This window comes from Acartia tonsa, chromosome 10, assembly GCF_053477335.1.
Source record: "Acartia tonsa isolate MP-2025a chromosome 10, ASM5347733v1, whole genome shotgun sequence".
Taxonomy (NCBI): Eukaryota; Metazoa; Arthropoda; class Copepoda; order Calanoida; family Acartiidae; genus Acartia; species Acartia tonsa.
In genome coordinates this window covers 22,442,168-22,730,525 of record NC_137269.1, presented here as the reverse complement: position 1 = coordinate 22,730,525, position 288,358 = coordinate 22,442,168, and the positions used below count along the sequence as shown (strand labels likewise).

Below are 288,358 nucleotides of genomic sequence, written 5' to 3'. Positions count from 1 at the left end.
TTAAAGAAAAGATTTCGGACGCTATTGGTTGTTTAATAGTCTTAAAAAGTTCCTAGAAATTACACTCTCTTTCTATCTCTGTCACCCTTTCTTAATGTATGCTCGTTAAATTAACTTTTAAAAAAAAATAACTATTGGACATAATCGTCGTAGTTCTTATCACAAAATCTTATTACTCCTTGTAAATGATTTCTCTTGCATAAAATCCATTATGCAAGGGAATACCAATTGTTTGCACGCTTACAGGCATGTGACAATGGAAGATAAACTATACTTTCTTTTCATTTTATTTGTATATATTGTTAACTATAGTGCCTAGGTAAAAATCAGAAGAACTTTCTTGCGTATCCTTATTTTGAGGGAGGGTACCACCACCCTCCCAAGAGAAATCGCCCCTAGAAAAAATTACCCCCCTCCCAAATAAAAGATACATTTTTTAAAACTAAAATTATAATTGGGGGAATGGAGATCAAACCCGTTTTAAACTGTTTTTAACCTATTTTTGAATGGGGGGTCAAAAATATACTAGGACACCTATAGAATCAGACTGCAGAGCCCAAATTTGAATTAAGTCCCCAATAAACTTTTTTTGGGGGATTTAAAAATTAATTTTTAGTGTTGCTGTAATCATTTTGACCGAAGCAAAAGCTCTTTTTTTACTTCGGGTAATATTGTGGCTTACAGAACATTTTTATATAATTCACTTTATATTGATACAATAAAAAAACATTACTCTGTTCATTGGAAATAATTTTTTTTTCCAAAACAATTAATTTCATTGAAAAATCTAACATTTACAATAAAACAAATAATTCTGAAATCTAACCAATAAGAAGTCTTGTTTTATATAATTCTTTACAATTCAAAAAAAGAGTGTTTTCACAAAGTGACTTATTACCAATGTAGTTAAATATTTTTTATTTAATTAAAATGAAAAGAATGAAAACCATACACATAAAAGATACATACTTTTTAAAATTATTTTAAAAGATAAGTTTGAATAATCTTATTTTATAACACATTTGTATATGTGACAAAAATAAATTTGTTGTATTGCATGAACATTTGTTGTCATTTAACCCTTTACAGCCATTTTTTATGTTTTTAAAATAAGTGAGAGAACACAAACATGTTAATGTTAATTCGTTGATATATTATAAAGAATTAACTTTTTAGTGAATTTTTATAGTAAAATCATAAGGCCTAATTTTACTCTATACCAGAATACAATATTTATGAAGCAAAACACTCTAAAAGCTACGAATTTTACCCAAATCAAAACAAAACTTTTTGCTCCGGTCAAAATGATCACGGCAACAGTAAAAATTAATATTTAAATCCCCCCAAAAAAGTTTATTGGGGACTTAATTCAAATTTAGGCTCTGCAGTCTCATTCTACTGGTGTCATAGTATATTTTTTATATACGTTTTAAAAATAGGTTAAAAACAGTTTAATAGTTTTTAACTTTTTATTTTTAAAATAAAAAATAATTGGGTTATCGAATTCAACTCCTCCCTCCTCAAGTGCCCCAAGAGCTCTCTAAGGCATAGCCGCTAGTTGATTATATGTCAGCTAACACTTCTTTTAAAATTCACTTTAGATTGGAAATGACTTCCTTTCATCCCCCCCCCCTCTCCTTTACCTTCCTATCACTCCAAACGTTTTCATGTTCACTAATCTTTTCATTTAATTCTGAGAATGTACTGTACTTGTATGCCTATCCATGTATAATGTTTTATTTTTAGTGTGCTTTATCATTTATGCTTATTTTGGTTTCATTTAACGCTTCACCCCTACCCTTTAGACTTTATCTTGAAATAATGTCCACCTATAATAACAATTCAGGTAGAGAGGGGTATCATAGAGGCAAGGACGTCTCGACTTTTTTTATTTGGGGAGGGGGGGGGGGGGGGTAATCACCCCAGGACGTCCCTAGTCATTACATTAGTACCCAAAGTTTTATAATAGCATTTTCTTTTCCTTTAGCTTGAGGACTTTTATTGAATTTGATTAACTGGTTTTAAGTTAAGTGTCCAAACGTTTTAACCACTAATTGTAATCTACAGAAAAAGTTTTTTTTTTTTTTTTTTTTTTTTTAAACATGAAATAGATATTTATTACGGGGGGGTCACAAGATAAAAACATACAATAAAGACATAAATAGTAAAAGAATAAAATATTAATAACAAAAATGGTAAAAAGAAACATTTAAATAAAAGAGAATTAATTAACTAATCGGCTTCTTCTTTTTGCTTCCCTGTTTTGGGCCATGTCAAAACTTATTTTTGAAAACATTTGCGTCTGGGACTTCGCCTCCTGTTCGTCAAGATTTAAATTTTCCATACATAAGCTCCAGAGCACCTCATATAAAACTGGACATTTCTCAAGGAAGCTTAATTTTCCTCCCTTGCGTCCCTGTATGGAATATTTCAATAGTGAAGGGTCACTGCCGAGACCATTCAGCACAAGTCTTTCCATTTCCGCTTGGCTTTTAACCACCTCCTTTCGCCGTAAAACCCAATCTTCTCTGAAAGATTATTTTGCAGGTTTGCCTCAAGTTCCGCCAGTCGAACAGGCTCTTGGGATAAACTCTGGGGCTGGGTACTATCAGTACCGCCCTGCAGAGCAACCATTGCCTTCAATCAACTGACGGCCCTTGAGTTAAGCCTCAATTCCTTAGCCAACACATCTCCAGTTTCTTTTCAGTTGGGCTAGAATGTCTTGCAATAGATCATGACTTTCCTCTTGCTTTTTAAAAATTATCTCCAAGCTTGGACACTGGTCTGAATGGTTCTTCTGGTTCTCCGCCTCTTCAACATCCTGGGTAGGACCAAAGATTGCCTCCGACTCCAAAAAATCAAAAAAATTGTCTCGGACATATGGAGTGGGATCCGGTTCTGGAGTGGTTCTTCTATTGTTAGCTCCAAAACTATACTTCTGATATCTGAATTGGCTATGGGTGTAGTTGGAGGGAAATCTTCTCAGGAATGATTTGGGTAAAAGAACTTCAGGACATCTAACCGTAAATACACCCTCTAGTGCCTCAATGATGTTGTCATTAGAAATTCTATCACCCAGGTTTCTCTTAAAACCTGTTACAGATAGTTCTGCCCAGTTTACATTAAGGGAGTCAAGGAAATTCTTGAAGTATTCTTCTGGACTGGTGTCAGCTGCCTTCTGAGGGCTTTTTGCAATAAACAACGTTCTGCTCTCATGAGTACTTAATTTATTATCAAAATGAGACACAGCACTATCGTCCTCCTCGTAATTGTTGGTTAAACCTGAAAGGTAGAGGTCCATATCCTTAATGTTTTTCAGTAGTAATAATTGATTTGAGATATTCAATCTCTGATTCCAGAGTTTCAAACATCTCTGATGCCATCATCATTTGAATCAGCTCATCTCTCGCTTGTTTCTGTAACGTGTTAGTTGTTTTCTCTAAACTCCACAAGTTTCTTAAAATATTTGAACATTTTCTGCATGCTATTTTAAAATTTGAACTTTTAGTGAAGTGAATCAAGCAAAGATAGCTTGGTCAGTTTCATCATTTGAGATATACATCACCCATTGTCTTATTTCTTACGACCACTTGAGAGTATTTCCATTTAAAGTCTATTCAAGTAAAGTTTTCTATTCAGATGCTAACAGTTACTGAAAAATTATGATAGATAAATAATCCGCAGGTAACTGATTGTTTTGACTTTCCTTAGCATGTTTGAAATACCATTACCACAGTTTTCAGTAAAATCAAATAAGCTAGCTAGACTATATAATTACATACTTTAGTCTGTTCTTATGAAACTATATAATAAAATCCAAAAAAACGCGGGAAATCATTTAATTATCACGCAACCTTTCAACATATTATATTCACCAAACCTAGTCTTTTTTATAAAAGGGAATCTTTTCTATAATTATTTAACGATTATCTTTTTTTTTAATTTAGGTATGTTATAATTGCCCTATCGATTTCGATGATAATTCCTGTAAAGTTTGGTAAGATTTAAAAGCGTAGCAACTTTATTATCATTATCAAAAGTCCGTATTAAAAATATGATATAATTATCCAATTCTTTTAAAGAAGTTGTATCAATTTTTTCACTTTTTATTTAAGATAGCTAGCCGGCTCTTTTAGTAAGTAGTAGATGTAGATTTATTTTGTTGCGTTTTAGTACCTTAAAACCGACTTAATTATTTTTTTTAAAAACTTAAATTACTTAAAAAATAAGAGGTCTTCAAAAAAACCGATTGCATATCTGAATTCTATGAAAAATTTTACATCTACTACTTACTAAAAGAGCCGGCTAGCTATCTTAAATAAAAAGTGAAAAAGTTGATACACCTTCTTTTGGAATAATAATTCCTTGAACTGAACACCTAGTACAGTATTTTAGACAAAGCATCTCTATAATCAAATTATTAAATTGTAAGCATGTCCTTAAAAGTATCCTGCATTTCAGCAATTTTGCAGCAAGGTTATATACAATTTTGTTGATATATTTAAATTGGAATTTTGCTAATAAAGTTTTGATACCCTTGAAGTGTAAATGTTCGCGTTTTCTACCGCTTAATTTCAGAGCTGCGCTTTTATGAATGTTGTCATCCTTGTTTATAATACTTTTACATGTATTGTATTTTGCTTGATCATTAAGTCTTGTTTTCAAAAAAAGATCTATTTAAATTGAAAAGTTTATTTTTGTTACAAAATTAAGTAAGCCATTAAAGACCAATTTCAAGGGTTTTTCCCTCATTAATTTTTTATTCAAAACTATTCATGAATAAACAATAAACCAGGACAATTATGTTTATAAGTAGCAAAACAAAACAAAGCTAATTACAGTTTGGGTGTTAATTGATCTAATATTTAAATTTATAATGCCACTCTTACTATTGTATATGAAAATTATATATATCCGAATTTATCCTATTTACCAGGGAGGAAGGGGACGTCATTGGACTGTAAATTATATTAGTACCCAAAGTATTATTACCACTTTCGCTAAAACAAAACTTTTAGTTTGAATTTTGTTTGGTTATTTTCAATCTAGTAGTGTTCAAACCTTTCAACCAATAGAAGGGTTGATTTTGTTTATCATTAAAAGTGATGTATACGTTATATTAAGTAATATCTGCGCGGGGATTAGAATTGTTTAGAACAAGGATGACAACATCCATAAAAGCGAAGCTCCGAAACGATAGGACAAACGGATATAGTGTATAGTGTGAGAACTGAATAATCAGGATATAAATGAATAAGAGTCAAAGCAAAATTGTGAGTAAATTTGTTGAAAAACTTCTTGATACAGGATAATGTTTATGGACATACTTTCATTTTTACTTGATTATAGAGTTGCTTTGCTTATAATATTGTACTTTGTTGTCCAAGAAATTAGTATACCAAAAATCAGAACAATCGGATAATTAGATCACATAAAAAAGTAAAAAATCAACATGTTTAAAATTGTAACGTGTGTGTCATAAATATTGTTATTTAGACACGTTTGGGAACAGTTGAGCTACACAAGTCCAAGAATTAATAAATTGGGGTGAAGATAGAAGAAGGGGTGAAGAAATTGGAATACTCTAGCAAGAAAAGGGGCGAAGCCGATGAGAGTGAATCCAGTCAACAGTATTAACTGAGTTTAAGTGGCAAAGAGAATCTGATTAGAGAAAGAGTCAAGTCTACAGTATCTATTAAGTCTACAAAGAAGAGTCTCTACATGCCACCGATTATAATTTGTAATTACTAAAGTATTTATTCCATCTTTTATTACCCTTTTTATCCTACTCCCCTTAACAGCAGAAAATGTATGATTATATTAGTACTCTAAAATGAAAATAATTGTCTCTAAATGTCTAAAGTATATGCACTGTCAAATCAAATGAAATTCAATTGAGCTTTCTTTTTAATTTCAGACTAAACTTTTTAACCAATGAAAAATTAATATACAATTATAATTAGGGTGGCCAAAAAAGGTACGTTTTTGTATTATTATTCATGTAACTGAAACTAGAGAAAATACGTTGATATCTACCACTTTGCTAAAGTCAAACGGCTAATAATAAATGTTTAAAAGTAAGAGAATAGAACCAACAGAAAAACAATAAACCTAAACTGAAAAGTGAGAAACATTTAGTGGAAAGCAAAAGTGAAGTAATTTCGGGAAATTGAGTAAATGTAATTCTTATTTTAACCTACAAAACTTACACCTGGCTTAAATAATACTATCCTTGTTTAGGTGGTGACCAAAACAGGCTAAACAAGTCTATGACGGAAAAAGTCCCCTAACGGCAAAAGTCCCCTAACTAACCAACCAACCCAATCTGAGATATGAGCGGAAAACAAGCCTATCAAGCAGACACCAAGTTGAAGCTATAATTAGTGTACCTTACTGTGGAAGGATAGCTAACACACTAAGAAATGAAGGTACTTATCTTTAAAATAACAAGAAAGATTCAAGAAATGTCCACAATGCCATTTAATAATCTATACTTTAAAGATATAATAATGATATCTTAAAAATACTAATAAGATATCTTTTTAGATCAAGCTTCTCCAGAACCCCAAGATTAACATCTAAGCTACCATCATCAAGGAAATATCTCCGACCCACGCAACGCCCTGTGGGGGAAAATTGAACTGCTATTCTTAAGAAATCTGGGAACAAATCTTTACACAGAGAGAGAGCCATGTAAGTTATTTTTTACTCATTTTCCATAAACATTTTAAAAAGTCAAAGAAACCGAAACCAATAATAAACCAAAGCTTTATTTCTAATTAATGTAACCATTTTATTTTTTTCATTCCTTTTAACATTATTTCTCAAATCAGTGCTTTTACAAATTACGGCCATCCTAACATACACTGTAGAAATTCGTTGTACACTGTAAGAAAATATTTCCTAATTTTATCAAATTTTATTACACTTTTAACATTTTCCATTTTAAACTTGATTTTATTCACACTATAAAAATAATATCCCATGTTAAAAGTTTTATTACACTTTAAAATTTTCGTCAATTCAACACTGTAAAAAATAAATTCCCATTAATGAAATTTTTATTACATTTTCAAAATATTTTCATTTAAATTATTTGTTCACACTGTAAGACTAAATCCCCATTAATGAAATTTTTTATTACACTTTCGAATATTTTCACTCAACTCAGTAATTTCACACTGTAAAAATAAATTCCCTTTTTAAGCAAATATATTACACTTAAAAATTTTCATTTAATTTATTTTTTTTTTACCTACAATTAATTCCTTTTTTTTTTCTTTTGTAGGTAATTTGTTACCATCACATGCGTCACAAACACAAAGCTCTTATATTTACAGAACAAGTAAAGATCAAAATGACTACAAGAAAAGATTAATAGTCTACTACATGGAACCCAAGCAAAAAATAACAGGTTGCTACAGTAACAAATTACGTTCACCCAGAACGTCTACATGAATAGCAAACAGGATAGCTCGTCACCTAGGCTACCTTTGTTCACTACTGGAGAATCTTCCGACCCAAGAAGTCCCGGGGTACCACAGAACCCGCCTGACACTTGGGAAACCAACAGTGAGTATCAACGGTTGAATGATACTGCCTCCACTGTTAAAGACACTAGCATAAACAGTTTAAAAACTGTGTTTAGTACTTCAGAGCCATCCTCCTGGATAACTCCCTTGCACCCATCCTGTCTTACTGGTAAACCTTATTTGAGGCCAAGGCTTAAAACTTCCTTGGATGCTTTAGCCAATGATGATGGTGCTGATTCTAATGACTTTGTAGATGAAGAGTCATCAGAAATATCCACTGGAGACGAAGGGATTAACGAGAGTGATTTTTATATCGAGGATGAGGATATAGACCTATTTCAAGTACCTGAACCTACACAGCTAACCCAACTAGACCCACTGGATATTAGTTTACCATCTAGTGAAGAATCACGCCCCCAGTCAGCTGCTAGTGTTGTTACAATAAAAGGGAATATGGCTAGGGTCGCCGCTGCAGTCAAAACAGCTATTGCTGAATATGAGAAAGCCATTACTTCCTTTGATATTATATTTGATTCACTGGAGCCACCGAATGTACCAGCTGATGAATTAAAGAGCCTTCAACAAGAGGCCACTAATAACAGAAAGGCCTTGATAGAAACGTTAGCCACCTTTGCTGCCGAGCCTCATGAGCTCTTTACGGATTCAAAACGAGACAAGGCAACAACATACTGCACACATTACACTAACAAGTTAAAGTTAATTTATGTGCAAGTTAAGAGCAATGATGAAGCAACTGCAAGGAGAGCTGCTGATGATACAAGCAGGCGTAACTCGGTTAACATGGGTATTGATGTAAGATCGCAACAAGCCACCTTATGTTCCCAGCGTGTTGCCAGAATGCTACCATCCCTTAAACAGACAGTTTTAGACATCAATACCAAGTTCACCTCCACCCGTCTCCAACCCATTAAGTGAGCTATTGAGTTAAAAGGTGCCGATAACATGTTTAAGCAGAATTGTGATGCTATGATGGAAGTTGGCCGACAGATTGATGATTTAGTTCGTAATGCAAGCAATGCTAATGATGATCTCTCGCTTGAGGCATTAGATGGATTGTCCTTATCCTTGAACAAGTCCAAAAGAGATACTAGAAATAGGTTGGATGACGTTCATAGTTCCTTAGGTATTGTACCTGGTATGATTGAATCTGGTCTCAAGGGAATACAGGTCGATGCACCTACCTTTTCTGGCAAGTTCTCAGAAGAGCCAGACTTTTTCACATTCACTAAGAGGCTGGATGAATATTTCAGCCAAGCAGGAGCCTTATCTATGGCACAAAAACTACTAAAGTTGAGGAATGATTGCCTGGTGTCACCTGCCAAGGATTGCATTGCAGATGCTAAAACATTTGATGTTGCTCTACATATACTAAAAACACACTTTGGCAAACCAACAATGGTTTTCATGAACAAGGTGCAGGATCTAAAGAGTTGTGGTAAATGTCCGGAACAGATTTTAGAGAAGAGGAATTGGATTTTTAATGTCTCCCAACGGATCAAAGCTCTCACGGAGCTAGCTGCTGACCATGGCCTTACTTTAATGTTTGAGAGCTCAAACATTGTTGGTGTTCTCCAGAAGTTAATGTTACCCAAGGACCATGAGGAATTCAAGAAAGTCCTAAGAGAGGAGATGCGAGCTAAACCGGAAATGTATATTACCAGAGGATATACTCTTGAAGCAATGCTGGGTTTCCTTGAAGACACTGCAATTGACACAAACATTGACATAGATTATATGGCTGCTAGCAGTTTTGGGACCTACAGAGAGCTGCTAGATGGGATGAAGGATCCTAAGACTAATAAGGATGATAACAGTAAGGGAGCCACGCCAGGAAAGGACTACAAAAAGGGAAATTCCTTTAAGAAGTTTAGCACTAAAGCAGTTGATAATGACTCTGATGACATGTTGGATCTTGAAGATGTGTCTGAGGACTCAGATGATGGTGCTGGTGCAATGGCACATCATGGAAAGGAACCAGCGTTGCCAGCTGGAAGCAACTCCAATACACCAAGGGACATAAAATGCAAGGGTTGCGAAAACTACCACAGTAGTCTAGCATATTGCAAAGATTTTCAAGAAACGCCAGTCAGGAAACGTTGGAGAAAGATTATGAAACAGAAGGCCTGCTATCGTTGTTTGCAGAATGGATGCCGCGCTAGATATGGATAATAGAAGTACTTGGTTAAAGGCCCACTTGAAGAATTGTGACAACAAGTGGTTGTGCGATGTTGATAAGTGTTCTAGTAAGGATGAGATTCGCAAGAATCACTTGACTATTTGCCCGTATCATATGGATGAGAATAAACAAAAGGAGATTGACTTTATCAAAACACTTGATAGAAGCAAGCTAGAGTGTGATGCTAAGTTCTTGTTTGCATACTTGTCAAACCCCCCTACAACACCTGAATCTGATGCCATGGATGAAGCTACATTCCTGAATGGCAAGGATAAGGATAGTATTGAGATAGAGCCAGAAGTGAAGAGTTGCCCAATTTACCAATTGCAATATGTGGCGGGCAAAAACAATGAAAAGCTGATGGTTTTTTATGATAATGGATGTTGGTCGTCTGGCATTAGTGATTCTGCTTATGCTGCACTTGATACCGTCACTGTCCGTGAAGGTCCTACTGTGTTACAAGTTGCTGGAGGGGCTGAAATCAGTATACCCTATGGTAAGGAAAAGTTTTGGCTTGAACTTGACAAGAAGGGTGAAAATAATAAAACCGTCATGGCTGTGTTTTCTGGACTCAAAATGGAGAATGTCAGCTGTCAGTTCCCTAATTGGCCATTGAGACAAGTGTATGACGACATATCTGCAGAGTTCTTTAAGCTGTTCCCAGACAGGACCCTCCCTTCAATTGAAGATAAGATAGGTAACCGTCCAGTTGATATTATAGTTGGGATACAGTACAATATGTATCACCCACAACTTTTATTCTCCCTACCTGGAGGTCTGGAAATTAGGCAAGGCTTGTTAAAGGCTTGGAATGGAAATCAAGCAGTCCTTGCTGGCCCCCACCACCTTTGGGAACATGTCTCAACCGCCAGCAGTTACAGGGGACCAGGGGCTTACCTCACGTCTGAATTTAAGGCATACAGAGTCCAATGTGATACGCTTTGGAACAATCCAGTCCCAACCTTTGAGAGTAACCTGAAGTTACAGGCTCCCCTGACTTGGACATTGTTCTGTGATTGCGGCGAATTGATTGATAACCCATTAGTTGATGATGACAGAGCTGTTGTTTCTGCCATTTATGCTGCAAGTGCTGGGAAACTTATTAAGGAGTTCCAACTATTGGATGAAATTGGTACGGAGCTTGGTTATAGGTGTGTGAAGTGCCGGCAATGCACTCCCTGCAAGGATGGAGAAACTATTGAGCAAAGATCCTTGAAAGAGGATCAAGAGTCTTATCAGATTAAAAATTGCATTTCCTATGATCCTGAGGCTAAAGTAGTGATTACTGAGCTCCCCTTTATTTATGACCCAGAAACCCACCTAGTTGATAACAAAAAGGTTGCTGTTAAAATCTTGGAAAGCCAAATTAAGATAGCTGATAAGGATGAGAGTGTTAAAAATGAGATTTTGCGAAGCTTCAATAAACTTGTTGAAAATGGGCACTTGGTACGTCTTGATGATCTGTGTGAGTCTGAACGATTGCAAGCCCTCAAACCTGGATACTGGATCCCTTGGCGTGCTGTACACTCAAGTTCGAGCCTATCCACGCCTACCAGACTAGTTTTTGACGCCAGCTCAAAGACTCAAACCGGCCACAGCTTAAATGATATTTTAGCAAAGGGAGACTCAAAAGTTGCAGACTTACTGCATCTACTCATCCAGTTCCGCAAAGGAAAGGCTGCATTGACCTCTGATATTAAGATGGCATATAATACTGTAAAGATTAAACCGGAGTTCTACAGGTACCAGAAAATGGTTTGGAAGGAGTTTTTATCAATAGATTCTGACACCATTGATATGGTTATAAGAACGCTAATTTACGGAGTGAAACCTGCTGGACAATTGACTGCTGAGGGTTTTGAGTTAGTGTCAGATATTGCTGAAGAGACTGAACCAGAATTAAAAATAGGAGCTGACACACTTCGAAACAAAAAGTATGTTGACGACATACTTGCTTCCTTCGACACTACTGAAATTAGAGATGAGGCTGGAGAAATGTTACCAAGAGTCCTTGATTATGGAACTATGGAAGTTAAAACCATCACAAGGAGTGGCTTCCCCCCTGATGAGAGTGTCTCTATTGATGGAAGTTGTTGTGGACTTGTTGGGTACAAGTGGGCCCCTGAGGAGGATCTTATTGGTCTTGATATCAAACCTCTGTACCTAGGTAAGCCAAAGCGTGGTAAGCTCACACCCTTTGTTGAAGGAAACTTGTCTGAGGCATTATGGGCTAAATTCACAAAAAGGATAGTTACAGGAAAAGTTGCATCAACATTTGATCCTATTGGAATCTTTGTACCTGTCACTTCTAGTCTAAAGCTTGACCTTAGTGAGATATGTAAACTTAAAGTAGACTGGGATGACAAGTTACCTGCCTCCCTGTTAGATAAATGGGTACATAATCTGAACCAAATTCAAAGTCTAGCCGGAATCATGGTTCCTAGAAGCATCTTTAATTATGATGTTAATGTTTCAAATGGTGTTAATCTGATTGTGTGTACCGATGCCAGCCAATCCCTTGCGATTGCTACCGTCTATGCCCAAATGGATTTAAATAATGGCGGAAAAGTCTGTAACCTGGTAATAAGCAAGTCAAAATTGGTAACAAAGTTGACAGTGCCTAAAGCAGAATTAAAAGCCTGCAATATGGGGTGTGTTCTTGCTACCCTTGTAAAACGAGATTTTGGGAATTGTGTCAAAAATGTAATTTTTGCAACTGATAGTGTCATAGCACTTTACTGGATGAATTGCGATTCACGCCCATTACAAACAGCTGTACGCAATATGGTAATTGATATCAGAAGGTTGTGTGATGTTACTGACTGGCGACATATTGCTACTGATCTTAACCCTGCTGACATTGCAACTAGGACTGCTGATATCAGTTCTGTAGGACCTGATAGTGAATGGCAATTGGGCAAGGACTGGATGAGACAGCCCATTGAGAAGATGCCTCTCAAGAGCTTACCTGAGATCTCATTGGATCATGAGGAGCAGCGGTTGGCTATGTTGGAAATAAGGAATTCTGGAGCACCAGGGTTGACACTGATGGCTTTTAGTCTGAAGATCAATGAACTTGCAGAGTTCAGCGATTATGTAATAGACCCCAAGAGGTACTTGTGGAACCAGTTGATAAGAAAGATTGCTATTCTCTTCGTAATTTCTGAATGCTTTAAAGGAACTAGGAAACTAAGATATAATCAAATCTCAATTGCTGTTGAGGAAACTGACCTGAAAAGAGCAGAATCTTATGTGTTCAAGAAAACCACGAAGGAATTGTTTGAATACAATGAATGGAAAAAGTTGGATAGTCTTGGCCAGATGAAAGATGGAATATTCCTATATACTGGTAGAATACTAAGTGGTCAAGAAGCTGAGTTTGCTGATGCTATGGTTGATTTAACCAGACTCTCTTTTGCAGTTCCTGTTGTTGACCGAAACAGTCCAATTGCCTTCTGTATAATGCGAACTTGTCATGAGAAGCTCACTCACCATGGAGGAGTTGTATCCACACTAATAAAGAGTTATGAGTATGCTTACATAATTGGCGGAAGATCATTGGCGGCGGAGATCAAATCTAAATGTTTGTTTTGTCAACGGTATAAAGCTAAAACTATTGAAGTTGAAATGAGGAAAATTGATGAGGCTAGGTACAATGTAGCCCCAGCATTTACCATTTGCCAGTTAGACTTGTTTGGTCCATATGATTTGAAATGTCAAGTGCATCAGAGAAAGACTCGAAATACTGATTCTATTGAAGCCTGGGGAGTTGCTATCAAATGTTGCGCCACTGGTGCGGTTGGACTATATGTCATGATAGGATATGATACCGACAACTTTCTCCTTGCGTTTCAACGCCACATATATAGATATGGTACCCCTGTTGAAGTGCGGATTGATGCTGGGTCTCAATTAGTGAAAGGCTTGAAGGAAATGAAGGTTGTCCTTGCCGACATAGCCAAAACTATTAACATTGAAAATGGTAGTAGCTTATCCTTCAGAATTGCACCACCTGGTGCACATAATTGGAATGGAATTGTTGAGCGGTCCATAAAGGAAATCAAGAAAATCACAAATACTGTGTTTAAGGGTAGATACTTCTCTGCCATTCAATTTGAAACGGCTCTCGGATTCGTTGCAAATGAGCTGAATAACCTACCATTATGTTTGAGAGATAAATCCACAAACCTAGATGGCCTAGACTTGTTGACTCCAAACCGATTGGTCATGGGAAGGAACAACGGTAGAGCTGCTATGGGAAAGATTACTGTGGAGACTCCAGGACCCATGCTGCGGTCAATGGAAGAGATTGAAAAAGCATGGTGGAAAGTGTTCCAAGAGACCCGGTTAGCGGATTTTTTCCCTAAGTCTAGAAAGTGGTGCAAAACTACTGTTCAACCTAAAGTTGGCCAAATTGTTGTATTCCTCAGAGATACATCAAATGCCTTTGGAAGCAGTATCTTTCGTTTGGGAAAAATAAAAACAATATTCCCATCTAAAGATGGGATTGTCAGAAAGGTAGAAATTGAATATCGCCTCTTCAAAGCTAAGGCAACTAGTGTTGTTGTTAGAAGCCTCAGGAATGTTGCTATCCTTGAAGTAGAAGAAGATTTGGATCTTGGAGGCCAATTGGCTGCTGCCTCATTGGAGTTGGATCACCTTTGGACCTATCATATGAAGGTCTGATAAATCCAATTGCTAAGTTCCTCACATACTGTAAATAATGATTTTATCAAGATTTTATCAAATTCATGCAAGTCTGCTGTCCTAGTGAACTCGAACTGTTGCCTTTCCTGGTGGGAGTGTAACGTGTGTGTCATAAATATTGTTATTTAGACACGTTTGGGAACAGTTGAGCTACACAAGTCCAAGAATTAATAAATTGGGGTGAAGATAGAAGAAGGGGTGAAGAAATTGGAATACTCTAGCAAGAAAAGGGGCGAAGCCGATGAGAGTGAATCCAGTCAACAGTATTAACTGAGTTTAAGTGGCAAAGAGAATCTGATTAGAGAAAGAGTCAAGTCTACAGTATCTATTAAGTCTACAAAGAAGAGTCTCTACATGCCACCGATTATAATTTGTAATTACTAAAGTATTTATTCCATCTTTTATTACCCTTTTTATCCTACTCCCCTTAACAGCAGAAAATGTATGATTATATTAGTACTCTAAAATGAAAATAATTGTCTCTAAATGTCTAAAGTATATGCACTGTCAAATCAAATGAAATTCAATTGAGCTTTCTTTTTAATTTCAGACTAAACTTTTTAACCAATGAAAAATTAATATACAATTATAATTAGGGTGGCCAAAAAAGGTACGTTTTTGTATTATTATTCATGTAACTGAAACTAGAGAAAATACGTTGATATCTACCACTTTGCTAAAGTCAAACTGCTAATAATAAATGTTTAAAAGTAAGAGAATAGAACCAACAGAAAAACAATAAACCTAAACTGAAAAGTGAGAAACATTTAGTGGAAAGCAAAAGTGAAGTAATTTCGGGAAATTGAGTAAATGTAATTCTTATTTTAACCTACAAAACTTACACCTGGCTTAAATAATACTATCCTTGTTTAGGTGGTGACCAAAACAGGCTAAACAAGTCTATGACGGAAAAAGTCCCCTAACGGCAAAAGTCCCCTAACTAACCAACCAACCCAATCTGAGATATGAGCGGAAAACAAGCCTATCAAGCAGACACCAAGTTGAAGCTATAATTAGTGTACCTTACTGTGGAAGGATAGCTAACACACTAAGAAATGAAGGTACTTATCTTTAAAATAACAAGAAAGATTCAAGAAATGTCCACAATGCCATTTAATAATCTATACTTTAAAGATATAATAATGATATCTTAAAAATACTAATAAGATATCTTTTTAGATCAAGCTTCTCCAGAACCCCAAGATTAACATCTAAGCTACCATCATCAAGGAAATATCTCCGACCCACGCAACGCCCTGTGGGGGAAAATTGAACTGCTATTCTTAAGAAATCTGGGAACAAATCTTTACACAGAGAGAGAGCCATGTAAGTTATTTTTTACTCATTTTCCATAAACATTTTAAAAAGTCAAAGAAACCGAAACCAATAATAAACCAAAGCTTTATTTCTAATTAATGTAACCATTTTAATTTTTTCATTCCTTTTAACATTATTTCTCAAATCAGTGCTTTTACAAATTACGGCCATCCTAACATACACTGTAGAAATTCGTTGTACACTGTAAGAAAATATTTCCTAATTTTATCAAATTTTATTACACTTTTAACATTTTCCATTTTAAACTTGATTTTATTCACACTATAAAAATAATATCCCATGTTAAAAGTTTTATTACACTTTAAAATTTTCGTCAATTCAACACTGTAAAAAATAAATTCCCATTAATGAAATTTTTATTACACTTTCAAAATATTTTCATTTAAATTATTTGTTCACACTGTAAGACTAAATCCCCATTAATGAAATTTTTTATTACACTTTCGAATATTTTCACTCAACTCAGTAATTTCACACTGTAAAAATAAATTCCCTTTTTAAGCAAATATATTACACTTAAAAATTTTCATTTAATTTATTTTTTTTTTACCTACAATTAATTCACATGCGTCACAAACACAAAGCTCTTATATTTACAGAACAAGTAAAGATCAAAATGACTACAAGAAAAGATTAATAGTCTACTACATGGAACCCAAGCAAAAAATAACAGGTTGCTACAAAAATGGACGTACGGGCATTCTGGTAATGATTTTAGAGTTGCTACGCTTTCTACCTAACTAATACAGCAATCACCATGCAAAGTTTGAAATCGATAGAACAATTCTAACATGCCTAAATTAACGAAAAAAGCTATCCGTCTCGGACGTACGGACGGACTTATATATATAGTCTTGTATAGTATCTACACTTTTTATGTAACTGTTGATTTCTTTTTTATCCAGTTCATAGAATTTTATTTCTTCATCAATACAAATAAAAAGGAGATTTTTCTTACAGTTTTTAATTGCGAAGCTACCCTATAGTTCGAAATGTCCGTTCGTCAATATGTCCGTCCTTCTGAGGGAAACATGATTTTAAAGCATACTCAACCAAAAAACAATCATAGCAGTCAGACTGATTTTTGACAGATTTTTAACTGTATAATTTTTAATTTAGCAGAATTTTAAATCTATTTTAGTTAATTTGATATTGTTCGCACAGATTTATTACTTTAGATTTTAGGTTTAATTTTTGTCTTTCAAAATACCATTCTGATTCTGGTAAATACGCAATACGCGTGCGTCATATTATTTTTTTGGTACAAGGGGTATTTATAAAAGGGGCAGGTGCCCTTACATAGTGTTTTTATATTACTGCATTTTTATAACAAAATCTCTAATCCATCTATCCATATATCAATCTATCTGTATTCTCTCTCTCTCTCTCTCTATCTCTCTCTCTCTCTCTCTCTCTCTCTCTCTCTCTCTCTCTCTCTCTCTCTCTCTCTCTCTCTCTCTCTCTCTCTCTTTCTCTTTCTCTTTCTCTTTATCTCTCTCTCTCTATCTCTCTCTCTCTCACACTCTATCTCTATCTATCTATCTCTCTCTCTTTCATCAAAAAACAGAATCATCGGATTTTCTTGGCTGTTTTGAAAAAAACGCCAAATAACAGTTTGACATAATATCCGACTTTTTTAGTTAATTTCTCTTTTCTCGCCACCTGGTCATTAGATAGTCACTATGGGATAAAGTATTGCACAAAATAATCTAAGTATATAAAAATAGAGGGGGAGGGGGATTAAAGAAATGCACTACTTGTTTAATAATCTTTACTCAACCCTACCCCCTCCTCCTTCACTTTAAACAAGAATTGCCCTTTCCTGCATAAAAACTGTAACATTTTACGTAATTTAAACAATTTTCGTTTTGTCCGATAATTTCCAAAGTGAATTAAGGATTACTCTTTTTTCATCAGTGTGTATTCATTTCCGCATATTTTTTCTCATCCGCTGAGGGGTTCCTTTTCGTAAAATGACACATCGCCATTGAAAGAGGGATTGAGGAAAGTAAAGCCAATGGGAAGTAGGCTTTTCTATAAAAAAAAATTGCGCATCCGTAAATGCCATATATTTGCGGAGGTGATTGCACGTACTTTTTATCTACGCTTGCGCGATTGTTATCAAAGCAGACGCGCATTTATAAAGGATTAAGGTACTATCTTTTTAAAGCGAAGCTTTCCTATAATTAGGGTTTGGCCGTATGTCCATATAATTAGGAAGTCATATTGTCTATAATTTTTGCATGTATTAAAATTGTCCTGTCCATTTTAAGCTTGTCATGATGACAACAATCATCCTATACATTTTATTTTTAATAATAATAATTTCTGGGACGATAAGGCACTGTGCTATGGGTTAATATTTTTGAATAAAATATCAGGGACAAGACAAAATCTTTTATAATCTATGTTTTATTGGCAGCACAGACAGTGGTGACGGCCACGACTACGGCTACGGCAACGGCTACGGCAACGGCTACGGCAACGGCTACGGCAACGGCTACGGCAACGGCTACGGCAACGGCTACGGCAACGGCTACGGCAACGGCTACACATTTAAAGATCTGGCTTAGGATTAAATAACAGCTCCCCAAGTTTTTACAGTCCAATGATGCATCCCTCCCTAAAAATATTTGAATTATTTTCATTTCCTATCCCCTTTTTTCTCGCCATTTTATTTTCTTTCATATTATTATTTGGAGTATTTAAAGAGTGTTTTTTTCTTAGTTTTTTAAAGTGAAAAATAGTCTAGTATATTATTACTAAGATCTCTATAACGGCCACTCCGCTAGATCTAGAAGCCCAGGGCAAGTTTTATGCTATCTAGCTGAAAATAAAAGCTATAAATAATTCGTCTATTGTTTTATCTTCCCATCTTAAACAGCATGATTCCTTAATCCTTTTCTAAAGCTAAGCAATACAGTGCGGTAAAAAAAAGGTTTGAAACTAAAAGTTGCAAAGTTTACAATGTATTACCTCTATTAGTAGCGAAGCTACTCTATAAATCCAAATATGTCTAAAATCGTAATTTGTTGATTTCCATTAGAATAACTTTTTTTTTCATCTGGTCCATGAAACATTCTATTTTTGTTTCTGTTAGTCGCAACATATGATTGTTGTCGCCCTTGTTTTCTTTTAAACCTAGTAATATCCCAAACTTTATGTAAACAATTTTTACGCGGCTATCTATGGCACCCTATGGTGCTAAGCAGATGTCAGATATTTACAAACTACATAATATCATCACATACTTTGGTTTGGTGTAACTCAATTATAGCTCAAAATAATGGCTACATAATATCATCTCATACTTTTGGTTTAGGAGCAAGTCAAATATGCGCTCTCAACATAATGGCTACATACTTGTAAACAAAGTACATAATTAGGTTCAGAGTAACTCAAGTATACGCACAGCATAATTGCTAAATACTTATTTACAAACTATATAATATCATAGCATACTTTGGTTTGAGAGTAATTCAAAAAGGCGCTTCAAAATAATGGCTACATACATATATACAAACTACATAATATCATCAAATTCTTTGGTTTGGGGGTAACTCAAATATGAGCACAACATAATGACTACTTACATATTTACAAACTACATAATATCATCATATACTTTGGTTTGAGAGTAACTCAAATATGCTTACAACATAATGGCTACTTACATATTTACAAACAACATAAAATCATCATATACTTTGGTTTGGAAGTAACTCAAATATGTGCACAACATAATGGCTACATACATTTTTACAAACAACATAATATTATCACATACTTTATTTTGAGAGTAACTCAAATATATGCACTACATAATGGCTACATACATATTTACAAACTACATAATATCATCACATTCTTTGGTTTGGGGGTAACTCAAATATGCGCACAACATAATGGCTACTTACATATTTACATATTTACAAACTATATAATATCATCACATACTTTGGTTTGAGAGTAACTCAAATATGAGCACAACATAATGACTACTTGCATATTTACAAACTACATAATATCAACGCATACTTTGGTTTGAGAGTAACTTAAATATGCAAACAACATAATGGGTAATTACATATTTACAAACTACATAATATCATCACATACTTTGGTTTGGGTGTTACTCAAATATGCTTATGACATAATGGCTCCTTTCTTATTTACAAATTACATATCATTAAGTAACAAGAGTAACTAAAAAATTATAACATAAGAAGTTACAGTTATTGGAGAATTCAGCTTTATTAGCTAAAATGTTAAGTGTTGAAATTAGCAATAGCGCGTATTAAAATCTCTGCAAATTTTAAGTATTCCACTATGCTTGTACTATATGTATGTTTATAATAATATTATTGTTCACTGCAGGGGTTATTAGGAAAGTAAAGTGATATCATATGATACTACATTAATTTCTTTTACTTTTACCATCGGCATCGCCACTATTCTCTGAAAAGGAAAGAAAAGGGGTTAGAAAAATAGTCTAAAATTATCCAATAAAATTCAAGCGTAAACGATAACCACAATTTCTTAGGCTTAGGTATTAGAGATTTTCTATTGCAAATAGAAAATTAAATCACAGCCTCTTTGCCAGGCGTATGAAAGCAAGTACAATTGATGGTTATCTATCTGACCACATGAGTTTAAACATAATTATATGACCAAGTTAACCTCAATTAACCTAACCTAACCTCTTTTTTTTAAATTCTTACTATAAAATTCGAATTCTGTAAGGGTGATCGTTGAAAAACAAAATTAGGGAGATATTGTGCTAAAAAAAGATTTTTTGTTCGTTAATTAAATACGGCCAGTTGCTTCTTCCTATGAGCCCTAGCAAATAAAGCTTTAGAAATTGAAGATTGTTGCTATCGAAATATTACTGGACATAAAAAAAACAAAAGGCAGACAACATATTAGGTATTAAAGAAGTAAGTTTTCAAATACACTTTCAATACATTTCCTAAATGCTAGGGAAACAACCGCTATTAGGTCTTCATTAACATATTAATTAAATTATAGGAAATATTAAAATAATATAATATTTCACCTACTGTGACTTTCTTAGTGTAAACAAACCAGAGAATAATAAACAAAAACAAGAGAAAGCTATGTCCATAACGTAGCATCAATTATGTAAATCGATATATAGTTACTTGGAAGTTGTACCAGATTTTTATATCCTTATACTAAAGTAACAGGATGTCTGTCTGTTTGTCTGTGTGTTTGTACCAAAGGATCTCGCTAACCGCTGAATCGATCGGGTGCACCTCCCCCCCCCTAAATATTTTTTAAAAAAATTCTTTTCAAATCTTAAATAATAAATTGGGTTATAAAATTCGACTCTCCTCTCCTCAAGTGCCCCTAGAGGCCTCTAGGGGCGTAGCCGCTAGTACTCTAAAAAAGTAATACTCCCAGCTGGGCTAAAATACCGTATCCCCCATCGAACCACTTTACCATATTCCCTTCCCTACTACTGGAGGATCGAACTTAACATTAAATGAGGTCCATATAACAACCTAAATTGACGCCAAATTGTCAATATATCCACGTGTTGTAAATCCATTAATTTTCACAATAATTTTAGAAACAATAAACTGTTATGCATGTTGTTGTTGTATCAGAAGGAAGGAGGTGACTTTAAATTGTGATTTAGGTCCCAAAGGTTTTCTAACTGTGTTAACCTATTTGTTGGCCCAAAAACTTTGGGTTCTTTTATTGAGTTTTAAACTAAAAACTGTTTTCTATAGAAGTTACAATTTTGTTTATTATAATTGGGAATGTATATCAAATTATCATTATTGTTTAATCCCTACGATTCATGGTAAAAGAATACTGGAGACAGAAACACTCGTCCACTTACAGAGTAGCTTCGATATTAATAAGATTTTATTTTATGAATAAATTTATTAATTAAACAAATACATAAAAGAAGATAAAAACAAATAAAAATTAATTTTCAAATAAATAATATTTTTATTAAGTTGTTTGTTTTATTGTTATCTTTTAAAGATACTAGGGGTCTAAAGGGATAAGACAATGGCCGATAAATTGATGTACATCCCCAATGATGACACACATCATAACCCCTTCCGTATGTTAAAATAAGTAGTTGAAACTTTGGACGGATGGGGAGGGCTTACTAAAGATGAGAAATAAGAAATTTATTGGTTATGGTTAGGTTTTAGTCTATTTAGCGGAGCAAATGTTCAAATGTAGTTATTTTACTTATATACTATGTTATTTGTAAATCCAATTAAAGATTTACTTTATTCAATTTAAAATATGTAGTAATTATACCTTTGAGTCTATAATTTCTAATTATAAAAACATTTCTTGCACCTGGACTTTTTTATTTGAAGTGGGGGGGGGGGGATTTGAGTTTTTACATTGGGGAAAAGAAGAAAAGGGGAAACATCGGAATAAGGGTGTGTAGGGGAGGGGGGGGGGGGGGGGGTAAGTTAATAGGAAATAGATACAATTTTGATAAGAACTAAAATTACCCTTTTTTATAGGGAAGCTACTATATACCAAGTTATTCCATGCACACGTACGACCGACCACTATTCGCCTGTACTTTTAGAGTCAACCTACGTTAACTTCACTTTCATTTGCCTAATTTAAGAAAAAAAATTTAATAGCAGTGGAAATAAGATTACTAAAACTGTTATATTTATCTCTATTCCAAAATAAACCCATTTGAAGAATTTAGAATAAAATGAAATTATTTTAGCATGTTATAGTTAATTGAAATTGGATACTAACCAATTAACACTTTTTTTGGATATTCTATCAAAATCAAAATGGATATATTTGAAGAAATTTTGTTGCAAAAAAAACATATTCTTTCTACTAATTATTATAAGCTACGAAAGACAGAGAAAGAAAAATTGCGGAAAGATATATTTCGTCTGAAGTTTTAAAATAAATAAGAGGGAGGGTGGGGGTGGCTATCATCCTACACCCGCAAAAACAGAATTCTATCTAGCAATTATCTTTACACAATTATAGAAGAGCATGTGTAAAAACATTCTATATTTTACTTTTAAAGTTTTTATGCTGCAAAGGTTAAAACAAGAACATGCAAAGTACAATGATATTTATACAAAATGCATAAATATCAATGGATTTATAATACTTAGATGTTACACAAGATTATCATTTACTCTAATAAGGCGTAACTTGTGGCGGGATGAAATAAAATTTGAAAAAAGTATGTCAATTAAGATCTCATTAACCACTAGATATAATACGATGTTAGACATAGTTTTTTCGTATGGATGAGAACCGGTTCCTATCCACCGGATTCAAATGAATACGAGAAAGTAGCATTACTTTGTACATTTTTTAATTGGCACGTATCAATGTGTAGAAATATGAAATTGTAGCAATGTTAATATTGAAGAACATCTACATTTTTCAGTAGGAGGAAGTGAGCTAAAACTCTGTAACACATTATTTGCGTGTTTTAAAAAGGGGGATGGTACTCTTTTTTTGACACACAACCCCGGAAGTTTGGTGTTAGTGTTAATGTGTTAGATGAAAATTAAAAAGTCGTTGATGCTTCAAATAAAATTAATTATAAAACATTGTGTGATGATGTATTTTTTTTGTAAAATAAACAATGACAATTTTGTTCATAAAAGCGTTGCTGTTACAAGCTAGTAATATTGCTATATGATACATATTAGAAGATATATAAAGCATTTAGATCTATTATTATAAAAGATAGTTTTGATGTCTAGTGGATGTGTTTTAAGCCGTTTTCTGGATGGGGAGGAAAATAGCCTTAAACAGCTTTGAACCTGAAAATTGTTAACATCTCTTTTAGCTGCTTTTGTGTCTTTGTTACTTTAGATCCATTACATTTACATTCTACTGAATTTTATTACATATTTTGTCACGTTGAAGGGCTTTAATGGTTTTCTTTAAATTAAGTATATCTAAATTGAATTTTAAGTATGAATTGAATAAAATTACGTTAAGGATTATTTTATATACCAGTGTTTGTGCCCCTTGCATAAAGTAGTCGGGAGAAGATATTCATATAAAGCTGGCTTAAAACCCAAAAATAAAGATTAAAACTTACCCAGGACCATAATAAGCTGTTCTGACAGATGAAACCTATTGATTTACTAGTCTTACTAGTCTAGTCTGAAGGGACAGACAGACAGCATTATTTTCTGTTAAGTCTCCCTAAAATAAGGAACTAGAAATAGTTACTCGCTAAAATCCAAATTTATCTTTTGTCCTTACTTTATATAATTCTAATTCAAAAGATATAAAATACTATTACTCAGCTATCCCTACTTTATAATCCTAAATAGTTTACTATTCTATTTGATAAACAGTGAACAACAAGGCACCCCCATTATATTATAGGGAATAGAGTAGTTATAGAGTTACTTTTTGCGTATCTTTCGTTTTTAAGAGAACTTACTAACATATTTTTATAAAAAAATTTAACTAAAAAAAATGTTATTTTAGGCACAGACATTGCTATAAAACAAAGTAGAACGATGTCTGACTGTCTGTTTATTTGTTTGTTTGTTTGGACCGAAGGATCTTGCCAACCGCTCAACTCATCGGGTTATCCTTAACCGGGTAGCTTTTCATACGTCCCGTGAAGGTTTACAAATATTTGAGAAGAAGGGTACCACCACAATCCCAAGAGAAATCGCCAATAGAAAAAAATTATCACACCCCCAAAAAAATTTTAACTAAAATAAAAAAAAATAAACTTTTTAAAAAATCTAAATTAAAAAAAAATGGATTTTGGGATTTAACTCCCCCCTTTTCAAGTGACCCTAGAGGCCTCTTGGGGGTGAAGTCGCTAGTTGTTATTACAGAGGTACTTTTAACGATTAGTCTAAAGTTGTATTGTTTGATATTCAAGGGATAGCTATATATGAAGATTAATGATAGACGAATTTGCTCTATTATCATTGTAACTATCTATCTATTTGACCAGTATTTTTTGTAACTATCTATCTATCTAATCAATATTTTGTGCATCTATCTATTTAATATTTATCTAGTGAATTATAATAAATATTGGTTTATTCTTCATTATCAACAGATAAATAATCATATATTTTCTTATCTATCCATCTACCTATGTATATATATTTCTATCATTCGAGTAATCAATTTAACTATCCATCTATTTATCTATTTATCCAACAAACTACATATCTGTCTATCTTCCATCAATCCAACTATCTATCCATTGATATATTTATCTATCTATCAATCCATCTATATAACTGTCTATCGTCTATCTATTTATCTATCTATGTAGCCAGTTATCTATCTATGTTTAAGATTAATGATATATAAATTTGTTGCTCATAGCTCCCCTCCAAAACATTTCTCTGCAACTTATCTCAAAAGCATGGTGCTACGTGCAAGCTTCACTGAAAATTATAGTCTGAATAGTAACTATACAGTCATTTTTTTAGTGCGAGGTACTCATAAATCTAAAGGGATAAGAGAATGGGAAAACAATTTATGCTGAGGAAATGATGACAAACACAATTACCCCCAGATTTAGAATTGTCGGTTAGACATTGTCCGATAAACGATAAAGATTTCATAAAAGTACCCAAAGATTTTAATTAAAATTAGAGAACTTGTTTGGAAACTTTTGGGTACCAGTATAATTTACAGTCCAATGTCCCATATTCTTCGATGCTAACATAAAACAACAATCCAAAATTAATGATAATTCAACGTACTTCTAATGGGTAGACGTACGAAATTAACCAAACTTTAGAGTAGCTGCGCTTTCTTGCCCATTGCTTGTTTTTATTTGGTATTTTGTAGCAATACTTTAATTTGTAAATAGCCAGTACCATTTCTAAATACTAAGCTAAATGTAAATGAAGGGAAATGCCAATAATTATACGAAACAAGGACATACATCTTAGGTCAATATTTAGGACAAATATGTATATACAGAGTGACTACCTAAGCTTTTGATATAGAAAAAAATAAACAAAACATGATCCAAATACTTAAATATCACTCTGAGATAAAATGTCTAATTATCCTAGAAATCACCTTTTTCTATCCAAAGATTGATTCTACTATGTAAAAATTGGTTGAACTTTTTGTTGTGTTTAGGTTAGACTAAGAATATTTCTGCATAGTACATTTTTTAACGCTTTTAAGTCCCTTAACTTTACCCGTTATCAGACGTAAACGTCCTTGTTTTTTTTTATTTTTAAAGGAAATATTAATTATTAGTATTTCAGCTTCGATATGTAATGTAAGTGTTTGGTACCCTCACCAAAAATAGTCATAAACCTTCTAAAGACCTATAAGACGTCACACTGTTAGGGAGAATCATATCTCTTCAGCAGTTAGCGAGATCTTTTGGTATACACAGACAGACACACATTCTGTTAATTTAATTTTGGGATAGATTTTGAAAAATAATAAATCACAGAAAAGATATCATAACAATAAATTGACTTAAGGTAAAACTTCGTTTTTTAAAAATCTATAACAGTTAGGGAGTTGAATCCATTTTTATAGAAGCAGAAACATAATCTATGATTATGGTTTGGACCCTCTAAAACTGTAATCTACCCTTCCACTTTCCCCTCTCTTGGTGAAGATATCTTCAACGCCGATACGATTTTTGAAATGTAAGATTCCACTTTTGCCTCTCTTGGTGAAGATATCTTCAACGCCGATACGATTTTTGAAATGTAAGATTCCACTTTCAATAGAGGCGAAACTGGAATCATGGTTACATTTTTCATATCTATGTTTCTGTAATCTTCCATTACTATTTTAACATCGACATAATAGAAATGTACCATACTATTTTTAAATTATGTCAATTGTGAAAAAAAGCATAGATTTTATATATAATTTAAACATTGTTGTATATTCTTAATTAAATAAACAAAACATACAAAGAGCGTATATAAAGGATGTTTTGTTTATTTTAAAAAAATACTTTAAAAAGGGTATCAAATGAGTATACAAAATTATTTTAAGAAAGTCGTTTATTAATTAATTCAATTGTATATATTTGTAATTTTTTTGTTCAATTTATTTCATTTTAATATTTCCCTAGTAATCTCTCACTGTGTAATTAAGCACTAAGACGTTAATTGCTTATTTAATTGTGCATTTTTGTGGTAAATTACCGATCAATTACTGAACAATTAGGTCTGATTTGTGAGTTAAAAGTGGATGGAGTATATAAATCCTTAGACATTTATAGTAAAAGTTGCTTGTATCAGTTGAAGTGAAGAAAAAGAAGGAGGAGTAATAATTAATCCCTGTCCTTCCTGTAAGCAGTTTATGATGAAAATTGAAGATTTGGCTGATATAATTCAAATAAGCAAAAATTTTCATCGATTGCTTATAAGAAATTTAACATAAAAAGGCATGATTTGGTATATAAGCCAATTAACCCATTAGTGCTGAGCGCCACTTTTATGGACCGATCGAGCTGAAAATTTCAGGGAAGCTTTGTTATGGTAAAACGCAATTCCAATTTTTTTGTTTTGCTCTAGTGGCGTGCACAGGAAAGTTGCAATAAAACTCGGTTCGGTGTGAGTAAAGAAACCGTTCGGCATACATAACCGTTTTTGGGTTTTTTTGGTGCTTTCCCCCGGCATTCAAGCCCGGTTTTGTCCTAAATACCTGGTTATTTGGCCCAAAAAATTAAAAATGTAATTTTTGAACGTCCAAAGTGAGTTGTAGAGTAGCTAATGGTACGATACGATCCGCAATTGAAAACTACATAACCTCATGTAATTGATAGAGCTACAAGTAAGATACAAAACGATTTATATCACATTTAGTGTTTTGGCTATAGGTGCCACCCTTTTCAGTTAAAAAAGCCCATTTCCTAGAAGTTTTAAAATTTTGATATTATATGTGGACGGGTATCTTTACTCGCGCCGAGCCGGGCAATAAAAATGGCGGGTATCTTTACTTGGGCCGAGCCGGGCCAATATAGAACATAAAAAACGATAAAAAATAATAATTTGAATAAAACGAATTCACAAATGAATGTAGTTGCCAATAAACTTTAAATTTCATGAAAAAAATCACTAACTTTACTTCATAAACAAAAAAGTTAGGAGGGGTATTTTAAAATCACCTTGTTTTTCTTGGTTTTCAAATTTTGTTGAGCTATACCGGCAAACGGAAGTAAGCAAAACTGCCTGCTCCAGGGGGAAATGAAAACCAGGGTAGTAGAGGGGGGATTCATACTGAGAATGATGCAATCCTGAAACTGAGAACCGTTTTTTTTTGGCATTTTCTGGAACCGGGCATTAAAAGCCGGTTCGTCACTAATGGGTTAAGCAATAATTTTCATTGATTGCTTATAAGTAATTTATCAAAAAATAGTATAATTTTGTATATTTATAAGTCAAATAATTTTCATTGATTACTTAGTAGGGGTGTCATGCTTAGTGGTAGCACACTGAGCTACAGTGGTGAGAGTTCAAGTTCAATTCTCCATATTCTCATTCGTAACATTAATCATGCATCATCCCCTGGTTGTGTAGGAAGGGGATTATTGAGTAAGGTTGGATACCCAATAGTCACTTACTTAACATCAGTACTACCCTTAACCCAAGCTCCTCTTTGGAGACCGTCATTCATTACGGTGACTTAATTTGGGACATCTCCCATAATTGGCAAGGGTAAGGAAAAAATGAGTAGATCTCATGAGATAGCAAGTAAAGTCATAATGTGCTTGAACATGGAGCTTGATAGCCCTATTTCTATGGAAAAGTGTCTCAGCCTACTCCAGGTCAAAACCATACAAAACTATGGCTAATAAATCAATCAATCAAATTGATTACTTATAAGTATTTTATCATAATATAGCATGATTTGGTATATGAGCCAAATAAGCAATAATTTTTATTGATTGATTATGAGTATTTTTTTTTGTAAAATTACCATGATTTGGATAATAGCAAAAATTTTGATTGATTGCTTGAAAATAATTTATCAATTATTTATAATTTTTTTTGTACAAAATGAAAGAGTTAAATTTTCTTGCATTGGGGTGGGGGTGGGCTAAACCGGTAATTTTTTCAGTTTTTTGAAGAAAAAAAAGGGAAAATATTAATATTTTCTAATGAACCCAAGACCATTAGAAAACTTACGGAAAAGATTATCAGGTTATCCTAGGACTTTTAGAAGTTTGATACAATTGGACTCAAAGTAGTTACCGATTAATACCCCACAGGGGGGCTAAACCAATAATGTTTTTTACAACCTAAAAAAAATCAATGAAAAACTAGGTTAGGTTAGAGGGATTATCCACAAAAATTTTTATAAGGATTGGACTATTCCTTCTATGTCAAAAACATTTTTTTAAGACGTGAAATTTTAATTTTTTTGCAAAAATTTTCTATTCAAAAAATTTTTAATTTTTTCATAAAAAAAACACTGTCCTACTCACTTTTTGGCCTAAATCTTTAAGAGCCTTCCTGCCTTACTCATTTAAAGTATAAAAAAATTTACCATCAAAACGGACAATGCAGTGTTCAAATAGGACCAAGAGACATTTAGAATCCATTGAGAATGAAATCCTAGCTGGCAGATATTATATTTTTAAGATTTGAGGTGAAAACACCTAATTCAACGAATATACAAGGCAATTCTACTTTGAATACAGGAAGATAAGATGTGTCTCTGTAAATTGTGCTCAGTATACTTTTAAATACTTTTGTAACGCAATTAAACTTATTAATGTGAAATCAATGCAGCAGTTGTGATCTGACTTGAATTTGGTTAACTTGTCTTTGTATTTTATTTGTTTTCTTTTTGATCTTAAACATTAAGTTATAGAACTCTTTACTTATGAAGAATAGAGAAAATTTAGAGACACCATCTCTAAATCAGCCAATAGAATAACTGCAGAAGAACAATCTGGCTAATTGGCTTATTGGTATTGGCTTTGCTGTATTAATGGAATGATTCATAAATAAAAAAAATAAACAAAGTTTATCTGCTAGAATTTCTCTTTTAAGTTAATGGATTATAGGACCAGTTTGACCGAATTGATATCCTTTTTCAATTGTGCTAATATATGACTCTACAGGTTATCTGATTCTTGATTGTAGGATAAATATTTCTATAATTTTCTATATATTTCTAATAAACTGCTAAGTAACAAATTGTAATTAATCTGTTTCTATTAAAATTTTTGAATTAAATTCATTAATAAATGGAAGACCAACTATTAAAGGAACCCTGCAAGATATACCTCTCTTTAACTGCTGAAAGCCTGCCTTAAGTAGACCCAATACAAAAAATTTTAAGCCTCCAGCTTTAAAAACAAAAAGTTAAAGAAATTTCAAAATGATTATTTTAGTACAATGAACATTTTGAAAGTTTTTCATTGCTAATAATAAAATTTTCATTATAAAAAAAAATACATCGTCTGGAAGCAAAATTAATAGCTTATCTTTGTCAAAAACTTAGACTGCCAGTAACTGGTAACATTTTTACAATAAAAACACCCTTGTTTATAGTCAAAATGTCTTTTTAAAAATTGTGTTTGAAAGCGTAAAATCATAGCAGGAAAAAATGAAACTAATGTAAGTAATACAGACGCTCAGCTGTGATTGGTTGTTCAGCAAAATTAGCGTGGACTTAGACTTCTGATTGGCTAGTAATCCTAAAAGCTGGCATTCTCATGCTACATTACTCTCAATACAATACAAATTAAACTGAATTTTTTTCAATGAATTCAAATATAAAGAAAGGTGTTTTTATTTTAAAAATGTTGTAAGTTACTGGCATCCTAAGTTTCTGCCAAAAAAAAGCTTATAATTTTCAGGGCGATGTATTTTAATAATGAAAATTTTATTATTAGCAATGAAAAGCTTTCAAAATTTTCATTGTACTAAAAATATGATTTTGAAATGTCTATAACTTTTTTGTTTTTGAAGCTGGAGGCTTCAAATTTTTTGTATTGGGTCTACTCGTGGCAGTCTTTCAGCAGTTAAAGCTGTTTATTTCTTGCATGGTTCCCTTAAGGGTATTAATTTGCCTTTGCTACAAGTAACTTTTTCTTATTTAAAGTTCTCTTCTATATTAAACTACTGTAAAGCTTTCCACAAATACAGTTTGGGCATATGAATCTTAATATATGGAGGTATAGATTCTTCTATGTGTGTTCTACTATACTTTCACAAGACTTTTACTGGGATAATTATCCAGCCCCAACCTACAGCATCTTTAAGTTCTTGTTCCAGAGGTGGAGTCTTGGTAACTATGTGTGTATGTTTCCTTGTTGAAATTGGTCCCATTAAAACCATCTTTCCTAACTCAAAATAAGTGAAGACGACCTTTGCTGTTATTAGTTGCAATTATTTTTCTTTAATTTTCAATGAAAAGACCAACTTAAACTGAATTATTTTTATATGCGAACATTTTAAAATGCATTTATAATGATTCTACCTAAAAAATATTAATTTCTATTATGTTTTTATATGTATTTAATTAGATTTTGATATTTCTTTCTTTGTCTTAATTTTTGAAATCACGAAACCTTACATAATGATTTTTAAAAAATTTATCTTTTCTACCAAGCTTATTATATTTTGAATTGATATTAAAATTATGTATTAATTTTATTTATATGTTTCAGGCAAATAAGTTTCATGGTATTCAATAAATACTCATTAGTAACTCTGTCTAATTGTACACTGGGGAAGTAAGAGGATGTCTGCTCTATTTGAGCTTAAGATCTTGCAGACGGCCATCCGTGACCGCATTCCGCGACAGGTGGGTTCTTAAATAACTTTTGCCCCACTAAAATCATTTTGGAACATAATAATCAGTGGGGCAAATGAAAAATTTGGTAATATTAATACTTAAAAAACTTTTGCCCTAATGATTATAATGTTCCAAAATGATTTTTTCAGTGGGGCAAAATTATCCCCACTGGAAGCCAAAATCCCTACTGTTTCGGACAAAACATTACTTGACATAAAATTTTCATTTAAATATACACTAAAAATTCCAAGCTTTAGGAGAGCTTTAAATTGTAATTTTTTTAAAATTAAAACTAATAAATTGAAGTAAAAGGAATTAACTGCTTACAATTGACTCCAAAAAAAATCGCTCTTAAAAAAGGGAACAAATTGCTGACAAAAATTGTCTTCTCATGTGAAAAAAGATAGAATAATGTAAACAATATGGCGGCCAACAATATCACAGGGGTGCCAAATTTTATTTGAAATAAAAATTTCTTTTTGTCTTTGTTGGTATTTAGTTTTTTTTAGACATGTTTTTTAAGCTTAATTTAGATATTTGAAAATTTGAAAAATCTCTGAATTTAAAAAAAAAATATTCCAAATTTTATTGTAGCTATCCCACTTAAAAAACCTTACCCCACTGAACTTTGGAACACTCAATTGGAACATTAAATTGCCCCACTATTTTTCTCAATTAATTTTTTTTTTAAGAATGACAATTGCATTCCCCCCACCCCCAAAAAAAATAATAATTTTCTTGGGAACACATTAGACTATGAGCAGCACCAGTAGTACTTTATTTTTTTTTATTATCTCTTAGGGCAAAGCCCATAGAGGCCAGGGGCAAAGCCACTAGTTACATATAATCAATCAATGAAAATTATTATTTATTTGGCTTATATAACAAATTATGCTATTTTTGATAAATTACTTACAGGTAATCAATGAAAAACATTGCTTAGTTGGCTTATATCTGTCAAATCTTCATTTTTTTCATAACTGCTTACAGGAAGGAAGGGATTAATTTTATACGTTTCATTATTATTTGGCCACAACTTGGTCAAAAATGCTCACAAATCAGACCTTTTTCGACCAAAGATACTCAAATGGTTCATTTACAAGCCCAATCAATCAGTTTTAAGATATCTTTATATTTCAAGGAAAATACCAAAAAAAGGCAAATTTGGGTGTTTCCTTGGTAATTTCCTCTTAGGAATTTTTCTATCAATTTTGAAAATTTGGGAACACCCACCCCCCCCCCCCCCAACAAAATAATTTTTTTCTGTAAAATATTATTATGTTGGACAGGAAGGAAAGGAGGGGTGGGATGGAGGGTAAGTGGAGACATAAGCCTCATTAGTCTAACATGGCAACCAGTGAACAGAATCACAGTTCTGCACCACAAGCCGTAAAAATGTCCATACAGCTTATTTATATGCATCTGGAAAAAAATCTGCTATGCTCTTTGCTAAAAGAACTCCAACCAATGAGAGTCACACTCTCATTGGGACTCTCATTGGTTGAAGTGGATGGAGTGGGTGAAAGGAGCGTGAGAGGGGGAGGGTGCCCAAATTTTCAAAATTGATAAAAATTCCTAAGAGGATAATGCCATTTCCTTTTATATGCACTGATACCAAAAAAACAACAGAAAAAATACTTATTTTTACTTTTCTCTCAGCGATAATAATTAGCCCAAAAAGTAAAATAAAATCATGCATGGTATATTTATCTTTTCTTAGGCAAAGACTATTTTAAATGTGCATTTATTTCAAACCAATGAAAATTCAAACTGAAGTACAAAATAGAATACAGAAATTTATTTCTATTTTGGCTTTCATTGTAGGTGGATTGAATTTATGTAAAGGTAATTCTCATCTCAGGATTCTTTAAAACTGTAAAAATAGATTTAAATATATTTCAAATAGCTTAATAAATTAGATTCAAAGGCCTTATAGATTAAATTAACTTTGGGATAATGGTAAAGGATGATGGAATATTAATTATCCTTGCCAAACCATTTCATTTTTATGTAAAAAGGTATGATTACCAATCTGCCATTGTCCTATCACTATCAGATAAAGTTTAACTTTGGCCTATGTTATATGTTATAACACATACTTAAAACTTAATGTAATAAAAAGCTTTCACTTAAGCAAAGCTAACAAATAAAATTATGAAACATATCAGGAATCTAAAGAGATAAGACAATGGCTGATAAATTAATGCACATCCATAATGATGACGCACTAAATAACCCCTTCTGTAGATTAAAATTAGTGGTTCAAACGTTTATAAACACAATTTTATCAACCAATCAAAGCCAACGAATAAGAAAACGTTATTGTAAAACTTTGGGGACTATTTTAATAAGCAGTCAATTGTCTCCTCCCTCTCTGGATAAAAATACTAACTAATAAAGAATAAAATGCGATGGTACTCTGCAATTCACTTTTCTGCCTGTCCATCATTCTTTCCATGATTTTTTATGATTTTCCAGTATGGCTACGAAACCAATTAATATCCGCTGGATCAGACCTGTCTAATCCATACTTGAAACCATGTAATATATTGTATTATAGACATTTTTCTACAAATAGTAAAGTAAAAAGTTGTAATATAAACACCAGTTTTGTTAGACTGGGCCTTCGCCCCTTCGGGACTAACAAAACTGGAAAAACAGATGCAATAAACAACTAATCTTGACTGTTTAGTTTTGACAATGCCAGTTTTCATCAACCAATTAAGATTAAATAAAAGTAAACAAATTTATAAATCCAACAAATGTTTATAAAACTTTGGGTACTACTGAAATTTGAACCCTCCCTTATTTTGCTGAGAGTGAATTAAAAATACATAGTTATAGAAACCTGCAAACCATAAGAGTGATTATTTTAGACATACAGACTTCTTCCAACCCTTTTTGTAGAAAACGTCGTTTAGAAGCAATAACATTTTGTATGTATCTTATCAATTTATATTGTTACGCCCCTAGAGGCCTCTAGGGGCACTTGAGGAGGGGAGAGTCGAATTTTATAACCCAATTTCTTATTTAAAAATCTAAAAGAAAAAGTAAAAAAATTTGGGGTGGGATTTTTTTTTCTAGGGGCGATTTCTCTTTGGAGGATGGTGGTAACCTCCCCCAAAATAATTATAAACCTTCCCGGGAAATATGAGAAACTACCCTGTTGAGGAGAACCCGATCGGTTTAGCGATTAGTGAGATCCTTCGGGACAGACAAAAAACGCTTACTACTTTATATAATAGGATAACTCTTAATATAAAAAGCTTCGTCAAATGTTTTAAATGGACATTCAGGACTTTCTGATAACGATTACAGGGTGCTACTGTCCTTCTCATTCTGTCTTCTCATGTTATTTTAGACATAATTTTTCGTCCATTTTTCCCTCCCTGTAGACAACTTTTATTGTATCCAGGGAGTTAGGGAACATTGGACGGAAATTATCTTCTTGGCTGGTTTAAAACCTCTAGGTACTTTGATTCAAGTTTATCGCCACCAGGGATCTAAAGGGATAAGACAATAGCCGATAAATGGATGTACATTTCCAAAAATACCCCTACTGTAATTTGCCATCAGTGGTTGAAATGTTTCGACACTATACTAAATAAACAATAGAAATAGAAGAATAGAAGCATATTCTTAACCCTTTTTTCGTCAAATCTAAGAAGGAACATTTCTAGCAGACAAAAGTATTGTTTACTTTCGACTCAAGCTGATGTGGATTCTTAAAAAAATTTAGACTCGCTACTCGATAGTGAGGCAAAATTATTTTTGTGAAAAATCATCCAAAAGCACATTAAAAATCTACAAAAATGAAACAAAATCATATGTTAATAACCCTTTTAAGATTTTATTTAATTTTTGTAAATTCTTTTATTCGAATTTGGAGGATTTTTCACAAAAATAATTTTGCCTCACCAGCGAGTAGCCAGCCTAACTTTCTTTTTATGAATCCACCTCGTTTCGAAGCTTTCAAATTAAAACGAAATTTTTGGGCAATTAATTCTGATTCCGCAAAGCTTTCTACTAAGAAAATATACTGTTTACAGCTGACCTTTATCTATGTATGAAATGAAAAAAAACATGCATTCGTAATAAAATGTGTACAAATTTCAACCAATGAAATTAAATGTATGTACCGATTCGATTCTCCTATTGGCTCAATCAGACATTCCCTCTCTTTCTTAGTACCTTTATTAAATAAACTAACCAATTAAAATTCAGTAAAAGTCCCCAAACAAACAAAAATGAAAACGTTATTATAAAACTTTGGGAAGTAGCAGAGAGAGAGGTGGATAATGGACTGTTTTATTACACTAGTCCCCAAAGTTTTACAATAACGTTTTCTTATTGGCTGGCTTTAAAACTTTGGAGACTTTTATTGGATTTTGAATGGTTAGGTTATTAAGTACTAGCGGCTTCGCCCCTAGCCTCTAGGGGCTTTGCCCCATGAGGTAATTTAAAAAAAAAATTCTGGTACTGCGCTCATAATTTATGGGCATCACCAAAACTTTTTTTTTGGGGGGGGGAATTTTCATTTTTTGGGGGGTTGGGGTTGTCCCACCCCCCAAGAAAATAGCTTAAAACCACAACAGGACCAATAGGTATATACCCTGAAGAGTAGAATCTGATCGGTTCAGTTGTTACCAAGATCTTAAGGGACAGACGGATGGATGGACAGACAGACATCGTTCTACTTTGTATTATAGAATGTAGTGGTTAAACCAACCAATCAAAATTCAGTAAAAGTCCTCAAAGTTTTTAAGTCAACAAATAAGAAAATTTATGTTTTGAGATTTCTAATATTAAATTTACTTAAGATAAACATTTTCTGAAAAAAAATTTCTAGCTTCAAAAATAAGGAAATTACATCCATTTAACATTTTAATTAACCTTAAAAGATAAAGTTGTTAAATGAAAGGGTGAAGTAAGTGAAAAATGACTCTGTCTCACTTAAAGTCGGAAATTTATTATTTAACAGGGAACATGCACAATTTTTTTTGCCATCTAACTTTAATAGGAGCCGAGATGATACGTGGGGGGGGGGGAGCGTTGAATGATTAAGGTCCGGATATGGGCCTGATTGTGTTAGCAACCTTTTTTCTAGGTCCTTTTTTTCTTAAAAACTTCAAACTAATAAAAATAAAAAAATAAAAACTAACTAATATGTACCATTTCTACTATGTCGCTTTAAATATATGATATGTTATCTAGAATGTATCATTCCAGTTTTGTCTCTATTGAAAGTAGAATGATACATTACTATTATGTCGATAAAATAAGGAAATCAATGTTTATGAATACGCTGATATGTAAACATGAATGTATGATTTCAGTTTCGCCTCTATTGAAAGTGGAATCTTACATTTCAAAAATCATATCGGCGTTGAAGATATCTTCACCAAGAGAGGGGAAAGTGGAAGGGTAGATTATAGTTTTAGAGGGTCCAAACCATAATCATAGATTATGTTTCTGCTTCTATAAAAATGGATTCAACTCCCTAACTGTATAAGATTGTTTATTAACTTCCCTATTCTAAACTTAATCTAAAGACAAAGTCTGTGTATAATGATTTTTAAAGAGAGGGATAAATTTTGTAAAAAGAAAAAAAATTACATAGAATGAATGAAAGTTTCTAAAAAATCTAGGCTCATCTGGTGATTAATAATTGTATACTGCTAGTTTGTACCAATCAATTAAGATTAAATAAATATTTATGTAAAAATTTAAAACTTAATGAATGTAAAAACTTTGGGTACCAGTATAATTATAATTTATATGATTAAGTAGAAAAACAAAAGTTTATGCAAAAAAACATATTTTTAAAAATAAAATTCAAAGCTCTTTATAGTTTCTATAGAAAATGACGTCATGCAATACAAATGACCAATGATAGGCCAGTATAAGATGAAATTGACCAATGGTGAAATGTATACTGGCCTAACATTGATCAATGTATTTTTTATTGGGATCTCCTAGCTGCTTTAAAACCGAAGCTCTTTATAGTGCCTATAAAAAAAATATCATACAAATGACCAATGATTGAATTACAAATAACAGGTCAGTTACATTTTAATTGACCAATGGTAGGTCAGTATGGCGTCATTTTTATAAGGCACAGTAAAAAGCTTGATAAAAATCCGCAAACTTTGCTTTTCAGAGAAGTTGTTCCTACCCTGTCTAAAACCAACCAGGGTTTAAGTGCGGGCGTGTGCATGTGTTTGAGATTAAGTGGGGGTGAGGGAAAATTCTCCCCCCCCCCCCTAACCCCACTCAAATAATTTGAAGCACCCCTGTGGGTATTGTAAAAGGGGACTGATTACATTCCAACTTATTATTCCATAATATGTAAAGAATTCCCAGGGATTTGTAATAACATAAATATAACAGTTCAGTTTTAGCTCGTTGAAACTAATGTTATTATATGTTATTGGTAGTTTTGATTAGAAGCACAGATACTCTATAACTAGAATGTTTCCTAACGTCATTCACATGCAAATACCATTTTACAGACCTGTATATACATACACATCTTTAAGTTGCCATATAATTTCAACGCTTTATCTTTTAAAAAAAAAGACAATATTTTGAAATGATTTCAATTTTGTATTACAATATATTGTTTTCTTTTAATTAATATTATTATTGATTTAATCGTCCTTGTTATTGAATAATGCTTCTCCAGATAAAAGAGGACTCAAGGGAACTAAATTCCATTTATCAAATAATAATTCAAAATCAATCAATTACATACATACATACATCCTTTTAAACTTTGATTGATTCAAGGAAGATTAGGTATAGGGTACAATCAATAAGAAAAAATTATCAGGAAATTTCTTTGGAGTTAAATGGTAAAAATATAAAAATCAGCAATTTTAGCGGATTTAACGTTAAAAAGTAGTGATACAGTCAGAAATCATGGATCAAAGGAATCACTTCTGAGGGACAGACGACTTTTGGAATTATACATTAGCTTCGCTACTAAAACTTCTCCTTGTTTTCCCTCATTTTCCCCATGTCTAAATGGAGTAAATACCAGGGATCTAAAGGGATAATACAATGGCCGATGAATTGTTCCTTCAGTAGAATACAATTAGTGATCTAACTGTTTGGACACTCAACTTAATGACCAACCTATTAAAATTCAATTAAAGTCCCCAATTTTGACATATCAGATAATCAGAAAACTTTATTATAAAACTTTGGTAACCAGAGATGGATCTTTAAATCATTTTAGTGGTGAGCAAACTTTCCACCAATAAGAGCACAGCATTTTATGAAATGCCGCGCTGTGATTGGCTGAAATTCGGCTCACCCCGATCTTGCTCACCACTAAAATGATTTAAAGATCCAGCTCAGTATAAAAACAAACAATGTCTCTCCCTCCCTGAGTATATACGCCTTCGTGAATATCTGCACGTGTGTCTGAGTATAGTTGCAGTTCAGGGACAATGGGCGGTGTATTATTATTGCACGACATTTGTCCGGAAGTCCCAACTGTGCATGGTAATGAGTTGCACCTGTTTATGGACCAAGTCACTTCCCTTACTCTAAGTATTTATGTCACGCGCTTAACATAGTAGCAGTAGGTAGGTACAATTTTGAAACGTCTCTATTATGACGTGATGTGGTCCAGATTCGAACCCGATACCACGCCGATAACAAGCTGACATTTTATCAGTACACTAATGCCGTGGGTTATGTAAAATGTAATTTTAGAAGTGTGAAAGAACGGTTTTAGATTAATTAAACTTCCATGTTCCCCTCCCTTCCTATATTTATTATTGTGTGTGTTTATATGTTTATGATATCCATGAATTAATGTATAAACCATTTATCAATAGTTGTGGCGCAGCTACTCCATAAATCTAAAGTATCATTAAAGTAATAGAGTAGAGGTGGCAGAGCATGTTACTCTGCCCACAGGGTGGACACCTGGCATTGTTCCAAATATGTACATATTAGGTCTTTAAAATAGCTAATAGCATCGTAAATAAAACCACAGCCGAGTCCCTAAAAAAGAACAGAAAGCAATTTGTTAGTAGACAAAAAGGGTTATCACCACTTGGGCCAAGTAATTGTCTAGATTATAAATCTAAACTAATACATTAGTTGGTTTATCGGCTGTCTTCAGTGTTGGTGAGATATACGTGTATGAATACATTTTTGTATATCTAAATTTGCGATAACTTTTATCTCTAATATTAACCTTAAATCAATTCAACTAGCAAAGTTACTCTTTAAGAATAAGTAGATTTGTCGTTATTGCTTGTTTTGTAAGACATATTTAGGTTTTTAGACATATTTAGACATGGTTTTTAGAAAAGTGTTGTATTTGTCCTTTACGTGGTCATATGTTTCATTTTAGTGAGCCATTAATTTAAATTAGACTTTTGGAGTGTTTTTTTAAATTTTTCTCCAACTTTAAACCCCTCAAATAATTAGACACTAGATGCTGGGGTTGCAGCCATTATATTTATTATAATGCAGCAATAGAATAGATAATGCATAATATATTAGTGATGTACTGCTGATAATTTATCAATATATAACTAATAATAAACTTTACTAGTGTATGTATACAGTTTGGTTTGCTAAACCAATTTTTACTATGTCATATAATTTCTTTTGATATTAGAGTAAGGAAAAACTCCTCTAGAAATTATTTAATGTAAATTAATCTTCAAACAGTTCACCCTTTTTGATTTTTTAAAAAGAAATTCTTGAGGTATAAGGGGGTGGGGGTGAAGCTAGCTTTACAGTACCCATATTACTTAACCAATATTCTAATTTCTAACTATTTCTGTCATTTTGACATTAGTTTAATTTTTAATATTGGTGTATTTTAGTTTAAATATAAGTTATATAAATTATTTGAGATTACGTAATTTAGTAATCTATTTAGCGCTACCAACTGATGAATATATTGTGAATCAGCTTTATGTATATTATTTTTGCAATAGAAAGGGGTTCTCACAAATATACAATGTATAATTAGCATATACTTACCCTATAATTCTCTAATAAATTGTATTAAAAAATAATATGTTTCGACTAAATATTATTGTATTTTGAAAGTATTGAATTATAAGCTGAAAAGGACAGTATACTACAATACAATGAAAGGCAGGTAATAATAATGAAACTCCAAATATTTATCCTTTTCAAAGATCTGCTATTGGAGCGCTGTACTTTGTAAATGGTATTTTCAGTAAGTCAATTGACACACGACAAACAGGTTGAAGTGGAATACTAACAACTCACCCTTTTTTTGCTATTCTAATATTTTTTATTTTTATGTGCTAACTAAGTATATATATATAAAATGCAATAGACATTATGATTACTGCAGCTAATGATATTATATTAATAGATATAGAATATACGTGGATATTAAGACAGGGGGAAATTTGTCATAAATTTTGTTACTAAAATGGACTTCATTTATTGGCCAGTAGTAGGAAGGAGATGTATCTTTATCATAACCAGCTACAAGTTTCATTATGGAGAATCACAAACTATCATCTCAAGTTAGGACCTCGTTGCAACGGCCATGCAATTAAAGAATTGATTATATGTATGATGTAGTTTTTTTTCCTTGTTGGTCACAGGCAGCCTATAGACACTCACATAACAATGTAAATTAACAAAAACTTTCAAAAAATAAAGCTTACAAATTTCAATATCTTAAAATGTACGAAAAGACAGCAGTAAAATCACATTTTTGTTAATAGACTTTGTTCATAGATAGATCAGACATACCTTTAGTTATATAGTAGCTGTGCTACTAAACAAGAATGCATCACAAACTTTCTACAAGATGTTAATAAATTAAAATCAATGAATACGACATGTCTTCCCTTTTTGACTGTGATGATTTTTCGGTGCTTTCACCCACACTTTAAAGTGAACCTTCGACCCCCCCCCCCCCACACATTTTTATTTTTCTTCTCGCTGCGGGGGGGTGGGGGGGGGGGTTCTTCCTGCGTGGTACCTTCCAGGCGAGTCTATTCTAATCTTTATGTAACCTAACTTAAAATAAGCATGAAAATACGTTATTTTCTTATTTTTCGTTAGTGGTCCATATGAGGTACGAGGGAAATTACTGTTTTCTTCCTATAAGGATAATTTCCTTATATGACCACAGCAATTTCACGAATTAAAACTATTTGTTATCTACAAATCAAATGGTATTCAAACTTCCAAGAAAGAGGGGGGGGGGGGGGCATAGAAAAATAAATTATACTGGTACCCAAAGTATTACAACACGTTCTCTTTTTTATTGGCTTTAAAATGATAGGTATTTCTATTAAATCTCAATTGTTTGGCTTAAAAGAGAGTGCCAAACTTTTCATTTAATAATTTCAATCAACACAAAGAGTAATTTTGCTTTATTTTCAATAGGGGTGTACTCTACATCAATTTATCGTCCACTGTCTTAATCCTGTCAGAAATTCAGACAAAAAACAGCAAGAAAATATTCATTTATTGTTCTATCCATGTATCAAAATATCTTTATTGTATAAGAATAAACATAGAATACGTGGATATTATGACAGGGAAATTGTTGTTGTAAATTTTGGTTGCTAATAAAGTCCCCAACTATTGGTCAATACGTTCCTACAGGGTCAGGGGAGGGTATGTGGTAAAGTCATATGAGGTGGACAAGGACGTCCAAGGGGGGGGGGGGTAATGGGGTAATTCATCATCATTGCCTTTTAGTTCTCGGCAGAACGTAGGCCATGCACAATGGTTCTCCAATCTTCCTTTTTTTGGGCACGTTTTGAGGCATTGCTGAAAGATGGAATTTTCTTTTCTTTCAGTTCACTTAAGAGTTCCCTCCTCCAGGTTGTTTTTGGTCTACCTGGTTTCCTCTTTCCTACGTGGGGGTTCCAAGTCAAGGCTTGATTGGTTATATCATCATGCCCTTTCCTTAGAGTGTGCCCCAGCCATCTCCATTTTCTCTGTTTTATTGTCAGTTTAATGTCTGACATATCACTGCGCTCTAGAAGCTCAGCATTTGTGATCTTATTTGGCCAAAAGATCTTGTGGATTCTCCTTAGACATTTATTGACATATGTCTGTAGCTTGGAGACCACTGCTGTGTTTAGGAACCAAGTTTCAGCCCCATACAGCAAAACAGAGAGAACATTAGACTTGAACAGTCTTAACTTGGTCTTTATGGAGATGTTGTTGGAATTCCAAATTTTGTTCAGGCTGGCAAAGGCTGTCCTAGATTTGTTAATTCTAGATTTAACATCTGTTAAAGTGCCTCCAGCTTCATCAATTTTACTTCCAAGATACTCAAAACAATCTACATCCTCAAGAATTTGGTCTCCAATAGTAATTGGTTCTTGGGAATTTGCATTTAATCTGAGTATTTTGGTTTTAGGAACATTTATTTCTAGTCCAACTTTCTTGGAAGTTTCAGCTATCCTGTTAGTCCTTCTTTGCATTTGACTTCTATTGCTTGTTAACAAAGCGATATCATCAGCAAAGTCCAGATCTCCTAAATATTTGGGATTGCCAAATAGCTCCCAATGAATGCCATCATTACTTTCACAGTTCTTCATGATCCAGTCAATGGCAAGGAGGAAAAGGAAGGGAGAAAGAAGGCATCCTTGTCTGACGCCTGTTACAATCTCAAAAAAGGTTGATAGTTTACCTTTATACATTACATTTCCACCTCCTTTATGATAGATAGCTTTAATGATATTGATTATCTTTTCTGGAATGCCATAGTGTCGGCAGATTTTCCAGAGAGATCTTCTGTCTAAAGAATCAAATGCTTTTTTGTAGTCAATGAAGTTTACAAAAAGCTCAGAGTTCCATTCCTTGGATTGCTCTATGATGATTCTTAGAGAGGTTATCTGATCAATAGTGGAACGGTTTGGTCTAAATCCAGCCTGATTAGGTCTTAGCTTTTCATTAACCTTCTTCTTTATTCTATTAAGAAGAATCTTACTTAGGATACGGCCAGGTACTGAAAGAAGCATTATCCCTCTGTAGTTTCCACATTGGGTCAAGTCTCCTTTTTTGGCTAGTATTGAGATATGTCCATTCTTCCAGTCCTCTGGGCATAACTCATCATTCCATATCTTTGTGATCAGAGGTAGGAATGCCTCAGCAGATGTATCTAGGTCTGCTTTTATGACCTCAGCTGGGATGTTATCAGGTCCAGCGGCCTTGTTATTTTTCAAACTTTTAATGGCCTCCTTGATTTCCAATAGATTTGGCGCTCGACAGTCAATGTCAAGTGCATCTGAGGGTGGAATCTCAGTTTCTTCCTCTGGAACTGGAAGATTCAGCAGTTCAGTGAAGTGCTCTGCCCATCTATTTAGAATATCTTCATCAGTTTTAAGGAGTGAACCATCCTTGTCCCTGATGTGTGATCCTGATTTGTGTACTTTACCTGCAATGCTCTTAGTAATCTCATAGACATCTTTCATTCTATTTTGATTAAAAGCATTTTCTGCTTGCATAGCAAGGTTTTCCAAGTGTTCTTTTTTGTCAATTCTGACACTTCTTTGGATTTCCCTGCTGAGCATCTTATACAGGTCTTTATCTTCTGGAGAGTTTCTGGAGAGTGTCTTTTGTCTTACCTCTCTTCTTTGATCCATGAGATCAATGGATCTTTGAGTGATCCACGGCTTTTGGTTAGCCTTTTTAAAACCTAATTTTTCTTGGCTAGTATCATTATAAACTTTTTTGATACCTTGCCAAATATCTTCAACTCCATCATCCTCTTGAAGAGTCAACAACTCAAATCTGTTCTTTAGAGTGAGCTTAAACTCTTGTAGCTTTTCAGAGTTTTGAAGGGTTGTTAAATTATACTTTTTCCTGGGGTTAGGCTTTGTGTCCTGCTTTTTAAATCTAAGCCGAACTTTAGAAGATAGAAGATAATGGTCTGAATTAACATCAGGTCCTCTTTCAACCCTGACATCAAGGAGAGAACCTTTAAAACGTCTAGATATACAGATGTGATCTATCTGATTAAAGGTTCTTTGATCTGGTGATCTCCAGGTGGCAGTATGAATCTTCTTGTGTTTAAAGATGGTTCCACCAATGACAAGTTTGTTTTCAGTACAAAAACTTACAAGTCTATCACCATTGTCATTTTCCTTGCCATTACTTAAGCCTAGGCCATATCTGCCCATGACTTCTTCTAGATTCTCATTATTACTCCCCACTTGAGCATTGAAATCACCTAGGAGCATGGTCAGGTCCTTTTCTTTATGACCATTCTTAAATACAGAGTCAAGCTGGTCATAAAATTCGTTTTTGACCTCTGTATCTGCTTGTTCTGTAGGAGCATATGCTACTATTATTCTCAGATTGATGTTTTTATCTGAGGATTTGAAGTAAGCCTCCATGATTCTTGGACCATGGGGTTGCCAACTGATCATGGCCTGCTCTGCTTGCTTGGTCAGCATAAGAGCCACCCCTTGGTTATGTCCTAGATCCTCATTCATATGGCCTGAGTAAAGTATTTTCAAGCCAGAATGATGTTTAAACTCTCCATTATTTGTCCACCTTGATTCGGTGATAGCCAGGATATCAACCTTGGCTTTAAGCATTTCTCGGCAAATGTTTTCTGTCTGGCCTGACTGAAACATTGTCCGAACATTCCAGGTGCAAATTTTTGCTGGTCTGCGGGAATTCAGAATCATCCGCCTGACTGGTCCTTTAGCGGTTTCCCAGCCAAACATCATATTGTTGTTTCCAACCTCTACTTCGTTCCCGAGCCCAAAGTTAAATTGGTCTTTACTTTGTGCAGATTGAACGTGAGCAGGTTTTTTCTAGGGAAGGATTGTTAGCCCCACCCAAACCCCCCCAAAAAAAACCGAATTTACTGCCCCCCCCCCCCCCCCCCCAATAAAAAAGCTTGGGCGCCTCTGGAGTGGGGGATGGGTACATCGTTATATTTGCCAGCTGGGAGAAACATTTATCAGGGTTTGCAAGAAAATCTCCAAATATCCATGTATTCTATATCCGTCTATATAAGCATTGTAGTTTTAAGTATGTATAGATTTATGTTTGAAAGAAGGATAGGTAAATACAAGATCAAATGTATACTTCAGAGATGGTCATGCCGGTATCCAACACATATCCCATATTCGATTCCCCCTGTTTAGATTCCCACAAACGGATTCCCAGAAATCCGATTCCCCTAATGTTGAATATCCTATGTTATTCTTTTCCCTATGACACTTTGGCCTGATGCACTTAGCCTAATGCCATAAATCCATGAGATCATATTCGCTTTCGACAATTAGCTCCACATCAAACTCTCCATGATAATGAGTCGAGTCTGTTTATGTGCCATGGCTATTTCCCCCAACCTCTTAAGTGATAATACAATGGACGATAATTTGAAGCACATACCCTATTATGATAAAAAAAATTATTTTGTAAATTAAATTAGTAGCTTAAACTAACCAATCAAGAATTAATAAAAGTTTAAAAACTAGCGAATAGGAGAACATGTTTATAAACCTTTTGTTAATAGTTTAATGTCCTCTCCCTCCGGGGTCATAACATAATTTATAATTTTACTTTTTAAATCATTTCTATATCCCATAAAAGAAAAACCATTGATGACCCCCCAAAGTTGTGTGAGGGTGGGGGGTTGGCCCGTGACCCTCTTTCCTCCCCCAACCATGCAAATCCACTTCTAAGCATTATTAGGTTGATTTATTTACAATTGATACCAATCTTAAGCCAGACAGGGAAAAGCTTTATCAAAAAATAATATGAAAAATATTGTTATGAAGGAATCATCCCCTAGGTCTTTATTTACGTTGATGCTGTTAATAAATAAACTCAGGACCAAGTGATTAAAAAAATTTAATTTATTATCATTATATCAGTTATAACAACCAACAGACAACCAACTCTTTCATTGCAAGACCTGTATCTGGAAGACCTTTCTTGGAAACGGGTTGTGCCTCTTAATTTGCTGAACTTTTACTTTTGTATGCATTTTTTACTATTTCTAGTATGACGATGGTTTGTCCAGAACCCGATACCTCGCCGACAGCAAGCTGACGCGTTACAAATTATCGCGGGTTAACTATTTGGTCTACTAAATGCTTGTCCATTCTCCTTATCTTAAGATGATTCGAGTGCCTTGCACAAAATCAAAAACATGCACTTTACAAAAGTAGGGGAAATAATGCACAGGAATAATCTACAAGAGGTTGTACCCAAGCATCTAGGGAAGAAGGACAGTAAAATATATTTAAAGTAAACAGATAATGGTCGATAAATTGATGTACATCACTAATAGTGATTTATAAAATCAACCCTACAGTAAATCAAAATTAGTTGTTGAGCCAAGCAATCAAAAAGTTAAAAGTCAACGATTAAGATAATATAAAACTTTAGGGACTAGTGTAATAAATAGCCCATTCTCTCTCTCTCTCTCTCTCTCTCTCTCTCTCTCTCTCTCTCTCTCTCTCTCTCTCTCTCTCTCTCTCTCTCTCTCTCTCTCTCTCTCTCTCTCTCTCTCTCTCTCTCTCTCTCTCTCTCTCTCTCTCTCTCTCTCTCTCTCTCTCTCCCTCTCTCTCCTCTCTCTCTCTCTCTCTCTCTCTCTCTCTCTCTCTCTCTCTCTCTCTCTCTCATGTCTTTGCGGAAAACAAAATTGGAATAATATCTTGGCCTAGAAACAGTCACTTATTTTTTTGAACATTTGTAAAGTATTTTAATCAAAGAATGGTTGTTTTATTTAATAAAGAAAGGTTATATCACTTGTAAGTTAGAGCAGATAGTTGATGACTAACTTATAAGTATATCAATCTTGATGAAAATCAGCTCTATATTGTTCCCTATAGGCCCCATTTCCCTACTAAAAATTTCAGGAGGAGAGTGGACAATAGCTCTTAAATATTTTTAGCCCCCATATTTAGTGGCTTTTAAAAGCGTTTGTAGGAAGATTTTTTTCTGGATTCAAACCTTTTTTTGTGTGTGAAAGGGGGGTTGAGTTATATAACACAGCTTTCCGTGGACACTCAAATGAAAAATTAAAAGAAAATCAGTTTGTCATTCCAAAGGGCCGAAGGCCCGTGCTAACAAAGCTGGTCTTAATTTATATTTAGATTTTAATAGTCATGGAAAAATTGTCTGCAATTTGATGCTATACTGGAAAAATCCGCTTCCTCTCTGTTTATTATTTGTATGATTTGTGCCTCTTATAAAATCAATGGATTATATCTCAATGCAATATTATACCTAGGGCGATTGCACTTTATTCATCATAAAAACAAGGATGATTACATTCAATGATATTTATTGTAATAAGGTTACACGTAGGCTTATCTTATCTTATGAATGTCTTTTTAGGTGAATTATATCGCATTTGGACCATAAAAAAAATTTTAGAGAAAAAGTCTTTTGATGCTTATTTCAGGTCAACTAGAGGAGGGCCCTTCAGGTAAAATAGCACCACCAGGGAAAGCTCCTTGCTGGATTAAAGCCTAAAAATCTTTATTTTCTAAAAGTGGCCAAAAACTTACATTTTCGGAATAAGATATTACACCAGATTTTTAAATTTTTAATTTATTAAAATAAAGAAGTATTTTATTAAAAATCTTCAAAAATATTTTGCTAAAAATAGCAATGGTAGGAGAATTAAATCTATACTCCAATACATAAATGAACAATCTACCAAAGACAGATTTAACATCTGAGATTTGTGAAATTTTCTTATATTCTATTGTCGTGTCCCTGTATCCCTTGATATGACATGTAGTATATATATTACTAGCGGCTACGCCCCTAGAGGCCTTTAGGGGCACCTGCGGAGGGGGGAATCGAAAAAAAAATTTCCTCCCCCTAATTTTTAATTTTAGATAAAAAAATTTAAAAAAAAATTTTTTTTTTTTGGGGGGGGGGTTTCTTTTTTGGGAAGGGTTGGGGGTGTCCCACCCCCCAAGAAAATAGTTATAAACCTTCTCGGGACCTATGAGAAGCTACCCTGTTAAGGAGAACCCGATCGGTTCAGCGGTTAGCGAGCGGTTAGCGAGATCCTTCGGTACAAACAAACACACAGACACACAAACATCCTGTTACTTTAGTATAAGGATTAAACAAGGATTATAACAATACTCTTGAGAGAAACTCATGTATCTTAAGGGATAAGACAATGTATATTAATGCAGATTAAATTCATGTGTTGAAAAATGTAGACACTGCTATCTTGAAACAACCAATGAAAAGTACACTTAGTTTACTAAGCAAATAAATGAGAGAATAGTTTATAAAAACTTTGGGTACCACTATAAAATATAGTCCAATATCTTCTCTATACTTGGAGAAAATTGCAGTAATGTAATGATGATTAAATAAAGGATAAAAACTTCAAACAATTTAAATCATTAGCTGGATCTTTAAATCATTTTAGTGTTGAGCCAGATCGGGGTGAGCCACATCGGGGTGAGCCAGATCGGTTCTGCTCACCTCAATCTGGCTCACCACTAAATGATTTAAAGATCAAGCTCTTGTCTCTAGGGTCTGCAATTTTGAGAATATGTTTAAGGGGTCCTGCCTAAACCATCTTAAGATACATAGGATGCTTCCCTAGAATGCACAAACCAAAAAGTCAAAAAGTTACAAAGATATTTATATTCTAATGATTAAAGACTATAGGGATATAAAAGGGATAAGACAATGGTCCCAATGATGTTACACCTACATAATTACCACTTCTGTAGATTACAATTAGTGATTGAAACGTTTGGACAATCAACCTAATTAACCAATCAATCAAAATTCAATGAATGAAAGTAGTTACGCCAATAAATAAGAAATTGTTATTACAAAACTTTGGGGACTAGTGTAAAAACATCCTACTGTACCCTTCCTACTGGTGTGTGTGTGTGTGTGTGTATGTATGTCCGTGTATGTGTGTGTGTGTATTTGTTTGTGTATATAGAAGCAAGTGCAGAAATTGCATTGTAGTACTGGATATAGAATACATGGATATTGTGACAAGGGAATTCTTATCATTCTTACTTGTATAGTCCCCAGATATTGGTCTATACGTTCCTCCATGGTCAGGGGAAGAGATGGGGTAATGTCATAAGGAGTAGGACGGGGGATATCGTTGTATTAGCCAGCTGTCAGAAACATTTTATCAGTCAGGGTATGCGAGATTCTCAAAACAATATCCGCGTATTCTATATCCATTATTGTATATTTGTTTTACAAATGTAGAAATGCGTCAGAAATAGTGATAACAATTATATATATTAGGGATGTTTAAAGCAAAGCCTAATCCAAAGAGAGTGATTTTACAGCGACATTTTTGCGTAGAAATTGTCAAATATTGAACTAATTAACAAAAACTATGGCCTTAGGGGATAAGTTTGTTAGGGGAATGAGATAAACAAAAAAAATAGTTTGAAAGTGTATTGACTTCCTTACTTGTAGTTAGTAAGTCCATTAGTAATAATTTATGTTATGATCTTCGCTATCATGGTTGTTAGCAGCCTTGTTTCGATATGTTAACGTCTATTGTACACTGTATGTAGATGTCACAAATCAATAGGTGCACAAATAATAGAGATAATAATCATAGAAAGCTTTAAAACATGAAAGATTGCTAAATTGTCCATAATGTTTTTATCGTATCTTCGTATTACTTGGATATTACGCCCAGCCGTTAACGAGGTCTTAGCGGACTGCCATAGATATGTACATAATGTTACTTTACATAAACATCATGGGATCCAGTTGCGTTTGCCCCGAGGGACCGAAAACCCGGGCTAACAAAACTGGTTTTGATTTTGTGTTTTTATTTTAATATTCATAGAAAATTGTCTGAAATACGATGATTTTTTCTGAGAACAGGTTCTAATCCAGCTAATATTAATCTGTTTCGAAGCCATACTAAAATTAATTATTATTTTTCGTAATAAGTTTTAGATTGTTGCTTTGCTATCTAAGTTATAGTAGCTCTGATGTCCACGTTGAATTACAATAGGTGAAAAATTCTGTTATTTATTGATTTCTTGGTGACAGACGCTTAGTTGTCCAAGAATGTACTTCAGCTTAAAAAATACAAGGGCAAATAAGCTTAAAAGTAAAAAGTTAATGTTCGGATTAGAAATCTCCTAATTTTATACATTTTATTCAATGTACTTTGAAAATATATTTGAAAAATCTAGAAAACTATATCTACAAAATATGTGCTGTACACTACGAGGCTCTAGATTTGCCTGTCACTGATTTCTTAGGTAAAGAATGGCAGATTGATTAAGAGACAGGGAAAGTAAAAATGAATGATTGAGAGAAAGTAAGTGAATGAGAGAGAGAGAGAAATTGAGAAAAGGACACAAAGACAGATGATTAAAGAGAGAAAGTGGTAAAAGTAGGAATAACAAGGGATAAGGCAATCCTTATAATAAAGTAACAGGATCTGTGTTTGTCTGTCTGTGTTTACTGTAAAACCACTAAACCGATATGTTTCTTCTTTACATTGTAACTTTCATTAGTCCTGGGAAGGTTTATAACTATTTTTTGAAGTTTGAGTGGTCGACTTTCATCCACCTCCCCCCTCCCCCTTTGCGCGCTTTTTAATACTAAATATTTAATAAAATTTAAATTACCACCCCAAAAATTTTACCCCAGTTGTAAATTTGGGGGGGGGGGGGTTAAAAGAAATTTACCCCTGCCAACAGATCTCTATCTAAAAAAACATGTAATGTAAAAGAAGATGATTAAAGTCCCTCCACAGATTATGACGTCATAAGATAGAATAGCCAATGATAGGCCAGTATACACTGTAATTAACCAATAGTAATATCTATGCTGGCCTCTCATTGGTTATTCTATCGTATGACGTCATAATCTGTGGAGGGACTTTAATCATCTTAAATGTAGAACAATAGTGACTTTTATATATTCATTGTCTTAGCTTGCAAAAATTAATTATGAATGTAAAGTGAACATAAAACAAGGATGACAACATCCATAGAAGCCAATCAGTAATGCTAATAATGTTTGTAGAATAATAACTGGTGCTGGATTTTGGACGTACTTCCATGTTTCCAGAATTGTGTTTAATTGTCCTAGGAATCGCTTTTTCGACATTATACATACATTCACATGAAACACCATAAAAGCTACGCTTTTAAAGTTTGAAAGATAATAATAAAAAAACGGTTAATTGTTAAATTAATTATAATAATAGTGAGAAATTTTCTCATTCTCATTTCATGAAAAAAAATATTTCAATGTAAATTTATTAGAGTTTTGAAATGGACAATTATGGTCTCCAAATATTTAGGTTTTTCAAATATAGGGGGGGGGGGGGTAAAAGTAAAAATAATACAAGCGGCTGCCTTCTATTTCTTTATATTCATAACTAGCGGCTACGCCCCTAGAGGCCTCTAGGGGGGACTTGAAGAGAGAGTCGAATTTAATAATTAAATTTCTTATTTTAGATTTTAAAAGAAAAATTTTGTTTTAATTTTAGTTAAAAAAATTAAAACAAAAAATTTTTTTTTGGGGGGGGGGATTTTTATTTTTGTCCCACCCCCCAAGAAAATAGTTATAAACCTTCCCGGGACCTATGAGAAGCTACCCTGTTAAGAAGAACCCGATCGGTTCAGCATTTAGCGAGATCCTTCAGTACAAACATACAAACACTTACACAAACACACAGACAAACACACATCCTGTTACTTTATTATAAGGATAATAGATAAAAAACCTGCACAGGGCCAAAAGAATGCTTCACTAAAATGGAGAACTTCATCGAAGTAGGGGATAGCTAATTTTTGAATAAATGAAAAAATTGATTTTGTAGGTTTATGTAACAACTTTCAATATAATTACTTTTAAAATTTCTTCATGAAAAAAAACTAAACTAAAAAAAGCATAAATTCTATGAATGTTGAACATGATAGTAATTTTAGTAAAATTATACATTAAAGATTTGCAAATTATACACTTACATAGATAGTAAGAATAGATGCATAGGTAAATTTGAAAAAAGTAGGATTTTCTTGAAACGTAGTTATTCTTTAAAATACAACTAGCAGTTGCATCACTTTCATCTAGGAAAGGAATGGCAGAAAAATAGCCTAGAACCCTCCCAAAGACTTAAATACAAACTTACAATTTTAGTTTTAAAAAGAAAATTTAAAAGTTTTGGGGACAGTCTTGAAAGGGTGGAGGTACCTGGAATCAAAATAGATATAACCTTTCCCTGGTCTTAATGAAAGCCTCACTGCAAAAGAGAATCATATCGGTCAAGCTGTTAGTAAGATATTAAGCTACAGCCCGACACATCCGTTACTTTTATATTATGATTTAACAGTGTTACTTTTTTAGAGGATAAAAATTAGATTAGATTAGATTAGATTAGATTTATTATTCTTGGGTGTACATACATAGAAAAAAAAAACAACAAAATAATAAATGAATTAAATGAATATTATATACATTTATATATACAGTCAAATTTTATTGATATGATTAATTTATAAAAAAATTTTCTTCCCAAATGGCAGTTTCCTAAAAACTAGGAAGTATGCAGTAATGTGTATTCACACATTGTTTTCATACAGGCCATGTAAATAAGACAAAAAAAATAGAAAAAAAGATAATAAGCAATAAATAAAATCATATTGGAGAGGAAAGAATGATAATAGGAAGGATTGATTAGGACATACAAGTCTCACACCATTATTGCAATAATAGAAATTAAAAAAAATTTTAACAAATAGATTTTGATTGATTTATCAGATTTCAAACAATATTGAAAAGAAATATAATTTTATCTACATTCTTGACATAATGGGTTGTTACACACTAAAGTTAAGCTTGATAACAAAGATTCTTTTAGATTTTTTATAAATTTTTTTCTTGATTGATTGTGGGTTAATAAATCATTATTACAATGGTTATTCCATAATTCTTGGAAATGATACTTAGGAAATCTTTCAATAGATTTAAACTTCGGTTTTTTAACATCAAACATATTAGAGTTTCTAAGATTTCTGGTATGTAATTGATTACGGCGAAGCCATGTACCTTGAAAGGAACTTGGTAGCTTACTGTTTATAAAATCATACATAAATAATAATTTCAAATAATTAGCTGATTCATGTAAAGGAAGGACATTCATTTTTTTAAATAAAGGCATTGTGTGTGAGATGTGTTTCTTACTAAAAACAATTCTTATTGCCTTTTTTTGCAATTTAATTAATGGGTCCATAGTAGATTTTAGACCACAACTCCAGGCAGGTAAACAGTAAAGTAAATGACTATTTATAAGTGAGTGAAAAAGCATTTTTTTGCTATCTAAATTCAGTATATGTTTAGCTCTATTTATAAGAAATAAGGAACTAGAAATCTTTTTACGTAAATGTTCTACATGATATTTAAAATTCAAAGAAGGATCTATAAATACACCTAGGAATTTAATTGCAGGAATATTGCTACTTGAATTGACATAATTTAAGATTTTTATTTTCTCAGGATCAAACTCATTTTCATTGTTAAAGTTTAGCTTAATATTAAGAGCATTCCAATCAATAGTATTTTCATTTTTATTAAATATCATGATTTTAGTTTTATCAGGATTTAAGCTCATTTGATTACTCCTAAACCAATCAGATATCTTTTTAAGTTCATTGTTTAATTTCAGTTTTATCTCTGTAAAGTTTTTACCAGAAATTAAAAAATTACTGTCATCAGCAAATAATAGGGTAAATAAATCAGTACAGTTTTTAAGATCATTTATGTAGATTAAAAATAGAATTGGTCCTAAAATAGAGCCCTGTGGGACACCTCTATCTATGTTCAGCTTTGTTGAGTCAGTGTTGTTTACATGTACAAATTGCTGTCTATTACTTAAATAATTTTTAAACCATTCAAGTTCAACGCCATTAATGCCAATTTTTGACAACTTTTTAATTAAAATAGAGTGTGGAATTGTATCAAAACATTTTGCAAGATCACAGAAGACTCCAATTACAGTTTTATTATCATTTTTTGCTTCAGCTATATAATTTAAGAGGTGTATCACGGGGTGTATTGTAGACTTTTTTGATTGAAATCCATACTGATGTTCAAAAATGATATTATTTCTAATCAAATAGCATGACAGTTGTTGATAAATGACTTTTTCTAAAACTTTTGAGAAAAATAGCTAATAAACTTATCGGCCTATAGTTTGATGGATCAGCTTTTTCATTAGAATTATTCCCTTTTAACTTAAAAATAGGTATAACTTTTGCGATTTTAAATTCAGAAGGTATTTTTCCAGTTAAAATAGTTTGGTTAATGACATGAGAGAGAGGAAGGGCAATAACAGAAATTATTTTCTTCAAAAAAGAATTTGACAGGCCAAAAATATCCATACTTTGTTTATTTCCCATTTTTTTAACAATATCTATAACTATATTTGGGTTTATTGTATGCATTTTAAAACTGGAATTATAATTAGGTATATAGCTACACGGATCAATGTTAGAAGGATTTATTTTAGATGATATCTTGCTTGCTACAGAAGTGAAGTGTTCATTCAATTTCTCAGAAATTTCTGCATTATCTAAATATATAGCATCATTAAACTTCAATTCATTGATACATGTTGCTTTATCTTTTGTTTTTCGGATTGCATCTCTAATAATATCCCAAGTTTTCCTCAAGTCAGATTTACATTTTTTTAGCTCATTGCAATAATACAATTTTTTAGCTGTTTTTATTGCACGATTATAGACATTTCTATATCTATTATACATCCTAATATTATCAGCAGTTGGTTCATTAATACTTAACGTGGACAATTCAAATTTTTTATCTCTACATCTCATTAAACCATCAGTCATAAATTTTTCAATTTTATGTATGTTCTTATTAATTCTAATCCTTTGTAAAGGAAAAGAAAGTTCATAAAATTCATTAAAAAGCTCATAGAATTTATTAAAACAATTTTGGGGTTCTAAACTGTTAGTTACATTTTCCCAATTAACATTTCTTAATAGATTGATAAACCCAGTAATTTTTTCTTCATTAATATTTCTTGTAAAAAAATAAGATTCTTTACTTGCTTTATATGAATAATGTGTTATTGTGAAAATTGGGAAATGATCAGATATATCATTTAATAAAATTCCTGAATGAAAACTATTATCTTTTGCGTTAGTAAAAATTTGGTCAATACATGTTGCTGATGTCCTAGAAATTCTTGTTGGTCTTGTTATCAAAGATAAAAAACCATTTGCAATGCAATTTTCAAGGAAATCATTTGTTTTTTCATGACAGTGATACTTTAAGATGTCAAAATTAGAATCTGTGAAAATGTAAGAGGCACATTTAAAAGACATTAATTTACTTTGTAGGTTAGAAAAATTATCAATAAAAAAATCCATTTGTTGAGATTCAGTAAATCCCATTATAGAAGTATTAGGCCGGTAGACATTACTCAAAACAAATTTTTCTTTGTTATATTCAAGTTGAATTGTGAGTGACTCAAATAAGCCTTCTTCAAATGTTGACAATTCATTCAATATTTTGAATTTTAGATTTTTATGAATATAATAAGCTATCCCGCCGCCCCCTTTATTCTTTCTACATTTATAGATAAATATATAATCATCTATTTTAAATATATCTTGGTCATAAAAAGTCCAGACTTCTTGCAAAGATATTACATCTATTGTAACTTTATTTTCTTTTAAATAATCTATATATTCTTTAAGCTGAATAAATTTACTATTAAGACTCTGAATGTTCCAAGAAAGAAATTTTAATGTTTGAAATTGCTTACATTTTTCAATAAATTGTTTGTTATTAAAATATGAACATGCCAAATCAATTTCATAATACGGATTTTCATAATTATTACCATTTAATGTAGAATCTTTATATCTAGATAAGAAATCATATTCAATATTATTTAAAATCTGACAAATACTACCCACCCTATCGAAAATCATTAGATAAATATAGTGTGAGACAAATACATAAAGGGTATGATGAAGAAACGAAGTTGGGGGAAAATAGGGAGAAGTTTTTAATGAATGAAAAATAAGGAAATTGGGTGTAGATTAACATGTAAACAAAACTCAGCCTACAAGGGTATTATATTAATTTTACATGAAGCAATTTTTAGTTGCGAAGCTACTCTATAATTTAAATATTATAAAATATAATGTAAGAGGATAAAACTTAGAATCATAATGTTTAACATTTAACAATATTTCTCAATTATTTGATTAGGTGTGATTTCAAACATTTTCACTTTGAATACTTTATCACTCTTTTTAGTAATAAATTTGACAATTTTGCCATCTAGATGCCAAACTTTTTCAAATTTCTCAGATTGAATCAATTTTTGCATGACAGCATAACGGCGTTTGGTAAGATCAGCAGCAATACGATAACTTTTTGTGCCTTTTTCACAATCAATTTTCCGAACCTTAGCAAAATTTTTGTTGGCAAGAATTAGATTTCGAAGGTTGCGATTTTTGAAGCGCACAAAAATAGGTGGGCACATATAGTTACCACTCTTTGGGATGGGCAATACATGAGCTGTTTCAATGTAATCTGATGGATGTTCAACGCTGAAACCAATAGAATCTTTCTTTTTGTTCAAAACAGGCCCAAGCATCTCATGCACCGCAGCCATGCAAAGCTTAGCATGGTCATATTCAGAGATATTTTTGGCTTGGGCTTCTGGTACGAACAAACCATTTATACGCACACAGTAATTCCTTGATGCCTGCTCTCTAGCATCCACTCCTTCTCTGACAGCCTCAAGTCCTTCCTTTAAAGGAAGTATATCCTTATCATTAATTTGTGCTTTAAATGCAGATAGCTCGCTTTTTAAAGCATCTAAATCTGCCTTTTTAGGCCTGGACTCAAGATCTTCATTAAGCTTCTTTACCTCCTCTTTCAGATCTGTATTAGTATCCTGCAAATCACTCATGGCTTTAGAAAGAGAAGCCAGTTCTTTCTCATTTGCAGTAATACGGGCAGACAGACTCTCAATTACTTCTAATTTAGATAGCCTATCCTTAATATCCCGAATATCTTCTGATAGTGTAGTTTCTACACTTAAATTGTTAAACTTTGACATTTTGTTAATTTGATCCCTTGTATAGGAAATGAATTAGAAATACATGTGTTTATAGGATGAAAACTAAACACTAACTGGATGAAAACTAAACACTAATTATATAACATAGCTACTACTTTAAAACGGGTTTTAACTTTCAACCTCTTGACTGTAAAAGATATTTTCTTTTTTTCCTATATCCCTTCAACCCGGCATTTTTTCAAGAATAGACTGATGATTTTATGTAATTTTATCCCAGAACCAGAAAAGGGTTTATTTTCCTATTTCCAGGCCTTTTCATTTCCGCGGTTTTGTCACGAAAATACGTTCCCAATTTTCTGCAAATTTTAATGATAAATGTTATGGTAAACCTCGGCCGCCGCGTGTTAGTAGCGACCAAGAGGGATTGCCATATTTGTGTCAGGTTTAGACTTCTAGCAAATTTTTAAAAATTGTAACGGTTGAATTTCCTGAGGCTTACCGGCAAATGACGTGCGGGTGCCGAGCCTTTCTTATCCTTTTATTGGATCACAAATAGCCCCCATCCTATTGGTAGCCTAGGATAAGCTGGAGGCTAAACCCTGTGGGTACCTCTCCATGCACAGCTCAGCCAACCTAACCTACAATGAGCATAAAAATACGAGGTTTTTTAAATAATAAGGTGTAGTTCACCGTTGTTCCAAGTTAAATTGCTAGAAATATTGACAAACCCCAAACTGTCCCAGTTTTGAGCAAGACGATTCCTGTGACGTCATATAAAAAGGGGAAGGGGGAAGAAAATATCTTCCCTTTTCTCCCATCTCGTTTGAAGAGATTTTTCCCCCTTCCCTTTTTCTTTCCCGAAACGTATATGATGTAACTGGAATCGTCTTGCTCAAAACTGGGACAGTTTGGGGTTTGTCGAAATATTTCTTTTGTATATGGAGAGCAAAAATATAATTATGTCCATAAATAGGGCACCATAAATGACGATGTTGTAAATCTAAATAGAACAATCAACTGTAATATTGTAATAAACTGTCAACTAGTGTCCAGAGGCTCTGTTTTTAATGGGGAAGGGAAATGCAGAAAAATAGCCTAAGACCATCCAGGGACCTATGTAAAGCTTCAGTAAAAGGAATAAATCGATCGGTTCGATAGTTACTAGAATTCTTAGCTACCGCTAAAAAAACCTTCATATATTAGAATATTCATAGAGATGTATACAAATCATAATGAAATTTTTGAAATAACATTATTTTCAAAGGATTGTGAAAAAACAAATTTGTAAGAATATACGGAGTGATGAAACTGACATCTTTGGGGCATTTTGAAAATAAAGAATATCTTTCCCCACCGAAGCCAAAGATGCAATTGCGTGAATGATAGCGTGTCTGCTTGCTGTCGGGGAGGTGTCTGGTTCGAGTCTCGACCACAACTCGTCATACTTTAAACGTTAAAAATGTTACCTGTTGTTACAATATCGAGCTCGTGACTAGTAGAGTTGGGGAAAAGCCTTGGCCCGGCGAAACTATTTACCATGCACAGTTAGGGCATCCAAACAAAGGTTGTGCAATCAAAGGTTTGGCGGATGTTATCTATCATCTTAGCCTTTGATGCTCTTGGGTTGTCTTTGCGATGTCTTGAAATCGAAAGATAACCACACCCAACGAAAGAATTAACTATGTAAAGCCAAACCTAGAAGTAAATTATTATTTCAAATGTCCTATCATAGTATCCCTGAAATTGAAATACTTTTTGTAATGCCCTAAGACGTCATTTACGACACATTACAATCTTTCCCGATTTTGTATTACTTTTGCTGAACATGATTCCAGTTACGTCATATTTTTCTTTCCCGAAAAAGGGAAGGGTGGAAGAAAAAAAGGGAAGAGGGGAAGAAAAAAAGAGATGGGAGAATCTTTTGAAGAGATTTTCTTCCCCCCTTCCCTTTTTCGGGAAAGAAAAATATGACATAACTGGAATCATGTTCCGCAAAAGTAATATAAAATCGGGAAAGATTGTAATGTGTCGTCATTTACATACAAAATGTGATAATTTGCTGTTTGTAATATAGAATATGATCTAACATTATGCTTATTTTTCAGAAATTAATTTGGCACTTAGGTCAATAAGTAATCCATATAATTTTGCCAAAAATTGATATGTTTGGAGTATTAATTTTTTCTGCATATTTATTCTTGAAACTAAAAAGTACCAAACTGACCAACGTCGAAAAATTTCATATTTCTTTAAACTTTTAGGTCTTAACAAATTTCATTTTGTGTAAAATGAAATTCTTGAGATAACTAATAAGATGAAGGTACACATAGGTATAAAACAGAAAGAGGGGAATTCTTGATATTTTTACCTAAAAGATAGAAAATGATGACAGCATACAACTTGTAAATCAAAGCTTACAAAAAAGAGGTTGGCAAGAAATCCCGACCGTGGCTCAACAGCTCATAGGTTCGAATCCCGGCTTATTACCACGTAGCGGGACAAAGTTTCTCAAAAATCAGCCATGTGACGTCATAAAATGAGGGATTATCTTCTCTCATATCCTTCATTTTTATGACGTCACATGGCTGGTTTTTGAGACACTTTGTCCCGCTACCCATTCACAGTTAGGACTTCCAGACAAAGGCCATGAAATCAAAGAGTTAGTTGTCTGTTAAGTGTTACTTAATTCAATACCTCGAAAAATAGCTGTCTGCATAGCCTAAGGTTGAAGGGGGTAAAGTGTGGGGTTTCAAAGTCTGAGGAGGTTTAACACTCCTTTGCCTCCTCCCTTGGACGTCAATGGAGGAGGGTTTTTTTTCAATTTTTCTTGGACATCTAAAATTTAATAATCTAACCTTAAAGGATAATAATCTTGCTGAGAATAATCAAAATTTATTCAAACAACTTTAAGATTCAAAGTTAAAGAAATGGGGAAATATTTCTGTGTAAATAAGGTTTTATAAATTTGGTAGCACAATAAGGAAAAAACGAATATTGGTCAGCAATTTTAATCGATTTAGATTCTATCAAAGTTTTGAGGCCCTCACCCTCCCAAAAACGATTACACGACCTTGCATTGAAAATTACCTGTTTTAAAATTATTGCGATGAATATATGAAAAGTCTAAAAAAAAGGATTCAGGGTTAAACATAAATTGCGTATTCTGGAAAATGTAAACTAAAATTTGGGGGATTCTTTCTTTGATGTAATTTATCAATTTAACCAATTTATCTGTAGCATGTACGCATATTCTTTTTAAATTGATTTTAAAATTTTAAAATAAATAAACCATTCATTCATATGAATTTGTACATTGTTGTCTGAAGCTTAAAATCATGGAATAGAATCGTTTCATGCAGTAGTGTGCAGAGGATTTTGCCAGGGTAGTTTTTAAGGGGGTTGTGACTTTTTTACCCGGACACCCCCCTACGCTGAATTAGAAGGGTGTATCATGGGTTGAAGATCCAGGGGTGGACACCTGAAAAATTTTATTGACCCCTTTTAATTTAGCCAACGGGTTAGATAAAAGATATACCCCCCTTTTGACCGACACTGATCATTTCCTTTTTAACAATTCTTTTTTAAGATTGTGTCAGATTGACCATCTAGGGTAATAAATCTATTGCTAATATAAATTATCTTTATACTAAAGTAAAAGGATGTCTGATTGTGTTTTTTTCTGTGTGTATGTTTGTACCGAAGGATCTCGCTAACCGCTGAACCGATCGGGTTCTCCTTAACAGGGTAGCTTCTCATAGGTCCCGGGAAGGTTTATAACTATTTTGGGGGAGGGTACCACCACCCTCACAAGAGAAATAGCCCCTAGAAAAAAAATACCCCCCCCCCAACTAAAAATAAAATGGGGAGGGGGGCACACCCCCAAAAAATTCCCACCTCAAAAAAAATTTTTTTTTACTTTTTCTTTTAAAATCTAAAATAATAAATTAGGTTATTAAATTCGACTCTCCCTTCCTCAAGTGCCTCTAGAGGCCTCTAGGGGCGTAGCCGCAAGTATATATATATATTTTATATACCTAGTTAACATAATTGTCTCAAATCTATTGTTTGTTTTATTAGTAGCGAAGCATATCTAAAATGTTTGTCTGATCGTCTATAAGAAAAGGGAAGAATCATTTTCAAAGATGCTGTATATTATAGACAACTACAAATTTTAGTGAAGATTCCCGCGACTAATGAGCATTTACTCTTTTACTTTGTTGTGGTAATATGATTTTTATAAGCTAGGTATTATTTTCTTGACATATATTAAAGATATACGTCGTAAATTTTCACTGAGAATTGTAATAACTATAACTAGCCACATAAAAATTTTTCTTAATCTTTAATCTGTTTGATTTTTTAAATGTTTCAATTTCAGAGATTTAATGCTATTGGATTTTATCATCCTTGTTTTATTTTACAATAGGTAATGAAAATAAAACATTTAGGTTTCATTTATACATACGTACATACGTTTTATGCTAATATAGTTAAGACATGTTTTCTCATCAACAAATTAAAATTAGATTTAGAATATACGTTGACGCTATTGTCGTCAATTTAGGTTCCTAACAAGTAACTCATTTATTGGTCACTTCGTTCCACTATTAGGAAGCTGTTTATAATACGATGCGATAAATAACTGTTATTGTATACAATTTAAAGTCTTTTCAAATCTTAATTATTTTAGGTCGTTGTTGCAGTGCTTCTTATAAACAAAATCACCATGTTTTTCAAATATTTATCACTAACCAAATTTAAAGACTTTTATTAGCCTTTTGATTAAACAATGGCTTACAAGGAAATAGTCAAAGACAGCAGAGATTTAAAGGGATAAGACAATGGCCGATAAATTGATGTACACCCCCAATAATGATTCACCAAATTACCTCTCTGTACAATTATGATTAGTTGTTGAAACGTTTGGACACTCAACTTAATGAACAAACCAATCAAAATTCAATAAAATTCTTCAAGGTTGTTAGGCAACGAATAAGAAAACATTATTATAAAACTTTAGGGACTACTAAGTTAATAAATCATATAAAAACTTGCGTTGATAGCTTTTTAATTGATGAAAAACAATTTAAAGTACTAATATTTCTTTTAAAAAGCCTGAATACTAATAATAGTTTTATTATACATATTCTATAGCAAAACAATTACCATGCTCTGGATTAGGACCGGTTCTTAGCCATACTGAAAAATCATGTATCATATCGTATTAGAGACAATTTTCTACGAATAATAAAATAAAAATGATAATATTAGTGATATCAGTTATAATTTCATTATCCGCGGAAAGCTGTTTATAATACGATGCCATAAATAGCTATTTCTGAGATGGTTTGTTAGTCAATTAATTCCTTGTTTTAAGTCAGCTAGGCTTAGATGATCAGTTTAGTACCAAAGGATGTGTATTTTTAAAAATTTTAAAAATAATTCCAATGTTTAGAAGTAATAATATTCAGATGATTTATAAAAAAAATCAATACTTAAGTACATGGGATACTTTTTTTACGAAGATCAATGAATTCAACGATGACAGAAAAATTCTGTTGTGTACAGTACATATGCTGTACAGTGTACAGTGTACATGTATGTATTCTAAAAGGTTTTTTTGCTAAAATGTACAAAATAAAGAGTTTTTGATATCATCATTTTTTAGTGGTTATTTACCCTTTAACTATTAAACTTGTGTACATTGTCGGACTACTGGGTATCTATCACACAAAATTAACACACAAACAAGCATTCAACGAACCAATAAACATACACACACAAATTCATAATCGTCATGCTTTATGATTTTTTGGCTTCCTTTCTTTGGTGGTTAACTGAAGTTTTAAAGCTAATTATTTCAAACAAACATGTTTTACATATTGTAAAGATACTTTTTAGAGGTTTAATAAAAATGTGTGGGGGAGGGGGGGGGGGCGGGGGGGGGCACCCACAAATACTATTATACTTTAATTTTGTATTTTTTTGCTTCGAAAACTTAGTTAGCCTACATTTTTTATCGTAGACTTTTACCCCTAAATTATTAATAAATGTTTTTTTTAAGCATACTTATTTGAGTTTTTATGTACAATAAAAATAATTTGTTTACAGATATAACAATATCGAAAATATGTTTTTTTTCTTTTGTTGTAAAGATTGTTATGCCTAATTAGAATTAAGGTGTAAAATTTCTGCTTGAAGCATGTCATTTTATAAATTTTTAACACCTTTCCGTCTTAAACTTTGGTGCTGGCATTATATCAACACAAAAACTATTATACACATACATATGTATATATCTATTATCAGAATTGTAGGCGCTATCACAAAAAGTATCCCGTCCCCCCTTATTTTGAAAAAAAATTGCAAAGAAGGGGGAGGTAATAGTTTTTTTGTTAGGTTAGGTTTTTTCGTATTTAATACTGGGTAGCCTAAACGGGTTAGGGTACAACAGATGTAGGCCCCGCATGTTTAGGGCATCCCAGAGGGATTAGGCAAATGGGGAAAAACAAGCAACAAAAGTTGTTATAATAAGAATTAAAAAATTTATCCTTATGTTCTATTTAGTTTTTTTTCTGTCTTGTAGTGAGTTATCCCCTGAACTTGGTGAATAATAGAGTTGTTGTATATTTTTACAACCCTTGATACAAAAAGTAGTAACTCTTTTAACACTTACTATCTCTTCTTTCTCTTTTTCTATCCTTTCTAATAGTGAAGCTACTGTATAATTCGAAATTTCCGACGATCTGTAAGAAACAACTATGGGGAAACGTTAATTTCAATGCTGCTATCCAAGAATTTTTGTGAATATTCCCTTCACCAATGAATGTCCAGTATATAATTTATTTGGTCCGTCGGTATATCGGTCATTCTACTTATAACTGTAAATATAAAAATCAACTGTCCGTTTGTACTTTGCTACTTATAGCTGTTGTTATCCTTGTTTCTTCTATTTTCATATTTATGGCCACTCTATAAACCGTGTTCTTTCTGAACTACGTAAGGGGGATTTCCTAAATCTTGTTAAGTAGATAGTATCTCAACTTTTTCTTATTACGCGGAGCTGTGTTTCTACCATCTATATTTAAAGGGAGAGGGGAGGGGGGGTAAACTTAGTCAAGACAAGGTTAAAAATAAAAGAGCCTAAAACCAACCCTAAACCTATTTGAAACTTCTCTAAAATGGAGAACTCAATCTTATCCTGTTTAAGGCCGTAGGGCCTAAACTGCTTGAAAAGTAAATATATTAGAAATTGCTAATTTTACCTTTAGTTAATCATATGATGCATAAAGTGAGGGAATGTTTTGGATTATAAACAGGCGAAACAAAGGACAAAATAAGACCTTCAATAAGGAAAAAACACTATTAGAATAATGGAGCCAATGGAATTATTAAAAACTAACTAATGCCAGACTATGCGCCACAATGGTTGTTTGTCATTCTTGGTTTGCACTCCATATCTCTTTACATGCTTCTTATATAGAGTAATTTCAGCTATATAGAAGAGTATTATTATAAACATTTCCAAACAGTGGCCTGTGGTATAGGGTGTCAACACAGTCCTGAAAATTAAGATTTGAAAGACCGGGCTTCCTCTTTTTTCACCCCCTAATTGAATCTCGCCATATCTAAAGAAGTTAAAAGTTGAAGCTGATTTTATTTCAGATGCGCCACATTAATAATAAGAGTAAGGGGAATGCTTCGGCTCAGAACAGGCGCAGCTTATTACCTTGGATGAACAGTTAAAATTTTCAGACAAAGGTCGTGCAATCAAAAAGTCTGCAAAACTGGTTATTGTTTTAGCTGTGATCACATAAAATTTGTAGGTATACTAAATTCTAGCTATTCACCTAAAACAGCAAATAATATATTTTCTCGTATTCATTCGAATCCGGTGGATAAGAACCGGTTCTAATCCATACGAAAAAACTATGTCTAGCATCGTATTATATCCAGCTTTCTACGAATATAAAAATGTACAATCATAAGATTAAAACCAGTTTTTTTAGCCCGTGCCTACTGCACTTAGGGGCTAAAAAACTGGTTTTAATCTTATAATTGTACATTCTATATCCGCGGAAAGCCGTTTATAATACGATGCGAGAAATAACTATTCCTAATTTTTATGTAAATCTTCCTTTACAAATATTTAAGAATAGAATAGGGTGTAAATAGATCTATACACAATTGCACTTTCCCTTAAGGTTTAAACCTTAAAAATAAATGTAGTTTCCATTATTCTATTATAATTATTTTTCATACTATTTCTCCCTAACTCTCCATAAAGTTACTATAAAATTTTACTTCAGTTCAACCAAACCCCTTCCATACTTATTTGAACGTAGGGTAGTTGCCCCTCCCTACTCTTCCACCCCCCTTCCTTGAATTTTGTGTTTTTGCCTGGAAGGGTCAACAAAACTGTCCATCAAAAACATTCAAAGGGGGTGTTGACTCTGTGGGGCGTGAGGAAATTTGGGGAAAGTGTAACTCAATAGGGGAAGGAAAGGCGATGTATTTGTAGTAGTAGTAGGGCTATCCTGTGTGTGTGTGTGTGTGTGTGTGCGTGTGTGTTTATGAGAGAGAGAGACAGAAGAAATAAAAAAGGGAGAGGGGGGGAGCACGAACAATGATGGGGAAGCTGGGAGAAAAGGCTGAAGAACAACAGTAAAAGGGAGAGGTATATTACCGGTTGTACCGTACCGCCTCTCAAATCTTCCTTAGTAGTCAACTTTTTCATGCAAAGGGAGCATAGTAATTTTGTGAAAAATTATAGTTAAAAATGTGAAAAATAAAACATAAGTTCGTTTTAAAGTGATTCTAATGAAATAACAGAGTGAAATTAATAAAAAATTCATCTACACGAAGCTTGTGAAAATTTTAAACAAAAAGAAAATATAACAATTAGTGAAGTTTAATCATTTTTCAGATTTTATAAATTACATGGTAAGTAATGTTTTTTTTGTACTAAATCGTCTCAGAATTCACCGTTGAAAAATTTATTGATTATAAAACAATTGTTTAACAAGAAATATGTTTATGTTTACTTTTTATAGAGATACTTTGTTTTTTTAAAATGAAACTTAAAAGGAATCCTAGTATAAGGTTTTAAATCAATAGGATAATTCCAAATTAACGATCCATTCGATGGACCATACAATTATATGAAAAAACTTTGCTTTAAAAAGATTCATACAACAATTTACTATCGATCTATTGGTTAACCCGCGACCGTGGCTCAACACGTAGCGCATCCGCTCGTCGTCGGGAAGGTGATAGGTTCGAATCTCGGTCCGACACCGCGTCATAACTAAAGACGTTAAAAATTGTTCCCACTGCTACTATGTCAAATGCGCGACGTAAATAGTTAGAGTGGGGGGAATGCCTTGGCCCAAAACAGGCGCAACTCGCTACCGTGCACAGTTGGGCTTCTCAGACAAAGGTCGTGCATCTCAGAGAGTTGGTTGTCTGATGGGTGAATGGACGCTTTACACCGCAATCATTGCAATTGCAAGTATGTTCCAAGGTGCGTGGAGATATAGGTCTAGTACCCGAAGCGACACCTAGCCCCCTAGAGTCTTAACTCTTATCGATCTATTGGTTAGAGTATTATGTATAGTTAAAGGTTTTGAAAATTAATGGAAAAATGGGGGGAATAGATGGTAGATAGCATCTAGAGAATAGATTATTTACTATTATACATTAGGAATAGTAAATAATAATAAAATATATTCATACTAGCGACTGATCCCCTAGCATCTAGGGGCTTTATATTTGAAGGGATATATATGGAATGGCAAAAACTAGACTAAAACCATATCCGGACTTATTTGTAAGAAACAAATTAGCCTAAACCATTTCAGGACCTATAAGAAGCTTCACTGTAAAGGAGACCCATATCGGTTCATCAGATATCGAGAATGATCCTTCGCCAAAGACAAAAAAGCTTATTAATTTATAAAATAGGATATTTTGCTTCGCCCCCAGGGGTTATATTTTTTTCAACCATTCTAACATTTTTTCTCTTTGAAATAAAGATTACCCCCCCCCCCCCCCCCCCAAATAAAAAAGCTTGGACGCCCCTGAATTGAGTATTAAAATTATTCTGTTCTCTTGATTTTTGGAATGTGGATTACTAGAATGGCACGATGTTATTTACGAAGCTTTTTTGTAATCAAATCTTAAAAGTCTTTATAATGCATCCTGTAATCATGGATTTTGTGTCTTGACTTTAACTAAAAAGAGAGGGGTAGGTTTCTGGTAGAATCCGTAAAGGTTATGTGTTATAAGTTAAAAACAGTAGTAGAACGATAAAAATTTATGTTAACTTTATATTTTTTTTTGTCTATAGTTCTTTTCAATAAGAAATACACATAATTAGTGAATATTATCGTTCTACTACTATTTTTAAGACTTACAACAAACACCTTTACGGATTCTACCAAAAACCTACCCCTCTCTTTAATATTAAATAAGTACCTAATTGAAAATTGGTAATGTTTGTCTGTCTGTATGATTTACTGAGCATTATTGTTAATGATGTTGTCATCCTTGTTTTGTAGACAATACTTTATTTTATCTAATAAAATCTCTCTGAAATACTATTATATAGGTATTAATTTAATTCCTGAAAAAGATTAAGATGACAACATCCATAAATGCAAAGCTCAACAAATCTCTCAATTCGACAAATTAAAAGCATAAAGTGACGAAAAATGACATTATTTATAAATCTATACAAAAAAAATCAGTCGTTGTAAAAAATAAAGAAGGAAGAGTCCATTACATTGTTAAACTTTCTTTCGATGACATAAAAAGTCAGCTATTAAAAAATTTTAGAAACACCATAAAGTCGACGTAAATACAACAAATAAATAATTTGCAAATTTTATCCGCATCTTTTTGAACATTAAAATCCTTGTTTTTTCCTATACATAATGTTCTATCCTCTTTGGTTGGGTAATGAAATTAATTTTATATGAGATACTAGCGGCTGCGCCCCTAGAGGCCTCTAGGGGAACTTTAGTGGTGGGGAGTAGAACCCTCCACTTTCAATTTTAGTTTTAAAAGAAAAGTAAAATAAATCTGGGGGAAGGGGGTAATTTTTTAAAGGTGCGAATTCTCATGGGAGGGTGTTTGTACCCATATAAAAAATAGCCTAAAACCATCCCTGGGCCTATAAGACGATTAGCTGAAAAGTAGGACCTTATCGATTCAGCGGTTAGCGAGATCCTTCGCTACAGACAAAAAAAGCTTTTTACTTTATATAATAGGATAATAGGATAACTAGGTTCTAAATATAGAAAATATATTAGATAGAATAATGGATGTATAATATACGTGGATCTTATGACATGGGGAAAATTTTCGTCAACTGGCTAACATGGAACTCGTTTATTGGTCAGTTCGTTTATCTAGAGAAAGAGATGGGATGAAAGAGGGAATCGTTATTTAGCACACTGCAAGTTTCACTTTATACCTAGAGAACATGAAAATCTGATTTAAGGTCCAAGTAATAGTATATCCATTGATAGATGTTTAGATCTTCAATCCCTTTTTTTGGTCCAAGAGAAAGTATTTAATTGGTTAAAAAGTAAAGGATTTTTATATCTACAGATGTACAATTTAAAATTGTCTAGCCATTGTTAGTGATTTAATGATCCTTTCATTTTTAAGTTTTAATGTTACTGCACAGTTTACCTATTTTTACCGTATAAAAAAGTTCTCAAATTCATGTTATTGTTACCTACTCTTTTAGTATATACTAGCGGCTACGCCACCTAGAGGCCTCTAGGGGCGTTTTATAAAGAGGAGAGGGAAAAAGTCAAAAATAATTTTGGTTTTGCCTTTTTTAGAGGCGCGATATACTTTTCCTAAATATTTATAAATATTTTCTAGACCTACTATAAGCTTCACTGTAAAGGAGATCCATTTTTATTTCGCGGTCAGTGAAATCTATAGGTAGCTACAGATAGACAGAAAGACATCATGTTACTTTTATATAAGAGGAAATGTTAATATTTTATTTCTAAGTTTTACAAGTAATATAAAAGGGTGTAAATCAGTGGAGCTCAAAATAGAACACAATACTATCATGGAATGTAGGGGCCTGTAGGGACAGAGTAATGGATTTAAAAAAATACCCCCCCCCCCCACGAAATAGACCTTTATTAGACTATCATTATTGTTATATAGGAGAAAGAAGTATATAATAATTTTAGGTCCATTGTCCCTCCCATGTCCACCCTGCAATAAAATACAATAATATCTTTGTAAACAACTTGAAAAACGCCCTTAATTACAACATTATTGAGGACGATTTCGCCTATTTATAAAAACTATAGAAATAATGACATTTATGTCAAAAAGAAACGCAGCAATAACATGATTGCAATTTATTTAATACAAATTTTTTGTCCTTTTTATAAGTTTTTCAGCAATGACCTTATAGAGTAGCTTTGCTACTGAAGTTAACCTTTTTTCTTATAATATACATTTGATGTTCATCTTTAATTCAGGGATCTTAGGGGATAAGACAATGGCCGTTAAATGGATGTATATAACCCCAATTATGATACACAAAATTATCCCTTCTGTAAAATACAAATAGTGACTGAAACGTTTGCACACTTAAATTAATGAACCAGCCAATCAAAATTCAATAAAAGTCACCAAAGTTGTTAAGTCAACGAATATGAAAACGTTATTACAAAACTTTGGGGACTAGTGTAATAAACAGCCCAATGTCCCCTTCCTTCCCGACTTTAATTAGTGAGAATTGGACAGCTCATAAAAATATAGTTCCTTTAGCTTTCATCATTTATAATTTGCTTTATCTAATTTAGCCAGAGATAAGGGATAAGGCATCTAGTCAAAAAATATTCCACGTCAACTTTTCCAAAATGAATGAACTTAATAATGTTTTAGATATAAAAATTAAGCAATACGTTTCTACGGGTTTAAATCTAAAAACAATGAATAAATCAAAATTTTGTTATTTTTTATTTATAATTGAAAGTCTTATAATTTTGTAATTAGCAAATTTGATATAATTTTATCAAAGTTTTTTCATGGATTTACAGTCCATTAGGTCATTAATTATAGCGTGGCTACAACTCTTTGATTTTTATAAAGCACTAGGTAATGTTATAATTTCATAGACCAATTTTAAAATAAAAAGTAACCTTTCCTTTTATTACTGGCTCCTTAATGACATAACTCATTAATATTAACTGTCTTAGCAACATTATTTCATTTTGTAAAGAAGAAAAATTATTAAAATAGTACATTAAAGGAATATTTAATATTTGTCACCCCTCGCTGCTAATTACAACTAGGATACGTCAATTGTAGATAAATTAATCTTCCCCCAATAATTTATGTTTTAAACTTTAAAGATATGCTTTTTTAGATATTTACCAAATATTCTGTTCTTGATTTTTAAAGTTACATCTATAAATATTAGATAAAGAATGGCCGACTTTAGTCAGAGAGGGAGGGGTAAGTTTGCTGTTTATAACTCTAGTCCCCAAAGTTTTATAACAACGTTTTCTTAATCGTTGGCTTAATAACTTTAGGGACTTTTATAAACTTCTCTTGGTTGGTTTATTATGTTTAGAGTCCAAACATTTTAACCACTTATTGTAATCTATAGAATTTTTAGATTAGCTGAGATTTAAACAAATTTACTCTTTAAATAAGGGTATATGTTTCAGTGCTCAGCATTCCCTAATTTTTTCGTCTTCTACTAAAATTAATTTCACTAAAGTTTTTAAAAACACAATTAAACTTCAATGGAAAATAATTCATTTAAATAGTCTGAAATACGAAGAATCCCCTTATATCCAGTTTTAAGAATTTTAACGCCAAAAAGAAATGGCCTATCTCCAATAGGAGCCAATGATGCATAGAAAGTGCGCAACCAATGCAAACGCACAATTAAGCCTGAGTTTTACTCGCAATTCTATTGTCATGGCAATATCTTTCTCATATTCATTCGAATCCGGTGGTTAGGAACCGGTTCTTATCCATACGAAAAAGCTATGTCTAGCATCGTATTATATCCAGTTTTCTACGAATATAAAAATGTGCAGTCATAAGATTAAAACCAGTTTTTTAGCCCCGAGGTGCCGAAGGTACATTCTATATCCGCGGAAAGCTGTTTATAATACGATGCGAGAAATAACTATTCTTGATTCCAAGTTTTGATTTCTTCTTTTAAATTTAGGATAAGAGAAAATTAAGGAAGGAAATATAAAGTGTTCCGACATTCTCACGAAATATTTTAAGCTCAATTATATCCAAAAGTATCACAAAAAGCAGCTATTTTTTAGAATGTGTTTAAAAAAATAAATACATGAACAATAGTGACCTAATAGATTTCATTAAATCTATGTTTTATTTTTCTAATTCAATTTTAATCATGGATTATTTTAAGAATTTAAACCACTTTACTTTAACGTAATATGATTGAGTTACTTATGGACATAAGTTATTATAGAGTAGTTGTGCTATAAAAAATAGCAATTTTGTTGGAAAACTAAATCAAATGAGATATGTGAAGTAATCTTAAAGTTTTTAAAGATTTCAAATTAATTTTACATACATACAGGATTTCTAGATAAAAAATATTAGGTTAAAGTGGGGTAAGGAAGGGGGTGTAAAATAATATATTAGGAAGAAGCGACTACTTACCCTTTTTTCACCCCTTTACTGATTTACACACCCCTGGTGAACATCGGTGTACGCCACTGGTTGTATGAGATTTAGAATAATTACATTGGCAAAGTTTATATTTATTGGAATGAAATGCAATAAGGGAGATTCACATGGAATAATATAGTTAAAAGGTCAGGTATTTATTTTTGATGTGGTTAGCAGTCAAATTTAATCATTTTATTTAAAGCAATACTTTATTCGTGTTTTGTATGCAATACTAGAAAGCATTTAAAGTCTTTAAAGAGGAAGAGAGTGGCTAGAAATAGAGCTTATAATCATCGCATGTAAAAAAATATGAAAAGAAAATAACCTAAAACCATTAAAGGACCTGTCTGAAGCTTATTCAATTTAGATCTTAAGCTTAAGACAAAAAACTTTCTACTTTATAATAATGCTTTGATTGTAATCAACAAAATTATACTATGTTAAAAATAAACTGCTATTCTGAGATAAAATAAAAGTCGAAGGTAAAAAGCAGGTGTTTTTTATTCTATAAAATCGTTCTATGTTTAGAACAGTGTTGTGGATCCGCATTAATTGTATGCGGATCCGGATCCTCAAATTTTGGTCAGTGCGGATCCGGATCCGGATCCTTGACAATAAAAATAAAATCACCAAATTTTTCAAAAAATATTTATTCCTTAATCTCGAAGTCAAAAATACTTTTAATTTTTAAGTCTGAACCTAAACCTTAAAGATTGGCTCTCATCACGAGAATGTCTTTGTAAGTGACTATTTTATATAAATTTAGGTAGATTTTTCATAAATTTATACCCCAGGATCCGGATCCGGATCCTTGGACTCAAGAAAATGCGGATCCTTGCGGATCCGGATCCACAACTCTGGACTTTAGAAATAACCAAGTTTTACAATATCAACAAAAATAAATACCAAAAAAGTTTTAACTCCACAAATCTTTCCAGCTTATTTTACCCTTGGATTTGTGATTTTCTACTTCCCAGTTGAACTAAAGGGGCTTGTGATGTCAGGTTGCATTTGTCGACTATGTACTTTTATCCAGTGGCGTGAAGTGATTCACCATGGAGGAGTGATACAATTGATGTGTGAAAATTTTAAGGGGAGTGTTAACATCCCCCATCCGCACGCCATTGCTTTATCTATTAACTAGCGGCTACGCCCCTAGAGGCCTCTAGTGAAACTTTAAATGTTTTTGTTTGTTAAAGTTAATTTTTTTATGTACGATACCACCTTATTTGACGCTGAAGTCTCCCAGATTTTAAGAAAATTTTCAATTTTTTTGTCATTTCTTTTGGGAGGGTGGTAGTACCCTCCCCCAAAATAGTTAAAAACCTTCCCAGGACATATGAGAATCTACCCTGTTAAGGAGAACCCGATCGGTTTAGCGGTTAGCGAGATCCTTCGGTACACACAGACAGACACACAGACAGACAGACAAACATCCTGTTACTTTAGTATAAGGATTTTAAATTATTATTCTGATTTTAATATTTATTATTTAAAGAATAAATAAAATTAGGTATGAAATTTAATGATTGAATGAAACCAGACATAATGGAAAACTTTAGTGTTAAAATGTCTTAAAAGAATGCAGAAACACACACATTCACCCACCCACACACACATACACACACATATATACTTACAGTTTTAATTGTATTATCCTAGGTCTGTAAAGTTTTACTTAATTCTTGGGAGAAAGATTAAAAACAGGAATACTTGGATGGGACACTGAAAGATAAATTTGGCCTTAAAAAGACTATTATGACTATAAGAAATTTATTAGAATCCAATTATCAATTCTTACATCTTTCTTGGACCCAATCCAGTAGGCCATTCCTTCCTTTCTATAGAGTTGCAACTCATATGACAAAAAATATAGTTCAATAAAAGACAATTTGTCAAAAAAAGTAGTGCCCCTAATGTTTTTCGTCATTTGGCACTTTGGAGAAATGAATTTAGTTTCCATTTATCTATCCCCCCATCCCTGATAAGTAAGACTTGAGTGCATTACCCTACAATTATATTATTATTTCTATTTTAAACCAAAAAGAAAAGAAATTATTTCAACCATTATTTTTATTAAGCACTTAGAACATGCAAAAATTTAACATGTTAGGTATACAGGAATGCCAATTTACGAAATATTCAGTTTGGACTTAGGATTTGGTTGTTTGCAAAAAAAAATAATATTATAGAAGAGCTTTACTTATCCCGTGTGCTTAAGTTCTTGAATGCACACTGCACAGGTTTTTTATTTGACAGAAAGTTTACAATTTTGAAAGATACCTAAAAATGGTTTTGGGATGGTTTTAAACTATTTGGCGATGAGTAGATCAAACTCCTTATATGGCCCCACCAACCCAACCCTCCCCAAAAACAATATTCTGTTTACTTTGAGCAAAAACTTTTGTTTGGGTCTACAAAAGCAAGGGGGCGAAACCTTTTATAGTATTTATATAATTGAATTTCAAGTAAATGCCCTTTTTGTTGATCTTGTTCAAACAATTAACAATTCATTGTTTTCATCCCCCCTCATCCCCATATCTTACACATTATGGTCATAGAAGTAGAAAGTTGAGTTTCTACTCTTAAAGAAAACCATACTTAGTCCTGTCAAAATTTTGGAGCCAGATCACAATTTCTTCAAGATAGTTTTACCAGTTTTTTTTCTAGAGTGGTTTATAATCAAATTATGACTTTATGAGTATTTTATAGATTCTTTAAAACTTTTTGGAGGGTATCAAAACCCTTATTAATGTTTAAATTAGAATGGGTTGCTCACGATCTCAAGATTAACACTTTCTGGCATAAACCTGTTCACGCCACTGTGTCCAAACTTGCTTTTAAGCACAGCATTACTCAAACTTTTGTCGTCCATGAGCACATCGTGTTCATCTTGTTTAAGTAAAACTTTTATTTTCCCCAAATCTAACAAAAACATACTTCACTTTGAAAAGTTTAAGAATAATACAAGAATAATTTGTTCTAAAACACTTTTCAAACTGGGATAATTATGTTCATATATAGCGTAGCAATAACAAGTTTATTTATTATTGTTGAATCAGCAAGAATATACATTTAAATTAGGATTTCTGATGGATGTATGCTACTGTCATACTCACGTACGTACATAACATGGTTACAGAGTAGTTGAACTACTTCAAAGTATGCAGTGGCGTGCACAGTAACTCATAAAGGGGGATGAGAAACGATAATACCCTATAAGCAAAAGGGGAGGGCAAGTCTTTCAAATTTCAAATTTTAGGGGGGCGTTTACACCCCTCTACTGCACGCTATTGATAAAAAGGATTATTTTTGACATGTTTAATAGATACTAAGGTTGAACTTATTATTTTAATGATATTCAGTGTTTTAAAGAGTTATTTTCTATATTTAAACTAAGGTATTTTCATTGATTAAAAACCTTATAGTTTAGATATATAAAGATTGCATAGTTAAATATTCTTACTAGATATTTAATCAAAATTAGGCTTTTAAGTTTGTTACTTACTAATTATAGTTTAATTAAACAAAAATTTACTGAATCTCAAAGGCGGGAGACCTTTTTTTTGTAGCCAAACCGTAGAAGTTAGAACATAAAGAAAATCAACCAAAAAAAAATTAGTTACAGCACTGAAATTGGCAGTTTCTTCTATGAGATACAATGTGGAAAGAAAATTTTTGGCGTTAAACGGTGGTTTTCGGTGGCACGGCGGTTCCTCCGCCATTTCTCACCACAGTTCCACATTGTTTCTCATTAAAGCAACTGTCAGGCAAAATTTTAGTGCTGTAACTCTTCTTTTGGTTGAGTTCTATTGTGGTTTAGGTTTGGTTACAAAAAGTGTGTTATCCGCCTCCCTCCTTTTCAATTTTCACCAGCAATGTATATATAATTTGGTCTATGTTAATTCTATGTCAAAGGCGTGGCTGTACTATAACTCTTATGTTGAAAGCGCTCACACTTACAATAATTCAAATTTATAACGCGAGTTGGCAACTTTAATCTTTTTTGTTAGAAGCGAAGCTACTCTTTATGATTTGGTATGTTTGTCACTGTGAAGAAAAAAATACTTAATATTGAAGATATAGCCGTAGTTTTTAGAAGCCTATGTGTTTATTTGTTGCAATTTTAAACGATTTTCTTGTATATTTTCCTATTCTAAGACTATTGGCATTCAGTCGAACTGAAATTTCAAGTGATTTAATGAAAAGTGGCCCTGGCTGACATATTATCAAAATCCAAAATGGCTGACACGATATCAAAATATTTACAATCTAACAACACTGGAACTTATTCCGATAACACGGTTTATGTACAGTTTATTGTAAGCTTGTTGTTGCTGCGTTACTTATGAACATTGTTGTTCTTGTTTTGAATATAATCCATGTTAAAGGATTAACATAAATACAGACACCTTCTTTACAATACACAAATCATGGATACAGGGAAATATCAATGGACGGAATTGTTATTCTTTTAAATAGTGAAGTTTGAATCTTTGCAACCAATGAAAAAACAGTAAAGAATTGTTTAGATTATAATTATTTTACTTTTATGATTACTTGTGGCTTTGTCCCAGTAATAGGGGTAATGGAGAGGGGAAAATAGCCTAAAACTATCCTAGAAACTATGTCTAGCTTTTTTAAAATAAGATAATTCAATCGGTTTGTTGGTTGATCTTAACAAACAAACAAAAATAACTTTTTTATAATTGACTGGTCATTTGATTACTCATTTGATTTAAGCAATTTCTGTAATTTAGTTTAAAATTACTTCTATAAATACCCTTTTTATAGAAAAATTATACATATTTAAAAGACTTAAAATCGATGTCCATGACATTTTTTCAGTCTGTCGCATAAAATCGACAGTTGCTATTTTGTATGAGTTTTTGGCACATGTTCTCTATGTCTTTATTATTATTTTTATTACAAAATATGCAGGGACATAATTGGATAAGACAATGGCTGATAAATTGATGCACATCCTCAATGATGATACACAAAAATACTATTCTGTAGATAAAAATTAGTGGTTGAAACGTTTGGACACTTATCTTAATGAACCATCAAAATTCATTAAAAGTCCCCAATTTTGTTGAGCCAACGAATAAACGGCCCTATGTCCTCTTCCTCCCTGCAAAAAATGTGTGTTTGTGTGTACTGGTCTGTGTGTGTGTGTGTGTGTGGGTCTGAAAATTGAAAATCCAACCCTTTCTATGTCTGTTTTAGTATTAGGATATGGTACATTATTCCAAAAATAATTGTATACAATGGCAAAAGCAAAAAAAGAAGCGCCCCTAGAATCTATATAGTCTAGAAATTTGGAGTGGAAGGGAGTGCAGTGGGTAGAAAAATAGCCTAAAACCATCGCTAGGATTTAATTGAAAAATGGAGTAACCTTTAAACCATCCCAGGTTCAATGCGGAGCTTCCATGAAAAAGTGTACTTAATCGATTTAGGGGTTAGTGAGATTTTAACGGACAACAAACAGCCTTCCTATTTTATAGAATGTTATGATAGTTTTATAGAATTTTTATTCCCATTCTTTTGAATATAGTGCCATTTGGCGATACCTACATTTTTATTGCCCTTTATGAGAGGTTTATTTTAGTATTTGTTAGGTAATGGTACGAATAGAGTATGATTACATATTTCTCGCATTGTTTCATATATAGTTGTCTACGTATACGAAAGTAAAAAAGTCATATGAAAGATAAATTTTATTCTAGATATGTTTTTCATCACGGTTTAGAACAAGTTTTAATTTGAAAGGGAATGATACATTTATCATTTATGATAATTTAAGATGTAACTTTTTGTATGCAACCTTGTTTAATATAGTTTGAATACTTTAACACCATTTAGTACAATACAGATTTATTTCTATTTATAATAGCTGCTGCGCCTCTAGAATATAAGGGAGGAAGGCAGTACAACTCATACTATTTAAAGACTTGAATTAAAAATAAAAAAGCCTTAAACTAACCCGGAACCTATGTGAAGCTAACCTAATCACAACTACTCCTAGCATTTATGGGCTCTATGTTGATTGAGGAAGAGACAGGAAAAGCTACCCTTAAAAGTACAAACAATTAAGCCTTACTACTTCATATTAGGATAGTTTAGCATCAAGACAGACGGACTTACAAATGTACATTATCCTATTTTGTATAAAGCACAGTTTGATTGCCTGTTAGGCTTTGAGAAATAAGGATTCACTTAGTTATAGAAAGGCTCTCCTCCTTTTGCAAAATTGGGTTAAGAAAGAGATTATTGTTTAAGCTTCAGATTTTCTTTTCATTTTTGTTTGTTTACTTAAGACGAAGAAATTTTAAAACTCTTAATTTGCGAAATGTTTGCTTTAGGTGTGACCCACTCCTTTCTGTCTCTCTCTCTCTCTCTCTCTCTCTCTCTCTCTCTCTCTCTCTCTCTCTCTCTCTCTCTCTCTCTCTCTCTCTCTCTCTCTCTCTCTCTCTCTCTCTCTCTCTCTCTCTCTCTCTCTCTCTCTCTCTCTCTCTCTCTCTCTCTCTCTCTCTCTCTCTCTCTCTCTCTCTCTCTCTCTCTCTCTCTCTCTCTCTCTCTCTCTCTCTCTCACACACACTCTCTCTTTCTCTCTCTCTTCCTCTCTTTAAGAATTACTAAAAGGTCCTTTAAAATATTCTTTTCCTAATTTAAAAGTTGTTATCCTTAATATATCAGTGTAAAATTTGTTCAATTTTCTTTCTTTTTTGAAATTCAAGCTATTCGTTATCTTACTTTGCCTGTCTTTATGTCATTGCAAATTTTCACGAAGGGGTTCTTATTATTCTTTTTATGAACATTTACAATAAAAAATTTACCCCTGTATGGCACCTAATCCGACTCATTTCTGCCTAGCCGTACTGAATAATCATTTATCACATTATATCATAGAGAAGTCCACACAAAAAATCATAAATTTAAGGGCTAACAAAACTGGAATTAATCTTTAACTTTTCATTTTACTTTTCGTGGAAACTTGCCTATATAAATTTACATCATCAATAAGAAACTACGTAGAAACTGTAGAAACTAGACTTCGTTATCCTTAGTATATATCCTTCTGACAGAGACTAGTAGTTGCAGAGTAACTACGCGTATTAAACTTAAATTTTTGGAAAGAATTAAAATAAAGTCTAGACCATTTTTAAAGGTTTAATAAATCTTTATAAAAACTGTTGGCTCCTACAAAATATAGTTTGCTCTAATTTTAAAAGCAATGCTTTTCTTCATTCATGACCGTACATATTTTAAATCTTGTATGAAGTTTCCTGTAACAATGTGGTATAATCTAGGAATCATGGTTACTCTATAATCAATACCATAAAGCTTGTACGTCTATTTTGAATATGTAAACTTATATAGCTACTTTTACTTTACGTAGCCTATCTATAATTTGGTAAATACATTTTGAATTTAAGCTATTTAAAACAGATTATCAACAAATTTTTGTTGAGACTTTTTAATAAACATCTCTGTTCTTTCTTTTTGTTGTGTGTGTTTGTTAAACTTTGCATTTATGGATGTTACCACTTTTTTAACTTTAAAATAAAGCGTAAATTTTTAGCCTTGTACTAAAAATAAAATAAAAATTTTAATGGGTGTTACAATAATCAAAAAAGAAAAATGAAAAAAAAGTAGCGCCTCTACACTATAAATATACTTGCGTAAGATCGTTAATTAAATGACTTATCATAGAAGTTATTTACAAAAGCTATATCTTTTTTATCAATGTACCATGTATAATGTATCAAGTTATTTTTTTAATGTGTTACTTAAATATCCTTCCGATTTATTAAAATTTTGCATGTATTTTCTCTATTTTACTATAGGGTAAAAACATCATGCTTTGTAGTAATTTGTTTGTATATTTTCTTAGCAAAATTTGGGCGAAATTTAAACAATGTTCTAAAAAAATATAACCTTTCTTTTTACAATTTTAAAATTATATCAAAAGGCCGTCCAAGGTTATAACAAAAAGATTCTGTTAATGTGTATTTTTTTGCATCTTTTCATTATTTGTCTGCTTTTCAGGTAAGGTTCTTTTCAGCTTTTTGGGGGAGGATAAGTAAAAACCAGGGATCTAAAGAGATTATACAATTGCTGATAAATTGATGTACATCCCCAATTATGATACTCATCACTACTCCTTCTGTAGATTACAATTAGTGGATGAAACATTTGGACACTCAACTAAATGAACCAAACAATGAAAATTCAATAAAAGCCCCCATAGTTGTTAGGCCAACGAATAAAACAACGTTATAATGGAACATTGAAGGACTAGTGTAAAAAAACCAATGTCTCCTTCCTCCCGGAGGTGGGGGGGGGGCTTTATACGGTATAGTCATCAATGTTTATACAGAATGTAAGAAAATATTATTTTTTGGCATACGTATGGAATTATTAGCATACTAATGTAATGAATTGGGTAAATAAAGGTCGAATATTGACTAAATTAGCCATGGATGGAGAGGGGGGGGGGGTGCGGTAGAAAGGGTTTTGACAGGTTGACAAAGGAAAATGGAGGGAGGGGAAATGGAATTAGACGAACTGTCAGTCATATTAACGTTTACACGTAACTGCTAAAGTATAACATTACATGCAGCCATTTTATTGTTTCACATTTTTGTGTGTGTGTTATTCCTAAGGTCCTTGACATTATGTAATCCTTTTGATGTAACGCTCCTGCCTTAGCAGCTGGAGTTACCATTTTTAACGTCTTTAGTATGACAATCAACACTGTTTCATGACAAAAATAAATAATTTTGCTAGTATATAAATTATGGCTGCGCCACAAGCTTAGAAACTGTTGTTGGTTAAATTGTATGGATATAATATTGAGAAATTATCATATTACCAAAGGGTAAACAGAATTATAGATACACAAAATGGTGTGTCTGCACATCCGTTCGTGCATCACTTTATCAAATAATCAAAACCTCGAATGGTTACAATAGCATTAATTGCAACACACGTACAAAGGGGTACAGATTTTTTGCCCCTTCCCCCCCTCATTTTGCCCCCCTCAATTTTTTAAAAATTCATGAGATTGAACTGCCTCAAATCTTTTTAACCCACCATTTTACCCCCTAGAAATGAAAAGCTTGGACGTCCCTAAACTACAATTTTCCTCTATTCTGTCGCTCGATCATTTATTACCTTGGGATTTAAATATTCATTTATGCTACATTTTGTTTGATTAAATAACTCATTGACTCTTTTGACAATTGCGTATTTTTGCTAAAATAAATCCTATAAGAATGTAATGATATGTGTAAGTGAAGGTACCCCAAAGAAAATATTTGATACATTCAGACAAACATTAACATATTTAATACCAACACAAATGTTTGTCAATAAAAAAAGCCAAATAGGAAAAAGTTTTGATAAAGGGAGACCACACTTATGCAACTATCCCGTAACTATCTAGTATATACCTAGTACACATTTAAAAAGAAGAAAAAAGTTATTTCAATTTGACTTTCTAATACTAAATACAGTTAGGAGGTTGAAACCAGTTTTATAAAAGCAGAAATATTACCCAAGGTAATACTTATTTAATTCAATATTATTAAAATGGTTTTAACCTCCTAGCTGAAATATGGCGCTTTATGTAGATTTTAATCTTTCTAGTATGTTTCTAAGTGTAATAAAACTTTATTTTCTAAAAATAAAGTAAAAATATTGTTAAATTTATTGATGGCGGACTTATGGCCATAAGTTTTATATAAGTAGAATGATTCTATCATGCCCAGCATCACATATATGTGATTGGTTTATAAAGATAATAATAATTAAATAATATGATCATTGTTAATCCTATATAAAGTAAATAATAATGAGACACAGAGGGATGATGTATTAATCTATATAAGAAGATAATACCTTATTGCTTAATTTAATTACCATTTATATCTAGATATATCCCTCTATGTTGTCGCATAGTTAATCAAAAAGATATAGGGTCGTTCGATAAGATTGGCGCAGATTAAGAATAGAAAAATATTTTTTTTCTATGACTTTTTTTAAACTTTTCCTTTGATGTCCCAAAAACCTTTCAAGCAATGGCTCCAAAAATTTTGTCTGTTTGTCAGTCACAAACTTTGAAATTTGCGAGGTAAATCTCAGCCTTTTTTCCATATTTTTAAAGCTAAAGTTGACTCTAAACAAAAAATTACTTAAACATATTAGATGGTATCACAAATGTAAATCAAATGCACACGGAGATTGGTTGTGTGAAACATTTTCGACCATAGAACACTATTCTAATAATACATTTTAGCTTTTTTTTTGTCTCTTGTTGATATATTGAATGTTGATATAGAAAATACTCTAAAACAATATTTATGCAAAAAAAGATTACGAATGTTTGTCTAAAGATAAGTGATTAAAATACCGCCAAATTAAAGATGATTTACAAAGAAAAGATAACAGTTCCTTCACTTATAGAATCGCAGCTTCTCTATAGCATGTTCGTAAGAATGGATATGAAATTATGAATATACGTGGATATATCGACAATGTTAAGGGAATAGTAGCTTTGGCAATATTCCGTAGAATTGTGAGCAAGCTTCCAGTCAAATGCGTTTATTAAGTCTAAATGATCTAAATGTTGACCAAACGCATAGTATAATTATACACATATTTTTAAAAAAAAACACTTTGACCTCATAACCGCGGTTCAATACCAGCTGGGTATCCACAAATTCCCCAATAGTAGCTGAGTATCCACACATATTTCCCAAGAGTAGTTGAATATCCACACTTTTACCCTATGGTAGTTGAATATCCACAATAGTATCCTATTGGTATTTTTATTATATCCTTTCATAATGCTGATTCCCATAACAATAACGCACATTAATGCAAGCAATTCACACCAATCATTTAACTTTAATTCAGATTTAGGAACCAAATATTGAAAATCCATAAAAGCAAAGCTCTGAAAAATTTATTGCAAAACTGCTTAAGTATTTTAGGACGATTATTGAGATGTTTCGCTTATAACATTGTACCTTATTGTAATGAGAATCAGTATTCCATAAATTAGATATCCTCAAACTTATAAATAATAAATACCATTTAGTTTTAAATTAATCCACGTATGTTTTTGTCTTGAATTTAAGTTGTACAAAGAAGCCGAAAAATCTCCACCAACTTATTGCACCTTGCACTTTAAAACAAGGATGACAAAATCATTAAAAGCGTAGTTGGGCATACAATAATCAATTTGATTTGTTGGTAATTACGTAGTTTATAATGTGCTTTAAGTTTGAAATCGACGGACGGACAGACGCACAGACCCTTATTATAAAAAAGCTTTGCTTTTTAAGATAATCAATCTACGGGCTAATAATCCAATATGTTTTTGGACCAAAAATCCCTAAAGCCATGATTTTATAAAGTTTATACAAATAATTTCATAGAAATGTAGAAAAAACTTTGCTTTCATTTATTACATTATATGAAGAAAAAAATTGTTAAAAAGGTTAAAAAGCAACATGTTTAAAATTGACCTACGGACTTTCTATTATAGAGTTGCTACGCTTCCTAAATTGTACCTTTTGTATTAAATCGATAGAACAATTTTAACATGTATAAATTAACAAAGAAGCTAACCAAAATAATTGTTTAAAAACTTTTTTCCCCCAATGGTAGTTGAATATCCACACATTTTCCCAATGGTAGCTGAGTATCCAAAAACGACCCCAATAGTAGCTGAATATCCACGTGGATACTCAGCTGGTATTGAGCCATAACCGCATTTGACTGGAATCTTACTCACAACTTTACGGAGTTTTGCGAAAGCTATTATTTCCTTTGTCGTCAATTTAGCTTGCTTATATGAAACTCTTTTATTTGTCAGTTCGTTTATCCAAAAGTAAGGGATGGGATGGGGTGCAAGGGGTGTATAAAGTATCGTTATTTTAGCCAGCTGCGAGCATCACCTCATCCGAGCATCTGGTGCAACATCCAAGTAATAATATATCCATTTTTTTCAGTCTGTACATCGTTTAGGTGAATAAAATCAATAACAACATATGGAAAAGTAATTAAAAAATACAAAAAAATAATATTTTTATTCGATTTAAAACTACAATATAAAAGTATGTATTTTGAAAATTAATCTTGGCTGAAGTAAATTAATTTCATAAGGATTAAATGGATTTATTTAGGATTTGAGGAAAAGGTAAATATTTACTTTAGTGAGCTGGATACAGCTGGGCATATGAACTTATTGCACTATAATAGACCGGATAATAATAAATATATCATGCTTTTTGCTTTTCATCATGGATCTTATGAGATGAAAATTGGACAGTTAATATTTATATCTTTACATTATTATACAAGTAATGTGTCCCCCATTTAGATTAAGATTAATGGTGGAAAAGTTTGGACACTGTTGCTTTGTTCAACCCAAACAAGATTTTCAATATAATTCCATTATAAGCTAATGAATGAATGACAATGAGTTTACCTTTCTCATAAATAAGGATTTTATCTCAATATAGCAATTTTACCTTACATTTGTATTTATAATACTAAAATATCTGAGGAATAAATACTTGAGTTTAACCACTCTGCTAGATTTGTGGCCGTTTTTAAGTCCCCACTGAACTATAAAACAGATGGATCGATACAGTTTATCTTAAATATTAGATGCTCTCTTACATGCAGGTAAAAAAACCTTAATTTAGCTACATATGCTTTGTAAAGATGCACAAATGTATTATTATTTTGAAGACATCTGTAGATTTTTCTCATTAAAATGCTGAAAATTTAGGATTAATTTGATCAATTTTCTAAAAATATTTTTAAAATCAGTATATCTGAAATAGTTTCAATACAATTATTTTGAATATATTCTTACTAAGTTGTCAGAGAGAGGAGGAACATAGGCTGTTTATTTCACTAGTCCCCAAAGTTTTATAAGGACGTTTTCTTATTCTTTGGCTTAACAACTTTGGGGAATGTGGAGATTTTTTTGGTTGATTTATTAAGTTTGGTGCATCATCATTGGGGACGTACATCAATTTATCGGTCATTATTTATCGCTTTAGATCCCTGCTAAATTGTCCATTCATCTCTGTGTTAAAACAAATGTACTTCAAAATGTATGTATAGACCTTATGATCATAATTATAAGGTTGATTTGCTTATTGTGTGATGCTTCTCTTTTTCAAGCCAAACGTTATGCGGATGGCAGGTTTGTATACGGGGAATTATTAAATTAAATTAATATAATTACGGTATCTGATGTAAATATAGCATGCGCATACTATTTACCATACAAACAACATTCTTTCAGACCATAACCACAAACCACACTGTGCAACAAAACAAAATAAGTTGAAGAACATGTTTGGATAGATTGATAATTTGATGCAGAGAATAAGAATTAAGTGCCTAGACTTTTCCACAAATAATTATAATCTCTATGAAGAGTATTGTTAAGGGATGCATTAATTTATCGTACATTGTCCTTTCCATGTCTGCATGACTTCGAAACCGATTAATATCCGTTGGATTAGAACTGTTTCCGAGCCTTACTGAAAAATCATGTATAGTTTCATATTGTCAACAACATAATACGAATATTAATATAAAAATCATAAAATTAATACCAGTTTTGTTAGACCGGGCCTGTAGCCCCACAGATCTAACAAAACTGGGTTTAATATAATATTGTTTCCTCTAATATCCGCAGAAAGCTGTCTATAATACGATGCGATAAAAAAACTATTACGCGAATGATAACTTATTTTCATGGAAGCACAATGTGCAAGGGGAAAATTAAGAATAAGGAGACGTCTGAAAATATATCTTGCAAATCATATTTGTATGATACCAATGATTCTTAGGATAAGACAATGGACGGTCTCAATAACTTGATGAATTTTCCTAATTATGATAAACAAAATAACTATACTCTAGATCAAATTTATTGGCTTGGCACTGCTACCTTACCAAAACTTACCCAACGTGTTTAAGCCAACCAATTAGAAAACATTATGTTAAAACTTTGGGTACTCGTGTAATTAAAAGTTCAATGTAGCTTTACTGTTTTTTGATAACTATAATGCATTTGATCTTAGAAAGTAATTTATTTAGATAAAATACTTTTTTAATCAACCCCTTTCAAAATCCATTTTGCGAGCATAAAAGTTACATATGGACAAGCTACCATTAAAAAGTAGCTACGCTACGAAATTAAGGTGCAAGATTCATTACATGTGCCGATAAACCTATCAAAAACACATGTAAATACGTTGTACCCAAAACCCTCTCGGGGGCCAATTTTAACCAGATCAGAAACATCTGTTAGGTCTGTCGTTGGGATAGGGGCGTATCTTCTGAAGAAAAAAGAATATTTTTCGGTTACATGTAAGGTTTGAGACTAGTTTTAATCCACTTTAAGTTACTTTCTCGTGTTTTTTTAAAAATATATAAGTATGCCATAGCCAATAAAAAGGCCAACATTCACACCAATGCCAAGGCCTTTATTGAAATTAAACCATTAAGGTAAAACAATAGAGGGGAAGGGGTTAAATATCCCTACCCCGTGGACCCTGTGTCGACTTTTAATTGGGTCTTTAAATATCAGCGTTGGAAATATTAACATAGCTAAGTTGCTACTAAAGATCCGAACGCAATTTGCCAGCAGTCGAAAAAGTTGTCTGGTTTATGCATCTTTACTTAATACATTTATTATGTAACCATACAGAGGGGCAATGAAAATATAAACCCATCCTTCCCAAAACTAATTTTAAAGTTATCTATCCCTCCCCCTGGCAATGTCTGACTAATTTTGCCTTCACTCACACGCACTCAATCTTTCATGAATATACGCTCTTGTCATACATACATGGATAGGCATATAGCTTACCAATTCTGCACTGGTTAGCTACTCTTTAGCTTGGTTGTCTTCTAAATTTTTGGCATATATGAATCAAAAAGGCCATCCGTTGAATATGATTTGAATACAAAATATGCCATAAAATTTATATTTTTTAGATTTCCTATTCTTTTCTTCTGAATTAACCCTCCCTCCCTGAGGGGTGATATTTTGGACTTTTCAGCAGTGCATTTTTTCGGGAGGTGGGGGGGGGGGATGGGAAATTAATCCCATATTACGCATTGTATTTGTTTGCCGGGGGGGAATTGAGGGGATGTTGAAGTTACGGTGGGGGGGGGGGGGGGGATTTGTTGCTTTCTGTGCCAAAGTTCCCCATGGGTGGGGTTTTAATAAGGGTTTACAAAAAGGGGGGGGGGATTATACTGCACTTGTTTTTAAATTTTGGGAGAGAGAGGGGGAAACCATATCTATAAATGACATCTAGATTGGGGGAAAATAATAGGTGGCCAGGGGTATTTTATCGATTATTTTTCGTCAATTTTTCGTGTGTAAGTACAATATATAAAATGTATTTAGCTATTAGGAACATGGAAAGCTTTTGCAAAAAAAAGAAGGAAAATTTTGTCTGCCATTTTGGATAAGCTGTTTATGTACTCTTTTATCTAGAGTCACTTGCTTAAAATTGTTTGTTAATTGTTTTTAGTAACTAATTTTAAAACCTAATTATGATAAAAACTAACTAATTTTGAAAATGAACTTAAATTACTTAAAGTTTAAAAAAAGATTTGCTGTATTTAGTGGTTTTATAACAATTTATTCCTGAACTATTTATGGAAATGTCTTATTTTAATTAATTTAAAGAGTATTCATCCCTTTGAGTGCAGAAATGAAATCCATTTATATTTACAATGATACGTTACTACCCTACTTATTTATTTACTAATAGTGACTTCGCCTATATCAAATAGGGATATATCCAAATATATATATAGCCAAATCGCTCCAGTGCAGCGGTACGCGAGATCTTAAGCTTCAACTGGACATACATCGCTCAACTTTTTGTTATAGTAATAAAAATAAAGGTTTTAATGTATTTATTTTGTAAGAACGAGTTTTAAGGATCAGTATATTTTGCAGTTTAATCCCCCCCCCCCATATAGTAAACGTATTAACAGTTGAATTATAATTTTCTTTTTTGTATATATATTAACATTTATTTTCTGCATCAACGTTGTTATTGTTGCGCTCCTAGTGAAAATAATTTTCCTTGTTTTACAATTTATCGATCTATTTATTAGAATGTTGAATAAATACTATTATGGACAAATGCATATTACAATAGATACTATTTTTAAATTCTTCTGCGTTTTGCCCTTTTATTACAGATATATCGTTGGAAGGGTGGGGGGCGGGGTGATTAAATGGTCAAAGATTAATTTATTCGCCAATACCATCTCCCTCCCTGACTACTATACTATATCAAATAATTGAGGAATTATAAACGCATAATTTTTACATGTCCATTAAATATTAATCATTTTGTGCATTTGCTTCATTTATTATTGATGCAATATTATCTTTGGATATACGTTCTTTTTAGTAGCAAAGCTTCTCCATAATTAGGACGTGTCCGTTCGTTAATACATACGTAACAGTAAAACTATAGACATAGGAGTCATTATTAACATAAAATTAATTTTGAATACTGCCCTTCAAATGAATCAGATAATTTGAAAATTATCAAACGCCTTTTTTAGTCAAACTGTTCTTAAATGAATCACCTATCCCACTTTGCGTAACGATTGACGGACAGGCAGGTAAAGTGACTTAGAGAGGAGCCCTATCATAAACAATTTATATTTGTGATTTTTAAAATCTCTTATTAGGTAAGAAAGTTACAGCCAGTTAAATTTATACGTGACAATTAAACCAGGAAGTACTTACAGACTATCTGACTAAAGTTGCGTTACTTAAAGGCATTCATACGGATATTTATTAGTTGTATAAAAGCTGCACTACGCAAAAAAAGTTAAAATTTAGCTTCTCCCAAGAACAAGTAAGTTTATTCCAAGCTGACTGTGTTTGTGTTTGACACTTCAGTTAAACACAATTTTAGGTGACATCATAACCGCATAAAAAATGAGTATAACAGAACCTCAAAAACTCTAAAAGGCATATGATCACATAAACACAAAAATTTTTTTTTTGCATAGATATGCTTTTCTGATTTTGGCGGTATTATCATCATTTTTGTTGATAATTTTATTTACGCAGAAATGATGCCCATACACAATTTGTATTTGATTTACTGCGGACTAGTCAATTCAGAAATTAAAGAAACATATGAAAATATAACTTAAAACACAATTCTTTCATTTCACGAATATTCAAACACCAGGTACCAATGATAAAGCTTGTATTAAAGATAAAGATTACTCTTTCGTCATTTGTATTTTCTAAAAACATCATAAAAAATCCTTGTTTCTACTAAGGAGTTTACAAATTAAGATTATTTAAAATCTGCTTTTTTACTCAGATACCCTTCCCCTGTATTCCTGTAAGACCTAAAACAAGCAACATCATGAAATTAAACTTCAGACACACAAATTGTTCTAATAGTCTCAAGTGGAATAGGGGGTCTATAAAATGACAATTCAAGGAAAATTATGTCTAAAAGTAGCGCAGCAATAACGAGCAAATGTTATTATGTTGAAATATGGATAGGTGAAATTTTTAGCATGTTTTGTTTTAAAAACTGTATTCTAATATCTTTTTTATATTTTTAAATCCCTTAACAAATAAGAAAGAGCTAGCCAATTGAATGCAGTGCGAAATTCTGCCTTTCATAGTATGTAATTACAATCTTGTCAGAGACTTTAAAGGATAAGACAATAGACAATTTATTAAGATATAGTAAATGTATTCAAGCTATGAGAAAACGTTAAAAAATTTACTTTTAATGCACCCTCCCTCTTTAATTTTTGTAGCACCCTACCGTCTGATTTCTCCCTTTTATGTTTACTTAATAATTGTTTGAATTACTTCCTATTTTATTCTTCTAGTTTTTTATTCCAATTGCTGTAATCCAGGGATGCTGAGCTGTTTTTTTTTATGTTTTTAGAAGGCCACGCATGTTTACTAGTATCCAGGGAGGGAGGGGATATTGGTCTCTAAATTACACTGGCAACCAAAGTTTTATAACTCGTTATCTTATTCGTGGCTCAAACACTTTGGGTACTTTTATTAAATATTAATTGATTAGTACAAAACTCGTAGTGTTCAAATTTTTAAATCAAAAATGTTTTAATAAAAGGTAATTTTTTTTCTTTATTTATGATGTACATACATATATTTATTGTTCAGTATTTTATCCTTTTAGATCCCTTACTAGTATAGCTCTTATAAAGAGCTTATTATATTGATATATCCAAAAAATTAATTAATACAAGATTAAAGAAAACTAAACAAAATTTTATGGGTCACAATTATATTTTTTTCAATTCATAAACATTATATAGCTGCCGGCACATTTTTTAAGGCTCAACATATCTGTTTTTCCCTGTCAAGTACCTCTTACCATTAACTTAAATGACTATTATTTTAGTTGTTTTTATAAAATATTTTTAACTGTGTTTTTATATTATTACTAATTTTCTTTATGTTTGACCTAGCTATAGAAATTAGCTTAAAACCATCTAAGAACTTATTGAAGCCAATTCGATGTATACGAGCCGAAAGTCATTCTGTAATCAATTTATTTTGCTTTTAAAAAAACTAGTTTCTATTTATACGATCATTCCTGAAATCAGAATTTTCTGCTATTGCGTAAAAACACCAAATATTTTGACAATTATGAGCGAAAACACGCCTTATTATGACAGTTAGAGAACAAGGCCAACAATGTTTTTTTTTCTTAGATTACTACTATCCTTTAATTATAATGGCAATTTAAAAATTAGGTTATGGATTTTAAATGGAAAATTTATCCTGATAGAATCACACTAGAGCGTTAAAAGATAGTTGATGTTTTTATGTTCCTTAATATCTTCTTCACCGGACTGGAAAGGTTTTCTTCATTTTAGGGAAGGTTCATATCAGTAAAAGCAAATTTGAATAGAATCTTACTAAAGGCTGTTAGTCCTAGTACTTCAAATACAAAATTTTTAGGAGGTTTGTCTGTCATCCTGTTTCAAAAAATCTCGGTTACTTCTGATTTAATGTTTAAATTTGTAGATTGTTTAAAGGTAGAATTTACATATTTATTTTTGGAAGGGCAAGTAAAACCTTTTGATATCTATAAAAACAAACACGTAGTTGATAGTGGCGCAGTAATTTAAAAATATTGCAGCGCAACTTAAAGACATCATTATTCCTGTTTTTATTAAAACTATAATTTGTGTGGATAAGCCTTATTAGCCACAATTTTTTATTTTAAGTGTTTGGTTTCAAAAATATATAATTTTGTTAAAAAATGAACCAATTTTAAAGAACAACAAGAACTATTTTTATCAAAATAGCGCAACAATAAAAAGTTTATTTATTCATTATACTAGCGGCTACGCCCCATTAAACCACCCCACTTTTCTTATTTTAGTTTTAAAAAGAAAATTTTGTTGGAGGGGGGGGGGGATATTTTTTTTCTATTCCGGTGGGGGGGTTATACAGGACCAGTAGGTATATTCCCTGAAGAGCAGAGCCCATTCGGTTCAGTGGATACTGTGATCTTAAGCTTTAGACATATACTCAGAGAGATAGACATCGTTCTAATTTGTATTATAGTTGAAAGAAACATTTTACGCAACATATGTTTTCAAATTGCTGGTATTGCCATTAAATCACTGAATATGTTAGTTCGTCAGATGATTCAATTAGTTTTATACAGTATATGTTTTATATTTAATCCAAGTTTCTTGGGGAAAAGTTGTAGAATAGCTTAGCTGCTAAAAACCCAGATAATAAGTTTTATAAAAAGAAAGGAGATATTAATCTGAACCACCTCTATAGAACATGATATATTGCTTTTTAATCAGATCACTATGGATTAAAATAGGATTTTTGTTGTATTTTTAATTATTTTATTATTTTTAGGTAAGTTTAGCCTACAAATTGAATCAATCAAAGAGATGATATTGCCGGATATCCGGCCGGATAGTTTCAATATCCGGTATCCGGCCGGATATTGAAAATGGCCGGATATCCGGCCACACCGGATATCCGGCCCAAGCCTAAAATTGATATCTTATTAGAGAAGCTCTACTCTTCTGTCATCTGGTTTTGTCTGTCAGTATATAACGCTCAGGTTTTTACCAGTGATAAGACACTGGCCGATATATACATGTACATCTCCAATGATGATACACAAAATTTCCCTTTTTGTAGATTACAATTACTAGTTGACTTGTTTGGACCGACCAATCAAAATTCGATAAAAGTTCCCAAAGTTTTAAGCCACCTAATAAGAAGACCTTATCATAAAACTTTGGGGACAAGTGTGTTAAACAGCCTAATGTCCCCTCCCTCCCTGGTTTTCTAATTACCCCTTCCACAATTTCTAAGCCCTTTTTCAGCTGAATTACCTAGCTGCTTTTGAACGTAATCGTCCTCGTTTGTAACTAAAACAAAACTTTGGTAAGGATTAGAGAAACTAGCTTTTACAAATTTTTAGAAAGGTTTGGGGTTCGTGCCACTACATTTGACTATTTTAGTTTATCCTAAGCTTCAAAGCCAAAAAAACAAAGCTTAAATTAGGTTCATCCATACTGTTATAGAGATCTTAAATATAAACACACAAGTATTAAGAACTCCCTCTTTCAGTTTAAAATTGTTTTGCTATTTTTAGTTAAGATGTTTTACATCCATCCATAAAAACCTCTTCATCTTGCTATGTCTCTCTATCTTTCTATATATATATCTCTCTCTCTCTCTCTCTCTCTCTCTCTCTCTCTCTCTCTCTCTCTCTCTCTCTCTCTCTCTCTCTCTCTCTCTCTCTCTCTCTCTCTCTCTCTCTCTCTCTCTCTCTCTCTCTCTCTCTCTCTCTCTCTCTCTCTCTCTCTCCTCTCTCTCTCTCTCTCTCTCTCTCTCTCTCTCTCTCTCTCTCTCTCTCTCTCTCTCTCTCTCTCTCTCTCTCTCTCTCTCTCTCTCTCTCTCTCTCTCTCTCTCTCTCTCTCTCTCTCTCTCTCTCTCTCTCTCTCTCTCTCTCTCTCTCTCTCTCTCTCTCTCTCTCTCTCTCTCTCTCTCTCTCTCTTCTAATCAAGTTATCTATGATCTTTAATTTGTCCCGGATTGATATTGAACAAGATAGTGTTCCTACAATGGCACCATAGTTTCATTATTACATGAAACGTATTATATAAAATAGTAAGCTTTTTGTCTGTAGCAAAGGATCTCGCTAACCGCGAACCGATATGGTTCTCCTTTACAATTAAGCTCCTTATTGATCCTTTGATGCTTTTAGGCTTTCTTATTTTTATAAATAGGCCTGGTTATAGTTTTAGGCTATTTTTTGTCCTTCATATCTTTTCAAATATAGGGACCTAGATGCCAGGAGCGCAGCTGCTAGTTGACATATATAGTGCAACAACATTCAGATTAAAAGAAACATTTTAGAATTAAATAGAAGTAAAGTTGTTTACAACAATGATATTTTTTGTTAAAAATTAGAAATTAATTTCGTGTAATTAGTGGCACACTCAAGATAACATCTCTTTATTTTCTTTAACCTAATAAAGTACATGAGGGATGCCTTCTCAAAAACAAAAATTGTTGATAATGTACTTTTTATAAGAGATTAGACAATAAATTAGTTTACATTCCCAATGACGATAAACAAAATAACCACTTCGGGTAAATTATTGATTAAAATTTTCAACACTATTTGTTATATACTGTTAGGGACCAACTAAATTATTTTTACAGAAACCTTTTCTTTCCTTGATATCACTCTCATAAATACTTTGAGAGCACTTTTATTTGGACAATTTTAGGACATAAAACGACCTAGTGTTTCTTTTAATTAATAGTTTTGTTAGTTAGATTTATAGAGATGGTTGATACACCTATTAGATTGTAGTGATATGTACAAATACATATTTCTTTGGTGTTTTAAAGAGAAAATTTTTAAAGTTACTCTATAACTACGTTATTCTGTCTGTATGGCTTTTGTGAGTTTATAAATTCTCATTACAATAATTCAAAAATATTTTTACTGTTCCCAAATTTTAGATTGTTTGTTATAGCTTCGCTACTTATGGACTTGACTGTTCTTGTTACATAAAGGTGTGATGAAAAATTTTTCTAGGATCAATTTTGTAAAAGCATTATAAATCATGGAATAAGCTACATATATGACAACAAATTTTTATATAAAATGAGGGGAAAATTTCAAATCATAATACTTTCTTTGTTATTTGGCCGGATTTAAAACAAAAATGTTAGCATCAAAAGCGTAGCTCTGATACTAAAAGCAAGTAATAAATCTTATTAGATGCTATTATGAAAAAGCTGCTCTTATATATTTAATGTAGGATAAAACCATCCGTTGACCAATAAAAATAATAGATTAAATTATTAAACTGTTTGTGAGATCTTATATACCTACAACCTGCTACTTTAGCATGTATAATGTAAATAAAAATACTTGTATGAGCTAACTTTGTATTCTAATCTAATATAATCCTTAGAAAATCTCTTGTAAAGAGAAAGAAGAATTCTTAACAACATTATATATTTATATATCAGGGAGGGAGGGGACATTGGACTGTTTCTTACACTAGTCCCCAAAGTTTTATAATAACGTTTTCTTATTCGTTGGCTGAAAAACTTAGAGTGTTTGATTCATTGGTTCATTAGGTTTTGTGATTGAACGTTTCAACCACTAGTTATTATCTACAAAAAGGGTAATTGTGTGTATCATCATTCGGGATGTACATAAATTAATCGGTCATTGTCTTATCCCTTAAGATCTCTGTATTTATACACTCTCCTATGTATACATATATTTTACTCTTTTTATGAACGTAGCAACTTTTTAAATGTCCTCCTTCCTCACCACCTGACTTTTTTTTTCATTTCAATCTCTTCACTCTTTTTTCTCTTTCTCTCTCTCAATCTTTTATGCCTTAAAAACATGCCTATTGTGTTAGGCAAATTTACAAAAAAACACGATATTTTTAATTGAACAGCAAAATATTATTAATTTTTAATATATTACTTTTTTCCGCCTCTGGAAGAGGGCGGGGAGGTCAAAAACTCTATTGAAAATTATAACCCATCAGCGCTATTAATTTCATAAGTCTTAAGCTTCAGACAAAAAGCTTTGCTTCTTTTTTTTATAACTAGCGGTTGCGTCCCTAGTATCTAGGGATATTAGAAGGGACATGAAAGTGCAGAAAAATAACTTAAAACCTTACAACGACTTTTTTATAAAAATTAAACAGCCTAAAATCCCCTGGAACCTATAAGAAGCTTCACTCTAAAGGAGAACCATATCGGTTCAGCGGTAAGCGAGATCCTTCGCTACAGACAAAAAAAGCTTACTACTTTATATAATAGGATAGTATTCCCTATTGGATGTACAGACAGACCCCAGATAAAGAGTAGCTGTGCTCCAACAAAAAGAAGAATATATACAATATCAGATATCAAAGTTTTGACATTGAAATTTTGCTCAAATTTTCACTTTTTGTTTCCTTTTGTATATTGAGTTCTCCATCAAAAGTTTTGAGCAAGATAAGCAGAATTCATTTACTAACTGTCTCAATTCTTTTTATTTGTCCTACAAAAAATGCTAATAAAAAAAACCAGAGTTTAGAATGTTGATTCTTAAGATTAACTATTTTGCTTCAACTTTTCACCAGCTAAAAAAGATGTTTTCATTTGAGATTTTTCCTTGTACTAAATATTATTACTAGCAGCTGCACCCCTATCATCTGGTGGCTTAAACTTTTATTTGGATGTACAAAAATAGCATCAAACAAACACAAAAAAAATATGAAAAAATATGAGATGAATACCATTAAGTTTTGTTAGCCTGGAACTTGAAAACTAAAAAAACTGGTAGTAATTTTATGATTTTTATTTTAATATTCGTGAAAAATTTACTTTAATACGATGCTTTACATGATTTTTCAATAAAGGCTGAGGAATGGTTCTAATCCTGCTGTTATTAATCGGTGTCCAAGCCATACTGGAAATGTTGATTAAAATTTTGTAACGCCACTGCACTTTGCTTCCATTTTCTTAAAGAAACTCCGCGTACAAACTTTATATTACTCTCGGAACTACTGACAGGGATAGATCAACTCAAAATAGATATACATCAATTTCTCCCCCCTATAAATCATAACTCTATTTAAAAGAGTGATAACATAAGGGAGGATTTATTCATAGGCTATTGTCCTTACCTATACCCCTAAGAAATCCTGTTGTTTGTTAAAGTAAAAAATAAAGTTTAAAATTTTGAATTTTTTTTTAAACTTGTAGTAAATCTTTAAGATAGGTATATGTATAATTACAAATATATCCATTTTACATTACTGTATATATTTTATGACAAACCGTCAAAATAGCTATAGAGTAGGCCCGCTAAAATGAAGAATGAAATAAATGTAGAAAGATCTAATCTTAATATCTGCCTTCTTTTGCAAAAAATTGAATTGATTTCATGTGTACAGGACAATTTTAAGCCATATAATTTACACCAGGGATTTAAAGGGATAAGACAATGGCTGATAAATTGAAATATCTTCCCGAATGGTGATTTACAAAATTACACCTACTGTAGATTAAAATTAGTGGTTGAAACGTTTGGACACTCAACTTATAGAACCAATCAATCAAAATTCGATTAAAGTCCCCAAAGTTGTTAAACCAACAATTAAGGAAACTTATTATAAAACTTTGGGGACTGGTGTGATAAACAGCCCATTGTCTTCTTCTTTCCTGAATTTATTTAAAGGATAAATAATATACCTGAAAATCAGAAGATTTTTATTTGAAGGAAAAAAAGCTTAGCTTTTATTAACTAACATGATTTAATTGATTTTGGAAGTATATAATCAAATACTTGGTTATTTTGGACAAAAAATGTACTTATGCAACCATTTTTTATAACTAATTTGAGCATCATTACCAAATTCAAAACATCTAGACTATTTATAGATCCATGTACTCCTGAAAATTCTAAAGACAAAAACTTTATTTAAGACAGACGCCCCCTTCCTGTGTCAATGTGAAAATATACATCATGAAATAGCAAAAAAAGAGGAAAATCAGGGAAAAAAGGGGAAAAATCATCCAAAAATATTGGACAGAGTAGTATAAACATGATTTATGTTAATGTTCATGATATTATTATGAACATTAACACAAGAAGAAAAAATTGCTGTACACTTTTCTTCGGCTAAGATAGTGTTATAAAAAAATACTGTAACGATTCCTTTATTACTTTCTAATCCTATTCCTTTTTACATAAACAAGAGGCTACATCCCATAGATTGTAGGGAATGATGAGGGGTGTGAGGAAAATAGTCTCGAACCATCCAAATGAATTTATAAAGCTTCCCTGCAGAGTTCTTCCAATTCGGACCATTATTTTCCGTGATCTTTAGCTTCAAGCATACAAAACCTTATTCTTCATATTATAGGATAAATTTTCTTTTAATATACTTACTTATCTTAATTTTCAAGTAGGATTTTGTCTCAAAAAATATGTCTGTCTGTTTCAATTACATTACATATAACCTAAATCAAATTGTGCTGAAACGCATGAATTGTTAATGTTATATATTATTTGCAAATGGGTGGTATTTGATGGGTGTTTTTGGAGGGATCTTAAGGGATAAGACAATGCACGGGTGCACCCTCAGATGTAAAAACTTTATTTTAGTGTTTGGCCAAAATGACTTAGCAATTGTATCTGTAAGTACGTCTAATAACACCCTTCGCTATTTTAAAATCCTAGAAAAATTTTTTTGCAAGAAAATTGCATAAATTCGCAACCTTTTTTAGCACTACTTAACTCGAGTTTTAAAACTTTTTATATAAAATCCTTTTTACAAAAAATATCAATAATTACTTAAAATTAAACCTGAAAGAAAAAAACTATTTTTATCGATTTTTCTGAAGGTATTATTGTATTCTGTGGGTTTGTTATTACCATTTACTTATATCGAAAGTGCCAAGCATTGTACCCTAACTTATTCATTTAATAAAAAACTAACCGTGAATGGGTGATAAATTAATTAATCCTATCTCTCAAGATTTTATAAAAGTACCCAATATTTTGAGCCAACCAATGAGAGAACATTTTATAAAACTTGGGTACTAGTTTAAAGGGGGGGGGGGGGGCGAAAGTGACACTTTTTGAAACCAAAACTAAAAGTCAACAAAGGAACTCAACTAAAAAAGGAGTTACAGGTCTGAGATTTTGCATGGCAGTTGCTTTAAAGGGGTACAATATGGAACTGTGAAGAAACGGCGGCGCAACCGCCGAAAACCGCCGTTTCCCGCCGAAATTTTTTTTGCCTTTTCTCGGCGGTTTTCGGCGGTTGCGCCGCCGTTTCTTCACAGTTCCATATTGTACCCATATAAAGCAACTGCCATGCAAAATGTCAGACCTGTAACTCTTTTTTTAGATGAGTTCCTTTGACTTTTAGTTTTGGTTTTAAAAAGTGTCACTTTCGCCCGCCCCCTTTACTTTTTCTCGCAATAATATTTAGCGTAGCTACTTAGAAATACATCATAACCGTTACTTTGATCTTATGTTTTAATTTAATCGGTTCTTTCTTTCATTTAAAAGCAAATGTATTACAATTTTGTAAGAAATTAAAGCAAAAATGCAGAATATTTTTCTGTAGTTTGTGTTTTAAATTCAAATTTTTAATTGCCACTCTGTGTAATTATTGGCTTAGGCTATTGGAATCTTGATATTATCTTGAATTCATAATTCTATAAAGATAAATGGATAGATGATATTAATGAAAACTTAGTTTTTATTAAGATAATGTATGAAATAAAAATTTTTTTCCAGCAGACTCTACAAAATCTCAGTCGCTAAATTGATGGCTGCTATAATGTTTTTTTTTGCAAAATTTAACCGGCAGCTTGCAAAATAAATCGTTGCTATATATAAAACTGTTTAAAAATTGGGACAGGCTAATCTTGTACTCGTTGCTTTACTTGTAGAACAGGGAATATGACTTAGTTTTTTAAAAATTTTGGTTGAAATATTACCTTTTCCTTTATTTCTCTCTTTCAATCTCTCTCTCTCTCTCTCTCTCTCTCCCCCCCGTTTCTCTCTTCATAATTATTTGATTGGAAATTGTATGTTTGCAATAATTATCGTATTTGCATGATTAGTTATGCATAAGCCATAAGGGAGAGTTTCATTAAGTGCATTTTACGAGTTGACTCACATTAAGTATTGATCTTTTTAAAAAATAAGTATTTGCTAGTATTAAAGATCATTAGAAGAACAATTATCATGTCGGAAACATTCACGGAAATTAAGGTACCACTTAAATTGTCCTAATACTGGTCGAAACAAATAAAGAACATACATATGATTATATATATTCTAAAAGCATATGATTTCATACTTGAAAATTACATCATAGGTAGTTCTCTTTGAACAGTATAATATGCTAGGATCAATATTTTTGAACTGAATGTTTTAAGAATAACTAAACCATTTAGTGGGCATACCAAGTTTCAAAGGGGGGGGGGGGGGGCGAAAGTGACACTTTTTGAAACCAAAACTAAAAGTCAAAGGAACTCAACTAAAAAAAGAGTTACAGGTCTGAGATTTTGCATGGCAGTTGCTTTATAGGGGTACAATATGGAACTGTGAAAAAACGGCGCAACCGCCGAAAACCGCCGAGAAAAGGCAAAGAAAAATTTCGGCGGGAAACGGCGGTTTTCGGCGGTTGCGCCGCCGTTTCTTCGCAGTTCCATATTGTACCCCTATAAAGCAACTGCCATGCAAAATCTCAGACCTGTAACTCTTTTTTTAGTTGAGTTCCTTTGTTGACTTTTAGTTTTGGTTACAAAAAGTGTCACTTTCGTCCCCCCCCCCCCTTTAAATGAAGTGGTACAAAATAAATTTTTTTGTTAACTGTTTTAGATATTTATACATAAAATCATTTAATTTTCCGAGGTTGTTGAATTTTCAAAAATTGGAAAAGTTGAAGGTTTCTTTGTAAAAACTTTATTTTGTCTTAACTTCTTCTGCATTGTATCATAGTGTGATGTCTATACTAAATAGTAAGTGTAAGAATTTACATTGATTCTGTCTTAAAATACTACACACAATTTAAAACAATTTAAAATTTTTACAATTTCATTGAAAAAGAACAGTTATTATTCTCCAAAATAATCTATCTTGAAGAGAAGAGTGATGAGGTAAGGGCAGAAAATATCCTTTTAAAATCACAGGATCTATGTAATTCTCCTATCATATTAGTTCTTATAAAAATTCTAATGTACAACCAAACAAAAAACTTCTTAGATAATAAGATAGGTTCTTTTTTGCTTCTACTTGATATCTTCTTGACTTGCTCTTTAAGACACAACACATTGTCTTGCACAGTTAGGAATACAAGACAAAGGTTTTGCAATCGAGGGGGTTAGTTATCTGCACTATATAAATAAAAATTTATACAATGCTATAACTAATACCTAATATTAGAAACTTTAATACTAGATTTATAAGTAAATCTTTAATGCCATCTACTTATTCATATATGCTTGATATTTTAGAATGAAGTGAATAATTGAGCTCATTGCACTGTGTACTAAATATATCATTGGGTGTGTACACAATGGGTTTTAGGGCGTTGGGGGTCCACACTCATTTTCTCGTATTCATTCGAATCCGGTGGATAGGAACCGGTTCTCATCCATACGAAAAACTATGTCTAGCATCGTATTATATCCAGCTTTCTACGAATATAGAAATGTACAATCATAATATATATCACTATATAGGGGCTATAATTGTACATTCTATATCCGCGGAAAGCCGTTTATAATACGATGCGAGAAATAACTATTATCATATTTCCAAAACAATTATGTTCAATAAAGCAAAAATTATTGCAAAGAATAAGTAATTTGACCAGCCAATATGTTGTAGGCAACACAGGGTTTCTTTAGTTTTACATTATTTTTCTAAACATCAATAAAATATTTTTTTTCTATTCTGAAAGAAAAATCACTTTGAATTACAAAAAAGTTGTGTGTCAAACCCTTTTAAAATCCTAAGTAAGCCCCTGATAATGTAGAATTTCCGGTATTTGACCTCTAAAAACTAAAAGATGCATATATCCTCACCCCACACCCCACTCCCTCTTTTGTTCTCAATGATTTTTATTAGCTATCAAACATTCATTGTCTAATTTTAGATCGGTTTACAGGGATAAGACAACGAACAGAAAAGATAGCATGTAACTAATAGCTGGAATAATGGGTTGTTATTAATTTTAAGAATTAAGTCCAACAACTCTCTTTTATAAAGATGTATTGTATAAGGCTATTGTTAAAAAGATAGATTAGAACCAGTTCTCGGCCATACTGAAAAATCATGTATAGCATCGTATTACAAACAATTTTTTTTATAAAATTAGGATATAAATCATATAAATAATACCAGTTTTGTTAGACCGGGCCTACCTAGGGCCACTCGGATCCAAAAATACTAATTATAATCTTGTAATTTTTATTTTAATATCCGCGAAAAGCTGTCTTATTATACGATGCGAAAAATAACCATTTTACGGCCATTCTTGTTGCACCACCTAAGAATTATCTCTATTCTTGCTGTATGCTAGTGTAAAGTTGAATGAAATTTCTTTATTTACTTAATTTAAAGTGATTTACTATTTTCCAAAATCTTTCTCTCTTTCCCCCTCTATCTCTCTCTTACTTTTTCTCTTCCTAAAGTAGTTTGTTCAAAATTTTCTCTAATTTTGACTGAATTACATCTTGAGTAGAGTTACAAATCTTGTAAGAATAAACATTTTACTCCAATCAGACATAAAAGTACAAGCAAATCTTTCAAATGCTTCTCTGAAAATACAAAAAGGTAATAAGTGATGAGTATCGCTTAATTTTTCAGGCTGTATTGTCAACTATTCAACTAAAATTAAAACTCATTATTTACTCATTTATGAAAATTTTATCTCGCCAAATAGCTAAAAACCTGTAGAATCATTCCTTTTTTCAAAATTGACTAATCAATTACAAGATATTGACGCTTAAACAGACAACCTGCTACTACTGTTAACCCTTACAGATCGGGCCCCAATTCCCACCTTAATAGATCGGGGGGGGGGGGGTCATATTGACCCCCCCCTCTATCTCAGCTTCTGTTACAGATAAAGACGTAAAAATTTTTTCTGGTGGTTCATGTGTATTTTTAGAGAAAATTACTTTTTCTAGTCATAGCGGCCAGGCCGCTCCTTAGCCGCTTTTTAGCGGCCAGCCGCTAAATTTTAAAACAGCTGTAGAGCAACCAATTTTGCAGCTAGGATGACCAAATTTTAGGACGAACTTTTATTTTTCATAACAAAAAAATTACTTTTTCTGATCATCGCCGAAAAACGGCAAATAACGGAAACCGCCATTTTCGGCGGTAAAACGGCGGTTGGCGGCGCCAATTAATATTTTTATCTGTTTATTGTTGCTCAAGAATTTACCAAAAAAAATTTCAGGTCTCTAGCTGTAATAGAAGCCACGATATTTAGGATATATGTCTGTAGTAAAAGCCGGACAAAAATCGGTCATAAAGTCGGTCAGGGTGCGGTCAAACGGTCATAACACCACTTTTCTCATAAGGTCATTGATATCTTAGTATTCACCAAAAAAATTATAGGTTTCTACCTTATACACAACACTATTTAGAATTTTTTTTAAATTTTGGTGCTACCCAACCGACTTTGACCGGACACCACGACCGACACAGACAAGATATCCTAATAAAATCAACTCTTGCCGACGCATAATTACTAAACTTAAAAAGTCATGAAGTCACAGCTCTCCATCTTACCTACAAAAAAAATGACATTAAAAAAACTAGAGGGGGGGGTCAATATGACCCCCCCCCCCCCGATCTGTAAGGGTTAAAGAATAGTTTCTTATTCCCTTATTTTTGCTCTTACTAGATTTAGAGAAGAGTTATTTTTAGCTCTATAGGGATAGAAATGGTTTAAGTGTAGGGATAAGTTGAGGTATGACAAAGTGGTGCTTTTAACCTGTCTGTTTGTGTGTGTATGTGTGGTTGTGTGTGGGTGTGTCTGTGTGTGTATATGTGTGGTTGTGTGTGAGTGTGTGTGTGTGAATACATAGGAAAATGAGGGGGAAGTATTCTAAAAGAAATTGTCTGTCAAACATTTTACGAAAGTCAAAGTGTAGAACAAGCAAGAACAAGATAACTATAGTCAAATTAAAAAAGAAGAGTAAACTGCAAAAAGTTTATTTTAGTACATTTGTGCAAGAGACTAAGAATATCGTGTAAGTTTGGTAATGTTCTATATACTTTGTCAATTTTATTGTAAATGAATTCTATTAAAATATATTTGTAGAAATCTTTTAATAACTTTTGAAAGACTAGCTGCTTCACCCCTAGCCTTTACGGGAAGGTGAAAAAGGCCAAAAAAAGTCTAAAAGCACGCCTAGATATGAATAAAGTACAACCAAATCAGACAAACAGATTCCAAGGTGATAAATTCACTCCAGTGAAAAAGTCTGTTTCTTCAGAATTATTTATTTGAAATATATTTCAGTGAACATGGCAACCTTTTTAGTCAAGATATATTCCAAGATATTTAGCTTAAGACACAAATAACCTTGCTACTTTATAAAATAGGAAGAAATTTTATCTCCAAAACTAATTATACTTATAAAAATACTGTGTGTGCCCTTAGCTACAAATGAAATTCCAGATGCTAAATGGTAAATGCACTCTGAGGACAAACTTAATGCAACTTTTAATGAACATTTAAGCCATGTTCTGTCAAAGCTCACTATTTTAGAAAAAGGCAAACATGATAATGATTCATATATTTGAAAATTATCCAGAAGCCTAAACGAGAATTGTTAATTTACGATTAATCAACTAATTTCAAACTTAAAGTAAGATAGATTTATTGAGGACAGTTTTACAGAAATACCTTCTTAGACTACTTAAAAACTTTGTTAGAAATATCATAATCAGGAAATAAAGGATACTTTTCAAGTAATTTAATTCCAAGTTTTAACTGAAGTACTTTTTGATTTATAGTAATGAAAGCTTTATTATTTCATTAGAAAATTATGAGATTGTATTATAGATTTCAAGTTAAAATTTTTTTTGATAAATAACTTCTCTTTCATCCCTGCCTTAAAGTTTGTTCACTTGAAATGCAAAACCAACATTTGGAACATTTCATCTTACATCATTTGGAATTACCATTTGTTGCTTGTAATTACAGAATAAGTATTAAATATACTATTACTATTATTCATTAACAGCTGAACTCTTAAACTTTCAGATGTAATGAATTAAAGATTTGGTTTCTCCAGTAAGGTCTTGCTTACTATTGATGATTCCATTGAGTTCTTCATTTCAAAGAAGCTTTTTATACCTATATCCTAGGTAGGTATTTAGCTATTTTTCTATTATGAATGTTTTTTAGATTATCATGAAATAAGATTTTAAATGTAGACTGCTATTTTTTAATATTTACATTAGTTTGAAATTTGATTTCAATAAAGAATTTTAAGAATATAGCCCCTTTTAAATTATAAAAGAATTGAAGAAGTAAGAATTTACTACCCCACGACACTATCTATCTATCTATCTACCCTAGACAATCTAACACTTGGTATCTCCCCGGGGAATAATATTTTAACATTTTCTATACACTGCTCTAACCAACCCAAATTGGGGAGAAAACACCCCATTTTCAAATAAGATAAAATTTCTAAAATTTAAACCCTGAGAAAAAAAATTCTAGTCTGCTTCATATTTGCACTCATTAAATATGATTGTTTTTTTAAATTTCTATTTAAGATATTTTGTGTACGATTCCTTTTTACTCAATGGGGCTTTTTCCTAACCTTATCTTTGAAGCCCTGCGGGGATAAAACAAATTAGGAAGCGCTTTCTTATTCTGGGGAAAGATTGGGGATTTTTTCACTGATTTTCTCAACTTTTAAAAATAGGAAAAAATACTAATTATTTTAGTACCAGTCCTATTTCTTTTTGATTATATGCTAAGTTCAAAACTATTATCCAATTCAATGTAAAGCAAACTTTTTCTGATATTAAACATTTGGGAAAATGAAAGAGGTTCTTACTACTTTTGGTAACCATAAAATGAATATTCAATCATTAGATTATGTTTTTTTTAAATTCGTCTAAATAAATGGAAAAATGTTACAAATAAACATAACATGATTCAAACTATTATTTCATCTCTCAGAATTCTCAGGGTGGTAAAGAACAATGGCAAATTTATATACAACATTACCTTTCCAAAACAGACCCAACAATTTAGGGGGAAGATAAAGGTTTCGTCCATTGTCCTATTCCTCTGAACAACCCTTAGCAGAAAATTTGCGCAAAGTAATTCGGATAATAAATCCTCAATATAATATGTGCATACAATCAAACCAGCAAAAAAAAACAGCTAAAACATTTATATTTTTCAGTAGCGTATTAATAAGGAACTAACGAATTATAAAGGGCAGTAAATTGTTATGCAGTAAAAGTTGTATCCATACTTAGGAATGAGTATAGGACAATGGAATATGATTTAATCCTAAAAAAACAATTATTATTTGTTATTTCTGCCTTTTGTAACTTTAAACTTATAAGGGAGGCGTTAAGAGGGGAATAGGAGAAGTAAGGCGAGTAGATTAATTGATTGCTATCATTCGCTCCCAACTTATATTTTGGCTGTTTTGTTTGGTTACATTTTAGGTATATAGGGGGGCCGGACCATTTTTAATGGGTAGACACTTATTTACTAAGTATATTTGCGATAACTTTTATTTAATGAAATCTTCCAATTTTTAACATGTACAAAACGGCCTGCTTACTTGCTTCAAGATCCATGTCAGATCTATATAGGAAATAAATGTCTATAAACGAGCTCAAGTTTTCCAAGGGATATATGACTAAAACTCATAGTGCTCCAATAATCCATAATAAACTCTCATTGCCCAGAACGATAAGACTCATTATTTTACATTATTAAAAATAAATTCCTTTTTTTTATTTCATGTAGCTATTTACCTTATATTGATGTATTTAATTTCTAATCATAAAAGAGAAAATTTATAATATAATAAATTTAAGAAAACTCTGTTTTAAAAGAATTCGATTGTGGCGACATTTTGTGTGGTCAAATATTAAACTAAAATTGTAATCAGCATCATTAACCCTTTAGTGATGGTAATGTAAAGAAAAAAATATAATTTAAAAAATCTTTTTAAAATCATTTAAATTATTAAATATTTACTTTCTTTTAGATAGTAATGCCGGGTGAGGAAAATAGATTTATTGAGAAATAGATATGCATATAGAAAACTAGCCAATAGGGAGATAATTATATCGAGCCAACTCTAGTATTAGCAATAGGTATCTATTGGGAGAAAATATTGTTTCCTAGAACTATTTAATATGCTTTTAACAAAATGTAATAATTATTGATTTATTTTGAATGATTGACGAAATTGTACACAAGTTATATTTTACTGTTTGAAAACTTTATAAACATACATAGTATCGGCTTGTCATTGCTTCGCTACTTAGGGACGAAATTGTTCCAATTATTGTTTATTTGGTACATGGATATTTAAAACTGTTGTTTATTTATTTGTGAACTTTCTAAGTGAATTGTTTCTATTATAAGTAGTAGGGCCACTTATATTGGCAATGTTAAGAAAATATATATAGGTGTAGGTAGATGGTAAAAAATTTCATATCACTATTTCAAGATGGTTCTTTTGATAAGTAAAAACTTTTCTTTTAAAAAAAATTGTTGAACACTGTCAAATAACTATTAGTAAGCTTCCCCATAAAATAGAAAATAGATCATTTGCTTACAAAAATTTACTTTTTTAATTAGTGAGGCTGTAGATATACTATTTTTGCTAAAAAATGTCTTTTTTATTAGGGTGACATTTTTACTATTCTTTTATAGTGTAAAAGTATTTTTACAGTGATAAGGGTAATTTTACCTAATTTGGCCAAAAATTTTATTTTACACTTTTTATAGAGGAAATATTGGCTACACGATTTTTTACATTTTATTATGGGTTGTCAAGTTTAAATCAAGGATATTTATGATCATAGATAGCGCAACAAAAATGATATAAAAAAAGAAATATGATCCCCTTCCCTGTATTTATATAATGTGACTGTTTGTGTATGTTAATGATTTTTAATAGTTTTTAAAGCCAATAATAAAGTAAATCTTACATCAAAAAAGTACTCAACAAAAAAAATGATTTCTAGCATTCAAACGCGGCATGACAGTTGCTTAAATGAGTTACAATGTGGAATTGTGAAGAAACGGCGGCCAGAATTATAGCTGCCTTACTTAATTTCAATGCTGTAACTTTTTGGTTTAGTTCTCTTTTTTTTTAGTTGTAATTCTATGAATGTTTCTAAAATTTCACCCCCTCAGTTTTTTCAATAATACTAAATTACTTGTTAAAACATTATCTCTGGTTTTATAGCGACAATAATTCAAAAGTATATCATAAAATATATATATTTTCAGGGGGGTGGGGTATTAGATTCCTTTTCTATTTCCGTTTATTACAATACTAGCGTGCCTTCATTTTCGCACAAATAAAAACAGCGCAAACAGATATTGTGATAGTTTTATCCATTAATATTTTGCGGATTTTTGATAGTTATTTTGATAGGTATTGTTTAATACAGTATCTATGATCATTGTCTATTAAGAGCTAATCATCCAAAAATCTATTAATTCATTTTTGGTGTATTGCTATTTATATTATTTTTTGGGGAAGTGATGACTTACCTACAATACCAAGTGTATTCTTTTGTGGACGTTTATATAATATCCACAAAAAATAGGTTTAGTAAAATATAAGTAAAACTTTACCAAAACGATAATTTTTATATATCAATCAGGGTTGGTAAAAACCCGGGTTTTTTAAAAATAACCCAACCCATTGGGTTTTATTAATAAAACCCGGGTTTTATTAATAAAATCCGGGTTTTTTGGGTTTTATTGTTTTCTAAAGATTATTACCTAGGAATTTTAAGATATAAAGTTAAATAATTTTTATAAAGTAACAGGATGTTTGTCTGTTCCAACCGCTAACCGCTGAATCGGTATGGTTTTCCTGTACAGGGGAGCTTTTCATAGGTCCAGGGGAGGTTTATTCCAATTTTGGGGGAGGGCACCACAAATCTCCTAAGAGAAATCTGCCTCCCGCCTCCCCCCCCCAAAGTAGTTAAAAATCTTCAACGGACCCGTGAGAAGCTAATTGTAATTGAGAACCATATCGGTTCAGTGGTTAGGGAGTTATTTTGGTACATATAGACAGACATTCCGTTACATGTATATAAAAATAAGCAGTTAAAATGCAGTTATACAATAGTTAAAATAAAATGTTTTTATAATTTCTATTATTTGTTTGAAAATAGTACTCCTTATGAGTAAAATAGAGTTAACATTATTGACGAAAGGTACATTTTTAAAAAAAAACCGGGGTTTTTTGGGTTTTTTTTGAGTTAAAAAACCCAATAAAACCCAACTTGGGTTTTTTTACTTGGGTTTTTTATGCCAACCCTGATATCAATGCATAACAGTTTGTTGTTATAATTGATCTTAAAGATTTTAATTTGATATTGTTGCGCTAATTATGAAAACCAAGCTAGAATGTGAGGACATCGAATTACATAAGGCATTGTTATACCTATTCATTTATGCTAGATATGTATCGATTATCTTTCTCTTTGTAAAAAAAGAAGGTCCAATTGGAATTATGAAGGTCGGTAAGTTTAAAGACGACTTACGACGACCTGACGGCTGCCGAATAGCCGAAGTTCGGAATCATTAAAAAAATCTGGCACAAAATTATTTGAAACAGTTATAAATCCAAAAAGGCACGAATTTCAGCGCATTTTCTTTAGCAATTTTTTTAAGATTACAGTTATTTAAAACTAGAATATTGTTGTACATATATTATACATTTGTTAGATTTAATACTAAATTTCCGATATAAAAAACTAATCTTCTGTGTTTTACAGGTATGAAATGAGAGGAGACACTAAAAGAACACACAAACATTTTGGATTCGAACCAGTGAAACTTTTATAGTAATGGAAGGTGGATAGAAAAAGTTAATACTACAACACAGCCAAAAAATATGATTCTGAAAACAAGTGAAAAATTGAAATAAAAATGATTTTATTTTATGATGCTAAGTGAACGAGTGATAACTTATAATGATTTTAATAAAATGTTTAATGTGATATAATCTCAATGGAAATGGAATCGTCCTATTTTATTAAAATGTGGACCAATGTTATTGTTCTTGTCCTTTTTCTTCTTTGTACAGCTAAATCTACAGGTAGGAACTCTCCTATAATATAAAGTATTATTATATGTATAAACACATTTAATTTTTTAACTATTTATTTGCGTAATACATATGTTTCTCTATAAATATAGATCATCAGTTCCAATTAAGATGTATAAAATAAGAGTTAAAAAGATATATGTCAATGCATTTTGAATCCTTTTTAAAGACTAACTAAATGAGAAAGAAGTGTTAGAAAATTGTGCCCCCTGCGGTTTTTTTTTACTGCCTATATCTTCTTGGGGTTGGGGGGGAATTAGCATCTCTATATAAAAAGGGGGAGGTGTTTAAAGGGAATCTTTAAATAGACAAAATTAGGTCATATTTATCATTTGCAGTTTTACAAATTAATACATATTATATAAAAAATACTGCTTTGAATATGTTTCACGTCATGCACTTTGAAAGAAGGAACTTTTCTCTGTGTGGACACTTGCTGAAGATTTCATTTCTGGTGTTTAAAGTTTGAATGTTAGATTTGAAAGCTTTCATTATTTCGAAGCTTTCTGTCAAGCAAAGATTGCATTTTTTGGAATTTTGATTGTAAGGTAATATAAAGTAGTAAGGTGTTTAGTTTGACTCTTAAGATCTCACTAACAAATTGAATCCTTATTTATGGGAAGCTTTATATTTGTTCTAGTGTTGTTTAGGCTATTTCTTTGTTATATTTGAGACTTGGAATGGTTTATGCTATTTTTCGCTTCTCTCCTTTGTTAGGGGTGCAGCGGATACTATTTTTCGCAAAAGATATTTAAAATATTTTTAAAACCAAAATGAAGCCTATACAATTTTTAACTTTTTTTTCATAGCAAAATTAAACATATTTTTACTCTATATTTAAGTTTATTTATAAATCATGAAAATATTGTAAATAAACAAAAAATTGATATTTTAGATTTTGTGTAAATTTTTAAAGATAAACAAGTACAATTTCTTCCATTGCACAGCAAAAAAACATAAAGTATTTAATAAAACTAAAAATGAAAAGCATAGTAATAAAAGCGATACTGAAATATGAAAAACGTAAGAGAGGAACTTATTAATGACTGTACATTTTTAGAGGATTATTGCAATTATAGAGTAGCCTCGCTACTTATGAAAGGTCAACCAAATTTGATTCTTTTTTTTTGTAAAACAATATTTTTCCATATTAGTACAAAAATAAGTTAAGCAAAAAATACAATTTTGCAGTAATAAAGGGATTGAAACTTGGTAATATATATTTTATTTGATCCTTAGCCAACCGATTACGCCTAGCAATAACATAAACCTATGTTCTTTTGTTAGATAATATTTCAATAATTTCTATTATTTTATAAGTAGCACAGTAGCTCTATAATTCTTATATCGGTCTGTGCTAATATACGCATTTGTCTATTTGTCTATTACAGACAGATGGACATACAGACATCCAGTTACTGTATAATACTTTTTAACATTTTACTGTTGCTGCGGTTCTTGTAATCTTAAATGAAGGGTTCCAAAGGCATAAATTGATGTACATCACCATTGAGGATGCACATAATTCCTTTCTGTAGATTACAATTTGTGGTTGAAACGATTAGTCACTTAACTAACCAACCAATCAAAATGTAATAAAAGCCCATAAAAGTTGTTAAACTAACGAATAAGAAAAGTTACAATAAAACTTTGGGGACTAGTGAAATAAACAGCTTAATGTTCCCTTTCTTAATTGTCCTATTTAAAAGCGAAGCTTTTCTATAATTTGGGTCGGTCGGTCCGTCCGTCCGTCCGTAACGGATAGCTTTTTTCGTTAATTTAGGCATGTTAGAATTGTCCTATCGATTTCAAATTTTGCATGGTGATTCCTTTAGTAGTTAGGTACGATTTAGAAAGCGTAGCAACTTTATAATCATTACCAAAATTTCCGTACGTCCATTTTAAACATGTTGATTTTATTTACTTTTTTAACAACAAATTTTTATGTGATCTAATCTTCCGATTGATCTGATTTTTGGTATATTGATTCCTGGGACAACAAAGTATAATGTTATAAGCGAAGCAACTCTATAATCAAGTCCTAAATATGTACGTATGTCCATAAACATTATCCTGTATAAAGCAGTTTTTCAACAAATTTACTTACAATTTTGCTTCGACTCTTATACATTTTCTGATTATTCAGTTCTGACACTTAATAAGTGTTCATGTCCGTTTGTCCTACCGTTATAGTGCTTCGCTTTTATGGATGTTGTCATCCTTGTTTATGAAAGAATTATTATTAGCATTGTAGGTCTTACATATAAATCTTATAATAAGCAATTAAATATCTTTATTTTAGAGCGAAGCTTCTATGAAAATTCTGACAAAAGTAAAAAATTCTAGTACATACAAATTGGTCCAGTGGTTATCAAGATCTTTTGTTACAGACATTCACATATACTACCTGTCAAATATATGGAAAAAATACTTTTATTATATCTTTTCTCTCCCTTAAAACTATCACTAATTGCCACTTTTTATTTAACTTTTTAGGTGCATAGCTCCTCTATAACTATGTTATGTCATTATGCAATTTGCATAAATGATATATTGCCCTACTCAAGGAGATTTCGTAAATTTTGTAATACATCATTAACTTATTACGATTTATTGTTTTTTTTTAATAAAAATACCGTTGGTTTTGCTGTGCTACATATGAATAAAATTGTGCTTGTTTTAGTAACCCATCACCATGACGTTGGCTTAAAAAAAGTAATTAAGTCAAATTTTTTGCTCAGTAATTTCCGAGAACTTAGGAATTAACACAACGTTTTTTTAACGGATATTTTTATTTTAATAAGCATAGCTTCTTTGCCTTACGTTTATATTTACCCTGTTAGGCTTTTGTGTTTTTTTATTAACATAAGAGTGCAGTAACGATGTCATTAGATTAACATTATACCAATAATAAGTCAGCCACGACAACTTTTATTTGTTTGTTTTAGTCGATATAAATTATGTTATTATTGAAAGTGCCTGACGATAATATGTTAGCCTTGACCACTTGTATCTATTCCCAGGTTGTCGATTAAACAATTTAAATTGTGTTACACTAGTTCCAAATGTTTTATAATAACGCTTCCTTATTCGTTGGCTTAATAACTTTGGGGAATAACTTTGTATTTTTATCGGCTGGTTTATTAAGTGTCCAAATATATCAACCGCTAATTGTAATATACAAAAGGGGTAATTTTGAGCATCATCATTTGGAATGTACATCAATTTTTTAGATCCCAGATAAAGTATAGTTTTACTGGTGATTGACGTAGTTATTCTTGTTTATTTTTATGTTTTTTAGGTTAGATTCTTATTAATGCGTTTTCTTATCTAATTATGTTGAAAGATTTGCCAAATAAATAAGTTATAATTGTTTTTTTTTTAACATATAAATAATATTGTTCATTTTTGTACAAGTTTTTGTAATGGGCTCCCTTTCCCCTATCATAATTTTTTATCCTATTATTGGGATAATTTAGAGTTGAAATATAAACTTCCCAAAATTTTGCCTAAAACCCAACATAGATTCAAAATTAAGCTTCCCTTCTGAAAAAAGAAAAACCTTTTTATAATCAAATAAGAAAAAATTGGGGGGTTAGGGGGAGGGTCACTTCATTTGTTAAAATAGAATAAGAAATGTTAGATAAAATAAATCAATAATTTTGTATAGAATATTTGTGTATATTAATAACAAGCAAACTACTTTTATAAATGGGGGAGCTAAGCGAGAAAAAAAATTATGAAAAATATGGGTTCACTTACTCAAACCTAGTTCTCAACACCGACCCCATCCCCCCTCCACCATTTTATTTAAATTTTTTAGAGATCAAAGATAAATTTGTAGTTCCTAAGGGGACTCTAACTTTACGGAGGCATATCGCTTCGGGGTACTATACCTGCTGGACTCTTCTTGTCTTTAGTTAACCTAACCCAACGCTCCAAAAATTCATTTTTTCCTTTCCTGGTCCAGATGTCATATGATTTTAGTTCTCCTTCTTTATACGTTTGGATACCAATCAACAGTAGTAAGCTTTTATGTCTGTAGCGAAGGATCTCGCTAACTGATAAACCGTCATGGTTTTCCTTTACAGTGAAGCTTCTGATAGTTCCTGAGATGGTTTTAGACTATATTCCATTTTATAAATATGTAGGTATTGTTTTAGGCTATTTTTCTGCCCTTCTATATACTTTCGAATATAGAGCCCCTAGATGCTATGGGCGCAGCAGCTAGTATTGAAATAAAGTGTAACACATAAAAAAGAAGACCTACAAACGCGCATGAATTATAGGGTAGCCCTGTTTTGCTCTAACAGTTAGGGAGTTGAATCCATTTTTATAGAAGCAGAAATATAATCTATGATTATGGTTTGGACCCTCTAAAACTGTAATCTACCCTTCCACTTTCCCCTCTCTTGGTGAAGATATCTTCAACGCTGATACGATCTTTGAAATATAAGATTCCACTTTTGTCTCTCTTGTTGAAGTTAAATTTCAAAAATCGTATCAGCGTTGAAGATATCTTCACCAAGAGAGGGGAAAGTGGAATCTTACATTTCAAAAATCGTATCGGCGTTGAAGATATCTTCACCAAGAGAAGGGAAAGTAGAATCTTACATTTCAAAAATCGTATGGGCGTTGAAGATATCTTCACCAAGAGAGGGGAAAGTAGAATCTTACATTTCAAAAATCGTATCGGCGTTGAAGATATCTTCACCAAGAGAGGGGAAAGTGGAAAGGTAGATTACAGTTTTAGAGGGTCCAAACCATAATCATAGATTATATTTCTGCTTCTATAAAAATGGATTCAACTCCCTAACTGTCTAACATATAATAACAGACTAAACACGCTTGTTTTTGACAACTTGATTTTATCTTGTCATGTTAATACAAAATATTAATCGATAGTTTTTTTTGTTTAATTTATAACAGCATATATAAATCAAAATATTGTTTAACTTTTTTTCGTAGCGCAGCTACTCTATAGGTATTGTCTGTCCATACCTTCTTTTTTGCCATATTATGCCATCTACATTAAGTTATGTGAGATTGATAACGATATGTCAAATGAAGTGGTTTGTTGACAATATTCTTACAAATAATGATTTCTGCGCTACTTATGGACGGACGTATAGTTATTCTTGTTATATATTGTTTAGTCTATAATAACAAAAGAATATAACTCATAATAATGTTTTGTTTAGTTAAAATAAAAGGGTATTTTTTCTTTCTTATCGTAAAATAGTTTTATAGTTAATATCTTTTGTATTGAAATAGTTTTAGGATATAATAAATAGTTTTAAGATTTTAGGTCAAATTTTTAAAAACTTGTATAAAGGGGGAGGACATTTTGAAGATTTCTCGCATCATATTGTAGACAGCTTTCCATGAATATTAAAATGAAAAATTGAAACCAGTTTTGTTCATACAGTAGGAGGGGAAAGGATGGGATTAAAGGGGGGGTGGTGGGGGTAGTCATTATTTTAGCCAGCTGGAAGTCATAATTTTTTAGAGTACATGAAAATCTGGTGCAACATCCAAGTAATTATAAATCGATTTCTTAAAATAACAGATAAGGTGTTAAAATATTGCATAACTGTCTTACATGCAGTATGTAACATGTATTTCACAGATGTGTGAATTTTAGGCAAGTCCATTATTTTAAATTCCTTTGTATACGGATAAAAGTTAAAAGCCTATAATTATATATTGCCCTTTTCTTATTATTATATAATATACACAGATAGCAAAAACATACATATTTCCTAATGAAATAATTAACTAATAAAATACACATCAGTAAATCATAGGATAAAAGACTATTATCAAAAATGTTAAAAGTAGATAGAAATGCACAAAAAATATCAAAATTCTTAACTTTTGTTCGGTTTTCTTTAACAAATTACCAGCCATTAAATTAATCATGATACTCTGCTAAAATTGAGTAGTATTTTTTCTACAGAAAATAAATATTGAACAGGTCTAATTTCCATATTATTTTGATATTATTATGAAAAGTCAATAATATATGAATTGTGTGAATTTTGTAGCTTTGCATATCGTAAATATGTTATCAGCTAGATATTTGTTTATACAAATATCTACAAATACCAAAACAGATATGTATGTATTTAGGAGGACCTACAAATTTTGCTATGTTCTAGTACAGAAACTAGACTAATGTTAGAGTAAGCATCCAAACATTTACAAAAGACCAAAGGATCAAAGATTTATAAAAAGTTTGGAATTAAATAACTCAAAAACCAACACCACCCTACAACCTCCTCGAATTTGGTTTAAGACGGTGTCAAATTTTCGGATGCGCTTAACGCATTCTCAATTCCCATGACAAAACCCTCTGCACGCCACTGCTTTTAAGTTGTCAATTTTGTCAAATTTTCCAGGAAAATGAGTCCTCACATTACTATCTTCTATTATGCATATCTTCCAAGAGGGTCGGGATGGTAAAGGGTTGTTAACCCCCCTAAAAAAGTTTTAGACATACATAATATCACACCTCCTTTCACACCCCCCAAAAAAATCTTGGATGTACTTGATGTCATCATGTTTCCGTACTTCAACCTGGACAATACTTGGGTAAATAAATGTATTTATTTATACATATTCAAATAAGCAAAGGAATTCTTTGCTTTCATAGATAATTTAGATATTTTATAATAGATATTTATTTCAACTAATAACATCCTATAGCATATCAACTGAACGCAATTTTATAATAAAGTAACAATATTTTTTTAAACATTGTTATTTAATTTAAAAAAATTTAAGGTATTTAAAAAGTTTCAAAACTGAAATTCTAAATTTAAACATCTAACAGCATTTGCATATTCAGTGATTTATTGATATTACCTGTCAAAATTTATATCAACTTGGCTGAAGCGGAGTTTGTCTACTATATCTGTTGTATTTTGTCTATGAGCGTTGAAACTATTATTTTTTATCTATGATTGATAAACATTTATGAGCTCTCATTTCCCCTTACCTAGAAAATCGTAAAAGTCAGGCAGAAGAATTTTTTCCAGCATGGCTTCGAAACCGATTAATGTCCGGTGGATTAGAACCGATTCTCAGCCATACTGAAAAATCATGTATAGCATTATATTACAGTAAATTTTTCACGTATATTAAAATATAAATCGAAAAATTAATACCAACAATTTTTATTTCAACATCCGCGGATAGCTGTCTATAATACGATACGTTAAATATTTTTTAGTATAGGTAGTTACATTTATAAACAGTGTAATAAATCATTAAAATTATAAATTGTAAAGAAAAACGATAAACCGTAAAACAGTTTAAATAGAAAAAAACAGTAATCTGCTTTACAATAATAATTTAGAAAATCTTATAATTTATTCAGAAAATATGATTACTTTAACACTTCTTGACAACCAGCATGAACGATAAAGCTGAGAAAATTGGTAAATTTAGTTTTAAAGAAAAGACAATTTTACCAACTGCCTAACTGCCATGCCTTGTAAATCTATCATGTAAGTGTCAAATTGATGGAGGGAAAGGGAAGTTAGGTGGAATCAGTGGATAGATATTTCACAAGTTGTAATAAATATGGGTGTTCTTCTAAAGTTTCAAATTTAAAATGTAAAGAAATTGTAAAGAAAAAGTCTGACCCTCATTTTCCATTTGATTACTCCTAAACAAGTAAAAAAAAACCTTCCTCTGGCATTTAAAAGGCTTCACTGAAATAGGGAGCCATGTCTAGATACTGAAAGTCATACATCCTGATACTTTTAAGGATGAAAAAGTGTAACAATATTCAATATTTTTCTTGGTTAAGTTGTGGAAACACTACTTATTTCGTATCCCCCCATCTTCAGATGCCCTATATTCGTCATAGAGGTGCTAAAATAAGCCAAGTTTTTGCCAACCTAATGTGGAAATATGTGTAGGAAAAAAGGTATAGTGGAAAAAGTAGTTTTTTTAATAGCGCAGTTGTTCTTTTTATCTATATGCAATTTTTAAGCCTTTTATTGCTGCGTTACTTATAAACAAATTTGTCCTTTTTCGGACCAAAAAAAATCTTGTATTTTTTGGGGGAAATTTTAGAATTTTTTCAAGTATCTTTTGACACTTATACCCTGTATGGATAAATATTAAACTTTGTTTTATATTCAAGTGAAAGATCTCTAGCACAAGTATAAACAGAAAAAGCGCATCAAAATTACAAGAATTATAAAATGTTATACGGTTTTGAAATTTTGTTTAATGAGGATTAGTAGAAAGAGAGAAGTTCTTTTTTAGCTTGTTTTATATGCTAATATGTACAAACATTTTATTGCAATTTATTGTAGATTTTTAATTTCTTTGCTTTCTTAGATACTAGCGGCTTTGCCCCCCCTAGCCTCTAGGGGCTTTGCCCCAAGAGGTTTGATCAAACTAATTTTTCGTGTTTTAGTTTTTAAAGAAAATTTTTTAAAAAATTTGTTGGGGTGGGGATTTTTTTTTGTCGACCCTACTATTTTAATTTTGGTTTTAAAAAAAATTGGGGGGGAGGGGGAATTTCATTTTTTTTTTTGGGGGGGGGGGTTAAGGGTGTCCCACCCCCCAAGAAAATAGTTATAAATTGTCCGGGACCTATGAGAAGTTACCCTTTAAAGGAGAACCCGATCGGTTCAGCGGGTAGCGAGATCCTTCGCTACAAACAAACAAACAGACAGACAGACATCGTTCTACTTTGCATTATAGATATAAATTGATTATGCTATTACGAATCTTTCTTAGATATATGAATTGATTATGCTATTACGAATCTTGTGTAGAATCTAGACCAAATTTGATGTTTAGGTAAATAAAAGGAGACTAGTTTAATAGACTGCATAAAATTACATTACTCGTCGATAGCAGTATAAAACTATCTTTTTTACATCCCCTGGCATAACTTTTTTTTGTATGGAAGAAATTTTGTTTTTATGCCAGTTATTTATGTACAATGATAACTCCAAGAATCCAAGAAAGAATTGGTCTATTTCCTTTAAACCCATTGTTTTGTAAAGGCAATTGACCACAATTATTTTGCCGCAAATACTAATAAACCCAAAATAAATAGTACTTATGAATGTATGCGAGTGTGTTTGTGTGTGTTGTTTGTGTGAGTGTGTGTATGTACATATTAACATGTAGTAAATATTTGTTATAAATAAATCATTTTCACACCTTAATATATGTCAGGGATATAAGGATAAGACAATGGACGATAGATCAATATCCACCTAAAAAAATGTTCACCCTAGAAATGGAATAGAAAAAAAACTATATCCAATAGTTGATGTAAAACCTGTTCTTTGTTTTAAACTACCGACTACGTCCCTAGAAAGACTCTAAGGGCACTTACGGTGTTGGAGAGAGAGAAATCGCCACCCACCGTTCACCCCAGATTTAATGGTAGTTAAAAACCTTCCCTGGATCTATCACTATAAAGGACAACCATATCGGTTCTCCGGGTAGTGAGATTCTTTGTTACATACAAATAAACTAGAGCAAAGTAATAATTATCCAGAACTGTTTTTCAACCAAGATTTGAATCCAGTATGATTAATTCTTTTAAATGAAACAAAGCATGAAAATTGTAATTGCTTTGGAAGTAATCGTCTTTGCTTTCAAGCATTCCTTTCAGTCAATTCTCATAATAAATCATTTTGAATACCTATCATTGTAGCAGTTTATAGCTTTTCAATCATTTCAAATTAAACCTGCTATAAAATTCTCATTTGACAAGTAAATTGATATCCGAAATAGCATAACTTTTAACTATATTACCTTAGAACATATTCTAAAAAGCAAAGCACCTCCAAAATCATCCGTTCATCCTTTATTTATAGCTCTACCTAATAAGAATGTTATCATTGTACTATCGATTTTTAACGTTGCATGATAATTCCTAGAATGATATTGAATAACCTGAAAAATATAAAAATCATAATATTAATAAATAAGAAGGGGAAAGGTTGTTTTTATTATATGTAATACTATGCTTTACATGATTTTGAATATGTTCTAATCCAACGGAAATAATCGGTTTAATAGCTATACTGGAAAACGGTTCAATAGTTTACGAGATTTTAATGGTCATACATGAAACTATTTTATGTAGTTATATTGATAGTGTAGAGATTAACTTATTAATCCTAGAATATATAAACATGAATAATATATACATTATACACAGATTTAATCATTATTAAAAATGCGGCTACTCTATATATTATTCAGTCTATACGTCCGCTTGTCTTATTTTCTGAATGACTGAGACACTACCTAATGTAAATAGAAATGAATTATTTTAACTGATCAAAATTTTATTCATAAATTACTAAAGCATCATCATTTTTTAACTTGTACTTTAATTTTTACTAGCGACTGCGCCCCTAGCATTTAGGGGACTCTGTCTTCATTAAAAAATAGCCTAAAACCTTCACAAGGCTTAAGAATTAAAACCATTATGGGACCAATATGAAGCTACAATCTAAAGGAAAGCCATATCCGTTCAGCGTTTAGCGAGACCCTTCGCTACAGACAAAAAACACTTAATACTTTATATAATAGAATAATAATTTGATTCCGCCTTCCTTTATGTGTAACACTGTACTCTGCTGTTAAAGCAATTTATTAGCTTGTTATTGCTTCGCTACTTATGAACTTGATACTTCTTGTCTATAATATATTATTAATATGTCATTTCTGTTAATCCTAGCCATCATTAGGGACTCATGTTAGCTATGGAATTTACGGATATTAAAAATCCATAAAATCTTTCATTCTATTGATAATTATCATTTTATAACAATTAAGAAATCATTTAGAACTTTCATTATTATCATTAACTCTTTTACTATTAAATGTACTTTTAATTTTAACATATTTTTCTAACAATTATTTTTAAATAGCCCATTTTACTTAACCTAAACTTTTTAATGGCTATTTCAGGTGAGTTCAGTTCTCTAAAAAATGTTAAAATCATCGGTACCTATTGTGTCTTGTCCCCCCCCCAAAAAAAAAAAATAAAACGCCCAATTCATAGTTTTAAAAAATGCATAATAATTCCTTAATCCCTGGATGAAAAATAGATAGGTATAGAATATACTTGGATATTATGACAGAGAAAAAGTGTCGTCAATTTAGGTTGCTAATATGTACTTCGTTAATTGATAAGTTCGTTTATCCAGTAGGAGGAAAGGGGTAGATGGAGGGGGGGGGGTCGTTTTTTTAGCGAGATACAAGTTTCACTTTATTATAGTGCAAGTAATAATAGATTCATTGGATGCAACTAACAACAACATCTCTTTGATGTTTTATGCTCAAACAATTGCCTACCCTTTGATTTCTGATATGCAGAATTTCTTAGAATTGCAATGAAATTTGATATCTATCTGTATCTACAATTAAAATTAAAAAGTCTTGGTTAGATTTAATTCTTGCAAGGAATAGGGATAGCTATTCTACAATACTTTTTCTAGCAAGGATCCGCATTTTTTTTGAGTCCAAGGATCCGGATCCAGATCCTGGGGTATAAATTTATGGAAAAATCTACCTAAATTTATATAAAATAGTCACTTGCAAATTTTGAAATATCTGGTAACTGTGTCAAGATCAGCTGATTCACTCCCACACTCTTAGCTCTCACATTGTATATAATCTCCCCTTCCCTTTTCGTATACCCCTGTTATTTTTATTGTTAAGGATCCGGATCCGCATACAATCAATGCGAATCTGCAACACTGAGCAGGAAGTAAGGAAAAACTTTAGATTTTACTTGTACTTAATTTTTTTTTAAACATGCTTTAAAATCATAGAGTTTAAAACGTTGGGAACTTTTATTAAATCTTGGTGGTTGGTCACTACAAGCAGTGTCTACACTTCTCATCTAACTTTAATACGATTTTATAGCAGCAAATGTTACTTGGCCATTATTACAATGATGGGAAACCAGATTTTATCTTTTTAAAAGAAAACTTTTATCTGTTTAATGTACATTTTCCTGTATATCAAACTGATGAATATGTTCAAATTAGTATGGAAACACTTATAGCAAAAGACAGATCATTAAAAATAAGCAAGGATAAACAAATATTGAAATTCAATGATTTTAATTGTTTTGCTCAGACAATGTTTATTGCTCAATTTGCATCTAAAATACTTAACAACACTGGAATTGATAGTAACTTAATTGATTATTGATTATATAAAGCTCAGTAAAAAATAATGTCCAGTTATTTTGCATTAGTTAGATATTATAAATTACAATATTGTATTATCATAACATGATAATTATACCAGCAGCAAATGTAGTGTCTATTGTCTTCATAGCTGGAGTAGATGGAATGACCTCACCCGTAAACAGGCTCAAATTTATAGCGACAAAGATTGTACAATGGGTTGTTTATTAGGATGTTTGAACGTTGGTCACTTCTTAGTATTATTTGATAATTTACTCCTTTAAGAACTATTCATAATTAAATCAAATTTGAGTTTAATACCCATTATAAAATCAGAATTAATTTTCTAATTTTGGGGTTGATATATTCCCCCCCCCCCCCCCCCTACTACCTGATTTAATTTATAAGAATTATTGTGCATTATCATTATGCTATATCCAAATTAAACAAAGCCACAGCATATAATTTTTAAAAAACAAGGATTCAAGCATACATAGGAACGAAACTCAAAAGTTTTTAAATGTAATAAATACCTCACAAAAACTTGCATTTGGTGAAAATTTCTCCAACTAAGCTTAAACGATGACGTACGGACATTTTGGTTATTGTTTATTTTCAGCTTTGTAAACTATAGGAATTAGTATAAAAATATGTATGCAAAGTTTCATAACCACTAGACAATTTTAAGACTGCACCTGACCTGCATTGACGGACATACCCTAACTCTAGTGTAGCTGCACTGCTAAAATACAATAGAGAAATTAAAGCAAATTTTTGCAATGACTTGCTATAATGATTTCTTTTGTGTATATAAAAATGCCTGTTTGTCTTTTTGGGGGGTTAGTATTAATCGATTCAGAGAAAGTATAATGGACAGTTAATTTCTCCCCCCCCCCCCCACCCCCGCAAATTCTTACATGTTGAGGGAAACAAAAACAATTATGCCCATAGTCTAAAATTGTTAAATTTTTTCTTAAAGTGAAACATTATACATCTTTAGTATAGAAACTGCAATAACAGTCGGACAGTCGAAAGTATGTACTGACTGACAATAGTTAAAGAGTCGCCGCACTATAAGAAATAATTTTGATTATTTTATTATTTATATGTATTATTTCTTATGCATAAAGGAAGCTTAATTATTTATGCCCCATCTAACATTCATATATCAGCTTTTTGCCTTAAAACAGTTGGGACTTAGAATTGATTCAAGATTTGCTGAGAGGCGTATGTATTCACTTAAGCTATAAGTACATAAATGAGTCTAGACTCAACGGTGTCTCTGAATTATTATTATTATTTTCTTTTAAATATTTATGAGAATAGATTCTTTCTTTTACTGTTATAAGTTTAAAAGCCTCACTACTGCTTACTATATATAGTTTTTGTTTTTGCAATATTGTTTATTATATACCAAACTTTCCCCCACTAGATTATATAACTTTATATGTGCTTTGGTTTATTAATGAGTTACGTTTATTGTTTTATATGGTGCGGAGATTTTGGAAAACTATTAGCTTTACTAATAGGGCTTTGCAGATTATATTAAACCAGCGCTTTGCCACTTAAAATAGTTAAATGGCTATTAATGGCTAAAGTAGATGTACAAGGCAGGTTTTAGGCTAATTTGCTGGTATTTCTCACCCCCCCCCCCCCCCACCCTCCCCCATCCTTATTGTGGAAGAACTCACACGAAGGATAAAAGCAAAAATAAATTTAAAAAATTGAGAATAATGAAACTTAAAGTTTTATGTAAGATTATTTTCAGTATGGATTTGAAACTGATCAATATCCGCCGGATTAGAACTAGTTATCAGCCTTAAAGAAATTATTAAATTCATTTTATATCAACGGAAAGCTGTCTATAATAAGATGCGATAAATAACTATTTTATTATTCCTCCGTCTGCGTGGTTATGAATTATAAATTACCCAAATAAATAAAATAGTTTTGCAGTTTTTGTTCTCGTCTGATATTTCCATCAGTTTTTTGTTAAAATTAATGATTTTCTTGGTGTTTTACCATTTCCGCCATTCATTTGATATAATACTATTCAACAATTATTTCATACCATAGTGGGATGTTTTTTAGTAATAATAGTAATTATTTATAGTACATCTTTCTTATTCGTTGGCTTAACAATTTTGGTGACTTCTATTAAATGGATTGGTTGAGTGTCCAAACGTTTCAGTTACTGATTATAATCTATATAATCTATTATAGAAGGGGTAACTTTGTGTATCATCATTTTTATAACCACATGTGGTCTTAGTTATTTTTATTTTAATCTGAATTACAAAAAAAATAATTTTTTGTGATAGCATTCTTTTTTTCTCTTGGATTATGGGAATTTTCTGATAAAAGTCTGACCTTTACAAATTTTGTAATTGGAGGGAGAGGTCAATGGTAATCAAATAAATTTACGCACATTAGATCATGATACATTGATGTATTTAAACAAAAGTTTTGTTACTTCTAGTTAATACCAGCGAATCAAAATTTTCCAAAGTTTTTAAAGCAACTAATGGATTTTTTAACGCGTGATAAAAAAAAATACTTGAATCTAATAGAAAATAATAGAAATTAGCTTATTCCATCCCAGGACCTATATGAAGTCGATCGTTTTAGTCGTTAGGAAGATCTTAACGAACGAACAAAACCTTACTACTTTGATTTTGTTGTGGAAAAAGAAATTCTTGTTTAATGTTAAAAGAAAGGCGTATCTAGCATATTAAAGACATATAAAAAAGCTTCACAAGTTTACCAAACAACAGGAAACAATCCTGATTTCTAAATTATCACATGAAGAATTTACTTTTTTTAGTTTTCGTACATTTTAACAGGTTTTATTTAACTGTATCCTCGGCCTATCTTAATGGAAATTATTTGAGAGGGGGGGGGGGGGGGAAGTAAAAGACTCCCCACTTTTGATTTTAGTTTTTTTAAAAAGTATTAAAGTGATATTGTGTTTGTTCAGATTTTTAAAGAGTAAGTGGTGCTATGAACAATTTTTTTTGGCATTTCTAGACAACTTAGCAAGTGTGATTGATATATCCGACACAAATATTGGCGCAGTTTTTAGCAACGCAGATACTCTATATTCCGGGGTTTTCCATTCGTTCGACTGTCCAATCAAGGTCGTCAGTTAGGTTCCTAACATCTTTATTTCTTAGCGGATTTTTATATAAGTTAAATGCAACCAAATCTAAAAAAATTTGGCAGGGAGGGAGGCAACATTGGGTTGTTTGTTTATTACACTAGTCCCCAAAGTTGCATAATTACGTTTTAACTACGAATTGTAATACACAGAAGAGAAAATTTTTTTATCATCGTTTGGGATGTATATAAATTTATCGGCCATTGTCTTTTCCCTTTTAGATTCCTGTTTTTTTTTTCACTTTTTCTTTAAAAATATATTTAGCTAGATGTTGCAGTGGTATTTTTGATCATAATTTTCCTTGGTATGTTTATGTCATGTCTTAACAAAAGTTTAAAATGTCTATTATATTTTAATTTTTAAAGATTTTTTGGATCTACTGCAGTTCACGGTAAAATATTGCTGGTAACGAATATTGCTGAAAATCTATGAATTTTAAAGGCTGCTAGCTGCCAAACGGCTGAACGTACAGATCATTCCCGCACACCATTTTAAGCTAAAATTAATCTGGAATAGCCAAGATCCAATGATGCACAGGGAAAGCTTCACTGAAGAAAAAACGCGTAAAATAGGCCTTTTTCGCGCATTTCTCTGCACTGCGAGATAGTTATGCATTATTAATTTATGGCTATTCCAGATTATTTGTAGGCCTTCTTATGCCGCTTAAAACAGTGTGCGGGCCGGGCATGATCTGTACGTTCAGCCGTTTGGCAGCTAGCAGCCTTTTAAATTCATAGATTTTTAGCAATATTCGTTACCAGCAATATTTTACCGTAAACTGCAGTAGATCCGATTTTTTGAATAAAGATTAACTATAAATATCAAGTTTAAAATGTCTATTATATTTTAATTTTAAAAGATTTTTTGAATAAAGATTATCTATAGATATCAAGTTTGATTTTGATACAATTCAATAAAAGTTATTTGAACGTAACACAAGGAAGCCTGTTCTTATTTAGAATACGTGGATATCTTTAGAAATATTCACAATATTAAATGTTTCTCCCAGCTGGTTAATACATATAAAGATAACTTTCCCCCACATGACTTAATCCCCTCCCCTCCCCGGACCATGGATAACGTAATGTCAAATAACGAAAGACAATATTAGCAACCAAAATTAACGACAAAAATTTCCCTGTCAAAATATCCCCGTATTCTATATTAATTGCAATTTATAGTTTATGCTGTAAACAGTAAATGGGCTGTTTTTTTGTGTATTGGATAGTCAATAAGTGTGAATATAAGAAAAACTGCGTACTGAGATTGTGTACAAAGAAATATGAACATGAAAAAATGGACGAAGGAAACCGCTTAACCGAATATTGGTTAAGTCTAGAAACTTTTAGCTACGGATAAGGTCTACAAAAATATAAAAAGGACTATTACGTTCCAAATTAGTGCAAAAACAGCAATGAAAAGCAACATTTAATTAAAATACAGTATAATAGTAAAATTATGTGCAACTTGCTTTTTTTTCATGGTGGAATTATTAACATACCATATATGAAGAGCAACTGCACTACAAAAAATTTAATGAGTGATAAACGAAGTTATATTAAATGTTATTTTTAAATTGTGACATTTTATATTTTTTTATTTGTAGCACCAACAAATCTTGCACACGATAATTTGACAAGACTTTCTAGACTCTGCAAAAACTTAATCAGACAGACATACAGACCAACAGACAGACAGACAAACACACACAAACAAAATTGGTTTTTGTATATTATCATATACTCAAGATAAATATATGTAATTTAAATTTATCCCAAAAATCTTCAGTTTTAAATTTAAAAAGCCATAATTTATCAAAATCTATATTTTGCTTTTAAAAATTTACATAAAAATAAAAGAACACAAATTACCAACAGCATTAAAGAATAAGATTTTATTTTTTACAATTTCTTGACGTAAGAAGAAACTATTGTATGAAGTTGCGTTTTTCCTATAAAAAATATTAAGCAAGTACACTTGTAAAGCGTCTTTTCATTATAAAATTTTTTCATGTTTATGGGAATATGTAAATAGAACTTTTTTTAAAATTAATAATTTTGTATTCATTGAGCAGCTAATACTTCGAAGCCAAAGTGCAGCCGCTAAGCCCTCAATAATCTGCTGCAAATCAGGCTGGTTGCTCTGGATTTTATTCGTTTTAGCAAATGTTTACTTTTGCTGTACATTTTTGAAAAAATAGCTGTCGGCTAAACACAGCTGCTGCTGCCATATCCTGGTGTTTTTTTAGGCTTACTACTGCAGAATATCTACCAAAAATATACAACAATATTAACTATCCGTTTAGTACTGCAGCCTGAAGCAGTTGTGAAGTCATAACATCTGTTTAGCGGTGTATTGAGATTATATTGAAGGGTGAAATTGTTTTTATTACACTGCAAAAAATATAATTTTGTTATTTAAGAAACAGCAGAATTTTTAAAGTCCTAGGCATAGTGTTTTTATATTAATTCAAGAGTGAAATGCTTAATAAAACGTAAGCTAGCCCCTTTAAATTGGTTCTAGAGTACTAGCCTCCAGTTTCTCTTTTACCAAACCCGGGGACAAATGTGAAACTTTTCTAAAATAGATATCTAAATCGGGTTAGTAAGTTAAAAGCCCTAATACTTGATATCATAGGATTATTTATCCGAAAGAATATGAATTACTACTCAGGCATTATTGCCCTATTTCTTTTTTTTTTACCAAATACAGAAAATGTAATGTAGCAGCTTCGTCACTATAAATCTGTGTAAAAAAATGTTCTTTACTGAAATGAATGCAAAATGCATAAAAAAAAGATGTGTCTTGATTCTTTGGCAAATTGAAAGTCGATATTTATTTAGTTCTAAGGTCTTGTAAAGATTTTAATAGCTGAAGGATAAATATACTTGAAAATTTAATAAACAATATTCTTTATGATTACCAACTCTTTTATTTCACAACCTTTGTCTGGAAAAACAAAATTCAATTGTGTCTCTTTGGGCCAAGGCATTCCCCTCCCGATTTTATCCATGTGATGCATCTGACATAACAGAAACTTCAACTTTTTTAGTTTTGCCAATACCTAAAAAATCTGTATTGTAAGCCAAAAATGCAAATTTGACTGGCTAAAAAGTTAAAGGCAAAATAATTTCTCTAAAAGTGACATCTCTTGACTTGAATCTTTCCGGTTTCTATTTTTTTAGAATATCCTCTCCTTTTCCACTAAATGCATTTTAAATTTTATTCCAATATCGGATTGCAGTTTATTTTCAATTTTCAAGACTTGTTCTTAAAAGTTGTTAAATGATTTCTTTAATGTGGATAATCTTGATTAGCAGGTTCTAATTTGCTTTGTTCTAACTTTTCAACCAATGATTTAAAAGTACAGTAGGTGTAATTTTGCTTCTCACTGGGGATCTACATCAGTTGAATTACATGGTCTTATCAATGATAAGAATACACATTATATGTTGTACATAAATCTATGCATTCTAAGTAGATTTTACTGTATTGAAGACCATTGTTCTTTTCTGGATATATACTACTATTTGATTGTAGTTCTTTTACGAATTGTTATTATTTTCTTTGTTAATTTCTAACTTTTGAAGAACAAGTCCGTTTAACTTTAATAACATTATTTAAAATCTTAAGTTAAAGTAAAAACCAATAAAATTCTGTCAAAAATTTTTAAAACAAATTAATCTAGATGTATGCTTCTTTTAAGTTTATGTTAGATATTAAAAATTGCCTAAATTAATACTATTTATTGAAAGATGAATAATATTATGCGTAAATTTAAAGTACCCATCGAGCACTAAACCCCTTCACCTTCACTTTACCTATTTTTAAAATAAATTGAAATAAAGCCTACAACTTGAGTGCCATAACCCAGTAATAAAACCTAAAATAATAATAAAATACCCCATACCTAAAGGGTTGACAACCATTCATTTTATTTAATTTTTGTATTTATAAAAATCCATTGTTAACATGGTAACGCCTGTTGATGGGCCCAGATATCTACCTTTCTATTAAGAAATTAATTCATAAGGCCTTACAGGGGAGACATTTGTATATTATTAACGTCTTTTGTATGACATAAACCCGTCTTAATAAATAACTATTTCTAATTAATGTGCTTTTTTTCAGGTGACCTGAAAAGCAAAGAGTTGAGTTTCTTGAGGGAGCCAGAGAATACTCTGCTACGGGATACAACCACGTGGTTGCATTGTCAGGCGCGTGCAGATACTCAGCCCCTTGTTAGGTAAGCCTTTTATTTTACAAAATTCAAGAAAACAAAAATTTATTATTTATTATTTTACTATCGTTTGCAGCCCTAGTGTCTAGTGGCTCTGTATTCTAAATCGGCGTGTGGGGAAAAACTATTTCTATTAAGCAGCCCAATAACATTCAGGAACCTCTGTGAAGCTGCCCTGATTCAGTGGTTATGGAGATCTTAACTGATTAACAAAACAAAAAACCTTACTGAAGGTTATATATAAGGATATTCCTTATCTCTGATCAAATTTTATTTTTTGTGCAAATTTTTCAAGTTTAATTCTAAACAAACTTTTTACAACAATACAGTTAGACGTAGATGCAGTTCCTAGAATTTATGTGCTGCATTGATTTATCCATTTTTCCATAGGAGTGATTAAATCTTTATTTAGATGGTTAAAAGACGAACAGGCACTGAGCGGTGGGCTGAGCGTGCTGGGTAACGGTAGCCTGGTGCTGCGAGGCTATCAGGCGGACCAAGGAGTTTACCAGTGCAGTATCACTCTACCTGGAACAGGCACCCTACTCTCCAGAGTTGCTAAAGTTGTATACAAAGGTAAATATTTTAGGTATCTGGAAAATAATAGGTGTAGTATACTCAATTGGTCAACATTTTTACTTACAGACAGACATCGTTTTACTATGCATCTTAGATGCAGAAAGCTAAGTGATTAATCTAAAATTGTAAAACAGTTTTAAATAGGTCATGGTTACATAATGGATGTTGTGTAAAATGAAAATTAAAATTAGGCAGAATCCTTTATTTGAATGATGGATCATGCATGACCTCTCATTTTAATTTTTTCTCGTAACCTTTTTTAGCTTTTTTTGTGGGATTTTAGTCTAGGTTGTCTCTTAGGAACCTTGCTAAACCTACCTAAATTTAAGAGCATTACAAATACACTTTCTATCTAAATAAAAAATTCAAATGTTGAGGGGGGAAGAGTTGACCTGTCCCTGTGATGAAAGGTTGTGTATATCCTAAAATTCTCCCGTGAACACATCAAACACTATTAAGGAATTTAAGTCAAATTATTATTCATTGAATGTAAATAAAGACAGGGCTTTAGTAATGAGTCAATGGACGTTAAAATACTCATTTTTTCTAATTTGTAAGATTTCTACCTACCTAAGCTTTATCCTATAATATAAAGTAGTAAGATTTTTTTGTCTGTAGCCGAAGATCATGCTACCTACTGAACTGATATGGTTCTCCTTTACAGTAAAGCTACTTACAGTTCCTGGAAAGGTTTTTAACTATTTAACATCCAATGAGAAATTGCCCTTAGAGGCCTTTAGGGGCATAGACTCTAGTACTGAATAAAGATCTTCAACCCAACGATAGGCTAAAAGTAAACAACCCATGCTGCCGCGTTTTATAATCAAATTGACCCCTTTAGACTTTAAATAATACAAACTGTCATTAAATTAGAGAATGAGAGAAAAGGAAATGGCACTTAAAATGCAAACAAAAAACGGTTGTTTTTGAAAACCCACATAATAATCAAAATTTTCCCAGTTTGGCTTTGAAACCGATAATATTTCAGCTATACTGAAATTAATACCATTTTTGTTAGCCCGAGCCTTCGGCCCCCCAGGGATAACAAAACTGATTTAAATTTTTCATTTTAATAACCGCGGAAAGATGTCTATAATACGATACAATAAATGACTATCATTGAGCCCTGCTTTTATGGATGTTTTTATTATAGTTAGCCTTTTCGCACAACATTTATGACGCTAAATTCTTCTGTTTGCGAATTTGTAGGCACGTTTGAATTTGTATGTTTAGCTTGACAGGAATGTTAAATTTGTGATGCATTTTTATACAAGGATAATTTTGTACACAACTACCACAGCAGAAGAATAAACAATTACTCTTATTTAAAAGTACTAGGATGTCTGTCTGTCTCTCTCTCTGTGTAACTAATATGTTTCTCCTTAACAATGTAGCTTCTAATAGGTCCTGAGAAGGTTTATAACTAGTTTTGGGAAGAGTACCAAAAATCAGCCTTAGAAAATAATAACCCCCACCTAAAATATGGACTTTTTAAAAATCGAAAATTTGAATGGGGGGGGGACAACTCCCCACCCTCTTTTACTTATTCGCTAAATATTACATGAAGTATAATAACTTCATTTAAAAACTTGCTTAAGATGAAAATTTAGATGAAGCTTTATCTAGGTCACTTGGTGGTTTTAGGCTACTTTAGTTTTAAACCAAAATTTTGGGATAGTTTTAGACTTGATTTATATTTTAAAATCAAACAATAAATAAAGAAGAAACTATCACTTATCTTTATAATCTAAACAGCTTTTGATGATTTCATTTTTTATCTATAAAATCAAAAATTTGCATTTTACATCTAAATTACAGTGCTTTTTATTTCAACAATGATTTCATAGATGATCTAATTTTTAATTTTTCTAAAAAATATGTAGTATTTTTGCGCCATTTTCATTTATCTAATCATTTTGAAGCTTAAACAAGAATGATAACATGCATTAGGTCATACTTTATAAAAATATAAATAGTGGAAGCGCGCCTAGCATCCAGGGGTTCTGTGGTCGGAGGAGATCGACTGAAAGGGGTAGAAAATAGCCTAAAACCATAATAAAACTTATATTTAAATAAAACATCATGTGGCCTATGTATTGTTTCCCTAATATGGAGAATACTATCGGTTCAGCGGTTTGCAAGATCTTAACAGACCGACAAAAAAAAACCTTGACATAACTGGATTGATCATACCCTCAATTATCTGTACCGCCATTATTCATGACATATATTTTCATTTTAGGATCTCCTGTATTTACCCGTGAGCCAGCTAGCCTGATAGTCTATCCAGGTCAAACTGCCCTCTTCCCCTGCGCTGTTGACGTACAGAGCCAGGTAAAATTATATAGAAGCTTCGCTGCCAAAAAAAACATAAAAAATGAAGTGGTTGGATAAACATATACTCGTAATATTGTGTAGTATGTTTGTATGTTTAATAAGATCTCGTAATTTGTTAAGGAAAGCTTAATAAAAGCCCATGTCATGTTTAAGGTATTCTCAATAAAATATTTATTTTTTTATGATTTTTTTAATACAAAAGCTTACAAATAGTAATAATGAAATACTTTATGTCAAAGGAGGATTTGGTGAAAAAAATGTAAAAGGTTGGGGATCTAGTCCAATATACGAAAAAAATGTTAGTTTTCGTAACCTTGCAAAGAGTCTTGAATTGACTAAAAACGAGTAAAAAAATGAGCATTTTCTTTAGCTCTGCGATTACTTTTCATTCTTGGCTTTTCTGAGTAATAAAACAAATGATTAATTTGATATAAGTTATTCGTTGATAAGTTTGGACAAAACTTATTTAGAACCAACTAACCCCTACCACATTTCAATAAAAGTTCCCAATGAGAATAGAAATAGAAGAGTAGAAGAATATTCTGAACCCCTTTTTCGTCAAATCTAAGAGAGAACATTCCTAGCAGACAAAAGTATTGTTTACTTTCGACTCAAGCTGATGTGGATTCTTAAAAAATGATAGACTCGCTATTCGATAGTGAGGCAAAATTATTTTTGTGAAAAATCATCCAAAAGCACATTAAAAATCTAAAAAAAATTAAACAAAATCATATGTTAATAACCCTCTTAAGATTTTATTTTATTTTTGTAAATTTTTTTATTCGATTTTGGAGGATTTTTCACAAAAATAATTTTGCCTCACCAGCGAGTTGCCAGCCTAACTTTTTTTTTAAGAATCCAACTTTGTTTCAAGCTTTCAAATTGTAAACGAAATTTTTGGGCAATTAATTCTGATTCCGCAAAGATTTCTACTAAGAAAATATACTGTTAACAGCTGACTTTTATGTATGTATGAAATGAAAAAAAACATGCCTTCGTAGGAAAATGTGTACATAATTTCAACCAATGAGATCCAATGTAAATTCCGATGCGATTCTCCTATTGGCTCAATCAGACATTCCCTCTCTTTCTTAGTACCTTTATTCCAATGAGTCAACGAACATGAAAACGTGTTTTTAAAGCCTTTGGTACTAGTGTAATTTACAGTCAAATATCCCCCGCCTCCCTGGCTTTTCCAGATTATTTTAAGTCATTTTTATGCCGGTAACAATTGTGACCTTCTATTTTTCGTATTTTCGACTGGGTTCAAAGCTTTTCTCCCCTTTGACGACAATTATATAATTTTTTTATGCTCAATAGTTTGAATAGGTTGTTAACTATTCCCTTTAGATTTTAACATTAACAGGGAATATGTATTTAAAAAAAAGAAATGGTACAATAGAAAAAAGATTTAGCAATGGGTTGTTGGATTGATCCTAATTTGTGTCATAACTTAAGATTAATGGATATATGATATACGTGGATTTAGTGACAGGGGAAAATTTGTCGTCAAATTATCTTGCTAACATAGACCTCATTTATTGGTCAGTTCGTTCATCCAGTAGGTGAGGAGGGTATGGGGTAAATGGGTGGATGCGGGGTATCGCTAATTTAGCCAGCTGAGAGCATCAGTTAATCAGAGAACATGGAAATATGATGCAACATACAAGTATTAATATATTGATTTGAAGATGTTAAAGAAGGTGTATCAACTATTTTTTTTATTCAAGAAAATTATTTAATAGAACAAAACTAACAAGATTGATTTTATTAATAGTGTTGAAACTCTATAGGAAGAATGGAAACTCATAGTTGGAAATATATTATACCAACCCTTTGATTGCATGATCTTTGTCTGTTGATTATAAAGATTCTTTCAATTTTCCAAATAATTTTATGTGTTTCTCAAATAACAACACTAATTTCATATTTATCTTTAAAGAAGTTGTATCAACTTTTTTTTTTATAGCTAGCCGGTTCTTTTAGTAAGTAGTAGATGTAAAATTTTTCATAGAATTCAGATATGCAATCGGTTTTTTTGTAGACCTCTTATTTTTTAAGTAATTTAAGTTTAAAAAAAAAATTAAGTCGATTTTAAGGTACTAAAATGCAACAAAAAAAAGAAAGAAAATGGTCATTATGAACAAAAATAGTAAGATCTTTAATTTGACACCTTACTTTTTCAATTCTGTCAGGTAATTATTGAAAAAATCGATTTTTTTAAACCCACGAGAATAAAAACTTTGAACTTAATTTTATTATTTCACAAATAAAAAAATATGGGTTCATATATACCATTAGAATCAGAAAAATATTACGAATCCATTGTAAGCAAAATTGAAAAAAAAAGTTTACAATATAGTATATAAACTACAATAAAAGAAATTATATGAAAATATCATATTATGTTGTACAGGCAACGTCTTAATTCTTCAATTGAGTATAAAAATGGGAAGGGGGTAAAGAGGGGGTAAAGAGGGGGTAAAAAAGGGAAAACAATAGTGTTGTCTGAACAAAAAAAATAATTGGCCATTTCTGTAATTTTTTAATTTTTTTATTTTTTTCAATTTTGCTTACAATGGATTCGTAATATTTTTCTGATTCTAATGGTATATATGAACCCATGTTTTTTATGTCTGTTTGAGAAAATATTTAGGTCTAAAGTTTTTATTATACCGAGGTTAAAAAAATAGATTTTTTCAATTATTACTCAACAGAATTTTAAAAGTAAGGTGTCAAATTAAAGATCTTACTATTTTTGTTCTTACTGACCATTTTCTTCTTTTATTTTGTTGCGTTTTAGTACCTTAAAACCGACTTAATTATTTTTTTAAAAAACTTAAATTACTTAAAAAATAAGAGGTCTACAAAAAAACCGATTGCATATTTGAATTCTATGAAAAATTTTACATCTACTACTTACTAAAAGAACCGGCTAGCTATAAAAAAAAAAGTTGATACAACTTCTTTAAAGATAAATATGAAATTAGTGTTGTTATTTGAGAAACACATAAAATTATTTGGAAAATTGAAAGAATCTTTATAATCAACAGACAAAGATCATGCAATCAAAGGGTTGGTATAATATATTTCCAACTATGAGTTTCCATTCTTCCTATAGAGTTTCAACACTATTAATAAAATCAATCTTGTTAGTTTTGTTCTATTAAATAATTTTCTTGAATAAAAGTCCTCAGCCTCACATTAACAGCCGGCTTGAGGACCCTTTTACCTCTTTGTCAAATATTAATACATATGGTGTGAATTCACGTCCGCATATTATCAAATCAGCACAAGACAAATAATTGGTTGAGAAGTTTGGACACTCTTAGATTGTGCATACCAATTGTCTTAACCTCTTTTCGAGGAAGCTTTGTGTTTATCAAGTTCGAAATTAAATTCCTTATCATTAACCAAAAACAAAGCGCAAATGTCGTCTTTTAGGGCTTTCCTTTCATAATGTGGCGCGGCATAGAGTGTTTGTTTATTTTGGATGCGCACGTTCTTTACTTTTGAATGAGATATGAGAGTGTGAAGATTTCGGAGAACAAAATTGGGCCTATCATTGGTCTCATTGTGTGTGAACGACCCTAGTATATCAGGGATTTGAAACCATAAGAGCTTCAGGTAGAATTTGTTATTTTTATTAAGAAGTATGGTGTATAGGACGATTATATGTAGTTTTAAAAAAGGCTTTAGCCAGCTAAGCATGAAACTTAATTATGATTAATATATGTTTTAGTAATTTTTATGTGCCTTATTGTTGCATTTAACAATGATTTATTAAACCAAATAATTTTCCTTTAAAGCCAAAGTTTCCAAAGATTTTTTACCGTAGAGAAAAATGATTTTTAAAAAGCAAATAAGATTACGTGGTTATAAATAACTGGAATTATGAACTAATTGATATTGTAATTTCAGGTCTTTGAAATAATTTCATCAATAAATCTATATTCAAACCTGCTGTTGAAACTTGATGGTTCCTGGTATTGGGGGTTTGTATGTTCGCCAACTGATCTCGTGAACTTCCCGCTAATTCGGAAGTCAAGCTCAACCAAAGTGTCATGGTTGAGACAATTTCAAAGTATCTGATGAATAGGCGTTAGCATTCATCAAGAGATCAATAGCATCCAGTGAATTATTGATGCAATAAACTGTGACAATTTTTCTGTGAAATAAGTACCTAGTGAATCAATATGCCACTAACCAAAAAGCAGAAAATTGAGCGAGCTATCGCTATTGGCAGTGAAAGGCTAGAAGTTTTTGATGAACAGTTAAAAGTGTTTTATGACAATCTAAAAGCCTGCCAAAGTTTTAGTTCATGTGAAAATGTGACTGTAAAATCAATTCGTGACATTTTTAGTGAGGTCAAGGACCAATCTGACCTAATAAAAAATCTAAAACCTGCCGTGGAGACTAGTGAGCTGCGCGAGTTCAAGCGTGATTTGGATGAAGCTAGTGAGCAGAAAACTGTTGCAGATAAAGTTTATGCGTCGTTGGAGCAGTGTACAAAAATTCTGTACTGGCTTGACAATGATTCAGATGACGCGAGGTCAAGCACTGTCGCCAGGAACCTTGACGTCATTGAGAAGGTGAAGATGGACATGGGAGTGCTTAAAATTTCCGTGGAGTTGCGCCAAGAAGTACGTGATATGTACCGAAGGCTTAGAGAGATGGAACGTCGTTCATCTAATCTGGATGAGAGTGGGACACCTGCCATGCTCTCCAGAAGTATGTCTGCTGTGGATATTCGGAGTTCCAACCCGCAGTATGGGCGCTGGGACAACAGTTTGTTGCCGTCGTTCGACGGTACTGACACGGATTACCCAAACTTTAAACAGGTCTTTAAGGATCTATGCTCTGGTTATGGATTTGCTGACCAGAGGTTAAGTCTGATGTTGTGTATGGAGAAGGTGATAACCAACCCGGAACTACGCAAGCAAGTGTCAGCGATTAGAGATCATAATGAACAATGGGCGTTTCTTGATCAGATGTTTTTATCAAACACTCGCCGGTTCATGAGGATTTTAACTAAGTTGAACAAGATGAAACCTGTGGATAAACCTGTGGACGTGGTTAGCGCAATTGCTACCTTCAAGAGCATGATGCAGGAGGTAGAAGCCATCGTTGGTTCTGCAGCTAAGGATTACAACCACCTAACTCTTATTCATATTTTTAAAGACAAGTGCCCTGAAAATTTGAGAGACAAAATTATGATGGAGCTAGGTAGCATGAATCAACCAAACATCCCGAAGATTGTAGAACTGCTGGAGAGGACCAGGGGTGCCATGTTGGCCGGTGACATGTCCTATGACAGTGGCGCCGGCAAGAGAAATCGTGACAGAGCTGCCGCCGCGCAAGTATCTGGCCGCAGCGACAATAAGAATGGAAAGGCTGGAAAGGACAAGGCTTCCAAGTGGAACAGTGCATGTCCTGTGGAGAGCTGCAAGGAGAAACACCCGATTTTCCGTTGCCTCACGTTCAAGAAGATGGATGTGGTTGACCGAAAGAAAGTTGTCCAGCAGAAGAAATTATGTGAGCTTTGCCTGTGTGACGGCCATACTGCTGACAAGTGTAATAAATCTGATAAGCTTGGTGTTTGTGGTACAAATAATTGCGACAGATACCATTCCAGGTTACTCCATGAGGCTAGTGCTGGTGTGAATACAGTCTACAAGTCAAGTTCTGCACCCAGCCCCTGTACCTTCTTACTTCAGTTAGTTCCTGTTGTAGCACCTGGCGGCGGCACCTGCCACGCCACGGTAATGTTTGACTCCGGGGCAAATTTGCCACTTGTGTCTGAGAAGTTATCCAACAAGTTGAAGCTGAAATCTACTGGCAGATATACAACTATTTCTGTAGCTGATGGCAGTGAGTCTTCCTGCCGCAACGTTGTGTTTTATCTGAAGGATAGGGACGGCAATCTGAGGGAGTTTGAGGCAGCTGTCATGCCTACCCTCGGCGGGGCCAACGAGATGCGCTCGGTCCACCCCGAAACTGCCGCCGAGATATTTGAAATGCCTCCAGAAAGGTTTACATATATTAGTGGAGGCTTAGATATCATCATTGGAAATACACATCCTGACGTGTTTCCTTCAACCTACCAGAAAGTGGGCCAGTCTATGTTGTGGCGAACCATTTTTGGTAGTGGTTTTATCTGTACGAGTGCTGATGGTGGAGCTGGAGATCAAAAGTCAGCTTATAAGGCTGTCAGTGTCAGTGGAGGCACTTTGCCAGACTTTCTGACGTCTGAATCGTTTGGCATACAGCCGCAGGCACTTTGTCCAGGATGTACTGCTTGTCAAGAGTGCAAGGCTATGGCCGACGGCACTACCTGGGACCAGCGTGAGAGGCAGAGGATAATTGAGGCAGGTTTAACACTAGACTTGCAGTCCAACAAGTGGACAGGTCAATATGCTTATATTGAAGATCCTCACACTTTACCTTACAATGAGAGTTTAGCCCGCAAAATTGCTGAAAAGGATCGTGCCAGGATGGTCAAGGAAGGTACCTATGGAATGTATGTGGAGGTATTCAACGACGCCATAAGAAGAGGCGTTTTTCAAAAAGCCACGCCTGAAGAATTGCAGTATGAAGGACCTAAGTCTTGTTCATCAATAGTGGTTGCTTTCAAGGAGGATTCAAGTTCCACACCCATGCGATTGTGTGCAAATAGTTCTCTGACGTTCAAGGGTACCAGTTTTAATAACATAATGCTGGGAGGCCCGCCGCCAATGCAGAAGATATTTTATCATTTGATGCTTTTCCGCGGTTACAAGGTTGGTATAACCGCGGATATCTCCAAGTTTTATAACTCCATCCTGGCCACAGAGTTCGACAGCCAGATGAAGAGAGTTTTATTTTCCCCGACGCCAGATGGTCCACTTGAAATTTACCTGACCAAAGTTGTAAATTTCGGCGAGTTAGCTGCGGGAAATTTGGCAGTTACAGCCCTGAAGTTGACGTCCCGCCTGTTCGGCGGAAAGAGTGAAGCAGAGGTCAAGGAGATGTATGGAGAGGGACAAATAAACGGTAGTGAAATTGTTGCCAAACCTGAATTATGGAAGGAGCCACAAATACCTACCTACCCTGATGAGGAATTCAAGTTACCTCAGATTCCAGTTGCAGTCAAGCTTGAGAAGCACAGCTTCATAGATGACGTTATTTCGGGAGCAGGATCGAAGCCAGAAGCCAAGGAGATGATGAAAGAGGCCGACAGGATTATCGGCAAAGGTAGTTTTTCCTTCAAACAAGTCATTTATTCTGGAGATGATTGCCAGCCTACCAAGGTTCTCGGGCTGATATGGAAGCCAGTCACCGATGTGTTGTCCATCGCCACAAGAGTCAACCAAGATGGTAAAGTCAAGGGAAGGAAGGTGAAAGAGGATGCTGATTTGTACAACCTCCAGGACGCCTTGGACGAGAATCTGACAAAGAAGATGGTCCACAGGTTCGCCGCCCAAACCTTCGACCCGATCGGGCTTTGCAGCCCTATTCTGTTGAGAATTAAACTTGTCCTGCGGAAAACATGTTTGCTGAATTTGGGCTGGCAAGATTTCATTCCAAAAAGTCTACGGGATGAACTTGTTCAGTCGCTGGAGGACAGAGCTGAGGTCGCTAAATTGGAGTTTGACCGTTGTGTGGTCCCGGATGAACCAACTGGCCTTCCATCCTTGATGATGTTTTCGGATGGGTCATCAGAGGCTTATGCATCTAATGCATATTTGAGGTGGCCAACTAGACAAGGATTTGAAACGTTTCTGCTAGCCACTAAGTCAAGAGTTGCGCCGGTCAAGTGTGAGTCAATTCCACGCCTTGAGTTGATGGGATGCCAAATGTCCACAAGGTTGGCAAAGTCCGTCAGAGATGCCCTGCCTTTTGATATTATCAGAGTGATGTACTTTACTGATTCATCGTGTGTTTTATCACAAATAGTTTCCAACAGTGCTATGTTGAACACATTTAATTCTCATCGTATTGGAGAAATTCAATCTGCAACCAACAAGGATGACTGGAGGTGGGTCCCGGGAACGCACAACGTTGCAGATTTGGGCACCAGAAGCACCTGCAAGGTATCAGATTTGGGACCAGGTTCCAGGTACAGATTGGGCCCAGAATGGTTGCGCCAGGATGAAAGTGCGTGGCCGGTGAAAACTGCCGAAGAAGTCAAGCAGGTTTTACCCCCAGAGGAGTTGAATACCAAAATGGTTAAGTTATGTTCAATGAAAGTTGCCGGAGAAGCCGCTGAAGATGTCTTTAGGTTTAAGCACAGGAGATCATTTGGACAGGCCAAACGTATTATGGCAGCTGTCCTGCAAGTTGCGAACACCTGGTTGAAGAAGCTAAAGAGCAGACAAGAAGGTAAGACTACAGCCGCTGGTAGTCATGTAGCAGCCGCAGGTTCTGTGTACAAGCCGTCTTTGTACAATTTTATGGCGGCGGCGGAACTTTTCATTGTGTCACGAAGCCAAGAGGATGAGTGGATAAATGACGCTAAAGGCAATTATGCGTCATTAAATCCATTAGTGCATGAAGTATCATTGACCTGGCCTGTCGTTGGTCCCGGAGGAAATTATGTGACCAGGGAGATGAGGATTCTTAAGATGGTTGGTCGTGGACAGCCAGTCATTGACGCCATTACTGGTGGCCGTAAAATGATATTTGAAGACATGCCAGGTTTAATAATTTTGGAGCCTGGTAATTGGTTAGCTGCTGTTTTTATGAGAGAAGCGCATGTTGAGCTTCACTCTGGTGTCCGTGGAACTTTAGCTGAGAGCCGCCGTTGGTGCTGGATTGTGAAGGCAAGGAGGTTGGCCATCATGGAAGTGAAGAAATGTTGGCCCTGCAGTGTTGAGAGGGCTAAGGAATGTCGTGCTACCATGAAGGAGGTGTTACCTGACAAGTTGGTCCCGAGCAGGCCTTTTGAAGCTGTGCAAGTCGACCTGATGGGTCCGCTGGTTACGAGGAGAGCTGCCGCCAAAACGAGGAGTCAGACAGCAACGAAGAAGGTGTGGGTGTTCGTGGTGGTCTGCAGATTCTCAGGGGCGTTGTGGTTAGATGCCTTGGAAAAGTATGATACCAGCAGTATCCTGTTGTCCCTGCGCAAGTTGGAAGCTGTTCATTGTCTGCCGAAGATCATAGTAAGCGACATGGGCACACAATTATCCGGTGCTCGCAAGGTTTTAGAGCAGAAGTTGGGCAGCCAGGTAGAGTTTTCTTGGTCTCAGATCCCGGCCCGAGCCCACCATTATATTGGGCAGGCTGAGAAAATGGTGGGATTAACCAAGAGATTGCTGTCCAAAAAGTTGGTGAATAGTTCTGTTAATTTCAACGAGCTCCTGGTGCTGTTGGCGGAGGTCAGCAAGTTGATGAATAGCAGACCATTGACTATAGAAGCTGCGAACGACGTGGAGAATTGGCGGCTGATCACCCCTGGCCAGCTGCTGGGAAATGTTGACCGCCAGCCGTTGTGCAATGTGGCGATGAAACCGGAGGACCAAATTTCCTCCAGGTTGAAGTTGTTGGAAGATTTGTCTGCCCAGTTTTGGACTGCCTACCGCCAGGAGATCCTACCGAAGATATTACGGATGTCCAAGTGGAAGGATGAGATGGCGGAGCCACTAGCTGACGGAGATATAGTTCTGGTTACGAGTACCAATCCGCTGATGAGATGTTTGAGGATGGGCCGAGTGACGAGAATTGAGGATGGAAGAAAGACTGCAAGAGTCTTGTTCAGACTGACAGATAAATCTCCCCTAGAAGAACATGCTGTATCAGTCAGGCAGTTGTTAAAAATTATGATTAATAATTGATTCTTATTTTATGGAAATTGAGATTTTTTTTAGTAAAAAAAAAAACCACATTTTTCATATGCCTATTTTTATGCCTAAAATAAGAATCAAATGAAATGCGATTAAATATTCTTCTATTTCATATGCTCAAATTTAATTTTATTGAGTTTAATTTCTTTTCAAAAGTACAATTCATTTTAAAACTTACCTGAAAAGTTTAACAAAAAGGAATAAATGTGTCGAGGTTGCGTGATTCGATATTTATTCTAAGAAAAAAATCAAGTATTTTTTTAGCAGATTTTTTTTAAAATTATATATGAATTTCAATCAAGTAAAACATTTTTATTCAGATCAAGGAATGATTGAAAATTCATATTTAAAGTTTTTTTTTACAAAGAAAAATTGGTATTTTTTTTCATAATTTCAATGAAAATTCTAACGAAGATATTATTATTTTGCTATTCTTTAAGTATTAAAAAGTTTTATTGTTGATTAAGATATTACAGTTCTTATTCATTAGGTTTGAAAAACTTTCTGCCCAAGGATTTTGAAAAATTTTTTCTTACTACTCTTTTTGATGCTTAACAAATTTAGTTTTAAGTACCTATAAATCTTAATTTTCTTGTCTAAGATTTATTTCGTTTTATTTTTACCATTATTGTTTACATTTACATTTCAACCTGATTTCGTAGGTACTTATTGATTTATTAATAATGATTTATTACCTATTGATTATGAAATGATTATTATTTAGTATAGTTGTTATATTACAACATCATGATTAATAGGATTATCTATTTTAGGATTTGTGTATGTGATCTTGTGATTGTCATGTGCATGGAATGTTGTATGGTACAAACCAATCCCCATCCTTCTATCCTAAAATGTGAGGTATTATGAGTCCTAGTGAGGAGTATAATATTGTGTATGCATTTCACGGGGTTTCATTTAGTTAGGAGCAAAATTGTCACGTTTTCGGGATGTGGCCATTCTCATGTGATTATGGTAAGTTGAGTTTAGTGAGAAATGTTGCTAGTGCTCAGCGCAAAAAAAAACCTTGAATCTCGTTAAGGAAGTTAATTTGACTTTCAAACGGGGGGTGTGTCTTAACCTCTTTTCGAGGAAGCTTTGTGTTTATCAAGTTCGAAATTAAATTCCTTATCATTAACCAAAAACAAAGCGCAAATGTCGTCTTTTAGGGCTTTCCTTTCATAATGTGGCGCGGCATAGAGTGTTTGTTTATTTTGGATGCGCACGTTCTTTACTTTTGAATGAGATATGAGAGTGTGAAGATTTCGGAGAACAAAATTGGGCCTATCATTGGTCTCATTGTGTGTGAACGACCCTAGTATATCAGGGATTTGAAACCATAAGAGCTTCAGGTAGAATTTGTTATTTTTATTAAGAAGTATGGTGTATAGGACGATTATATGTAGTTTTAAAAAAGGCTTTAGCCAGCTAAGCATGAAACTTAATTATGATTAATATATGTTTTAGTAATTTTTATGTGCCTTATTGTTGCATTTAACAATGATTTATTAAACCAAATAATTTTCCTTTAAAGCCAAAGTTTCCAAAGATTTTTTACCGTAGAGAAAAATGATTTTTAAAAAGCAAATAAGATTACGTGGTTATAAATAACTGGAATTATGAACTAATTGATATTGTAATTTCAGGTCTTTGAAATAATTTCATCAATAAATCTATATTCAAACCTGCTGTTGAAACTTGATGGTTCCTGGTATTGGGGGTTTGTATGTTCGCCAACTGATCTCGTGAACTTCCCGCTAATTCGGAAGTCAAGCTCAACCAAAGTGTCATGGTTGAGACACCAATAGAGATCTTAAGCCAATAAATAACAGAACAGAACGAGTATATAAAATTTGGGGTAGGTATACTGTAAAGTCCAATGTGCTTTCCCTCCCTAACATTGTTATAAATTTGAGTAAGTTAATGCACACCTAACAGTATTTGTAGTTTCTTTCATTTATATTTTTTTCTCTTATTATTTTCTATTCAACCAAATAATATGATTGACGTATGCCAAAAAATCTGGGAGGGAGGGAACATTTGGCTGTAAATTATTAAGGTACCCAAAGTTTAATAATAACAGTCTCATTCACTGGCACAAAATATTGGTTATTCTTATTTATTAATAAGTTTGATTGGTTGGTTCAAACTAATCACTGTCCAAACTTTTCAACCAATAATATTGATCTACAGAACGAATAATACTGCTATGTTCTACAATTTTTTCCGAATAACTAACAATTTTGAAATAACAGTATAGATTTCTAATGTAGATACAAAATTATGCAATTATGATGCCATTAAAATGATAGTAAACAAGGATGACAACACCCATAAAAGCGAAGCACTGAAACGGTAGGACAAACGGACATTAACATCGACATGTTTAAAATGAACGTACGGACATTCTGGTAATGATTATTAAGTTGCTACGCTTTTTAAATCGTACCTAACTACTAAAGGAATCACCATGCAAAGTTTGAAATCGATAGGACAATTCTAACATGCCTAAATTAACGAAAAAAGCTACGGACGTATGGACGGACAGACCCTAATTATAGAAAAAGCTTCGCTTTTAATAAGGACATAACTAGTTCAGTAATAACGTGAATTAATATTATGAGATGAATGTAATTTGTTGACTTAATATTTTTTTTACCTACATACGGAGATGCAATATTTGTAAAATATCTGCGCTTCCATTAAAATGTTTAATATGTTTGAATGTAAAGCTTTTCAAACAGAACTTTTTGTCTAATTGCAAATTTTTTGCACTGAAGTGTCCTTAAGTTTTGATTGCTAACAAGGACGTGGTTGACTAAAACACTGAAAAAATAATTTTAAACTTATAGCTATATAAACTGGAAAGCTTATGTAGCCTTACAATTCAACAGTATAAAAAAATTATTTATTATCAATTACGTAATCTTCTATAGAAAAAGGCAAAACAAATAAACAAAAAGACAGAATGACTATGGAACAAGATTTGCGTGCTAAAAACGTACAAAACATGAAAAGATGCCATGTTTAAATGTCTCAAAACAGATGTTCTTAGCTGTTTACCGTTCCCAGAGATTGTTTGGTTTTGTATTTTCACAGTATTGTTTTGCTTTTGCTAGTCTGTTACTTTACTGTAATACTTCTGTCATTTATAGACCTAAGGAACAGCTCATGTATGCAAGCATGGGTGCGTTTATTAAAGGATGGTTGCAAAAAGACCTTAAATTATATATATAGGACAAGGTCATAGCGAAAAGTGCACATAGGGACGAAGCCCAATCTGCACCACTTTTATACCACTTTTGATTCTTGTGACGTCATAAAAATTAGGGATTCTCCATCTCTTTTTGAAGTGGATGGTGTGTAGAGGGGTGTAGGAGGTGGGACATCTACTAGAGGAGTTTATCCACCCTTTTAATGTTCTGCACGCCTCTGGACATAATTATTTTGTCTCCTCGTAATATTTTTAATTGGAAGATTTTTTAACTTAAAATTTTTTGTGGATCATCCTATATTGCTTACATAAGAAATACATTAAAACACTCATTGCAATTTTATATGTACATAAATTGACAAAGGATATGAATGTATTTTAATATTATGCAGCCAATCTATTCTATAAATAGCATTTCTCTGTTCCAAAACATTGAAAGAAACATAATTTTTAAAGAATAAATATTAATTGGTTTATTTACAACTAGCGGCTACGCCCCTAGTGGACTCTAGGGGCACTTGAGGAGGAGAGAGTTATTGGGGGTTGAATTTTTTTGGGGGGGGCGGAGTGTGGGGTTCCCCCCTAATTTTTAATTTAAGTTGAAAAAATGTTTAAAACATTTTTTTGGGGAGGATTTTTTTCTAGGGGCGATTTATCTTGGGAGGTTGGTGGTACTCTTCCCCAAAATAGTTATAAACCTAACAGGGACCTTTGAGAAGCTACCCTGTTAAGGAGAACCAAATCGGTTCAGCGGTTAGCGAGATCCTTCGATACAAACACACAGACAAACAGACATCCTGTTACTTTAGTATAAGGATTACTGTATTTCTGGATAGCTATTCTTGTGGGCATTATTGTACTTGTAAATATATGTTTTCACGTGGTTTGAAAATATTTTGATTTTCTATAAAAGATTCTAAAAATATTTTTGTTTCAAGAACATTTGTTTTCATTCATTAACTAGGATAAATTAATCCAGAAATAGTGCCTCAATAAAAAGCTAGCACAATTTTCAATCAATTTTTATTTCCCTAACGTTCTTAACTTAGCAGCAGTAGGTATTTTTACGTCTCAACGTCTGCTAATTGTTTTACAGTAAGCGAAATCGTTACACTTTAGGCTTACTTTGAGTATTATTTGTTGTCAAGAAGGTGATCAATTTAATACAAGATATTTAAAATATTGAAAAATATTTTGGATCAAGATGGACATAGGATTAGTAATGCAAAGTTTTAAAGAAAGTTTTCCGCGTATATTAAAATAAAAATTTACTAATTTTGTTGGCACCGAGGTACCATCATATTTTATTTATTCTAATTTTCTATAATACGATACGATAATTGATTTTTCAGTGTTGCTCAGAACCGGTTTTAATCCATCTGATTTGAATTAGTTTCGGAGCCAAAGTAAAACATAAATTCTTATGAAATGCTGAAAAGGGACAATCATCACTAAAATCGACCAAACAGTGCCTACAAAACAAGGATCGACTTAGTATTTGACACTTGATCCAATAATTTTTATATAAAAAATGTTGGCTCTCTCTTTACAAAGTAACCCAATATTGTGTGTACTTCATTTTATATATCTAGGCTTCTCACATTAGAACAAGCGAAGCTGTTCTATCATTAGGTTATGTACGTTCGTCTGTCCGTAATAAATTTCTTGTTTATGAGCGTTTTGTTTTGAAACTCAGTGTCTCATTAGGCTTAATCTTATAAAATTTCCGAGGCTAGCCTAGGAGTTAATTAGGTACGTATGTAAAGAAATGCGGCTATCCTAAAATTTTTTAATATTAAATTAAAGAAATAGATTTGTGTTGTTATATTAGGGATTAAACTTTTATTTATACTCCAAATGCTACACTTGCGGCTACGCCCCCTAGAAGCCTCTAGGGGCACTTAAGATAGGAGAGGGAATAGTTGACTCATCACATTTTAAATATGAGTTTCAAATGAGTAAAATAATATTTTTGGGGGGGAGGGGGGTGAAGACTCCGTCCCAAAAAAAAAGTTTAAAACCTTCCCAGGACTTATAAGAAGCTTCACTGTAAAGGAGAACAATACCGGTTTAGCAGTTCCTTAGTTTTGTAGTTTAGCGAGATCCTTCGGGACAGACAAAAAAAACGCTTACTACTTTATATAATAGGATATTATTAGATATGTTCTTAAAAAATCCTAACTCCTAGGCTAGCCTGAATTTTTTAGTATGATTTGTCTGAAAAAAAGGTTGTTTTATTTGGGATTAAACTTTTATTTATAAAAAATTCTGTTCTTTTTTGCTACATATGGGGAATGGACATACATGTTCTTGTTTCCTTTCTGTTCCATCCCTCTCTTTGTATTTGATCAATTTTCCTATTACAATAAATCAATTTTGACACATAGTATAGAGCAAGGGAGAAAAAATTGAGGATATATTTGTTGTAAGTATATAAAAAAGATATTTTAACAAGGACAAATTGTCACTAAATAGCGTAAAAAATAAAGTATAAACAAGCTTGTTCAAATTATATTTTTGCGGGAATCACTTAATAATGAACATGCATTTTGTTTAGCTAATTAGCAAATTTAGATCCATGTAGTTTATGTTAAAATTTCGTTGTCTTTCGACGTTACATACATTAAAAGTAGTATTCTATATCGATCGTTGAACAGTCATATTAACATCCTCAAGCTTTATAAAATACAGAATAAACATGTTATGAGAAAAAATTACTTAACATCATTAGGAAAATTCTTACAAGCATGACCCAATATTCATTACAAGGAAAATTAGTTTCATAAGTAGCGCAGCAATTTTGAATTCCAAATCATGATTGTATCACAGTAAGGCTTAAATTTCTTAATTGATATGTGTTCTAAAATAGTTAATATTGATGAAATTAAGTAGACTACAGATCTCGGAAAATACTAATCCGATTTGGTTGTACTTTTGAGGAAAGCTTTAGCAATGCCGTAAGGTGAATTTAGGCTATTTTTCTGACCTAACCCTCCCTACCTAGAAGCTAGGGACGATACATCTAGGTATTATATAAAGTAGAAAAAAATATTTTTATTTGTCCTTTAAGATGTTGCCAATCATTGAAGCGATTGAGTTTTTCTTTTAAGGTAAGCTTAAATAAGTCCAGTAATATATTTGCGCCAATGTCATTTTAAAGGGGACTATGCACGAACGAGAGCAAGTGATTCTAAGCACATTCCAGCAATAATCCATAGTAATTTTTTAGTGAATATACTAGGTTTATGTTTAATATTTGGTTTATCAACTAAAAAGTTAGGTTTCACCATGAAAAAAAAAATTAAATTTAAAGCATTTTTTGTTGCAATATCATCAAATGTATGGACGAGTTCAAATTGTTGTTTAAAAGCTTTGACACAATAGTATTTTTTTTTTTTGATTAAAAATGTATATTATAAAATAGGTCACACCCCTCCTTAACCTAACTTTAGATTTAAAAAATTTCCCAAACATTCGGACAATTGGGCGTTCAAATAGGACCTAATGGTAGTTAGAATCAGTTGAGAACAAAATCCTAGCCGTTCCTTCTTGCCAGATATTGCCATTTTAAGATTTTAAGTAAAATTACACTAAATATCCTATTACAAACTTAAATCTTCTTGAAATTTTTAGTGTAATTTTAGTGGAACAGCCCCAAAACAGAGTATTATTTCTCCTGTGGCCAAACTGACTGCCTGGAGTTCCTAACAGAGAGTGCCTTAATGTATTAACACAAGTAGGGATTCGAACCCATTCCCAAAACTAACAAACATGGAATAGCTTTATAATACAGCATGAGGTCAGTATTTACACCAGTGATTGATGGATGGCCAGCCAAGGCAAGGCCTATCATAACCAGAAACCGGACCATTCACCCCCAGGCCCCAGTGGAGCACTTTGGAGGTCTGCACAACATGTTTTCTGGGGTGTTGTTCACTCGCACCCAGGGATAGAGCAGGTTAAGACCCAATGGTGCCCTTAGACTCCCATTAACACTGCCACATGTGGGTGTGGCTGCCCAACTGGAATTTGTAACCTATAGAGGTAGATGCCATGATGGACTCTGGCAAAAAAGTTCCAAGCTCAGGGTGATTTCACACACCCCGGCCTGTGCCCTGGGCTATGAAATGCTCCCCTGCCAATTCCAGATTAGCACAGCAGCTACAAAGGAGAGCTGCAGGTGGTGGGCTGCATACCTTGCTCAAGATGCTAGTTAGTTCTACCCTGATCTTGACCCTCCAGGAGATCATGGTGGTGTGCATCTTGAACCATGCCCTGAACCTGTGAGGGTTCTTTCTAAGGGAGTCGGGGATACAGTTTCTGTTCAACAGACCTGAGCTGATGGTATGGATCATTTGGGAGAGTAGCCATGGTTGCCCCCACTCCCATTAAGTAAGTGACAACAGCCCGTTAAGCCTGGGGAAGGCCCAGGGCCCCTCTCACCACCAGCGACTGAAGGCAAGTTTGCCAAGGCAGTCTCATGGGTCCACTGCCAACCACAGTTTTTGTCCTCATTGAATTCCCTGAGGTTAAGGAGGTTGTGTAGCATCTGTTCATAGCTGACCGATGACCAGAATATGGGTAGCATGGAGTTGCTGGCCATTACCATCAAGGTAGGGGCCAAGGCCCCCTAGAAGGTGAAACTGGACAGTGGTTATTCTTAGTTGTACACCTCCATGGTGTTCAAGGTGCCTTCAGGAGGCACAAACTGGATAGGGGTGGGGTTTCACATCAAACTGCCCCTAGAACAGAGATGGTGGTCAAGACCTGTCCTAAACTTCCAGCGCAGGAGCCTGACTGTGGGGAACCCCAGTTACAAGTCTAACAAGGATCTGACCCTGCTAAGCTGGATCTTTAAAATTGTTTAGTGTAGCCGTTGCAGCTGCCAAATGTACAACCACTCACTTAATAGTGATCTTTAAATCAAAATGGCTATACATTAGACTATATAAGTTTGAAGGAATTTTAATTAATATAATAGATTTGAAATCTGCATAAAATTTTAAGGGTTTTTTATAAAATTCGTTTTTTATATAATTCTTTATTTAAAGGCGCAAATACGATTTAAGTTAATTAATTTTGACATCTGTGATTGGTGGATTGAAAACTATCTGCGCTCTGATTGGAGAAGCTTAAGTGTCGTACATCATTCAACCAATTAGAGCGCGGGTAGGTTTCAATCTAGCTTTCCTATTGGTCAAAATAAATTAACTTAAATCGTATTTGCGCCGTTAAATAAAGAATTAAATAAAAAACGAATTTAATAAAAAACCCTTAAAATTTTATGCAGATTTCAAATCTATTATATTAATTAAAATTCCTTCAAACTTATATAGTCTACTATACATAGCAGCGGCTACATGTAGCCATGCACCATGGCTGGCCATGCTAAAAGTGGCTACAGTCATACATTGCTAAGTAGCCACAAAGACAGCCACTTTAAGATTAATTATAACTTTTTTATTTCAAAACCATAATAGATCTTTAAATTTAGATTTTTATAAATAATAATTAAATAAAATATATATGAAATGTTGAGACTTAAAAGATTTTTAAGATCCATATTTCTGGGATAGCCGGTATTGCACTGTCATAAAATCCATGTTTTATTGGCAGAACTGGCAGTGGCAGCAGCTGCAACTGTGGATGTAGCAGTGGCAGTGGCATTCGCTGCTCTAGATTATTTAAAGATCCAGCTCTGATCACAAACAACAGCTAGAGGGTATCCAGAGAGGTATTCATAGCCCGAGCCCAATATACAAATTACTGTTGTCATGCTGTAATATACAGCAATTCCACATTGGAATTGGATAGTTTTGGGAATGGGTTCGAATCCCCACTTGTATTAACACAATATGGCACTTCATGTAAGGAACTCCAGGCAGTCAGATTGGCCAGAGAAGCAAAGCTACTCTGTTTTAGGGCTGTTCCATTACAATTACACTAAAATATTGATAGAAGAGTGTAGTTTGTATTAGGATATTTAGTGTAATTTTACTTAAAATCTTAAAATGGCAATATCTGGCAAGAAGGAACGGCTGGGATTTTGTTCTCAACTGATTCTAACTACAATTAGGTCCTATTTGAACGCCCAATTGTCTGAATGTTTGGGAAATTTTTTTAATCTAAAGTTAGGTTAAGGAGGGGTGTGAGGTTGGTAACTTGTAATATTGTAAACAGTTTAATTAATTTACTTTTGCAATTTACAGCATTTGATACTTTTCTGCTGGTTATTTTATTTTGTCCTTGGAACTTTTTTTTCATATAAAACCATGGTGAAACATAACTTTTTAGTCGATAAACCAAATATTAAACATGAACCTAGTATATTCACTAAAAAATACTATCAATGCTGGAAGGGGCTAAGAATCACTTGCTCTCGTTTGTGCATAGTACCCTTTAAGTTAGGAGATAATTTAGGGCTATATTTTTAACCTCACCCACCCCTGAAGGGGCTCAGCTATTGAGTATGAATAAAAGTAGCTTTGCTATTAACAATATGTAAGTTAACTTGTTAAGACAAATAGTGACAAAATGTACTACAACTCAGGCAGGTAGGAAAAATTAACCCAGAAATTAATCTACTTCCCGTTCTTCCCCTAACATTTACCAGCTGCAATAGCAGAATTTCGCACATTAAGATTGGGTTAAAGATTATTTTATTGCCTATTATTCTATCCTCGTATTCCTGATAACAAATAGTTTTTCAAACTTATTGGGGGAAAGTCAAAGTGTAAGTATATTAAGTTGTAGAATTTGAAAGGCTAAGCATAAGTAATGGTTGTAATTCATGTTTACACATATTTTGGCAGGAATAAAAGAGAGGAAGCTCTCATATTAAAAATATACCCCAATTGTTCCAGCGGTTATCTAGATCTTAAGAGACATAACTACAGATCGCTCAAGCATCTAATAGTGTGTGTATACTTGCTCTTATGATCTCGCTAACCACTGCACTGGCTGTAAGCAAATGGTCCCATAAACATCAAGAGATAAAACTGGGATAAGACAAATACGTTAGGTTAATATGTAGCCCCAAAGATTATAAAAAATATAACCCACTCTTTAGATTAAGATTATTGGTCAAAACGTTCTGGCACTGTCATTTATTGATCTAACCAAAATTAAAGTACCCAAAAGTTTAAAACAAACAAATAACTTTGAGTACTAGTATTAATAAAATAAAAAAAAATTAGTATGTTTAGGGGTGACCCTTTTTCCCCCTTTCTCATTCAGATAAATTGGCTTGTGACGCTAGCTGCTGCTAGTTGTACACAATTTCAATACTTGTTTAAATTTAATTTGATGTAGGCAATGTTGCAAGTGTCACCGTGACAAATTAAGCTCGCAAATGATATCCAAATAAGATTAATCATCGCGTTGCTTCACGGAGGGAGGGGACATTGAAATGTAAATTATATTGGTACCCAAAGTTTTATAATATTTTAACATACAGTTTTGTTCAAATTTATGGTACTTTAGTGAATCTTGATTGGTTGGTTCAACTATGTAAGGGACATTTTTTTGTAATATGTGAAACAGTACATCAATTAATTGTTTATTGTCTTATGCCTAAAAATATACTATTTTTTTCTGTTTTAATGGGAGAAAGGCATGAGTAAATAAGTAGTCCAGCTATAACAAGCTAGCAATATATTTAATAAAAAGAACAATGAAATATAATACAGATAAAACAGATTACACTACGTACTAGCTCACGGATTATAACTCTAAACTGCTACACTTGTTAGAGTTTATTATTTTTTTGTTTATCGTTTACAAGGTTTTAAATTAATAGGGCATTTCTAACAGTTATTTTTCCACAATTAGCTGTTTATATCTTTCCAATGACGATTGAATTAATATAAGCCTCTTTCCCCCCTCATAAGGATAATCTTCAAAACACAGAAATATTAATATTAAATAATTATCGTCCATTGATTTATCTCTTTATCTCTTTACGTATAAGACTAGTTAATTGTGATGTTTATGTCAAAACTACAACTTTTTTAGATTTTTTAATTGGAACATAAGACAAATTTAACTTAAAATAATTGATAAAACAGTACATTAAAGTAGAAAATTTAAATATAAAATCAAATATTGTAGTAAGGTTTTTACTACAATTTACATAAATGTTGAATTGAGTTATTATGTTCTTAGCTGGTTGCTATTGCATAACTTTTAAAGTGTTTTATTTTATTTTAAAATATGCCTATAAATTAAATTTTAACCAAAACATAATTAGCTTTTTTCTTCTACTATTTTTTACTGATTTTATATCCTAATTCTACTAAGGTTAAAGTTCATGTTGATAAGTTTGTTTTGATTATGTTTAGTTAAACATGAAAAAATAATAATTTTTTAATGAGATTATAATTTTCAATAAATTTAATCCAAGTTAATATACATTTTGTTTATGTGGTGTAATTACAAAATATGTAGTTAGGAAATATACGTTTGGTTGTCCATCCGATCGTTAGGATCATAAAATTGACATAAAATTTTTTCAGTGTTATATTTTCAGTGATCCTAAGGGATAAGACAATGGACGATAAACTAATGTACGCCCCCAATTATGTAGATTAAGATTATAGGTGTGAAAGTTTGGACATTGTGTGTTCACAAAACTCCATCAATACTCTATTTTTTAAATGCAACTATTGAGAGAAGGAATTTATAAAGCTTCTCTAAAAACAGAATCAGTTCATTTGTTTTGTCAAGAGATACTCCTTCTTTTTACGTCTTAATTGATATGGTTAATTGAATATCAATTTAATAGCCAAGACATTCTAGAGATCTTAATGAACTATTAATTCAGGTGACGTGGTACAAAGACGACAGTGTTGTGGGCTACAGTGACAGGCTGACCCTGCTGCCATCTGGCAGCCTCCAGATCACTAATGTCGGCAGCAATGATAAAGGATATTACAGGTATGTAAAACAGCGAAGTTCTGTTTTTAAGAGAAAGATGCTCTATAATTCAATCTGGCTGTCCGTCAGTCAGTCTGTCAGTTAATCAGTCTGTAACGCTATGGGGAAATGTGATTTTCTCAGCTGAATCTATTCGAGAAGGATCGCTGATTTTTTTGTGGAGATTCATAATACCCATCAGTATCCAGTATGTAATTACTTTATTCGTCGGTCTGTCATACATGCTTCAAAATATGAATATAACAAATATTCCCAACGATTTGTGTACTTATGGATGTTGTCGTCCTTGTTGGTTTGTTATTTATGGGGAAATATTATTTAATCTTGTCTCCCTTTTGACTATTGATGAGGTAAATTATTTTCTACTAGATGTGAAGTTGCTGGGCTGCGAAGTCGGGCGGGTGAGCTGCGAATAAACCTGGATATTGCCAGTAAACTTGTCCACAGGCCTCCAGTTTTCATCTCGCAAGACGCCAGTATAAAGGTTACATTTTTTTATACATTTGGGGGGGGGGGTTGAGGGGTGTAGGTAGGTCTACCCACCTCTAGAAATGACCCAACCTTCCTTACAACAATTTTTATCCTAATATGAAGTGTTTTATTTGCATATATGTATTTTAGCTCATTGATAACTCGGTTGAGATTTTTTTTCAAGACATATTTAAACATATTCATCTTAAAATTTAAGTTTAAAAAACAAAACAATAACAACGATTAAAGAAAAGATTTTATTTAAAATCTTATTACGTCAGAATCATATATTGAGAATAAATTAAAATTAAAATTCTCTAAAAATCTTTGAAAACTTTTGATAGAATCTTGAAAAAAAAATTAAATCCTTGTGAAAGATAATCTAAAATCAATATCCAATCAAAAACCATGAAACTGGATCTTTTCTCTCTTTCATTTTCTTAATAAACCACTTAAAATATTCCTAATAAAAGGTGCCAAACGGGAAAAAACGGATGGACAAAGATAGTTATTAAGTTAATGCTTACTAATTAGGGAAGTATGATTCAGGAGCAAAATTTTATCAAGTTTCTTTCCAAGACCAGCCGTACAAAGTGTGCTATAGAATAGATGCAAACTCTCAACGGAATCCTTAGAAAATTTTTATCAATCTTAATTATATAATAACCAAGTAAATGACTGACGAACTGACATAAGAAAAAAAATAGGATAAGAGTAGCTTCGCTCCTAAATATATATCCTTCGGATTAAACTCTTATTAGATTAAAGTCTCTGATATAAAAATCATCTCTTTTGTAATTTAAATGAATTTTTATAAAACTATAATAATGGATAAAGGGTATACGTGGATATATAGACAGGGATAAATTTGTTGTCAATTTAGCTTGCTAATATAGACCTCATTTATTGGTTCGTTTATCCGTAGTAGGGGAGCGGATAGGGTAAAGGGGATCTTTTTTTAGCCAGCTGCGAGCATTACTTTATCAGATTATATGAAAATCTGATGCAATATCTGAGTAATTATATATTGATTATTATAACTAAATAGCGCAACAACGTTATTTTACTCCCTATTTCCGCTTTTACTTAAATTTAATTAAAAACAATCTAATTGATTTTCCTTTCCTTAGTCAGGGAAAACAGAAATTTCTTTCTTACTTTTCAGATATACATGATCAAGTATGATTTTATTATTGACATTATCCCATATTATAAAGTACTAAGGTTTTTGTCTGTTGCTTAAGATTTTGATAACTACTGAACTGATTGAATACTCCATTCTATGAAAGCTTTACATAGGGTCCCAGGATAGTTTTAGACTAATATTTTTTTTAGGCTATTAGTCTGCTTTTCCTAACCTTCAGAATTAGATGCAAAGGCGCAGCTAAGAGTGAATAAACGTCAATAAAAACGTTCCAATGACGAAAAAATGTTTTTCTTCAAAAAAAAATTATCTTACTGTGTTTTATTATCATATTTAAGCATTTATGTAGCTGAAAAATAATTACATTAATTTATCAGCTGCCCAACTGATCAGGGAGGAAGGAGACATTTGAATATAATTTAGAACCAATAATTTTAGAAACATGCTGTCATTCGTGGGCTCAAAAACTTTGGTTCAAGCTAGCAGTGTAAATAATTTTCAATGATATTCATTTACAGACAGGCTCATTTTATTTATCTTATTTGGGAATTGTACATTGATTTATTGTTCACTGGTTTAATATCCAGTAATCGATATACCATAGCGCTTACTAATTAATCTACACCCCTTACTCCTATCCCTGTTCCACTGTAAAGATTCCAATTATTTGCCTTGACAAATTATAATCTGTACCGGAAATGTCTTTTAAGTCACTTTAAAGTGTTTCCTAAAAATTGTAAAAGGAAAAAAAGTATTTTATTGTTAAAAAGTAATAGTTAAATATTTATCGACCTGTATTATAGACAGCTTTCCGCGGTTAAATTATAAGATTAAAACCTTCGGTCACTGAGGTCTAACAAAACTGGTATTAATTTTGTGATTTTATTTAGATTTTCGTGAAAAATTGTCTACAATTCGATGCTATACATGAATTCTAATCCAGCAGATATCGATTTCGAAGCCATGCTGGAAAGCTCTCAATGTTGTGATAATATAGGAAATCTCAAAAAAGAGTTTTACCAAAATTGAAGAATATGTGCAGTTTTAATGCTATTTTATAGTTCTAAACTGTTTGTAATGTCGTAGGAACGCTGGAAAGGAGAAAATGAAAAGTGTTCAAAAAGCCATTACTATGTGATTACTCGCCATACATTTGATAAATTAAAATAGGAGCTACAAAATATTAAAACCATTAAATAACAGTATAATACCATGTTTCAATGTAGTGTTATATTTCAAAGTATATAATCAAGAAGTTTATAATGATAATTTTTTCACCTCTTCGTAATGTAAACGAAGCCTTTCTTTTGAACTAATTCTAAAAATACAACTTTTTAGCCTTCTAATTTTTAAAGTAAAAAAAATATAGATTTTAAGGGAAGGAGAAAAAGTTGTAGATCAATGTTACCCCAATTTTACTCTTTCTGTTATTTCTTTTTGTATTTGTTTCGTGCAATATTGCAGATTTTTGATAATAATCGCAAATACTAATTATAGATTATTGACTTTTTTTGCTAAACACATTTCCATCATTAAGCAATTTCTTTTCCAGTATGGCTTTAAATCGATTAATATCCTCTGGATTAGAACTGGTTCTTAGCCATACTGAAAAATCATGTTTAACATCGTATTACAGCGAATATTAAACTGAAAATCATAAAATCAATACCAGTTTTGTTAGCTCTTTCATTATTTATTATTATGATATTGACGACCGTTTGTTTGCGAAGCATATCTTTACTTTACTTTGTATGTAGTAGTTATTCACATCAGACCCGTCCGTTTGTCTTTCCGACTGAGAATCTGATTTCTTTTAGTTATACTAGCGGCTGCGCCCATAGCATTCAAAGGGGCAGTGAAATACAAAAAAGTAGCATAAAACCATGCAAAGACAATTATATAAAAATGAAACACCCCAAAACAATCCAAAGACCTGTCCTAGTATTGAGAACTCGTGTCAGTTTAGTAGTTATTGAGATCTTAAGCTACAGACAAAAAAAAATCTCAATAGGATATCCATTCAATTAACTGAAAAATTGTTTATTCTTTAAAAAATATTTAATTGCTACGCTACTAGTAGACAAAATTGTCCTATTAAAATATTAAATCTTATCTTATCTGAAATTAGAATGAATTAAAATTTTATCTGTTAACAAAATAATAATTCTATTTCCCCCTTTAGTGGTATTTGCATCACTATAAGCAAGACTAATGTTTTCTTTATTTTTAAAAATAAAGAAGAAACCTCTTTTAACTTTACTTAATTTGATTTTATTAGTGAAAAAGGGCAAGTAAAATGTTTCTTCCCTTAACTTACGTATCAAAACCTGTTTTACCCCTGAATTTACCCTGACATTTTCAATATTTTTGCAAATTTCAAACTATAAGTAGAGCAGCATTCTAAAAGAATACATGATTTATATTACAGCCATTAGCAATAAAAAAGTTAAAAATCGACAAACAAACGGACAAAAACCATGTTATAGATTGATGGACTAACTAGGCTTAGAGCAAGAAGTTTGAATTAAGCTAGTTTATATTATTATGTGTGGGCTAAACTTATCTTGCATATTTACATAGTTTTCTTCACAGATTTTCAGGGATCAAAGGATAGGAAAATGGGCATATTTTTAATGATTTCGAGAAATTTTGGAAGAAAAATGAACAATTGTTATCATAAAACACAGGATTTTTGCCTAGAATCTTAAGTAACCCAATATTATTTGTATTACTATATGGGTGTATAATAATTTTTAACGCCATTGTGCTATCTCTTCTTAAAAATAAAAGTATACTATCCCTTCAATATTACTATGTTTATATGTACTGTAAATAATAAATAGCGACATCTGTACATTATCTTTCTTCAGTCAGTTAAAAAAAAAGCAGCAAAATTACTTATAGTTGCACTTTCTCTTTCTCACCCTATGTTTTAAGCCATTGTTCTATCCCTTTATCTCTTAGAATTCCCCCTTCCAGTTGTAATTTATTATATTAAATTAAAACTAACTACACTACTCTTGTGTTTATAAAGAATTTCACCCAAGAATAGAAAGCGACAACATTTCAATAGCAAAGATACTCTACAATTATTGCTGTCTAGGTAGTAATGCAATACAGTTCTCTAACGAGATAAGAAAATGGCCGATAAATTGATATACATCTCATTTGATGATTACCCCTTCTTTAGAAAACAAATAGTGGTTGAACTGTTTAGACTCTCAACCTAATAAAGTAACTAATCAATATTCAATAAAAGTCACCAAAGTTTTGAAGCCAATAAGAAAACCTGATTATAAAACATTGGGGACTAGTGTAATTAACAGCCTAATTTTACCTGCCTCCCTGTACATTATTGCTTGAAATTACAGTGTTTATATTTTCTCTTTAGATAATTTCATCGATTTTTTATACATAAATGTATGAATTTGTTTTATTTTCAATAATCTTTCCTACCAACTAATGTTAACGTACTTGTTCTTTGAATTTGATTTAGAACAAAATGTGTAAACACACAAAATTTATAATTTAATTTTTCTTTTTATGTTTTCTGCAAATTTTATTCAATTTCCAAAATGAAAAGAAACACAATTTTTTTGCTTATTTTCATAGAATTTGTTATTTGGTACTAACATGTTTTTAAATACTTTTTTGTGGTTTAGATATTTAAAGGTAAATAAACTCCTTGTTTATTGATAGATTAAATTTTAAGACTATACATTTTATAGAATTAATATACACAATTTCCTAAAACTCTTCTCTATATGCACATTATTACTCCTTACTATTATTTTTTAAATTGATGCTGAAATTGATTGACCTTATTTTTTAATTGATTCTGAAATGTTGAAAAAGGGTAAATCTATACTACTTTTCTCCCTTTGAACATCTACAAGCTACCAAAGGAAGTTTATCAAATAAAAAATGAGCAGGAATCTTAATTAATATTCTACATCTAAAATACAAAGTAGAACAATGGAGATTATAATTTTGATAACCACTGAACCGCTCTGTTTTCATGTACATATTCCTACTGATCAAGCATTAATTTTATGCCATTTTCTTGGGAGTGGACCAACCAAGAAATAACCCCCCTGAAAATTATCTTTAGGGCTAGGAGTAATTGATTTTAAAATTTTTTTTGACAATCCCTTCTTCGTGAAGCTTTCCTCTGCTTGACTGCTTGTAATGACAGATCACTCTCTGCTGATTTTACATAAATATTGCTCAAAAATATATAAACTTCATAGAATAATATTATTAGATAAAAATTCAGGTATTTTTGTCACTGTTCTTTGAAGAAAAATTAAGCATATGAATAAAGAATTTAGAAAAGTTATTATTTTAATAGTCCAACTAATCAAATTTAAGCATCCGTCAAACTATACGATTTAGATTTTTGATATTCACAACAATGATCACAGCACAAAAAAATCAAGGATCAAGGACAAGCAGACTTCATTAATAAGTTTTTATAAAAAAAAATCACGAAACTTTTAATGATTATATTTTTGTAGCATGACTGACAGACAGACGGACAAAGTGAATTATGTACTGGATGCTCATTGGTCTATGAAATCTTCACAAAAAAATGTATTCGTCTATCTTAAATAGCAGTCTAGAAATTCTCATTTGCTCTATAGCGTTACAGACTGACTGACGGCCAGACAAATCTAATTATAGAGTGGCTTAAAGTTAAAAAAGCAAATAAGATAAGTGATTTGAAATGTACATAATAGTTCTTTTTGGTCTTAAATATTCATGTAATCTGTATATATTTATTCTATGAAATCTCAGCGAGGCATGATGATATGAGAGTACCTATTGATATTTCAATATCTAGCACTGTAAGTTAGGGTGCCATACTTTTTTTGTTTCCCCATAAAAATTTCAATTTTGAAATTTGAGCCTTTTGGCTATTCTATATCAAGCTGTAACCAACAACCAAACTATTTTGAATTTTTTTTTTGTAATTTCAGCTGTTTCTTACGTGAGTTTAAGGGGGCAACGCTTCGTAGCAAATACGACCCCCAAATATTATTTTAGATTTAATTTTGCTTGTTGCCTATACCTTATTCATGTTTTATACCTTACAAACTCATTAAGTTCTGACTTTAATTAAAAATGATAAAAAAAAATTAGTTTCACCATTTTATATTTGTAAGTATATCTATTTAGGCCTATATATTTATTTATAAAGGGGAATTGAATAATTCTCTTGGAAAAAATCTTGTTATTATTATCTGTTAACGAAACTATTTGGACAAAGGTTATGAGACCATAGGTTTGGCGTTTCTGTTGGCTATAAAATTTAGTACCTGACTTACACTCAATACTAGTTATGATATTTTCAATCACATTTTAGAAAGTAGTAAGATTTTTTCTGTTTGTCGGTTAAGATATCACTAAACACTGAAGAATATTTTAAGGAAGCTTTGCATAAGTCCCGGGATGGTTTTATGCATTTGATTTCTGGATTTAAGTCTTTTAGTCGTTTTATTGTTAAAGTTCTAGTGGTGCATCCATTAATAATTTAAATTTTTATAATACATTTCTAAATCAGTGTATATATGTTAAACATGTATAACATAAACATGGCCTTAAAACTTGGTGTGCCCTTATTCCCACACAGGTTATTGAATCAGCAGAATCGCATATTAACACCACCGCGGAAAAAAACGCTTTCCTGAGATCTCAAGGAGTAAAACAATGGCCGATAAAGTGATGTACAATGTACATCCTCAATGATGTTACACAAAATAACCCTTTCAGTAAATTACAATTTGTGGTTGAAACATTTAGACACTCAACTTAATAAACCAACCAATCAAAATTCAAAGTTGTTAAGCCAATTAATAAAAAAACGTAAATGTAAAACGTTTGGGCGTAGAGTAATAGACAGCCCAATGTGCCCTCCCTCCCTGATAAAGCACCTTCTTCTATTTAATTACTTTTGTGGCTTTTTTGAGTATTTAACATAATGGAGGTATGATTTTATGCGGAAATGAGTACACACCGTAAAACTCTTCTTAGTTTTAAATTTGAAAACGTAAACAAGAAAAAATGCAAAGTTGATAATTTTCCCGTTATAAAAAATCATGTTTTGAGAAGGATTGCTACTCTTTCCGTCTGTTTATCCGTCCGACAGTCAGACAGTATTAAACACTTTATTTCTAACCTATAAAAAAAACTCGCTTGTAATATACTTATGTATTTTATGGTTCCATTGGAATTCAGTCCACACGGGATTCAACCCACGGAATTCAGCCCAGCGGGATTCAACCCAACAGGATTCAGCCCACACGGAATTCAGCCCACACGGGACTCAACCCACGGAATTCAGCCCACACGGGATTCAACCCACGGAATTCAGTCCATACGGGACTCAACCCACGGAATTCAGCCCACACGGGATTCAACCCACGGAATTCAGTCCATTCGGGACTCAACCCACGGAATTCAGTCCATACGGGATTCAACCCATGGAATTCAGTCCACACGGGATTCAGCCCAATATATATATAAAATTAATAGTTTAAAAAATTAATTTTAAAGAAGTTGTATCAACTTTTTTGCTTTTTATTTAAGATAGCTAGCCGGTCCTTTCAGTAAGTAGTAGATGTAAAATTTTTCATAGAATTCAGATATGCAATCGGTTTTTTTGTAGACCTCTTATTTTTTAAGTAATTTAAGTTTTTTAAAAAAATAATTAAGTCGGTTTTAAGGTACTAAAACGCAACAAAATAAAAGAAGAAAATAGCCAGTATAAACAAAAATAGTAAGATCTTTAATTTGACACCTTACTTTTAAAGTTCTGTTGAGTAATTGTTGAAAAAATCTATTTTTTTAACCTCGGTTTAATCAAAACATTAAACCTAAATATTTTCTCATACAGACATAAAAAATATGGGTTCATATATACCATTAGAATGAGAAAAATGATATGAATCCATTGTAAGCAAAATTGAAAAAGTTTAAAAAAATTGTAATAAAAAATAGAAAAAATAAAAAAGTTATTTTAAGAATTGTAACTACTAAACTAGCCAATCACAAATCGCAAAAATTGACGAATCGGGAAGCTTAATCTATAAAATTAACCTATAGAATTGCCAGAAAAAAAGGAGAACGTTCATACAATATATACAATAGATACTACAATAAATATAGTGATATTAAAGAACATGTAAAGAATGAAAAATTATGAACAAATATGCATCAGTCTGTTTATAAACTTCAAAACAATGCAGTTAAAAATACATTATTGTTTCTTGTGTTTAAAAAATATCTGCTACATTGCATTGTCTTTTGTTTAGGTTTTTTTCAGGTTTGGTTTAAGCTAACCCTTTAAAGCCGAAAATTATGATTCTTAAAATAAACTTATTTTTTTTATTATAGTTTTATAAAACTTTTTCAATTTTGCTTAGAATAGATTCGTAATATTTTTCTGATTCTAAAGGTATATATGAACCCATGTTTTTTATGTCTGTTTGAGAAAATATTTAGGTCTAAAGTTTTTATTAAACCGAGGTTAAAAAAATAGATTTTTTCAATAATTACTCAACAGAATTTTAAACGTAAGGTGTCAAATTAAAGATCTTACTATTTTTGTTCATACTGGCCATTTTCTTCTTTTATCTTGTTGCGTTTTAGTACCTTAAAACCGACTTAATTATTTTTTTAAAAAACTTAAATTACTTAAAAAATAAGAGGTCTACAAAAAAAACCGATTGCATATCTGAATTCTATGAAAAATTTTACATCTACTACTTACTGAAAGGACCGGCTAGCTATCTTAAATAAAAAGCAAAAAAGTTGATACAACTTCTTTGAGAACAAAATTTTTAGACAAAAAATTTTTTTTAGGTTTTGAAAAAAGTTAATGAATATTTTTTAAAGAAATTTTCTTATAAAATATGCTTTAAAAAACATAGAGAAAAAAATTATTTTTAAAAATTTTGTTCTCAAATTTGAAAAAAAATATTTTTTAAGACTGAGAATTTTATATATATATTGGGTTGAATCCCGTGTGGACTGAATTCCATGGGTTGAGTCCCGTATGGACTGAATTCCGTGGGTTGAGTCCCGTATGGACTGAATACCGTGGGTTGAGTCACATATGGACTGAATTCCGTGGGTTGAGTCTCGTTTGGGCTGAATACCGTGGGTTGAATCCCGTGTGGGCTGAATACCGTTGGGTTGAATCCCGCTGGGCTGAATTCCGTGGGTTGAATCCCATGTGGGCTGAATTCCAATGGAACCGTATTTTATTATTACATTTAGATTATCTTAATTTTATTATACAAACATGAACAAAATATTCCCTCGTTTCAATATTTTTTTTTATGTTTTTAATTGAATCGAAAAGTTAAATATATGTATAATTTTAAAATCCTTAAAATTTGACGCCTTAATCCTCCCTATATTGAAAAAGTTCAAGACAAAAAGCAGTGTGTCGCTGACAGATAGATTATTCTAATCGGAAAATACATTTCAATATTTCTTGTTAAACTTTCTAGGGTTTCAAATACAAACACAGTGAGGTGTTAACATAATTTTTTGTTGTTGTAAAAGCAAAGCTTTTCTTTGTATTAATTCATTTATGCCGATTCTTGTAACAATTCGGTATAATCGAGAAAAAATTAATTTTTGGTATTGTGTTTATTATGTTAAATTTTATGAGCAATGCATAACGCATCATATTTATAGTAAAGTCTTAAAATGTAAGTTCGTTAATGTTTAATATACAGATTTAAACTATTTGTATATAGAAAACTTCTTATTCTGTTTTTTTTTATTTCATTTTTCTCTAGTTTAAAACTAACTTACGTTAATATGAATCTATAGAGTAGCCGCGATGCTAGAAAAAAACATTCACCATTAAGTACAACCTTATGTTTTTCTTCAAATTTTTACCATAAGAATTATAATAAATCAAAGGTTTTACATATTTTCTACCATAAATGTATGAAACAAAAAAGTATATCCTTACAATCTTACTAATAACCACATGGGAAATGCCGTTTTACCATGTATGTCTGTCTGTCTGTTAGTCTTGACAAGTAATTACACGTAAAAATTTCACAAATCAAATTATTTTTAGCTATTTGGTGTTGCAATTCTCCTCGACATAATTGTCCTTCTTATTTAATCAAGCTAACATTCTTAAAATGACCCTTAATAATATTTGTATAAAAGCAAATATGCTTGATTTTGAAAACGCCAGTAAAAAGTTAAAGCTGTGCTGTAGGTGTCAGTTTCCATATCTTTCTCCTTTACACAGAGAAAACTTTATGGGTCAAAACTATTAAGCATTAATACTAGGGCCGCTACGGATATTTTATTTATTCAAAGAAAAATCCGAAGGCTGTAATCAGTGGCATTCACAAAGATTCACGAAGGGAGAAAAGGAGAAAAACTTTTGCCAATTTAAATTTTAAGGGTGGTGTTACGTTAAATTATTGGGTTATTAACAAATGAAATAGTATATTAGAGCGAAAAGTAGACATTAAATGCAAACAAAAATCAACTAATATAAATTGATACAATAGCTAACTAAGTATCAATTCTTTTTAGAATTTAATTTTAATTAAATCGTAGATCTATATAATTGTGTTGACTAAACGTCCGTCGGTTCCTAAGGATCATTTAGAATTTGCTTACTAATAGTGCCTTAATAACTTTTTTCTTGACCATATGCATACATTTTTTTTTCATCAAAAATGTTATTACTGCACTAATATAAAAAGAACCGTCACAATCCTAACAAAAAATATTGGCAAAAAGTTTAGTAAAAAGGTGGGTATTGTCCCAATCACGAAACAGAAAAGGTTTTATTTTGTGGTAAGATTAATTATTTTTACACATACTTATACTTACTTCTCCCTCCCCCCCCCCCTCATACATATACTTACTTAAAACAGGGTTGGGTTTGCTAAAGAAAAAAAACCCTGGACGACACCCATTAATATAGGGACAGATTTTGGGAGATTTAAATCGATTTGAATCATTATCCCTCTCATACTCTTCAACAAACCAATTAATTTTTAACTTATTTTCAGTCCCAGTAGGACCTAACCTTGCAGGATGCAAGTCCTACGGGGCTCGTCAAAACATCAATTAAGTAAAAAAAAATAATTTAAATGATTTTAAATAAAATATTCTATAAGTATTTGATTTTGAGATTGCTTAGTTTCTTTCTTTAACAATAGAAATACCCTTAAAGCACAGTCACACACACACACATACACACACACTCACAACACACACACCACACCACACAGATATACACACAAACAAATTCTTTACACAATAAGTGCCATTTAGATTTCTTTGTCCTATTGAAGATCCGATGGTAAAGGTAAATTACATCTCTTGCAGTATATGTTTGTTGTACTAAAAAGAAGATTTTAACAGAAAAAAATGTAAAAATACCAAAAAATTGCCAGTTTCTTAGTTAACATTATTAGACTCTAGTCTAGTGATACCGTATAATTTTAATGGAGCTTACCTAAAAAGCGTAGCTCGTCGGTTGCAAGGTAAAAACGCCAAATATTTTTTGGAGGGGGGGGGGGAGATCAGAGTTAAATGATGACGTTTTAGCCTTTTATTTCGGGGGGGGGGGGGGGGGTTAAATAAGGGTTCTTATAGTTTTTGGGGATAGGGTAAACATGTCCTTTTCAGAGATGATGTGCTTATATCAACATATCACTATCATAAAACGTCAATTATTTTAAATTCAGGTGTTGTCTGGAACCTCTGCTTTTCTGGAATGCGTGGCCAACGGAAATCCCCAACCAACTATTAGCTGGCTGAAGGTAGAAATTTTATCATTATTTTAAAGTATTAAATTTTGTTCTCTTATTTGTTATATATATATATTAATTCTTGATGGAATTTGATTCATTGAATACTAAACAAAAGAAAAAAATTCAATTTGTCATTAGGAATTTAAAAACTTCCTCTATGATAATTACAAGTTTATGCTATTTATAAAAGTGTTAAAATTTTATATTTAATGAGTTATGTTTTTTAACAGGATGGAAAAGACCTAGAGACAGGTGCTGGCACGAGGTACTCAAGAATTGGTAACGGGTCCCTGTCCATACCTGTGGTCAGCCTGGAGGATGAGGGCAGCTACATCTGCAGGGCTGAGAACAGCGAAGAGGTCGTGGACTCCAGTATTGAAGTTCAGGTAGACTTTCAGTGATTGTTCTCTCCAACTGTTTGTCTTTCTATCCATTTATCTGTCTGTCAATATGTTTGTCTATCTGTCTCTATCTCTTTCTTTCTCTCTCTCTTTCTCTGTTTAAAAGAAATATTTAACTATTATATTTTTATAGGTCCAAGTTCTGCCATCTTTGTTGCAAAAGCCGCCAAAACAAGTTTCAGCATTTGAGAAAGACGACATTCTGTTGGAGTGTAAAGGAACGGGGCATCCAGAGCCTGTTGTTAAATGGTACAAAAATGGAGATATCATCATTGAAAGTGATTATTTTCAGGTAGACTAATTATTAAACATTTAATCATTAGTTTGGTGAAAATGAACATACTCTAGTTATGAAGTTTTGCAGGGATCTAAAGGGATAAGACATTGGTAGATAAATTGATGTACATCCTCAATAATGATACACAAAATTGCCCCTTCTGTAGATTACAGTTAGTGGTTGAAACGTTTGAACCAATCAATCAAAATTCAATAAAAGTCCCCTACCTCCCTGGAAGTTTTGATAGAAAATAAAAGAACTGTAAAACTTGATTTTAACCTTTCTATTTTTAACCTATATTTTATGAAACTATTGTACTAAACCTGAAGGCTGTTCAATCTTCAGGAAGAAGAAAGATGAGTATGATTTTGTTGACATGATATGTCAGAAATTGGGGAGATCCCCCATATTATCATGAATATGATATCTTCCCCCCCCCTCCCCAAATTTAAAAACTGGTGTCACAAGCTGTAATATTTAGTTGTAAATTTTTAAAAATCTGTCAAAATTTAAGAATATGGTAGTTGAAGAAAATACAATACATTTGGTGCCCTGCAGGGTTTTAAACTTCTAAAGGCAGAAGGTTATACAAAAGACGGGGTTGTGGATGTTATTTTGTGACAAAAAGGATTTTGCCTAGAACTTTTTATCTTTGTCTACAGAATCCTTTTTATTTCTTTTTAGTTTGTTCGCCCTGAAAGGTCTCTGAGTAAAAGTCTGACTTCAAATTCTAAGTTTCCTGTCAAACCTAGTAGATGCGCAGCTACACTATACTTGAGCAGGGATCTAAAGAGATAAGACAATGGCTGATAAATTGATGATCATCCCCAATGATGATACATAAAATTACCCCTCTTTAGATTACAATTTATGGTTGAAACTTTAGGACTCACAACTAATCAAAATAAAATAGAAATCCCTAAAGTTGTTAGGCCAACTAATAAGAAAACGTTATTATAAAACTTATTATTAGAACTATTGTAATAAACAGCCCAACGTTACCTTCCTAGCTCTTTGGGTTACGGATTAGCGTAAAGAAAGTCATTTTTAAAGAATATTCCAGTCTGCTTGACTTAAACCGGTTCTCAGCCATACTGAAAATTTTTGCATATCTATTGTAGATATTTTCTACGAATATTATAATAAAAATCATAAAATTAATACCTGTACCTTAGCTCGGGCCTTCTGCCCCTCGGGGCAAACAAAACTAGGTTTACTCTTATGTTTTTTATATGGCTTAACATGATGCGATAAATAACTATTCCTCCTTAAAGAAATTGTTAGCATCTTAATGCTGCGCTACTTATGCACATCTTGTCCTTGATTAAACCATTCTTACTTTTATCCCAGTACAATGGAACTACATATTTATTTCCTTTCTTATATTTTTCAAACATTTTTACAACAGAAGTGTTTTTGTTGAAAAATGTATTAAAATTTTATGGTTTTCTAAAATACTTTTAAAGATATTTGAAATACATACAAATGTATAAATATGTGTGTAGGTATTAAGATCTCGTAAAGCGCTTGACTGTTTTCTAATAATGGGTAAATAAACCCCTCCCCCTTCTAAGAATTAAAGCCCAGAGATTATCATCAATATCAACCTACAAAAATTTTAACCAAGAAAAATATAGTAGGGTGTTCGGGGGGGACGGGGGGAGTGTTAACCTATCCCACAACCCCCGCCCTCTTTTCTTGAGGCTAAGAATGGAGCCACAAGTGAAAAAATGTAAAAAAAAATATAAAAGTTTTTAAGAAAAAGATATAGATTTGTATCTTTCAATTTCTTTCCTTTTAGTGTATATGAGAACCACTTTTTACTTTACAAAATTATGATGGAAATTTAGAGCTAGAGGAATAGAAGATCAGATAGAAATAATATAATTTTCAGTTCATTAGTTGATTGTTTTTAAAGGCATATTTCTTTAAGAATAGATGAAACTTTGTGAAAATTCTCAAATATCTATTGCCATAAGAGTTAGGTTTACATTTTTTATTATCATGGTCTATATTTATATTCTAATATCGATCGGTTATAGAGTTAAATTTACTCCCTTTATTGTATAGATCAACCCTCTATTTTATATTATCTATTGGTTATAGAGAATTGTTTACTATTTCTGTTTATATTGAGTAAACCTCTATTTTACATTATCTATGGGTTTAGAATAATGTTTACTCTTAATTTGTATTGAGTAGTCCTCTATTTTGTATTATCTATTGGTCATAGAATAATGTTTACTCTTTATTTGTATTGAGTAGTCCTCTATTTTGTATTATCTATTGGTTATAGAATAATGTTTATTCTTTATTTGTATTGAGTAGTCCTCTATTTTGTATTATCTATTGGTTATAGAGTAATGTTTACTCTTTATTTGTATTGAGTAGTCCTCTATTTTTTATTATTTATTGGTTATAGAATAATGTTTACTCTTTATTTGTATTGAGTTGTCCTCTATTTTGTATTATCTACAGCATGACCCTCGAAAAAGTATTTTTAAGCATCTGCAGCCCTTATTTCTCAATGAATTTTAAAAAAATGCTTATGTCCTTGTTCTCCATAGTATTCCACATAAGTAGATATAAAAATATTTTTTTTACCTCCATTAACACCGGAGATTTTTAGAGCTAAAGTTTTGAAAAAGTGACTGAGAAAAAGAATTTTTTTTTGTTTCTCTTATTTTTTGGATGGTTATATTATGTTTTTCTGGCAACTGAATAATGATACACAAAGAAAAACAAGTTAACTAATTATTTCTTTTTTATTCCACCAAAAAATATAAATTTTTAATGGCAAAAAATACTACTGAATGAATTGATTATTTGCAAATTTTAGGTTATTTATTAACCCTTATTTGAGAAAAGGATTAATTATGACAGTTGCTCCGCCTACTTTTCTGACATCTCAATAATTTAATAGTGGGTTAATTAAGCTTTTTAGACAAAAAAATCATTATGTTTTAATTTTATTTTCTTTATAACTTTTTTGTTATTAAAGTTAGGATTGTAAAACAAAAACAATTTTCCTGATATATTCATAAAGATTTATTTGGTTTTTTAATCTTAAACAATTTTGCCTAATAAGTAAGTTTTTCAAAATATCATTAAACTAAAAAGACTCAAAAAATATGTGTAAAAAAATGCTTTTTACTCAAAAACTAAATTTTTTATTTCATTTTTGTATAAAGTTTCTGCTAGTAACAAAAATAAAAGGATTTCTACCTTAATTTTGCTTAATTTTTCCTCAGTCACTTTTTCAAAACTTTAGCTCTAAAAATCTCCGGTGTTAATGGAGGTAAAAAAAATATTTTTATATCTACTTTTGTGGAATACTATGGAGAACAAGGACATATGCATTTTTTTATAATTCATTGAGAAATAAGGGCTGCAGATGCTTAAAAATACTTTTTCGAGGGTCATGCTGTATTGGCTATAGAATAATGTTTACTCTTTATTTGTATTGAGTAGTCCTCTATTTTGTATTATCTATTGGTTTTAGAGTAATGTTTACTCTTTTTATTTGTATTGATTAGTCCTCTATTTTGTATTATCTATTGGTTTTAGAGTAATGTTTACTCTTTATTTGTATTGAGTAGTCCTCTATTTTGTATTATCTATTGGTTATAGAATAATGTTTTCTCTTTATTTGTATTGAGTAGTCCTCTATTTTGTATTATCTATTGGTTATAGAGTAATGTTTACTCTTTTTATTTGTATTGAGTAGTCCTCTATTTTACATTATCTATTGGTTATAGAGTAATGTTTACTCTTTATTTGTATTGAGTAGTCCTCTATTTTGTATTATCTATTGGTTATAGAGTAATGTTTACTCTTTATTTGTATTGAGTAGTCCTCTATTTTGTATTATCTATTGGTTATAGAGTAGTGTTTACTATTTCTGTTTATATTGGGTAACCCTCTATTTTACATTATCTATTGGTTATAGAGTAATGTTTACTCTTTATTTGTATTGAGTAGCCCTCTATTTTGTATTATCTATTGCATTGGTTATAAAGTAATGTTTACTCTTTATTTGTATTGAGTAGTCCTCTATTTTGTATTATCTATTGGTTATAGAGTAATGTTTACTCTTTATTTGTATTGAGTAGTCCTCTATTTTGTATTATCTATTGGTTATAGAGTAATGTTTACTATTTATTTGTATTGAGTAGTCCTCTATTTTGTATTATCTATTGGTTATAGAGTAGTGTTTACTATTTCTGTTTATATTGAGTAGTCCTCTATTTTATCTATTGGTTATAGAGTAATGTTTACTCTTTATTTGTATTGAGTAGTCCTCTATTTTGTATTATCTATTGGTTATAGAGTAATGTTTACTCTTTTTATTTGTATTACACTTTTTTACTATTTGGTGAGGGTTAGCCCTATATGTAGCAGTCAAATTTATAGACAATGTTTTGCTCTCTTAAAAATATATTCAGATTGACATTTTCACTTAATAAAATAGTTAATATGCCTAATAAGACATTAAATTTTGATATAAAATGCTTCATTTTGATTGTAAATTATTGAAATATATGTTTTTTCGTCTTTTAGTGTGCATTTGGTGAGGGGGGGGGGGGGAAGGGTTTAATCCTCAGCTCCCCTCTATTTTTTTGTTTTGAAAATCTGCAAATATTTGGAGAGGAAAGTGATGTAGATTATTTACAAATAGCAATTTAATTGCCATTTAAGAGGGGAAAAATATTTTATTCTCCTCGCCGAATATTGACTTTTTACAATACATGGGAAAAATAATTTGTCAATAAAAATGACGGGAATAATCATTTTTTTTACTGGAATTGTTGATTTTCATAATCCCTTAATCCATATACCAATAATAATGCTGCTCTATAAGTAGAAAATGTCCGTACATCCGTCTGGCAGACATATAGTTTAGATTTTTTCGACATTTTTTTTCCAAATTTGACTGAAGATCTTTTTATGTTATGTATTACTATGCAACAATTTACTGGTTTTTTTACCTTAAATATGATGGAGTTTTGGCTTTGTATCCTCTATAAAAGCTCCATAAGAAAAAGAAGTTTCTGCTATTGTCCTATTCTTGTATACCTATTTATATAAACCCATATCGGGGGAAAAATACTCACAAAAAGTCATATTATAAGTATATTTGTGTAGGCTTTTAAACAAGATTGACAGCATCCATAAAAAATATCCCTGTTGAATCTGACAGTTTTGTGCTTGATCTTGGATGAAACATAATCAGGGCGGAAGAGACACAGGGCTATAAATAACTGGTACCCAAAGTCTCATAATTTTTTTTCTTATTCGTTACCTTAAAAATTATTATTTATTGATTGCTTGGTTAAAATTAGCACTTTTAATCCAATTTTTATTCTTTTTGGTTATCTTCATTGGTAATTTTGTCCTATTGTCTTTTTCTGCGAATTATGAAAATGCTGATATATATGCAATATTTTCTTATATTTCGTGCAAAAATTCTAAAACTTAGCTCTTTAAAAATGTTAACTGTAAAGTAGATGTCCTTAAAAAAACGGCAAATAATAGAAAAGCTTAGATGTCAAAAATTGCATATCCTATATAAATGTTAAGATGCATAATATTATAATTTGATATTTTGATATGCTAATACTGACATACTTGCATTATCTGTAGGGTTAAGGGGATAGGAACATTGGAAATAAATTTGCCTTTTTCTAAATTATTAATAGAGTTATGCAGTCAAAATTTGGAAACTAGCGGCTAGGGCGTCTAGGGGCACTTATATAGGAGGGAGTTGCATTCGCTAACCCAAAGATAAAATTTAAAGAAAAAAAGTAAAAAAATGTTTAGGGTAGGTTTTTTTTCCGGGGGGGGATCATTCCCCCATTTTTAATTTTTTTTATATGTGGTACCCTCCCCTAAGATAATTACAAACTTTTCAAGGAACTATAAGAAGCTACTGTGTAAAGGAGAACCATACCGGTTCAGCGGTTAGCGAGATCCTGTTAGTTGATCATAAGGATAACTATCAGTTATTGTTTCTATAATGTGTATCCCTTTCTTAGAGTTTTGATATGGTTGTAATGTTTTGACTTTATATTACTACATTGTATTATAATATGATTCAAACATACAATCATATCAATGATACAGTTGTCAGAACTGCTTGGCAGTCGTTAGCGTTAGCCGCGATTAAGCCTCAGTAAAATCGTCATATTTTAACTGCTGCCGAAAACAATCCTAAATTACAATTTCTTATATCTTACATTTGATTGCCTACTTTTGTTACGCTACTTATAAACATGATAAGACTTGTTTCGTTTCAATTTGACTTTAAATGCCATTTTTTTAAGGGGTTAGAGGGATGTTACTTAAATACATTAGAAGTAAATAGTAGCCATCGAATTTGCCACGTTGTAGTAAATAAACCGTCCCACTTGCATAAAAAAGCTTCCCGAAATCTAATTCATCCATATCAAAAGAATATTCTTAACATTAATATTTTTTAATTAAAATTAAAATTATAGGGTTTGAAATATTATGCAGCATTAACTGAACTTAAATGCAGTTTCCAAAATTTACTAATAGCAAAATTTGTGGGACCTTAAAATGAATATACATCAACTAGTATGAGAAAAGGGGAAAAATGAAATGGTAGTTTAAATAAAAAGATTGGAAATATATAGGAGGGGAATAATGCAGAAAATAATAGAGTATACTTTGAGTTGTTTCATCAAAGTATTTCTTCTCTAGACCTTTAGTTTTTAATACTATTGACCCATTCATAAGGGACAACCAACTTTTTAATTACAAAACTTTGTTTCTGAGTCCTGCAATGTCTGTTAATCGATGAAGGCATTCCCTCTATTCTTAATTTCACCTCTTCGATTAACAAGATATTAAAACAGTGGCGTGCACAGGGTTTTGTGTGTGGTGCCTTAAAAGGAATAAAAATTTGAAGGCAACCCTACAAAATTAAGGGGTTGTTGTCACCCTCTACAAGCTTATGTATTATGAATGGATAGAACCAAATTATGTATGTTTAAAACATCATTGTCTAATATATGTGAGCATATTATATTTCTATTATGTTTTAATGCATAGCAATGGATGCTTTGATCAGAATTTCACTTTTTGCTATTCTTAATACCAAAAGCTATAAATAGAAAAGTTATTTTTGTAAATGTGTAGTTACTTTATAAATAGGGCATGTCTTTCCAATTTTCACTAAAAGATCTTTAACATAATTGTAGATTATGTTAGTAGTTTGTTGATGGTTTTAAATACACTTAAAAGAATAAAGTAAAAATGTTCTTAAGTAATAAATTGATGTTATTGATAAATTATTGCTTATTACTAAAAGATTACGGATAAGTGCTATATATACTCCCCCTCTCCTCCTTAACAAATATTGAGTTTTTATGCTCAGTAATCAGTTTAATTTGTTAATTTGATTATACAAATGAAACAAAATAATTCCCGGTATCTTGGGATTTGGAAATTTCAGGGGAGGGAATAAACAATGGCGCTTAAATTAATCTACAACTCTTTCTCCCAAACTATTAGTTACCATTGATATCATTTCACATCTGTAAATGATTTTTTTCAGAAAAAGTTTTTTTATTGTCCATTACCATATCTCTCTATCTCTGGATTTTGAAATACACGTATTAAACAATTCTATTATGTAAATAAATGAAGAATAGATGGGTATTTTCATAAACATATACAAAAAAAGTAATTTTTTAATTATATTATTTTTTTAAATCAATTATGATAATATGGTAATATTTTGGATAAAAAGGCATTCAATTTTCAAACTTTAACAAACTAAATTAATGGTATACACAAAGTTTTAAAAATAAATCCTCCACTAATAAATAAATGTCCCTAGTCTCAATAACTGGACAATTAATGAATGTCAATTTGGGTGAAAGATAAATGTAACATATATTTACCTTTCCATAAAAATCTTTCAAAATCAAAAGTTTTGTCAAATAATGATCCTTGTTACTTACTAACTATTTGTTTAAGAGAAATTATGTCTTTATCTGTGTACGTATTTGATTAGGTAATCCATTAATGAATTGGTTCTAGTTTTCAGTCTTACATTCATATATTACTTTTTCGAATCAAAACATACAGATTTACAATAGGGGTAGAAAGGTAGGGGGAAATTAAACCTTTCAGGAGCTGCAAAATTTTTACCATTGTATTTAGGATTAAAAAAACGTTCTGAACTATAAAAGGAGCAGACCAAAAAAAAGTTTTGTGGTGGGTGGGTGCGAACATTTTTAGTACCTTATGTTCGACATTGCTTTTTGCTTTGATTGGTTTTTAATGTTGCATTTTTAAAAAATATTATACATTATTTTCTTTTCTAGTTCGTAAACGGCGACAGTTTGAAGATCCTTGGGTTGGTTAGCTCTGACGCGGGGGTGTACCAGTGCCTGGCTACTAACCCTGTGGGAAGCACACACGCACATACCATTCTTAATATTCAGTCTAAAGGTGAGTTATTAAAATCAATGATCAGGGATTAGACAATGGTCGATGAATTAATGTACATCCCCAAGAATGATTCACAAGATCACCCCGTTTGTAGATTACAATTAGAGGTTGAAACGTTTGGACAAACAATCAAAATTCAAGAAAAGTCCCCAAAGTTGTCAAGACAACGAAAAAGAAAATGATAGAATGAAACTTTGGGGACTAGTGTAATAAACAGCCCAATGTCCCCTCCTTCTATGTATAGAAGGGTTAGATAAGTTAAATGAGGTTAATCAAGCGAGATTTTAGAAATTCAAGTTTTTTTGAATGGGTAAAAACCTGTCGGGAATTTTTCATCGGGCATTGTCCGTTTAATAAAATATTTCGTGATATTAGTAAATTTAGAATGTATCTTTTTTTGTATACAATACATAATTATTGATTATTTTGTGTTTTTTGTTTTATTTTTTTTACGGAGCATTTTTATTGATTTATGGCATGTTTATGTATTTGAGGTTGTTTTTATAATTTTTCAATGTTTAAAAAAATTGCATATTAAACCAGGACTATTATGTAGAGAAATAGCGCATTGGTAATAATTGACATTGTCAATAAATCAATTAATATGACATTTTCTTCAGTGAGTTATTATTCCATATTTTTTAATTTCAAAGTTTTTAAATGAAAACGTAGATTATATATTGATTTGTAACTAACAGATATAGAATATACGTGGATATATTGAAAAGGAAAATTTGTCAAAAATTTAGGATGCTAACATGGATCTCATATTTGACACTTCGTTCATCCAGTAGGGATGATGTAAAGGGAGTGAATGGGGGGTATCGTTATTTTAGCCAGATTATCACTATTAAATCTGAAAATGAAAATCTGATGCAACATCCAAATAAAATCGATTAAACTAACGTCGAGACAAACATTTGGACAAAACTAATCAAGGAATAGCTTTTCCGGTATCTTTAATTGATTATGTTTTTTTCGGGGGATGGGGGGATTAGACATTTACAAATTAGGGGCGTGGCTAACATTTTATTAAAGGGAGTCATAAAATCAGATAACTGGGGTAACAGAGACAGCAATTAAGAAAAATAAAATTGGTAAGAGAAATAAGTTACCAATTATTTATGAATTTTTTTTAAGGTAAAAAGACATGATTGATTGGAACTTTATGTCAACACAAGCGGATACGCCTCTAGAAGCCTCTAAAGTGGAAGGGGGGGGGTTGACGTGTCGATCCTCCCCACTAGGTTTTAAAAAGGAAAAAAAAATTATGAGGTCATTTTTTCTAGACCTATAAAAAATTGTTATTGTAAAGGAGAACCATATCGGTTAAGTGGATAGTAAGATCCTTCGGTACACACAGACAGACATCCTGTAACTTTTACATGAGGATAATGATTTGCAGTCAAAAGGTCAATTTGGATTTCTAACTTTTATCTATTTTTCATAACATTTATACCAAATGTTTTAAACATCACTCTAATGGTAGATGAGATAGCATGACTTTAAAGGAAATTTCAATTCGACTTTTTACTTATTTTTAATCATTCTTTTTAAAATACTAGTTGTATCCCCACCTATCAATTTTTCTATTGGATTGGGAGGGAGCGTCTTTTATTAGAACAAAATGGGTCCAGTGGTTGCTAAGATCTTTTGTTTAAACCTGACATACTAACGAATAGACAGACAGACAAATAAAATTCTACTTTGTACTAATTGGCATGATATAAAAGTGAACCTAAACTTGTTGTACTAATCTTGCTGGTTAAGATCCCTAGAAATAATTCATGTTTGATGGGGTGTTATCAGGGATACAGGGATAATGTCAATGGCAGAGAAAAATCATATCATACCCTCTTTTCTAAAATATTATGTTAATGGACTATCAATTAATTTTCCCCTTGTACATTTATATGAAAATTTTTGCTTTTAGTATTTTTAAATTATCCTAGAGATGTTAATTAATTTAGTTAACCTAGTCCTTTTTATCCCTGGCAGTGGTATCTTTTATAAATAATTTATTTTTGATGGGCAGAGCTCCTACTTTTCCCTCTTTTTGACCATGTGGGAATCATTGCACAATGGATTAAAATGTGGTAAAAAATCTTACTTATAAATCAATTATTAATTAAAGTATCTCCTAATTTGTTGGGGTAGTTTCAAATCAATAAAGATTGCTAAGAATTTAATGAGATAATATACAAATATTTTTCATTGTAGGTGTTAATTGATTAATATTATCAAGGGGGGGGAAGTTTTGACACATTTGCGTAAACAGGGAGTATGGGCTTTATCTTTGGACTGAGAGTATAGGTTATTAGGGATAAAATCATTCTTATATGATGAATTTTCCCAAGTTTTAAGATTTTTTGGATAGGCCTCCAGGTTCCGGAGCTCCAGGCCTCCAGGTCCTCTCTGTACAGGTAAAAATGAAAAAAAAAATTTTTTTTTGAAGAGTTAGAAGTCAACTTATGAAACAAAATATGCGTTTTTTTCTTCAAATATGTGAATAACATTCAAAAATATGCATATTTTGTTTCATAGGTAGGTTAAACCTTTATAGTACAAAATTACTGAAGTGGTCTGTTGACAAAAAAAATAATAGTTTAAATTTTGACATTCAGGAAAATTGGACAAGTTTGTCATTTCAAGTGGTGATGCATTATTTTTATTTTCTGGTTCTTTTCAAACTAAAAGTATCACTATCACGGAAGTAAGGGATAGGGCACTGAAAGATTAATAATGATTACAGTATATGTCAGTTCTGTGAAATTTTAGCTTTTATAGTTTCTTAATTTTGAAGGCAAAACATGTTTTCTGGCATTGTCCCTCCCCTCCAAGAAAATTATTTATTTAAAAAATATTAAGTGAAGTGGTTTCCTAAAATTACATATTAACAAGGATAATTAGGTAGATATGTTGCACAGCAGGAAATATAGATAAATATTAAGCAGTAATGCTTTAAAATTAAATGACAAATTTTATATTTATATTTTTTACAATTTTTTTTTGATTAATAGCTAATTAAATTGGACATTTTAACTAGATAGTTGAGTTAGCGTAAAGCAATTTATGTAAAAATGTTAAGAATTTGAAAAAAGTACATAATATTTACTGGACTTTATTTGACACATATAATGCAACTGTGCTAAAAGCAGCATAATGTATAAAAGCTACGCTAATAAAAGCTAATAAAGTTTGGATACCAACAATTGGCTGAAATATCCACCCTAAAGTATCATAAGAAAACTTTTAGTAGATTACAAACATTTATATTACCGCAGCTACTCTACTAATTGGGTATGTCTGGACATACGTCGTATGCTTCGAAACTTAAATTACACATATAAAGTATTATGCTTATTAATCAATTAATTATTGATAAAAATTTAGTACAATTATAATTAATTAATATAGCTGCGCTACGTATTGGCATAATTTTTCTTGTTAGCTCTTTCCCTCATGGGTATAATACACAGACAAAATGTATTTTTACTTATGGTTGAAAAATAAAGATCGATTAAAAAAAGATATCTAACCGTTTGTTTGTCTAGTCATACGAATGAAGTTATGATCACCATTATTTCTTAAAACTATTGAAGGTGGAGAATCATCACCCTTCTATGGGCGAACCCAATCGAAAAAAAAACTTATAATAAACTTAATATATACTTTGCTTACAACAGTTAGGGAGTTGAATCCATTTTTATAGAAGCAGAAATATAATCTATGATTATGGTTTGGACCCTCTAAAACTGTAATCTACCTTTCCACTTTCCCCTCTCTTTATGAAGATATCTTCAACGCCGATACGATTTTTGAAATGTAAGATTCTACTTTCCCTTATCTTGGTGAAGATATCTTCAACGCCGATACGATTTTTGAAATGTAAGATTCCACTTTCCCCTATCTTGGTGAAGATATCTTCAACACCGATACGATTTTTGAAATTTAAGATATCTTCACCAAGAGAGACAAAAGTGGAATCTTATATTTCAAAAATCGTATCGGCGTTGAAGATATCTTCACCAAGAGAGGGGAAAGTGGAAGGGTAGATTACAGTTTAAGAGGGTCCAAACCATAATCATAGATTATATTTCTGCTTCTATAAAAATGGATTCAACTCCCTAACTGTACAAGGGAATTTGTATAATTGCAAAGACTTCATCATTTTAAAACTGTAAACATTAATCCTTGGATTTTTTGTAAGAAAATTGTAGAAGATTATTTTATGGGGAAAATGGGGAGAGGAGGGCGGTCAGTTGGTAAGAATAGAAGAATAATGAGTCAATAGAATAGTAACCATTCAAAACAGTCAATCTGATAAGTTATATTTTAGCTAAAATAGACAAATACTCATTTTAGCGTCTATTTAAATAATTTTCTTCAACATACAAAGACGCAACAACATATACTTATAAATTGCGGATAAATTTACAATATTAATATTAAATAACCTCTTACATGATTAAAATTTATAGATAAATACCATGCTTTTAAATTTATTGCTAAGAGGTTGGGATCAAAATAGAATTTTAAACATTCTGAAACAAGAATCAATGGGCAATTGGAGCGAAGCTTTTAGAAATTTTGTAAAGCTTTCTTTATAGTTGTTTAAAATCCTTTACAGGGAAGCTTCTTATATCATATTTTCCCCCTTTTTTTCAAATTTAAAGCATAACTAAGGTTTGAAGAAAAAGAAAAAGCCAATTTTAGGTGTTTAGCCTCTATTATTTATGTTTCGCATACCTAATTATGAATGATTACATGAAAGATAAAACACACAAATTCAAAGTAAGTAGTAAAAATGACAGAAAGGTGGACTTATAGAAAATCTTTTGACTGAAAATAAAGTAATTTTATAAAAAGGGCGGTTAGAGAATTTTAAACATTTATAAAAGCTAAAATACTGGATTTAGAATCGCAGCCAATTTTGAATTTCAAGATTAACAAAAGCGCAGAGCAAAAAAATACAAGTAACAGTATTTTCGGATTTAAAGTTTACTGTTGGTGTTACTATTGCTACGCTACTTATGAAAAAAAATATTATGTTTTTATAGAAACATCGTAATGTTTATATAGTAGGGGGGGGGGGGGGGGGCTAACCCCTGCTTTGTATTATCTTAATGAGACATAAAAACTATTATATCACAACATTACAACATGCTATAATGAACATCAAAACATTACAAAATAAAAATATATTTAGTGCTTCTTAAAAGTGTATTAAAATATAAAAGAAAAGCCTAAAAAATGAAATAGTGTAAAATATATATCTAAAAGTTATATAAGGGGGGGGGGGGAAGTTTTGACACATTTGCGTAAACAGGGAGTATAGGCTTTATCTTTGGACTAAAAGGATAGGTTATTAGGGATAAAATCATTCTTATATGATGCATTTTCCCAAGTTTTAAGATTTTTTGGATAGGCCTCCAGGTTCCGGAGCTCCAGGCCTCCAGGTCCTCTCTGTACAGGTAAAAATTAAAAAAATAATTTTTTTTTGAAGAGTTAGAAGTCAACCTATGAAACAAAATATGCATATTTTTGAATGTTATTCACATATTTGAAGAAAAAAACGCATATTTTGTTTCATAAGTTGACTTCTAACTCTTCAAAAAAAAATTTTTTTTTTCATTTTTACCTGTACAGAGAGGACCTGGAGGCCTGGAGCTCCGGAACCTGGAGGCCTATCCAAAAAATCTTAAAACTTGGGAAAATGCATCATATAAGAATGATTTTATCCCTAATAACCTATCCTTTTAGTCCAAAGATAAAGCCTATACTCCCTGTTTACGCAAATGTGTCAAAACTTCCCCCCCCCCCCTTATATAACTTTTAGATATATATTTTACACTATTTCATTTTTTAGGCTTTTCTTTTATATTTTAATACACTTTTAAGAAGCACTAAATATATTTTTATTTTGTAATGTTTTGATGTTCATTATAGCATGTTGTAATGTTGTGATATAATAGTTTTTATGTCTCATTAAGATAATACAAAGCAGGGGTTAGCCCCCCCCCCCCCCCTACTATATAAACATTACGATGTTTCTATAAAAACATAATATTTTTTTTCATAAGTAGCGTAGCAATAGTAACACCAACAGTAAACTTTAAATCCGAAAATACTGTTACTTGTATTTTTTTGCTCTGCGCTTTTGTTAATCTTGAAATTCAAAATTGGCTGCGATTCTAAATCCAGTATTTTAGCTTTTATAAATGTTTAAAATTCTCTAACCGCCCTTTTTATAAAATTACTTTATTTTCAGTCAAAAGATTTTTTATAAGTCCACCTTTCTGTCATTTTTACTACTTACTTTGAATTTGTGTGTTTTATCTTTCATGTAATCATTCATAATTAGGTATGCGAAACATAAATAATAGAGGCTAAACACCTAAAATTGGCTTTTTCTTTTTCTTCAAACCTTAGTTATGCTTTAAATTTGAAAAAAAGGGGGAAAATATGATATAAGAAGCTTCCCTGTAAAGGATTTTAAACAACTATAAAGAAAGCTTTACAAAATTTCTAAAAGCTTCGCTCCAATTGCCCATTGATTCTTGTTTCAGAATGTTTAAAATTCTATTTTGATCCCAACCTCTTAGCAATAAATTTAAAAGCATGGTATTTATCTATAAATTTTAATCATGTAAGAGGTTATTTAATATTAATATTGTAAATTTATCCGCAATTTATAAGTATATGTTGTTGCGTCTTTGTATGTTGAAGAAAATTATTTAAATAGACGCTAAAATGAGTATTTGTCTATTTTAGCTAAAATATAACTTATCAGATTGACTGTTTTGAATGGTTACTATTCTATTGACTCATTATTCTTCTATTCTTACCAACTGACCGCCCTCCTCTCCCCATTTTCCCCATAAAATAATCTTCTACAATTTTCTTACAAAAAATCCAAGGATTAATGTTTACAGTTTTAAAATGATGAAGTCTTTGCAATTATACAAATTCCCTTGTACAGTTAGGGAGTTGAATCCATTTTTATAGAAGCAGAAATATAATCTATGATTATGGTTTGGACCCTCTTAAACTGTAATCTACCCTTCCACTTTCCCCTCTCTTGGTGAAGATATCTTCAACGCCGATACGATTTTTGAAATATAAGATTCCACTTTTGTCTCTCTTGGTGAAGATATCTTAAATTTCAAAAATCGTATCGGTGTTGAAGATATCTTCACCAAGATAGGGGAAAGTGGAATCTTACATTTCAAAAATCGTATCGGCGTTGAAGATATCTTCACCAAGATAAGGGAAAGTAGAATCTTACATTTCAAAAATCGTATCGGCGTTGAAGATATCTTCATAAAGAGAGGGGAAAGTGGAAAGGTAGATTACAGTTTTAGAGGGTCCAAACCATAATCATAGATTATATTTCTGCTTCTATAAAAATGGATTCAACTCCCTAACTGTTGTAAGCAAAGTATATATTAAGTTTATTATAAGTTTTTTTTTCGATTGGGTTCGCCCATAGAAGGGTGATGATTCTCCACCTTCAATAGTTTTAAGAAATAATGGTGATCATAACTTCATTCGTATGACTAGACAAACAAACGGTTAGATATCTTTTTTTAATCGATCTTTATTTTTCAACCATAAGTAAAAATACATTTTGTCTGTGTATTATACCCATGAGGGAAAGAGCTAACAAGAAAAATTATGCCAATACGTAGCGCAGCTATATTAATTAATTATAATTGTACTAAATTTTTATCAATAATTAATTGATTAATAAGCATAATACTTTATATGTGTAATTTAAGTTTCGAAGCATACGACGTATGTCCAGACATACCCAATTAGTAGAGTAGCTGCGGTAATATAAATGTTTGTAATCTACTAAAAGTTTTCTTATGATACTTTAGGGTGGATATTTTAGCCAATTGTTGGTATCCAAACTTTATTAGCTTAGTAAAAGCGTAGCTTTTATACATTATTTATGGTTTTTATGTTGCTTTTAGCACAGCTGCATTATATGTGTCAAATAAAGTCCAGTAAATATTATCTACTTTTTTTACATTTTTACATAAATTGCTTTAAGCTAACTCAGTTATCTAGTTAAAATGTCCAATTTAATTAGCTATTTATTCAAAAAAAATGCTAAAATATAAATATAAAATTTGTCATTTAGTTTTAAAGCATTACTGCTATATATTGCATAATAATTACCTATATTTTCTGCTGTGCAACACATATACCCAATTATCCTTGTTAATATGTAATTTTAGGAAACCACTTCACTTAATATTTTTTAAATAAATAATTTTCAAGGAGGGAGGGACAATGCCTGAAACTATGTTTTGCGTTCAAAATTAAGAAACTACAAAAGCTAAAATTTCACAGAATTGACATATACTGTAAACATTATTCATCTTTCATTGATCTATCCCTTACTTCCGTGATACTTTTAGTTTGAAAAGAACCAGAAAATAAAAATAATGCATCACCACTTGAAATGACAAACTTGTCCAATTTTCCTCAATGTCAAATTTTTGTTCTGTGAAGTTTTAACCACGAAAGCAGGGATATGACAATGGAATATTAGTTTTTCCTTTTTCTAGAAGAGTATCATATTATAAAAGAAACTGTAGTATTTTTTTTCGTCACAATAAAATCCGCAATGTTTTTGTATTTAAGACTTAAACAATGCGTTTAATTATCAAAGTAAGAGTTAAAATTATAAATTGTAGATATAGATATTTGTTTATATGACCATTAAGATCTCGAAAACGACTGAAATTATCATAAACGGCTTCTTATTGTAACAGGGTTTAAGCTATTTTGTTATTACGTCACAAAGAGATATAGCTACGGAAAAAATGAAATACCCCTCAGAGATTTTCTCTATTAAGTTAATTCTCCCTCCCTAACTATAATTTGTAAACATATTTAAGTTTTGAACCAGCCTCTATGTTAAAAGTTATATGCTTACACTACATTTAACCATCTTAATACAGACTCGGGTATAAAACTTTCCTAACATTTTTGTATAAACCCAAAAATCAAGAAAATTTATGTACATGAGTAGCGAGTAATAACAATTATAAATCTTGATGAATAATATTAAAGTGTTATACAGTAAAATATATGATCTATAGATGACAATAGCCAGAACTTAGTGAAAAAGAAATATTCGCTTAAAAAACTAATACACATCAACAAAAAATAAATTTACATGTGGATGTATGAACATAACTACTTGTTGAGTAGCTGCTCTACTAAAAAGGATAAAAAGTAGGACATTAGAATAAATATTTACATAAAATCTGTCCAAACTCGCATCTCAACTATCTAATTTAAAAGATACTTCTAGTGGATAATATAAGCAAAATGTCAACATTTTGATATGTTAAGAAGTACCCATTTAACCTGTATTAATATGCCTAAAAGAGTTTATTAATATACAGAAATATCTATCTCGTTTTTTTTAGGTATTCCTAGCTTTAATAGATAGATATGTTTTTAGAAATGGACAAAATTAGGAGTTTAAAAGATAGGGAAAAAAATCGATTGAAATTTATTGTTAAATGAGAATATTCAAGAAAAAATTTAAATTACTCAAATTTATATTTAGATTAAGCTTAATAAATCAAATAAACAAGTATAATTTTGTCATGAAGAAACGTAGTACTGCCAAACTAAGAACATTATTAAAAATCTTAAGAAGAAATTGCATAGTGTAAACTTAGTACATGCTGATTATTTTTGCCTCTATAACCCTTCTGAGTTACGCACTGACGTGCAGACATACCCTAGATATAGAGCTGCAATGCTACTGAAAAAAGCTATAAATTGAAAATTATTGCTATTTCTTTGAAAATGCATCGACAAATTGAACTTTACATCTAAATAGAATGGGAAAAGCTAAACTGACAGTCAATAAAATTCAATTATGTCGCAAAAAAAGAAATTGCAAATTGATTTAAAGGATTTGCAATGCAAATTGGGTGTACATTCACTACCGAATAGTTTTTCATGTCTGCAAAAAGATATCGCAATATCTAAGTAAGAGGGTTGTAGTCATTGTGAAGCAAAATAAAGGAGGAGCATATATGCAAGGGAAAAATGCAGTTATCACGAATTAATAATGTGATCTATATGTGGAGGGAATTGCACACTTTCAATTTGTCTTAGACTACCATTATAGACAACTGGTCATGTACTTGTTTTTAAGGATTAAAACATGTTTGTTTCTTTGCAGATAATAGAATTTTAACTTTGGTTCTTTTTTTTCTTTTTCAATTAGGATACATTTTAATTTTAAGTGTCTTGGTGTAAATTTAATTGGGGTAAATTTATTTTTAACTTTTTATAGGGAGGGCCAATAAATGCATCCTTTCCCCCATAATTGCAGGTTACCAAGGGCAGAATTTTACACTAGCTATGTTAGAAATAATTCAATTGTCTAATCTAGTCTCTTTTTATATTTTTTATGGCAATCTTAATTTAGATTTATAAATATTCTGTAAATATATTGTAGATTATTTTTTAAGTTTTTTTTTCAAAAGATGCTTAATATTATATCAAACGACAGGACCCCAAATATTTGCTTTTCATGAATTTTTTTTTTTTTTTGGGGGGGGGGGGAGTAGGCAGGTTGTTACTAATTTCAACTAATAAAAATCTCCCTAAGATTAAATGCTTCTAGAAGTTTTAGAAAAAAATTATCGTTTTTTTCACTGCCTACAATTTTGTTTTGTATTGTGTATTTTTGGTTGTATTTGCATGTTTCATTCATTTATTTTTATTTACCCTTTTTATTTGGTTTCAGTTGAAGGTTCGAATCCTAGTGGTAGTACAGTTTCTCCTAGCATTTCAGTATTAGGTACCTTTTTTTATTTTATTCAGTTTTTAAGCTTTTTAGAACACATTTATTAAAGACAAAATGTGAAAAATGTATTTTCATCAAAGCATGGCTTGGCAGCCGCACTTTGCCATCAGGCTGCTTAGCTGCTTTAATCAGCCACATTTAGCTGCTACTTGTCTGAAAGTTAGCTGCGACTTATTGAAAAAACTGCTGAATGTGGCTGCAGTTGCCGAGCCTTGCTTTACAAAAAATAATTGTTTCATTTATAATTGAGAAATACAAATTTGTAAGTGTACTTAAAAAGTCCTTAGTGCCCATTTATTTTATTTTTTGTTTTGTTTTGTGAATAAAATTATTCTTATTTTATTTACAGAAAATAGTTTGTCTCTTTAATTTTTTTTGTAAAAATTTGTTGCTCGTCAGTTTATTATGGGATTATTCAGAAAAATAATATTGGAAACTTTTAGAATTGGAATATTTTTAGGTATAAAATGTCCATTATTTTGCATCAATGGCATTTTCCAAGGCAGTTAAAAAAGATTAATCCCTTTTTACTACTCGTATGAGATTCGCTGCCTATGGAGTTGACGCCTTTATTTTACATTTGTTTCTTAAATTATTAGGATCTGGTTTACTCTCTGGCGTACCTGGAGCCCCGACGAACCTGCAGGCGGTCATCACCTCCACCAGGTTCATGACCCTGTCCTGGGAGCCACCTGTCAACAGCCAGTCACCTGAAATTACAGGAATTTTATCAAAACAAAATGCATGGAATAGTGGATATAGGATATACGTGGATATTTTGACAGGGGAAAATTTGTCGTCCATTCAGCTTTGTAATATAAATCTCATTTATTGGTCTGTTCGTTCATCTACATAGTAGAAGTGGAGAGGATGATGTAATTGGGGCGGGTGGGGGATACCGTTTTTTTATCAAGCTGCGGGCATAATTTTATCAAAGTACATTAGATCTTGTGCAACATCCAATTAATAATACATCTATGCATAAAAATTGAAAGTTTGAGGCCAAAGTTAAAATAAACGAATAAATAACTATTTTTTTATTTTAACCTCAAATATTGATTTCATTAAATTAATTTTTTTTTAAATATTTATTTCTCCACTTTTGTTCCTGAAAAATCCGAATATATTTATAGGAATTTTCTAATTAGGTGTGTGTATACCTTCTTTTTCTTATGTAATTCAATACAAATTTAAATTAGATTTTTTTTCTGAAAAGAGGTTTTCTTTACTTTTTCAATAGTATGCTCTATTTAAAGAATATTTTGAAGTTATATATTTAATTGGATTTTTTTAGTAGCACAGCTACTTTATAAGTTGTATTAATGGGTTGTTGGTCTGTCTGTTATGCTTCTTCTTTTGTAAGTGTAGGGTTAGGTTTTTCTGTTTTCAAATGTTTTTTTTATTGCATGCCAGGGGATACTCCCCTTGAAGCCTTTTTGGGGCACATAAAAAATTGAGGAGGGGAGGGTAGTTTTTCCTATGGCGAGAGGATGGATATACCATCTCCCACAATAGGCAAATACCTTCTACGGACCTATAAGAAGCTTTAATGTAAAGGAGAACCTAATCCTTCGCTTCTGTCAGACACACTCTTTCACTTTGATGTAAGGATAAAACTCTTATGAAAACCATACACATTTATTTAAAAGTACGAAAAGTACATAATATTTCAAATTCCTTTGCTTGTAATAAATTAGACTTCCTTGTTTTACTGCTATAAAATTTCATTTTCAAGAATAATTTACTTTTAATTTCCTTAACATAAATAAATATGAGTTTAATGCATATGAGTTATGCCAGTTTTTATTACTGTTTTACTCGTTTTATATGCAGTTAAAAACAGAAAAGTATGTCATATAAAGGGACATTCCATTGCAAAAAACGCGATCTTTGGTTTGTTTAAATGTCCATTCCATTGCAAAAAACGCGATATTCAGTTTGTTTAAATATTCAATTAATTAGGTTTTTTCAAGAATGTCAAGCGTGTGAAATTTTTTTGAGCGTGGGAACCATTTAATTTTCATTTAAATGGTACATATGTTTTTCATTTAATTTCATTTTTAGGACCCGTGAGAACTTTTTTTTTAGTGTGGGAACCATTTAATTTTCATTGAATTTCATTTTTTGGAAGTGTGGGAAAAAACGTGAGAAAAAATATGTTTTAGTATAAAGAAATGTTCTATCAGTTTCAAACCTTTTTCATTCGATAGATCATACTGACTTTGGAAAAACTGTCAGACCGATTTTTGAAATTCAATCTGTGAAAAAAGATATTCAAGTTTTAATTTTTTGTTTTGAAAATATTATTTTCATGTATTGACGCCATCTTGGATTATGATAATTTTTTTTTGTTAGAAGATTTTTTTTCTAAAATATTTTTAAAAAATTAACTTTTTACAATAAAAAAATCTTTGAACTTAAATTGACCAATAATTCAAAGATTTTTTCTCTTTGATTTGGAAGATTTTTTATGATTTTTATTTTTAATGTCAAATAAAAACACAACAGTGAAAAAAATGAAAATTAAATGAAAAAACGTTTTATGATTTTATTCAAGAAATTATTTGCTAACATCACCTTTTTGTTGCAATAGAATGTTATTTAAGCAAACAAAATTTAGCATAAATGGATATTTAAATCCCTCGGTATTAAATGATGAGCTAACGCTCGATCATTTAATACCTTGGGATTTAAATATCCATTTATGCTAAATTTTGTTTGCTTAAATAACTCATTTATTTAGCATTTTTCAAGAATGTCAAGCGTGGGAAAATTTTTAGAATGTGGGAACCATTTATTTTGATTTAAATGGTACATATGATTTTCATTTAAATTCATTTTTTGGACCGGTGAGAAATTTTTTTTAACGTGAGAACCATTTAATTTTCATTGAATTTCATTTTTTGGAAGTGTGGGAAAAAACGGGAGAAAAAATATGTTTTAGTATAAAGAAATGTTCTATCAGTTTCAAACCTTTTTCATTTGATAGATCATACTGACTTTGGAAAAACTGTCAGACCAATTTTTGAAATTCAATCTGTGAAAAAAGATATTCAAGTTTTAATTTTTTGTTTTGAAAATATTATTTTACATGTATTGACGCCATCTTGGATTATGATAATTTTTTTTGTTAGAAGATTTTTTTTCTAAAATATTTTTTAAAAATTAACTTTTTACAATAAAAAAATCTTTGAACTTAAATTGACCAATAATTCAAAGATTTTTTCTCTTTGATTTGGAAGATTTTTTATGATTTTTATTTTTATTGTCAAATAAAAACACAACAGTGAAAAAAATGAAAATTAAATGAAAAAACGTTTTATGATTATATTCAAGAAATTATTTGCTAACATCACCTTTTTGTTGCAATAGAATGTTATTTAACTTATTTAAATTAAAAAGACTTCATGAAAAAATAATCATGCATTGTAAAAAAAAAATGATAAAATGAAATGAGCAGGATATTCTGTGTTCTACCGCCAGCAAGGATCAAATAGAGAAAGAGTTCTCAATTCAACCCGGGGCAGTCTTGAAGAAATTTCAATTCAGGTGGTTAATAATGTTTTTAGTATGGCTTTGAACCCGATTAACATCCACTTCATTTGAACCGGTTGTTCATAGCCATACTTAATACTTTGCGAAAGATAAATTTTGTTCTATATTGAATTGACCTTAGAATTTCAAAGAAATAAGTTGTTCGCAACTAATAAGCATTTTTAGCCTTTGCCGTTTACCTCTGTGTCTCTCACACTCGCTTATCTACATTCTCTCTCTCACTATCTCGTTCATCCCTTTCTCTCCTTCTCGGGAGAAAGTGTAGAAAATCCAGAATAAAAAACATTAAAGACTATACAATTGTATTTATTTGTAGGGACTACAACCAGGAACTGACTACACCATCCGTGTGTTGGCCCACAACCAGCTGGGTCCTGGCGAATCCAGTCCGCCACTTATGGTGTCCACCCAGCCGGAAGTTGACCTGCCCGGCCCGCCCTTGCACGTGTCTGCCTCGCCTGTGTCCGCCTTTAGTATCCTAGTGTCGTGGGATCCGCCTCTTGGTATCCATAGGATTAACAAGTACCGCCTGTACTATCGCAGGGTAAGTTTGATTTTTTTCCTTGTTGCGTTTCCATTTATTGTGTCAGACCTTTCAAAAAGGCAAAAACCAATTCAAGCTTCCCTGGATTGAAAATCAATCTTTTGGCACTTTAGTATGCATTGAAAAACCTAATAAAAGTCAAAATACAGATTTTAAGACAGAAACTTAATTAACTATAAGTTTTAATTTAAGATGTATTTGTTTGAATGAATAATTTGCGGGATTACAAAAGAAAACCTTTTTGACAATTTAGCACGGTTCTGACACTTTTCATGTCATATAAATTGGGTACAATCCATTTTATCACAATTGGACTGCCTTTAAATCACCTCTACTTATTCACATTGAATGATATTGTAAAACTTAATTTAGGATAGGTTAGGTAAAGGTTCAGGAACGTTACATAAGGTTGGACCTTGCAGGGTTAGAGCTAGGCGTAGGACCTAAAAATAATTTCTCTACAAGTGCCTTTAAATCACCTCTCCTTTTTCACATTGAATGATATTGTGATACTTAATTTAGGATAGGTTAGTTAAAGGTTCAGGAACGTTACATAAGTTTGGAACCTTGCAGGGTTAGAGCTCGGCGTAGGACCTAAAAATAATTTCGCTTTCTGAAAGGGGGAGAATGGTTAGGATCGATGTATGCATACAAGAAAGATTTATTTTAATCTGTATTTTTATTGGCCAAGTCTTTAATCTTGCAAATTATAGGGCTAAAATTAGGCGGTTCTCTGCAAATTTAAATTAGCAAACAAAATATACTGCAAAAGATGCAATTTATTTGCAAAAAAATATGTAAATTTGATATTTTTATCTATAAGCAATAATTCAAATTTTAAATCTTCACTTGACACTTGCATTTTAGGGGCATATCAAAGATTGGGGAATGCTACTAATTTTTTAAGAAAAACTCCGATAACCTGGCTATGAGTTATATAAAGCTTCCCATAAAACAAGAACCCTCTCGCTCCAAATCTTAGCCAGTTTTAGAGTACAAAATAATTACCCTCTTAATCCAAAAGGTTAGCAAGGTATTATTAGACATTGAAAGAAAGAATAAATTTGCTTCCTATTGGCCTAATTATTCCTTCTAAAAACATAGTTTCTAACTTTTCCATCAATCTTAATCATTAAGATTTAGCTTTTTGCCTTTGGGTATGTAGTCACTAATAAGAAATGCACATACACACACCCCACTTCACCCTTACTGACAGATACACACACTCCACTTCGCCCTTACTGACAGATACACACACACACCCCACTTTACCCTTACAGATAGACTGACAGTCACACACATACTTCCTCTTGTTCAAATTGCAAATGCATTTTGCAATTTTGCGAATATTTTTGCCATTCATTCGTGTTACAGCCAAATCTTTATGCAGTGCAGAAAAAGTTCTTTCCAATAAGTTAAGGGAATGTCTGTTTAAAAATGATTTATTTAGTTAGTTTCATTTAAAAGATTTCATATCAAAATAAGAAAAATTATAATCTAAGCTTGATCTTCCAAAATAATTTATATTATTAAGAATAAGGGGCTAGGACTCTTGCAAACAATTTTCTAATTGAAATATTTCCTTTAAAAACATTCAGATTATTATTACCATAAGTTTTACTCCAAAAAATTAGAAAAAGAATCAGTATTATGAGTTCAAATTAATTGCTTCTGAGCACTTTTAGAAACCATTTTTAACAGTATTTTTATTCTGAGACCATATCTCCTTTATTTGTGATTTTAAGTATCTATAAATGGACAGGAAATGTCCGATTTTATTAGTTCTCTTTAGAAAGAAATCTGCACATAATTCTAAATTTGTCTACAGGAGAAAATTATTCTTTATTTTCATAAATTTAAAGCTAAGTAAGACTTCTTTTAAATGTTACATCTACAAGCGAAGCAACTGTATAATAAATGTATTCCGCCAGACGCAACACTGATTAAAGTAACCTTAAAGAAGAGATAATCTATCTATAAAACAAAGTAGCTTGATGTCTGTCAGTCTGTCTGTGCATCTGAAGCTTAAGATATCAGTAACCACTGAACCGATCGAATTCTAGTCTGCAGGGTATATACCTATTGGTCCTGTGGTGGTTTTAAGCTATTTTCTTGTGGGGTTGGGACACCCCCAACCCCCCCCCCCAAAAAAAAAAAAATGAAAATCCCCCCCCGCCAAAAAAAAAGATTGTTTACTGGGGAAACTACTTCAAATTAAATGGTAGCACCAGAAATACTTATTTTTTTTTTAATTACCTCTCTGGGCATAGCCCCTAGAGGCTAGGGTCGAAGCCGCTAGTATACATATATGGTGTTATCCTTTAAATATTTTATTGAACAGATATTAAATGAACTTATCAGTAATCAAGTGCAATAATTAACCTTGGAGCAATTAACATCAATTCTTTTTTTAGAGCAATTGGGATCTTATGGGATAAGACAATTCACGATAAGATTAAATAAATACCCAATGATAATAAACAAAATTTCCCCTTCACTATATTTAAAGTATGGGCTGAAACGCTTGGACAATCGATTTAGAACCAACAACTCAAAATTTAATAAAAATCTTATGCAAATGCATAAAAACTTTGGGTACTAGTGTAATATACAGTCCAATGTCCCCTCCCTTAAGGATATTTCAATATTTATTCAATTTTTCATTATATCAATCTTTTTTAAGTACAGCCTATTGTTGCTGCGCTACATGGACATATTCTTAATCCCAGGGCCTGTAAGCGTCATGGAAGTCTAAACATGACACAAATAAGGCAATTCCTTTTTTCAAAAAAAATCAAAGGATCCAAACGGGTTTAAGTTTGATGCTTAGTCGCGGCTGCTGAGCCCTGCTTAAACCTTATTTATCAGTACCAGAACAATAAATATTCAAAGGAAAGTAGAGCACTTTTTCTGACTTGCATGCATAGAGGCGTGCGAGAGGGGGTGTAGAGGGTTTTAATTTCTTATAATTAACCTTCATAATGATTTTTAAATCCTATAGATATTGTACATCGTATTGTGGATTCCTAGTGTTAAATTTTAAAGGGGTGTTATAATTTTCAATGTGTAATCACGCACGCCCATGCCAAATTCATGTGCACGCTCCCATGTATGCACAAACCTTTACATTAGAAAATTTATTGCTGATAACTTTTTCTGAACATTCTCCTAATTACATTTTTTCTTTTATTTTATTTTTACTTATAGTAGCACATCTACTATATGAATTACTAGCGGCTTCGCCCCTAGCCTCTAGGGGCTTTGCCCCAAGAGATGACAACAAAAAAATTCAAAAAAAATAAGAAGAACTAAAGAAATCTTCTACAAAAGAAATTTTCTACAAAAGAAATCTTCTACAAAAGAATATTTCTACAAAAGAATTCTTCTACAAAAGAATATTTCTACAAAAGAATTCTTCTAAAAAAAAAAAAAAAAAAAATGGGGGGGGATTTTTTTTGTTTTTGGGGGGGTTGGGGGTGTCCCACCCCCCAAGAAAATAGCTTAAAACCACCACAGGACCAATAGGTATATACCCTGAAGAGTAGAATCCAATCGGTTCAGCGGTTACCGAGATCTTAAGGGACAGACAGACGGACAGACGGACAGACGGACAGACATCAAGCTACTTTGTATTATAGATTATCGGTTGCTCCTTAGCATCTAGGGTCTATGTATTTAAAAAGGTAATTATGGGGCGGAAAAAAAAACTTTTACCATCTAGATATTAAAATAGAATAGACTAAAACCATCCAGGAGCTTACAAGGAGCTTCCGTAAAAATGAATACTCAATCGTTAAAGTAGTTATCGAACAAAAAACTTACTCCAAAGGTTATTTTTGACATTTAAAAAATGCTTTTTGGACAAAAAAAACTGTAAAATAGTCGTTATACTTTTTAAAGATTATTTATCGTTTTATAATTATTCAAAAAGTTGAATTATAAAAATGACACTTTAATGTATTTTAAATTTATAATGAGTTTTAGATTACTTTTTGTCAACTTTCAAAATGTAAACATCAAACTTTTATGAAGTATTTAGCATTAATGTGTTCAACATTGGAATTTAGAATTTACCTAAAAAATATCCTTTGATTAATTTTTATTATGGATGTTGTCATCCTTATTTCAGCAAGTATCCCCCAATTTAATCTACTTTTACTTTTTGAAGATCAAACGATCTTATTAGGCACAGCTACTCTATATATATGTTTTATGTTCACAAATTATAAATAAGCATCTTCCTTGCTCTTTGATTGATTGTAAAATTTAAAAAGAAATAAATTTAATAATATACAAAGCAACAATCCTTTATAATGTATAAAATCTACCAGAATTTAAAGAATACACCTACAATGTATACAAACTACACATTATAATTCTGAATGGTTTACTATTTTTTTGCTACTTTATCTTGTATGTCCTTGTTTTATACGGTGAAATGAATTAAGTTCATGTATCGATTTCTTTGTTTGTTTCAAGAGGTTTTACCCGGTAATATTTGCAATATATTTAGCAATATCCCTTTTCCATTGGAGACCCAATTTACAATCTCCCTACCCCTTAATTAGTTTCTGCATATGGTAGCTCTATAGTTTTTTTTATGAGAAATGCAATACAAAATAATGCTTTATCGTATACTAGCGGCTACGCCCCTAGAGGCCTCTAGTGGCACTTTAAATGTTTTTGTTTGTTGAAGTTAATTTTTTATGTACGATACCACCTTATTTGACGCTGAAGTCTCCCAGATTTTAAGAAAATTTTCAATTTTTTTGTCATTTCTTTTGGGAGGGTGGTAGTACCCTCCCCCAAAATAGTTAAAAACCTTCCCAGGACATATGAGAATCTACCCTGTTAAGGAGAACCCGATCAGTTTAGCGGTTAGCGAGATCCTTCGTTACAAACAGACAAACACACAAACAGACAGACATCGTTCTACTTTGTATTATAGATTATTCAACCACTTATTTCAATGTAATAGAAAAAGTAAACTTTGGAATTCTAAATGTTATGTTAAATTATCAATTTAGCTAAATTGTCATAAAATAAATAATAAAAATCATTATAAAGCTTGAGCTTTTGAAAAATTGGTTTAAAAATTTTAGCTTAATTTTAAGTTTTAGCCTAAATAAACCTATTCTAATGGCAAATGTCTTTTCTACTTCATTGCATCATAATGCTTTTATTTTTTTTATTTAGAGATAGATAAAAATTAGAATTAAAATATATTCAAGCTGATAGTGTTAGAAAAAGTCCATTGTCTAGTTAATCTGTTGAAAAAGCGTAAGTTTTTAACAATAGGATGCGGCTTACAATACTTTTTTCATATCGTTGCTAGAATAACTAATTGTGTACTTATAGGGTTCCTTAGAACACTAGTTTTCACAAGTTAGAGGATTTTTTATCAATTGATAGGTTTCGTGATGAAATATCTTATTAAAAACTAGCGGCTTCGCCCCTAGCCTCTAGGGGCTTTGCCCCAAGAAAAAAAATAATTTTCTGCACCAGCACCAGCAGCACCAGCTGCACCACCTGCACCAGCACCACCAGCTGCACCAGCAGCACCAGGAGTATTTTTTGGGGGGGGGTAAATTTTCATTTTTGGGGGGGTTGGGGGTGTCCCACCCCCCAAGAAAATAGCTTAAAACCACCGCAGGACCAATAGGTATATACCCTGAAGAGTAGAGCCCATTCGGTTCAGTGGTTACCGAGATCTTAAGCTTCAGACGGACAGACGGACAGACGGACAGACAGACGGACAGACATCGTTCTACTTTGTATTATAGATATTAGGGCTTTAGTAAACACAAAATTAACTTATATATATAACTAAACTGTCGACTTTTATAAATAATATATATTTTGCCTAATATTATTGCTCAAGATTTATATGTATATGTATATTTTGCTTCTTAGATGTATAGAGTGTCTTCTTACCCCCCCCCCCCCCCACTCACACACAAAAAAACCTCCGAACTCCTAAATAATTAGGGATCTAAAGGGATTTAATAGCAGATAAATTGATGTATATCCACAATGATAATAAACAAAATACCCCATCTGTTGATAACTATTAGTTGTTGAAACGTTTGGGACACTTAACTTAATAAACCAACAAATCTAAATTCAATATAAAGCAAACGAATAAGAAAACATTATAATAAAACTTTGGGGACTAGTGTAATAAACAGCCCTGTCTAAAAATTGAGTATTTGGAATATGTTTAAAACTCCTCCAGTTTCTGAATTGTCGTTCTCTCACCCTTTTCAGACAAAATTTTCTCGCCGACAGCTGGAAAAATATTTTGCTTCAATTTCATTCATGTATTGTTAACAATACCTTAAGCTACAGGCAGGAATAGGATAATGGCAGGGGATATGAGACTGTATTTTATGCTGGTACCCAAAGTTTTATAAACACGTTCTATCATTTGTTTGCTTAAAACTTTGGCGTTATTAAATTTGATTGATTAGTTCAAACTACTTGAGTTCGAACTCTTCAAGTAATAATTTCAATTTACATGAGGGTTAATTTTGTTTATCATAATTGAAAATGTGCATCATTTTCTATATGAATCTCTGCTTTCAAAAAAATGAAAAATAGTAAAGAATTGATAATGTGTAGATAAGTTGTAGACAACATTTAAAATATGTTAACTACAGAAATACCAACACATAAACTTGTAGTGTAGTTTTTCTACTGAATAAAGAAACAGCCCAAAGGTGTGATATTACTTCCCCATAGTGTTACATATGAGTTGATATGGAGGGTCCTTAATGTTGAATGAGAAGCGAAGGAGAGGGGCTGTTGGATAATATAACATGTTAAATCCATAAAAAACACATTCCCAATGACGATCAACAAAATATCCCCGTCTGCAGATTAAATTTATGTGTTGAAAAGTTTTTGGTACCACTGGTTTAGAACCAGCTATTCTAAATCCAATAAAATTACTCAAGGAAAAGAATTTTGGGTATCAGTTTAATTTACAGCCCAATGTCCTTTCCCTCCCTGTGGTATTCCATATATTGAAGAAAATATATTGAATTGAGCCAACAGCTTTATTTTGCAAAATATAAACCTCAAATTTACTACAGATATTTTATTTTACTTCTTATACAATATATGTAGACAAATAAATTTTATTTATTTTTTCTTGTTATGTAAGTTTAATATAAAAAAAATCTGGTTGAGGTTTTTCTCCAACTTAAAAGTCTACCTATTTTTTTGTATCTTTAATTATTTTAAACGCACCAAAAAGACCTATTATTTGGGTTTGCTGTATTAATTTTTGGTCTTTTTTCAGATATTTGTTGGCGATAACTAAAAAATATTACCACTTAAAGTTTTTTTTTGTTTTTATTTTTTGTCTAAATAATAATTTCCTAAAAATAATATATCTAAGACGAATCCTTAAAATAAAGATTTTGAGTCGCTAAAAGTTTTAGCTTTTTTATGTAATAAAACAAGTGTAGTTATCTAAAATAGAATTAGCACTAAAATCATATATTTTTTGTGAAAAAAAAACTTGGAAAATCTTCTAAAATTTTGACGATACTGCATTTTTTTAAGTATTGGCCTCTGACGTACATATTGGTATGTTAAATAGACCGTTTCTTTTTGTATTGGCTGGATAAAGTATACTTAATACAATAAGGACAGGAATAGGTTTTCTGGTATTCATTCGAATCCGGTGTATAGGAACCGGTTCTCATCCATACGAAAAAACTATGTCTAGCATCGTATTATATCCAGCTTTCTACGAATATAAAAATGTACAGCGGAAAGCTGTTTATAATACGATGCGATATTTAACTCTTCTAGTATGGCTTCGAAACAGATTAATATCCACAGGATTAGAATCGTTTATAAGCTAAACTGAAAAATCGTATAGACAATTTTCCACGAATATGAAAATAAAAATCATGCTTAGTTTTGTTAGCCCCGCCTTTTGATATCCGCGTAAAGCTGTCTATGATACGATGCGTTACATAACTTTTCTAAAAACATAAAAGGCAAATTTTACATAATTTTTTAGCGATATTTTATGCTTTGATTGCAGGACTTATATGTAGTAGTTATAACTGTGACTGGTTATTAGTTGTGCCTGTATATGAGCCAAGGCTTTCCACTACTTATGCCTAATTGCCTTATTGCATGACCTAAAATCAGTAGGAACCATTGTTAGGTTAGACTAAATTAGAAATTTCTTAAATTATTGTTTGAGTAATTTCACTTCATTTTCTTACAAATATGGAATTTTGATGCCTATTTGTGTTGTTTGCTCTGTTTTTCATAATTTTTATTCTAAATTCTTGACCTAAAGAAATATTGCTAACCTTGCAAAAATAAAAGAAATGATAACTTACCGTAGCAGAGATAAACAAATTTAGGAACCATGGAAAGAAAACCAAGTAGTGGGTTTCGTTGTATTATCACAGTATTTTTTCTCCTACTTATAGCCACTGCGGGGGGCTTTGAACCTGCGAGGCAATCATTAACATTTACCTAACCTAAACAAAAATTACCTATCAAAAGCTACTGTGAAAATACGACGAAACCCACTGCTACGTTTTTTTTCCATGATCCTAAATTTAATAAAAAACCAATTTTATATTATTCCTCTACAATTGAGTAATTTTGCCTTTAAATAGAAGCTTGTAAATATTGGGTGGAAGAATGGGTTGTTGATTATTGAAACTTTTTTACCTCAGGATCATAATTTTTTGTAATTTTCATTTTTTTTTGTAGAAAAAAGTATTTGTTTTGGCAACCATTATTAGTTTGTGCTGCCAAAGGCATTTCCTATAATAAAGGTACGTGTGGGAGAGAGGGGATATTAACACCCCTCCCCCACATCACTCCTTTAGAAAATATTTAAGATAACAAATCCTGTGCACGCACCTTAAATTGAACATTTGGGTATTTAAAACCAAATTATCTCTGGTAAAAAAACACGATTCTGCATAACATTCTTTAATCATAATGCTGCCCTTAAAAACATTAAAAGAATTGGCGTTTCCCTGAAATTGCCTTGTTAAGCACCAACCCCTCTCTCCTCCCCTATTTTGAAACAAATTGATGATAATTGAAGGGGACGTTCTTTGTTTTATTTGTTTATTACTTTAGATTAGGCTAGGTTATGTTCGGAAATGGGTATCCCAGCAGGGTTTTGGCTTTGCAGGTTTAGGCCCCGAAGTGTTATGGTGCCCCCTGGAGTTAGGTATAGGACAGGAAAATTTGTTGGATATGAGCCAAAAGTTTTAGAGATATCTCTGAACACAAATCCATAGTTATTCAAAAAGAATAAAAATACTTTTCCATAAAATTTGAAATGTATAGTCGTATAATTTAAATCCTCCCCAGGCCTACGCCCTTTATGCAAATATATATTCAAACCAGGACAATTATGTCATTAAGTAGCGCAACAATAACAAATTTATTAACATTAAAGATAGACAATTTTGTCTTCAATGCGAATTATAGAAGCACAGAAACTAAACATCCACCCTTGTTTTTTAAATGAATTAAAAGGGAAGGGTAATGTTTAAACCTTGTGGGTGCCCTAAAAGTTTTAACCCAACCTTACCTGACCTAAAGTAAAAAATAACACTAAAAACTACCTCCCCATGTTTTCAGTTAAATTTGCAACCAATGTTAGGATCTTGTAGTGTATATTCTATGAATTCCTAAGCCGGCTTAAAATTCAAGTTTTAAGCCAATTTTTTGGAATTCATAGTGTAAACTGGGGATTTCATAGTGTAAATGAAATATGATACCAGGGTTGTAAAGATAAGAATCTTGGATTCATAGTGTATTGGCTTAAAAGTGGCTGAATATTTTACACTATGAATTTGATTTTAAGCTTTTATATTTTCAGAATAAAAAAATCACGAAACTCCACCTTTTTGTTATCCAATTGAGCCTTTTTAAGATCCCAAAGATATTAATAAAACTTCCGGAAAAGTACAATCAAATTAACCAAACAGTATCGAGATTTTAAGCTTTAGACAAAAAAAACCTTACTATTTTATATTACAAGATTGCTGAACTATTTTTTAAAGCGAAGCTTTTCTATAATTAGGGTCGGTCCGTCCGTCCGTCCGAGATAGATAGCTTTTATTCGTTAATTTAGGCATGTTAGAATTGTCCTATCGATTTCAAACTCTGCATGATGATTCCTGTAGTAGTTAGATACGATTAAGAACGCATAGCAACTCTATAATCATTACCAGAATGTCCGTACGTTCATGTTAAACAATTTTTTATGTGATCTAATTATCCGTTTGATCTGTTGGTATATTGATTCCTGGGACAACAAAGAACAATATTATAAGCGAAGCAACTCTATAATCAAGTCCTAAAAATGTAAGTATGTCCATAAACATTATTCTGTACCAAGCAGTTTTTCAACAAATTTACTTACAATTTTGCTTCGACTCTTATACATTTATATTCTAATTATTCAGTTCTGACACTACACAAGTGTTAATGTCCGTTTGTCCTACCGTTTCGGTGCTTCTCTTTATGGATGTTGTCATCCTTGTTTTTTATAAAAAGAGTATTTACTGATTTTTAAAAAGCGAACCTTTTCTATAATTAGGGTTGGTCCGTCTGTACGTACGTCCATACGTCACAGACAGATAGCTCTTTTCGTTAATTGAAATAGGATAGAATTTTCCTATCAATTTCAAACTTTGCATAGTGATTCCTGTAGTAGTTAGGTACGATTTAGAAAGCGTAGCAACTCTATAAGCGTTACCAGAATGTCCGTAAGTCCATTTTAAACATGTTGATTTTTTACTTTTTAACAATAAATTATTATGTGAAAATATTATCCGAATGATTCCTAGGACAATAAAGTAAAATGTTATAAGCGAAGCATCTCTATAATCAAGTTTTCAAATTGTAAGTATGTCCTAAAACAAAATCCTGTATTTACGTAGTTTTTTAACAAATTTACTTACAATTTTGTTTCTACTTATATACGTTTATATTCTGATTATTCAGTTCTGATACTCTTGAAGTAATACTGTTTGTTCGTTTCACCGTTTCAGAGCTTCGCTTTTATGGATGTTGTCATCCTTGTTTATGGTAAATTCCTTAAAAGGTAAAGGTCAAAAAAATTATTTTAAGATGCATTAAACAAGGCCTAAAAATCCATAAAAGCACGAAACCTTATTTATTAATGGTTTAAGATATAAAACTAGAACTAAACGCATTACCATTTAATTTTTGGCATTTATTAAAGTGGCACTCAAATTTATGAACCAACCAATCAAAATTCTAAAGTATCCAAAGTTGTTAAGCAAACGAATAAGAAAACCTTACCATAAAACTTTGGAGACAAAGGTAATAAAACGCCTGATTTCCTCTCCCTCCCTGAGTTTTTTTTTGCCTCTATTGTATATTTTATTTAATCCTTCTAATTTTAATGTTACAAAAATTAATTAAAACTAATTGTATCAGCTTCGCCCTTAACCCCAAGTGTACTCTTTATCGAATTGAATCCCTCCATATTTAAAAGATATATCATTCTACATAAGATTTTTCTTTAAGTAATGTTCAGTAATTTTACTTATCTTTAGAGTACCTGTCCCTGAAACCCTGCGCATGTCCCAGAAAAAAAGTTCTTGTATGAGTCCTTTTTTCTTCCCCCAAAAACATCAAATTCAGAAATCAAGGATATATATTCTAAAAAACAGTAAAAAATAAATATTTCTATAATCTATAAGCTATAAATGCAACTCTATAATAGCGAAAAGGTCTCTTTTTATCAAAATTGATATTATACATTCATATACAATATTGATTTAATGTATAAAACGATTCCTAGATGACAATGAACAAAATGGTGCTGTTAATAAATAAACAGCAAATGCTAATTTTTTCTGTTTACTGCTTCTTATCTTTCAGAATAAATGTCGGTTTCCAAGTTGAAATCTTTAGTTACAATCTTTCAAATATCTGGGATAATATTTAATTTTAACGGAAATACACAAAATGAGAAGGATTTTTGGTAGCTTCGCTTTAGTTTGCTTACTCGATTATATACTATTATATACTTGATTAATATTATTATTCAAACTTGTCTCTAATGATATGTATGTGTGTTTATTTGCACCCAAAGATCACGACTGATATGGATCTCCTTTTTATTGAAGCTTCTGAAAAGTGATGAGACATATTCTTCAGTGACAGAATGCGCCCTGCTTTACGAAGCAATATATACAATATTACACCTGCACCAGTCCACTGCCTAATGCCTTACTTTAATTATTAAAGACAAGTTTAATAATTAAAAATTTGTTTTAAAACTAATGATAATAAGATTTGCCACTATTATGAAGAAATTTCAATTCATCTTTTATTTGTATATTTACTAAAATAGCTCCGCTTGTATTTAAGAAATTGTTCTTGTTATTAAATATAGGATACATCTTTTTAAATTTTTCTTGGGGCAATATGTAGGAGCAAAGCTTACTATTGATTTTTTTCATTGATATCACAAAATAAAAATCTAGTAGGACTGGTTAGTGGGCTTTATGTTTGATGTTAAATAAAATATCCTAAATGCTATGATAATATATTTCTTATTTTTAATATTAGATATAAATTATTTATGTTTTCTGTTCCTTATGTTTCTAAAGAGATAATATTTCAAAATGATTGTTTTTGTTATTTATTTGTTTGTGTTATTTGTTAAACTTAAATATCTTGTCACCAAATTTTTCCCCCTGTTTCTTTCTTTTAAACAAGGATGACAACATCCTTAAAAGTAAAGCCAATAAATGACAAACGAGCTTAATGAAACCAACTAATTTAGTAATAAAGCTGTATAAATTAAACCAAAGTTAAAGGAAAAAAATACCCCGCCCCCTCCAAAATTAAAGAAGGATGACAACACCCATAAAAGCGAAGCTCTGAAACGACAGGACAAACGGACATTAACACTTGTATAGTGTCAGAACTGAATAATAAGAATATAATTTATAAAAGTCAAAGCAAAATTGTAAGTAAATTTGTTGTAAAACTTCTTTATAAAGTACATTTACACCTAAAATAAGTATTAACATTCAGTCAGGCAAAAAAATTAAATGACTGTTTAAAGAATTGTTGTTTCCAAGGAAAACCCTGCAATTTATCTCTCTCTCTATCTATCTATCTATCTAGAAGAACCCTGCGAAATAACTGACATATTTGTTTACTAACGGCTATTTTTGACATTTAAATGTTTATTTCTACAAGAAACAATATACAACAGTCATAAAATAATAAGATATTACATAAGTATGATAGATATAGATAAACATAATCATAGTACTTCATATAACAAGGAACGGAATATTTTTAACATCTAAATAATTGGCGGATTCTTTAATTCGTAGAATTTGTGTTTTTTACATTGTCTTTCTGCCCACAATACAATAGAATTTAATTAGGTAATATTTAAAACCATGGATCTTAAGGGTGTAAGACAATGGACAATAAATTGATATACAAACCCCAACAATGATATAAAAATTACCCTTCCTGTAGACTAATATTATTTCTTTTTAATTTGGATACTTATCTCATATCTCCACCCCCCTTTATTAATGATTAATATTAGTATTGGGATGTAGTAGTTTTATGCGTTTGTTTATTACTTTTAATTAGCCTAAGCTGAGTCATTTTGGTACTTAGTTGCCCCACAGTTGTCCCACAAAGATCCTCCTTATTTTAAATTCATTTTACAAATAAGAGAGTGGAGGTTATCAGCTTTTACATGCATTTTGTATTAAAGCACCTAAAATTAATCTGCAGTACCCAAGGTTTTCAGTTCTAAATTAGGTCCTAGGACAAACGTAGGAGTCCCAAACGCTGGAGTGGACACTTAACCTACCTAACCTATTTCAGACCATCTTATAGGTTTTTTATATTCCTAACCCATGCGGGAGGCTTATTTGTACATTCATATCTTAACCTAAAAACTACAAGAAATGAACTTGCTATTTTTTCTTGCATCAAAATATTTACTAAATATCTTTACGGGGGTCTTACAGCTGTCATTACTCACAAATAATAAATAATTTATAAATTGAAATATAATAATGATGACAACATTCATGAGTAGCGAAGCACAAAATCGTTTTGGATCAAGGAAACTAGCGGGATTCGTCGTAGTTTCACAGTATATATTCTTCTTTTTCTAGCCTCTGCGGTGGATTTAATCTTGCGGTGCAATCATTAAAATTTACCTTACCCAATCTAACCTAAGATAACCTTTTAAAAGCTACTGTGAAAATACGACTTAGTCAGAGTTTCCAGGCTTTCTGAGCTCTTTAGCATTTTTGTAGCATCTATCTATTTCTTTAAGCGAAGCTACTCTATATTTATTGATTTAGTTTGTTTGTTGTACATACATCTGTTTGTCTATTGGACAGTCATTAATCTTTTTAATGTAGGGGAAGGCTTGTAACCTTTATAGTATCTTTCTATTTCTTTTAGCGACGCTACTCTATATTTTGTTGGTTTGTAGTACGTCTGTCTGTCGATTGGACAGTCAGTTATTATTTTTAGTATGGAAGGATATTTGTCTATTTTTCTGTATGTATTTCTGTTGTATATGCTTTTAATATAAAATTTGCTCTTTTAATCTGTCTAATGTTTAACTTTATTAAATTTTGATTGTCAAACCTCCCCTTCCTCATGTGCTCTTGAGGCCTTTAGGGCCGTATCCGCTAGAAACTATAAAATAAAAGTCTTATTTTAACAGGGATCTAAAGGGATAAGACAATAGCCGATAAATTGATTTACATACCCAATGATGATTCACAAAATTACCCCTTCTGTAGATTATGATTTGTGGTTGTAACATTTGGACCCTTTACTTTTTTTAAAATTAACCATTTAAAATTTATTAAAAGCCTCCTAAATTTTTAAGCCAACGAATAAGAAAGCGTTATCATAAAACTTTGGAGACTAGTGTAATATACCCCCTAATGCCCCCTCCCTCCCTGTAAAATAATTTTCATATTTTACTTATAATAATGTAAATAAATAACAATAGGTTAATTTTACCTAAAATTCTACAATCAAAATATTCAGGAAAGGAGGGGACATTGGGACAATTAAAATTGTGAAACGATCGGTCTAGCCGATTACGAGATTTTACGGACATATATGCAGACAAAATGACATCCTTTTAGATGCTAATATAGTTTTCAGATATTGGTCAATATGTTCCTCTATTGTTTGGAAGGGATGGGGGGTAACGCTATATTAACCATCTGGAATAAACAGAATATTAGAGTATGTGAAAATCTCAGACAATAAATTATTTAATTCTATTATTTTAAAACATCTATTTTATGCAGGATTTCTAAGGGATAAGACAATATAAGATAAATTTTTATGCGTCTTCAATGATGATTATCAAATTTATTTATTCTTTAGATTAAAATTATTGGTTAAAAGGTTGGGACATTTTAAAATTTAAGAAGCCAGTATACTTATCAATTTAAATATAAGTACCCAAAGTTTTAACTCTCTACATGTGTTAATGTTCTATGGTCCTTGGTTTATTAGAGCTTTCTGGATCATGGAAAGAAAACAAAGTCATTCCTAATTAGGACAGAAGTCACTGGAAATTGGACTAAGGAAGGCTACTTATGTCCTTCATCTAACAAAATCTAACTTAAGGGAGGTGACTTATGTCCTTTGTCTGACAAATTCTTACATTAGGAAGGCTGCTTATGTCCTTTATCTTGAGCTGGATCTTTAAATCGTTTTTATGGTGCGCTGAATCGGGGCGATTCAAAGGTGAACCGTAGGTATGCAGATGGTGAGCCACAGCGCACCTATAATACATTGATTTTTAAAAGATTTTCGGCACGGTGTTGTTAAATCGCTTGTGCACTCACTAAAATATTGATCCGCGCCAGTACAACTTTATTACTTAAGCAGTGTTAGTAAGGTATTTTATATAAAATGCCATGTCAGTATGGTATTTTATATAAAACATTAATATATAATTTATTTTAAAAATAACTATAAAAATGTTTTCACGATAGTTTTGCAATAAAATATTAAAGTAATTAAAAAAAATATTTATTTATTAAATAAATCACCCCGATTTGGTTCGGCAATGCCACTCGGTGAGTGGCATTGCCGCGCCAGTACCGTGCAACTGGGCGCGCCAAATCGCCCATGCAAATTCGATTTAAAGATTGGTATTTAATAATTTGATGGCGCGCTGAATGAATCGCCCCGGTTATAAACGATTTAAAGATCAAGCTTTGCTAAACTTAGCTTTTCTGTCCTTCACTTAGCAAAACCTCACAAAACATAGCATTTCTGTCCTTCACATAGCAAATTCTTGCAAAACATAGCAAATTCTTGCAAAACATAGCAAATTCTTGCAAAGCATAGCACATTCTTGCAAAACATAGCAAATTCTTGCAAAACATAGCAAATTCTTGCAAAACATAGCAAATTCTTGCAAAACATAGCAAATTCTTGCTAAACATACCCAATTCTTGCAAAACATAGCAAATTCTTGCAAAACATAGCATTTCTGTCCTTCACATAGCTAATTCTTGCAAATCATAGCAAATTCATGCTAAACATAGCCAATTCTTGCAAAACATAGCAAATTCTTGCAAAACATAGCATTTCTATCCTTCACATAGCAAATTCTTGCAAAACATAGCAAATTCTTGCAAAACATAGCAAATTCTTGCAAAACATAGCATTTCTGTCCTTCACATAGCTAATTCTTGCAAATCATAGCAAATTCTTGCTAAACATAGCCAATTCTTGCAAAACATAGCAAATTCTTGCAAAACATAGCATTTCTATCCTTCACATAGCAAATTCTTGCAAAACATAGCAAATTCTTGCAAAACATAGCAAATTCTTGCAAAACATAGCAAATTCTTGCAAAATATATATATAGGGGTCCCAAACTCAAAAACAGAGTTTCAGCGCTCTCAGACCACCCATTCTCGAGATACGGGCACCTGGTGTCCTTGGTACCCACGGTTAGATTTGGGAAATGGTTCAAATCCTTAAAAAGTTTTTGAAGAAAATACCCAGGTCAACATGCAAAAAAAAGAATAAGTCCAAAAATTTTTTGGAATAATTTTGATCAAAAATTAGAAAATTATTAAGTGTTAAAATATTTTTGTACTTAGCCAAATTTTTTAAGGATTCGAACCATTTCCCAAATCTAACCGCGGGTACCAAGGACACCAGGTGCCCATATCTCGAGAACGGGTGGTTGGAGAGCGCTGAAACTCTGTCTATATATATGTTTTGCAAGAATTTGCTATGTTTTGCAAGAATTTGCTATGTTTTGCAAGAATTTGCTATGTTTTGCAAGAACTTGCTATGTTTTGCAAGAATTTGCTGTGTTTTGCAAGAATTTGCTATGTTTTGCAAGAATTTGCTATGTGAAGGACAGAAATGCTATTTTTTGCAAGAATTTGCTATGTTTTGCAAGAATTTGCTATGTTTTGCAAGAATTTGCTATGTTTTGCAAGAATTTGCTATGTTTTGCAAGAATTTGCTATGTGAAGGACAGAAATGCTATGTTTTGCAAGAACTTGCTATGTTTTGCAAGAACTTGCTATGTTTTGCAAGAATTTGCTGTGATTTGCAAGAATTTGCTATGTGAAGGACAGAAATGCTATGTTTTGCAAGAATTTGCTATGTTTTGCAAGAATTTGCTATGTGAAGGACCAAAAAGCTATGTTTTGCAAGAATTTGCTATGCTTTGCAAGAATTTGCTATGTTTTGCAAGAATTTGCTATGTGAAGGACCAAAAAGCTAGGTTTTGTGTGGTGAAGGGAGGCTACTTATGTCCTCCATCTTGCAAAATCTTTGTTAAGGGAGACAAGTTATGCCCTTCATCTAACAAATTCTCACACAAGGGAAGCTACTTATGTCCTTCCTAGGAAGGTGACTTCTGTCTTAATTAAGGAATGACTTTGTTTTCTTTCCATGATCCCTTTCTTTTTATGGATGTTGTCATCCTTGTTTTCTTTAACAGTAAAAGATAAATTTACACTTAATGCTCACTGATATAGAATCTTCGCTGTCTATCTACAATGGAAGCTGAGAAAATTGCATGTCCCCCATAGCGTTACAGACTGGCGGACTGATGAAGAGACAAAGTAAATTAAAGAGAAGCTTTGCTACTAATAAATAAATTGAATTAATTTAACTTAAATATTTAACTTCTAAGATTGTTCTATATTTCTTAACTCCTTAAATATGAAAAAAGTTTTCATGTATGATTTAACATATATAGAATGAATATCAAAAGGTTATAGGTATTGTAACAGAGGGTGGTGGTACCCTCCCCCAAAATAGTTATGAACCTTACAAGGATCTATAAAAAGCTACATTGTAAAAGAAAACCATCTCGGTTCGGTGTTTAGCGAGATCCTTCGATACACACAGACAGACAAACACACACACACACACACACTGTTACTTTAATAGAAGGATTATTTTAGATAATGATTTTTTAAAAATCACATAAAAGCACATAAATTTACCAAAACAAGGATGACAACATAAATTTGTTGCAAAATAAATTAAATATGGGACATACTTTTATTTTTAGGATGGTTCTGTATCTAAAAGGGCTTAAAAAATAGCTTAAAACCAAGACTTAAATCTAAAATTGAAATAGCCTAGAACCATCACAGGACCTATGGCATTGCATATACTCAATTATTTTTCGTATTTTCAAATAAATTAAGCTTTCTTAGAGGCAAAGTAGTCTGAAAATTATACTGTTGCTCAAAGTTTTGCAAACACATTCTCTCGGATGTTTGCACAAAATTTTGGGTATTTATACAGGGTGTTTTTTTTTAATAAGTTAAAAGTATTGCTTAATTTAACCCACTTGCTATTGACAGAAATTAATAATCTATATCTTAATTTCTTCAATGGTGTGGGGCATTTTGTATGAGAAAAAAATATTTGGCGATTTTCAACAAATTCTGCCTTAAAAACCAGTTTTTCCAAAATACCTATTTTTGGAAGATTTTTGGATCATGACTAATTTAAAGGGTTTGCCAAAATGTGTACATTTTTAAAAATCAAATTGTGCGGCTTGTGTTAATAGTAGAAAAATGTTACGCATACCGTTAGAATTGTCATAAACTCTAGTTTTTGGAAATATATGTAACACATACAGGCTATTTGTAGTATAGAAGCTACATTGGAAAATGTGAGACATGTTGAAAATTTTAAGCAAGTTGGAACATTTTACCACGTAGCTTCTAAACTATACGTAGCACAGGAATAGTTCTTAAACACCTAAAAACTAGAGTTTATGACGATTCTAACGATATGCATAACATTTTTCTACTATTAACACATGCCGCGCTATTTGATTTTTAAAAATGTACGCATTTTTGCAAACCCTTTAAATTAGTCCTGATCCAAAAATCTTCCAAAATAAATCAGATTAAGTTTAAGTGTCTAATGATATCAGCTCGACAAGCTGGCGTTTTTGCTCCTTCTTAAGCAAGTGATTGGGGGCCTCTGGCGGCCTCGAGCCTCAAAAAACCAATCCATAATGACAATTTTGATGTTTAAAAAATCGTAGCTCAGCTCCTAATTGACCAAAATTTTTGGTTTTTATACTTTTAGAATTGTCTGACCTGCAGTTATAACATACTGAAAGGTCAAAGCTCTAGCTAAAGGTTAAAGGTTCAAAACCCCGCATTGAAAGTGGAAAATGGCTGTATTTTGGAAATAAGCTCATAAAAAATTCAATTTCTTGTTTGTCTTTTATTGAAACAATTTATTGTGCATATACAATACATTTCTCATAACTATCAACAACCTCCAGTTGATTTTTGAAAATCAGTCAACTACAACCTAACCTAACCTAACATTGCTGATTTAACCTAAATAGCATTCTAGTTCCGAGGTTTTTTAGGATTTTAACAAAATTTCAAAACTTGATAATAGACTTATTTATTTGCTATTATTGCACAACATATCAATGCCATATCTCTAAGGTGGCAGGTGTGAGGCCATTTTAAAGTTTTGATATTTTTTTTACGTTACAACAATGTAATTCTTGTTTGTCTATTGAGTCATTGAAACCATTTATTGTGTATATACATTTCTTATAACTATGTACCACCTCCAAATGATTTTTTGGAAATCAGTCAACTCTAATCTAATCTAACTTATCTTTTCTGGTTTTTCCATAACCAGCACTCTAGCTTCGAGGTCTTTTAACATTTTAACAAAATTTCAAAACTAGCTAATAGACTTATCTATTTGAAATTTTTGTACAAGAAATTAAGTTCATATCTCAAAGGTTGCAGGTTTGAGGCCCTTTCAAAGTTTAATTATTTATCAAATTAATTTTTATTTATTTTTCCCTTCTACAAATGGCAATATGTGTTACAAAATTGGTCTTTACATTTTTTGAAATGTCTAACCTTCAGTTATAACATACTAACAGGTCACAGTTCTAGTTGAAGGTTTAAGGTTCGAATCCCTGCATTGAAAGTAGAAAATGGCTTAATTTCTTGTTTTTCTATTGAGATATTGAAACCATTTATTGTGCATATACAGTAACCCTTGTCAAGCGGGAGAAGGTTAGACTACTCTACCCTTAACCCTCGCCCAGTTATAGGCTCCCTTTCCCTACTTAAGCGCAATTAGACTACCGTAATCCAGCCTAAAGACACTTTTTCTTAAGCCAGGACACCAATACCCAGGTTATCTACTACCCAGCTAAGCCAGGGTATCCCCAAAGTAGCCCTCTTGAACCTAGAACCAAAGATCTTTAACCGTTGTTAAGATATCTCCAACCGTAGTCTACTTATAAGCCATCTATACTAAGCTAAAAGGGCTCTATCTCCCCTCTAAAGGACAGTTTTACATCGTAGACTGCCTTAGTAGACACTTTTGTGTTGCCATTTAATGCTAAAACCTCCACCGAGTCCATATAGGGTTACCGTGGACTTTCCAAGATAGACGCACATCATAGTTCCCCAAGAAAATACACTAGATTTCAAAATTACACTTATAAATGTTTAAAAACATTAAATACCAAATTGACAAAATCCATGTTTCTTCGATAACTAGCGAACGGATTGAGCTAGAATCAATGTTAAGGTGTCTAAATGACCGACTTGACCCCACGGACTCACACAAAAAATTTGGTTAACTTTGGACAATTTTTAGAGGGGTAGACCAAACGATGTTTGATTTTTTGATGCAAGTTTTGGCTCACTAAAATCCAAAAAATCAGTTTTTCCTAGGAAAACTTTTTTGTTTCTCAACCGATTTTGGACTTCAAGGTGGCAAAATGTCCGTCTCAATATGCTACACACGTGTACAAAATTTGGGGTCAAGATTCCAACTCTAAGGGGGCTGGACCACGACTTGTAACTTCAATTTTAGTGAGCCAAAACTTGTATCGATGGACTTACATCTTGTGGTCCGCCTATCTAAAAATTGTCCTAGGATCTTCATCTTTGGAGGGTGAATTCTACTTGGTGAGACGCTCATTTAGACACCTTAACATCGATGGTAGCTCGATCCTAGCCCAAATGGTGGAGAAAACTTAGATTTTTCAATACGCGAGAGGCCGAAATTAGTGTAAGTGAGCCAAAACTTGTATCGATGGAAGTTACATCGTTTGGTCCAGCCCCCTTAAAATTGTCCTAGGTTCACCAAAATTGTGTGCTTATTCTACTCTTTGAGACGAACATTTTGCCGTGTTTAAATCTTATGTAGCTCAATCCTAGCCCAGATAGTGGCCAAACCTTGAATTTTTCAGCGGCACCCTACTAGGTTTGAAGATTACTTATTTCTTCGATAACTAGCGAACGAATTAAGCTAGAATGGTGTCCTAACTTTTAAAATCTTTTTAATTATTATTTTAATTAACAGAAAGAGGGCAATTTATTTAACATCACTGAAGATCAAAATAAATTTATCATCCATTGTCTTATCCCGTTAGTACAAAGTTTTTTTTGTGCGAAGCTTAAGATCTTGACAATTGTTTGAATTTTAAGTGTCTTGTTGTGGTTTTGGGCTCTTTATTTAATAAATGCAAGAAAACAGATAAAATGCTATCTAAATTCTAAATATTACAGTTGGAAAGGTTGAATTTTTTTCCTCTCTTAAAAATGATTGTTTTCTTCCCTCTAAACTTCTATTGCCAACTTGGCAACTACTGTTAAAAGCAGGGCATGGCAACTGTGCCTTCAGCCGTTTGATTTTGGCTGCATCTGAATTAATATAATTTATGAATTAAAGTACTTTAAAATCAATGGATGTATTATTACTTGGATCTTACACCAGAATTTCATGTTTTATAATAATCAAGTAAACTCTGAAGCGGGCTTAAATAAAAATCTCCCCCATCCTCTTTCCTCCTACTGGATAAACGGCCCAACCAAAAAATGTAGGGGAAAATTGCAACCTAAATTGACGACAATTTTTCTCCTTTGATTTCATCCACGTATATTCTATATCCATTTATAAATCAGGGATAAGACTATGGCCCATAAATTGATGTACATCGCCAATGATAATACACAAAATTATCCCTTCTGTTAATTGAATTAGTGGTTGAAACATTTGATCACTCAACCTAATAAACCAACAGATCAAAATTCAATAAAAGTCCCCAAAGTTATTGAGCCAACGAATAACAAACTTTATTATAAGACTTGGGGACTAGTATAACAACAGCATAATGTCCCCTCAGCTCTTTCTCTGATTACAAATGCACTCTAAAACCACAGAAAACTGAAAAGACAACTTGTTTTATCATTATTTCAAAAATCATTTATTTTGCTAAACAAGTTTTGAAGCATAATTATTGCAAATTGTTAACTCTAGTTTCGGATATAAAAAGGTATTAAAGAATAATTTATATTAAAGATAAGTGGGTTACAGTAAGCAATACTTTTAATTTAATAATTGATATTCAAGTTAGATATATTCACCCACCCAACTTTATTATCTGTATATAAATGTAATAGGTGAAGTATTGTGGTGTAGCTCCTTTTTATTGGTGGAATAGCTACTCTATAACTTGAGTATTCCAGTACGTCCATACGTTTATGTACAGCAAAACAGAAAACTTAAGTTCATGTAAAATAAAAGAATTGTCCTATCGGTTATAAATCTTAAACAAAATTGTTGTTGATTCTGATTACAAAAAAGCTATCATTTTGAAAGCAAAACAACTCTATGGTTATAATCTTTATCTACGACAGTATGTATGTCCATTTGGAATTATAATAGCGATTCTTCTATAAGGTAAGCAACTCTATAATTTGACCAAAAATTTTACAACCAAAATATAGTTACCTTGCTCAAAACTATAATTAAAATTTGTAAATTTTTTAAGATCTGATTTTAAGGATGTTTTTAATTTTTTATCCTTGTAAAATAAAGTTAAAGTTGATGTACATCCCCAATGTTATTTCACAAAATAACCCCTTATGTAGATTACAATTAGTGGTTGAAACGTATGGACACTTAATTTAATAAACCAACCAATCAAAATTTATCAAAAGTCCCCAAAGTTGTGAAGCCAATAAAAAAGAAAACGTTATCATAACACTTTGGGGACTTATGTAATAAACAGCGCATTGTCCCCTTTCTCTCTGTAGAATTCATTATTCAGTGGCGTGAACAGGGTTTTGCCAGGGAGGTGCGCTAATCATATACCTATCAATATATATGACATTCAATATACAATATATCTATCTATCTATCCATCTGAAATAACAAATCAGAAATTCACATTTCTATAATTGTACATTTTTGCCTTTAGTCACCTGACTAACAGTCTCAGAGACAAATATTTACAGAATTGGCACAAAAAAATGAGTCCTCTATCTTAATTATGGGCCGAGAATATTGCGTTATCACCTAAACCTGACATACGGACGGACAGCCATAGTAGTTATGGAGAAGATTCAGCCAAAGTAAGATGAAGAGTAGCTGCAAAAAAATGTGTCTTTTTTTGTAAATTTCCGTTAAAATTAAACATTGTCTTTAACTTTTAAATAAAAAAAAATTCACAGGGATCTAAAGGGATAAGATTATGGCTGACTAATTGATGTACATCCCCAATGTTGATACACAAAATAACCCCTTATGTTAGGTGCTTGAAACGTATGGACACTCAATTTAATAAACTAACCATTCAAAATTCATTAAGAGTACCTAAAGTTTTAAAGCCAACGAATAAGAAAATGTTATTATAAAACTTTGGGGAAATCAATGTTCCAATTCTTTTTATTTATGTCTTTATTAGCATGACTGACAGGGACAAATAGAATAAATAAATGCTAATTTATGAGAGGAATCTAAACAGATGCACCAAGTGTACATTGAAAACAACAAAAAACTATCACATTTCATTTTTCTGGTAATGTTTGTTGTACCTCCTCGCTGTTCTGCAATAGTCTAGCGTCCATATATTTCATTGGTAACAAACTTTTCCGTTTTTTTGTTTATATGAATAAATAATAAGGCTTACAAAATGATTGAATGTGAAGCTTAGGATACAATTAACAGTAATATTTGCTAAAGGTTTGTCCCTGAAAGTTTGAACTTGATATGGCAATTATAACCTGCCTAAATTAACCACTGACGGACGGACGTACTAACCCTAATCATAGAAAAACTATTTTTTTGCTGTTTTAAAAGAAAACTTATTTAAAAGTATTTGAAAAATTTGGCAATAGACATAATAGGTTTAGATCTACAATTTCAGAATTATACCAATAAGGAAAATAGTATAGGAAGTTTTCGACCAAATCATTAATTTTGAAGGTATTATTACTCAATGTAACACATATGTCAATTATAAAAATTATCTTCTTCTGCCAAAAAATTCTTTTTAATATGTGTTTCTGAATAACCATCTAGAGCAATAAATCTATTGTTTTTTAGCAAACGGAAACTTGTATAATGGGTACACCGTGTTCCAGAAAAGCCAAAAAATGACAAAAAATCATAGAGAGTGTATATTTAAAAATTTAGATGAAATTTTATCTAAATAGCAATAAGTATCCATATATCTTTCAATATAATGGCGAAATTTTAAATATCTCCGTCCTGGCTGGCACAGGATGCCAGCAAACCTGGCTGGGTCATACAGGTAAAGAGCAAAAATATTTTGTTTGCCTTAAATTAAGCATTTTAAGTTACCAGATACTAAAATATTCTATACTAGTACATACCAATATGAAATTTAAGTGTGTATTTCAATTTCATGGTCCAGGTATGATCCTGTAGGTCCTGATATCTCAGAAATCTTTAAACAGCTCTTGAGACCGCAATTTTTTACCTATAGACTTCAAATTTTAAACATAAGCTTTTCTAATAAGTATGTATGACCTACTGAAATTATATGAAAATCTGCCGCCGAATTCCCGCCGATCGCCGTCGCCGAAATTTATATTTTGAGATTTCTAATCCAAAGTCCTATTTCTTATTTATTTTCTGTGTGTATATGTAGGGAGGGAGGGGACAATGGGCTGTTTATTATAATAGTCCCCAAATTCACAAAATAGCGTTTTCTTATTTGTAGGCATAACAATTTGTGGGACTTTTATTGAATTTTGATTGGTTGGTTTATTAGTTGAGTGTCCAAACGTTTCAATCACTAATTGTAATTTATAGAAGGGGCAATTTTGTTTTTTAGCATTGGGAATGTACATTAATTTCTCGGCCATTGTCTAACCCCTATAAATCTCTGATATTTTATTTTCAATTTACTTGGAAGTAGGGTTGGGCCGGATATCCGGTGTGGCCGGATATCCGGCCATTTTCAATATCCGGCCGGATACCGGATATTGAAACTATCCGGCCGGATATCCGGCTCTATAATTTTTTATACTTTACACCAAAAATCTCTGCTTTTTGATATCCTAAATGGCTATAATTTTCTTATTATTGAAGCTAGAAGAACATTTTTTCTGAATAAGTTTAACTTTATGTAAATTTATATAAGATTTCTGAAGAAATTTTTTTTTACTACTTTAATATCTGGTAATTTGGCCGGTTATCCGGCCGGATATCCGGTAATTTGGCCGGATAACCGGATATTTGCCGGATATACGGCGTTGGCCGGATATCCGGCCAGTTGCCGGATATACGGCATTTGAAATCAGCCGGATATCCGGTATCCGGCCAAAAAAGTATCCGGCCCAACCCTACTTGGAAGGAAGCACTTTATCTTAAACAATACAAATTCTACTTGTCTTTTTTTAATAAGTATGAAAGCACCTTTGGAAAAAGGTTGCTTAATATAAGGGTGAAGGGAGTAAATAATGCTAACGAATTAAATAAGAATATATATTTGAACTAGGAAACCACATAATTTTTTAAAACTTCTAGCTTTAATGGGTTCAGATGTGGATATAGGTGGGGCATTTCCCCCCCCCCCCCCCCCCAATAAAAAGGTAAAATGTTTCAGATAAGAGCCTAGACATTTAGGGATAATCTTTATAGAAAACTTTTATTTACTTTTAGTTTAATTGAATATGTGTTGGAAATAAGTAGAAAAAAAAATTACTTTTATATCTTTAAAAATTGGTAATTTTTGATAGACCCAGTATCTTTGGGGCCTAAAAAAACAAACTTCGCATACATTCGCATACACAGGGTAAAGTTCTCTGATATTATACATACATCTAATATCACCATGTAAGAGGATTTGCTTGCGCTCTTTTGCGCTTAAGAGATCTGGAACCAAACGTAAAATTTTCATTAGAAGAAAATTGTATATTTTACAGAAATCGGGTATGCTAAGAAAACCATCTACAATTACAACAAAAAATGAAGATTTGACTTCTTTTAAAGGCTAAACGTATAAATTATTACATACTGATTTCAAAAATATATAATACTTAAAAATAGCTTTAAAAATAAAGGGTCCACGATGATTTGAAATGTAGTTTAGTTGACATTAAAAATAGTTGTTTACAATGATGAAAAGGAACTTAATTCCATACTTCTGGTATAATTACACATAAAATTCTTATTTTTCATAGTAAAGAGCTAATTCTTTCGGCTTTATTTCCAAAAACTTGTGTATATTACTAAACAATTGATTAAAAGTGTATTTTCCAAAATGTAAAAAACGATTTTTTGTCACTCGCTGGAACATAGTGGGGTATATTAGCCATAAACTCAGAGACTTAAAGGGATAAGCTATATAAAATTCTAAAAAACCCCAAAGTTATTACACCTACAAATATAAAAACGTTATTATAAAACTTTGGGGACTAGAGTAATAAACAGCCTAATGCCCCCTCCCTGTATGATGAAGAATGAAGAAAATTCTTCCTCCATGAAAACAGTTTAAAAAATGTATTGCCTTTCAATGAAATAGGTCACTTTGACATCCCATGCGATTAAAAACTGCAGCATTTTTTATTTACTTTTTTTATTCGGGAAATATTTAGGTATTAATTAAAAACTTTCAACTACGAGGCAGTATCAAAAGGCTACTTTTTTTTAATAAAATGAAATATACTTTTTCAGATTACAACAGGGAGGGATTAGTCAATGCCGAAAAAATGTCCTATCTTATCATAAGAAAGTACCAACTACATAAAGACAAATTAGACGATTTTTTTTGGGGGGGGGGGGGGAGAATTTACATTCCATTGTCTCCTCCCTGAATCCTAGTAATTTATATACATGCAATAATAAGCAATAAGCAAAAAAACGACAAATTTAAAGTTTTCCTTAATCAAAGTAAGGAGGGCTAATTTGCAGCTACTCTATATTTCAATATTCGTCTGTTTTTTTTGAGATTTACTTTACTGAATGTTGTCATTTTAGTTTAGTTATGTAAGGTTAAGTAATGGTTAAGCAGTTCCCTACAGGGTTGGAAATAAAGACTTTTAGGATTGGAGCTTCCCGCAGGGTCCAGAAAAGGGAGGTTAGGTTAGGGTGTGTTTAGTTAAGGTTAGGTTTGCCCGCAGTGTTAGGAGGTTTGGATTAAGGAATGCAGGGACTTACTCCCCCCCCCCTCCCTTGAGGTTTGGTGATTACGTGTGTGAAAGAATTTTTAAAATTAGTTAAGAAACAAGAAAGTTATACAAAAATTTGGGGGAAATACCTGCCAGCCCCCCCCCCCTCCCTCTTTCTCCGGGGGTTGGTGATGTCATGTGTGAAAGAATTTTTTTAATTGGTTAAGAAACAAAAATTTAATAAAAAATTTTAGGGGGGTGAGGTCGCCCCCCTCTCCCCCCTCAACCCCACTCGATACCTCCCCACCCTGGGTTTAGTGAAAGAATTTTTGAAATCCGTTCATAAATAAAGAAGTTAGGTTTTGCTAACTGGTTTTCCTCCAGTTGAATTTTCATTAGGATTTGAACGATAAGTTTTGTGATTTTAAACCTACTAAATTTATATTTCTCTTTTAAAAAAAATTTTATTACCTCTATTATCAGACGTATAATCAATAACAACGCTTTCATGAGAATCAAAGTGGAGATTTTTTTCAATATTGGCTGAATTTTCTAAGCCAATTTCTGTGAAAAAGTGAGAAAAATTAAAGGAATTCTTAGTGTAGTTTTACTTAATAGACTTACTATTGTACACTTTGATTTCCTGTTTTTTTCAGCCACCTGGCTTTTTAAGCCGGCTTAAGGAAAACAAAGTGTTTTATCCAAATCTGTGTAAATAAACATTTTATAGCTGATCCATGTTATTATTATAGAATAGCCGTGCTCCAAATAAATGTAAAAAGATTGATAAATGTATGCATATATGATATCTACCATAATTTCAATGATAATTATCTAAAATGATATTCCATTTATCTCTCGATGGTATCCTTACTCTTATCGTTAGTGGGACCGGACCCCCCCCCCCCCCACTACTACTACAACCTCATAGTACAAGTGGCTATGGGGTTAACATAGGCTAAAAATACTATCTTTTTCGCTTCTCCTAAATCTCCCCCCCCCCCCCTTATTTACTTTTTTTCTCAAAAAATATAATTCGGGAATATTGGTGCTCCAAAGATGGCTTGGATGGATATTGCTCTCTTTAGTAGTAGAATAAGACTATCTACACCAAAATCTTTACTAGGGCATGGAGCCTTAACTTACGCTCGAAATATTTTTTTTTATATTCCTATTTCCGTTTAATTTTATAACAATAACCGTTAAAAATGTAATTTTTTGTTTGAATCTTTTTTTATAAATTTTCTATCAGAATTCTATATTTTACTTACTCTCTTACTGCAATGAATAATTTGTTGGATCTCACACCAGATTATCATGTACTCTTATAAAAAGAAACTTGTAGCTTGCTAAATTGATGACCCTCCCATCCATCCCCTTTACCTTATCCCCTCCCCTCCTTCTGGATGAATAAACTAACCTATAAAAAGGACAATTTTTCCCTTGTCATAATATCCACGTATTTTCTAATAACAATCCTAATGTTCTTTTTTCATTAAATTGTTTATAATTTGTAAATACCTTACTACATTTAGAATAAGATCGTCCTTGTTTCTATCTTGAAAGGGATCCTTATAAAAAATTCAAATCGCCACCTCCCCCCAAATGTCTTCCGTCTTGTGTGGTATTAAAAGAAGGGAAAAAACAATAGCAATTAAATCAATCTACTCAAAGATTTTCTCCCAATAATTGTTAACAAAGACATTGAATTTCTTGGATGAAGTTAGGGTGATTAATTTATCGTCCACTGTTCTATACCTTAATCCATGGAGATATTTACCAGGGCTTGGCAGCCGCGTATAAGCCTTGAATTAAAACTCGTTAAGATGCTTTGGAATTATTCTTTATAAAGGATTGCCATATTTTGAAGGTTATAACTTCCAGCTATATTTGAATATTGTAGAAGTTTGAGTCTTACAGGAGGCTGATGCTTGGCTGCCGAGCCCTGGTATTTACATCCTGTTTTTATGGCTGTTATAAAAGTAAAGTGATATTGAAAACTAAAATATTTACATGTAAGAAGGGGACTGAAATGGTTTTTAGATCACATTTTCTATTTTAAGATACATATGTGTACAATTTGAAACATATACATTAATTGACCTAACCCTATATATTAGAATAGTTTTATGTACAGAAAAGGAAAAACAATTTAGGTTCTAACGATTTTAATTTTTTGATATTACATCAAGAGTTTTGTTATAATGAGGTTTTTTCTTACAGTAAAAATTGTATTAATTATGGCTTTGAAACTCTGTTAAGTAGTTGTAAGAATGTATGTAAATTAAGGTACCAAAGAATTGAGCGTTGTCAAAATACAGAAACAAGTCTTAAGCTATGAATATTCTTGCCCCCTTTAAAATCTCTCTTACCGTTGTACCGGATCAGATACTTTTTTACATTGTATTGGTCAGGAATTTCTTTGGTAAAAGCACCCAATAAAAGTCTTGGTACCAATTGAAGAATTAGAACCTATAAAATCTTAAATTGAACCAGCCCTCTGAGAATGTACTTTTTTTGCAATGGTCATTTTTCAAAACAGTCCTCCATTGTTTAGGTCCAGTTTCAGTAGCACCTAATAATGATTTCCATGAATCCCCTAATATACATACTGCAGTAGTTATTTACATACATTAATCTTACATAAGACAGGGACAAGAGGGATGGCAAACCAAGAACAAACTTTTCACTGGTTATAATATTGCACAATAAGGTAATGGTAAAATTAATGATTGCCCCAATGACCGGAATTGAATATTTATTCTCGAAAAGACATGTCCCTTGTCTCTGGGATCATGTATAAATTACCAATTCTAATTTATTCTCTTTCATTATTTTGTCTTTTTCCTTTTTTTGCAAATAGATAAAACTTAATGAAAATGTTTATGTTTTCAGCTTAACTCCGAATATTATGACCCAAATTTTTTTAACATTCAAAGGCCTATCTCTGAATATCTACTCTCTGCCGTTTTAAAAAATTATTTTTCAATTTTTATAGAAAGAATAAGAACACGTTTTTGATAATATTTTTAGTTTAAAAATTTTTATTTAATGGTGCAAGATAGAAAAGAAGGGAGGGAGGGAGACAGGGGCGTCCAAGCTTTTTATTTTGGGGGGGGTATTTACCCCCCAAAATTTTTTGTGGGGGTAATCGCCCCATTACCCCCCCCCCCCCCTTTGACGTCTATGGAGGGAGATAGGTCAATCTCCTTTTTATTAGTTAAATAAAAAGCTTGACACTACCAATAAGAGTAAAGAGAGAAAAGAGAGGTTGCAAAAAACACACTTTTTTTACACCAGACATAAATTGGGACATGTATAAGTAAAATAAGTGTAAGATACAAAAATTGTCAATAATTAGAAGCAGATATTACAATAACACAAAATTTATTTTTATTTTTGTTAGGTTTTGTTAAAAAAGATAATTATAGTCAATAACTGCATCTGTACTAAAAAATCAATATCCAATACATAATTGAATCTTTTTCTGTTTTTGCCATTTTTAAGAAAAAAGAACATCTTTTTCCATAAGAAAAAGAGAGTATAACATATGTATACATCTTAGCAAAATACTGAGAAAAAGTTTAGGTTTTTGTTGAACCACTAAAGCTTAGTTACACAGGCTTATAAGCCGTTATAAAGGATTAACGGCTAGCTTTTTGTCATTTTCATTTATAATATTTATTTATATCTTTTGAAGTAAAATGTCACAAACTTTTACTCATTTTGGATATATATCCCAAGAGATAGGGCAATGAGCAATAAAAATATATTATCTCAAAGTTTGTCCAATTTCAATCTAACGTATTTTCTGTAGGATGCAGGAAAGGAGGGGAAATTGGAATAGTTCCCAAAGTTTTATAACAAATTATTTCTTTCGTTGTATTCAAAACTTTGGGTGCCTCTATTAGATAATAATTAGTTGGTTCAAAATAGCAGTCACACTTCTCAAGTAATAATATTGGTCTATATGAGGGGTGATTTTATTTGTCACGTTGGGGGATCTTAATCAATTTATTATCCTTTGTCTTATCCCTAAAGATACCTGGTTGAATGGGAAAAGAAAATCAAATAGTGAAATTGGATTGGATTGCCCTTTTGTGCAGGTTTTGTTTACATACTGTGTACACACACACACACACACACACACACACACACACACAGGGAGCAAGGGGGACATTAGTCTGTTTATTTCATTGGTCACCAAAGTTTTATAATAACGTTTTCTTATTCATTGGCTCAACAACTTTGGGGACTTTTAATGCATTTTATTGGTTGAAACATTAAGTTGAGTGTCCAAACGGTTCAATCACTAATTGGAATCTACAGAAAGGGTAATTTCTGCATCATCATTGAGAATGTACATCATTTTATTAGCCATTGTCGTATCCCTTTAGATCCTTGGTTAAACACATCTCTTACATTCAGGTTACTTTACTCATATATTTAACATTAGCAGATACGCCCCTAAAGGCCTCTAGGGGTTCCATAGCTGGTAGGGGGGCGGTTGTAATTCGACCCCATTTTTGTTTTTAATTTTTATAAAAATTTAGGTTCTTTCCCCAAAATAGTTATAAACCTTCCCACGACCTACACAGAGAAGATACTTTGTATATGAGAACCATATTGGTTCAGTGGTAAGCGAGATCCTTCGTTGCAGACAGACAGACATAGGTCCTGTTACTTTTATATAAGGATGTTGGCTAGTTTTTCTTCTGCGTAAATTTTTTTTTAAATCGACATGACCCAAATTTTTTTTGTGAATTTCTTAAAAATATATTTTCAAAGATATTTTTAAAAAATTTTTGATAATTTTTGTAGAAGATATTTCTTTTTTCTAAACTTTTTTTGTTGTGTAATTAACATATTGTATAAATGACCAAAGTCTGTGTTTAGCAACCAGAGCTTTTTATATTAGAACCTAACCAAGTTAAAAGAAATGAGAAAACCTAACAAGAAAATATTACATACAAATAAAAAAACATTTTTCTTTTTTCTCGCTGGTATTACTATTTTTATTTTAATATTCGTTGAAAATTGGTTGTAATACGATGCCATGCATTTTTTATAGTATGACTTAGACTAGTTTTAATCCAGCGGATATTAATCTGTTTGGAAGCCACATTGGAAATTTTTTTACTATTGTTGGCGGTTTCCTCAAAAGGCTTAGTTAGGTTACTTTGGATACAGGGTAGCCCTGCTAGGTTAGGGCACCGTAGGGGTTAACTTAAAAAACTAACCCCTTTCTCCTTTAAAAATGAATAACGCTCCAACCCCTCTTTCTATGAAATTTTTTTCTACATCTTTCTTTTTAATAGAAACTATGCAAAAAGAAAATTTCTAAAAATAAAATGTAAAAATATACTTTTGGAACTTCTAGTATTACTCAGCTAAAAACTGTTTTATATTCATAGTAGGAAGAGAGATAGGAATAAGTGTTCTGATAAACAATTAGTTATTCTTTATGAGATATTTAAATAAGGTAATTTTTTTTAAAGCTACTATTTTCGTTCTATAAGGTCTACCTTTACTCACCCTATGTAAGAAGCTTTACCAATCTTTGTTTTTGACCAATTTTAAAATCTTTTAAAAGATGAAATAAAATTTATATAATCATAGTCTTTTTTTTACATATTTTTTTCTTTTTAAAACACTTTTTCTCTGTTCCGATTTCATATGCATAGTTTTAAAGGTTGACTGATTTTCAATGCAGAAGAAAATCTATTGAGTATCAATACGTTTCAACAAAGAAACGGGAGTTTGTTTGTGTGTGCTTCCAATTTCACATTGCAGATAATTCAACCAACCAACTGTCCCGAGCCAAACATAGCAACAGTAGGACAAAATCTTAAATAAAATGGTATTGGTCGAGATTCGTACCCATAACCTCCCGGTCAACTAGTAAAAAAAAAATGTGAAAAAAGATTTTTGTGGGGGGATTTTTCATTTGGAGGGCGGATATACCCTCCACCAAAACAGTTAAAAACTTCCCTGGACCTAAAATTGAGAAACATATTGGTTTAGGGGTTAGCGCGAGCCTTCGCTACAAACAAAAAAAGCTTACTACTTTATATAAAGGATGGCTATTTTTACACTTTTACTGTTTAAAGGAACTTACTTAAAATTTTGTATGGTAGCAAATATATTCAAAGATTTTTATATTTTTATCTTTTTCCAAATATACTAGATTTTGTACAATTTATAGGCAGTAGGCTGAGGTTAGTAGGGTTTTCTGATTTTATTTTTATTTCATATAGTATATGTAAAAATCATTTTATGACGTAACGAAATATCCCAATAACCACTGGACCGATGTGGATCTTCTTTTTGCTTTTTGTTTGTCATGAAACGGCTAAACTATTTTGGAGGAAATTAAGTTGACTTTTTAAAGAAATATCAGTGATCTAACGGATAAGACAATGGCCGATAAAATTATGATACAAAACACTACCCCTTCTCTAGATTTTAATTAGTGGTTGAATGAAACGTTTGAACACTCAACTTCATAAATCAATCAATCAAAATTCACCAAAGTTGGTGAGCCAACGAATAACAAACGTTATAATAAAACTTTAGGGACTAGTGTAATAAACAGCCCATTGTCCCCTCTCTCTCAGAAGATATATAGCCCTTTCAAATATTTAAGGCCCCCTCACCCTACCCCTAAAATAAAAAAAGAAGACAAAATTTTGTTATAAGACTGGCCAAATTGGCTTAACCCAAAAACCATTGTCTGTGATTTACATTATTTCTATGCGTGCAATTTTGCCAGGGAGGAAGTGGACGATTGGGCATAATTTAATCTGCATCATCCCTTTATTTCTTATAATAGATACAAAGACAGAATTTCACATACAAGAATTTCGGGAGAAGATTAATTTCTTGTCTTATGTCATATACCTGAAACCCTGAATTTTGCGAAAAATAACCTAGCTCAACGGCCGCGCATAAACCTTAAATTTAGACCCGCTTGTGTGCCAAAATTCAGATGGTTTGTCTTTTTAGGAATAGGTTTAGACTTCTTTCTAGCTGAATTTTAAAGTCATGATATAACAATTTTACTTAGGCCTATGCGCGGCTACCGAGGCTTGAAAATAACGACCGAAATATCTTTTATGCAAAAGCTTTAAAATTGTACATTATAGCCACAGATTCTCTGTGCACTTAATACATAGGAATATTATTTTATACATGTAGGATCTGTCTGTATGTCTGTCCGTCCTTATTTAGATCTTTCTGATCTAGTGCAGTTCACTGTAAAATGTTTATGGTAGTGATTATTTCCAAAAATTCCATAACCTTTATTGGCTGCTAACAGCAGAACGTATTTTTCGCACAAAATTTTTACCGACAAAAGTGGCCTACAAATAATCTTGAATAGTTATTAGGTGTACAGTTATATCGCAGACTTTTCTTTATATAAGCTGTCTTTGTGCATTTTAACTATTCCAGATTAGATGTTATAGCTTCGCTTTCATGGATGTTGTCATCCTTGTTATTAAGATATTTATTCATTTCAGGGAGAGTTTTCTGAGGATAAATTTGTTGAAACTGAGGAGACCCAGTTCCATCTCTCAGATCTCAGAGAATTCACTGAATACATCTTTTGGGTGTCTGCGTATAATAGGTAACAAATCTACAACCATTTTTAGCAGAGAAGATAGTTAATCATAGTTTAGAACTAAATATATCCATCAAAATTAATCCGAGCCATGCTGGAATAATTATTTTTCGCATATTATTATTGAAGATAACTTTCCGCGGACAATAAAATAGAAAATATATAATTTTCTCCAGTTTTGATGGGACCTCGGGCCTTTATTATGATACGATACATGATAGCCTGTAAGGCCAAAACAGGTTCTAATCCAGCAGATATTGATCGGTTTCGAAGCCATACTGGAAAACTGTTTATGAAATTTTTCAATCACGCAACCTCATGATAAAAAAATCATCCAAAATCTTAATTTTAGTAACGGAGAAGGGGGCTACAGCGGTGAAATCTCTAGTAGAACGTATTCTGACATACCTGCAGACCCACCACAAAATGTTACTTTGGAACCAGCCTCTTCCACTTCTCTTATAGGTAAATATTTTAGAATTAAACAATTTTTAATTTTAAAAATATATTTTTTTGTTGTAAAAATCAAAGATTACCTAATTGATTTTATAGTAGAGATAGTAGTATTTTTTTCAACAACTGAAAACCTGATTTAATCTAAGGGCTTTACCACCAACCTCCTGGAGTTCATTTAGTGGACTTTTTTATTCTTTTTGTTGGGTTTGTACATAAATCATTTATGGTTAGATTGACGAACATACCTACTATACAATAGCTACGCCTGTATAAAGTTTTGTGTACTATAGTATGAAGTTGCTAGTTTATATTAAACTTTACAGAGATTAATTTAACAACTTTCTCAGCTTCAAAAATTTAGATTGAAATTCTTCTTAGACCAATGTAGCCAACACTAATGGATGTACAATATACGTGGATATTGTGACAGGGTAAAAGTTTTTGCGAATTTACCTTGATAACATGGAACTCGTTTACTGGTCAGTTCGTTCATCTAGCAGGGAATAAATGGGGTAACAGGGGTCACTGTGGGCTAGAATTGAATCAAGACAAAAGTAAGTGCCGAGCCCTGGGACCTATGTGTGGTGAAAATTGAAATAAAACCATGATGATTCCAGGTAAAACCAAAATATTTCAACGGAGGCTTTTTGAGAAAATTAGATTTGAAAATTTCAAGTTCAATTTTCACCCCCTAGGAATTGCCGCATAATCATGACAAGAAAAGCAAATATTATTTATTTTTAATTTTGAACAACTTTGCTTTTATGAAGTCTTTCATAAAACCTCTCTATATATGATTTATTTTAGGCTGAATTTTCGTGACCTTTGCAAAGCAGTTGATAAAAATGGCCATTAATTAACTCCCTTCAGGAGTGGTTTTATGAAGAACTTTATAAAAGCAAAGTTGTTCAAAATTTAAAATAAATAATATTTGCTTTTCTTGTCATGATTATGCGGCAACTCCTAGGGGGTGAAAATTGAACTTGAAATTTTCAAATCTAATTTTCTCAAAAAGCCCCCGCTGAAATATTTTGGTTTTACCTGGAATAATCATGGTTTTATGTCTATTTTCACCATACATAGGTCCCAGGGCTCGGCACTTACTTTTGTCTTGATTCAATTCTAGCCCACAGTGGGGTGTCAGGTTGGAATCATTATTTTATCCTGAAGCAAGTTTAACTTTAATAGAGAATATGAAAATCTGGTGTGAGATCCAAGTAAAAATATATCCATTCCAACATTTAACCTTCATAATGTAAAATATTATAGCGGCTGCGACCCTACCTTATTTTGGTTTCGGATATTAATAGCCTTAAACTTGCCCAGTATTAATAGTTTAAAACCACTTTTGAAAGTTATTTACTTGCTGGAAAAGCCATCAATTAGATCTTATTGGACAACGCTATAATAACTTTGTATTATAGACTAGCGGCTTCGCCCCTAGCCTCTAGGGGCTTTGCCCCAAGAGGTTTGATCAACCTAATTTTTGGTATTTTAGATTTAAAAAGAAAAAGTAACAAAAAATTTTTTTTTGGAGGGTGGTTCATTTTTTTGGGGGGTTGGGGGTGTCCCACCCCCCAAGAAAATAGCTTAAAACCATCACAGGACCAGTAGGTATATTCCCTGAAAAGTAGAGCCCAATCGGTTCAGTGGTTACTGAGATCTTAAGCTTCAGACGGACAGACAGACGGACAGACGGACAGACAGACAGACAGACAGACAGACATCGTTCTACTTTGTATTATTGAAGTAGAACGATGTCTGTCTGTCTGTTTGTTTGTAGCGAATGATCTCGCTAACCGCTTAACCGATTGGGTTCTCCTTTACAGGGTAGCTTCTCATAGGTCCCGGGAAGGTTTATAACTATTTTCTTGGGGGGTGGGACACCCCAACCCCCCCCCCAAAAAAATGAAAAATATCCCCCCCAAAAAAAATTTTAAATCTAAAATACGAAAAATTGGTTTGATTAAAACTCTTGGGGCAAAGCCCCTAGAGGATAGGGGCGAAGCCGCTAGTTAATTACAAAAAAAAGAATTTATTCTCTTTGAAAAGTTTTCATTTACCTAGGTATGATTTTTGTAGAAAAAGGAAAAGATTTTCTTTAAAATTTGCATGAACATAATTTAACTAAATCTACTTAGAATAATTTCATTTCCAGTATGGTTTAATGTCTGAAAGTCCTAACTGTGCATGGTTGCGCATGTTTTGAGCAAAAACAACATTCATCCACTTTATCCACTTGACATAGCAGCAGTAGGAACCATTTTATATGACGATATAATGGGCCGTGATTCAAACCTTTCCGAAAATTAACCATTCAAGATTTTTTTAAAAATCAAATTGAATTTTTGTTCCTATCACTGCAAGTCACTGAACTCTTTTAGTATTTTTGAAAGGAAACATATATTTTTACAACAGAAGATGGGGTTGTGTCTTTTTTTCATAGAGTTTAATTTGTAGAAATTATGACTAAACGATTTTTTGGTTTCCTTTTTGATAGAAAGTTATAAATACATAGATATATAGGTAGTAAAACTATTCTATCACTTTGGTAAATCGTTGGTCTGTTCACAATTCCGTTAAAATAAGTTCGATAAAATGTAATTATTTTTTCTATTAATAGAATGTAATGTATAAATGTCACTAAAGAAAGACACCGAATTGTAGAGAAGCGGCGATTTTAAAACAAACTTTAAAACTTCTAAGATGCCTTTTTTTTTAATTACTCAACCCCCATATGAATGCAAATTTTTGTGCAAACATATCAGACTTGGCAGTCGCCTATGTTCGGGTAACAACTTTAGCTGCGGATCTTGCTAAAAAAAAATTGGCAAAATACGAATTGACAACTTAATACGGATGTGGATTGTAGCCTTTCTTGCTTGTTTAAACCTGCTGTCTTTGACTATGAATGAATAATTATCAAGAGATACGCCCAAAGATACCTCTAAGGGGTACTTGAGATGGTCTGGGGAGGGGGGAAGGCTTTCCCCCCCTCCCTCTATTTTTAATTTTCGCTGTAAAATTTAAAAGTTAAAAATTTGGGGGTATTTTCTTTTCATGGGGGGATGGTTGTACCCTCCCCCAAAAAGGTTATAAATAAGGACCCATAATAAGCTAGATTGTGAAGAACCATATCGGTTCAGTGGTTAGCGAGATCCTTCATTACGCACAGACATCCTCCTTTTACTTTAATTTAAGAATTATACAGCAATTTCCGTGTCATTAGAAGGACATCTGCCTGACAGTAGATCGTCTTACAATCAGCTGGTGGCTTATTTGTTTAAAAATCCGTTACGACTGCGGCTGCTGATCCCTTTAACAAACATGGCAAAGTTTAAAAGTTTGCCATTTACACAGAGGATGCAATTTTATGCTGGGTTCATTAAACTTGGCAAAAATTTACACATACTAAGAAACTTTTTTTTTCAATTGAAAAGTCTGTTTTAAAAAGGATAATTTTTATATTTTGTTTCATAAAGTTTACTCTTAGGGTCGTCTTGTAGAACTATTAAATGAGTTTTTGTTTAAACAATTTGACTTCAATTAAAATAAAATGTAAATTTTCTTAATCTTTGAATTTTAATAAATGCAGTTTTGTATTTTCGAAAGAGATAGAGATGTTTATCAATTAGTAAATGAATTCAAAATATAACAAGCATAACTATGTTCATGAATTGTGCAACAACTACAAGTTATTTTCTTAACCTGCATGCACAGCTTATCTAAAAATAGTAATAATGTCCATCTGCCTATCTTTTCCTGAGAGTTATTTACAAAAATTAACATGATTTTCTTTTGGAGAAAATTTTATATTTTTAATATACCTAAATTAAACAAGAAATATACATTATCTCTTAAACAAGCAATTCTTCATCAATTCAATTAATTTTCACGTTCAGTTGGCAATTTTGGCAGTTATTATCATTTAATTAATAAAAAATGGACAACAAAGCATGTCATAGTTGCATAGGGCAATGGCTATAGAATATAGGTGAATAATATGACAGGGGAAAAGTTATCGTCATTTTAGGTTGCTTATTTGGACATACCTTATTGGTCAGTCCGTTCATCCAGTAGTAAAGGAGGGGATGGGGTAAAAGAGGTGGATGGGGGGGGGGGGGGATTGTCATTATTGTAGCTACAAGTTACACTTTAAATTTAAAGTACTTAATAATCTGGTTTAAGATCCAAATAGTAATAAATCCATTTCTAGAGCTGAACTAATATAAGCAACAATTTAAAATGTATATTCTTTTATTTTAATCCATCCGCCTGGCTAGACTTTGAAAATTTTAGTTTTAATTTGAATAAGATTAGATTAAGACATTGTACAAAGTTCAAGAAAAAAGGGAAGTTTAAAATCCCTAAATATTTATATATACAAAAAAATGTAAAACTTTGGTTTAGATCAATTTGAAATTCAAAATTTGTATAAAAAAAGAAAGGAAATATATAACTGTAAAATTTTATTGTATAATTAAAATCACTGAAGTATTACATATTACAGAAGTTTTATACTTTATAAGCTATTAGGTGAAAAATATTTTAAGGTTTTTGAGCACATTTCATTTTATTCTATCCCTTTCTAAATATCACCCTCTGCAGGGATCTTAAGGGATAAGACAATTTATGTAAAAATTATCTAAATTTCCCCTCCTGTATATTAACATTATTGGTGTAAAAGGTTTAGCACCACTAGTTTGAACCAACCTATCAAAGTGTCCAAAGTTTTTAAGCTAGCGAAATAGATGACATGCATATAAAACTTTGGGTACCAGTATAATTTATAGTCCAATATTTCCCTCCATCCCTGCATTTATTTAACATTACAGACTTTAAAAAGTTTTAATGTAATGAAAGTTTAAACAAATCTTACATTCTTTGTTGCTATTCATATCATAAGTCTGCATAAATACAATTTAAATTAATTCTGCGCCTAACTTTTTCGTTAGTCGAAAGTAACTTAATTAGTTTTCTTCAATAAGCACTGATAATTTTGTCTTCATATGCTAAAGGGAATATTTTCTTTTAATAATTTGACATCATAAAACCATTAGGAAGCTTTCCTGAAAATGATTATTTTATCAGACAGGCAGTTTCTGATATGCTTTCCTTAAAATATATAGACTGATATGATTATACTCTTGATAAAGTCCATTAAATCACCAGTAGAGCTCCTAATTCTGTTCCTTCCTTAAAGTAAAATAAGCTTTAGTAACTCTCATAAGGTAAAACATCTCTTCTGGTGATAAATTTTTAAAATAAATATTTTAATTTTGAATTAAAGGGAATGTAACAAAAAAAATATTTACTTTTTAGTTCGGTGGGAGCCCCCTCCCAAAGAGTCCCAGAACGGTATCCTGACGGGATACAAGATGAAATGGAGAATGGCTGGGAGCAAGAACATCCACACGGTCTCTACGGATGGCAGCAGACGGCTGTACGCAATTACAGGTATTAAACATAAATGTCTTGTTTTACATAGCTTTGATTTATTAAGTTCGTTGTCTTAAATGTTACTTAAAATATCAACATCTCATTTCTCCTCCCCTTTTTAAAAATAAATTGAAAAAGTAGAGGGTTAGTTTTTACTCTATAAGCCTAACCCCGACAGGGCCTATACCTGCAATAACCTAGCCCAGTGTGGCTACCCATTGCCTAATATGATATGACCTCAAACAGTAAATTACATGAGGAAATCAATTAATTACTCCAATTTTTTTACTTGTAGAATCATTGTCATAGAATATGTCGTCAATTTAGGTTGTTACCATGGACATCACTTATTGGTCAGTTCTTTCATCCAGTAGGAGAGGAGGGGATGGGGCAATAGGGGTGGATTGGGGATATCGTTATTTTAGCCAGCCACGATTTTCACTTTATTGAGAGTACATGCTATCTGAATACAAGCAATATTAAATTCTTTAGAAAAATAGTAAGATACCAAAATTTCTCTTTACTTTGCGAATTTATTTTTCTTGGGTATATAAGTATGTAGGATTGAACAAGGCTTATCAGCCGCAGAATTTCGTCCTACATTCATATTAAGTCGCCTAAAGCTGCTTTATAGAATCTCTTCAGTTTACTTTGTTTAATTCGGCTGGCTGCTTTTCTTTTTAGAAGTTTATCCAGATAGAAAAAATAATCAACCGCAAATGTCTTAGATTTTCTCCGCAGAAAATCCAAAATTTGGTGAGCCGCAGCTTTAAAGATTCTGTTTCTTCAATGTTTTTACGACCATTAGATACAAGCCGCTGCTTTAGCAGCCAATCGTGGCATTCTACCGCAGACAGTGCACAATTTTTATAACAATACGCGACCATGTTTGATAGTGCGGCTGGCTAACCCTTGAATTAAAGAAGAATTTTGCAAATTTTGGTTCCCTTGGGAGCTTTGTGGCCTGCCATTGTGCAGTGCACTACATTTGTCAAATAATACTTCAAGGATCAATTTCTTAAGGTTGACAAAAAAAGGATTTAAATAAGGCCAATTTTGTCCACAATAAGCTCAAATAAAAACTACTTTATTTATTAATATTAGATGTAAAAAAAACATTACTAAATCTTATAAATAAAAGCGCAATAATTTCCATTTTTCCCATTTTTATGACTGCCAGGGAAAAGGTCCTGCAAATACCTGACCTAATCTTTAAATGGCTGTTCTTTAGAATGGTTCTAAAGCTGCTTTAAATTGCATTTTCACACAGAAAATTATGCTAAAGCTATAGACTCAAAATTTGATAATATGTTATAGGATTGAATTATGCTAGAAATTGTCTGAAAGGCAAATATGGTTTTCAAATATTCTTACCAAAATAGACAAAATTAAAATATTTTTATTTTTTAACAATATTGTGTCGTAGAGATTTCACGCTAATTGACGCACACATACACGATGGTGTTTTCCTACAAAATGTCTATTAATCACTAAAACCCCACCCTCCTTATTTTTAAGGTAAATTAAAAATAAGGGAAGGCCTGTTTTGAGAGGCCTATAACTTAGTTACCAAAACCCTACTCGGCTACCCAGTGCCAATATAATATAACCTAAACTAACTGATGGAATTCACAAAAAAAGAAAAGTTACCCTACATCCTATTACATTATTAAAACTAAGGGTTGTGGTTTCAGTGCTCAACAATGCACTTTGAGGGAAAACGTCTATTTTTTACTGCATTACAGTTTGCTGCTCTTTTTCTATTAGATAAATATGTCGTTTTTAATTCCTACACAAGACGAATTGTAAAAAAAATAATGAAAAATAACAGCCTAAATATTATTTAAAATTTTCTTTTTCCTACAAATTTGTAACATTTGTCTTATTCTTAGTGCAGGGAAAATTCGATAACTCAAAAATAAAATATTAGAAAATGTTACACAATTTTTCAACAAAGATTTTGAAAATTTTGGTGAACTTTTGTATTTTTTCTTATTTTTGTATGGAGTGTTAATAATGTTACTTGAACGACCTTTGTCCTTAAGTCCTAAATATACATGAATTTTTAACAAACTTATACCTGTCCAGTGGTGAGAGCTAAAAGGATTTATATGTAAATCCTTTCACAACTTTATAAACAGGGCTGCCTTCTTGTGCCCCAAAAATTTATTTTCTGTCCTTCATTACATCAATTAAATTAGTAAAATTAGCCTTTAAATAGCTCAAGATTTTATAAATCTTACGTTTTAGTGATTTTGAGTAACACGCAGTTAATTTTAATTTTTATGTGTTTGTAAGGTTTAGAGCTATTTTTCATTCTTATCTTACGTAGGAATAATAATTCCCCCAAAAAAAATTTGGCACCCCCTAACCGTGAAGACCAAGCAAGGAAAAGATATTTCAGGAAGAAATATTTGAATCACTCAACTTTTATAAAATATTCAAAACATATATTTTTTATATTCATAAGCTCTACGGGCTATTTATTTCTGTGGAAGATTTAACATTTTATGGATATGGTGCATTATTTGCCAAATGTACCACTTTTCTGCACTACCTCTCCGATTTTGTTAATACTCTATATTTTGGTCCGTTGGGTCATTCAAGGATGCTGGATGGCCAAAAAAAAGTTTCAGAGTCCCTGGATGTCTAGATATCTAGCTATCTATGAAGGTAGGTAACAAAAATGTAAAAAACACCCATTTTTTTACAATTTTAAAAATTAATTTTTTCATCAATCTTACATCCAATCTATACATTTTATACACCAAAATGATCGTTTATTTATGTAAAAAGCGCACATAATGCTATTTTGGCCAAAACCCTAATTTTACAGGGTGTCCAGCAAAAAGTGTATTTTGGATATCTAGCGTAATACCCAAAATACCTGTCCGAAAAAAATCATTTTTTTTGGCTTAAATCCTGTGTTTTATCTGTGTGCATATGTGGTATATAACGGTTCGGACCACCCGGGACTATAAGGATGTCAAATTTCACTTTGGGACACCCTGTAAATGTGATTTTTGCGTCTGTAGAGCTAAAACTTGGTCCAAATTGGCTATTTTTTTCAAATTACTCTAATATGTGTCTTAGTATGTTTGGCCATAGTGTTTTCTGACCAGATCAATAATTTCATATTTTTTGGACACCCTGTATTTTCAAAAAAAGAGAAAAAAAATTTTAGTTTTTTTTTAAATTTTTTTTCTATTTTTAAGTTACTTAAAACTGTCATATTGATACAGATTTTGACTAATAACAATAATATTTGCCTATTTTACAATTTTTTACACTTTTGGGACACCCTGTGCATGTTTTTGAAAAATGATGGTTTTTGCCCATTTTTGGGGGGAAGGAGTCATTTTAGGGCCATTGACTATTTCTTCATTTTTATAGAACTTTTCAAGACACATCGTTTGTTATTTATTGAAAAACCGCAAAAACCGAACCGTTTTGCCGTTATTCACCGCCAAAGGCGGAATTTTTTTACGTTTTTGCCGTTTCGGAGGTTGTAATGGGCATTTGTGGTAAGAAAACGTTGATTTATCAAGATCCCTCTTAAATACTTTTATTTAGGTAATTTAATTTACTAAATTTCATATTAAGTAAAATTTTTTGTGCAGCTAACCGTTTTTCGTCGAGATGGATTTCAATTGTTAAAACAAGAAAATTAAGTGAATATAACATAAATAATTGCTATAACATAAGTGATAAAAGAAACATAAATCATGTGCATTTGAAATTCCTTTTGACAAAAATCGGTTGGATATACAAAAAAATTTACTTCACATGAAATTTAGTAAATTAAAATGCCTAAATAAAAGTATTTCACAGTTATCTTGATAAATCAACGTCTTCTTACCACAAATGCCCATTAGAACCTCGGGAACGGCAAAAAACGTAAAAAATTCTGCCTTTGGCGGTGAATAACGGCCAAACGGTTCGGTTTTTGCGGTTTTTGCATAAATAACAAACGATGTGTCTTGAAAAGTTCTATAAAAATGAAGAAATAGTCAATGGCCCTAAAACGACTCCTTCCCCCAAAAAATGGGCAAAAACCATCATTTTTCAAAAACATGCACAGGGTGTCCCAAAAGTGTAAAAAATTGTAAAATAGGCAAATATTATTGTTATTAGTCAAAATCTGTATCAATATGACAGTTTTAAGTAACTTAAAAATAGAAAAAAAATTAAAAAAAAACAAAAATTTTTTTTCTCTTTTTTTGAAAATACAGGGTGTCCAAAAAATATGAAATTATTGATCTGGTCAGAAAACACTATGGCCAAACATACTAAGACACATATTAGAGTAATTTGAAAAAAATAGCCAATTTGGACCAAGTTTTAGCTCTACAGACGCAAAAATCACATTTACAGGGTGTCCCAAAGTGAAATTTGACATCCTTATAGTCCGGGGTGGTCCGAACCGTTATATACCACATATGCACACAGATAAAACACAGGATTTAAGCCAAAAAAAATGATTTTTTTCGGACAGGTATTTTGGGTATTACGCTAGATATCCAAAATACACTTTTTGCTGGACACCCTGTAAAATTAGAGTTTTGGCCAAAATAGCATTATGTGCGCTTTTTACATAAATAAACGATCATTTTGGTGTATAAAATGTATAGATTGGATGTAAGATTGATGAAAAAATTAATTTTTAAAATTGTAAAAAAATGGGTGTTATTTACATTTTTGTTACCTACCTTCATAGATAGCTAGATATCTAGACATCCAGGGACTCTGAAACTTTTTTTTGGCCATCCAGCATCCTTGAATGACCCAACGGACCAAAATATAGAGTATTAACAAAATCGGAGAGGTAGTGCAGAAAAGTGGTACATTTGGCAAATAATGCACCATATGTATTTTATTTTTTATTTTATGAAATTTTGATTTAAAAACATTTACTATTCAAACAGTCTTAATAGGTTGTATTGTTTTAAGTATAAGGTTGAAAGATAACCAACCATATAATATACTAACTATCTTTTTTTTTAGAAATTCATCTCATAAAGGAGAATTTTTGCTTTGAAATCAGGAAAGACAAGTTTTACTGTCTCTTAATTTTAAAAGAAGATATTTTCTAAATCCACCTCATTTAAAACTACATGGTATATTATGATGGGGAGAAAAAACATACAAACAACTTATTTAAAAGTTATTTTTAAAAAAGAATGGGTAGTTTAAATAGACCAATTTTCAATATTTAATTAAGATTATACTTTAGGTTTACATCGAGGGCGGGAGTACGAGGTTAAGATGACCGCTCTGACCGTGAACGGCACCGGACCGTACACCAGCTGGCAACGGGTGGTCACCTTTGAAGAGGACCTGGATGAATCTATTGTGCCAGATCCTCCAGCATTGCTACGGGCTAAGGTATGTCAATTACGTTTTTGTATTCGTTGACTGAAAAACTTTGAAACGTCTTTATATTTCTCATTTATAGTTTTTACTAATTAACAGCAGCTAGACTTGACCAAAGCATTTGACAAAACTAAGTGAATCAGAGAAAAGTGGTTAAACATACAAGTTTTGACAAGACTAATATAAGGCTTGATTCCAGAAAGTGAGGGGGCGCTGGGCTGTTTATTGCACTATTCCTAAAGTTTTATAATACGCTTTCTTGATCGTTGGCTTACCAACTTTGGATTGGTGTTTAATTAGTTGATTTTTTAAGTGAAGGGTTTACACGTTTCAACCATATCAGGAAGGAAGGGGCTTATGAATTGTAAATTACACCGCCCCAAATAGAATTATTAAATTGATCTTCTATCCTATTGCCTACGTATTTAATACTATTCTATTATACAAAATAACAGTGTCTTAACTTTTTAAAATTTAGGCGAGCTATGACTCGATAACAATTGGATGGAGTCCCCCGACATCTACAAGTGTGCTGGTGCGTGGCTACACCATCGGGTGGGGGAAGGGTATACCTGACGAGTATACCAAGGTTGTCGACAGCAAACAGAGATACTTCATCATTGATAATCTTAGTAAGTAATTTTAAAAATTGCCTTAAAATTCAAATTTTACATTATCTGTTAATGATTAATAGCTAAATTAGAAACTAGTTCAACGGAGATATGAATTATGGAGTAAATGGTCATTATTAGTGGATTTTGTTTTCAAGAAAAAAAGTATGACGATATCAATTGTTATGGAAAACCGCTACAAAAAAAATCAGAAATATTGGCTAACAAAAATACGTTGCCTCTCAAAAAAATGTTTAAATGACAGACAGTAAGGCTGTGAATAAGATATGTAGAGTATCTTTGCTGTAAGTTTCATTTTCTTTTATTTTAATTCTACTATAATTCTAATATTACTTTTAGAACCCAATAGTGAGTATGTTATAAGCCTGCGGGCCTACAATAACGTGGGCGACGGCCGCCCCATCTACGAGACCACCCGCACCCAGGACGAGATTGCGAGGGAGCCATCCACCCCGTTGGTGACCCCGCTGGGGTTGCACGCCATTGTTTTGTCGAGCACGACAGTGGTTCTTACGTGGGTGGATTCTACACTCCCCAGAAATCAGCTTATTACGGATAATAGGTAAACTAACTTATTACTATCTGATCATTCTGATATATAACAATTTAAACTTTATATTCCTAATTAAATGGATTTTTTAGTGCGTGTTTTTCCAGATTTCCAAATGTCTGGTAAATTTATGAAAGAATATTCATTAGGTTTTTTTTACTAAAATGTGTTTCAATGTTTCTCAAATGATTGTATTTAAAAAGTTTGCGATTATATCGAACACTTTTAAAAAATTCTTTGGTTTCATACCTCTACTTGATTTAAAACTAGCTTTTTAATTCAAAATAGCACAAGTAACTAATATTGTATCAAATCGTTTTAGATATTACATAGTGAAGTATACAAGTACACCCTCAATCCAAGCTGACCGGCCTAAGCACAACTATAAGAACGCCACTGACCTCAACGCAATGATTGATGATCTACGCCCGAACACTGAATACGAGTTTACGGTTAAGGTGGGTTTTTATTATTTTAAAAAAAAACAATATTTATAAATAATTATAAACCTTTCCTGGACCTATAAGAAGCTTGGCTGTAAAGGATTTTTACAAGATCTTTTGTTACAGACACACATACATTATCACTGTAAATGTTATATTTGAAAAATTGCCTTTAACACTATTTAAAGCTAGCCTTTAAAAAGTGTAGAATATAGCTAGATAATCGAAAAAAACAACCTTCTAAAACAAGAATTGAAAATCTAAGAACAAAATAGTAAAAAAAATAGATGATATGAGTTTAAATTAAAATTTGGATTAAGAATTTTTTTTATTTTTTGTCGTTTAAAAACAATCTGTGAAATTTTGCTTATTTCTTTATTTCTGAAGTATGTATATACTATTATAAAGTTATCTGGCGGAAATTGAGTATTAAATCCCAAGTACTTTGCAAAAGAGGGTAGGCTAAAATATTCCATTTATTACTACTACCTTTTTAGTAGCAAAACTACTCTATAGCTATGTAGTTTCCGTATTTTAAACCTAGGAATTTTTATGGTATCTGTCTATTATATATTAATGTAACAGGATTTTGTCTGTACCGAAGGATCTCTGACCGCTGAAACGATATGGTTCTTCTTAACAAAGTAGCTTCTCATATGTCCTGGGAAGGTTTATAACTATTTTGGTGGAGGGTTCCACCACCCGTCCAAGAGATATCAGCCCTAAAAAATGCCCCCCCTGCAATTAAAAAAAAATATAAAATGGGGGGAAGCAAATTCCCCCTCCCCATTTTACTAACAAATTACAGCCTTAGGTAGATTACTAGATTAAAGTAAGTTCCCTCCTTCCCTGTGATAATTCCCCCCCTCCAACAAAGCCCGGGGTGTGAATGTCATTTACAAAATATTCAAAAGGAAAATATCTCACCATATTTTGTTATATATTATGGTTTTACTTTTAAACTTTCTTCATTCCTTCTGACAATTGTATTTCATTTTTTATCCAAACATAATAACAATAAGAATAGGAATAACAACTTTTTTTTGTATAAAACCAGAGATCTAAAGAGATAAGATATTGGCCGATAAATTGGCGTGATTAAAATTCAATAAAAGGCCCCAAATTTGTTAAGTCAACGAATTAGAAAACTTTGGGGACTAGTGTAATAAACAGCCCATTATTCCCATTTTCGTGGTTATAACATAAAATATTCTGTCTATTATTACATAACATTTACTTGAATTTTATGACATCAACCTTAATGCAGGATAAAGAGATATGTTACCCATAGAAAATATGTTTGTCAACAAAAAGTTAGTCGAAATGAATTAGCATTTTATTATACCATAGCTTGCTGTATTAGTTAATCAGGGACAAAAGGGACATTTGACTATAAATTATACTGGTAACCAAAGTTTTTTATTGAATTTTGATTCAAACATGTCAACCAATTTACGTAAGGGGTAATTTTGTTTGAAATCACTGTGGATTTACACAAATTTACCGTCGAATGTCTTATACCTTTAGATCCCTGACAATAATAAAAAGAAATTAGAATTTAGATCAAAATATTAATTGACTGGCGTAGTCATAAAAGTCATATCCATTCTCCCTGGCCAAAAAGTGGGTCATTTCGTGGGTGTAAGCCATATCATAAAGAAGTTTAGGCCTACAATTGCTATTATAAAGTAGTTAAAGCTTATAAACCCGTGTAGGCAGACTAAATAATGGTCTTTTATATAATATTTTTAGACTAATGTTTTATGTTTAAACTACTTTTAACCTATAAAACAACATTTAAAACCTAAATTTTGCAATGACAAAATTGTCATGTTTTTTTCTCGTATTCATTCGAAACCGATTAAAATCCGCTGGATTAGAAACGGTTCTCAAGCATACGAGAGAAAAAAACTATGTTAGCATCGTATTATACCCAGTTTTCTACGAATATAAAAATGGTTTTAATCTTATAATTGTACATTTATCCGCGGAAAGCTGTTTATAATACGAATCGAGAAATAACTTTTGTCATTCCAGCATGCCTTTAATAAAGTCTTACCAAATTTAAAGCTTTTGAGATTTGCATTACCTCTTTTATAATTAAACCATGCCTGTCTTTGAATAAAACCATTAAGTAGCTTATTTTTGTTAATATACAGGATTTATATTTAATGTTTTTATATTTTTGTTATTATTCCTTATACATGAGGAATTAAATCTTAGATTATTTCTTTTTCTGATTTCATCTCTTTCCCTTTTACATACATAGTAAAGTGGTTAAATAACTGTATGTCCCCATCCCAATGACCTTGTGCCGACTTTGAAAATTTTAGAAAATCAACCAAAAGTGTCGGGAATATTAACACAGCCAAGTAGCCGAAAACAATTGGCTAGTAGACGAAAAAGGTCCATGGAAAAGGGAGGCAGGTAGTTATCTGTATATACATCTATACTATTAATCTGTTCTTAAAAGAGTATGTATACATTAGATAGAAATACCAACAGTAAATGTATATTTAGTAATAAAACAATTTTACATATATTTTAGGTAGTAAAAGGTCGGCGTCAAAGTCCGTGGTCCCTGGTTGCCCTGAACAAGACCCAAGAGTCAGCGCCCGCCTCCCCGCCCCGGGACCTGAACGTAATGAGCAACAGGGCAGACTCAACCTTTGTCACCCTTACTTGGCTTCCCCCTAGGAGGTAGGAGTATTTTCGGTGTGCCTTCGAAACCGGTTTATATCCGTTGGATTAGAACCGGTTCTCAGTTATACTGAAAAAGTATGTAAAGCATCGAATTCGAGACAATTTTCCAAGAATATAACTACAAAAATCATAAAATTAAAATCCAAAGTTCCCTCCAAAGTAGCGAAGCTACCCTACAACTTAATTCCATCAGTCCTATAAAATTAAAATGTGAGTTACTTGGCTGCTTTCAGATATACACTTATGATTTTATTATTACTATTAACTCCTTATGTCTATCAGTATGTATTAATGCTATTAATAACCTAAACGTTTATGAAGAGATTTTTATGAAAATTATTCCCTTGTCAATATTATCTTTTTTATAATTAACTTATCCCATTCTCTCTTTTATGTGTTTTCATAGATATCTTATTTTGAAATTGTTTTTTTCTAGATCCAACGGCGATATTAATGGCTATGTGGTCTTCTATACCGATGACAAGCGTAAGCCTGACCGAGAATGGGTTGTTGAAGCTGTTATTGGGGACCAGACCAGCACTGAAATCGGCCCTCTGCAGCCCAACACAAAGTATTATTTCAAAGTGCACGCGCGTAACAGCAAAGGTTACGGGCCCAACAGTCTGACGGTTAATTATAGAACTCGTGGCGTTGGTGCTGGGGGCGCGTTGATTAGTTCTGATACCGCTGTAGGTGGCGGGACAACCACTGACTCTGGTATCCCGGCCGAAGTTCAGTATGCTATATTTGCCGCTGGCGGTGTTATCGTTATTGTAGCCGTTATCTTCGGACTTGTCATGTGTCGGCGGGGTAGCAGAGCGGCACAGGAAGCCGTTGCTTCTCGCGATAAGTCCTACATGAAAGGCGAGACAGGGTCCCAGCGGGAGAAACTAAACCCGCCACCCCCGGACCTATGGATCAATCATGATCAGCTGGAGCTAAAATCGATGGATTCCAATCCTGAAGACATGCGCGAGCGCGCCTCGCTTGCGCGCTCCACACCTGTTGATATCAGAGGGTCGACGTCGACAATTGATCGGTCAAGATTCATTGCTCCTTATTCAGGTTTGAATAACATTTATGTTTGTTTTCCTTTCCAAAACCTGCAAAAAAATAAAATCGTATTTATATTTTTTGTGTTTTTAATTTTATTTTACTAAATATTACAGAACAAAAATTTCTTGATTAAATATTAGTTTTATGTTTACATTTATTTGAATGAATCCCTATAATTTTATCCCTTATTATTTATTATTTTTTTGTAGTTTTAGTATACTAATTCGAGCATGACTTTTTAAAAACCTTTGTTTTATTTTAATTTTATTTTACGTTTTGTTTTATTTTAAAATAGGAACTGAAAGTGAGCGGTCATATACGGGACGCGACTCACAGCGGCGATTGTTACGCCAAACTGTGGCGGGTAACGGGAAACCGATTAAAATCGCCGGTATCGGTAAACAGCACAAAGTTTCCCGGTATCTTTCTAGAGAATGTGAGTTTTTTTTTATTTTGTTTATTATCCCTTTAATCAACAAGTGGATTGTATATCCCCTCCCCAAATTTCTTTTTTATTTTATGGCAAACTTTGAGCCCCTGTGGGGCGTTTTAGACCTTACTGAAAAATTACCAAACATAGCTAAAAAATATAATATTTTAATTATTTATTGGATAAATTTCACAATATATTTAAGTGGGAAGGTGTATGACAACTCCACTTGCGATTTTTAGGATTATGACATTAGTTTTAGTTTTAAGTTTTTTAGTTTTTAGATTTTTTATTATTTGTTTCTTGATTTGTTTTAATCCTTCTAGTTTAAAGGACGCCTGCAAGAAAAAAACACGCTTTAACTGCTGAAAGACTGCCACAAGAAGACCCAACACCCCAAATTTAAAGCCTTTAGCTTCAATAACAAAAAAGTTCTAGGCATTTCAAAATAGCATTTTATGTACAATGGAATTTTTGAAAGATTTCCAATGCTCATAAAAGAAAAAACAATATTAAATTACGTCGCCTAGACACAAAATTATAACCTTATCTTTGTCAGAAATTTAGAATGCCTGTAACTGATTACATTTTTACAATAAAAACACCACATATCATAGTCAAAATCTATGAAAAAAATTCGATTTAAATTGCATTTTTAAACGAAAATCATAGCGGAAACAAAGGGGTAAACTAATACAAGCTTAGCTGTGATTGGTTGTTAAGCTGATTCAGCCTTCTGATTGGCTACAGTACATTCGGTACAACGCAAGTAAAACTTAATTTTTTTAATGATTTTAACTATAAAAATGGTTATTTTTATTGTAAAAATATAATTAGTTACTGGAAATCTAAATTTATGACAAAAATAAGCTTATAATTTTGTTTCTGGGCCACGTAGTTTAATTTCAAAGTTTTCAACATGAGCAGCATTGCAATTCTTTCAAAATTTTCATTGTACATAAAATGTCATTTTAAAATGCCTAGAACTTTTTTTGTTATAGAAGCTGAAGGCTTCAAATTTGGGGTATTTGGTCTACTTGTGGCAGTCTTTCAGCAGTTAAAGCGTAGTATTTCTTGCAGGCTTCCTTTAATACCTTCCTTAAAACTTGTCCAAAGACAAAAAATGTAATTATTTTTTTTGAGAGCTCAAATACGATAGATATTTGATTGTGTTGTATACTATTTAGCGGTTGCAAGCTCGATTCCCAGCTCAATACCTGCCGGGGGTAGTTGTTCCGGCTCCACATACATCAGATCTCAATACACACTCAACCCGCCACCACCCGCCTCGATCCGGTCCATGGATTCGCCGCACTCGCCGGATCCTCTGCCCGGATACTGTTCCGGGACTAGTAACGGTACGGCCAGCGTTATTCACCACTGTAGTGGCATAGGAGGCGGTAGTATCGTTAACGACGGCGCTTCTGAAGGACCGCCGTCGACCTGCAACGGTGATTTTAATTGGGGCAACACAACAACTTCAAGTGTGGACGGCGGTAATTCCTCAGTCCTTTCCTGTGGCGGTTGTAACCCCGCCGTTATGCCAACCCATCACGGCGGCCACCTGCCGCATTACATGTCCTCCGCCATGTCGACCTCGTCGGCGGATTCTGGCTCAGCTTCGGGAAGTGGAGCATCGCGGGGGTACAGTGGGAGTGGCGGCAGTGCTGCGGGAAGTGGCGGTGCTGGCGGTCTAGCTAGCAGGCGCCCCTCACAGTTGAGAAGCTTTAATATACCAAATCCACCAACTGTTGGTCAGTCTTCTTTAGGTAGGCGTTTTTTTTGTTTTTTCCGTAAAAAAACTTTCTTTAAATTAGTTGTGGTTTTTTGAACAATAACTCATCTGATTTTTATAAAGGATACTTGCGTAGCTAGATATATTATTAATTAACCTCAATTCTATCAGAAATTAATTTTTTTCTTCAAAAATTAATTAATGAAACAAAGGATAACTTTTCGTTTAAATTTTTCACTAGATGACACTTTTCTAAAATTGATAAAAAAAAGTAAATTTATATTTTTTTCCTATTTTCAGTCCGTCCAACCCCAACAAGTCCTTACAAGAGGAACCTACTCCCCTCAACCCTGGAGGGAGGTGAAGATGGGTTGTGCATGGGGTCCCCCTCTAGGATGGGGGGTAGTCAACACCACTGTGCCCCCATGGGGGAGATCAGATCCCCCGACATCCTACACCCTAAGGGACCCTGTGATTGTCTTTCAACTACTGTGGCGGTAAGATTTTTCATATTCATTTATGAATAAAAATGTAAATGTAAGTCAATTTAAACGAAGATATTAATTTATTTAGTTTGAGTAAAATTTTCACAGCCCTTTTTAAATTGAATAGCATTATTCTAAGATATGAGGAAATATTTCGGTTCTTTTCGGATTTATTTTCAATTAAAAATTAAATGATTATTGACAATAGATCAATTTGCCACAGATAATATTTAAAGTTATCAAAAGGATGGAGCACTTTATATTTTTATAGTGTTTTCGATGGGGTAGTTGCGAAATTTGAAATGATAGGGATACGTTTAAAAAGAATGGGACGAGTATGGGGCAATCTACTTTGGAAAGGAATAGAGGAAAGGTGGAGATTTCTATTATTTTTATAAAACGAGTTGATAACTTATTATTTTTTTTCAGAGTTCTCAAAGTACAGAAGAGCTTAACCTGGAGATGCGGAACCTGGAGTCAGTTATGAAGGATCTTAGCGCCATTGCGGGTAAACCAACCCCACCCCATCCCCTACACATCTCTTGTCCAACAAATGGATAGAAAACCCCATAAAAAAATAGTTTTTTATTCTCTCAGATAAAAAAAGACACTGAAAAAAGTGCAAAGAATCCATAGTCCAAAAAAAACAATGATATAATTTTAAAAAGTGAAAGAAATAACCAGTGCTGTTACAATTTTATTATAACATTTGTAAAAAAAATGAAATCACTGCCTTTTGATAACTTCTAGATAACACTTATGATCTTGCTAACACTTAAAAATGTGTTTGAATTGTACAATGTTTGTACTACTTTTTCCAGCTCAAAAGGATTGTTTATTTATTAAAAAAGTGAAAATGTATTAATTTTGTAAAATGAGCTAAATATTAAAAATCAAACATTTCTACCTCGTTTATTCATTCTAACTTTGATTATTAAATTGAATCAATAGATTTTTAAATTAAATTTAGACTGGGTTATTGCACTTAAAAAATATATTTTCTTTTTCAAAAACAGTTCCTTTGTGATTTTTCTTTATTGACAACGATTTCAGCTTGCCAAACTCATAGTTTTTCTTAAGGTGCTATAGCCCTGTTTAAAATTTACAAGAAATAAACAAATAAACCATTATAAAAATTCTTAGACAGCTTGCAACCCAAAGAAAAAGAAAAAAACAGTCCTTGATGTAAAATAATATTTATAAATAATAAACATCACAATAATTTTTATAAATGGACTTTTTCTTTATATTAGAACTTTTAAAATTTTGGCAACTTAACAAAAAAAAGAATAATTTGTTGTATTTTTTCATAGAAGAAAAGAAATTTTTTAAATATGGACAGTTATATGGCACTAGAAGTTAATTTATTTTGCCCTTTTTAGAAATTAAAATAATTTGGTAAAATCTACAGTTTTTTACCTGAATCTTATTATACAATTTTGAAATTACTGTGCGGTTTCCCTTATAATGCATCTGGACCACAAACAGTTTTTTTTATACTTTTAAGTTAGGTTAGGTATAAGTTAGTAGAGCCTCGCAGGGTTAGAGAACACTGCCAGCGGTAAAAATAAAGGGTTTTGGTCAAGATAGGTTTAAGTAAATGCCCCTTTTTATCAATACATGAAATAGATCAAAATTAAATGTGTTATAACAAACGCTAGCTGCAAAATTTATTTTCTTCTGGTGCTATTACCCTGTCCGTTCTAAGCTTTTTTTTAGTAAAGATGTAATTAATTTTCTTAATATCTGTGATTTTAACATCTTTTTGTTTATATAGAAAACTTATTTGTTAATGACTTACATTTTATTTTGACTTGATGGTACTACAGCTTTATATTTTCAACAATATTTTACTATTTAAATTAATAAAATTATAGGTTCTCTGTGGGTAACGGTTTCTTCCTAATGCCAAAATGCAGCAGAAATGTTCCTGATAACGATTAAAACTAAAAATCTATGAAAAGGCTGGTAACATCCAAACAGTGGAACGTATAGATTATGCTCGCAAAGAATTTGAATCGACAAAAGAAGGTCTACAATTAATCTGGAATAGTTATTACCCAAAAACCACAGTTATCTCGCAGTGCACATAAATGCGCGAAAAAGACTTATTTTACTCTTTAGCGAAGCTTTCCATGTGCATCATTTGATCTTGACTATCCAGATTATTCATATGCCGACTTATGCCGATTAAAACGGTGCGGTGTGCGTAAATGAATTGCCCGTTCGACCGTTTGGTAGCTAGCAGCCCTTACCGTTTATGGATTTTTTGAAACAATCTTTAGCAGGCCAGGAACATTTTACCGTAAACTGCACTGGATCCCTCTCTAAATTGTCAACAACAAAAAATGTTTAATAAGATGTCCAAATTAAGTATCAAAATAGCATAAATATCAGTAGGTTTAAATAATGTAGGACAATTCTTATATGGTTATTTTACGAACAGAGCTATTTTTATCATTAATAATATAATTTCTAAATCAATTTTGACTTGAGAAAAGGTGCAATAATTAAATTATGTTAATAAGAAATTAATGTTTAAAACCAAAATATTTTTAAAGTGGCATTTTCAAACGTAATTTTAGACAAAATACTTTTTTTATAATTTTGTTTTTTAATTTTTAATACAGTCATTTAAATGAATTCTAAGTATTATATATATAATTAACTCAATGCAAATAATGTTGTCGAACCAAAATTATAATTATTAATTGTGAAATGAAAAGAATATTAATACTTTTCTATTGTTTAATTGTTTGGAATAAAAAAATTTAGATCATAATTTCTATATTTCTTTTTATTTTGTAGCTAACCTAAAGCAAAATTTGATAATTCAAAATCTAAGGACTTTAAAGGACGATGAACTGATGTACAGCGGCAATGATGGTAAAGAAATTAACCCCTTTTGTAGCTATATAAAATTATTGGTTGAACTGCTAGCTTGATCAGCCAACAAATAAGAGAGCGTGTGTATATAAATATGGGTGCCAGTGTCAACTGCAGCACGATGTCACCTCCATCCTCCTTGAAAAAATACCAATACCTTTTGGCTGGGCCGTGGCATTAGCGTCAATGGAAGCGCACCAAGAACCAAAAAGCTGTTGATGAGGTGTAAGTTCTAGTCTTTAGGTTAGAGATGTTAAAATGGTATCTACTGCTTATGCATGACACAAATAGGAAGAATGCCCTGGCAAGTAATCAGCGCAGCTCACACTATAGCCATGTAAAGTAAGGACTTCCAGACAAAGGTCATGCAACAAAAAGGGTTGGTAGTCTTTTGAACTTAATATGCCTGTTTGATTCAGTTTAATCAGACGACGACCTACTGCATTGGATATAATTTTACTTGGATCTTACACCTGATTTAATGTTCCCTAATAAGGTAAAACTTGAAGCGGGCTAAAATAACGATTCCCCCCTTTACCCCATTCATTGCCCTCCTATTTGATGAGCAAATTGACCAATAAACGAGTTCTATGTTAGCATGCTACATTGAAGACAATTCTTCCCCTGGTATATTCTACCTTTATTCCTATGGCCCTTATATGATGGCTACTTGAGGTAAAAAGAAGAACCTCTTGTGACACAGCCCTCTATGACCTAACTTAGGTTTTTGAACAGTTTTCAAACTCGTATACATGGGAGAAGTGTATATCTTAACTTTAGAATTTCGTTGATTTGAAATGAATTTGTATTTGTAAAGTTTGATAGTGTTCTTTCACTTCAGCAAATGTATCACATTATCAAAACAGCAAATTATTAGTAAAACATGAACTGTCACTTCTCCTTAGCGCGAATTATATTAAAGCCCCCATTTAGTTATTGAACATGTTTTATTGAGAATATCAGGAATCCTAAGAAATAAAACAATGGACGAAAAATTAATCTAAACCTTCAGTTACTAAGAATAACAGAATTATGATAAACTGAATTTTAATTTCTGAATGTGTACTCAGTTTCTCAATATTCACTAAATTACTACTAGCTAAAAAAAATCAAACTTCCAAAAAAAATCAAAAGAATGTATCTATAAAATTTGAAGCTTTTTTAGCTTGTAGTAAATATTGAGATAGGATGAGGAAACACTGTACACATTTGGAAATTGAAATACAGTTCATCCAAAATTATTGGTGAAAATGTTTCTACCAACCAATAAAGATTTGATAAATTTACACAAAGTTTTAAGCAGACAATCGAAAAATCTTGTTTATAAAACTTTGGGTACCAGTGTAATCTAAAATATGCAACATAATGGGTACGTGATATCTTGCGAAAGTGATTGGATATCAAAATAGAAGTGGGTAAAGCAAATATTGCATACAAATTTTGCAAAGTTTTCCTAGTCATATCGTGTGATACAGAATAACAGAAATTTTTAACGTTTGATAGATTTTTTAGTTTAACAATCGATTTATTATTTCTTGAATGTATTCTGATACAGTGACACTCGCAGCTGACTAAAATAAGGACATCTCTCATTCACCCCCTTTACCCCATCCCCTCCCCTCCTATTGGATGAAGGAACTTTCCAATAAATGAGGTCCACATTAGGAAGCTAAATGGCGACAAAATGTCCCTTTCAATACGTTCACATATTTCCTATTTCCCTTAGTACAACACAGAAATTTTCTGCGTTTGATGGCTTTTTAGCTTAGGAAAAAAGGGTCCTAAACCATGTCAAGTCCAATGGAAGAAAAAAATGAGCGTGACTCAGACTCATTATTCAATATCAAAAAAATGAATAAACCAATTTCTTTCAGAGGGGTCCAAAATAGTTTCTACTGAATACAACTTAGAGAGATTGCCTTGTCTCATAAACAGTAAAAAATTCTCTCTATATAGTTTAATGATATAAGTATGTTACTAATACAAAAATTTTGACTGAAACTATTTTTAAAAAATTATTCTATAGCAAACTAAAAATATTTAGCTGTTTTAAAATTTTAGCTGGTTTAAATGATATTTGAATCAATATATATATATTTAGATTTGTAATACAATTTTCCTTAAAGATTTGTAGATAAAGAAAAAACTAAAATTTAATACCACTTCACGTAATTTAAACTTCCAAAGGAGGTTAATCTAAGAATTCAAATCTGGGTAACTTTCCCAATAATAATCAACAAGCTTACCCTTTTCTGCAGAATGAAATTATTAGTTGAATAGTTTAGATACTAATAGTTTGAGACTAATCAATAAAAATTCAATGAAAGTATCTAAAGTTTTTCATCCAATTTATGATATAGCGCTGCTATAAAACTTTAGGTACCTGAATAATTTACAGTCCAATGTCCCCGCCCTCCCTGTATAAATCTCAGCTTACAGTTAGGTTTTTACTAAGTTCTTGTTTTATTTATTTTTACATCCATGCTTAAGGGTACGGGAAAGTTAGGTAAAAGTTTAATCTTACAATATGATGAATTTTAAGGGAAGCTTTTCTACCTTTTGAGCGAGTCTTGAACTGATAGCTCTAATCTTTAACTTAAGGATCCATTATAAAAACGTGTAGCATCTTAAGATTAAGCTAGATAAATCACAACTTTTAATGTTTTTATGTGACTTTCTGATTTGGCCTATATGGATGTTATTATCCTTTTTTATTTGACTTAACTTAAAATGGTAATCTTTGGTAAGGCTTACTAGTGTAGAGTCAATACAATTTTCTAGATTAATAATAAACCACAAATTATATTTCTATCTCTTTTCCCCTGATTTTTGTGTAAGATTTATTATACTACCCTGCCTCCAAATAATTGATAAATGGTAAAAATAATGGAGTAAAAAGTAACCCGTGGAATTTATGGTGTATATTTGATTTCGTATAGAAACTAGTTTATAAAGCATCATCGGCTATGCCGATAGCATCTAGGGGAGGGAAGGCAGTGAAAAGGCCTACAACCACAGGGAGAAAGAGGATAATGGGCTGGTTAATAAACTAGTCCCCAAAGTTTTATAACAACGTTTTTTTATTCGAAGCTCAACGATTTTGGGGAGTTTTATTAAATTTTGATTAGTTGGTTCATTACGTTGAATGTTCAAATGTTTTAACCTTAAATTATAATCTACAGAAGAGGTATTTTTGTGTATCATCATTGGGGTTGTGTATAAATTTATCAACCATTGTTTTATCCTTTTATATCCTAGCTACAACCATCCCGGGACCTGAGTATTGCTTACTTAAATTGAAAATTGTATAAGTTAGCGAGATCTTGACGAACAAACAAAAAACTTTAATACTTCTACTAGCATCTAGAAGAGTGACGGCAGTGAAATAGCCTAAAGCCATCCCCAACTTGAATCCAAAATTTAAATAGTTTAAAAACATCACGGAACTTGTATGAAGCGTCCTTTAAATGAAGAACAGATTCAGCTGTTAGAAAGATCTTAACTGACAAACAAAAAAAAACCCTTCTTTAAATGATAGGATATGTAACAACTGTAAAGTTAACCATCAAACATTTATTTTAGACAGTTTGGTCAATTTGGATTTTGATATCTAGGCGGAAAAAGTTGCACACCAGAATTTATTTTACTTTTCTGTGTGTGTTTGAAAGTAGTGTTTATGATTTATTTTATTGCAAAAAAGTTGCTTCGCCCTAAGTTTGAATTGACTCATATTTACTGATCCTTTAATAATATAATATATCCTATTATATAAAGTAGTAGGCGTTTTTTGTCTGTCCCGAAGGATCTCGCTAACCGCTAAACTGATATTGTTACCCTTTACAGTGAAGCTTCTTATAGATCCTGGTAAGGTTTTAAACTATTTTTGGAAAGGGTGTCTTCACTTCCCTCCCCCCCAAAAAAATATTTTTAAAATTCTTTTTAAACTCAAATTTAAAAAGTGATAAGGTCAACTTTTCCCCCTCCTACCAGTGCCCCTAGAGGCTTCTAGGGGCGTATCCGCTAGTTATATAATAATATATAAGAGGTGTAAATACTAGGGTTGGCAATCCGGATCCGGAATCCGCCCAATTTTATTAAAACATCCGCTATTAAAAAACGGATTCCGGATTCGGATTCCAAAATTGGCCCAAAAATTGGGCGGATTAATTGGTAGGCTAAAATTAGCGTCTTGAGTTTTTTCTTTCAACTCTCGCTTTATGAAGGCAAAGATTATCATCATTATATATAAAATCTTTTAAAATCTGGTTCGATTCTCGGAAGTGAATTATAGAGAACACCAAGAATATTAATTTTTAGGACATATGTAGCACTTACTTTTTAATTTTTTTAAAAAGCCTTTTAAAATACTGCAAGAATCCGGAATCCGAATCCGGAATCCGCCAAAAAAAGAATCCGGAATCCGATACTTTTTTCGACGGATTCTTTTAAGAATCCGGAATCCGAATCCGGCCCAAAAATTCGACGGATTGCCATCACTAGTAAATACACCCCCAACATCATTGCAGTATGATATATTCCTTACCTCAGAGATCAATTTAATACTAAGTTTGGTTAAAACGTCAGAAAAACAAGAAAATAATCTTGATAGAGGGTCATTGATTCCAAAGCAATTGATTAACTAAAACAAGGACAAGTGTGTATTGTAAAACTAGTGGCAGAGCTTCAAAACACAATTTTTTATTTTTTTTTTAAAGAAAAGAAAATTGTTGTACGGAGGGGGGGGGGGGTGCGGATTAAAGGAAATCTTGCTTGGACCAATGAGAAGCTTGACTATGAAGGAGAACTATATCAGTTTAGTGATTAGCGAGATCCTTTGGTACAAACGGACATCCTGTTACTGTATAATAGAATTTATGCATTCAAAAAATCATTATTGATCAATTTAAATGATGGGGTTTGTAAAATTTCGAAATCAATATGAACCATAGGTTTTGAGACATGTGTACACAAGGTCCAACCATTAATAAATGATTATAGAGAGGCTACGAGCACAAAATTGAATAAATGAAATGTAAAGAGATGAAAGGAGGATTTGAAAATTGATTTTGGATTTATATATTAAACTCTTACAAATTGAGGTAAAGTTTATTGATTGAGAATTTTAAGTAGCGCAGCTACTCAATAACGTCATTGGTTGTAATCTGTTTATTTATCATTTATGGACCTTGAAGAGTTGTAATAAGAGTAAAATATTTCAAAATTGATGCCTACAATTTTAGTTGTTACTTACTAAATTAAAATAATTGATAAAGATTTAATTTTTACACATTTTAGGCTTGTTGTCATTCTTTTTTAATTGTACTTTTCTTTGTTTATCTTTTCAAGAGGTTATACATAATATAAATAAATAAAGAAAAAATAAATAGCATAGATACAAACCAAGACTTAAATCCAAGTAATGAAATAGCCTAAAACCATCCAGGACCTATGTAAAGCTTCCCTTTATAGAGAACTCAATCGATTCAGTAGTTATTAAAATCATCAGATTCTTACAAAAAAAAACATTACTACTTTATTTTATAAGGCATACAATATGCATGTTCGAACCCTATATTAAAGTTCTAGACTATCTTCGCAAGACCTACATAAAACTTCCATGCTATTGGGTCCAAATCGATCCAGTTGTTGGCTGGGGATGATATAATAGTTATTTCTCACATCGTATTATAAACAGCTTTCCGCGGATATAGAATGTACAATTATAAGATTAAAACCAGTTTTTAGCCCCTAGGTGCCGAAGGCACGGGCTAAAAAAAATGGTTTTAATCTTATGATTGTCCATTTTTATATTCGTAGAAAGCTGGATATAATTCGATGCTAACCATAGTTTTTTCGTATGGATGAGAACTGGTTCCTATCCACCGGATTCGAATGAACCTAGTAATAGTGTCTAACTTTTTATTTTTGTGACGTAACAAAAATCGAAGGATGAGAGGGGAGGTGGGAAAGGAAACCCTTTAAAAAGAGATGGATTTTTGTTACGTCAGAAAGATAAAAAGTTAGACACTATTACTAGGTTCGAATCGAATGAATACGAGAAAAGCTCTTTATCAGCCCTCTTCCTGCTCCATTACAGAGCCGTAACTAATAATCCTTCTCATATATCCTGGGAATATAAAATAAATAGTTTCCTAATTAGTGTATCTTTGACATAAATATAACATTTGATTTTTTTAATAGAGGAAAAGTGGACAAAAAAAATCTTTCGAAAAAGATGAAAAAGTGTCATGTTAAGTATGAGAGAAATCTCTTACTTTTATATTGAAATACCCTAAACCTTCTATCATTGCTTTTAAAAATTTCCCTCTTCTGTAAATTATAATTATTGGTTGCAACGTTTGGACACTCACTCTAATGAATCAACCTATCAAAGTTAATGAAAAGTCCCCAAAGTTGTAGAGCCAACGAATAAGAAAACGTTCAAAAAGGTATAGCACACCGATTTTAAAAGCGAAGCTTTTCTATAATTAGGGTCGGTCCGTCCGTACGTCCGTCACAGAGAGTTAGCTCTTTTCATTAATTTAGGCATGTTAGAATTGTCCTATCGATTTCAAACTTTGCATGGTGATTCCTGTAGTAGTTAGGTACGATTTAGAAAGCGTAGCAACTCTATAATCATTACCAGAATGTCCGTACGTCCATTTTCAACATGTTGATTTTTTTTACTTTTTTAAACAAAAATTTTTTTATGTGATCTAATTATCCAATTGCTCTGATTTTTCGTATACTGGTTCCTGGGACAACAAAGTACAATATTATACGCGAAGCAACTCTATAATCAAGTCCTAAAAATGTAAGTATGTCCAAAAACATTAACCAGTATCAAGCAGTTTTTCAACAAATTTACTTATAATTTTGCTTCGACTCTTATACATTTATATTCTGCTTATTCAGTTCTGACAAAATACAAGTGATAATGTCCGTTTGTCTTACCGTTTCAGTGCTTCGCTTTTAAGGATGTTGTCATCCTTGTTTCTAATACACGTTTTATATTGCGAAGCTATTCTATATTAGTATTTATCCTTTTTATATAAGATACCTCGACTGCTCTTTAAGATAGATGGCTAGTATTTCCCCTGACAAATATGCAGAAAATCTACCCTATAGTAGTTAGTTCGCATGTTTGTTCCTAATAAATAAATAAAACGGGATTGACGAGGAACATTGCTATCAAAGCCGTTCCGAGATCTTGTCTAACAGACAAAGAGACGTCTACTCCTGTGAGGAATCAAAGGCAGATTTACAAATACTAGATTTATTAACTCTTAGTATGAAAATGGATTGCCTGAAACAAAAATATTAAAATTAATACATGATATAACAATAATTCATATTTAATTTTATGTTTCTTGTTGAATAAAAGCTTCAAAATTAAACTAAAATTAAGAAAATAAAAAATAAAAACAAATGAGGTTTTGTGACCAAATATTATTTTGTTTCGAGGTTGCGTGAATTATTTTAAGCTTCGTTAATTCTTTCATAAAAATCATCCTTTTAAAAAAGAAACATAGTAAAACAGAATAAAATTAAATGGTTTATGTGTCAAAAAATCATAAAATCTTTATATTTTATTCGCACATAGGTTTAATAAAAAATTAATTGGTCTATCTTTAGAAATAAAAGATAAAAAATACACTTTTTATAAAGTAAAATAAATTGCAGTTTTGAAATTTTACGCACACAATATACACATATAAAATTACCTAGTAAGATTGCTCATCAATCAGGGAGATCTTGGACGTGTTTTAGCAACAGTGGACAATTCTATCATTCAAAAACATTCTTTCATCGTCAAACAATCTTCACCGTGCATCGGAAAAATATATACAGAGTGTACACTAATGCGCGTTGCTTCCTTTCTCATGGGACATGCCGAGCTCAAAATCCAGCACAAATGTCGTCTTCGGGATAAGCTTTTTAGGGTTTAATCACATAGGACGACTCAAACATACAAGGTAACTAAGTACCGACACAGGGATTTTCACTCAAACATATTTCTTGCGTATCCTCCTAAAGTGCCCTTTAAGGGATCCCTACGGAGCACTATCCTGGCAGGGCTTAAACTGAAATAACTGCCATAAAACTGTTATTCTTTATTATGGGTGTTGTCACCATTGCCAAGAAATTTGGTAGGGGAAGGGAGAATCTACGAAACACTGACAAAATGAGCAATTATTTGTTCTAAAAGAGCATCAGATAAGTTTGATAAGGTGTAAAAAAAACGTTGTCAAAATATTGGCTAATACTTTTTCAAACTTTTTTTTTCCGTCTTACAGTTTTTCTCATAGTTTAAGTAGAATTATTTTTATAATTACTGCAAATGTAAACGTTTTTTGTTTGCGTCCAAATGATAATGATTAAATGACTACAGGTTTAATTACTGCTCAAAAATGGATGACCTATCACCTATCACGACGAATTGAATCTTATCTGACCAGGACTAATATGAAGCTTTATTGCTCCTTCTGAACACAAAAACAAAGACCAACAACTTCTTTAGAAAATGTAAATAAGATTTTGATGGAGTAAAATATTCCAATCTTTTGCAAGGGACATCTCAATTTTATCAACAAGAATTTTTATGTGGATTTGTACAGTTTATTGCATTTATCTTTTCCAGTGTTTTTGCCGTATCAAACAAGATGATGAGTAATTTTTTACACAAATAATATAATTTTTAGTGTGGCTTATCTTACATACAATTGAACATAGGAATGTAAGGGTAACCATCTGGCAAAATTAAGAGTGGTGGATACACCCACTTAGGTGCCCATTCGCCTTTACAATTGAGGTGTTTCATTTTGAGATTTAAAATTTGAAATATTTTTCTAGCCCCTTTGAAACATGGCCTCTAGATGCCAGATGCTTAACCGCTAGTTTTGAAGCTCTGTATAGTGCCTACAAAAAAGAAGATAAATTTTTTAAAATTTTGGCCGTAATATCCCGAATGATGTTATATCAGAATAATCAATTATTTTAATATGACGTCAATCTGGATTTTTAGGCCAGAAGTTTTTAAGTTTATCCCCTTTTTATATAGGCAAAATAAAGAGCTTCGTTAGTTTTGTATTTTTGAAAATTAACTAAATAAAGCCTTGTAAAACTGTACAAATCTGAACATAAATATTGTAAATTTTTCAAACTTTAATTCAAGATAAGGGAGCGAACTATAAAGAGAGGAGCATTTATTAAAAAGTTTACCCATTACTCCCTTCCTTGCCTAGGGGTGTAAATAACACCCAAACTAGGGTGCTATTGATAAAGATAGGGACAAGAAATCTAGAACTAATTATAAGAATAGGCAGAATAATTATTTATCGCATCGTTCTACAAACAGCTTTTCACGGGTATTAAAATGTAAAATTAAAGATTTGAATCAGTTTTGGCTAACTCAGGGCGCCGAAGGCCCGGATTAATAAAACTGGTTTGAAAATTGTCTGTAATACGATGCTATACATGATTTTTCAATGTGGCTGTGAACTGGTTCTAATCTAGCTGATATCAATCGGTTTCGAAGCCTTATTGGAAAATGATTTAAGTGTAGCTTTAGAAAATAATAACAATAAACATGCGAAGGAAGCTTTTCTATAATTAGGGTCGGTCCGTCCGTCCGTCCGTCACAGACGGATAGCTTTTTTCGTTAATTTAGGCATTTTAGAATTGGCCTATCGATTTCAAACTTTGCATGGTGATTTCTTTTTAAACATGTTGATTTTTTTACTTTTTTTAACAACAAATTTTTATGTGATCTAATTATTCCGTTCTGACACTATATAAGTGTTAATGTCCGTTTGTCCTACCGTTTCAGTGCTTCGCTTTTATAGATGTTGTCATCCTTTTTTTATTATAGCTCTGAAACTAAATTATTTTCGCTTGATTAAAATTGTTCTATTACTGAAAAAACTGCACCCTAAAGTTAAAGCAAATCGTGTTATTTTTTACTTGCAGTTATGATCTTAAACTAATAAATAGTTTCTACTGCATTTATGCCTATATACAGAAATATCATCTTATTACCATACATACGTCCTTTAGATAAAGGTTGTGCAATCAAAAGATTAATTGTCTGTTTAGTGTTACTTTAATAGGAACCATTATCATGATAAAATAACTAAGGTCATGTTTTGTTTTTCATAAAATTTGTTCCTTTTTTGATAATTTGCTCGAAGCAGTTTTATCACACTTGAATAAATGGAAGATTTCCTGTGATCGTCAGTGGACCAATATAATACCCCCTCCTCCCTTTGTAAATTGAATAATAGTTGCGTGCACATGATTTTGAGGTGGGTTAAGTGTGGATGTTATCCCACAACTCCTTTATCTATGTACAACAAAAAATTTACTCCGCGCCAAAAAAAAAAGAATGGAAATTTTATTACTGGGATCTTACACAAGATTTCCATGTTCTTTAAGCAAGTTAAAATAACGATTCATCCCTTTAACCCCCTTTACCCAATCTCTTAACTCCTACTGAATGAACGAACTGATCATCAAACGAGCTCAATGTTAGCAAGCTAATTGACGACGATTATTACCATTAAGCAACATAAATATCATCTAACAAAATTGGTGATCAAATAAAAAGGTCGTCATTACTACGATGCATTGCCCCCCTCCAAAATTCCGAAACATTTTCATAAATTTTTTAACAAGGAGAGGGGAGGGGTATGACTGTTTAATTGTCAATCAAAGGTAAATTTTCTACTAAATGTAAATATGATAGGGAAATGCTAAATATCACATACAGCTACCAAGAATTTCAAGAACAAGGGCAATTTAATCCACAGCACAGCCTGTGTTGACCTGAAAACATATTCTTTTGCATACACACAAGGATTGAAGGTTTGATATGCAGCTTTGTCCTTTCACTCAAACCTACTATTTGAACTCCTGAACTATTTTCAAGCTAAAGCGGGATTTATGGTAAAAAAAATCTATGTTTATGTGTCTGAGGAACAAGTAACTCTCCCGACAAGGCAAAGGCCTTGTTTTGGGTATTTGAAAATCAAGGAAAGCTAAATTTCAAACTTCAGGTCCAAACAATGAAGAGGACATTCATAATTTGCCGCCAATGAAACTTTTCACTAAAAATTACACTCTAAAGCCTCTAACAGCTTCTTAAGAATGATTCATTTTCGTCTGCTAGGTTAGAGGTCCTTGCTGTTTGTGGAGGTAATTCTCTGGAATATACATCTATCTATACTTTTATTTTCTTATTTAGGAACCATTCATATCATATCCAATTTTCCTGCTACACATTTATACAATACGACATTTAAAAAACATACTAGATATTTGAGAGGGGGATATCTCCTTCAAGAGCCTATCGCCTAAATTAAATCCAAAAAAAAAATAGCCAATGAGAGACCACTATAAATTTTACCATTGGTCAATAACGGCCTCTCATTGGCTTATTTCTTTTTGTTATACGTCATTATCAGTCAGACACTATTACTGTGTTCCTGGCGACAAACCTTGCAGGGTCATTCAGGTACTTTTGGGACGTTAACAAAGTATTAAAAATTAATAAATTACTTTGAAATACAATTTCAGGGAACACAGTAAAAGTGTCGGACTGATTATGACGTAAAAAAAGATTAGCCAATGAGAGGCCACTTTAAATTTTACCATTGGTCAATAATTGCCTCTCATTGGCTAATTTTTTTTTGTTACGTCATAATCAGTCCGACACTTTTACTGTGTTCAATTTCAGGTTACAGTCTTGATCTTGCAGGCCTTCCAGGTTTTTAGAAACTTTAAACTACTTATGTTGCCTATATTTGTATAATCTTATAATAAGGAAGAATCTCAACTGCTTAGTTATTTTCAGATTATTGATTGTTAACTTTTTTATCATCGAATTGCCTTTATATTTTTTAAAAGCGAAGCTTTTCTATAATTAGGGTCGGTCCGTACGTCCGTCCGTCTGTCCGTACGTCCGTCCGTCCGAGATAGTTAGCTTTTATTCGTTAATTTAGGCATGTTAGAATTGTCCTATCGATTTCAAACTTTGCATGGTGATTCCTGTAGTAGTTAGGTACGACTTAGAAAGCGTAGCAACTCTATAATTGTTACCAGAATCTCAGTGCGTCCATTTTAAACATGTTGTTTTTTGTACTTTTTGAATAACAATTTTTTATGTGATAAAATCATCCGATCGATCTGATTTTTTGATTACTAATTCCTATTACAATAAGGTACAATATTATGAGCGAAGCATCTCTATAATCAAGTATTAAAAATGTCAGTATGTCTTTAAACAGAATTCTATATTTAAGAAGTTTTGCAGCCCCCACAAAAAAAGAATTTTTCCTCCCCAATTTTTTTTTTACTTTTTCTTTTAAAATCTAAATTAAGCAATGGGGTTAGCCAATTCAATTCCCCCCTCCTCAAGTTCCCCTAGAGGCCTCTAGGGGGCGTAGCCGCTAGTAGTTATAATCAAAGGGTTACTATAAATTGTTTGGTTTTAAAAGTATGTGTAATTAGGAACTTTATCATAATTCTGTCAACAATACCTTTCCAGAGAGAGAGAGAGAGAGAGAGAGAGAGAGAGAAAGAGAGAGAGAGAGAGAGAGAGAGAGAGAGAGAGAAAGAGAGAAAGAGAGAAAGAGAGAGAGAGAGAGAGAGAAAGAGAGAAAGAGAAAGAGAGAAAGAGAAAGAGAGAAAGAGAAAGAGAGAGAGAAAGAGAGAGAAAGAGAGAGAAAAGATAGAGGAGTAACATTGCACTGTAGATGATTCTTCCATAAACTTTACTTAGCTCAAAATTGTTGAAGGGGGAAGGGGGGCGGGGGTGAAGGTTGTATCAGGAGTTTTTGGGACAAATTGACATTCTTTTTTAAAAGCGAAGCTTTTATATGATTAGGGTCAGTCCATCCGTCCGTCCGTTAGTCACAGTTAGCTCTTTTCGTTAATTTAAACAGGTTTGAATTGTCCTATCGATTCCATGATGATTCCTGTAGTAGTTAGGTACAACTTAGAAAGCATAGCAACTCTATATTCAATACCAGAATGTCCGTATGTCCATTTTAAACATGTCGATTTTTAACTTTATGACAACAAATTTTTGTATTTTAAAATTATCCGATTTTCTTATTTTTTGAAAACTGATTTCTATTACAACAAGGTACAATGTTATATGCGAAGCATCTCTATAAACAAGTCCCAAAATGTAAGTATGTCCTTAAACAGTATCAGCTATTTATGCCTTTTTGCAACAAATTTACTTACAATATTGTTTGTACTGATGCATTAATATTCTGCTAATTCAGTTCTGAAAATCTACAAGTTCGTACAATGGAAGTACAATGTTCGTTTGTCCTTCCATTTCAGAGCTTAGCTTTTATGGATGTTGTCATCCTTGTTTAACATATAGGTACGTTGAGATTATCTTATACAAAAACCCATTGCAAAACCTAATATTTAAGTTTTCTCTCTTTCAAATCCCAAAAGATGTTACTATATATTGACTATCTCAGACAAGTAGATCTTTGGGTTTATTTAGATACAAAACTTAATACCCAATTCATGTAACCTTCCCTTTCTCCTAGCTATCTATCTCTATCTATTCATTACCTGAACAAGGATAAGGATGACAACATCCATAAGTAGCGAAGCACAAAAAAACGTGGATGGAAATACGTAAAAGTAGATTTTAAGTGTATTTATTAAAATCAAGAATAGATTTATTGGAGAAAATAAACACGAAACCTTGTTTTATTTTTAATGATGACGAAGGTCAAAGTAGATTACATAAAAGATTTTCATAACAATGGGAAAAATTATTTTGATACTGATATCCCAAAAAAAGTTTGAAAATTGGACCAAAAACACCAAATATATAGGGAAATATGTAAAACATATAAAAATAGCCAAAAACCTGATAAAAGGCAGTCTGACCGCTATGGTTGTTTTCTTTAAAAGACGGGAAATTTAATTTTGATATCTATAACTGAAAAAAAAATTTAAAATCGGACCATAAACACTGAAGATATGGAGAATAATGTGAAAAATACAAAAATAGCCTAAAACCTGCAAAAAGGCAGTCTGGCCGTCATGGTTGTTTTCTTTAAACGACGAGAAATTTAATTCTTATATCTATAACAGAAAATTTTTGAAAATTGGACCATAAACACTGAAGATATGGTGAAAATGTGAAAAATACAAAAGTAGCCTAAAACCTGCAAAAAGGCAGTCTGGCCGTCATGGTTGTTTTCTGTAAACGACAGGAAATTTAATTTTGATATCAATAACTGAAAAAATTTTGAAAATCGGACCATAAACGCTGAAGATATGGAGAAAAATGTGAAAAATACAAAAATAGCCTAAAACCTGCAAAATGGCAGTGTGGCCGTCATGCATAGACGTCCAAGGGGGGGGGGGTAAATGGGGCGATTACCCCCCCCCCCAAACGATTTTGGGGGTGCCTACGGCATTTTTTAATACTAAATTTTCAATAAAATTTGAATTATCCCCCCCAAAAAAATTTTACCCCGGGGGTAAATTTTGGGGGGGGTAAACTAAATTTCCCCCCCAACAGATTTCAGGGGGGGTATTTACCCCCCCAATCAAATTTTACCCCCGGGATAAAAATTTTGGGGGGGGTAAAAAAAATTTCGGCGAGCTTCGCGCGCCATTTTACCCCCCCCTTAAATTTTTTACCCCCCCCCCCAAAAAAAAACCTTGGACGTCTATGCCGTCATGGTTGTTTTCTGTAAACGACAGGAAATTTAATTTTGATATCAATAACTGAAAAAATTTTGAAAATCGGACCATAAACACTGAAGATATGGAGAAAAATGTGAAAAATACAAAAATAGCCTAAAACCTGCTAAAAAGCAGTCCGACCGCCCTTGATGTTTTATAGTTAATTGTGCTTCTTAATAATGGGAATGTTGTCAAAAAATTTCAGCTATCTATCTTTAACAGAAGCCGAGAAAATCACGTTTCCCCTATTCTGTCTCAGACGGACGGACAGACGGACGGACGGACATTTCGAATTATAGAGTAGCTTCGCTACTAAAAACAATGTGGAGACAAAAAGTACTTACTGCCAAGGGGAGCTCTGATGTAGCTTCTTGCCAAAACTTCTGTTGGTCAGGTCAGTCCTTAGCAATAGCAGCAGTCAAGCAAATATTTCGGGTATACTCCTTTTCACGACATCCCTCCATATGGAGCGATGATTTTCTATAGCTCCTTCAAGGAGCTATAGCATAGCCTCTCATCATATGGAGCGATGTGAAAGCCCCTTTTAAGGAGCGTTCATATCGCCCCTTATGATAAGAGGCTATGCTATAGCTCCTTCATGGCCTCTTAATAGCTCCTTTAAAGGGGCGTTCATATCGCCTCTTATGATAAGAGGCTATGCTATAGCCCCATGATGGCTCCTTTATAGCCTCTCCATCGCCCCTCCGTAGTCCCTTACCTTAATTTATATAACAACCAACTTGATGGCCCCTACATCGCTCCTCCATCGCCCCTTCTCCAAATTTATATTACATTGTACTATGATGGCCCCTACATCGCCCCTCCATCGCTCCTACATCGCCCCTCCATCGCTCCTTCATCGCTCCTTCTCCAAATTTATATTACATTGTACTTTGATGGCCCCTACATCGCCCCTCCATCGCTCCTTCTCCAAATTTATATTAAATTGTACTGTGATGGCCCCTACATCGCTCCTACATCGCTCCTTTATCGCTCCTACATCGCCCCTTCATCGCTCCTTCTCCAAATTTATATTACATTGTACTTTGATGGCCCCTACATCGCCCCTCCATCGCTCCTACATCGCCCCTCCATCACTCCTATATCGCTCCTTCGTCGCTCCTTCTCAAAATTTATATTAAATTGTACTGTGATGGCCCCTACATCGCTCCTACATCGCTCCTTCATCGCTCCTACATTGCCCCTTCATCGCTCCTTCTCCAAATTTATATTACATTGTACTTTGATGGCCCCTACATCGCTCCTCCATTGCTCCTACATCGCCCCTCCATCGCTCCTACATCGCTCCTTCATCGCTCCTTCTCCAAATTTATATTAAATTATACTGTGATGGCCCCTACATCGCTCCTACATCGCTCCTTCATCGCTCCTACATCGCACCTTCATCGCTCCTTCTCCAAATTTATATTACATTGCAACTTGATGGCCCCTACATCGCTGCTACATCGCTCCTTCATCGCTCCTACATCGCCCCTTCATCGCTCCTTCTCCAAATTTATATTAAATTGTACTGTGATGGCCCCTACATCGCTCCTTCATCGCTCCTACATCGGCCCTTCATCGCTCCTTCTCCAAATTTATATTACATTGCAACTTGATGGCCCCTACATTGCTCCTACATCGCTCCTCCATCGCTCCTTCATCGCTCCTACATCACCCCTTCATCGCTCCTTCTCCAAATTTATATTACATTGCAACTTGATGGCCCCTACATCGCTCCTCCATCGCCCCTTAATAGCCCCTTACCTTAATTTATATAACAAAGCTCCTATATGGCCTCTCTATCCCCCCTTAATAGCCACTTAATTTAATTATATAACATTGCCCCTACATAGCCTCTCCATCGCCCCTTAATAGCCCCTTACCTAAATTATTATAACAAAGCTCCTATATAGCCTCTCCATCGCCCCTTAATAGCCCCTTACCTTAATTTATATAACATAGCCCCTACATAGCCTCTCAATCGCCCCTTAATAGCCTCTTACCTTAATTTATATAACATAGCCCCTATATAGCCTCTCCATCGCCCCTTAATAGCCCCTTACCCTAATCTATATAACATAGCCCCTACAAAGCCTCTCCATCGCCCCTTAATAGCCCCTTACCTTAATCTATATAACAAAGCTCCTACATAGCCTCTCCATCGCCCCATAATAGCCTCTTACCTTAATTATGTAACATAGCCCCTACATAGCCTCTCCATCGCCCCTTAATATCCCCTTACCTTAATTATATAACATAGCTCCTACATAGCCTCCCCATCGCCCCTTAATAGCCCCTTACCTAAATTTATATAACAAAGCTCCTATATAGCCTCTCCATCGCCCCTTAATAGCCCCTTACCTTAATTTATATAACATAGCCCCTACATAGCCTCTCAATCGCCCCTTAATAGCCTCTTACCTTAATTTATATAACATAGCCCCTATATAGCCTCTCCATCGCCCCTTAATAGCCTCTTACCCTAATCTATATAACATAGCCCCCGCAAAGCCTCTCCATCGCCCCTTAATAGCCCCTTACCTTAATCTATATAACAAAGCTCCTACATAGCCTCTCCATCGCCCCATAATAGCCTCTTACCTTAATTATGTAACATAGCCCCTACATAGCCTCTCCATCGCCCCTTAATATCCCCTTACCTTAATTATATAACATAGCTCCTACATAGCCTCCCCATCGCCCCTTAATAGCCCCTTACCCGAATTTATATAAAATAGCCCCTAAATAGCCTCTCCATCGCCCCTTAATAGCCTCTTACCTTAATTTATATAAAATAGCCCCTACATAGCCTCTCCATCGCCCCTTAATAGTCCTTTACCTTAATTTATATAAAATAGCCCCTATATAGCCTCTCCATCGCCCCTTAATAGCCAATTTATATAACATAGCCGCTTCATAGCCTCTCTATCGCCCCTTAATAGCTCCTTACCTTAATTTATATAACATAGCCTCTCCATCGCCCCTTAATAGCCCTCCATCGCCACTTAAAAGCCCCTTACCTTAATCTATTTACTAAGTATATTTGCGATTGCTTATATTTAATGAAATCTTCCAATTTTTAACATGTACAAAACGGCCTGCTTAATTGCTTCAAGATCCATGTCAGATCTATATAGGAAATAAATGTCTATAAACGAGCTCAAGTTTTCCAAGGAATATATGATTAAAACTCATAGTGCTCCAATAATCCATAATAAACTCTCATTGCCCAGAACGATAAGACCCATTATTTTACTTTATTAAAAATAAATTCATTTTTTTCATTTCATGTTGCTATTTACCTTATATTGATGTATTTAATTTCTAATCATAAAAAAGAAAATTTAAATTTATAATGTGATAAATTTAAGAAAACTATGTTTTAAAAGAATTCGATTGTGGCGACATTTTGTGTGTTCAAATATTAAACTAAAATTGTAATCATCATCATTAACCCTTTGGTGATGGTAATGTAAAGAAAAAAATATAATTTAAAAAAATCTTTTAAAAATCATTTAAATTATTAAATATTTACTTTCTTTTAGATAGTAATGCCGGGTGAGGAAAATAGATTTATTGAGAAATAGATATGCATATAGAAAACTAGCCAATAGGGAGATAATTATATCGAGCCAACTCTAGTATAACATAGCCTCTACATAGCCTCTCCATCGCCCCTTAATAGCCCCTTATATCCTCCTTCAAAACAGTTATACACCTTCCCAGGATCTATTGGAAGCTACTCTATAAAGGAGAACCATATCGGTTCTGCAGTTAGCGATCTTCTTTGATACATACAGACAATGATCCTGTTACTTTTTATATGGATTAAAAATAAAATGGCCTAAAGCCATCTCATTACCCATAGGAAGCTTCACTGTAAAGGAGAACCATGTCGGTTTAGTGATTAGCAAGGTACAGACAGACATACATACAGACAAAGATCCTGTTACTTTATTATAAGGATTAAAATAAAATAGTTATTAACCTCCCCAGGACCTATGAGAAGCTACCCTATTAAGGAGAACGATCTCAGGACCTATAGGAATCTTCACTGTAAAGGAGAACCATATTGGTTCAGCGGTTAGCAAGATCCTTTGGTACAGACAGATATTCATACATACAGACAAAGATACTGTTAATTTATTTTAAGAAATACAGATAAAATTGTTATAAACCTTTCCAGGCCTAAAACCATCTCAGGACCTAATTTCTGCCGTTGACAACTCGAGTTAAGTTACTATATTATTTTTACAATGTTTAACTTATCTGTTATTATTGGCTGACGAAAAGTTTGGGCAAAAAAAAAGATTTATTCTTCAATGAAATATCTCTCCAGTATAATTTTGGCAAGTGCTAATTTATTAAGAATAAAGTTTGCCACAAATTTACCAAAAAATCTCATTGTCATTTCGCCAGGGAGGATTGGGATAGTTCCCAAAGTGTTATAAGTTGGCTTATCCAAGAGTGCTGTCTAGTCTCCAAAGTTTTATAATACCGTTTTCTTATTCGTTAGATTAACAACCTTGGGGACTTTTTATTGTTTTGTGATTGTTTAGTTCATTAAGTTGAGTGTCTAAATGTTTCAACCACTAATTCTAAACTAAAGAAGGGGTAATTTTGTGAATCATCAATGGGAATAATTAATATATAAACATACATATATATACAGTGTTTTTTTTTTTATGAGAACATTTTTGAAAGCAATTTTACCCTACTTATAGTTATCAGAATTAAATGATTAATGGCTTATTCTCTTCGTTTTTTATAACCATTAACAGAAAAGCAAAAACATATTTCAGTTTTTATTTAAAAAGTACAGTAAATTCAAAATTTCAAAACATGGGTGTCAACATCTAAAATAGTTATTTCTCGCATCGTATTATAAACGGCTTTCCGCGGATATAGAAAGTACAATTATGAGATTAAAACTAGTTTTTTTAGCCCCGAGGTGCCGAAGGCACCGGCTAAAAAAACTGGGTTTAATCTTATGATTGTACATATCTATATTCGTAGAAAGCTGGATATAATATGATGCTAGACATAGTTTTTTCGTATGGATGAGAACCGGTTCCTATCCACCGGATTCAAATAAATACGAGAAATGGTTTTAGCGCATTTTTCTTATGCTCAAATCTTCTACCCTTTCCAAGAATGGAGGGAGTACATTGGGGGGCCAGTATTCCCTCCCTGGTTGAGATATGGCCTTCAAATTTCAAAATGTTCTAGTACATGTCACAAATAGTATCTATATAAATTTTTAGCTCTATATCTCAACTTTGAAGCGTTTTGCAGCCATTCTTGCAAAGGTAGATTATAAGAAAAATGCACTAAAACCATTTTTAGATGTTGACACCTAAGTTTAAAATTTTTTAATTTACTGTACTTTTTGAATAAAAACTGAAATATTTTTTGCTTTTCTATTAAAGGTTATAAAAAAAGAAGAATAAGCCATTAATCATTAAATTCTGATAACTATAAGTAAGGTAAAATTGCTTTCAAAAAAGTTCTCATAAAAAAACACACTGTATATATGTATATATATCATTTTATCGACAATCGTCTTATTCCTGTAGATCTCTGATTATCAGAGCATTTTTGAAATATTTGCTGCTTATTTTTTGACTGCCTTTGGCAAAATAATTTTTTTTCATAAAAAATGTATACAAAATTATCGTATTAATTTGGTAAATATATCATTGCACTTGAATTATTTTTAAGTCACTAACGGCTAATCCCATAGATGACCCTTGGTACTTTAATGAATAGATGTGGTGGAGAGGGGGGGGGGTGAGGGGGAAGGTTGTTAAGAATTTAAGGGAAGTGATACCTTCCGGGGGCTGAAAGTGTTGGTCCCCTCCCCAAAATGAAAACTTTTCCTGCGAGTAAAATAAGCTTCAATGTAAAGGAGAAGCATATCGGTTCAGTTGATACTGATAAACATCCTGTTACTTTAATGTAAATATTAGTTTAAGGATAGTCTGTATAATCTCAGGGAGAAAGGAAACATTAGGCAATTTTTACAATAGTCTCCAAAGTTTTATAATGAAGTTTTCTTATTAGTTGGCTCAAAACTTTGGGGACTTTTGTCATATTTTGGTTGTAGTGTTGCAATTTTGTGTATCATTATTAGGGATGGATAAAAATTTATCGGCCATTGTCTTATTCCTTTAGATCCTTGGTATAATCAACTGAATAACAGTTCCAACAACAAAAATTAAGATATTGCTTCGCTTTTTATGGACAAATATCCTGTTATTTTATTATAAGGAAAAAAAATAAACTATCTTAAAATCATCTCAGGACTCAGCGGTTAGCAAGATCCTACGGTATAGACAGACAGACATACATCATATCGGTTTAGCAGCAAACGAGATCCTTTGCTACAGACAAAAAAAAACTTTGTATATTGACTAGCGGTTACGCCCCCAGCATCTATTGGCTCTGTATTCAAAGGGGAATAAATAAAAGCCTAAAACCTTCCCAGGACTTAAAATAGAATAGCCTAAAACCATCCCTCGACTTAAAATAAAATAGCCTAAAGCCATTACAAGACAAATATTAAGCTTACCTGAAATAGAAAGCCCAATCTGTTTAGTAGTTATTGAGATCTTAAGTTTCAGAACAGAAAGCCTTACTAACGTGGACAAACGCAGGATATTTCGGACAAATGTCGGAGTGGACATTATATAAGTAAAACGCAGAAGTGTCTATAATATCTTAAAAATTAGGTTTCAACAACATTTGTTTAGTTATTTCTACACAGGTTAGGTTAGGTTAAGATATAAATATACAAATAAGCCCCCTGCAGGGGTTAGGCATATAATAAAAACATATTTGACAGTTGTAAACAATGTGAGAAAAAAATATGTTTTAGTTTAATGAAATGTTCTATCTGTTTCAAACCTTTGCCTTTCGATAGAACTTACCTACTTTGGAAAACTGTCAGACTGATTTTAAAATTTCAGTCTGTGAGAAAAGATATTCAAGATTTTTTTTTTGTTTTGAAAGATTTTTATCTTCTAAATAAAATAAAAGACAGTCCTGCGTTTTACATAAGCAATGTCCACTCCGACGATTGCCCCATTCCTAGGTTTGTCCACTCCAACGTTTGTTTATGTTTTACTACTTTATATAATAGGATAATATGTATTCTTCTTTTATATTTCTCTTTTCTTATTCACTTGCAGCTGCGCTCTTTTTAATGTAAGGAGGCAGAAAAATAGCCTAAACCAATTAGGGGCTTAAATCTGAAAATGAAAAAGCAAAAAACCATCCCATGACCTATGTGAAGCTTCCCTTAAATGGAGAATTTAGTCAGTTTATGAAATTTTTAAGCTTCAGACCAAAAAAAATACTTTTTTTGTTAAAAGAGAAACTTTTCTATAATTAGGGTTAGTCCTTTCGTCATTGCTCTTCTCATTAAGTTAAGCATGTGGTTTTCTCTGCTATTGTTAAAGATAGACTGTTGAGATTTTTAGTGAATATTCCCATGACATATGTATATCCAGTCTATAAATTATTTTGTCTGTCTCTCAATTATGCTTCAAAAGACTTAGGTTTTGTGATAATCTTTGAGTAATAGCATATTCTCTTAAAGTCTGCTCTATAACTTACTTTGTCTGTTTGTCCATTATATGATCCTTATTCAATATTCTATTTAACTAAAAAATTTCATTCTCTTAGTTTATTTTTTTTTCTTTATTTCATTATGTTATTATATTATTTATATTTATTTTATTAATTCATTATATTTTCATTATAATTTTCCTTTTTAAATGCGAAACTTTTCTATAGTAAGGATTGGTTTGTCCGTACGTCCAAACGGTTAGACGACATTTTCTTTAATTTAGACATGTTATAAATATCCTATCGATTTCAAACTTTGCAGAATGATTTCTATAACAGTTGGGTACAATACTATATTCATTACTAGAAAGTATGTACGTCCATTTTTTTGTATAATATCATTGTCCCATTCATCTGGGTTTTGGAGTAATGTTTCTTAGGACAACAAGGTTTAGTATTATAATCAAATACTAAAAATAAAATTATGCCCTTTTACTATATTCTATACTAGCAGATTCGCCCCTAGCCTCTAGGGGCTTTGCCCTAAGAGGTGATAAAAATTTTTTTTGGCGAAATTCGTAATAGGACCAAGAAAATCTTCAGCAAAAAAAAAATGGGGGGGGATTTTTTTGTTTTTGGGGGGGTTGGGGGTATCCCACCCCCCAAGAAAATAGCCTAAAACCACCACAGGACCAGTAGGTATATTCCCTGAATAGTAGAATATAATCGGTTCAGTGGTTACCGAGATCTTAAGGGACTGACAGACGGACAGACAGACGGACAGACAGACGGACAGACAGACAGACGGATGGACAGACATCATTCTACTTTGTATTATAGATTTACGCTAATTTTAACAAAATTTATGTTTGACCTCCTGATTTTAGAGCTTTGCTTTTGTGAATGTTGTTATCCTTGTTATCTTGCTTTTTTTTCCTTTTTCATAACCTATTATATAAAGTAGTAATCTTTTTTTGTCTGTAGAAAAGCTAACCGCTGAACCTATATCGTTCTCCTTTACAGTGAAGCTTCTTTTAAGTTCATAGTGGGTTTATAATTATTTCGAGGGAGGGTATCTCCATCCTCCCAGAAAATTCACCCCAAGAAAAATATTACCCCATCCCCTCAAAAAATCTTTTTAACTTTTTAAAAGCAAAGCTTTTCTATAATAAGGATCAGTCCGTACGTCCGTAACGGTTAGCTATTTTCGTTAATTTAGGCATGTGATTCCTGTAGTAGGAAGGTACGATTTAGAAAGTCTATAATCATTATCAGAATATCCGTACGTCCATTTTAAGCATACTATTTATTAACTTACAACAAATTTTTATGTATCAAAATTATCCGATTAATCTGATTTCTGGGATACTGATTCCTAGGACAACAAAATAGAATGTTATAAGCGAATCATATCTATAATCAAGTCCAAAAAATGTGAGTACGTCCTTAAGCATTTTCCTGCATGTAAGCAATTTCTCAATAAATTTACTTACAATTTTGTTTCGAATTTTAAATTTATGTTCTGACTATTCAGTTCTGACACTCTACATTATTAATGTTCATTAAACTTTTTTCTACCGTTTCAGAGCTTTGCTTTTATAAATGTTGTCATCCTTGTCATCCTTTAAAAACTTAAATTTAAAACTGTAGAGGGTCACATTCCTTCCTTACTATAATGAAGGGGCAATACAATTACAGAGGCTGTACAGGAGCCATAAAGGGCCTATGTTATATAAATTAAGGTAAGGGGCGATGAAGAGGCTATGTTATATAAATTAAGGTAAGAGGCTATTAAGGGGCGATGGAGAGGCTATGTAGGGGCTATGTTATATAATTAAGGTAAGGGGCTATTAAGGGGCGATGGAGATGCTTTGTAGGGCCTATGTTATATAAATTAAGGTAAGAGGCTATTAAGGGGCGATGGAGAGGCTATGTAGGGGCTATGTTATATAAATTAGGGTAAGGGGCTATTTAGGGGCGATGGAGAGGCTATGTAGGGGCTATGTTATATATATTAAGGTAAGGATTATATAAATTAAGGTAAGAGGCTATTAAGATGCGATGGAGAGGCTATGTAGGGTAGGGCGGGTTCATATCGGAATTAGACAAAGCGGGGATATGCAACAGATAAAATTAACCTTAAAAACATTTCTGACCGAAAAAGAATTTTAAAAAATTGAGTTTTAGAACACGACCACTTAAAAATATAATTCGTTACTTATTAGTATGCAAAGACGACATTCAAAATTTTTTTTTAACCAGAACTATGCCTTCATGGTACTCCCTGGAAAGGCCTTGAGGAGCTGAATCAGGAACTTTTGTCCGTTTCAAAATATCTCGTTCGTAGCCTTAGAAATCACTAAAAAAACACAATTTTTAAAGGTTTATTGAGAATTGTCCAATTTGTAGAGGTTTTTTAGATTTTCTCAGGCTAGGAACGAGATTTTTTGAAACGGACAAAAGTTCCTGACTCAGCTCCTCAAGGCCTTTCCAGGGAGCACCATGAAGCCATAGTTCTGATTTAATAAATTTTTAACTCCCATTTACAAATAGCTTTACAATTGAATGTCTGGTCGTCAGCGGTTTTAAGACTTAGGATAAATTTTAAATCATCCAGAGGTGTATTATATCTATATAAATTGAGTGCAGATCCCCGCTTTGGCCTTAGAAAAAAAATGTCCAAAATCGACCCACCCTAATGTAGGGGCTATGCTATATAAATTAAGGTAAGGGGCTATTAAGGGGCGATGGAGAGGCTATGTAGGGCTATGTTATATAAATTAAGGTAAGGGGCTATTAAGGGGCGATGGAGAGGCTATGTAGAGGCTATGTTATATAAATTAAGGTAAGGGGCTACTAAGGGGCGATGGAGAGGCTATGTAGGGGCTATGTTATATAAATTAAGGTAAGGAGCTATTAAGGGGTGATGGAGAGGCTATGTAGGGGCTATGTTATATAAATTAAGGTAAGGGGCGATGGAGAGGCTATGTAGGGGCTATGTTATATAAATTAAGGTAAGGGACTATTAAGGGGCGATGGAGAGGCTATGTAGGAGCTTTGTTATATAAATAAAGGTAAGGGGCTATTAGGGGCGATGGAGAGGCTATGTAGGGGCTTTGTTATATAAATTAAGGTAAGGGGCTATTAAGGGGCAAGGGAGAGGCTATGTAGGGGCTATGTTATATAAATTAAGGTAAGGAGCTATTAAGGGGCGATGGAGAGGCTATGTAGGGGCTTTTTTATATAAATTAAGGTAAGGGGCTATTAAGGGGCGATGGGGCGATGGAGGAGCGATGGAGGAGAGATGTAGGGGCCATCAAAGTACAATGTAATATAAATTTGTGGAAGGAGCGATGAAGGGGCGATGTAGGAGCGATGGAGGAGCGATGTAGCAGCGATGTAGGGGCCATCAAGTTGCAATGTTATATAAATTTGGAGAAGGAGCGATAAAGGGGCGATGGAGGAGCGATGTAGGAGCGATGTAGGAGCGATGTAGGGGCCATCAAGTTGCAATGTAATATAAATTTGGAGAAGGAGCAATGAAGGGGCGATGGAGGAGCGATGTAGGGGCCATCAAGTTGCAATGTAATATAAATTTGGAGAAGGAGCGATGAAGGGGCGATGTAGGAGCGATTAAGGAGCGATGTAGGAGCGATGTAGGGGCCATCACAGTACAATTTAATATAAATTTGGAGAAGGAGCGATGAAGGGGCGATGTAGGAGCGATGAAGGAGCGATGTAGCAGCGATGTAGGGGCCATCAAGTTGCAATGTAATATAAATTTGGAGAAGGAGCGATGAAGGGGCGATGGAGGAGCGATGAAGGAGCGATGTAGGAGCAATGTAGGGGCCATCACAGTACAATTTAATATAAATTTGGAGAAGGAGCGATGAAGGGGCGATGTAGGAGCGATGAAGGAGCGATGTAGCAGCGATGTAGGGGCCATCAAGTTGCAATGTAATATAAATTTGGAGAAGGAGCGATGAAGGGGCGATGGAGGAGCGATGTAGGAGTGATGTAGGGGCCATCAAGTTGCAATGTAATATAAATTTGGAGAAGGAGCGATTAAGGAGCGATGTAGCAGCGATGTAGGGGCCATCAAGTTGCAATGTAATATAAATTTGTAGAAGGAGTGATGGAGGGGCGATGTAGGAGCGATGTAGGGGTGATGTAGGAGCGATGTAGGGGCCATCACAGTACAATTTAATATAAATTTGGAGAAGGAGCAATGAAGGAGCGATGAAGGAGCGATGTAGGAGCGATGGAGGGGCGATGTAGGGGCCATCAAGGGACTAAGATATATATAATAGTGAAGGGGCTATGAAGAGGCGATATTTAATTAAATAGCCCCTTGGGATAAGAGGACATATCATCTCCTCTTTAGAAGGGGCGATAAAGGATCATTTAATCGCCTCTTAGGGCAAGGGGCTATTAAATTGCTCCTTTCAAGGAGTCATAACATCGCCTCTTGTTATATGGGGCTATTAAATCGCCCCTATCAAGGAGCCATTACATCGCCCCATGTCATAAGAGGCGATCAATTAAAATCATCGCTCCATATGGAGGGATGTCGTGAAAAGGAGTATACCCAATATTTCTAGATAATGAAAAGCTATAATTTCATTACATACTAGCCTATAGCCTCTAGGGGCTTTGCCCCAAGAGGCGATTTAAAAAAAAAAATAAGTCAAAATTCGTATAAGGACCAAGGAAATGTTCAGCAAATTCTTTTTTTTTAAATGAGGGGGGATTTTTTTGGTTTTTTGGGGGGGGGTTGGAAGTGTCCCACCCCCCAAAAAAATAACTTAAAACCCCCACAGGACCAATAAGTTTATGCCCTAAAGAGTAGAATCCGATCGGTTTAGTGGTTACCGAGATCTTAAGGGACAGACGGACGGACAGACAGACGGACAGACATCAAGCTACTTTGTATTTTAGATATGGGCAGTATTTAATTATGTATTGCCTCCTTTAGGGCACAGCCTAAAGGGGTTGCTCAATGGCGCAGCTATGTTGTTGGGCGTAGTTTTATGGGCTTAATTATTTTTTTAAATTATGTAATTATGTAATAGTCATAAATATAAATACCATTTTGTGCTATCTGTAGTTTAGGAGCTACGTACAAAATGTTAGAAAAGGTTGAAAAGCTTTAAGTAAGTTGGACCATTTCACGTCGCACAGCAGGTTCAAAAATATCCAAATGTCGTGGATTTATGCTGCTAAATAATTAATAATTGTGTGTGTAAATTAAGTATGGTGTAAACAGGATTGCTTTGGTTCTTCAATTTAAGTGGTAATGTAGTAAAATTCATCAAAAATGACATAAATTTTCAGCTAGGTAGGTACAGGCCTCAAGGGGCTTAGCCGCTAGTAGAACATATAGTGTAAATGGTTGATGATAAAGCAGTGTCTACTCTAGTCATGTATATTATATAACCATGACTATAGAGACACTACCTTATCTATAGATATATAGAATATATAGTGTAGATGGTTGATGATAAAGCAGTGTCTACTCTAGTCATGTATATTATATAACCATGACTATAGAGACACTACCTTATCTATAGATATATAGAATATATATTGTAGATGGTTGATGATAAAGCAGTGTCTACTCTAGTCATGTATATTATATAACTATGACTATAGAGACACTACCTTATCTATAGATATATAGAATATATAGTGTAGAATTAGATGGTTAATGATAAAGCAGCGTCTACTCTAGTCATGTATATTATATAACCATGACTATAGAGACACTACCCTATCTATAGATATATAGAATATATAGTGTAGATGGTTGATGATATAGCAGTGTCTATTCTAGTCATGTATATTATATAACCATGACTATAGAGACACTACCTTATCTATAGATATATAGAATATATAGTGTAGATGGTTGATAATAAAGCAGTGTCTATTCTAGTCATGTATATTATATAACCATGACTATAGAGGCACTACCCTATCTATAGATATATAGAATATATAGTGTAGATGGTTGATAATAAAGTAGTGTCTACCTTATCTTTAGTAATACAGAATATATAGTGTAGATGGTTGATAATAAAGCAGTGTCTACTCTAGTCATGTATATTATATAACCATGACTGTAATGACACTACCCTATCTATAGATATATAGAATATATAGTGTAGATGGTTGATAATAAAGCAGTGTCTACTCTAGTCATGTATATTATATAACCATGACTATAGAGGCAATACCTTATCTATAGATATATAGAATATATAGTGTAGATGGTTGATGATAAAGCAGTGTCTACTCTAGTCATGTATATTATATAACCATGACTATAGAGACACTACCTTATCTTTAGTTATATAGAATATATAGTGTAGATGGTTGATAATAAAGCAGTGTCTACTCTAGTCATGTATATTATATAACCATGACTATAGAGGCACTACCTTATCTATAGTTATACAGAATATATAGTGACTGTAGATGGTTGATAATAAAGTAGTGTCTACCTTATCTTTAGTTATACAGAATATATAGTGTAGATGGTTGATAATAAAGCAGTGTCTACTCTAGTCATGTATATTATATAACCATGACTATAGAGGCACTACCTTATCTATAGTTATACAGAATATATAGTGTAGATGGTTGGTAATAAATCAGAGTCCACTATAGCCATAAAGTGTAGATAGTTGATAATTAAGGCAGTGTCTACTTTATACCTTTTTTTTTAAATCACTAATTTTTTACCATGTGACAAGATATATAACAATGCATTGATTTTCATTTTTGGCAATGTGGTGATTCCTTGAAAGATTGGACACGGTCACAATGGGCTAATTTCGTTTGGGGTTGATGAAGGTAAAATCTAAATAGATTATCAAACTGTGATATGAAATTTGAAACACATCAGCCAGAAATACCATTTCCAAACACCTTATTATACATAAGGAAAAATTTAAAGAGACTTGAAATTATTAATAAATCACAGGATTATTGAGTTTTTATGATTAATTTTACTACTCGAAAATATTTGTATCAAGTATCCCACCAAATGACCAGAAGTATAAATAATATAAACCTTCTATGGTCACTTAGTGAAAAACTCAAGGTTTGGGTTTGATTTGAAGTTGAGGTTTGAGTAACATTCATTTTATATTTTGAAGATATTTGCATCAAGTTCTCCACCAAATGACCAGAAGTATAAATTAATATAAACCCTCCATGGTCAATAAGTGAAAAACCTGCTCGGAGATTAGGTTTTTTTTAGCAGGTAACCTGTAACCAGACACAACGGAGTGCCATAGGGACAAGGGAGAGGGACAGACGCACACACACACATAAACCTAGAGGGTCTTCATGAGGGTCTTCTTGAGGGTCGGGTGACCAATTGATGGTTCATCGTGGTGCAGGGACACAACAACCAAGGAAACATGTTCCTCAATTGGTATGTCAGTGAGTCTGTCTGTCAGTCTATGTCAACCAGTCCGTCAACAGCTCCTGCCACAGCTGGCAGCAACTCAGGATCCTAGAGTACACACGTCAGCAGTGGTTAAAGAGTTAAGAACACTGGTCATGACACTGCGTACTTTCCTCACCACCTCATGTAATGTACGGGGTAATTTGCACTAGGAACGGACAGAACCTCCCCCTAGATTATGAACAAAAAAGTGAAGCAGGATAACTGACCAACCAATACTTAACATCCACCACTGACCAACCAATATTAACCAACCACCACTGACCAACCAATACTTAACATCCACCATTAACCAACCAATATTAACCAACCACCACTGACCAACCAATATTAACCAACCACCACTGACCAACCAATATTAACCAACCACCACTAACAACCAATATTAACTAACCAATACAACTACCAATCAATTAACCAGGATCCAAAGATACTAACAAAGCAAATCAACAAAAGAGAATAGTTGAAAATATCATGTCTCATGTCATAACATCATTGTGTATTAATTAATATTTTGTCTGCACCTGTATATAGCTGACAAAAAATAATTTATAAAATATCAAACCTATAAAATTTCAAACCAATATAAAGTTCAAGTTAAATCATTAAATAATCACTATTTTGTCTGCACCTGTATAATAGCATACAATAGCTACGCCCCTAGAAGCCTCTATAGCACTTGAGTAGGAGTCTCTATACCTAAAAAAAAAAAATTTTTTTCTTGTGAGGATGGTGGTATCCTTCCCAAAATAGTTATAAATCTTCCCTGGACCTATGAGAAGCTACTCTGTTAAGGAGAACCCGATCGGTTCAGCAGTTAGCAAGATCATTCAGTACAAACACACATCCTGCTAGTTTATTATAAGAATAATGGATCATGGAAAGAAAACAAAGTCATTCCTTAATTAGGACAGAAGTCACCTTCCTAGGAAGGACATAAGTAGCCTTCCTGAAGTGAGAATTTGTTAGATGAAGGGCATAAATTGCCTCCCTTAACAAAGATTTTGCAAGATTGAGGACATAAGTAGCCTCCCTTCACCTAACAAAACCTAGCTTTTTGGTCCTTCACATAGCAAAATCTTGCATAAAATTGGTTTTTGGTCCATCACATAGCAAAATAATGCAAAACTTAGCTTTTCTGTCCTTATTATAGCAAAATATTGCAAAACATAGCTTTTTGGTCCTTCACATAGCAAAATCTTGCATAAAATAGCTTTTTGGTCCATCACATAGCAAAACATTGCAAAACTTAGCTTTTCTGTCCTTCACATAGCAAATTCTTGCAAAACATAGCAAATTCTTGCAAAACATAGCAAAATATTGCAAAACATAGCAAATTCTTAGAAAACTTAGCTATTCTGTCCTTCACATAGCAAATTCTTGCAAAACATAGCAAATTCTTGCAAAACATAACAAATTCTTGCAAAACATAGCAAATTCTTGCAAAACATAGCAAATTCTTGCAAAACTTAGCAAATTCTTGCAAAACATAGCAAATTCTTGCAAAACATAGCAAATTCTTGCAAAACATAGCAAATTCTTGCAAAACATAGCAAATTCTTGGTAAACTTAGCTTTTCTGTCCTTCACATAGCAAATTCTTGGAAAACATAGCAAATTCTTGGAAAACATAGCAAATTCTTGCAAAACATAGCAAATTCTTGCAAAACATAGCAAATTCTTGCAAAACATAGCAAATTCTTGCAAAACATAGCAAATTCTTGCAAAACATAGCAAATTCTTGGAAAACTTAGCTTTTCTGTCCTTCACATAGCAAATTCTTGCAAAACATAGCAAATTCTTGCAAAACATAGCAAATTCTTGCAAAACATAGCAAATTCTTGCAAAACATAGCAAATTCTTGCAAAACATAGCAAATTCTTGCAAAACATAGCAAATTCTTGCAAAACATAGCAAATTCTTGCAAAACATAGCAAATTCTTACAAAACATAGCAAATTCTTGCAAAACATAGCAAATTCTTACAAAACATAGCAAATTCTTGCAAAACATAGCAAATTATTGGAAAACTTAGCTTTTTTGTCCTTCACATAGCAAATTCTTGCAAAACATAGCATTTATGTCCTTTACATAGCTAAATCTTTCAAAATGCAGCTTTTCTGTCCTAAACATTGCTAAATGTTGCAAAATGTAGCATATTCTTGCTATTTAGACCACCCATTCCTGGGATCTTAAGCTTCAAACAAGAAAACCTTTCTGTTTGGTTATTGAATTGATAGGATTTCAGAACAATGATATTAATTTTGAGGTTTTATAACTCTGAATTTTTTCATCCATTTAAAATAGCCAGCTTTTTGTTAATAAATGTGAAAACTAAAAATGCTTTTAAATTTAATGATCTACTAGCTGCTCTGCCCCTAGAGACCTTTTTTTTTTGGGGGGGGGGGGGTTGGTTAATTTTTACTAGGGGTGAATTCTCCTGGGAGGGTGGTACCTATACCTATAACCTATCCCAGAACTAATAAGAAGCTAAACTAAGTCCAGAACCCTATAAGTTCAGAAGTTAACGAGATATACATACAGATAGACAGACACAGATCCTGTTACTTTTATTATAAGGATAGTAAAATATATGTTCTTGTGTAAAAGCTAGCTTTTCAAAATAAGAAGAAAAAACTTGACACATCATGCCGTCCGCTGTCGCGAAGTATGGTCTATGAAGATTAGAGTGGGTCAATTTTCAAAGTTTTTTTTAAATTTTTAATTCATCACAATGGATTTATTATTACTTGGATCTTACACGAGATTTGCATGTTCTATAATAAAGTGAACTCTCTAGTGGGCTAAAATAACGATCTCCCCCACCCAATTCTTTTAACCTATTCCCTCTTCTCTTACTGAATAAATGGTCCACAAAATAAAATCGAAGAGAAATTGCAACCAAAATTTTCTCCTGTTATAATATCAACGTGAATCAATACAGAACTTAGCAACTTAATTTGGCGACAACTTTTCTATGTAATTCTATGTCAATAAGATAGCGTGCTTATCAATTCCAAAATTGAGCCATCCTTATGACTTTTGACCCAACACGACCTGGGGTTGGTTAATTACCAATACTAAAATCTAATCACACAAAGTTTTGAAATTAAGAAATATTCTAATTTATTTTTTTGGTATTAATTAATATGAATACTAAGGGCACCATCCCAGTTGAGGAGTGAGATTCTACCCCATACGAAAAAATAAACCCCCCCCCCCCCCCGCCATCTGTCAAAATAAACCCCCCCCCCCCGGCATCATTTGATTTTGTACCCCATCTTAAATTTTGGTCCCTGTAATTTTCAATGTTAAAAACAAAGCTTGGTGGTAATAAACTATGAGTTATAGGGGTAAAATATTACATATGGGGTAAGTTTATAAAATATGGGGAACAAAAATCACACATGGAGGTCCAAAAATTAATATGGGGTCATTTTTTCATGATGGGGTAGCTTCAAGTGCTTATATCTTGAGAACCGTAAGAGATAGAGGCCTAGTTGCTTGACTGTGGTAACTCAGATTTACATAAGAAAGCCATTTATGCACATGGGGTGTCAAAATTTGAGATGGGGTATTTTTTTCATGATGGGGTGTCAAAATTTGATATGGGGTATTTTTTTCATGATGGGGTAGGTTTGAGTGCTTATATCTGGTGAACTGTAAGAGATAGAGGCCTAGTTGCTTGACTGTGGTAACTCAGATTTAAATAAGGAAGCCATTTATGCACATGGGGGACCAAAATATGATATGGGGTATTTTTTTCATGATGGGGGTAGTTTCAAGTGCTTATATCTTGAGAACCGTAAGAGAGAGAGGCCTAGTTGCTTGACTGTGGTAACTCAGATTTACACAAGGAAGCCATTTATGCACATGGGGGACCAAAACATGATATGGGGTATTTTTTTCATGATGGGGGTAGTTTCAAGTGCTTATATCTTGAGAACCGTAAGAGATAGAGGCCTAGTTGCTTGACTGTGGTAACTCAGATTTACATAAGGAAGCCATTTGTGCACATGGGGGACCAAAACATGATATGGGGTATTTTTTTCATGATGGGGGTAGTTTCAAGTGCTTATATCTGGAGAACCGTAAGAGATAGAGGCCTAGTTGCTTGACTGTGGTAACTCAGATTTACATAAAAAAGCCATTTATGCACATGGGGGACCAAAATATGATATGGGGTATTTTTTTCATGATGGGGGTAGTTTCAAGTGCTTATATCTGGAGAACTGTAAGAGATAGAGGCCTAGTTGCTTGACTATGGTAACTCAGATTTACATAAGGAAGCCATTTATTCACATGGGGGACCAAAATATGATATGGGGTATTTTTTTCATGATGGGGGTAGTTTCAAGTGCTTATATCTTGAGAACCATAAGAGATAGAGGCCTAGTTGCTTGACTGTGGTAACTCAGATTTACATATGGAAGCCATTTATGCACATGGGTGACCAAAATTTGATATGGGGTATTTTTTTCATGATGGGGGTACTTACAAGTGCTTATATCTGGAGAACCGTAAGAGATAGAGGCCTAGTTGCTTGACTGTGGTAACTCAGATTAAAGTAAGGAAGCCATTTATGCACATGGGGGTACATAAATTAATATGGGGGTCATTTTTCTATGATGGTGGGTAAAAATTGAATATAGGGGCCAATTTTTTATGATGGGGTTGGGGGTTGAAATTAGGTTAGGTTAGGTGAAGTTAGGTTAGGTTAGGTTAGGTTAGGTTAAAATGGGTTAGGTTAGGTTAATATGGGTTAGGTTAGGTTAAGATGGGTTAGGTTAGGTTAAAATGGGTTAGGTTAGGTTAAGTTTGTTAGGTTAGGTTAAGATGGGTTAGGTTAGATTAAAATGGGTTAGATTAGGTTTAGTTGGTTCATGTTAGTTTAAAATTGGTTAAGTTAGGTTAGTTTAAGATTGAGTAGCCCTGCAGAGTTAGGGTCTCCTGCACAGGTTAGGTAAAATTGAGGAGCCCTGCAAGGTTAGGGCCCCCGGGGGGGCCTAACCTTGCAGGGCTCCTCAATATTACCTAACCTAAATTAACCTAATTCCCTCTCCACCATAACAAATGGCCCCTATATTCAATTTTTACCCACCATCATGAAAAAAAACAACCCTATCAAATTTTGGTACCCTATGTTCATGAAGGGATTAGGAAATATTGAGTAGCCTTGCAGAGTTAGGGTCTCCTGCACAGGTTAGGTAATATTGAGGAGCCCTGCAAGGTTAGGGCCCCCGGGGGGCCCTAACCTTGCAGGGCTCCTCAATATTACCTAACCTAACTTAACCTAATTCCCTCTCCACCATAACAAATGGCCCCTATTTTCAATTTTTACCCACCATCATGAAAAAAGAAACCCCCAACAAATTTTAGTACCCTATGTTCATTAATGGCTTCCTTATGTAAATCTGAGTTACCACAGTCAAGCAACTAGGCCTCTATCTCTTACCGTTCTCCAGATATAAGCACTTGAAACTACACCCATCATGAAAAAATACCCCATATCAAATTTTGGTCCCCCATGTACATAAATGGCTTCCTTATGTAAATCTGAGTTACCACAGTCAAGCAACTAGGCCTCTATCTCTTACGGTTCTCCAGATATAAGCACTTGAAATTACCCCCATCATGAAAAAAATACCCCATATGATATTTTGGTCTCCCATGTTCATAAATGGCTTCCTTATGTAAATCTGAGTTACCACAGTCAAGCAACTAGGCCTCTATCTCTTACGGTTCTCAAGATATAAGCACTTGAAACTACCCCCATCATGAAAAAAATACCCCATATCATATTTTGGTCCCCCATGTGCACAAATGGTTTCCTTATGTAAATCTGAGTTACCACAGTCAAGCAACTAGGCCTCTATCTCTTACGGTTCTCCAGATATAAGCACTTGAAACTACCCCCATCATGAAAAAAATACCCCATATCATATTTTGGTCCCCCATGTGCATAAATGGCTTCCTTATGTAAATCTGAGTTACCACAGTCAAGCAACTAGGCCTCTATCTCTTACGGTTCTCCAGATATAAGCACTTGAAACTACCCCCATCATGAAAAAAATACCCCATATCATGTTTTGGTCCCCCATGTGCATAAATGGCTTCCTTATGTAAATCTGAGTTACCACAGTCAAGCAACTAGGCCTCTATCTCTTACGGTTCTCCAGATATAAGCACTTGAAACTACCCCCATCATGAAAAAATGACCCCATATTAATTTTTTGATCACCATGTGTGAGTTTTAACCCCTTGCTTCAATTTTAATATCATAGCATTGGTTGCTACCCCATCTGTATTTTTCAACCAATCATCATGTTTGTTGACATCCAGAAAAATGTATATTATGTAGTTCAATAATCTGCCACTAGATGTTCCTATTTCAAACAAGCTATTGTTTTTTTTCTTCAATGGAGCCAAATTTTTATCTTAAAATATTAGGTAAAGTAAAGTATTAGAATATGTTGGTGATTTAGTGTAAAAAAAGTCTTAAAAGAGAAATAAAAAAAATAAATAGAGGCATTTTCAAATTTTATTCAAAATATAGGAAAATATAGAAGAGTGAAAGGCATAGCTTCACTACAGTGGAGTATGGTAGCTTATGCTACCCTAATATAAATTCTTTCGCGCGAGGCTCACCTCGCAAACCCCTCCAGACTCTCCCCTCCCCCCTACCCAGATTTTATTTCCCCTTCTGCCAATCATTCCCCCATCTGTCAAATCAGACCCCACCTTACAATCCTGGCCCCATGTTCCTATTTAGACCCCATCCTTCATTTTTGTCCCCTGTTCAATAATTTATCCCTTCTCTGACATTATTTTGTTTCTCTTGGAGAGGTACAAAATATGAAGATGGGGATAAATTAACATGATGGGGACAAAATCATAAGATGGGGTAAAAATTTCATGATGCCGGGGGGGGGGGGGGTTTAATTTGATAGATGGCGGGGGGGGGGGGTTATTTTTTCAGATGGGGTAGAATCTCACTCCTCAACTGGGAACTTGCCAATACTAAGAAAATTTATAATCCCTTATAACTTTTCAACATATATATTTAATTGTAAAAAATTCCGAAAATTAACATTTCTTTAGCTCTGTTATTGGTCATCCCCCCATATAGTAGTATTATAATGTCCATTTCGCAAAACGTACTATTTACAGGGATCTAAAGGGATAAGACAATTGCCGATAAGTTGATGTAAATCCTCAAAGATTAAACATAAAATCATCCCTTCTGTAAGTTATAATTAGTGGTTGAATCTTTTACTATTAACAGGGATCTAAAATGATATTCAATTGCCAATAAGTTGATGTAAATCCTCAATGATTAAACATAAAGTTATCCCTTCTATAAGTTATGATTAGTGGTTGAATCGTTAATGGACAAGACACTCATTTTAATGTACCAACCAATAAAAATTCAATTATATTTCCCTAAGATTAAGCCAACGAATAAGAAAACGTCACTATAAAACTTTGGAGACCAGTGTAATAAGCAGCTCAATGTACACTCACTCCTTGGATTATTACACAGTACCCAAAGTTTTATCTTAACAATTTCTCATTTATGGGCTCAACATTTTGGAGACTTTTTATTTAATTAATTATGTAAATTGATTTATCATCCATTGTGTTATCCCTTTTAATTCCTGATTTTGGCGTGATTTTTATGTGACGGCATGGGTCAAAAATGTTTAACATTAAAGACAATTTATAAATATAGAATATCTATAATACAAAGTAGAACGATGTCCGTCTGTTTGTTTGTAGCGAAGGATCTCGCTAACCGCTGAACTGATCAGGTTCTCCTTTACAGGGTAGCTTCTCATAGGTCCTGGGAAGGTTTATAACTATTTTCTTAGGGGGTGGGACATCCCCAACCCCCCTAATTTTTTTTTCTTTTTAAAACTAAAATTAAAATAGTGGGCTTGACTACCCCCCCAAGAAATTTTTTTTACATTCTTTTTTTAAATCTTAAATACGAAATTTTGGTTTGATCAAACCTCTTGGTGCCCAAGCCCCTAGAGGCTAGGGGCGAAGCCGCTAGTGTAATATAAAAGATTTTAAGAAAAAAAATAATCAGGGACCGCTGAACCGATATGGTTCACTTTCATAGTGTAGCTTCTTACAGGACATGGGTAGGTTTATTGCTATTCTAGGGAAGGGTACCACCGTCCTCCTAAGATAAACCGTTCCTTGAAAAAATAACCCTTTAAAAAATCGAATGAAAAATGGGGGAGGAGTAATTTGTTTTTTACTTTTTCATTTTAAAAATAATATAAAAATGGAAGGGTTAAATCCAAACCACATCCACCTCAAGTACCCCTGGAGACCTCTAGGAGCGTAGCCGATAGTTTAAAATAAAACACCAACAGGCAACAATAAATCAAAATTCTTACAAATCTAAGCATACATAGTCTATGGTTTTTGTGTGTGTTCCGACCCATGCCGTAAACGCCCAACTAGCCACCTAGCCAAACAGTTTTTTTTTACTTATTTCTTTATTATAAAAAGCTATCTTTTAAAAAAATATATTTTTTTACTATGCTATTATAGTAATTGTATGGTTCTTTTACAATTTATCTTCGTATGAGACCAATAAAGGTTTAAAGCTATTTGGGGGAAGAGTACTACCACATTCTTAAGAGAAATTGCCCTAGAAAAATGAAATAAAAATTAGGGTGGGGAGACTTTCCCCTCTTTCCATTAATATGTCTATAGCATAGCAGTTAGTTGATCATTAAATTTAAAAGCATTTTTAGTTTTCACATTTATTAACAAAAAGCTGGCTATTTTAAATGGATGAAAAAATTCAGAGTTAAAAAACCTCAAAATTAATATCATTGTTCTGAAATCCTATCAATTCAATAACCAAACAGAAAGGTTTTCCTGTCTGAAGCTTAAGATCCCAGGAATGGGTGGTCTAAATAGCAAGAATATGCTACATTTTGCAACATTTAGCAATGTTTAGGACAGAAAAGCTGCATTTTGAAAGATTTAGCTATGTAAAGGACATAAATGCTATGTTTTGCAAGAATTTGCTATGTGAAGGACAAAAAAGCTAAGTTTTCCAATAATTTGCTATGTTTTGCAAGAATTTGCTATGTTTTGCAAGAATTTGCTATGTTTTGCAAGAATTTGCTATGTTTTGCAAGAATTTGCTATGTTTTGCAAGAATTTGCTATGAGAAGGACAGAAAAGCTAAGTTTACCAAGAATTTGCTATGTTTTGCAAGAATTTGCTATGTTTTGCAAGAATTTGCTATGTTTTGCAAGAATTTGCTATGTTTTGCAAGAATTTGCTATGTGAAGGACAGAAAAGCTAAGTTTACCAAGAATTTGCTATGTTTTGCAAGAATTTGCTATGTTTTGCAAGAATTTGCTATGTTTTGCAAGAATTTGCTATGTTTTGCAAGAATTTGCTATGTTTTGCAAGAATTTGCTATGTTTTGCAAGAATTTGCTATGTGAAGGACAAAAAAGCTAAGTTTTCCAAGAATTTGCTATGTTTTGCAAGAATTTGCTATGTTTTGCAAGAATTTGCTATGTTTTGCAAGAATTTGCTATGTTTTGCAAGAATTTGCTATGTTTTGCAAGAATTTGCTATGTTTTGCAAGAATTTGCTATGTTTTGCAAGAATTTGCTATGTGAAGGACAAAAATGCTATGTTTTGTGAGGTTTTGCTATGTGAAGGAAAGAGAAGCTATGTTTTGCAAGATGAAGGACATAAGCAGCCTTCCTAATGTAAGAATTTGTTAGACAAAGGACATAAGTCACCTCCCTTAAGTTAGATTTTGTTAGATGAAGGACATAGGTAGCCTTCCTTAAACCAATTTCCAGTGACTTCTGTCCTAATTAGGAATGACTTTGTTTTCTTTCCATGATCCAGAATAATATTTAAAAAATAGTCCCCAATATAATGAAAATGAAATTGGCAATACATACCCCCTCCTAAATGGTTGGGGGTGACTACGGCACCCCCATGGTAGGGGTAAATTTTAAATGGGGGG

General features: G+C 32.4%; 1 protein-coding gene and 3 long non-coding RNA genes across 7 annotated transcripts in view; all 4 read left to right on the top strand.

Annotated features, from left to right (window-relative positions):
- Nucleotides 1-14, top strand: part of LOC145330644 (uncharacterized) — a 2,208-nt gene extending 2,194 nt beyond the window's left edge. Inside the window, exon 4 of the long non-coding RNA XR_013883537.1 lies at nt 1-14. This exon is cut by the window's left edge and continues 191 nt beyond it. This is a non-coding gene — a long non-coding RNA (uncharacterized LOC145330644).
- Nucleotides 15-5,469: 5,455 nt separating this feature from the next.
- On the top strand, nt 5,470-7,524 carry LOC145329650 (uncharacterized). 2 transcript variants are annotated; one of them, XR_013883020.1, is made up of 4 exons: nt 5,470-5,977; nt 6,241-6,428; nt 6,547-6,693; nt 7,289-7,523. It is a non-coding gene; the product is annotated as an uncharacterized LOC145329650 (long non-coding RNA). The 2 variants fall into 2 exon arrangements; XR_013883019.1 differs by lacking the exon at nt 5,470-5,977 and having other exon boundaries at nt 6,063-6,428; nt 7,289-7,524.
- Nucleotides 7,525-14,391: 6,867 nt separating this feature from the next.
- Nucleotides 14,392-16,160, top strand: LOC145330643 (uncharacterized). Its single transcript, XR_013883535.1, has 3 exons — nt 14,392-15,046; nt 15,310-15,497; nt 15,616-16,160. It is a non-coding gene; the product is annotated as an uncharacterized LOC145330643 (long non-coding RNA).
- A 50,166-nt stretch (nt 16,161-66,326) lies between these two features.
- fra (neogenin protein frazzled) lies at nt 66,327-246,662 on the top strand. Of its 3 annotated transcripts, XM_080173990.1 has the most exons (28): nt 66,327-66,550; nt 109,459-109,781; nt 129,270-129,384; nt 129,791-129,954; nt 132,200-132,291; nt 154,151-154,263; nt 154,633-154,747; nt 166,618-166,692; nt 166,914-167,069; nt 167,218-167,376; nt 175,716-175,842; nt 186,632-186,685; nt 187,291-187,415; nt 190,154-190,240; nt 190,563-190,790; nt 226,285-226,391; nt 226,738-226,850; nt 232,164-232,298; nt 237,514-237,665; nt 238,132-238,285; nt 238,625-238,847; nt 239,158-239,293; nt 241,827-241,978; nt 242,418-243,046; nt 243,333-243,473; nt 244,655-245,236; nt 245,503-245,699; nt 246,117-246,662. In XM_080173990.1, exons 2-28 carry the CDS (start codon nt 109,694-109,696, stop codon nt 246,246-246,248), a joined length of 4,551 nt encoding a protein of 1,516 aa, XP_080030116.1. In that variant the 5' UTR covers nt 66,327-66,550; nt 109,459-109,693; the 3' UTR covers nt 246,249-246,662. The 3 variants fall into 3 exon arrangements, with proteins under 3 accessions (XP_080030116.1, XP_080030117.1, XP_080030118.1); XM_080173991.1 differs by lacking the exon at nt 186,632-186,685; XM_080173992.1 differs by lacking the exon at nt 243,333-243,473.
- The last annotated feature ends 41,696 nt before the right edge of the window (nt 246,663-288,358 follow it).

Excerpts from the sequence above, each read along its gene's own strand:
- fra (XM_080173990.1), top strand. The coding sequence starts at position 109,694 with ATGGAAATGGAATCGTCCTATTTTATTAAAATGTGGACCAATGTTATT. Across the intron at positions 167,070-167,217 it reads ACTCCAGTATTGAAGTTCAG|GTCCAAGTTCTGCCATCTTT; the intron begins GTAGACTTTCAG and ends ATATTTTTATAG. Across the intron at positions 175,843-186,631 it reads TCTTAATATTCAGTCTAAAG|TTGAAGGTTCGAATCCTAGT; the intron begins GTGAGTTATTAA and ends ATTTGGTTTCAG.